The sequence below is a fragment of the Chrysemys picta genome, chromosome 7, assembly GCF_011386835.1.
Source record: "Chrysemys picta bellii isolate R12L10 chromosome 7, ASM1138683v2, whole genome shotgun sequence".
NCBI lineage: Eukaryota > Metazoa > Chordata > Testudines > Emydidae > Chrysemys > Chrysemys picta.
Window position 1 is genome coordinate 98,407,650 of NC_088797.1, and position 228,581 is coordinate 98,636,230.

General features: G+C 40.8%; 2 protein-coding genes across 22 annotated transcripts; one reads left to right on the plus strand and one right to left on the minus strand.

Annotated features, from left to right (window-relative positions):
• Positions 1-24,402: 24,402 nt before the first annotated feature.
• ZNF518A (zinc finger protein 518A) lies at positions 24,403-35,433 on the plus strand. 3 transcript variants are annotated; one of them, XM_005301308.5, is made up of 3 exons: positions 24,403-24,672; positions 27,145-27,273; positions 29,772-35,433. In XM_005301308.5, the coding sequence occupies exon 3, from the start codon at positions 29,897-29,899 to the stop codon at positions 34,565-34,567; it is 4,671 nt and encodes a 1,556-aa protein (XP_005301365.2). In that variant the 5' UTR covers positions 24,403-24,672; positions 27,145-27,273; positions 29,772-29,896; the 3' UTR covers positions 34,568-35,433. The 3 variants fall into 3 exon arrangements, with proteins under 3 accessions (XP_005301365.2, XP_042712721.2, XP_065408172.1); XM_042856787.2 differs by having other exon boundaries at positions 24,609-26,468; XM_065552100.1 differs by lacking the exon at positions 24,403-24,672 and having other exon boundaries at positions 27,221-27,341.
• Positions 35,434-40,561: 5,128 nt separating this feature from the next.
• BLNK (B cell linker) lies at positions 40,562-179,864 on the minus strand. 19 transcript variants are annotated; one of them, XM_042856790.2, is made up of 27 exons: positions 179,615-179,740; positions 177,975-178,125; positions 169,246-169,308; positions 133,405-133,451; positions 107,258-107,427; positions 80,245-80,310; positions 74,338-74,394; positions 72,080-72,129; positions 70,818-70,858; positions 69,193-69,349; positions 67,381-67,532; positions 66,771-66,849; positions 64,355-64,444; positions 61,432-61,457; positions 60,773-60,798; positions 60,374-60,472; positions 59,219-59,261; positions 56,511-56,544; positions 55,464-55,536; positions 54,812-54,842; positions 53,184-53,226; positions 52,507-52,585; positions 52,178-52,209; positions 51,282-51,361; positions 45,085-45,168; positions 43,866-44,021; positions 40,562-42,178 (listed from the first exon to the last, which is right to left on the minus strand). In XM_042856790.2, the coding sequence occupies exons 5-27, from the start codon at positions 107,302-107,304 to the stop codon at positions 42,059-42,061; spliced, it is 1,665 nt and encodes a 554-aa protein (XP_042712724.2). In that variant the 5' UTR covers positions 107,305-107,427; positions 133,405-133,451; positions 169,246-169,308; positions 177,975-178,125; positions 179,615-179,740; the 3' UTR covers positions 40,562-42,058. The 19 variants fall into 19 exon arrangements, with proteins under 19 accessions (XP_042712724.2, XP_065408177.1, XP_023956982.2 ...); XM_065552105.1 differs by lacking the exon at positions 179,615-179,740 and adding an exon at positions 166,122-166,171 and having other exon boundaries at positions 177,975-178,122; XM_024101214.3 differs by lacking the exon at positions 107,258-107,427 and having other exon boundaries at positions 179,615-179,755.
• Positions 179,865-228,581: the final 48,717 nt, after the last annotated feature.

Here is a 228,581-nt window from a genome sequence, read left to right on the forward strand (position 1 = left end):
ACTGGCCAGGCTACGGTGTGAAACTTCTGTTTGTTTCTCCTTGATGAACCCTCCCACCTCCCCACCCCCGGTTCACTCTACTTCCCTGTAAGCTAACCACCCTCCCCTCCCCCATTCGAGCACCGCTTGCAGAGGCAATAAAGTCATTGTTACTTCACATTCATGCATTCTTTATTAATTCATCACACAACTAGGGGGATAACTGCCAAGGTAGTCTGGGAGGGGTGGGGGAGGAGGGAAGCGCCGGGTGGGGTGGGGGAGGAGGGAAGGACAAGGACACACTGCAGTTTAAAATTTTAAAACTTTAACTCTTATTGAAGGCCAGCCTTCTGATGCTTGGGCAATCATCTGGGGTGGAGTGGCTGGGTGGCCGGAGGCCCCCCCACCGCGTTCTTGGGCGTCTGGGTGAGGAGGCTATGGAACTTGGGGAGGAGGGCTGTTGGTTACACAGGGGCTGTAGTGGCGGTCTCTGCTCCTGATGCCTTTCCTGCAGCTCAGCCATACACTGGAGCATATAATTTGATGTTCCAGCAGCCGGAGCATTGACTCTTGCCTTCTGTCTGCAAGCTGACGCCACCTATCATCTTCAGCCCGCCACTTGCTCTGTTCAGCCCGCGATTCAGCCCGCCACCTCTCCTCTCGTTCATATTGTGCTTTTCTGTAGTCTGACATTGACTGCCTCCACGCATTCTGCTTTGCTCTGTCAGCGTGGGAGGACATCTGGAGCTCCGAGAACATATCATTCTGAGTCCGCCGTTTTCTCCTTCTAATCTTCCCTAGCCTCGGTGAAGGAGAAACATTTGCTGCTGGTGGAGGAGAAGGGAGAGGTGGTTAAAAAAGACACATTTTAGAGAACAATGGGTACACTCTTTCACGTTAAATTTTGCAGTTCACATTACACAGCACATGTGCTTTTGTTACAAGGTCGCATTTTTCCTCTTATATTGAGGGCCTGCCGGTTTGGTGTGAGAGATCACTCACGCAGTGCCAGGCAACAGATTTCGGCTTGCAGGCAGCCATGGTAAGCCACAGTCTTTTGGCTTTTTTAACCTTCTTAACATGTGGGAATGGTTTTAAACAGTAGCGCCCTCATTTCCCATACCAAGCACCCGTTGGGTTGGCCATTTAAAATGGGTTTGCAATGTAAAAGGAGGGGCTGCGGTTTCTGGGTTAACATGCAGCACAAACCCAACTACCCACCCCCATACACACCCAATTCTCTGGGATGATCACTTCACCCCTCCCCCGCATGGCGTGGCTAACAGCGGGGAACATTTCTGTTCAGCCAAGCAGGAACGGGCACCTCTGAATGTCCCCTTAATAAAATCACCCCATTTCAACCAGGTGACCATGAATGAGATCACTCTCCTGAGGATAACAAAGGGAGATAAGGAATGGATGTTGGTCTGCATGCCAGCAAATACCGGGACCATACGCTGCCATGCTTTGTTATGCAATGATTCCAGACTACGTGCTACTGGCCTGGCGTGGTAAAGTGTCCTACCATGGTGGACGGAATAAGGCAGCCCTCCCCAGAAACCTTTTGCAAAGGCTTTGGGAGTACATGAAGGAGAGCTTTCTGGAGATGTCCCTGGAGGATTTCTGCTCCATCCCCATACACATTAACAGACTTTTCCAGTAGCTGTACTGGCCGCGATTGCCAGGGCAAATTAATCATTAGTCATTAAACACGCTTGCTTTTAAACCATGTGTAATATTTACAAAGGTACACTCACCAGAGGTCCCTTGTGTGCCCTCAGGGTCTGGGAGCATGCCTTGGGTGAGTTCGGGGGTTACTGGTTCCAGGTCCAGGGTGATAAACATATCCTGGCTGTTGGGGAAACCGGTTTCTCCGCTTCCTTGCTGTGAGCTATCTTCATTGTCTTCATCATCATCTTCCTCGTACCTCGAACCCGCTTCCCTGTTGCGTGATTCTCCATTGATGGAGTCAAAGCACACGGTTGGGGTAGTGGTGGCTGCACCCCCTAGCATGGCATGCAGCTCCGTGTAGAAGCGGCATGTTTGCGGCTCTGCCCCGGACCTTCCGTTTGCCTCTCTGGCTTTGTGGTAGGCTTGCCTTAGCGCCTTAATTTTCACGCGGCACTGCTGTGCGTCCCTGTTATGGCCTCTGTCTTTCATGGCCCTTGAGACTTTTTCTAATATTTTGCCATTTCGTTTACTGCTAAGGAGTTCAGCTAGCACTGATTCATCTCCCCATATGGCGAACAGATCCCGTACCTCCCGTTCTGTCCATGCTGGAGCTCTTTTGCGATCCTGGGACTCCATCAGGGTTACCTGTGCTGATGAGCTCTGCGTGGTCACCTATGCTTTCCATGCTGGGCAAACAGGAAATGAAATTCAAAAGTTCGCGGGGCTTTTCCTGTCTACCTGGTCAGTGCACTGAGTTGAGAGTGCTGTCCGGAGCGGTCACAATGAAGCACTGTGGGATAGCTCCCGGAGGCCAATAACGTCAAATTCCGTCCACACTATCCCAAATCCGACTTGCAAAGGCCAATTTTAGTGCTAATCCCCTCGTCGGAGGTGGAGTAAAGGAACCCGTTTAAAGGGCCCTTTAAGTTGAAAAAAAGGGCTTCGTCGTGTGGACATGTCCAGGTTAATTCGATTTAATGCTGCTAAATTCGACCTAAACTCGTAGTGTAGACCAGGCCTTACTCTCTTTGCCCAGCCAGTTAGAATCAGTTTCTCTTCTCCATCTCCAGTCCCAATCTACTTCTTTCCCTTCTCTCAGTCTGCCTTTTATCCCCTCTAGAGCTTCCATGCTGCTTGGGTGCCAGCAGCAGGGTCTTTGACAGCACAGGAGAGAGGCTTCCAGCTCTCAGTTCCAGAGCCCTGCCCCTACTGTGCTTGGAGCAACTGGGAGCAGCGATTACAAGGAAAGTCTAATTTCAACCCTGTAGCCCTGGCCTGGAGTTTGCTTGGTGGGGATGGTGCTTGTGATGTGGGAGCATTTTTAGGGAGGATGGAATTGAATCTTCAGAGATTTTAGCTGTTACGTTCTAGCAAGTCTCTACTGAGCATATGTGAGTTACAATTTTCAAAGGCTTATAACTTGGCAAAATTTAGGCAGATTTTCAAAAGCCACACATCCCTGACACAAAGGCCATCCCCCTGTCAAATTTCACATCACAATTCCCAAACCTGAGGTGCTAGAGATTTTTAAAGAAAAGGTCATTATTCTTTTTTTAAATGGAAAGAACAATGTATTTTTTACTGGGTCTCATTCTTGGATATAGCTAAACCATTTTGGCTGAAATTAAAAAATACCACACCTAAATCTGACTCCAAGCATGGGAAAATTTCAGCCCAGTTAAAGTTATAAACAACTAAAACAGGGTATTATAATGGGAAGTGTTGGGTAACCTTAAAAATAGTTGGTGCTACCAGTTCAACCAACTTTAATATATATGATAAAATTTATTAAAACTATTTAGTGTCCTAGCGAATAACTTGATGGGATACTTTCTAGTCCTCTACGTTGTTTTCCTTGTACTATGGGTGAAATTGTGTCCCATTAAAGTCAACAGCAAAACTCCCATTTTCTTTAATGGAGTCAGGATTTCATCCTTTATATGTTTTATTTTTCCTGCTTTATTGCCCAAGATTCAGATTCTCCCAGCTTTAATCAGGGATATTTATTATAAACAAGGCTCAGGATCTTTCTGAGATTCTCTCACCCAGATGTAGAGTCAGGTGGGAAAGTACCCATCTAAAAGGAGAAAAGGGGAGGTTCTTTGAAACAGAGTTACAACTGCTTTGCTTCCATTTGGCTAAAACCAGAAGTATTGTGTTAAAACTGCAGTTAACACTAGTTCTGACTTTCTATATGTTTTAACATGTCTGATTATTCGATCTATACAATACACAAGGTTACTATTAGCACTTGTATGCCATATTTATATACCTCCATATGTACTGCCATTAGTCCACAAGGAAATTAAAGTGCTTTCCACTATACATTATAATGTCTGCTTGGTAGCAAATACTATGCAGTAGCTGAGGTTGTAAAACAGTTTCAGTTATACCCCCTTCTTTCATTTATTCAGAATTTTCTAAAATAATTCTCCTTTTGGACTAAATTTTTCATCCTTCGTCTTTGCTCAAAGATGACTGTTATAAGAAAATTTGTGGGGAAAGCTATCTAGCCAGTACTGAGTTCTGTGTGGCTGAAAAATATACACCTTCACACCATAATAAATTATTGTCACACCTTTTCTGACAGTACAGTAATGGCTGAACTTTGAAATATGCTATTGGCTAGATTGTACCACTTGGCACGACCCTGAACAAAGAGTGATGCATAAGCTACACCAACATAGCATTAGCCCTGTGAGACAATGTGCCGCAGAGAGTCCCAGGCATAATTCCATCCCTGCTTCCCCCTTGCTCTGGGGAGGTGGTGGTTGTTGTGGCAACTGGCCTATACCAGTGTCAAACTATGACACCATCCAAGCTGGCTCAGCTGTGCTGGTCAACATATGGGATATGGGGAGGTGGGAGTGCCAAGACTCCGCACACTCATCACTGAGGTGTACATCAATGAGTAAGTTGAAAAATAAATTGGTTGGAAAATGCTAAAGTTATTAATTGAAAAATCACGTCTGAGCATGCCCAGGAGTTACCTGCTAAGATTCTTTCTTTCCTAGAATCATAAAACCATAAGATTAGAAGGGACTGAAAGGTTCATCTAGTCTAACTCCTGCCAGGATTTCTTTCTTTGTTTCTTTCTTTGTTTCCTTCTTTTCCCTTTTCCTTACTTTTGAGCTCTAAGAAACTTGGCACCTTTGAACATGGGCTGCTGCTTTCAGGGCATGTCAGGGAAATTTTGCATGAAAGATATTATGTTTCCCACTTCAAACCATGGCATGATCCTGTGCCTTCCCATCAGGTACAGAATAGAAACTGGGCCATGAAAATATTGTGGAGTCTATGATTTATAGCGCCTCCACAATTTGTGCATTCTGCAATATTCTGCACTATATTGAGAATGCAGATATTTCTAAATTCACTTCTATAGAGAAATAAGTAAGGCTACATTTGAAAATATCAACTTTGTATCTTTGTCAGTTGTCAGGATACAGCCATGATAATGTTATCAGATGTCTTATTTAATGCGTTCAACCCAGCCTTCCATGAAACTGTCTCCAGACAAAACACAGCTGTAGTAAATGAGTGAATTCATTTTCCCCTCTACTGTATGCACCTCAATGAAGTATGAGCTTCAAAAACTAGTTGGGCTCATATATTTTTCTTGCTAACATTATTAAGCATTGATAACTTATCCCTTCTCTCTCCACTTTTTCTAATAAAGAACACCAGGGAATCTATATAGAAAATACTTCAAGAAAATTTAGGCCTTGACTGAACAAAGCACTCTGGTAACACAAAGGGGATAGAAAGCCGTCAGATCTCCCTAGCTGGGGATTCCCCTGGTTTAGGGGAGTTGTGGGTGTAGTGCAGCTGAAATATGAGCTCCTAGTTAGGATGAGTGTCAGGCATGTTCAGGGGCAGGAGTGGAAGTGGCTGGAGTGCTTCTTCAGTCTAGTGATCCTCAGCTGCCAGACTGTCCCTTGAAAGCAGCAGAACTAGCCCCAGAATCAGAGATCTGCAACCAGCTTCCTTGTAGCTTCCCCCCTCAGTAATTTACATGGGATGCAACTGAAAATCTGGCTACATAAATCTAATCTCTCGAATATGATAAACTGATGAATGCTGGAATACAAAGGAACAGCTGGAATGTGTCTCATATTTAGTTACCCCGTGTGCCGCTATTTTCTCCTACAGCAAGATAGTCATATTTTTTTAGAGACAAGGTGGGTGAAGTAATATCTTTTATTGGCCCAACTTCTGTTGGTGAGAGAGACAAGCTTTCAAGTTTCCACAGAGGTCTTTTTCAGGGCTGAGAAATGTACTCTATATAAGCTTGAAAGCTTGCCTCTCTCACCAACAGACGTTGGGCCAATAAAAAATACCACACCTTACCCACCTTGTCTCTCTAATATCCCGGGGCCAACTTGGCTACAACAACAGTACATACAACATTTTTTTTGTTAGTTTATTTACTTTGGGGATATACAGTCCATCTATTAGCATCAGTTAAGCCCTGCCATTAAAATAAGAGATTTCTCTTATACTTTTATTTGATTATTGTGCATATCACTGTACATATAAACCATTATTTTATTGTAATTTATTAATTCAGAGAAGCTCAGGAGAAGCATCTGATATTCTCTGAGGTGCAGTTTGGATCCAATTTCTGAGTTTACTGAGTAACAACAGGTAGGTCAAGTGACTTCCCCAAGGTTATACTGTAAATTACTCAGGTGGGATTAGAACCCCAGATTCTCCTTGCTCCTAATCCTTTGCTCCTCCTACACATACATAACAAGTTCATATTTGTAAAATCAAAACACATTGTCATGGGTCAAATCCATCTTGACTCTTGCATAGATGTTCCACAAAGAGTGTTGTGAAATGGAAATAGGAAAGCTGAATTGTAGCTGAAGGCAAAAACAATTAGTTTTAAGATAATGTGGAGTCTGTCATATTTAATGACAATGTGGTGCCTCAGCCAGTGGTCTGGGGTATCAACTCTTATATTTTCTTAGTATTATGTACATCTTTGTAATCCCGCACATGCTGTTGTGCCAGGAGTTTGATATTTCCTGAACTATTTTTCTTCATGAATTTATTCTTTCAAGGGAATTGGCTGGTTATACATAGATGAATCTTAACAAGGTTGCTGTCATCTGGCAATTAATTGTCTATATGTAAAAATCTCTTTGATATAACTCCAACAGTGCTGCTTGTGATTGTTACTATGTAGTAGTTTTTACTGATCTCTTTTACGTGATTGGGTATTTCATATTTAAGAGGAAAATCAGTTGCAGAGTTTTTAGTTAAAAGAAGAAATCCATCAGTTCTCTCTTGCTCCATATCTTTCAAATGGAAAACTACGCTCAGTATCACTGAGTACATGGCAGTGTATACTACCAGTTGATTTCACTTCTAGGATTATTTTCCCCCACACAAATGTACTTCACTAAAAAACAACAAACAAGCCAATATTCTATTCAACTAAGTTTTTTTTTAAACAGGAACTGATACAATATGCATGTCTGGAATATTGCATAGGAAGCCTCCTAGGGCACAGAATTAAAATAATAGCTTATATATCTCAGATTAATTAAAGAGCTTGCAAAACAAAAATGTCATTATTCAGTCTGTTTTCAAATGAAGTAAACACAGAGTAACTGATCTGCTGTCATTAGGCAGTGAATTCTAAAGCCTAGGGGCACAATTAGGCAACTTGGCACCTGATATCTCAGATGTATCTTTTGAAATGATTAGTAGGGGGACTATGAGTCTCATCAAGGGATTGGTAATGGGATATAGAGGTTTTTTCCCCTCTAGGTTCCTAGATCAAATTTAGCCCAGATTGATAGTGACTGGAAATTGTTATCAACTGATGGCTATATGAAAAGAGTTTAAGCTCAGTCTAGTTCCTTGAGGACAAAATGTCCCTATCATCACAAAAAACACCATCACGACTGATATTAGAGATGCCAAGCAGTGAATGGACATGGAAATGGCCATTGCCTTGGTGAGTGAAAAGCAACAGAGGGTCCTGTGGCACCTTTAAAACTAACAGAAGTATTGGGAGCATAAGCTTTCGTGGGTAAGAACCTCACTTCTTCAGATGCAAGTAATGGAAATCTCCAGAGGCAGGTATTCCATTACTTGCATCTGAAGAAGTGATGTTCTTACCCACGAAAGCTTATGCTCCCAATACTTCTGTTAGTCTTAAAGGTGCCACAGGACCCTCTGTTGCTTTTTACAGATTCAGACTAACATGGCTACCCCTCTGATACTTGGTGAGTGGTTACTCTAAATCAAGGACAAAGGTAAATTGCAGGATGGCATGGGGAAGCTCAAACTGTGCTGCTGGCTCTGCCAAACTTGTTCTGTGGAGAGGATTTAGTTAAATACTAAACCAAAAAGAACAGGAGTACTTGTGGCACCTTAGAGACTAACAAATTTATTAGAGCATAAGCTTTCGTGGGCTACTGCCCACTTCTTCGGATGCATATAGAGTGGAACATATATTGAGGGGATATATATACACACATACAGAGAGCATGAACAGGTGGGAGTTGTCTTACCAACTCTGAGAGGCCAATTAAGTAAGAGAAAATTTTTTTTTTAAGTGATAATCAAGCTAGTCCAGTACAGACAGTTTGATAAGAAGTGTGAGAATACTTACAAGGGGAGATAGATTCAATGTTTGTAATGGCTCAGCCATTCCCAGTCCTTATTCAATCCTGAATACAATCAACTCAGGATTGAATAAGGACTGGGAATGGCTGAGCCATTACAAACATTGAATCTATCTCCCTTGTAAGTATTCTCACACTTCTTATCAAAAAGAAAGGAGTACTTGTGGCACCTTAGAGACTAACAAATTTATTAGAGACTAATTTGTTAGTCTCTAAGGTGCCACAAGTACTCCTGTTCTTTTTGCAGATACAGACTAACACGGCTGCTACTCTGAAACCTTCTTATCAAACTGTCTGTACTGGGCTAGCTTGATTATCACTTCAAAAAAAATTTTTTTCTCTTACTTAATTGGCCTCTCAGAGTTGGTAAGACAACTCCCACCTGTTCATGCTCTCTGTATGTGTGTATATATATCCCCTCAATATGTGTTCCACTCTATATGCATCCGAAGAAGTGGGCAGTAGCCCACGAAAGCTTATGCTGAAATAAATTTGTTAGTCTCTAAGGTGCCACAAGTACTCCTGTTCTTTTTGCGGATACAGACTAACACGGCTGCTACTCTGAATACTAAACCAAAGACTCAAGGTGTGAGATGACAAAAAAGGGTGAGAAAGATCATATGACTTTGTCAGAGTAATAGACTATTAAATGCTCTTGTAGACTGAGAATATCACTTTAAAAATCCATTTGAAATCTTATTAGGAAGCAGTGCAATAAGAAGGCAAAGTTTTGTGTTGATTAATACCTTTGGTATGATGAACAATCTAGAGGTTTTTCAGGGCATGTTGTGGGAGACTTAACTAAAATTCAGTATGTGGTAATGTAACAAAAGTCTGGAGAAGCATAATGGTATGTGAGGGGAAAGAAAGTGTATTAGTCAATCTGCATTCTCCTGGTAGTGAAAATACATTTTCAATATTAGATTTAAGTGTCATTCAAAGGATGTTACGGGAACCAAGGTTACTATGAGCAGTGACCAGAATATAGGTAATTGGTGTTAAAAGGGCAGAAAATAGAAGACAGAGGAAACAAGTAGTGCCAAATTCTGCACACAGATATGCACATCCAGTTTCCACTGAGGTCAACAGGAATTGTTCATTCATTCCTGAAAGCAAAAATGTATCCATGATATCCACTACCTACTGGATTTTCTATCCTTCTAACCAGAGTCATCTACTTGGTTTGCAAAGTTGTATGTGTGTATCCGAGGGTAAAATGTGGTCACTTATGTCAAATACTCACATGGATATCAGTCTTTGGATCTGTATGCAGTGCAAGATAAAGAAATACTTTAAGTGCATACAATACCTTTCATTGACGGATCTCAAAGTACTTTACAGCTAGTAAAGTCTTACAGCACCTCTGTGAAGTGTAAGTGCATTAGGTTTTACAGATGGGTAAACTGAAGCACAGAGAGGTTCAACAACTTGCCCAAAACTAGGCTGGGGTCTTCATTATTCAAATGAACACTTGGATGGCAATGACTTATGACAGTACTCAAAAGATGCCTATTCGAGTTGGTACAGCAGAGAGTTGTTATAGAGGGGGAAGCTAGAATACAGCCATTAGCTAAACCAGAAACAGTGTCAGCAGGCTCAAATTATACATTCTGCAGTGACAAAAGCTGCATGCAGTTTTGTAATTTCATCAGTTATGATTTAAAATAACCTGCTGATTTTAGTTTTTCCTATTTGTATGTCTGTAATTCTACACCGTTAAATTTTGGTGGGGAGAATTAATGCCAGCCTTGCTAAAGAAAATAAGACCAGTACTCAGGATGTATTTTGAAATGTTGCATCAGGAAGACATTTGTCAATTGTGTGTGGTTTCTTGTTCTTTAGTTTACTAAGGGTAAAATTCTCCTCTTAGGATTTCAGATCGTCCCATAGTTTAAGGATCGCTGTGCACAAGCAGACCTGTGGAACTCATTTCAAACCTTCTCTGGTTGCCCCTGAAATCTGGGTTTTAAAGACTATTCTCATTATTATTTATAGCATTTGTAGGATACCCATCACTGTAGGCAGATCTGTTGAGGGTGGAAAAGTTTGGAGACCAAGATTTGACCTGCAGATAGTCAGTGTTCAAATGAAATACAGCTATCCATTTGGTCTTGGTTCTCCCTGGCTGGCACAAGCACATGGAATTGGCATGCACATCCTTCTACTGAATATACTGTATAAAGAATATCATTGTTGGACAAACACATTGTGAAACACTCATTTGCATGGGCCAGGCATACATGGGACTCCACAAAGTTAGGCTTCTCAGTTGGCCCCATTGATATCAATGTGATTTTGGGCATTGACTTAAATGGGGCCAGGATTTCATCTTAGGAAATAGTTACAAATCCCCATTTGACACATAGAAGCATTTGAAGAAGGGACATTTCTGCCATAGATCTCATGGAAAATTTTGCTTGAAGCTTCTCTATACTTCTGACAACAGATACACTGCAATTTGCTAGTAAACACCTACACTAACTCTTTATAAATGCAGTGTAGTATCTGGGAGGTCGTTAGATAATAAGGTGATGAAGGCTGTACACAGAGCATTTGATGGGTGTGTCCAAAATGCCTGAGATGCTTCCAATACATAAGGACATGGAAGATACAGTATATAGCACACATACGTGAAATATGTGAGCCATATTTGGTTCTCAGTTATAGCCATTCAACCCATTAGCTTTCAGGAGGTTGCACAGGTGTAAATGAAAGCAGAATGTGGTTCAGTAGCTTCAGTGAAAAGGGGCTTGTATTTAGCTGTGACACTTTTGAGTATAAAGAAGAACAGGAGTACTTGTGGCACCTTAGAGACTAACAAATTTATTAGAGCATAAGCTTTCGTGGACTACAGCCCACTTCTTCGGATGCATATAGAATGGAACATATATTGAGGAGATATATATACACACATACAGAGAGCATAAACAGGTGGGAGTTGTCTTACCAACTCTGAGAGGCCAATTAATTAAGAGAAAAAAAACTTTTGAAGTGATAATCAAGCTAGCCGAGTACAGACAGTTTGATAATAAGTGTGAGAGTACTTACAAGGGGAGATAGTCAATGTCTGTAATGGCTCAGCCATTCCCAGTCCTTATTCAAACCGGAGTTGATTGTGTCTAGTTTGCATATCAATTCTAGCTCACCAGTCTCTCTTTGGAGTCTGTTTTTGAAGTTTTTCTGTTGTAATATAGCCACCCGCAGGTCTGTCACTGAATGACCAGACAGGTTAAAGTGTTCTCCCACTGGTTTTTGAGTATTTTGATTCCTGATGTCAGATTTGTGTCCATTAATTCTTTTGCGTAGAGACTGTCCGGTTTGGCCAATGTACATGGCAGAGGGGCATTGCTGGCACATGATGGCATATATCACACTGGTAGATGTGCAGGTGAACGAGCCCCTGATGGTATGGCTGATGTGATTAGGTCCTATGATGATGTCACTTGAATAGATATGTGGACAGAGTTGGCATCGGGGTTTGTTACAAGGATAGGTTCCTGGGTTAGTGGTTTTGTTCAGTGATGTGTGGTTGCTGGTGAGTATTTGCTTTAGGTTGGGGGGTTGTCTGTAAGCGAGGACAGGTCTGTCTCCCAAGATCTGTGAGAGTAAAGGATCATCTTTCAGGATAGGTTGTAGATCTCTGATGATGCGCTGGAGAGGTTTTAGTTGGGGGCTGAAGGTGACAGCTAGTGGTGTTCTGTTATTTTCTTTGTTGGGCCTGTCTTGTAGGAGGTGACTTCTGGGTACTCGTCTGGCTCTGTCAATCTGTTTTTTCACTTCAGCAGGTGGGTATTGTAGTTTTAAGAATGCTTGATAGAGATCTTGTAGGTGCTTGTCTCTATCCGAGGGATTGGAGCAAATGCGGTTATATCTTAGAGCTTGGCTGTAGACAATGGATCGTGTGGTGTGTCCTGGATGGAAGCTGGAGGCATGTAGGTAAGTGTAGCGGTCAGTAGGTTTCCGGTATAGGGTGGTATTGATGTGACCATCGCTTATTAGCACAGTAGTGTCCAGGAAATGGACCGCTTGTGTGGATTGATCTAGGCTGAGGTTGATGGTGGGATGGAAATTATTGAAATCATGGTGAAATTCCTCAAGGGCTTCTTTTCCATGGGTCCAGATGATGAAGATGTCATCAATGTAGCGCAAGTAGAGTAGGGGCGTTAGGGGACGAGAGCTAAGGAAGCGTTGTTCTAAGTCAGCCATAAAAATGTTGGCATATTGTGGGGCCATGCGGGTACCCATAGCAGTGCCGCTGACTTGAAGGTATATATTGTCCCCAAATGTGAAATAGTTGTGGGTGAGGACAAAATCACAAAGTTCAGCCACCAGGTTAGCTGTGACATTATCAGGGATACTGTTCCTGATAGCTTGTAGTCCAATATATACCTTCAAGTCAGCGGCACTGCTATGGGTACCCGCATGGCCCCACAATATGTCAACATTTTTATGGCTGACTTAGAACAACGCTTCCTTAGCTCTCGTCCCCTAACGCCCCTACTCTACTTGCGCTACATTGATGACATCTTCATCATCTGGACCCATGGAAAAGAAGCCCTTGAGGAATTTCACCATGATTTCAATAATTTCCATCCCACCATCAACCTCAGCCTAGATCAATCCACACAAGCGGTCCATTTCCTGGACACTACTGTGCTAATAAGCGATGGTCACATCAATACCACCCTATACCGGAAACCTACTGACCGCTACACTTACCTACATGCCTCCAGCTTCCATCCAGGACACACCACACGATCCATTGTCTACAGCCAAGCTCTAAGATATAACCGCATTTGCTCCAATCCCTCGGATAGAGACAAGCACCTACAAGATCTCTATCAAGCATTCTTAAAACTACAATACCCACCTGCTGAAGTGAAAAAACAGATTGACAGAGCCAGACGAGTACCCAGAAGTCACCTCCTACAAGACAGGCCCAACAAAGAAAATAACAGAACACCACTAGCTGTCACCTTCAGCCCCCAACTAAAACCTCTCCAGCGCATCATCAGAGATCTACAACCTATCCTGAAAGATGATCCTTTACTCTCACAGATCTTGGGAGACAGACCTGTCCTTGCTTACAGACAACCCCCCAACCTAAAGCAAATACTCACCAGCAACCACACATCACTGAACAAAACCACTAACCCAGGAACCTATCCTTGTAACAAACCCCGATGCCAACTCTGTCCACATATCTATTCAAGTGACATCATCATAGGACCTAATCACATCAGCCATACCATCAGGGGCTCGTTCACCTGCACATCTACCAATGTGATATATGCCATCATGTGCCAGCAATGCCCCTCTGCCATGTACATTGGCCAAACCGGACAGTCTCTACGCAAAAGAATTAATGGACACAAATCTGACATCAGGAATCAAAATACTCAAAAACCAGTGGGAGAACACTTTAACCTGTCTGGTCATTCAGTGACAGACCTGCGGGTGGCTATATTACAACAGAAAAACTTCAAAAACAGACTCCAAAGAGAGACTGGTGAGCTAGAATTGATATGCAAACTAGACACAATCAACTCCGGTTTGAATAAGGACTGGGAATGGCTGAGCCATTACAGACATTGACTATCTCCCCTTGTAAGTACTCTCACACTTATTATCAAACTGTCTGTACTCGGCTAGCTTGATTATCACTTCAAAAGTTTTTTTTTTCTCTTAATTAATTGGCCTCTCAGAGTTGGTAAGACAACTCCCACCTGTTTATGCTCTCTGTATGTGTGTATATATATCTCCTCAATATATGTTCCATTCTATATGCATCCGAAGAAGTGGGCTGTAGTCCACGAAAGCTTATGCTCTAATAAATTTGTTAGTCTCTAAGGTGCCACAAGTACTCCTGTTCTTCTTTTTGCGGATACAGACTAACACGGCTGTTACTCTGAAACTTTTGAGTATGTTTCCTAGACCTGAAGAAGAGCTCTGTGTAAGCTCAAAACTTGTCTGTCTCACCAGTAGAAGTTGGTCCAATAAAAGATATTCTCTCACCTACCTTGTCTCTTTAGTATAATCAAAACAGCTCAAGGGAGCATTTTTATTTCCAGAAGGAGACAGTCTGGATGCTCTTTTATATATATACATACACCGATATAACGCGACCTGATAAAACATGAATTCGGATATAACGCGGTAAAGCAGAGCTCCAGGGGGGTGGGGCTGCGCACTCCGGCGGATCAAAGCAAGTTCGATATAACGCGGTTTCACATATAATGCGGTAAGATTTTTTGGCTCCTGAGGACAGCGTTATATCAGGGTAGAGGTGTATCTATAAATAGAGAGAGAGAGAGAGTTGAGTTATGTTATGTTATGTTTTATGTTACGCTGTAAAATGGCTAATAGAAAATTCCATTGTTGGGGTAGAAAGAGTTTCAACAATAATTTTATCTAAAAAGTTTAACCAGAGTATATGTATTTAAAAAGATGGCTCCAAAACATTCAAAGGTGATTTATGTAGAACATGGAATCTGTACCAAGTAGTCAGATTGTTAGATGGCTGGTTTCAATTGTTTTAAAATTACTTTTTAAAATAAAGAGTGTAACATTATAGGTATACAATGCAATGTAACTGCAGAGTTCAAAGGAAACACACATTTGTGTCATCATTCTACTCTACGTAGTCACCTTACAAGGTCATACCTTACAAGATGCTCACTGTCTTCCTCATAATAAACAGTCCTAACAGTACTCAGTCTGCTGAGTACTTATCCATTAATTTCACATTTGGTTTTTTTTCAGATAGCCCCAATTTATGCTAATAATTAAAACAAACTAAAAAGATGAACCAGTCAGAGATCAGTTTCTTTATGAAGTACAGTGTACATTTTTAACTACTGCACTTTGTGGATGAGCTGCGATTATTAGGAACACCCGATAAATAATTTCTCTAAGACAAACAGAATCCAGGCGACCAAAATCGTGTAGTGCAGAAACTCAGGTTATTCATAAAAGTAAAAAAACTGCCTCTTGATGAATAAACTGTTTTTGATTGGCTGAAGTAGCCTGTTTGTTGACTCAGCCAATCAGAATGCACAATGATACAGTGAACAACCGTCACCGATATAAAAATTAACATCTTGCTTTGGCCTCGTATTTATTTATGATAAATGCCTCAACAGTTAAAATAGCGGGAGACCATAATCAAATGGCAATGCTGTTCTACCCCACTGATTTGTTATCTCTTAAATATACCAGTATTAATGCCTACACCCAAGGATATCTTTGTTAATATCAGGATGTCATTGCATTCTCAGAGTGGTCTTGCCCACATTGCTCATGCAATGACACTGTAATAGAAAAGTGGTTGATATTTTAACCTTCTTTGTAGTTTTCATGGTGCCAGTCAGCATTAGACCCATCTAAGCCAACGCCTTTAATGTTGCAGGAGTGTGGGTAATAGGTTTGAAGCACTACAGAAGAAAACCACAATATTGTCATAGTTTATAGAAAGTAAGTTTGACTTAAAATTATGTTAGACTCAACACAAACTGGATGTTCAACCAAGTCTAAGAACAGAAGTGGATCCAAAGAGTATTTGTGACCCATTTGTTTGGGCCTGATCCTGGACATACTTACACATGGGAGTACCTTTTTACTCATGTAAGTAGTCCCTTTTACTTCTCCATGTCAATGATAATAATCACATCAGTAGTTATTTATATGTATATTTATAGATTGAGTTCTTTAAAAAATCTAAAATCCCCCACCATTTCAAATCTCAGTGTTGAATCTAGTCTCAGCTAACGCGATACCATAAATCAACTCCAGATAAACAGTGTCCATGAAGAAATACAACATGCCCCAAACTATCTAGAAGGTTAGCTATGGGATGAAAGCACAGCAGAAGACGTGAAATAACGCTATCAGTTTTAGCCAGACATATTCACTTATTAATTCAAGTACGGAGCACACTATCAATAACAACAATGCATTTCTTCTAAGATTCCTCAAAAAGAAGCTATTTCAGAATTAGGCAAGTGTATGTCCGGCAGACTCACAGGCAGTGTCATTAATGGGGATAAGTGGCTTTCTTATGAAAATGTGGAGTTCTCCAACATGATTTGTGTTGACCTCTTACCCCAAAATTGACCTTATAATTCAATGTTCTCGTTTCAGAGTTTCTGAGGAAATCCTTAAATAAGTCATTGACTCTTAGCTGTAGACCTCATTTTGCATTATCTGAAAACAGGGACAGTCTGGATCACAGATAATTTATTAATCTAATATCATAATATAATAAAATGTTATATTTACATAGTACCTTTATTCTAAATCACTGTACAAGGAATAAATGCTCCACACCACATAAATGTAGCCACTTCTGCAGAAGAAGGTGTCAACCTGCCAGCCCGCAGAACACTGCACAACACTGGAAGAAGGGAAATATTGGCCCAGGGGACTAGAGCAAATTTTTTCTTATAAAAAGTGCTATGGGATCTTTCATGCCTACATAGAGCACTTTGGATTTTAATATCTTATCTGAAATATCCCACACCGTAAAGTGGATCAAATTTAACTTATCTGCTAAAGAAGAATGAAGAACTGAGTTGGCTCTGCTTGGATTTAACCTGAGATTCCTAGGAATCTAGGCATTTTTAGTGTGATATTTAAATTTCTAGATCCTCCAGCTGTATTATATGTGTTGTCACTCTTGGGTAGGAGAACACTAAGAGGCTCTGGTTAAGAAGCAGCATTTGCCAAACCCTAAACAAAACAATATGGTGTTGATACCACATTAGAACAATCACAGTGTGATGTTAACATCAATATATACAGTATTAGGAAAATGTATTATTTCTGTCTCTGCATTCAGCTGGATACACTCTGAATATTGGTTGGTGAAAAGGTTTTAGTGAGACATTGGACTCATCTGTAGTCCTTAAATTTCCTTGATCCCTTTCAGTTTAGTTTCAGATCTGGTCACACTGGTTGATGATCTCCTAGTGATGGGCAGTGATCAAGTGTATATTCTGATTCAATTAGTTTTTAGTCAGCCTTTGAAACCATTGTCTCTGAGGTGTTTTTGACACCTTTGCAGACGTGGAGGGAGTGGATGGTATCACTTGGTAAATCTCAGAGAGTACTTTTGGGTAATGACTCAAATATCCTAAGGACTCTAAGGTATGTCTACACAGCAAAGAAAAACCTGTGGCTGGGCTGGCCAGCCAACTCGGGCTCATGGGTGTCGGGCTGTTTCATTGCTGTGTAGACTTCCAGGCTCAGGCTGGAACCCAGCCTCTAGAACCCTGCCAGGTCAGAGGGTACCAGAGCTTGGGCTCCAGCCAAGCCCAGAAGTCTACACAGCAATGAAATAGCCCTCCAGCCTGAGCCCCGCGAGCCCAAGTCATCTGGCATAGGCCAGCCGCAGGCTTTTCTTTGGTGTATAGATATACCCTTATATAATTATTTTTTGGTAAGAACAGTTATAAAATAATTACAACTTTTAAAATAGGAACCTTAATATTAAATGTAACAAAATATCTTTCTTTATACATACGTTCTTATGTGAATCTTGACTTCACTGTAAAGTCACTGTTATTAGTATACTCCTGTGTCATATGTATCAGTTATGTTCCTGGTTTTTCTTTGCCATTATATTGAATCTCCAGCATATCTATCTATCTATCTAATCTCACCTTGATCGATAGGTCCTTCAGCCCTCATATATATATAAAACTCAAATGTTAATATTTTGTAGAATCTGCATGGGAACATATTTGACAAAGCAATTTATATTTTCATGCCCCCCGCCCAAAAAAAGTACAAACATGAATGTGACATAGTACTATAGATGTGAACTGCACTCTGATATGCATAGATAATTCTTTCATGATGATTTTTCTGACAAGTATTCACACTGAGGAAGCAAACAAAACAATGTATAGACATCCTGGGGCGTTGTTTGGTTTTTTTTTTTTTCAAAGTACGGACAGTTTTCTGACCCAAAAAACAGCAGTTGCAATTCAAACATTGATAATCCCTGACCACTTATGAAAATTTAGCTCCTCTTAGAGCAGTTTGTTTAGCTTGTCATAGAGTCCTCATTTGGCTGTCTTCAGATTTACACAATGAATATTTTACCTTTTTTTCTTCTCCACTTTATATTCTGATATAGAATGATATCTCCTACTATTCTCTTGGGTTTTGTGAATATTATGCTATCTTTTATTAATAAAGACTAATGTCTCCTAGTCACAGCTAATGAGTTTGTTTTAGAGTTGTAGTGAACTATTTCTTGACCAGAACAACTTGCATACAAAATGTTGGATATACCTCTGTTCATTAGTGGGCTAGTACCTACCTCACTTTTCACTTTTTACTTTGTTTTTCTAATTGTTTTATCTGGCTGTGACAGAGAGCCCCTTCAAACAACTCTCCAACCCCTCCAATCTCATCATCATCATCATCATCATCAGAAGTGAGCTCCCAAAGTGGCACCAGACCCTGCCAGAACAACAGATGCAAAACCTACTGCTACTATAATCAACAGCCCCCATAACACAACTTTCAAGATCCGTGAGTCCTACACAGGCCTATCACAACATGTGGTGTACCTCATCCAGTGGATTAAATGCCCCAATAAAAACTGCATGGTGTGAAACCACACAATCATTCAGCTCTCGAATGAACTCACACAGAAAATACAAAAGATAAAAGACAAAAACACCACATCACCTCTGGATGAACCCTTTTCACAAAAAGAACAGGAGTACTTGTGGCACCTTAGAGACTAACAAATTTATTTGAGCATAAGCTTTCGTGGGTTACAATCCACTTCATCAGATGCATAGAATGGAACGCCCAGAAAGAAGATATTTATACATACAGAGAACATGAAAAGGTGGAAGTAGCCATACCAACTTTAAGAGGCCAATCAACTGAGATGAGCTATCATCAGCAGGAGAAAAAAAACCTTTTGAAGTGATAATGGAGATGACCCATAGAAGGTGTGAGGATAACTTAACATGGGGAAATAGATTCAATTAGTGTAATGACCCAACCATTCCCAGTCTTTGTTTAAACCTAAGTTACTTGTATCTAATTGGCATATTAATTCAAGTTCAGCAGTCTCTCTTTGTATGCACACCATACAACATAAACACTAACCCAGGAACCTATCCTTGCAACAAAGCCCGATGCCAAATCTGTCCACATATCTATTCAAGTGACACCATCATAGGACCTAATCACATCAGCCACGCCATCAGGGGCTCGTTCACCTGCACATCTACCAACGTGATATATGCCATCATGTGCCAGCAATGCCACTCTGCCATGTATATTGGCCAAACCAGTCAATCTCTACGCAAAAGAATAAATGGACACAAATCTGACATCAGGAATCATAACATTCAAAAACCAGTGGGAGAACCCTTCAATATCTCTAACCACTCAGTGACAGACCTGAAGGTGGCAATTTTGCAACAAAAAAACAGAGTCCAAAGAGAGACTACTGAACTTGAATTAATATGCAAATTAGATACAATTAACTTAGGTTTAAACAGAGACTGGGAATGGTTGGGTCATTACACTAATTGAATCTATTTCCCCATGTTAAGTTATCCTCACACCCTCTATGGGTCATCTCGATTATCACTTCAAAAATCTTTTTCCTCCTGCTGATGATAGCTCATCTCAATTGATTGGCCTCTTACAGTTGGCATGGCTACTTCCACCTTTTCATGTTCTCTGTATGTATAAATATCTTCTTTCTGTGTGTTCCATTCTATGCATCCGATGAAGTAGGCTGTAGCCCACGAAAGCTTATGCTCAAATAAATTTGTTAGTCTCTAAGGTGCCACAAGTACTCCTGTTCTTTTTGTGGATACAGACTAACATGGCTGCTACTCTGAAACCTTTTCACAAAGTGATCACTCTATATCTGAGTCCTCATCCTCAAAGGAAACCTGCACAACATTTTCAAAAGATAAGCCCAGGAGCTTAAATTTATAATGTTGCTTCGCACGAAAAATCATGACACGGAGTTTATGGTTTATTACAACAATCTCTAGCCCACTAGCCCCCCTTACAGGGGTGTTAACGGACCACTTCACCTTGAATGGTCTCTTAAAATATGTGGTAACTGCTTATGATAAACTATTTGATCTTAAGAACATAAGAACATAAGAACCGCCATACTGGGTCAGACCAAAGGTCTATCTAGCCCAGTATCCTGTTTTCCGACAGTGACCAATGCTAGGTGCCCCAGAGGGAATGAACAGAACAGGTAATCATCAAGTGATCCATCCCCTGTCGCCCATTCCCAGCTTGTACTTAGCTATGACTCTCTGAATACATTTCCCAGACCTGAAGAAGAGCTCTGTGTAGCTCGAAAGCTTGACTCTCTCACCAACAGAAGCTGGTCCAATAAAAGATGGACTCTAGAGACACAGATGGCATTCTTTTATTACTGAGGGCTCTGCTCTGGTCCCACTCTGAAGCAGTCAATTAAGCAATGCAGAGGAGCAACAGTGTACCACAAAAGACTGCTAGTTACTATTAATGAAACAAAAAGTCAGTGAGAATTTAGGTTGAATAAGGACTGTAGTATTGAACTTTAAATATTTTGTAAACCATGTCTGAAAAAATGATATACAGTAGGAATCAGTAGGCTCTCCTTCACACCCTAAGTCTACAAAATACTTCATATATTCTAATGGTTTGCAATTGTAAAGCACCATCCATCTGAGAATCTTAAAGCATTTCACAAGCTTTAATAATGTAAGGCTCATAACATGTATTTGAGGTATGGAAGTACAGCATCATTATCACCGTTCTACAAATGAGGAAGCTGAAGTTCAATTTTTATGCCCTCCTAAATTTGGATTTGTGCATGAAAATTGAATAATGTGCAAATGCAAAACTGAGTGCATATGTGTTTGTGTGTGCACGTGTGTGTATACCGTATATACTTGTTCATAAGCCGAATATTTTTGGTAAAAAAGTGATGCATCAAAGAGCGGGAGTCAGCTTATAAATGGGTCTACACCAAAATTTGATGATTTTCAACTCTATGGAATCATTGAATTGAATATCTAATACATTGTCATTTTGTTTACCTGGAGCATCTGCATGCATGGAGACCCTCAGCTCCCGCTACTTCCCACAGCTCCCATTGGCTGGGAACGGTGCACTCCGGCCACAGAGAGCTGAGGGGCTCCATGTCTGCAGATGCTCCAAGTAAACAAAATGTCCTGACCCGTCAGTGGCTTACCCTAATGGCTGGGAGCCAAAGTTTGCCAACCCCTGAAATATAGGGTCGGCTTATGAAAGGGTCATACAGTTTTTGCTATTTTTACCTAACCATCTTGGAAGGTTGGCTTATAAACTAACAGGCTAATGAATGAATATATACGGTAAATACTATCCCTAAAAGTTAAAGCCCTAGTCTTTCACAAAAGGAAAATAGCAAACATAGATCTTCCAATATAAAATGAAAGAAAATCTCCATTTTTGGATTCTGACCGATTGTGTATTCTGATGCACATTTTTGTGGAAATTCATGGTTGTAACATTTTAACTGCATAATGCTTATTTGAAGTTCCACATTTATCACAGGCAGAAAAACACATAAAAGTGAATAAGAACATGATGGCAGTAAAATATTCCAGAGATAAATGGACTTGCTTTTGGTGTTACACAACTACATTTAATATAGCATATATGAAAGATTTTTCATCGGAGGGTTTGTAAGAATATGCACCCTTTGACATGTTAAATTGGCACACCACAAACTTGACATGGCTTCCTCTCATTCTCATTTCAAAATCAGAAATGCAGGGGCAATATCTCAAGCTGTGATGACAATCTGAATGAGGGAAATATAAAAAAAATATGGAAATTTGTTATGGCTCCTTTTAACACATGAACCACACACAATATAATCCTTCATCTCCAAAGGGAGAAACTTTAAACATTGACTTAAATTCAATCCTCAGAGGAAGTCTTCCTCCTTTCAATTAGTGAGACTTAATAACAGGTATGGAGAACTTAGGCCTGGTCTACACTTAAAAATTAGATTGACCTAGCTACATCGCTCAGAGCTGTGAAAATTTTTGCTCTCTCAGAAGGGTAGATTACCTACAACAGATGTTCTCAAACTGTGGTCTGTGGACCACCAGTGGTCCGCGAGCTCCATTCAGGTGATCCACGGATAGTTCTCTCTAAGGTGCATGCCTGGGCAGCCGCACACGAGAGAACAAAGGGCTATCCACCTAATTAGTGAAGCCGTGCAGGAGAAGATGCACATGTAAGGTGAGGGGGTGGCTTTAGGGGGAATAGGAGATAGGTGGGAAGGGGGAGTGAGGTCAGAAGAGGGGTGGGGGGAATTTAGGACGTGCAGGGCTGTGGTGGCCAGAGAAAGAGGCAACTTTCTCCAGCACCAGGGCTGTGGCTGCCAGGGAGAGACGGCCCTCCTTCCCAGCCTCAGCTCTGTGGCTGCTGTGGCGGGGTAGAGACCCCCCTCCATCCCAGCCCCAGCTCGGGGGCTGCTGCAGCAGGGGAGAGAGGGCACATCCATTGCATTAGAAAGGTAAGACTACTGATATTAAAATATGAGTTGTGTGCTTTTATTTGTAGAACAAAAAAAATTAATTATTATTAAGGTTTTATTTTATATAGTGCTTTTATCCAAAGCGCTTTACAATAGTTAGCTAACAGTACAAACAACATTTGGAAAGATCATTAGCAATTTTCAAGTGGTCCGCGAAAAAAAAGTTTGAGAACCACTGACCTACATAGATGGAAAAACACCTTCCATCAATGCAGAAAGCATCTAGACTACAAAAGCTGTGCCACTGTACCGGTTCTAGTGTAGGCATATTCTTAATTGAACTGCTCCCTTTGGGTGCAATCCTGTTCTCACCGAAGGCAACTGGAAACACCATCAGCCCTTTTTACTCCTTCCTCTTGCCTTTTCACCCTCTTTCATGGCCTCCTCTATGTTTGGAACAGCATTCCTTTTCCCATGCCCTTTCTTCCTTCAAATTTCACTTCTGCCGCTAATCTTTCCTATATTGATCTTGTCATTGATCACACCTCTTCGCCTTCTTGCATTTGAATTTATTGTATTGTATGTGTCTGAGATTGCAAATTCTTCAGACAGGGACCTTGCCTTTTTATATGTCTTGTAAAGCACCACAAACACAACACTCTACTAACAATAATTGTTATAAAAATGGCAACTGTAGTTTAACCCTTATACATGGAAAAGTCTCCCTCTTCTAGTGAAGTAAACAACTTCTCTCTGAAGAAACATTTCTTCCACAGAACTTTTCAGCTTTAGTTGCTACATTACCTTGAGTGTGTAAAAATATCTTATCTATGCCAGGTATTTCTAATGTACTAATGCGTGTGAGCGGCAAAGTCTCTATCTGCACTGGACTCCTTGAAGCAGCAACCATATCTTCATCTATGTCTATATGATGATGAGTACCCCGTCATTGTTCAATGAATCTGAATGAAATGGGGTGCATGCGTGTTTGTGCGAAGGTATTATAAACTTGCTAAATAAATAGCAATATTTGCTGAGAAAAATAGAGATGCAACTTTTTACTCCATTGAAGTACACTGGCCACAGAAAAGGTTCATTTTGGGGAATGGCAAACTGTTGCTAAAAAACAGAGTTGGTTGGCGTGTATTGTGGGGAGGGGACGATAAGGGTGATGGGTAGGTGAGGGGTTAGTGAGCATATAATCCATCAGGGTTAGGGCCCCATTTCAACAGGTTGAGGTCTGAGGCTCTGAAGGGGTTGTGTGTGTAGGGTGAGGGGTATGTACTTGGCTGGCAGAGGAGGAAGTGTGGGAGGTTGGTGCCCTGCAACTGGGGGTTATGTGTTATGCTCCTATGCCATGCCCCCTCCCCCCCAAGCTCAGCCCCTCCAGTCATAGACAAGGATAATAGGGTGACCAGACATTCCAATATTAGGTGCTTTGTCTTATATATGCAACTATACCCCCCCCCCCAAAAATACCCTGATTTTTCACACTTGCTATCTGTCACCCTAAGAGGAGGAGGAGGGAGGGTATATGGGGCTGTCAAAGCTGCTGCCTCATATATAGCAGGATCTCAGCCTTACAGCTGCTGCAGTCAACATAGAGCAGCCAGCACGGGGGGCATCCAGGGGGCCTGGCACTCCCCCCAACTGGGGGCTTGGAGGGTCATCAGAACGCACTCCCCTCCTTGGGCCTCCTCGGCCTCCGTCCGTCTGTCCCAGGTGAAGCGCGTATCCCTCCGCCGCCGCCACCACCCCCACCCCCCATTGCTGGGTTGGGCTCAGCTCGGCAGCACCACAGTCCCCGGATGGAAACTGTTATGGCCGCCAATTGTGACTCGCAGGGCTATGGAGACGGGCAAGGTAAGTGGGCTCAGGGCACGGTCCCCAGCGGGCGGATGGGCCCTTGTGCGGCCCCCAGGGAGGGGGCTGCGGCCCCGTGCACGGGAGGGGGTTGAGGAAAGCAGGGGGCGACTCCCTGTCGGGGCAGGAAGCCGTCCTGCTGTAGGGCTGAGCCATCAAATAGTTCCGTGCGCCTCCCGCCATGAAAGTTTGTGGGGTGGCCCCAGGCTCCGGGTGGGTGGCGGGAGGCGAGGGGGGAGCAAGAGGGAAGGCGGCTGAGCCCCCTTCCGCGGGCACTAAGCGTCTCCTTTCGCCGCATGGCAGGGGTCCCATGGTCTGTGCCCGTGTATCCTTCCGCCTGGCTGAGGGGCCAGTAGAGTCCCCGCCTGGCAACTCTGCCATCTCCGTGGGCAGCAGCAAGAGTTCAGCGTCCCGGGGAACCCCCCGCTGCCTGGGGCCCTGAAACGGGGCAGCTAGGTGTGGGGGGCTGCCCAGCACTGCCTAGGCTGATGGGGATCAGGCTGGGTGGCTGCGGGGGGAGACCACTCAGTGCCCATCAGGTGCCCTGTGTCTCACCAGAGCCTTTATCCCTAGAGTTGTCTGAAAAGCTTGAGTTAGTCTACAAGGCGGGATTCTCGTCTCAGTGCCTCAGAAAAGGGGGTCCCCCCAGCCCCACTTTTGCTTAGAGTGTCTTGTAGTAATGCCTTGTAATAGTTTAAAATGTACTACTTCAGAAGGGTTCATAAAGGTAGCAAAACACCTTGGGTTTTGTATTTCAGCCCTGTTTGTCTACTATATATGTGTATGCACTCACACACATTACATTTTTTCCCCTGCGAGCTTATACCCTAGACTAGAAAACCCTTCACAATGGTTTTATATCTTACAATGAGTAGAGTAATCAGCTGGTAGCCTTTAGAAAAAGCTACTTAATTGTGGTGCTTAGAGTGTCTAAAATGTGTACACTGTGCTGCGCTAATAGTATATTTAATGAAGCTTTTTATAGACTATTACAAAAATGTAGCTCAAGAAAGTAATTGTAGGTATGTTTATGATGATTGCATAGCACTGTATTTCTAACATAAGATGCTTTTGTAAACAATAAACCTTTCTCAGTTGATGTCCATCTTAATTTAGTCTCAGATTTTTGTTCAAATTTAACAGGTTTCACTTTGTTTTCATAAAATAAAGATACGAGAGCTCAAATATACTTTAACATCAGACCCTATTTCTGTAAGCCCTTAAACATGTGCATATTCCCATTGAAGTCAAAGATCTGCTTAAATGAATGAAAGTTTTCAGATTTGACCAAAAATGTGAAAGTTATTTTTAAACTAGAAAATTTAAGATAGTGGAAACAAAATTTATGCAAGACTTTGACAATATTAATTGGCTGTAACCTTATTATATTTCAAATTTAATTTTTTCCCTTACTATTTGATGAAAATTTACATAATGTATAATAGTTGACATGGTTAAATTTGTGTACAAAGGACAATAGTTAAATTTGTGTACAAAGGACTAATGTTGGTTGTTTTTTATGTTAAAAATAAGAATACTTAATTATTATCATCAGATTAAACTGGGTCATTTTTTCTTTGTATTCAATGGCTTGCTTTTGTTTTCACCTACATCATGTTTTAACAACATATTGACAAACTGGAAGTCCTTCAAAACAAGATTGGGGCCTAGAAAAATCTAGAAACTGCTTACTTATCTGAGTAAAGTTAAGCATATGCGTAATGTTTTCAAGATTGGGTCCTTACTCATGATATCAAATATAAGAAATGTAAATCCAGTTTTATTTTCAAATGGTGGTGAGTAGACTAGTTCTCTTTCCTTTCATGTCCTCCCTTTTCTTTTTAAAAAGCATTTTTTCAAAATCCTCCGGAAATAGTTGTATGGCTTCGCCAAAGTTAAACTTTGTGTTGTTGTTGGTGCAGATTCAGAAATCAATGGACTGAGCCCTGGTCTACACGACAAACTTACGTTGGTGTAACAGCGCAGTTATACTGACTGAACTCCTAGTGTAGAGATTGCTAGGTCGATGGGAGGGCTTCTCCCTTCTTGGGAAGGTGGAAGCTCTCCTGTTGGCCTAGGTAGCATCTTCACAAAGTGCTGCATCTGCATCGTTGTAAATGTAGACAAGCCCAGTGGTTACAAATAATGTTCTCTTTCTGTGGTTTGTTGACAACTATCATGTCTGGCTACTTGGTTACCAAAGTTATAGGCACATTAGAAGTACCCAAGAAATCGATGGGAGGGTACATTTTTGTTTTTTGATTGCCAAATATGTTAATTCCACTCATAGATTTATAGATCATATCACAAATTACTCCATTCTTCTTGACAGAACCATATTTGTCATATAAGAGTTTGTCCCATCCTTCATTTGGCTAAAAACACACAAAATGTCAGATTGTGAAGAATTTATGCTTGTTTTTGAAATTCTTATATTTACAGCTTTTTAAATCTCTATCCTTTTATTTCCAGATCCTTCTCTTAAGTATTTCTCCTGACTGCGGCCTTTTCTGATCATTGTATTTTTATGCCTTTCATTCTTGTGGAAGAAAAATGTTGAAAAGGCAAACGAAGAATTGAAATCTAATCTTTCCCTACTGAGTAAGTTCAATGTATGCCTAGCTAAAAGACAAAAATTTCACTGGTCTTCTATTTTGTAAGTTTACTAGGTAAGAATTTTGTTTGTTGTGTGGGGAGCTACACTTAGAAAAAATTTCCTATTATACAGTGAGGCAGTTTTATATTAGCATATGAGTGTTAACTTGTAACTTGTGTGCTTAATTAGTTTAAGTAGAATTTAACTTGGTTGGATATATCTGGCAAACACTTTGCCAAGAGCATCTGTGTTTTATCCAGTTAATGAAAGGTTGCCCAACTCAGGACCACACTGGTACCATAATAGGAACCTGAAGTTCACCTTTGCATAAAATACAGCAGACTGCCTTCATTTTTAATGCAAAGTGCAGTCTGTAGTTATTACTGGTCTCAGTATTCAGTATAATGCTCCATCGTCATCTGAGCAGCTGGCTACTGGCATCAGGATGGAGCATGGCATGCTGGGACATATAATTTGAATGGGTTGCATCTTGTCTATTAATAATATCCAGCTACAGTGAAGAATTCTGAGCCATACTTTGTCACCCATGCTTTATTTGGGAGCTAGATTATTTTCTCTACTTATATACCAGTACATCAGTGGATCTTATTGTTGACAAGAGGAAACATTAGTATATTTTTCTTTTAGTGACAATGAAGTGTATATGCAGTGCCTCTGTGATGGCACAAAATAGAGTAATCTCACACTTGTGAATATAAACAGGAAATGTACAGTAGCTTATCTAAAAATAAAATTCCTCTTTTCTGTATGCCAGGTCATTGGTCTTAGTTACCAAAGACCCAACACACACACTTAGAAGTATTTTTATTTGTTTTAAGAACACCAAATGTGTAATTTAAAATTCTGTGATTCACTTAACTGAGGAACACTGTTAGTTGAATTTTAATTCAGTCTAAAATATTGCTATTACTATACTATAATAATAACATATATTGCAATTGAAAAGATGTATAAAATACTGGAAAATGTTTTGCTCTTTATAATTTGGAAGACTTGTTTAGGAATCCTAATAATAATATTTTTTAAAGGTGTGCAATAAAGAATATGTGTAAAAAATGTTTTTTGCCTTTCTTGCTCCTCTGATGTGTAAATAGAGCCTTGGAATTTTTTTCAGCTTCTATCTTGCTGCTTGATTTCAACGTGTTTAATGTTGGGTCTTCTCTTGCTAGAGGACTATGATAAAATATTTAGAGAACCTCAGTTGTGCTGTTGTCAGAGCCTGTTACCTATACTGTAGCTTTTGCATACCCCTAACCAAGAGGTGATGAAAAAACTCATTCTTACAGTTTGAATGTTAACCAATAAAATGATCTATGATTCAGTATCCCCATCACCTTGTGTAGGTATGCATGTGTGTGTGGAGGCTGCTGCTGAGGTTACAGTATCTTGTGACTCTACTAGTCAAGCAACGTCTCCAAAAATTTTGCTAAAGCACTCCAGAAAAGAGGGATGCGAAGATATCATTTTTTCTAACAAAAAAAAAAAAAACAAAAAAAACCCCACCCACCTAAACAGGAAAGAGAACTTTATAGACTATGAAGAAGCAGGGAAGGGCAACCCCCTTTTTTGTTTTGTTTTGCAGTTTACCTTTAAGGAGTGAAAATGATTTTCTGTGACAATCCATTGCACCTGATACTATGTTGCCATGTGGGAACCTTGTTTTCAAACATGGACTTGAGCTTCCAGACCTTATGCCAGTGAAGCCTCTTGTGCTGCTTTGTATTGGAATAGATTTTTTGTCCACATCATTTGTAAAGTAAAACTTAAATCTGCCTATTCCCCAAGATTAGATGATAGTGGTTTCTGTTGCACAACATTTAGCTACTAGTCTGAGTAGTGAAAACTTAGCAAAAGTAGGGGCATTTTCATATTTTTATTAATGAAGTCAAATTTCACTGCATACTTTAGGAATTCATTCATAATACATTAGGTGCCATTTCGTGACCCATGTCATAGTAAAGTTAATTATTTTTATATGGATTGAATCCAAGGTTTATCTGTACCTGAGTGAATAATAAAGTCTGACTTAATAAAAAAGACACTCAGAAGTTCTGATGCTTACACAATATGAAGATATATTTAAGACTTCTGTTTACAAAAAGCTATGTTGTGAGGAAAACAAAAAACATAAAGCTGTAGCCATGAACTGTTAAAGTGTATTTTTCTCTTTTGTCAATAGGTATAGCACATACAATTTTAAAAATATTTTTATATATTTTTGAAATTATAATGCCCAAATGATCCAAAAAAGTTTAATAGAAATAAAGTTAATATAATTGTTGGAGGGAGACATTTTGTTTTTTGGATTGGTGCTGTTTCTCCTGGGCGCCACAGCAATACAAATATATAAAAGTAATAACCAGTTAAAAATATATTTAAAATGTTGGCTCATAAACTATACTTTAAATAATTTCGTAAGGAGTATGTTACAATTGAATCAGCTTTTAAAAAGTAGCATTCACTGTGCTGTTTTTAATTTCAGGGAAATTAAAATGGAGAAAGTCCTGGAACTCTGAAGATATTTCTGCATAACAGGCTTGTCTGCTGCAAAAATTACAAAAACTCACAAGATCTCCTTAAAACAAAATAAGGAATATTTTTAAAACCATGCCATCTGAAAAGGAACACATTTTTTGTGATAAAAAGCCGACTACTTTATTACAAGATAATGCTGCAAAGAAACATTGTGTTTGTATTCCAGATAATGCTGTGGAAAAAGCATTGGTGAATGATACTAGAAGTGTAATGCCTCCACCACTGATTTTAGATGTCAGTCTTTCTTATGGACTGAAAAATGTGAAAATTGATTTGCCCAAAGTGAACATTCCAAATGAAGTGGTATTGAAACATGAAGTTGATAGATTCAGAAAATTATTTCAGTGTAAACAGCAAACTGCAAGAAAATCTTTAAGTCAAGAGAAAGTAAATGGAAGTCATCTAAATTGTTCAGAAAGCTGCAATTTGCAAAGTAAACCAGAAGTGCAGTTTGAAGAAGAGGGTTTGAAAACTTCAGCAAAGATACTGAATTTCACCTGTACAAAATGTAGAGACAAAATTAGATATAGCCCAAATGATCTACAGAAACACTTTCAACTGTTACACTATGGAGAGTTGCCTTCATATCCTTGTGAAATGTGCAATTTTTCAGCCAATGACTTCCAGTTGTTTAAACAACATCGCCGCATCCATCGCAGCACTTTAGTAAAATGTGAGATTTGTAATGATGAGCATATATATACCCTGTTGGACTTGACAAAACACTTCACATCAAAGCATTGTATAAATGGTCATTTTCAATGTGAAAAGTGTGGGTTTTCTACCCGAGATGTGGGCACATTTGTTCAGCACATTCATAGACATAACGAAATCCAGTATAAATGTGGTAAATGCCATCATGTCAGCTTTACAAAAGGGGAGTTTCAGGAGCATCTTCTTGTTCACACTGGTGCATTTCCTTTCAGTTGTCAGTATTGCAGCTATAGTGCACCACGGAAGGATTACCTTTTAAAGCATGTAATAGCTTTGCATAGAGATCACTTGTATGCAAAAGATAAACTGGAGAAGGATAAATGTGAAAAAAGAATAGTAAAGACTCCAGCAGGGCTCAAGCTTATTTTGAGAAGGTACAAAACAGGAGCATCGAGGAAAGCGCTTTGGAGACGGAAAAAAATTAACAATGGAAATGACAAAACTGAAGAGCAAAATGCACAAGTACTTAGGAATTTGAATAAAATTCAACCCAAATCTGAAGAGCTAAACCAGTCTGTAAAGGAGCTGCATTTGAATGAAGAAAAAGATCAAATTATAAATAATGAAAAGCATAATCTCCAAGGTGGAACATTGTCGCCTATCACCATGCAATACAATAAAGCAGAAGATGGATCAAGTTTTGGTTTGGGATTATTGAAAAATGCTGTTCATGGACCTACAGTTCTGATGGTGAAAAATAATAAAATATCTGTTCCAGCAAACTACAGTGCTAAATTTATGGGATTTAAGATGGTGGATGGAAAACAGCATATTGTAATAAAATTATTGCCTACAAATAAACAGAATGTGTATTTATCGGGACAAAAATCTGATGGTGTTAAAGATGCCTCAGCTGATTCTTTGCTACAAACGGCTGATACTTTCGGCTTATCTTCAAGTGCTGCATCACATGTAACTAATCAGCAAACTCCGAAGAATAATTCTCTTCACTCATTAACCTCCACTCCATTTTCATTTTCTACTCCTTGTTCAGGAAAAGCAAAAGCAGAAAAACAAAATAATGCTTTATCACATGGTAAGACTATTTCTCAGACTGTAGAGTCTCCCACTGTAGTTATAGGAAAGAATGCAACTCATTTGCCAATGAAGCCTGGATCAACTGCACCTCCATGTGACTTGGTGACAAAAGTTGGAACTAGGGGTAATGTTCTCTCATGGGAAAGTTGTATTGCTCACAGTCGTCCTCAGGTATTATCTCCCACAGTTACAAATACACTTCATTATGACCCCATGAAAATGCCCTTCCCTACTGAGTTTAAAATACAAAATGGTGGAGTGAGCAATAACAGTGGACCTAATCATCTCTACTATCCATCAGTTGATTCATCTAACCAGGGACTACTGCCTTTTCATAATTACTCTAAAATAGACTCTTCAGATAATCCATGTAGCATTTGGATGCCAACAGATGACAAACGTAAAGACTTTATGTCCAGCAAAATGTTTCTTCTTCAAAACAGCTTGAGAAGTGACTCTACAGCCTCATTTTCACAGTCAGTGAGAGGTTTTAACCCCGAAAAATGTGTCTCATCCCAGTTAAATAATAATTCAGTTTATGGACATGTAAACACTAAGAATAATTCTGTGTCTTCAAGAAACCAATCTAAATGTGTTATTGACAGACAGTGTTTTACGGAAAAATGGCATGGTGGTAGCAAACAGTATTTGGACACTAATATAAACCAAGTGTTTGAAAATGTAGCTGAGAAATCTAAAGCAGAAAATATTTCAGATTGTGCTAATTCATCCCTTATGCCTAAAATCACATCAGTTTTCTCATTACATAGTAAACAGGCATCCAATTATTTGTCACCTGAAGTAAACCAATTACTTCAAGATGTGCTAAAAGTAAAATCAAATACTCCGCAAGAATCTCACAATAAGTTAAATACATGCGTAAAACTTCATTGTGATCCGTCATTTTCATGTAATCAGACAGACAGTAAAACTTTTACACACTTAAAAGACTCCACTGCATGTGGTTTAGCCAGTTCTTCTAATGTAGGTGTTCATATGTCTAAGAGAGAGTTGAACATGAAATGTAGCACAATAAATGAAGGTATACGTTTTGGGAAAGAAAGACAGGCACCAATGACATCACTTGATGCAGAAGAAATGGATAAGTTATCTAGAACTGCGGCTGTTGGTACATTGCTTAAAACTCATACAGATGCAATCATAACACAGCAGTTGGTAAAAGATAGGATGCGATCTACAACCCAGAATCCTAGTGGCTTCTCACCAGTTCTTCCAGAACAGAAGAAAACACTTTTAGTTCAGACACCTCCACCAGGATTTCTTGTACCTTTGCATCTTGCTAACCAACCAAGCTTACAAGTTGTTTCAGGAAAACCTCTCCCATCAGCGAGTTCTTCAGAGGTTCATTTGACTAAAAGCATACCTGCATCCTTCCTTTTAAATAAAGGACCTGGAATGATATTGACATTTAGTAATGGGACACTTGGCACAGTTGCAAATGTCACTGGTGATAGCTCTCAGGTTTTAGGGAGAGTTGCATCTCAAGAGTATGGTAAAATAACAGTACCAACTTCAAAGACCGAATTGAAAAATGACAGTGTTAGAAGTGTAAATAATTCCTCTGGTGTTAGCACTGCATCTGATGGGGCAGTAAGTGATTTGTCAAATAGCGTGCCATTCAAAGCGCCTCTTATAATTACAAATTCAGCTGATTCTTCTATGAAAGGAATTTCTTCTGAAAAAAATTTACCAGAACATCATGGCACTGTGTTTGGTTCCCTGGAGTCAGTAAAACAGGAGATTCCACAGAAGCCGCCTGTTTATGCGCTTTTGCCTGATGGACGACAGGCAGTTTTTCTGAAATGTATGACGCCAAACAAGCCTGTGGCACAGAAACATAATGTTGTTCAAGATAATGCTTATAATCAAAATTGTCAACCAAAGAAAACTGGAGCCATGCAACAAAAGCTTTTGCTGAAAATTAAGACCTCTACTTCTGATGCAACTACTGATCTAAAACAATCAGTTAGCAACTCAGTGCCCTCACTACAATTGGATAAAATGCAGTCCTTTAAAAGTTCTGCACTAGGGCAGAAACAGACTATTCTTACTCCTAGTGATGCCTTATTCTTACCAGGTAGATTGATGCCAGCAAATCCCTCTTTAGCAAGCTCTAATCGTCTACTTCCTGTAGAACCTGTATGTTCCACCACGCCTACAGGGACATGGTCGCAAAAGTGTTCAATTAATTCTACACAAGCAGTAATTGCTAACAAAGGGAATAGTTATGGTAGCCAAAAGTCCACGTGGAACACCAGAAACAAACTTTCAAAAGTCAAACCTCGCTTAAAACAAACTGGTCATAAAAGTTCTGAAGCTGTGGTTTCACAAAGAAACAAGAATTCCAAACGAAAAACTAAGGATGATTTCCAAGAACCCCCTAGAAAGAAAATAATGTTGCACAGGAAGTGCAAAGAAAAGAATCAAACTGAAGTTGTTAGCAAATCAAGTGGCCCTTACAGACCAAGGGCATCAAAGGAAACTGTGAGGACTTTGAAACTACTTCCTTTTAATTCTAAACAACTTGTAAAATGTCCTCGGAGAAATCAGCCAGTTGTAGTACTAAACCATCCTGATGCAGATGTTCCAGAAGTTGTAAATGTAATGAAAACTATTACTAAATTTAAAGGACATGTTCTTAAGGTCTCATTGTCAAAAAGAACTATTGATGCTCTTCTGGAACCAGCATACTGCAATACTTTGGACATTGCTACTGAGGATCTCTCTCGAAGGAGGTACAGGATGATAAAACCTGTTAGTCCTGTAAAAGAAAGATTTGTGTTAAAATTAACACTGAAAAAGACAAGCAAAAACAATTATCAGATTGTGAAAACTACCTCTGATAATACCCTGAAAGCTAACTTTAGTTGCTGGTTTTGTGGTAGGATATTTGACAATCAAGATAATTGGGTAGGGCATGGACAGAGACATTTGATGGAAGCTACCCGAGACTGGAATTCATTAGAATAATCTTGATTAGTGACAAAAGCAAAAATAAATACCTTACAGTACTCGTTTAGAAAGAACCAAGTTGAATTATGATACAGGTTATTTAGGTATGGTATATAAATACGAAACAATTTTAAAAATAATGCAAAATGATAGCATCAAATGTTGAGATACAACAAAGAACTTTGTGGGTTAGATATTGTATAACTAATTGCAATTACAGTACCATAAAACTGCATATATTTTTCATTACTATCATGTCCTATATTTTTATTATTCTATAGAATGAGTTCCCAGGATTTTTGTTCTGTACATATTTAAAAACCTAAACATGTAAATATTTTTGTACTGCTCAGTTACTTGCTATAAATCTTGCACAGAATTTTTTCCCCTTTTCAGTTCTGTGCATGCACTACTAAAACTGATTTAAAGGTGTTTCAACTACACACAGCTATTATCCATGGGTTTTTTGTTGTTTTCAATTTGAATTGTTTTTGATTTTGCTTTTTCAGGGATTGAACACTATTGTTAGCAAGTGCCTAAAAGATGTGAAACAGTTTACATTATGTCAACTGTATAACCATAGGTCCAAATAGGACCATTTCCCCAATAGTTTCATTTAAACAAAGCCATATGTGAATGCTTTAAGCTATATTGCTATGCACATGACACTTGTACTATTTCTGTGCAGTTTGTCTACTTTCTTAGTGAAGTATTTTTCATATAAATTAATAAAACATGTTACAACTGTGGTTAATACATTGAGCCTGAGAATGGAATCAGTTGGAAATATACAGTATATATTCATAATGTATATGGTGTTTAAGAATGGTGAACATTCCTAATCTGTATTGATTCTCATCAATATTAAATTTGCTATAACTGTGTTTACAGAATGATTGTGAGAGTTTATAGAAATTTGTTTTCTAGCCCCAGTATATAGTACCCCCCTGTCACAAATCCCAAGTAAGTGGCAGCGTGTAGTTGTACTGCCCTAGGACCAGAAATTGGATTATACTTTGCTCCAGGGAAAACAAACAGTTCCTATAGCTAGTGCAGATTACTTTCCCTCTCTGCTTCCTCAACTGCACTGTCTGGTATTTGGGGAGGCCTAAACTTTGCCCACTCCCCACCCATCTGTATGGGGAGTAACCTTGCAGAGGCTGCTCTACCTACCAGCTGCAACAGGAAATAGGAGTGGCTCATGCAAGGGAATAAGAGAGTTTATGCTCCCTTACTTTCCTGTGTGGACACACAGCCAGGATCACAATGTGACCCACAGAGATTACTATATTAAGGGCTGTATCCTGCAGTCCTTAGGGAGTCACTGGGAGTCTTGCATAAGGACTGCAGTATTGTACTCTAAATATCTGACTCACTTTTGAAATGTTGCTGGAAATCTTAAATAGGTGAAATTCAGCTCTGCGCTCAACAAAGGTTCTGCACATTTAAAACATTGTGAGGTCTTAAATTGAACATAGGTTCTCTGGGCTGTTTCTCTGTAGAAGGGTGAATGTCACTCTGACATGAATATGGAGCCTGATCCTGTGTCCAGTGAACATAGTTGTAAACCTCTCATTGATGCCAATGGGAGCAAAATTAGACTAATGATTAAACTTCTGTTTCATAAGGTGTAATAAGTGTTAGTATATTTTCTGTTTTAAAATGTCTCAAATTGTTTTAATGTTTAAATAGGGATTGGTACTTTATATCAGGAAAAGTATGTGCTTTCAACATTTAAACACTGTTAGAAATTTCCTCCTAAACTCTCTCTGCAAAATAGCATCGACAGATTACTAGATGCAAATAGTTTTATAACTGTCTTAACTTATATTTTCTTTGGCCAAGATTTTTCAAAAATGGGTGCCTAAAGTTAGGCTCCAAACTTATATTTAGGTCCCAAAATAAACGTCCCTTTTCTTTGTTTTTTCCTCCAAAAAGTGCTGAGCACATAGTGGCTCCTAGTGACTGCTAAAACTTTTGTTCATTGTGACTTTTTGGCTTGTTTGTTTGTGTACGGTGTAGGTGTGTTTTGCTGCATGAATAATGCTGACACCTATATTGGTGGGGGAGAGCGGAAGTATGAAAAAATGTCTTGGTATGTGTTTTGAAGGTGCTTAAGAGTGTGTGTTGCTTTGTTGTGTAGAAGCAAAACAGCAGTCTTTACTGGAAATGAAAATAAGCAATTTGGTGATAGAAAACTTTGTAATTAATGACTTACGTCATTCATGAGGTGTTTTTACTTCAGCTCTGTAATAAGTGGGGTATATAAGTGGATTTAGATTGAAACATGTATATTTGCATTCACATATGGAGCAGCATTCCAGATCAAATATTCCATTGTGTGAAATATTTTCTTTTCATGATGAGATTTAAGCCTCAGAATGAATTTGTCATACAATTTGTTAATTTTGCAAAGCTTTTAATATAGTGGGGAGAAAAGAAATGTTCTGAGGCTCTTGCCTGGCTTTTTAACACTAATTTATGAAGAATCTACTACTTGGGCTTCTTCTGTGTGGCTTGTGCTGCCGTGCAGCTAAGTGAGAGCATACATGGTAATGGTGATTTTAGCCCCCTGCTGCAGCAAAGCAACTCTTAAGCAGACTGAGGGGGTACATGGATGTTTGTTGTAAATCTAAAATTCTGTCGCTTCTGAAATTAATTCCTGTAATATCGACATTAAATTTTGATCCTTTATAAAACTCAGTATGATTTATCAATTTTATATCTCTAACTACTAATAAGCCAGTTACAAAAGACTCTTGAGGATTTAATGGTACCTTGACACATTCTTCTGCCCCATCCAGAATAATATGGATTCAGTGATTGACTGTTGTAATATGGTGTCAGTCTTAATTTTTTGGGGAAATACATTTTATTTATATATATATAAAATGTATATGGACAGTGTGTGTGTGCGCATATATATATATACACACACACACACACACACACAAACACACACAAACACACACACACACATTGTCCATGTACATTTTTCATAAGTATTGTGTGGCTGATAGTCTGGAAAATATCAGCTTCTTCAGAATTAAAGCATTCAGTGTGCATCTTTGTGTTACAGCTGAAGGATCCTGTTAAGAGGTATTTCACTGGTACATAAAATGCATTTATAAATATCTTTCTGAAAACGACTGGCAAGGGTTGCAGCCACAGTAACCAAATTTCATTGATTTTAAAAAAATGTTGGTTTATATGGAAACACTTTTTAGAATTGGTTATTGCTAATATCAAAGTAAAGATCATATAAATAGAACACACCAGAATCTTTTTATTAACATTGTATATTATAGATGCAGGTGGTAGTGCTGCCTGCTGTTAAGGTTGCGTGACATTTCCCGTTGTAAGACCTTGTCTTTAGTTGCTTATTATTTTGCCAAACTTTTAACGGTTTGGGATGAAATTTTGCATGCTGGGTTTCTACTTCAGGTTGTTCTTGAAAGTTCCAGCAAAAATGGTTCAGCCATTTCCAAGAACAACATTTGGGGGAAATAGTTTAGTTGTGCTCTAGTGCCTCTATACGTGGGAACGGGGATTTGAAATTTGGCAGAGGCATGGCACGATATTTGTGTCAAATTTGTGCCCTTTTCTCTTCTTGTGAAAAACCACCCAAATTTGAAGCCTTTGAAAGATCTTTTATTCGTTCACATTGCATAGATACTTGAAGTTGAGCAGTCCAGGGACTGAGCAGGAGTTTCCATGCAGGTTGCTGTGGGCAGTTGTACTAGGAACAGGAACTGAGAGTTGGAAGATTCCACCCAGCCCAGTATCCTGTCTTCAGACAATGGTCGGTGCCCAATGCTTCAGAGGGAATAAACAGAAGAGCAGAATTTATCAAGTAATCCATCCCGTTGTCTAGTCCCGGCATTTCTGCTGGTGCCTAGGCAATGTGAAAGAGCAATAGCCTGATTTGATTGCAGTGGGGACAAGAACCAGGCTGACAGCAACTGTGGGAGTAGAATGGGACAAGGAGCATGGGAAGGAGAAATGGGGACAATGGAAAATGAGAACAAGTGGAGGAGCAAGACTGAGGTTGGATGAGAGGCCTGGAGTCTGGGACTGGCTGCACAAGGAAATGGGTGGGGATACTGGGACTGTGAGCTGTGTTGGAAGGAAAATTGGTACTTAGGGAGTATGTTGGAGAAGAATGGGATTAGGATGAGGAGGCTGGCTGGGGAGAGATGGGACTGGGACAGGAGCAGAAGGGATCAATGTATTTTTTTTGGGGTGGAGGAGGAAGGAACGGGCTGAATGGTCTGTGTCTGCTAGAACACACTTCCTTCCAGAACCTGGAATTGAACTCAAGATTTCAATCATTCCTCTGCTGTCAGCACAAATCTGTGGAAACGCACCAGCAAAGTGGCTGGTCCATATTGAGGATGACAACCTACTGCTGCTATCAGTTACTCTGTTAACTCAAAGTTAGAGTTCTGTGCTGTGGCTCCATGTAGGTGCCAATATGATGCCACATGATAGAATTCTTTTTTCTAATTTGCATTCAAGCACTTAAAAGATGGAAAATGCCAGAAGTAATGTTACCTGTGCAACCTTAATTCTCCTCTCCCATGCATGCATATGTATTATGATAAGTCTTTAATTACATGACCACATACTATTTCCGCCCCACCCCGGGACCCCTTTTTCATTCAGTTGGTTAGAGGTACGGTACTCTAGGGATAATCAGTGTTATGTAGTAAAGTGGGCTGTTGTTTGTAGGACCCGTTTCATTTGTTGCAGAAGTTGGAAGTTGTGTAGTGAATGAGGTAGAAGATTGCAAGAAGAGAAAAGATGGTCTCATGGTTAAGACAGCTGAGAATCCTGGAGAACTGGAGTCTGTCTCTGCCTCTGTCACAGAGTTCCTCTGTGATGCTGGGCAAGTCACTTAAACCAAAATTTCACAGGTGGTTACTAATTGTGTGTTCACTGTTTTCTGAGTGTCTGACTTGATAACCTGGAGTCTGAGTTACAGAAGTGCTGAGCACTTACAGTGGGAACTATAATTGGGGGAGCTGTGCTTTGAACATATGAAGTGCTATATAATAAAAAATTTAAAAAGGTCCTAGGAGTTGCACATTGGGCACCAAAAATTATAAAGAGGCTTTTGACCTTAACCTCTTTGTCTCTGTTCCCCATCTGTAAAATGGGGATGATACCACCGCTCACTTTGTGAATGTTTCTCATGTATTCATTTATTTTCACAACAATCAGATACTATAGTGATGAGCATCATAGAAAAGCCCATGAGGAAATAATTCTCTTTTCAGAGTAGGTTTGAATATTATGCAATAAATAAGGTATGGGGCCATATATAGAAAACAAAATATTGAATAGCTACTCAAGTGAGCACACACCATCCTATAATGTACTGAATGAAGCGGTGGTTGCGTGGAAAAATAGTAGTTGATCATGTAATTAAAGAATATATCATAATGCATGTGCACAAGTATGCCAAATTAAGGCTGCACAGACCGCCTAATGTTGACATTTCCTAATGTCTGAGTGCTTAGTAACTTTAACATTCTTTTAATGTAATTTGTATATAGTGTGTATATGTATATAAAGAGACAGACATTAAAATCTTAGCACACTTGGGAGTGGATGGTAACTGCTTACAGGTATGGGGCTAGAATTTCTCCTGTTAGGAAAATCTGGAGAATAACTAAATGCTTTGGGCTAAAATCTTAACAGCACTGTGCTCCTGCCATTCCAGATGTGCAAAGTGACCTTAGTGGGCCTAGAATTTGGCCCATTGTGTATTCTTTGTTACAATAGCAATACACAAAGTATAACAAACAACTTCTCTAAAAAGTTTTTTAGTATCTGTTTGTTCCAGAGCTATTGTGACATCAGCATCCAGTTTTTCTGTTTTTTTACAACTTGCCTACTAGGGGTGGTTTTAGAGAGAAAGGAATGTAGTTTTGTCTCAGCTTTTGAATTTTGAGAATGTGAGCTCCCATGTCTTTCAAAGAACAGTACTGGCAGGAATAAATTACACTATTTGGTCATTCTGCTGCAATTTTAGTATCAGACAGACATCAAGTACTCTAATTCTTGCATGTTAATATGAGTAAGTAAGTGAGATGGTTCCACATCCTCCCTGAGCTCTGGAACTAAAAGCAGGTTGAGTACTGCATTTGTCTTCCTTAAAATTAAGCCTTACTTTTAGCCCTAAAATTATTGTTCACTGATTCAACATTTATCTATGCATTAATTATTCTTAAAGTCAACTGGAGTACTTTTTTTGTATTGCATTGTAATATGGAAGATATCTGAACAGATAATTACTGTGTCCTCAGATGTCAGACTAAAAACAACTTAAAATATATTTAGAACCCACTAGACTTGGTATCTGATGAAAACAGCTGATGTCATGACTGGGAGCTTCAACTCGTAACTTGGCTAGATTAAAAAAATCATGGACTCAACAGAGATACTTATTTTACTCATGACAACAATCTGTAACCCACTAACCCTCCTTTGTCCTATGACTGCAGAGGTGTTAATTGCCCACTTCATCTTAAAGGATCTCCTGCAACAGCTGTTTATCCCTTAAACTAAAAAAATCTGTCCCACCTTGTTTCTAGCTGGGACGCTGATTATCTTTTCGAGACCTGAAGAAGAGCTCGGTGTAGCTTGGAAGCTTGTACCTTTTTACCTAAAGAAGTTGGTCCAATAAACGATATTACCTCACCCATCTTGTCTCTTGTATCTACTAGTGGCAGATGCTGGAATTGTACAGGTGGTGATCCTGGAACATGCCAGCCTGCAGCATGGCACTGTAGTAATCCTGCTTCAATTTCCCTCTTGATTGCCCAAGAATGTAGTGTTTAAGTAATATTTAGCAATGAAGGAATCTGGTGTTCCTACAGTAAGCTCTGAATCCTACAGGTAACAATTTGCAGACAGGCATTTGAGAAAACTGTCTAGCTAAAAATATACATGGGGAAAAAAAATACAGGCATATGAGCAAACTGTACATTGATATTTGTTGTAACAATAGAATGTATGAAGCAGTTCATGCACAGATAATATTCACACTAAAATAAACACAAGCTATATTAAAGTATTCTGACAGCAGTTAGAACCCCAACAGTAAATATCAAGCAGTAATATTACTGTACATTATTCATTTTATAGTATTGTTACATTTTATTTGCACATTAAAAATACAACCAAAAACCTCATGAATCAGACAGTCGGAGGAGAGCTCTGGGCAGTGCTAATCCATTCACATCTTGAAATCCCAAACATGGTGCAACATACTATCCTTGTCTGGTTGCATACAGTGGTCCATTTCTTAGTTATAGTCATTCTACTTTCAAGAGCTCTGGATCTTGCAAATGAATTGCTTTATTGAAAACAGTGAGCTGTAGTAGATGTAGTTCTTTGAACATATTGATTTTTTTTTTTTTTGTTTAAAATACTTGATCCAGAAACTTTGGGAAGTTGGAAAAATACATATAAAAATCTTGATCTTCTTACAGTTCAGTGTAATTATGAAACTCTAACAATATGTTTCAGTTTGGTGGAATCTTTTGTGTTGTTGTGGCTGTCGATTAAAACCAGGGGTGTATGCTGATGATTCTCTATTATTTCAGCAACACTTGTGAAGCGCTGGATTGAGAAAACAGAAATCAGTTAGAAGTCTTGTCGATTACTTGGCTAACACAATGAAAATCACAAGAGTCGCTACCTCATCTTCTTTCTCTCTGTCATGGTCATCTGTTGAACTACAGGATCTTCTGAGATCATGTTATCAAATAGGTGTGTCTCCCTTCCCCTGTGACTAAGTATGTTGCTTCCACTGTGTACTTTGTATCCTCTAACAGTAGAAGGAGGCAGTAGAATAGGGCCAGCCAGGGGGCTCCACTCTGCATGCTGCCCCCACCCCAAGTACTGCCCCTGCAGCTCCCATGGGTTGGGAACCACAGCCAATGGGAGCTGCAGGGATGGCATCTGCAGACAGGGCAGCGCGCAGCAGAGCTGCCTGGCTGCAGCTCAGCGTAGGAGCCAGAAAGGGGACATGTTGCTGCTTCCAGGAGCCACTTGAGGTAAGTGCTACCCTGATCCTGCACTCCTTAGCCACCCCCTGGTGCCCTAAACCCCTGCCTCAGCCCTGATCCCCTTCCTGCCCTCCGAACCCCTCGGTTCCAGCCCAGAACACCCTCCACCACAAACCCCTCATCCCCAGCCCCACCCCAGAGCCTGCACTCCTAGCCGGAGCCCTTGCCCCCCCCATACCCCAACCCCCTGCCCCAGGCCTGATCCCCCTCCCATCCTCTGAACCCCTCAGTCCTGCCACGAGTGCAGGGGACTGGACTAGATGATCTCTTGAGGTCCCTTCCAGTTCGATGATTTTATGATTATACTCCAGAAGAGTTTTAACAGTTATGCAAATGCAACCCAAGATATCAACTCTCTCTTTTTGGTAAGTGATGGGGAGACAGCGGGAGCAGTTCTGACTAATTTTCTCCCTAAGTATTTAAATGTAACTGTTCTTTTTCAAAGATCTCATTGAGTTCAATGGGAGCTGTTCCATGAAGGATGGTTAGAAGATTGGTTTTCAAGAAAGGATGGAGAATTTACACTTAGTAACTGAAGTTCTGATCCTGATGATTGTCCAAAATGATAAAATATATTTGTATATTTTAAACTAATCTGTGACTTTGAAGTCCCAATTTGCAGTAACCTAAGTTACCTTCTGAGGTGGATTTAAAGCAGTGGTTCTCAATCAGGGTACATAGAGGTCTTCCAAGGAATACATCAGCTCATCTACATATTTGCCTACTTTTACAACAGGATACATAAAAAGCACTAGCGAAGTCAGTACAAACTAAAATTTCCTACAGACAATGACTTGTTTATACTGCTCTATATACTATACACTGAAATGTAAGTACCCTATGTTCTAGTTGATTTATTTTATAATTATATGGTATAAATGAGAAAGTAAGCAATTTTTTCAGTAATAGTGTGCTGTGACACTTTTTTGAATTTGTATGTCATCTGATGTTGTAAGCAAGTAGTTTTTAAGTGAGGTGAAACTTGGGGGGTACACAAGACAAATCAGACTCCTGAAAGGGGTATGGTAGTCTGAAAAGGTTGAAAGCCACTGATTTAAAGTACCTTATTTTATATTTGTTTCATTGGATTTTTCAGTCTGAAGGATAAATCAATTATTTGATGAGGTATATTTTTATCTTGGTGAATGAAGATTTACATCCTAACAATGTAATTAAAAAAAAAAAACCTTTATTTTTACTTATTAGGGCATAAATCTGGAAAAGGAAAAATCACTCACCTCCTCGCCAGTTTTTTCTCTGCCCAGTGCATATCGTTTAGTTGTTTCAATAAATCGTACAGGGATATTATACACTTTTTTGTTGTAAAACACAACTAGTGTGTACGGCTGCTTTGAATCCTGACCAGAACTCTTCCTTATCAGAAAAGATCCATCCTATATTAAGGAAAGGAAATGCAATAATATTTTATTAGTTTATTTTGTTGCTATCATTGAGGATGTATCAAAATTCACTGGGAGAAATGGGGGAGCTTCCCCCCAATATTAGCTTATACAGGAGTCATTTAGTAGCATTCTCTGCTGTCCCAAGTCCCAATGGCTGCTGCTGCATGTTCCCTCTCAGCTAGAGAAAGGAGAGGAACAAATGAGCAGGTAATAACCGCTTCCTGGGGATCACAGGACATTAGGAAGTGAAGACTGTATTAGCTACCCCCAGTGGCAGTAGGTAGGCAAGGAAGGAGAGAGAACCTGAGCAGATGAAATGCTCTCAACAGCTTTACACAAGCAGCAAACAAACCACTGTTGGGGTTATCTAATGCTTCCTAGCCAGCGATATCCTATCCTAAAGATTACCCCACTATTCTGTCCCTCTATCCCACATGGTGGAGCCATAAAAAAAAAAAAAGTTTGTTGGGGGAAAGAAAGGCCTCTGAAAGACTGGGCCTTTGCCGGCACATAGGGTGCTGCCCTAAATGTGATGCTCCCTGTGGCATTAGAGCTTTGTGCAGACTGATCTAGTCTCAGTCAGGAAGTTCAGACAAAGTGTAAAGCCCAGGTCAGAGGGCTCCGTAGTGTGTGTGTGTGTGTGGTGTTAAGTTATCATTTTGAAATAAAGTGGTAGGACCAATTTTACAGATACCAGCATTTGAGTATGAGACAGTGGGCAGTGGTGGAGCTTGTTTAGTATCTGTGTCCTGTTTCTTGCCTTGTAAGGGATGTATCTGAGTTAATAGATCTTTTGCATCTCTAGCTGCTATAATACTATTGCCTCCAGTGGGCCAAAAATCTGTGCTGAGTTACACAGGTGCAAGTTTAATTGACTTTAGAGACCACCATTTCAACCAAATCTAAACCGTGTCGACACACTTCAGCCAACACTACTCTAAACTGTTCAGGGTGGGGCCCAAGCTGTCTGGGAACAATCTAAGTTTTATTCCCCATTCCACATGTCTAAAATTTTCTTAAGAGGCATATTGCAAATGTTAACCCCCCACTTTACCTTATTTGATTTGTATAATGCATCTTCTGCAGTTTTTCGATCACAATAAGCTGCATACCATGCTTTATCATGAACACCAGCATCCTGTGAGAGAGGTGGAGACCTTTGTCAATGCAGTGGAAAAGCCTGGTTTTCTTCTATAACTTACAGAAAAATATAATGATAGTTTCTTCATTGGATATTATGTACTACACAGCTATAAGATAGGGGTAATAAAATATAAACAGATACTGTAATGTATCCATTGCCAAATGATGATGATTATAGAGAACCATAAGTGTGCAGAGCATTTTAGAAAACACATAGTTAAGACAGGCTTCTGTCAAGAGCTCACGGTCTTAACTGGACAGATGCAGTTCAAATGAAGGATAAGTTGAAACCAATCAGTGAATGCTAAGAGGAGATCTTAAGGAGAGGTATCCATGTGGAGATGGAGGAAGTTGGCATTTGTATAGCAGAAAACTGTTCCAGTGGAAAAAGGAGGGACTAAGAGAGAGACTTGTGAATCATTTTCACTATTAATAATTAAATATCACTTTCTGCTGATATTTACATACTGATTTAGCATATACTTTTGTGTGTTGCAGTGGGTGTTGGCCACAGGATGCCAGGTTTCTTTTACACCCTCCAAATCAAGCAAGATGTATAACGTGGTGACTCTGCCCTACCTAAGGTTGTTCTCAGTTCTGAATATATCGTTGTGGGTTGGGTTAAACCCCATTTAAACTGTAGTGATCTCCACCCCCTCATTTAAGATAGATGAGTGAGACAGCTAAGCAGCCCCACATGATGTCTGGTCTACACTGCAGAGTTAGGGCAATGCAAGGCAGCTTACATCGACCTAACTATGTAAGTGTCTACACTAAATTTTCACTCCCACTGATGTAACTGCTCTGCTACGCTGACTTTATAACTTGACACCACCTCCAGGAGAGGCATAGAATCAATGCTGATGTAATTAGGTTGAGGCAGTATCAGTGTAGCCACTGCATTGCTTACATTAACTGTCACTGGCTTTCAGAAGCTATCCGACAATGCCTCATGCTGACAGTACAAGTGCTCCTGGTGAGGATGCGCACTGCTGACTCAAGAAGCAAAGTGTAGACACACACAAGTGATGTAATTAGTGCGGCACCTATATGCCAACGTAAGTTAGGTCAACTTAATTTTGTAGTGTAGACATGCGCTAAGACCAAGGGTATATGAACCTACCCAGTCATTTTGACCATGTGGGGAGAAGGCTCCATAGGTTATTGTCTTTGGGTATGGGTGTGTGTGTGTGTGTATGTGTGTGTAAGGCTATGTCTCACTATGAACGAGGGGTGTGAATCCCAGCTCATGTAATATACTCACTAGCTCAATGAGACTGAGCACAAGTATAAATAGTAATGTAGCTGCGGTAACACGGGCTGCAGCAGCGGCACAGCTTAGCCAAGTACATACCCGTGGGGTTCAGATAGGTTTGTACTTGACGTGCTATTGCAGATCCACTACCATTTATACATGTGCTAGCTTGATGATAGCTTCTGAGAGTATGCATATGCAAGCTGGGAATCACGCCCCTAGCTCGTAGTGTAGACGTAACCAGAGTGAGACAGAGACAGCCTGAACAAGCACCTGGGAGCATTACCCTGCAGAAAGGCTAGAGAGAAAGTTTTTAGTGCTGCGAGTGAGGATACTGTCTCCTGTTTGGGGAAATAGAATTTTGTATGTTTTCTGTAAATAAGATTGCATCAAAGGTACCAGACTCCAACTTCCGTTTCTCCTCCCAGCTGAAACAATCTGCAGGGACCCATATTTTCACTAGATGCTCAGTCAAAAAGAGGTAACAGTAACTTTAGCTTGTATGGGTGGAAACGTCACTCTCATCTGCTTTGCTCGATCAATTTCCCATGCTCCTCAAAGCAGCAGCCATTACTTCTATTCATACCACATTCTCCTCCAAACTGACAGTGTTTTCAAAACTGGTTATAAAAGCATCCTGCAAACTACACTCTCCCCATTTCTTTTCTTCCACTCCAGTTGGATTCTGTCATCCAGTGGATACTCCTAGATGCTAGGAGTGATGACTGCTTTTATACCTCCAAACATTTCTCACACAGCAGGACTGTGTATTGAACAAGCCGCCCTCCCCAGTGAGTACTGATAGCTTTTGATTATTTATTGAAAGGATCCTTCCACAGGAATCCCAGTTCCTGGGGTCAGGCCCTGGATCTGCCATTGACTTGGCCATATAATCTTAGGCAAGTCACTAAACCTCTCTGCGTTAGTTCTTCCAGATATAAATGGGTACAATAATTTTCTAATTCTTGGAGTGTTGTGAGGCTTATTTAATTAATATCTGTGAAATGTTTTGAAACCTCAGTTTATAAGGGCAGAGTGTTATCATTAAAAGTTGGGATCTTCTGTATAGAAAAACAGTAAGGATAAAAATGTCAAAATCACCTAATTTCCATTTTCCAAAATTACTTGGTCCTTTAGGCTCCTAAGTCACTCAGTTGCTTTAGAAAAAATTACCGTAATTGCATATCTGGAAGCACATATTTTTGCTCAGATTTATTTTCCTGTAATTCAGAGGGGAGATTACATTTTTTTTCTTGCAGTTAGGGAACAGTTGTACTTACTGTACAGGAAGGGGAATTATTGTAATGTTTTAAAAATGTGCTTTATTTTATTCTATGATATGATGATATGCTGTACATAACATACACACAGATGGACTGGGATGCAAGGGTCCACCAGACCCGCTGACCCTTCACTAGAAACATGCATTTTATTAAACAAAGGAGTACTGTCCTAAGGGAAGAGTCATGAGTAGGGGAAATAACCAGGACTTCAGGAACCCCACACTGTTGGGTCAATACCATTGGCATTAAAGTGGTTTCAATCATTTAATTAAAACCAGGTAAAAAGTAAAACAAACTAAAACTAGGACCTCTGAAAAGATCTGAAACCTTCAAGGCAGCCTCTGTCTGTAAAGGACTGGATTAGGGTACTAAGGTGTAGCAGCAAAGACAACAGGATAAAACAGGGCCTCTTCATATATGTGAGAGCTTATGATCAAAGTATGGTTGAAGTGAGCTAAAGTTTGTTATAGAGCTAGTACATAGGCTGAAAGAGAGAGCTCAGCACATCCTTGACTCTCAGCACTTCTCTGCTATCTTTGACCTTCCCCCACATGTCCCTGGAAGAAAAGAAAGAAAGAGGGCTGGCCTAAATACTACAGTCAAAATACTTTCTCCCTAACTGCTCCAGATTTTGGGGAAGTGAATCTTTATTCTCTCTATCCTTTTTTTATTATTATTTTTATTTTTTTACTTTTAAAAGGAGAGATTGTTACTCAATTCTTTGTGGTAGGGAGTTTCCAGAGTGAAGCTTCCTTTTGATAATGAGTTATTATTTTTAAGGGTTGCTTGTGCTAACTGTTGGTTGGAAATTTCTGCCTCCAAATATGTCTAAAATAGTCATTTATCTCTCCCCCTGGAAGTAACCATTATTCTTGACTGCCTTTCATTCTCTATAGATGATAGTTCTAATCCATCTAACTTCTTATAATGCATCCATCATTTTGATATAAATGCTATTACCATGGGCCCTGTGTGTTAAAAGCCTCTCCCATTTCCCTATAAAAGCAGTTAATGCAGGAGTGCAAGTATACTTGCAAGACATCAGTTGTATTTGTATGTGTGAGCAGAATCAAAAGTGAAATATGGGATGACAGAATCTGGATATAAATTTGTAATGACTTACTGGATTCCAGATTGCCACTGGCTCTGAAAGCATTCAATGGTTAGGCATATGGAGTTGTTCAGAATGAAGTAAGAGAAGGTGCAGGTAAGCTTAGCAAATCTTAATGTTTTCACTATACTTTCTGTAGCTTTCCCATCACACAATCCCAAGAGGGTTTTTTTATTCCTTCCTATTGGATTTTCATAAAAAAAAATAAAGTGGGAGAAAGGTCTGGGGCTTTTTTCCCCTTTAAGGGTGTGTATGCAGACTTGTGAGTTTATAGTTTGTATGTCAAGTGGCTGCTAAGTTAGCAATTATTACTGTGAATAGCTGGAATTGTCATAGTAAATGATGTATAGTAAATGCTGTTCTGCAGGTGTCAATGCATGCAACCTCCTCATAAGACTATTAATATATTTATAGAATTTGCTAGAATATACCCTGTCTCCATTTTAAATTTAACCTTCATCATTTCTGAGTTCCATGAGTGTACATATGATGTCACCTTTTCTTGAGGGGAGGAGTATGTCATTTTATTTTCATACATCATCTTAATTGCATTACAATAAAGTTGTTGCTTTCACAGAAAGTTTTAACAACAACCCACCCCTCTCCTCTTTATAGTGCAAGGGGTCCAAGAGTGCTTCAAGCATAATACAGAGTGACTGGAACTGTTATGTTAATTGTCATGGAGCAGGGGTAGCAATGGCAAATCTGGAATGCACTCATACTGTGGTGATTAGCGCTGTATAAGAACCTATATAGAATAGACAAAAACAGCTTCTCCCTGAAACCTTCTATCTTCCTGTCACATAAACTGTTGGGAATAACCTAGCTGAACAGAGAGCTCATGCCAGCTGTGCAGTGAAAGTCAACCACTTAATGAAGGTGTTGCCTTCATGAACCAAACAAATCAAAGAGCACCTATGCGGTACAGTTTGCTGCAGCAAATGATAATACCAGCGTACATTATAATTTTTGGGAAAATATCATTGATTTCATCAGCAATGTTTTCACTTTCTCTGGTTAAATGGATCTTTTAGTCAGTCAATCTTCTGGTTTTGCCCATATCTGCTATATTAAAAGCTCCAAATACAATTGTTACAAGCTGTTTGCTTTTGTGTCTGCTGGATTATTTTTATGAAAAAAGATTTTTCATAATATCCACTATGACCGACTGTTAAAATTGTTCCACAATTGCAAGTTCTTTGTGTTCCGCTTGCTGCTGTATTATCTTTGTCATATCAGCCTTTAGAACATTTAGTGTTACTAGTTCTGCAATAATAGAGCCTTTTGTTCAACAGAATTATTTCTACTTCGTTTGTGATTACTAGACAGGACGGATTCCTGCATTTTGTCTTATGCCATCTTTGGGAGACCAAAGGGGACATATTGAAATAAAAGTAGCCATATTTTCTTAGATTTTTTTCAAACCCGTTATGTTGAAATACAAGATAGAAAAAGTTTTCCAGTTATTCACAAAGATAACTTGGCACTAATTCCAAAAGGGGTTTATAGTGAAAGGAAAACTGTTTTAGGGAGCAGCAGGGCGCAAGGCTGATAGGGAGGGACTAAGATTATTTGTCAGGTGGAAGGATCGTAGTTTTCACAGAGGAGGGTGTGAGCAACCAGTGGCCTCTCACTTAGTCTCTTAGATTCTATCTCTGCTGATGAACCAAACTGCATTAAACAGGGCAATGTTTTTAAATATGACTCTGTCTTGTGCATTTCCTGTGCTGTACTATCTCTGGCAGACTCATGCTCCAACAAGGTTGGAGTATCTCTACCTAGCATGGTTCACAAGTGTGTGCGTGTTCCTACTAGTGTATTCTTGGATCTCTCATTATTTATCCACTGACAACAACTGCAGACAGTTTGCACGGCTTTGGACTAAACATGTGGATACATACTTTCAGAAAGGCTAGTGAGCAGTTGAGTTCAGCTATGAAATACAAAAAGGAAAAGGGCAATTAAGTGCACTCTATATCTATCTGCATTCAGGACTGGGCTAAATATACCAATAAGGCATTTTCTGTTTGCATCAAACAATCCCATAGCGAGTAAAGTGAAGACCTGAAACAGAAGTTTGACTAAGCTGCTTTTCAGTTCCTGTTTACATTGCGCAAGAAAACTTTTCCTGCCTATGTTTTGTATAACTATATCTAATCATAATTCTACAGTTTAGCATGGCTTTAACACCCTGTGTGTTCCACCTATTTTGGGCTAGAACTGGGCAACTAGATGACTTATACCCTGACAAAAGATTTCACTGTAGATAGGGCGAAAGTTGTTATCATAAGGAAGGAAATGGACCACAAGCACAGGATTATGCTTTCTTGGAGAGTAGGTGGTGTGAAGAAGCGTAGGATCAGAGAGCCAGGGGTCTCTCTGTAAGACTCCTCTTACAACAGAGCCTGATGGCACATGCTTTCTCATGTGTATCTTTTAACCCTTAGCTAATTTCATACCTGGTCTGTAGTATCCAAACTAGCTGAAATACTGCTGCGTGGAAGAGTGCCCATTGTGCGGTTTGCAGTATCTAGCGATTCTGGGAAGAACAAGGTGTGACATGTGTAAGTGTCCAACGTAACTATTCCTATTATTTTGTTGGGGGCAGAGGTAGGAGGAAACAATAATTCAGTAGATTGTCACAACTCTGTCGGCTAAAGGAATAAGGAGAACAATCCATCCTACTTTAAGAGAGTGACCAATATCTTCATAAAAGTAAATTCTGCGGCCTATTAAAATTCTCTGGATAATTTATAATCATATAATGGAAATGCTGAAATCTTTCTGGTATATATTATCATTTGATCTAATTTACATTTCTATCTGTGTAAAAATAGTGAACTGCATATAAGAAAACTTGCCCTGAATCTGAAACTGTAAATTGAAATATTTCCAACTGCCTCTTAAAAGTATTATTTACAGCAGAACTTAAGCATTAGTCATAATGAAAGTATTCCATTTTTTTCTGTAGTGCAAGAACAAATGGGCTGGATTCAATAAAAACGTCATCTGGCTTCCAAGTTGCAGACTGAACCAGCCCAGAAAAATGTTATATTTGGGGTCTTGTGTGGTGTGGAAGCCAGATGGAATTTTATAGAATTCGGCCCAAACTGGCTTAGGTTTTGACTTTCAGAGGTACAAAGGGGAATTAAGAGCCCAACTCCCATTGACTTTCCCAGTAAGTTCCACTGGTCTTGCTTAATTGTACTAATTAAGCTAATACCATACAACCAGCTGGGTATTTTAATCTCATTCTTGTATGTGTTACAGAGACTAACATATTCAGAATCCAATGAATATATATGTGGCAACTGAAATAAACCCAGACTTACTATAAAAGATAAATTGTGCTTACTTGGTAGGGCTGGTGGCTTTTGAAGTAATGGCCTGAAATAAATATTTAGAGATTACCGAAAGGTCTGAGGATGTCTACCTAACACCTATGTTTGAATAACTGTGCATGTGTATGGAAGAAAGCAATAACAGAGTGTGTGTGGTGATGTACATGTTCCCTCATGAGGTTGAGGACTGAAGTAAAAGTCTCAAGAAATAGAACTTTAAAAGAGAAGTAAAAGCTGCAGAGAGAAGAATGCTTCCCTCTGAATCTCTCACATAATTTTGTTCAAACTTAGTAGTGAGTCTTGTGTCTATAGCTATAAGAAAGGAAATGAAACTAGCTTTTACTTTTGGGCTGTTGTTGGTAGGGGTGGAAGTGGGAGCTCTTGGTTGGGACCTCGTCGCCGTTCAGCGGCTGTAGGTTTCTCTGTAATATGGAAAAAATTGTAAATGCAGGATTAGCTTTAAAAATAATCACTCCAAATGGGAGATAACAGCTTTAATTCATTTTTTAATTTGTAGAATAAACATGATTTTTACTGTGCCTTTTCCCTAACTCACACACTAAGTGAAATGCTCACGCACACTGGGCCATATTGTACCACAGATTTTTCAGGCAGTGCTCCCTATTGATTTAAATGGGGACTATTTACAAATGAGTGGTGTGATATTGCCCCTTAATGCTAGTGAATTAAAGCACAGAACGTTTAACTAATAACAATAGCAAATGAAAAACTGAAACAAGGAGGGCCAGATTCTTCCACCCTTACTCACTTTCGGTGGCATTCTCCTCTGCCCCGGGGGCCCACTTACGTCCTCCAAATGGCTCTCTTGTGGTGTGAATTTTACCCTTTGAGTAGTCTATTACTCTGCCTAGAGCCCCACTGATTTCAATGGGACTGTTTGCAGAGAAAAATGCTACTCAGTGCAAGTAACGGGGGCTGATTCATGTTCTAAATCACTAAGAAGCAAAAGTTCAATTCTTGTGAACGTGAACTTTTTTCAGTGTAACAGAAATAATTTACCTTCAGTAACACTTAAATTCTCTTTGTGTGGTAAACTTGGTTTCTACAATAAAACAAATGTCAATCAAAACATTTGTATACTTAAATGACATCCAGTTAATATTTTGTAAAATAGACATTGCTATAGAGGATCTTTGTTTCAGTATTATACAAAACTCCCCAATACCTGTAGTGGAGAACAATTACATGTATATTATACAGCTCAAAAGATGCACGAACCCCTAAACAATCATTATAAAATAATAGCATACAAAAGTTAGATTAAGAGGTTATTGGTTTTCTGTTTGCATCTTAAACATGCTACACAATGTAGACTTAGTTCTCTACCACATTAAAAGGATGCTATCCACTTAAATTTGGATCAAAATTTAGATTTTTGTTAAGAGGGTTTTCCAAAAGCTTAAGCCCTATAAAAATGTTTCCATAACATATTTTTATTATAAAAATAGTGTTCACATTTTTAAACCAATGCTCCTGTGTAATATTTGCAAGCTAAATTTTGCAACGTTCACTGTCCAAGCTGGAAGAAATACAAGAAATAAGTGCAGAATAAAAAGAGTTGGAAATGAACTTGTTTTTAATTTTTTCCCCAGTTTTAATAATCCAAGTTTTTGGCAGGTATAGGAACTTGTTTAAAATATGATTAAGTTAACAGTATTCCAGTTAATGCAACATTGCAACAGTAAATGGTCATGCAAAGCAATATGACATGTTGGCAAAAGGGTGTGTGTGTTTACTTTGAAGAAAATTTTTTTCCACTCGTTATTTATACTTGAAATTGACAGGGATGTTGTGGTTGGGGAGATGAGGGCATTACCTTCTCATACAAGGAATTCAGATGGATGATTGTGTAAATATGATCAAATAGATTTTGCAACATAAATTTGGAAAGACTCCGATCCTGTTTATGTGAGCAAGAGAGACCAAGGTAAAAGCCCATTTTTACCTTGAGATATGACTCTTGTTCTAGGTTGATATTTGATTCTCATTCCCTAGGGGAGACTCCTATACACATCAGTGGGAATTTTTGGACACAATCTGAGGGCAGAACATGGTTCCAAATAATTCTCATTTGTTTTCTTGAATCCCATTAATGTGGATTCTACCACTATCTCCTAGGAAAGAGAATTAATATGCTGATAACTCTCTGGAGGAAAAAGACTACCCCAGGTGTGTTTAATCTAAATTAGTTTCCAGCAATGCCCATGTGTTTTTCCCTTTGCTGCTGAGTTAATATACATTCCATAGCCAAGTCCTTGTGACTCCCTTTAATTGCATATATGCTATTATGAATGATTTCCACCCTTCTTGCCGCCACACATTTTATATATTAAAGCCTTCATGATGGCCCCAAAACATTTTTCAATGGTTAGAATAATCTCTGTGGCAGGCCAGAGGATTTTCTGCCATTCTTGTGCTAACAGACTCTGGAGTATATCTTCCTCTCTCCAATTCTGTATGTAACTTCTATTAATGTTAATTAATCAAGGGGCAAAAATACCCTTAATTCTTTCCTTACTTCCCATTAAGGAAACTGTATTTATGACCAAGTTCAGTTTTACAAGCATATTAAGAATCACAGGTGGGATACTATACAGTATCATTATAAAAAAACAAAGTCCACTTACTGGTGGTTTTACTGGATTAGGTGTCTTCTTTCTGAGGATTGAAAAAGTAAGTGATTATTTAAAAGACATGCAGTGCATTGAACAATCAAGCATATAGTTAACTGTTACTCATAATATTATTGGCAGAGGTGGGATTTTGGATTGAATCCTGCCCTTCCTTGGGCTGATGTAATAGAGAAAAAAGGGGAGAGGCTGTGTTGCATTTAATATAGGTTTCAAAGATAGTGGTGGGAACCATACCAAGGTGTGTGAGAAAGATATGTCTTTCAAAGAACCAGGTCATGGCTAGTAGGAGGGTGGTTTGTAAGAAAAGGAGCATGGCTTTATACATGCACAGGTATTGCTGAAAATCTCATCACTGCAGCATTTGATTGTCTCAAGCAGGCCAGCAAGTTTTCTGTCAGCAGCAGCATATAGTAATTGGAAACAATTCCAGCATGCAAACCGGCCCGGCCTGGAGAAATAGTAGAGTGGCCTGCAAATAGCAATCCCACCTTGTTCTTGCCAGGGCAGGATGCCTCTTGCTCTGGACTCATGGTTCATGAACAGACAATTCTTGCTTCGATGGCTGCCTCCAGTAAGAGCAGGATTTAGTTATTAATAAATCTAGCAATTAACAATGAAAGAGAAGCAGTGATATTTTGTTACTCACATTGCCCTTGGTAATGGTGATGGAATTGCAACAGAGGGAAATTTGGATTCCTGAGCTCCACTGCTGCTGTGATCTAAATGCCCACACAACATATTTAGTATATAATATTTAACATATCTGAGCATTGTTTTTTTTTAATAATCATACTGAAATGTGCTTAGGTGGCACTTGTAGTTCCTGCAGAAAAGATTATGCATCACTCTATTTTCATACTCTGAGTGGAGAGATACTCCGTCAGCTCCTTCTTGGTGGGGCGAGTGCTTCCACTACATTGCTGCCATCAAGGACTGTGGTAAGGGGACACTGAGGGGAATTCATGATTAAGAGCTTTCTATATTTGGGAAACTTGCATTGGTGTAACTACATCAGTGCAAACTGCTAATGCAATGCAGTACAGTATGACTTATTTCTGTAACTCTCCAGGGTAAAAGCCATTGGTGAAAGCCCTACTTCTACCAGTACAGAGCATCTCTGTATATAGTCTACACCAGTGGTTCTTAACCAGGGGCCATGGGGGACCCCTAGAGTCCCTAGGGGGCCGTGAGCAGGTTTCAGAGGGTCTGCAAAGCAGGGCCAGCATTAGACTCGCTGGGCCCCAGAGCAGAAAGCCAAAGCCCCCCCGCATGAGGCTGAAGCCCGGAGCCCTGAGCCTCGCCAAAACTTGATCAGTGTAGCTTTGCGGGGGCCCCTGTGGCATGAAGTCCCAGGCAATTGCCCTGCTTGCTACCCCTTAATGCCAGCTCTGGTTTTTATATGCAGAAAACCAGTTATCGTGGCACAGGTGGGTTATGGACCTTTTATAGCATGTTGGGCGGCGGCAGGGGGGACGGGACACACACAAAGGTTGAGAACTCCTGGTCTACACTGAGTGCAAAAACAACAACTCAAGCCTTTACACTGACTAAGCTGTTCATTAAACTCCCTTTCTTAACACTGATGGTTGCAGTTTAAACTTAAAGGAACATACTACTGCATTTGAGGTTGTCAATAATATATTGACCAGAAATCTTTCTAGCAATCACCATGTCTTCAGTGCAAAATACTTACTTTCATCATTATGTTCTTCATTCTTATCGTGCTCCTGAAATTGAAATACACAGTATTTGTCAGCTCACACTTACAATGCAACAATTGTAAAAAATGATGAATATGTAAGCAGAATCTATGGGGAAGGGATTAAGATGTTCTGGTATGGATCATATAGAATTGCACCAATGTCTAAAATGTTTGTATGGAGTGTATATTATATTAAGCCTCTCTAGTACATGTCATCCAGCTATTTTAAATCACTTAACAAACAATACCTTAACTCTTAACACCCCAGCATGGTAGATGTTACTGAACCTCAGGCTCCAAATACTCCATAGTAAACTGGAGCTAAATTCAGCAGTAAGATCTCCTGGTTCACATAGCATGCCAGACCAGGGAATAAAAAATTCACTAATACAATCAGTAGAGCATCAACTGTGTTTTTTATTCTGTCCCCAGATTTTCTGTATGCTATAGTTATTTTTTTCATTGAAAACACTACATTTTAGAAGCAGTCAGAGGCTTTGATATCTGGAGAACCATTGGGGCACTTGACAACAAGGAAATGTATTGGGTTTCTGTCTCCCAAAACACAGTTGAGGACTTTGGCAGTGGGAAGGAGATTCATTTAATCTTCTTGTAAACAGAGGTGACTTTTAGAGGTCTTGTACACTTAGTTCCCTCCTCCACAGCAACTCTTGCGAGCAACCAACTCCAAGATGTGCCATGCATGAAAGTTATGTTTTTTTTATTTTTTAATAACTCAGAAATGCTGACAGGATCATGTTCATACTTTTCCAAAAAAATCATCATCAAGCATGAAAAGGTTAAACCCCAAAGAAGAATGTCTCTCAGATGTGAGCATATGAGAAATTAGGGTTATAATCAAGGTCCCAACTTAATTTTAGTTATGGCTTTTGCTATCATAAGAGTCATTATGTGTGTTTGGCATAATGATTAGAGTAGATTCTGAGGAGTCAGATCTGTTCAGTTCCCACCTCTGCTACTGATTCTGTGCCTCAGAAATGATAATATAAAACCTACAGCTGGCTGAAAAATTTTCAGTGGAACACTTTTCCTCCATCATAAAATGCTGTTTCTTCAAAATCAAGAAGTTTAATGGGAATTTGTTGATTTTGATAAATTTGACCAACATTTTATAAAGATTCAAAATGGAAATAAAAGTACTTTGTTTTGACTATTGTTTTAACTTTTAATTTTTTTAAAACTTATTTAGCTCCTAATTAATTGTCTTGTTATTAAATATAACTTAATTATTTATAGGTCTGTCAAATGATTAAAAAAGAATCACAATTAATTGTAAGATTTAAAAAAGTTGTGATTAATTGCAGTTTTAATCACACTGTTAAATAACAGAATACCAATTTAAATATATTATAAATATTTTTGGATGTTTTTTCTAAATTTTCAAATATATTTATTTCAATTACAACACAGAATACAAAAACAACAAGGAGTCCTTGTGGCACCTTAGAGACTAACAAAGTTATTTGGGCATAAGCTTTCATGGGCTATAACTCACTTCATCAGATCGATGCATCTGATGAAGTGGATTATAGCCCATGAAAGCTTATGCCCAAATAAATTTGCTAGTCTCTAAGGTGCCACAAGGACTCCTTGTTGTTTTTGCTGATACAGACTAACACGGCTACCCCTCTGAAACAGAATACAAAGTGTTCAGTGCTCATTTTATATTTATTACAAATATTTGCACTGTAAAAAAAAGTAAAAGAAATAGTATTTTTCCATTCACCTCATATAAGTACTGAAGTGCAATCTCTTTATCATGAAAGTGCAATTTATAAATAGATTTTTTCTCCACATAACTGCACTCAAAAACAAAACAATGTAAAACTTTAGGGCCTACAAGTCCATTCAGTCCTACTTCTTCTGTAGCCAATTGCTAAGGCAAACCAAGTTTGTTTACATATGGGAAATAATGCTGCCCGCTTCTTAATTACACTGTCATCTGAAAGTGAGAACTGGCATTCACATGGCACTGTTGTAGCTGGTGATGCAAGGTATTTACATGCCAGATATACTAAACATTCATATGCCCCTTCATGTTCAACTTGTAGATTTTTATCGTTTTTATAATAATATAAAGTGAGCACCTCGAAAGAGGCCTGATTTTCAGAAAGCATTAAACATCCACCCTCTGAAAATCAGGATCCTTGACGGTACTTCAAGTTGGCCACCAAAAATCACTAGTCACTTTTGAAAATCAAGGTCATGGGTGCGGGCACTGGAATTTTTCCATTGAAAAGGCTTTATTTGTAGACTGGGGATTTAATGGAGATTATGAATGTATTCTCCATCGATGCATGGGAGATATTAGACCTCAAAGGGTGGAAAAGACAGAAATACATCTACTCAGTTCACAGGTCTTACTCATGGGTGTAAGAGCGTCAGCATCTTGGTTGTATATGTCAGCTATTCCTTTCATACCATCAGGACTTGTAAGAAATCATGTTAATATATTGAACACGAAGGATACATTTGGAGTTTTAATTCCACAATTATAATATTATGACATGAGTCTGCAGCTCTTTGATGCTTTGGATCTGTTTACATTCCAGAGTAATCTACGATTCTATACACTGTCTCTAATACAGATAATAACAAATAGCAGTATATAATGCAGATACCAGCACTGCCCTTCACCATTTAAATGCATTCTTTTCTAATGGTGTTTAGCTACTCACTGCTTTTTGCTGAGGATGGTTTCTGGGAAGAGGAAGAATATTTCTGGAAAACACACAAAATGATTTAAATGGTAAATATTTTTCTGATTTCATTTAAAATTGCTGAGTCTAAAGGTGTAAGTTCTCTTCAGTTTCAAGATACATAGTGTTCCTTAGTAAATATGTTGTAAGTTATAACTATGTTCTGCTGCAATTTACTTCGGGTAAGGTTGTGCCTTAACACACAGCCCTGAGTTGGAGACTGGGTGGAGCTGTGCTATCCCGGGGGAGGCCCGGTGCAGCTCTGCGATTTCACTCCCCAGGCTCCCTCTTATGCATGGGGTGGAGGCAGCCTGCTTTTTTCCCAGTGAACCTGGCTTACTTTGTAGGGCAATGTGTGGGGATGAGCCCCTGTCTCCTTCCAGCCCCTCCACACTCCCTTACGGGCACTGTATGTTCCTGGAGACACATGGAAGGAAGAGATTATAGGCAAGAGCTAGCTTTGCTCCTATGCACCTGATCCATGGGTGGGGGTCATGTAGTCATGGGTCCACCAGCCCTGCCCTGCCCTGCCCTACCCTGCCCCTCAATCAGCACCCAACCTAAAAACTCCATATTTGCTTGGGCACAGAGACCCCTTGTGGAGTTTGGCTCTGATATGCAGGGGGTTCTCACTTCCATCATTGGGTCCCAGAATTGTGTCCCCACTCCACTGGGTGGAATTCCATTTGTTCCACCATTGTCCTGAACCTCCATGCCTTAGTAAGGGGAAGGACAGGGCTGCCCCCTATCTTGCTCTAACACTTCTTTTCAAAATGGGTATGTGGGGTTGGTTTTGATAATAAGCGTCCTAACCTCGCCTACTCTTCAAATCATTTGTGTTGTCAGGGATCAGCTACTGCAATCTCCTGCTTCATGTTACGTTAAACAGCAAAAAATACATTAAGGAAGTATTACATCTCTGGCAAATCCATTAAAACCAGGATACTGAGAGTTAATTGAGAAATTTCATTCTTAACTCACCCCCTCTTGCCTAGGTAGTTCGTACATATGGCCTAAAAATCATTCATTGTCTGAAGGCCATGCAATAGCTAGGCACTCTGAGATGAGGTGAAGAATCTGCTTCCTCCAGTGTTTGCTCCACGCGTGAGGAGACGTAAGCTGCTTTTAACTAACCTGGAAGTGTCTGGTTTAGAGGATTCTTTGGTTGAGCTGAGCATGTGGGAACGTCCTCCTGTACTCTGAACAGGCTTGGGAGGAAGAGGTTTAGTGTTCCTAATAAGACAACACAAGTGAAGTTAGAAACATTATACAAAAAATACTGAATTAAAAATGCAAAAGTCTCTGTAATCCTAGACAACACAATGTATTTGAGTACATGTGTTGTGTGTTCTCATTCTCAAAGTTTATCAAGAAATATTACAATATTTTATTAATTTGGTACCTCTTCTATGGAGATACATAGGTATTAAATATATAGATATTTAGACAATGCTCACATGTTATCAAAGTATATTTCTTGACGAGGTCTAAGAAACTTTTAATAATGTACAGAATTTCATGGTAATGCATTACCTGCTTGTTGGTGGTGACGGTTTTTCCTTTAAGAAAAAATACACTGTTAATAACTTGGTCATATCTGTATTTAATAAAATGCATTTGTGCTAATATAGGATTTTAAGTTGCCTTTGTGATATCTCATTGATTGGAGCATGTATCTCCAGCAAAACACTGCCTATTGGGAATATGCGTAAAGATGGGGTAGCCAGGAAATGACCATTGCTATATCAGTGTAGCCCCAAGCATGCTACTAAGTTATGTGTCATGTCAGTACTGGGAGGTGGGAAGGAAATTATCATGTCAAAACAGTTCATATTTCCTTTGCTGGGGCATCACTTCTAGAAAACGCTCCTGTAGGCCTGTGCTTCTAAGGCTGGATCACATTAAGCAGAGCTGGAAGCCTTACCCCACCTAACAGCTTGTAGTAAGTAGAACAAGTTTTCACTGTCATTTGGTGGAGGGAGATGGAGTTATGAAGTTACCAGGGGTATGGGGCACCATTCTCAGTGGCAAAGGTTTGTTCCAATTTCCTCTGTATTAAAGAGTTGATACAATGGTTTACTCTCACATTTATTCTGAATGATTTTGCACCACAGGATACAGTGCTTTCAAGTTGCAGCATGCATGTATATAGTGCAGGAAGTATGACCCATAAAATGTAGGTAAAGGCTTACCTCTTCTTCAGGAACCTCATAGACGTCTGAAGGAAAAAGAATATTCTGTAGTTACAAAAGAGGATCACAGGTTTCTTTTGACAGAAATACAGTCTGGAATTTACATCAAAGTTCTGCTTTTAAAGAGAAAATAAGATTCTTCTGGGGAAAAGGTAATTTTAGGAGATGTGATTGTTCTCGCTTAGGGACTGATTCTTCTTGTCTTATTCATAATAAACTGTGCCTTACTCCTTTTTAACTGTAAACATGGATTTTTGTCCTTTTCATCATATTCACAGTCAACAATACAGGAATTACATTGCACCCAAATAACCTTAATTTTTGTACCATTCTTAGTGCAAAAGGCAAGAAAAGAGCCTGAACTTGGAACAGTTTTTAACGTTATCACATTTGGATGACCTTTGAACCTTCCTCTAACCTTGTTGAAGAAGGGACCTAATGAATCATAAACCCTGAACTTCCAGTGAGAATCCACTGGTCTGAGTCCTTTGTATCACCACACTGTTAGCCCTGAGCTCCTGCTCACTATTGCAGGGTTTTTCCTTGCTCACAAAAATCCCAACAGATTGTAAATCATGAATATTAAAAAACAAACATTAAAATAATTAATGCCATCATCTAAATCCAGCTTCACAGAGTGTAGTGACGCTAGGCTGTATTATATTTTAACTTTAGCAAAGTAAGAACTGTAATCTGGCAAGTGCTCTAATACCCACTAGAGGGAGCTGTTTTATCTGTTTAAAATCCATCAAGAAAATTGTTGCTTAGAAACTGTGATCACAACATTGAAAAAGGTGTTTAAAGATGTCTGCAAAGTTATGTGATAAAACTGCAAATCACAGAGAACTTTTGTAACTATGGCTTGGAAGTTAAACAAATTCCTAATGAAAATGAACATGCGTAATGCTTGGTAAGAATTGTGTAACTAGTTTGTAAAGGTTACATTCTGGGCAATTAATGCCATGACTAGAAAGCAATACAGCATAGAATTGGCACTACTCAGCTAAAGAGGATTAAACACATGTTTGCAATTACAGAAGAAAATATCCCACCCTTTTATTTGCTTTTGCCTTTATTTTCTCTTTCCAGATAAACTTCTTTTTACAGTACATGACAACAAGAGAAGCATATGCAAAGCGATCAGAATCCACATAATCTCAGTAAGATTGAGTCTTGATTCAGTATTTTAAAAACTCATCTTGGTATCCTATGCTGAAATGAGATAATTGATCAATGATTTATTGGTTCTGGTAAGTGTTTTTAGCTTATGTTGATCCATTTGGAGTCTGACTTTTACTAAAGCAAAATAATAAAAAGCAGAAATGAATTCAAGACAAGTAGCTCATTCCAGTTTTATTCATTCTTAAAACAGATTTATAGTGCAGGGATCTATTTCAAACACAATATAGGCAAAATGGCTGTTATAAACTAGAAATACCTGAAGGGGGAACTTGCTTTTATTTTACAGACATGTGTGATAGGTTTATGTTTTGAACACATCAAGTGTAACTTAATATCTTGCAATAGAAGAGATGAGTAGATGGATCTTTGAAATAAAACACCCAGTAAATTGCTTTGGGCTAATGCTAGTTTTTAATAGAACTTGGAGAATACTGAAAAACGTTTATAGAATAGTACTTTTATTTGTAGCAATGAGACAGTCACAAGAGGGTTAGGTCAGAATTGTCAGGTTCAGTGTGCAGAGAGAGGGAGGCAGCAGGGGAGATGGAGGGGGGGGGGGAGAGAGAGAGAGAGAGAGAGAGAGAGTGTGTTTATACAAGTAACCTGAAGTTCTTCAAGTCCCTTGCCAGCTTTGTGACCTATCCTCACTACATAATTACCTTGCTGTCAAAAGAGCTGTTTCTCCCTACATGTGCTCATTATCCCTTGTGATAGGTCTCCTTTCTTTTCATCATCAAGTCCTATTCAGCATTCTCCTCCTGATCAAGTGTTGTGCTAACTCACTATCAAGTGGGTTATTGGGCAACCTCTTCAACAGCTCTGGAGCAACATGGCCCAGCAAGCCCTACATTGGGATGAGTTGATCTCCTTGCTTTAAACTTAAAAACAAACAAAAAAACCAACCGTGCAAACACTCTGGAATTTATGCACCAGAATGCCCCCTAGTATTGGAAAACCTCCAAGCATATAGATGGGTGGTGCTTGTGGGAATGTAGGGAAGGATCTTGAATGCTCTAGAATTTCCTTTTAAATTACCAAGCAACAAAGATCAGTGGGAATACTCAGTTAGGAAGGATTGCTGGCTCTCATTCCAGCTAAGCAGAATGCTATCTATGGGTATGTCTACACTGCCCATGTTACAACACGGCCAGGGCAGCGTTGTGACGTGGGCAGTGTAGTCATGCTTTATCGTTGGGGAAGAGCTCTCCCGGCAATTAAAAAATAACCACCCCGAATCAGCGGTGGTAGCTTTATCGCCAGGAGCATGGCTGGCTATACTGGTGCTTTTCGGTGCTAAAACTTTTGTCGCTCGGGGAGGGGTGTTTTTTCACACCCCTCAATGACTAAAGTTTTAGCGCTGAAAGTGGCAGTGTAGACACAGCCTATCTGTTCACTGAAGATGAAAGTGAGGCATGAGGATGAACCTGCGGTGCATGGGCCACACTCCAAAGAATACCTGCCACTGGAGGGAGTAGCCGGCTTTCAGACTTCCTACTTTATAGATAGGGAGCAAGATTATCCACCTGCCTCCCCACCAAGTGCCATTGGAGGAAATAAATGGCAAATAGTTGGCTGTTTCCAGGGATGAGCAAAGGTCTGAGCTGGTTCAGCCATCCCTAATTATGTGCAACATATTAATACCTTTTCCATCCAGAAATCATACTATTGCATTTCCAAACCTCTTTGTCAAAACAGGGTGTCTGCAAGATGATCCTCTTACACCAATATAAACTTTGCATACCTTGCACGAAAGGAGACGCAGGAACAGGAGAGGACTTGGCAGAGCTAGGAAGAACTGGCTTTGTTGGCTTGACAGATCTGTTTATAGGAGCTTAAAACAAAAAAAGAGACAAACATACCAATGTCACGTCTATGAAATGAGAACAAATACAAAGAAGGTCTGAGGGCTAGTCAAGAGACCTTGAGAAATTCATTTGTGGCAGAAAAAGAGCCTCTGACTCATGTGAGTAACCTTATTCTCAGTGCTTCCACCTTGCCATAAATATCCAAGCTTGTCAACCATGTGAAAGTGCAGAGTTACATACTGTTCAATTGACTTTTCACTTTAGCACTGTAAGTTTAATTCCCAGCTAAGTAAATCCCAGGTGCAACTGAAGTAAAAAATGAAGCCCCACATCTCTTTGTTAAAAATCTGCCTGGACACCCCAGCATATGGAGAATTTTAATGAAGCAGTACTCTTGGATGAGAGGAGAGGCATGGCAAACCAAGCCAGGATTCTCAGTTGTAGGAGTGTAGGATTGTGAAAGGTCAGGAAAAGAGAGGTTGGAGCCAAACATGGCAGTTGGGAAAGACAACCCTAACTTTTGCCTTGGGACTGTCCTAGCTACGGGACCCACACTGCCCCTCACTTGACTGCAGTCTCTTTAGAACTTTCCCCTCTTCTTTAAGAACTAGGGCTGTTGATTAATCACAGTTAATTCATGCAATTAATTCAAAAAAATTAATTGGAATTAAAAAAAATTAATCGTGATTAATCAGTTTTAATCACACTGTTAAGAGAATACCAATTGAAATGTATTAAATATTTTTGGATGTTTTTCTAAATTTTCAAATATATCAATTTCAATTACAACACAGAATACAAAGAATACAGTGATCACTTTATATTATTATTTTTTATTACAAATATTTGCACTGTAAAAATGATAAAAGAAATAGTATTTTTCAATTCACCTCATACAAGTACTGTAGTGCAATCTCTTTATTATGAAAGTACAACTTACAAATGTAGATTTTTGTTGCATAACTGCACTCAAAACCAAAAAAATGTAAAACTTTAGAGCCTACAAGTCCACTCAGTCCTACTTCTTGTTCAGCTAATTGCTAAGAGAAACAAGTTTGTTTACATTTATGAAAGATAATGCTGCCCGCTTCTTAATTAAAAGTGAGAACAGGCATTCACATGGCATTTTTGTAGCCAGCATTGCAAGATATTTACGTGCCAGATATGCTAAACATACATATACCTCTTCATGCTTTGGCCACCATTCCAGAGAACATGATTCCATGCTGATGACACTCGTTAAAAAAATAATGCATTAATTACATTTGTGACTGAACTCCTCGAGGCAGAATTGTATGTCTCCTGCTCTGTTTTACCCGCCTTCTGCCATATATTTCATGTTATAGCAGTCTCGGATGATGACCCAGCACGTTGTTCATTTTAAGAACACTTTCACTGTAGATTTGACAAAATTCAAAGAAGGTACCAATGTGAAATTTCTAAAGATAGCTACAGCACTCAACCCAAGGGTTAAGAATCTGAAGTGCCTTCCAAAATCTGAGAGGGATGAGGTGTGGAGCTTGCTTTCAGAAGTCTTAAAAGAGCAACACTGTGAAGTGGAAACTACAGAACCTGAACCACCAAAAAAAAATAAAAAAAAATCTTCTGCTGGTGGCATCTGACTCAGATGATGAAAATGATCATGTGATGGTCCTCACTGCTTTGGATCGTTATCAAGCAGAACCCGTCATCAGCAGGGACACATCCTCTGGAATGGTGGTTAAAGCATGAAGGGACATATGAATCTTTAGCGCATCTGGCACGTAAATATGTTGTGCTGCCAGCTACAACTGTGCCATGCAAATGCCTGTTCTCACTTTCAGGTGACATTGTAAACAAGAAGTGGGCAGCGTTATCTCCTGCAAATGTAAACAAACTTGTTTGTCTTAGCAATTGTCTGAGCAAGAAGTAGGACTGAGTGGACTTGTAGGCTCTAAAGTTTTACATTTTTTTTGTTTTTGAGTGGAGTTATTTTTTGTACATAATTCTACATTTGTAAATTCAACGTTCATGATAGAGATTGCACTACAGTACTTGTAATCGGAGAATTGAAAAATACCATTTCTTCTGTTTCTTTTTTACAGTGTAAACATTTGTAATAAAAAATAAATATAAAGTGAGCATTGTACACTTTGTATTCTGTGTTGTAATTGAAATCAATAGATTTGAAAATGTGGAAAACATCTAAAAACATTTAAATAAATGGTATTCTATTATTAACAGTGCGATTAATCACAATTAATTTTTTTTAATAGCTTGACAGCCCTACTATGAACCCTAGCAACAGACATCCAGCGGCACTGTGTTTACCCTAGAGTAAAATTATCATGTGCTTAAAAAATTAAAACTCACGTTTTGTAGATTGTGAAGTACTGCCTTCCGTAGGTTCAATGTAGTTATCTTCATCATCTACAGGCACGATATAATCATCCTGAGAAAAATGCAGAGAAAAGCTACAAGCTAAGCATGCATTATGTCAAATACACCACACGGCACAAGCCTGTCTTGGCAGGAATGGACAAGATGCACTAACGCCAATGGTTGTCTCAGGCATCTAAACTCCCTCTGTGGCTGGATAAGGCTGGGCTTTTCCATGGACTTTCCCCCTTCACCAAACAGCTCCAATTGTGGCACAGCTGATCGATCACTTACTGTCTGAGTACTCTGCAGCCCTGCCCTGGTGTTCAATATTTCTGTTCCTTCCCCACCTGTCACCAATCTGTCTCTGGTGACCAGGGAATGCTAAGTGGGCTGAATGGCTCCACAGATTTATGATGTGGGTAAATGTCCACTAGAAACTAGTGTGAGACTGTATTTATTTTTATGACCTACGTAATGATTTGAACCACAGCAGTCAGATGTGAAAGACTAGCATATTAAACAAGTGCAGCATATACTTCATGATACTTATGGGGCCATAATCCATCTGTACGGTAAAGACTTATGTATCTGTGAACATTACCTCATCCTCATGGAACTCTTTGGTCTTGGGTGGCACTTTTGGTTTCAGAGTGGCAGATGATGATGGCAGAGATGGTTTAGATGGTTTCTTCGGTTTAATTAAAGACTGACTTGGCCTGCTTGGCAGTGGCTCCTGGTGGGTAGTGCGATTGTCTTTAAATGAGGGGGGAAATGAGAAGTTTAGTACATAATTACTCACTAACTGCAAACAGTTGTTTTAATATCTATGCAAACTGAGCATCTTTACTATGCCTATAGTATAAGTCATATAGAATGTTCTGTGACTGGAAGTGATGAGAATCTATTATGTTCTATAGTCCTTAAGTACTGTAGCATATAAGTTCCCATGCAGCAAGGTGGGTGAGACTGAAATAGATGATATGGCCAGCTTCTCTGGGGTACCACCAAAATACCTACAAGGAATTGGGTAATACAATTCCTCATTATTTGAAGTGTGCAAATAATGTGTTTATTACCTATCCAGCCACTTGTCTGGCACTGTAGTAGTTGAGTGCCTTATATATATCCAGTACCTGAGCCTCATATAATAAAACTGAAAGAGACGGGGGAAGAGGTGTGCAGGGAGGGGATGGTTATGTTGATATTCCTTTTCCCAATGTCCCAAATCTTGGTCCATCTGAAGTCAATATAAAAACTTCCATTGACTTCAATGGGAACAGTAGTTAGCTCAGAATATAATGTTGAAGGGAAGAGAAGGGTCTGTTTGTTGGAGCAATATAAGCAGAGTCATCTCCTTCCAGTTCTGTTTTTAAGGCTACGTGCTTCCTACTCCCAATTGTTAAGGGCAGTATAGGCTTAGATCTTTGGGACTGTTATGCAGAGGCGCTGACTCTGTGGGTGGTCTGGGGCTGCAGCACTCATGGGGAAAAATTAGTGGGTGCTCTGCACCCACTGGCAGCCAAGCTATCCTCCTCCCCTGCCCAACCTCCTCCTCTCCCTGAGTGCACCATGTCCCCCCTCCTCTGCCTATCTCCCAGCGCTTCCTGACTGGCCCCCGCTGCCAAACAGCTGTTTGGCAGCGTTAGCATGATCTGGGAAGTAGGGGGAGGAGCGGGAACGTGGCACGTTCAGGGGAGGAGGCGGGGCCGGGGCAGGGATTTGGGGAAAGAGTTGGAATAGGGGCAGGGACGGGGTGGAGTTGGGGCGGGGACTTTGGGAAAGGGGTTGGAATGGGGGCAGGGCCTCATGGAAGGAGTGGGGTTGGGGCTGGGGCAGAGGGAAGGTCGAGCACCCAGGGGAAAGAGGGGAAGTCGGCACCTATGCTGTTATGGCCCCTGTTTTGCACTTGCTTGGCTAACAAGTTAGGGTATAAACAAGATAGAAAACAGGGGTCCTTTAATGTTTTGTCCTTCTGGCTTGACCTTAAATCAGCTAGGGAAGAACCAATTCCCAGATTAGGCTAACTGGGTGATTTCTGGGGCGTGCTCAGTGAAATTTCTCCCCAATGTTCCCATGCATATTGTTTTATTACTCAGTTTATAACTGCTCATCACAAAGCCTGTAGGCCTTCTACAAAATATACTAACAAAAACTTGGAAGACAGCGGCTATGCTGAGGGGGTGTCTCACCTGCCAACAAATCCATGAATCCTTCCAGTAGGCACCCTGATAATTGGGGTTGGGAACAAACAGCCCCCTCTCCTTTTGAGGCTAACTCCTGAGAAAAGGACGGGCTTTACACCACATTGACACCATCTGAAATTCTTTTCTTGTTTTTCAATTTGTTAATGGTGCCGCTGGTATAAATAGCTGAGGGACTGACAGGCTTGCATAACCAAAGATTTCATAGGTACCTGCGTATTCTCCCCTTGAAAATGAAAATGATGAAGGAATCTTCTTTTTCTCTTGCTCAGTTGGAGGGGGCTCATAACTGTCATCACAGTTCTCTTCACTCGGGACCACATACATCTCTGAATCAGAGTGGGCATCTGGATTTTCATAATCGCTGTCCTAGAAACACACAGCTTCCCATTTCTTACTTTGTAAAACATTTGTGGGTTCATTTGTGGAAGTAATACTCAAACATCCCACCAGTTGCATTATTTGCTAACCTACAAAAACACTTGCTTGTCATGACAGTTATGAACATGGTCAACTTCATTAGTGTTACTCTATTTCATCATAAAACATATTTAAAATATTTTTGCTCTGGAGAGAAAGGATTTAACAAAGTGCTAACACCCTGATTTTCAGTACCTCATGCCTTCCTCTCATCACCACTGGAACACCACAGACCTCTCACTTCCTATTTCTGCCTTCTTCCTTCTGTCGCCAGAGGCCCTCTGCTAAGCTGTGAGTGCATTCCCCCACATCTGTGAGTCAACAGCCTTATGCTTCTCCACAAGTCCACTATCATGGGAACCAGTTCCTTCCCAGTCTCAACCTCAGCTGCTGATGTGACCTCTATCTGCCCCTTTCTGGTTACTGGTCTTCAGGGAAAGGTCAGGAACTAGCACCAGGAGGAAACAGCTGGCTTTAGGGAAGCAAGTTGTAGAATAAAGAGTGTTCTTCGCCCTGTGGCAGGATGGGTCATGATTTGCTTCACTCTAAAGTCCTGAGGAGACCTTACCATCCTCTACCCTACCTGATGGGGCTTCGCCACTAAAGCCCAAGAAGATAGTCATTCACCAGGTGACAACTACCTGGGAATTAGCTAGTTTTCTATGGGCTAATGAATAATCTTCACATGCTTTATGCAAGGAAAATCTGGGCATCTCAAACATAAAACAATTAGAGATTGTCCTGAGCTACAAAGTTTGGATCTGAACTTTCCTCAAACTTAGGCAAATTTAGGGGTGTTTAGACCAGGGATTCTGTAAAGGGTCCACCTCAAGTAGCATGGAATAAAGGAAAATGGATAAACATTAAATATATTTGAAATGTCAGAAAATGGAGACCAAATCTTATAACAGAGGACAGTGAATTTATATAGATTGTATGGTCTCTGGGGGCAGGAACTCTAGGTGAAATCCTGGACTTATTGAAATCAATGGGACTTTTGCCATTGTCTTCAATGGGGCAAGATTTCACCCTGTTGTTTTTTCTAGTGTTTGGAAAACGCCTAACACGTTGTGGGTGCTACCACTGTCTAAATAAGTGATGCCAAGAATAAGTCACTAACCACAAATTTGACAACACTGATGAATAAGTGAAATCTAAAACTATCTGTAAATCTTCTAAATAAGAATAGGCCAATGTTGGGCCCAGGTATTTCTAAGCTGGGTACCCAAAAATCGAGGCACCTAAATCAGTGGCTACTTTTGAAAATTTTCAACCTCGTGAATATAGTAGGATTTTAATAGTGGAAATGTAGATTTGACTGAAAGTATCTGATTCAGAACTAAACTTTCATTATTATCTCATGTGTAGACCTAATTGAAAGAGTAACTGCTTTCTGACCCCAGGAAAATATACTTACAAAATCATCAGACCATTGTTCATCTTCATCCTCTGCATGTTCTAAACCAAACATTTGAGTTATTTAAGGGAATGGAATAGTGATCACAAACATTCATCTTAGCCACTAATTGAATGGCTCTATTGCATTCCACTCTCTCTCTCTCTCTCTCTCTCTCTCTCACACACACACACAATTCCTGAAAGTTTGTGCCAAACACACTTGTTTTTGGCTGAATAGTGTTGGTAATTAGAATTCTGCTTCTGTTGCTTATTTGGTTTTAGAAATTAATTGGGCGTGCTCATGAAAGAGTCCCAGACTGATGTGCTGGACAACGCAGTCCTCTACTTATCCCCAGTCTGAATAGTAGCGATGCAAGCTTCCCCACACTGCCATGCCCGTGAATCCCTTTTTTAAAGGAAATAAAGAGAGAGGAAGAGCTCATTCAGCCCTCTTGACAATTCAGTTCCAAACTGGATGCCAGTTAACTATGATAGTTTTAGGGATGTGGAAGCTTGTCCACTTGGAACTGGTGATAGAAGTCACTGAACGATTATTAGATTGAGAACTTCAAAACAAAGGTAAAACAAAATTGCAGGCAATGAAGGTGTAAAATAAGCAAATATAGCTCCGTTCACACACTTGAAGATAATGTTTGATGCCATCATTATATTAGCACCAACATCAGATTCCATTATTGTGGGAAGGAGACCTATTTGCCCATATTTCTTTCTTTACTTTCACTTCACAAGCATCATAAGCCCTGAACTGGGCTGGCATTCCATCCGGCATGGCTGGATATGGAGCCTTCTCCCCTTTGAAAATGGCCTAGAGATGGATCCCATAGAGTAGGTGAAGCTGCTTCTCAGAGTCAGCTAGCAGGGGCACTTGAAAATATGGAGAAATACCGATCTCATAGAGCTGGAAGGGACCTCAAAAGGTCATCAAGTCCAGCCCCCTGCCTTCACTAGGCAGGACCAAGTACTGATTTTCACCTCAGATCTCTAAGTGGCCCACTCAAGGATTGAACTCACAACCCTAGGTTTAGTAGGCCAATGCTCAAACCACTGAACTGGCCATCAACTACTTCTTGCTATTTGTTCTTCCCATTGGGGTAGCTCTCCACAGTTTGCTGTCCATAGTTTTACCAGAGAGCATTGCATTATAAGTTATTGGTAATGGTTTAGGATTCACCTCACCTAGAAGATGAATGTGAGCAAATATGCAGTTGTAACAGTCTTAGAAAAAATATACAGTTTAAAGTTCCATTAAGCCATCCTTACCTGAAGCATAATCCCTTTGTGGTACACTTGGTGGGGGTTTATTTTTTAGCCTGTAAACAATAATTATTACATTTATGATCCAATAAGTAATAGTTGCAGGAAGGAAAGCATTAGCCAGACACATAAAAAAAGCTGATGACAAAAGATATCTGCAACTGAAGACACAGGTCATTGTCACAGATATTCAGCCAATTGCTGCAGGCAAATGCTCTGAAAAGAGAGTACTTTTTGGAAACAGCCAAGAATATAGAATGCAATCTGAGGTTTTTTTGTTAAGAACTTTTTTTTTTAAAGAAACAAACATATAGAGGAGCAGAAGCTACAGGCAGCATTATACATTATAGATATGTGCACATCTGTTTAAAGAAGTAAAGCTGATTGAGGTTCATAAAAATCCTAGTAAGAGGTTTATATGTAAGGTGATAAAAGAGTACAGTGCTCTCTGGTTCTAATTTACAACTTTAGATTTGCATGCTCTTTAAATTCCAATTGAGGCTTAAAAGTTTTCCCAGGCTGTCTCTCAGCCAGATTCTGATCTCACTTACAATGATACATGTATAGCTCCTGCAGTCAATGGAGTTACTGATTTACATTGGTATCAGATCAGATCTGGGCTCTCAACCTTTGCATTTGTCACATGTATGAGGTACTGCATGTTTGGTACAATAATGGAAGTACTAACAGAAAGTCTCACACCAATTATTTTTCATAAGGGAATTCAATTTGAATAGCTTTGGTTCTGTAGTATTGAGTGAACCAAAAGATTATTTATAGAAAGATTGAAACATTCTTTATAGGCTTCTCTTCATTTGCAACTGTGCTATGCTTACCTAGAATTTAAAATCATGCAGGTTCCTGTTTGTTTAATTGTAAGCCCTGGGCGAGCACCCCCAGGAGCTTAGTGTAGTGATCTATTTATTATTCCATTAATGATCTGACATTACCTCATAAGAAGAGAAACACATTTCTGTGAAGTTATTCAAGTCAGATCCAATGCTGCATCTGGGCTATTACATGCTTGAGCGGAAGTATCTGAAGCTACTAATGTTTTGCTTTTTGTATTAATAGAAAACATTAATACCATTTGCATTAAAATGCCCTTTTATAATAATTCTTAATATATAATCCAACAATTTTCCTTAGCACTGATGAGACCACACCCTGGGTTTGAGCCAATGCCCAAGTCAATAGAGAGACTCCAATGGGCTTTCAATCAGGTCCTAAAAGAAGTGCTTCTTGTGATGTTGTTTGTTTGCGGAGCTGAGTGTATATTTCACCAGGAATAATGTCCACAGTGACTGTAACTTTTTCTTGTGCTCTTGAAGGTTTCTGAGCCATTGTGATTTCCTTCAATTTTTTCTCTCTTTTTTTTTTCCAGTTTTGTTTTTCTTAACAGTTTGCTGCAATAATTCGATACTCAATATTCAAGACTTGGGCATAATGCTTACTTGTGACTGTTCAGCTAAGACCCACAGCTAAATGTTGTTTCTGTTCCCTGATTGGGTAAGTGCATCTAACTGAATACCCAGATGTGCAAATTTTAAGATTTGGTTTCTGTGAATGATTTTTTCCACAGTTCGTGCTAGTGAAACTATACTGCTCATATAGTTGTAAAAAGTGAACATACATGTATGCATTGTGCAGCCATGGCCAAAATAAATTCATTACCAAGCTCAAGAAAATATCCACGGAATATTTTTCACAGAGTTTGCCCAGCTCTCTTGATTAGTGGTGGCAGAAAAAAGTATAGGTAGTTCTTCCTTGCTGAATGGTTACTAGTACCTGACAACAGAGTATAACTTATCCTGCAGGCAGTATGTTATTAAGCATTCTTAACAGCATATCTCATCCATATCTCATCCAGGTTAGCACAGGCATGTTAAAATGAAGAAACCAGGGCCACTGCCAGGGGAAATGGCCAGGTCTAGGTTTGATGGAGAGGGTGGCCCCAAATTCAGCAGGCTGCTCTGTGCTGGATTTGTGCTGAGGTGCACAAGGACATCAGAGACAAAGGAAAAGGGTGGAGAGGAAGCCAATAAGGACCCTTCTGAGGGAGAGGGATGTGTGGCCTGGCCCATATTGTAGGTGTTCGGACAATAAATTGGGAGGGCTCGCTTCAGTATTTTGACTGACACTATAAATCCTGGCTGTGGCCCTGGCAGAATATGTAAATATGTTACAACAAAAGCATGTGAAGCACAGAAGAGCTCTGTATCTGAGCCATCTATCATGCCTTGTGTGGTTCTGAAATAGCATACCGATCCCAAGTATTTTTCCCAGTTTTGCAAATTAAGGCCACTTGTTCATTTTGGAACCTAAATAGCAATAGAAAAGAAATTATGTTTCTGTCACAGAAATGAAACAATTTATGGCCACATCTGTATTTGTTAGTCTCGTCAAATATGTTAGTTATTCTAAAATTCAAACACAAACCCACAGAAAAGTTACTGAACTGTATTAATATTATTTAGTGAGTGTCAACACTGTGGAATCCTGGTCCCATTGATGTCAGTGGGAATTTTGACATTGACTGGACTGGGGCCATGATTTCACCCACTATTTTTGCAATATGCAAACATGAATGACATGGTCCCTGTTCCCAGGAGCTTACTATCTAGTTACCATACATTTATAATACTTGTACATTTATAATACTTTTACACTTTAGGACTTCTTTTTGTCAGCAATGGCAATGGGCATCACACTGCTCCTGTTGAAGTTAACAGCAAAACTCCAAATGACTTCAGTAGAAGAGGATCAAGTCCTATCTAAGTGCATGCTGTTCAAGGGAGAGATTATAGTTGTTCTTTAGCATATCTTTTATCTGCAAAATAGGCAATTACATCAGAAGTGATTCCAAAAGAAATCACAGTGGTAAACAATTTTACCCACTTTGAAAGTGCCCTAAATATACTCTGTTCCATATTTAAGTTACATTTGATAGACTTGTGAGTTAATCCTTCTGGAAAAGTCCCATAGACCTGAATAGGGATTTACAGAAATTACTCAACTCTGAAATATACAGGCTGAAATCCTGACCTCCCTGAAGTCAGTGGCAAAGCTCCCATTGACTTCAGTGGGGCCAGGTTTTCACCCATAAGTTTATTAGAGAATGACTTTTTCTTTTGTGGAGGTTTGTGAAACATCCTACAGAATTCCACAGCCGAGATATAATTTTCAATTCTATAAGACTCATCCAAAAGAAAAATAAATCCAAACAGGTTTTTGAGAATGTTTACAGCTGTTTAAAAAATAACATATCACATCTTTCTGCATCATTAGTTTCAATAAGTAATCAGCTGGTATTTGAGGCATTTCATTTAATATGAGACCAGCATTGCTTTAGTAGCTTTGCACACCATACACTAGACAGCAGCTAGCAGGCAGTTAAGTGAATGAATGACTTCAATTTTAAATTTTAAAAAGTACCATGGTCTGAAACTTCCTCTCTGCAATGTGCTGAGCACTCTGAGGCTGATGCAGCAAAGCCCTTTGGCATGTCCTGAACTTTAAGCATAGGAATACTCCCACTGAAGTCAGAGGTACTACTCAGTTACTTGACGTTGAAGAGTGCTTTGCGGACAGGGTGTAGGTGTAAGTGCTTTGCAGACAGGGTGTTTAATGAACTACAGGACTGAACTCTGAGCCTTATTCTAACATTGTGTTCCTGGAATACTTGTTTTTAGAGATTCCACCACTTGTGCTAGAGACTGGCACTTGCTCCACTCTACCCTGCATTTCAGCCCATCTCTCCCAGCTTTTAAGAAATAGCTGAAAAAATTTTGTTTTCAAAAATGTTCTTTAATTTTACTGTTGTTGGCCCTTACTATTGATGTGTCCTTTTCTTCTGGTCTATTTTTGTTTACAAGGTGATTTTTTTTATGATATTGCTTTCTTTAGTTGATGTTATGTTTTTACTGTATTTATTGTTGTGCAGTGCCCTGGGTGCACTACATAATTACAACTATTATTAACAAATAAATTCATTGAACCTGTCAAAACTTTGTCAAAACTCTGAACTAGTGCTGTTAAACTGATTGAATACAAACTGAACCCAAACGGAATCTCATGATAGAGTGGAATGTTTCGTTGCTGCTTTGGAAGTGTCTGGTGATAAAGAAACTCTTTAAAATATTTATGAAGCTGCCCATGAATGTTATTAATGTTCTTAGTATGGTTTTACATATTTTCTTTGCACAAAACAGTGGTACTGTAAAGTTTATGGCTACATGATATAATACTTTTGACTTTAATGGATTGTCCCATTTATTAACAAAAGGTCTTGAGCATCAATAATAAGAAATCTGAAACACATTACATTGGTACATAAAGGGAAACACAAGTTTCCTATTGGTTCAGCTAAAATACATGTATGATTATACTGTTTCTGTTTTGTTACCTCTTTCTCCAAGTACTTCAATTTGTTTTCCTGACTAGTTTGCAATATTATAAACTCAGTGCATAGTGTGTAAAATACCACAGTTCCAGCTGCCATCTGCAGGATTGTATGAAAACAGGGGGCACAGTAAGTGCTACAGATTTATGGAGCAGGAGAGATCTGAAGTTTGTGAGTGTTTTGCTTGTGTAAGGCATGCAGGATCTCAGGTGTTGTGTCATCTCAGTAGCTGACTATGTGGGCACAAACGTCATCTCAAGGAATGGACAGATTCTGGTTATTGGCAGCCTCTTTATTTCACTTTCTGCTGCTGGCTTTGTCAATGAAGTGTCACTGATGTCCCCAGGAAATTTTGGAAAATCTTTTTTTATACAGAGACAGTTCATCAGATATTTCATCTAAGGATTGATCTGCAATGTGCTGAGTGTCCTGAGCTCCCACACCCTGCCTCAGCAAGCTACTTAAGCATGTGCAAATCTTTAAGGGTGAAATCTTGACTCTGTTGAAGTCAATGGGAGTTTTGCTTGGGGGCCCTGGGGCCAGGATTTACCCAATAGTACACAACTAGTCCCTTGCTGAATCAGGGCCAATTGAATACAATGGAAGTTGATGGCACTCAGAACCCTGTGGCATAAAGCCCATAACTTCTGTTTTTTATTTCCCTGTTTTGCAATATGAGGGACATGGACATGGAAACAGGCTCTCTGTTGCCTAAAAATCCTACTGTATGCATTACTTGTTCTATAATTGAGTTTATAATCCTCTCTGAAATCATGATCTCCACAGGACCTAAGGCTCCAAGCCTATAACCAGTTATGCACATGATTAAAGGTAAACATGGGCATGTTAGCAAGATACGGGGCCAAATTTTTGGTTTCACAGATAGGAAGGTTGTGACCTAGGTTGGGGAATAAACAAGAAGAGCAGATGAGCTTTTAAGAAACAAAGAGTCTGGTCCCCGATTCTCTTCTCTGTAGTTATTTATATTCATACAACTGTCAAAAGGACTTACAAACACACACACAAGGAACAATCAAATATATTCTGATTTCCTCTCAACAAATAATTTTAAGTAGCCTAGAATGTAAGCTCTCTGAGGCTGGAACTGTTCAATTGTTTACTTATCTATAAAGCACCTATCCCAATGGGACCCCAATTGTGACTGGGGTCAGTAGACACTGTTTTAATACAAATTAATAATAAACAGAATGTATTCCAGGAGCGCTTAATCAGTCTTTAAGGCTTGCAATATAAATGTTCTATGAATAATATATAGGATGAATTCAGACCTGGCGTAAGCACGTGCACTTATACTGACGTCAGTGAAGTTGGATCCCACTTATACTTGACCTGCATTTGAGCCAACATATTTTGCATTTCTCATTGTAAAGACAGATGTCCGCGGAAAACATATGCTATAGAAAACAAATTCAGTTTTTGTCCTATCACGTATCCATATCTTTGAAACCTTGTCTTTCCACGAAATCTTGACATTTCTAGAAGCTATAAAGTAGCTGAGATGGTCTTGTGTCACCTTTATGCAGAGAAAGCAACCACAGTCCACAAAAAGAATCATAGGGTTGGAAGGGACTGCAAGGATATAGTCTAAAAACATAATGAGATATTAACTCTTTTCCACCAGGTTCTGTCTCTGAACCTTGGAATCTTCTATTCCTACTATTATTACAACTCCTGCAATTTTATCATCTAATGATAGTTGGTGTTTTTCTTGAGGCCCTAGCTCCATGCGAATATGAGAATCTCAGCTTTAAAAAAACCCAATACGTTTCTAGCCCTGAGGGTTTCGGAGAAAAGCATGAAAATGTGACCCCAATGCACCTCAAAGGCAAATAAAAAGGCAATTTTAAAATATATTATTTTAAACCAATAACATGATTGTTGGAAGCTAGACTTGTGATTTTGAATACTTGTTTCTGGCAATACTTCCCTACTCCCTGAGGAAGCTGCTTATTTCATAGTTTCCTGGTTACTACTGAGCTCTATGCTGGGTTCACCATTTAATAGAACCCTTCTCCAGCCTGCTCTTCTGGTAACTGGTTCTTTAAATCTGGGAGCATTGAGCAGCTGCAGCCCAAGAATGGCCATTTTGTATCTGACTGATGCAGGCTGCACGTCCCTCCCTTTCTGTATGTAAGTACATTTAGATTCTTTTATTTCCCCCTTCTTCTTAAAGAAGGGGCACATCCTCAAAGCTATACATCTCCAGGTGAAAGCAACCATGGTAAAATGATTTGTCTCTGTAAATTATAACTCTGAGATCCTTCTCTCATTTTTGTTATGTGCTTTCATCTTTGAGACATTTGCTGCTGATGCACTGTGATGTTATTAAGTCTAACTGCTCTAAAGCTGTTACTGTGATATTATTCTTTATAAAAGCTCGGGTATTGATTCTACTACATGAGGGCAGCCTCCTCATTATATCAAGGTCCAGAGCTCTGCAGTTTGTACATACACCATGTTAAAACCCCCTGCAAAGGCAAAGTATGTTTGAGTTACTGAAGGCTCTACTAAACTGACAAAAGAAGTGCCAGTCAAAGGTAAGACTGATGTTTAGCCCTTCACTTGTGTTCTTGTGCCCACATGTAGGCAATGAATAGGTATAGATCCTATGTAACATCGGAATATGAGATTTTCTGCAAACTGCAGCAATACTTAATTACAACAGGGTGAATGAAGGAAAAAGTGTAATGGTTAGCTTTGAATTTCCCTGCTTCATTCTCATGTGTATCACCAGGTCACAGTGAGGGAGAGCTCCATCACACAACTGAGTCTATTTCCCCCACAAAGAGAAGACACTCCCTACTTAGCAGATACTAAAATAATACTTTCCAATCTCGAATTTATCCATCATGGTTGCTGTTACTTAAGCACAGTGTTCTGTGTGCTTCTATGTTTCCATTGGGTATGAGAGCTGCATCGATAGACTATATTGAGTTATTCTGCGTGGTGTTGTCCTATCATTGCAAATGCTTCCTGAAAACCTGGTAAATAACATTTTTTTAAAGTTCATTAATATATCTTGTGTACATCTTTCTTACACCTATAGTAAATGATCCATGGATTATCAATGAGAATATCACATACATATGTTAATCCCATGTGAAAGATATGTTGTATTAAAAATTAGCGTGCAAGCTTAATAGTTATTGTGCTAAAAGATGAGTCTGACTTTGGAAATAAAGGATGTCTTATTCATATAACCACGCATGAAGAAACACCAGGCTTTATCTACACGTATATTGTGATTATTTAATTATAATAATTCTGCAATTTACTGCTGGACTAAGAATATTAGGTTAGGGTTTTAGTGTTATGGGTTTCTTTTAAAACTTCTTATTATGTATGGTATGTTCAGGATTGAGTTTTGAATATTATGGCTGATTAGTTGCATGAAGGTAGGAGTTCAAATGAAAATTAAATAGTAGGGGGTAGCCTGAACATAGGCCTAAAGAGAAAGGGGACACACAAACATGCCTGGGAGAATCAACCTCAATGAATACATTATATGTAGATATTGTTTAAACTGATCCATCAGCAGTTTACACTCTAGAATAATTTGGGGCCTGATTCTGCAGCCGCTGCCATTAATATTAATGACAATCCTGCATGTGGAACAGCTCTGGAATAAAGCTGTTATTAGTATATGTCTATCCAGACACACACACTCCTACCCTCAAAGTGGTAATACAACTTGCTAGATATTCTGAGCTTTAAACAAGGTACAATTATATCAACATCTATAACTTACTTTTTGAATTTGCTCATTATTCCAGTTTCATTTTTCTTGATATCATGTACCATCTTTTGAAGCTGCCTGTAAGATATTGGACAAAACATCATGAAAATCATATAGTGAGGCTGATAAGGCTATTTTTTTTAAAGTATTACAATTATTTTCCTTTCAGTGTAATTGACACATCAAAAAGAGTTTGTTCACTATTAAGTATTTCACTTGCTACAATCACTTGTACATATGCAATATTTTTCCACCTTTCAACAGAACGCTTTGGCAAGCTCTGCATTTGGGGAAAGAAAGATTATCTTTCTAGAGCAGAGGTGGGCAATCTACGGCCCGTGGGCCACATCCGGCCCGCGGGACCATCCTGCCCGGCCCCCGAGCTCCTGGCCCAGGAGGCTACCCCCGGCCCCTCCCCTGCTGTTCCCCCTCCCCCGCAGCCTCAGCTCGCTCGCTCCGCCACCTGCGCAATGCTCTGGGTGGCACAGCTGCAGAGCCTGGCCTGACCTGGTGCTCCAGGCAGCACGGTAAGGGGGCAGGGAGCAGGGGGGGCGTTGGATAGAGGGCAGGGGAGTTCGGGGTGATGGTCAGGGGGCAGAGGTGTGGATAGGGGTTGGCGTGGTCGGGGGAGGAACAGGGGGTTGAATGGGGGCAGGGGTCCTGGGGGGGGGCAGTCAGGAAGGAGGGGGGGTTGGATGGTGCAGCGGGGGCAGTCAGGAGTAGGGGTTCTGGGGGCAGTCGGGACAGGGAGAAGATGTGGTTGGATGGGGCAGTGGGAGTCCGGGGGCGGTCAGGGGACAGGGAGCATGTGTGTGTGGGTGGAGCAGGGGTCCCAGAGGGGCCATCGGGGAACAGGGGGGGTTAGATGGGGCAGGAGTCCCAGGGGGGCAGATAGGAGGTGGGGCCGGGCCACGACCTCCTCCCCTAACCAGCCCTCCATACAATTTATGAAACCCGATGTGGCCCTCAGGCCAAAAAGTTTTCCCACCCCTGTTCTAGAGCCCAAAGATTGGTGAAGTTTAAACAACATTCTAAGTCCAAGCAAACGGCTGAAGCAGCAAAGCAATCAAGATGCATCACTGCCTAGATTAAAGTGAAAAACTTGAATCTGTTATGCAATGTTTTCAGAAAATGGATTGACAGTTTTCTATACGTGTGGTGGGAATGCTCTCTGGTTTCTAATCTATATGAATCATTTAGATCAGTGCTTCTCAATCTCCTCCATACCACGCTCCCCATGTTACAACAGAAAAACAATTTTTTTCCAATCCTGCCTTCTATCTCATCTAACAGTTGCCTTGTGTAGTCATGACTAGAGCTGGGCAAATAATTGATTTTTTTTCTGGTTGCAAGCAGTCTCTTCTCCCCACCCATTATTTTTATGTGACCCAAACTGAATCAGAAAATTCCTGACAAATGTCGGCAAATCAAAAAAGTCCAATTCGGGTTAAAAAAAATTGTTCAACCTCAGAACATTTTGTTTCTGAGCATTTTGAAAGGGCTAGAATCATAAAATGGGTGGAGGAGTAGGTGGGGGTCCCCCTTATTTAGCCCAGTGGTTAGGGCACTCATTCAGGATGTGGGACGCCCAGTTTCAATTCCCCCCCCCCTGTCTGATATGGAGCAATTGGGTCTTCCACCTCCAAACAGAGTACCCTAACCACAGGGCTAGAGAGTATTCTAAGCCAGGTCTCTCTTCTTTTAATAATAATAATAATAATTAATAATATATGGAGATATACCTATCTCATAGAACTGGAAGGGACCTTGAAAGGTCATCGAGTCCAGCCCCCTGCCTTTGAAGCTGTTCCATTTTGTATAAAATACTTGAATAGTCTTTGGAGCAGGGCCTTTAACTGGGTGACCCCCACCCAGAAGAGTGCGATAACCACCAGGCTACAGAGCCATTTTCACTCTCTCTCTCTCTCTGCTGCTCTGTCAGGAAGAGGGGGAATCTAGACCTGAATCCCCCACATGCTGGTTGAATGTCCAACTACTATCTAAAAGATATAAATGGGGACCACCATCCCCTCTTTCTCCTCTAGCTATTTTGTGAATGGTGCCAAAGTCAAGAAAAAAAATTGCCAAAGCTATTTGTGAAATTCATGTCAAATGTTTCAGCTTGACCAAAACTGCATTTTTTGAGAATAAAAGATTTGTTCAAAAATCTTCACCCTACTCTAGTCATGACTGTTAGGCTGAGAGCCCATGATCTAGACTATGGTTACATGATCTGATATTTAGGGCTAAAGCCAATTTATCTGAATGTCAGTTAGTGCCATTGGCTTCAGGAGGAATACTCCTGTGAGTAAGGTAATTTGAGTACCACTTAAATGAAATAAAGCTGAGTTCTTAACAAAAAAAAAAAAAAAAATGATTTAGGTACCCCAGGTGACTCCAATGACACAAAGTAACCTCTTTGTAAACATACTCATTTTATAAGGAAAAATGAGTTAAAATTTTAATACGGAGAGCACAGCCTAATACAAACTTCTACAGAGAGATCATTTTATTTAGTTTTCTTTGTTTTCTCCTCAGGATACTCTAAGAGAAAAATTGAACTATACTAGATGAAATCTTCACATCAAATCATGACTAACAGGAAGAATAAATGTGATTTTAAAAAATGGTCTTTTTGAAAGCCTGCCTACAATCATTAGAAATTATCTCATTCTATATTTTATTTTCACTTTGTTATATTTCCAAAGGAGGAGAAGTCCATTAGGAAGTTGTTGGAGGATTTGCCTACATAGACCAGTAAAATCCTCAAGCTACTGTATGTTTTTAGAATCTTAATAATCTGAAAGTCTTAATGCACAGAAGTATTGAAGGGGCAGAGTGATAGGTGAGACTTGCCAAAACAAAACGTAACTTCCAGCTTCACTATCCTCAGTAATTTTGGGTGTCTCTTTAAATTAATTTAAATGATTTTCAAAGGAAATTGGAATTATTTGAGAATCAATAAAACCAAATTGGAAAATAATGTAATTTGCCTAGCAGGTGTATAATTATGTATGTATGGGCCTGAAATCAATAGCTCAGGCCCTGAGTTTATGTGTGTAATTAGCATGTGCATTGTGTAGTGGTTAGAGCACAGGACTTAGGTTTATTGAGTTTTCTACCAAGCTCTGCCACTGATTAGAAGTGACTTTCAAATGAGTGACAGCCAATTTTTCTGTGCTTTCATTTCCTTATCTGTGAAACGAGAATACTCCTACTTATGGTACTTGTTTAACAGGAATGTTCAGAGGCTTAATTGAATAATATTGTTTAAACACTTTGGGATTTTTGGGTGGAAAGCACTATAAAAGAGCAAGTTTTATTTGTATATTAAGGCTCTCTTGATAACTAAACAGAGACCCTAAACTTCTTTCCACTGAAGACAATAGGAACTGTTAGCTTAATTTCCAAAGTGCTGAACACCCATGTGTTTAGGTACTTTAAATATGGCCGCAGGTGGCTAATATAGGCATACGTTCCACCATGCGTCTGAGACAGGATAGTGGTTTAGATGGACTTGAGGTCTGATCCAGCATGGCAATTCCTATGTTCCTAAATCTTTACCTTAATTTTTATTCTTACTTCTTTTTAGAACCTAATTCATACTGGCTTTTTAGGTTTTCATTTGAACAGAAAATCCGTGGAATAATCCTCCTGCCATCTAATCACATTTAAAACATAATAATATAAATGATAGGTGTTAAAACAGCAACCATTATAGAAACTAGTAATGGGTGAACCTCAAAAGTTTGGATTCTTATCTGAATAAATCAGTTCATTTGGATTTACAAAAGTAGGCTCCACATCTCACAAGAACAGACTCTTTTGTGAGGCTTTGATAAATTCAGCTTCTGGTCAGGCTTGAAACACCATAAATAGCCATTTTTGTAGAGTTTTGGCATTTCTGCTTCCAGTCCCAGCCTGAATCTGTCAGCCCAGGTCCTCAAAGGTATTTAGGTGCCTCGTTCTCATTGAAATTAGTGGGAGTTAGACACCTAAATATCTTTGAGGAATCTGGGCTGATGTGTCTGTAAATGAAAAGTAATAGGGAATAAAAATAATCAGAAGAGAATTAAATGGCTTAGTTAGTGTGCAACATGTGCTTGTGTTCTCGCCAAACAGGTTTGCCAGCCCTTAATCAGAATTGCGGTTGGGCATCAGGTATTAAGGTTAGGGTTAGGTAGATCATGCACTTAGATCTAATAATAAGAATTTCTTCTACAAGCTGGGGTCTCATCAGTTGGAAGTGACAGAGGAGGAGAGTGACCTGGGTCTGTGGGTTGATCACAGGTCATCTATGAGCTACCACCAGGGTGAGGAGGCTGTGAAAAAGACATCCATGTATCACAGTTGCATCAGGCAAGGCATTTCCAGTAGAGACATAAGTATTAATGCCATTGTACAAGGCATTGGTAAAACCTCATTTGGAATACTGTGTACAATTCTGGTCACTCATCTTCAAGAAAGATGAATTCAAACTGGAACAGGTGTTGAGAAGAACTACTAGATAGGATGATCAGGGGAATGGACGGCCTATCTTATGGCACGAGACTGGAATAGCTATGCTTGTTTAGCCTAGCAAAAAGAAGGCTGAAAGGGGATATGGTTTCTTTCTATAAATACATCAGGGAGGGTGAAGAGTTATTTAAACTAAAGGACAATGTTGGTGCCCGAACAAATAAACTGGCCAGGAACAAATTCAGGCTGGAAATTAGAAGATTTCTAAGCATCAGAGGAGTGAGGTTCTGAAACAGCTTCCCAATAGGAGGTGTGGGGGCAAACAATGTAATTAGTTTTAGGAAAGAGCTGGACAAACTTATGAGTGCAACTTGTGATGATAGGGGGTAAGGCTCAGCAGCCCTCGGTCTCACTTCTGGTTTATGTTTTATGTTCCTATAAGCTCATGCTTGAGGGCTTCAGCTGGTCACCTGGTAGGGTCAGAAAGGGATTTTTTTTCTCTCCCCTCTCCCCCGTGTATTCCGATGTGATGTGAGCATGAGTGTATGTATTTGTGTGTTTTGTCTCCTTCTTTTGACATATCAGAGATGTCTATGACTGGAGATGGGAGACTGGACAGAGTGCTCTGAGGTGTCACTGAGCATTCTCTCTCTCAGGTGCTTGGCTGGCTGGTTCTTGCTCACATGCTTAGGGTCTAACTGATCACCATATGAGGGGTTGGGAAGGAATTCTCCTCCAAGTCAGGTTGGCAGTAACCTTGGCTTTTTCTTGCCTTCCTCTGGATCATGTGGGAGCAGGTCACTTGCCAGGATTATTCGGGTATATCACACTTGATAATTTCCCTGCCATTGCTGGAGACCTCAGGCACTAGTGCACCTTGGTCCCTTCTATTCTTTACCAATGGCACACAACAGTCTAGTGTCCTCTGGGCTGTCATATTTTGGTCTAATTTCAGGTGCTGGGTTTGGTGCGCAGGTGCTTGGTGGTGTTGATGGCCTGTGATATACAGGAGGTCAGACTAAATGATCTGGTGGTCCCTTCTTGCCTTAAGCTATATGATTCTTGATGAACACTGAATCCCTTTGTTCAGCTCTGATTGGAGCTATGTTATTTAGAACCAGGCTTACCAACAAACAAAAAAACAAAAAAAAGAGAGAAACAGTGGCAGGGCTTCTGTGCCTGTCAATGTAACTTTTTACATCTGGAAATGTTTGTGAGAATTATGTAGCTGATTTAGGATTCAATCAAAAGCCCACTGACTTCAGTGCACATTGGATCAGACCCTGGGACTATGGTGGTTCTTAATCTATGAGCTTCTTTTGTAAAGCGTTTGGATTTCTGCTTTCTGCCAAAAAGATGTTTTACATTCCACAAGCTGGGGGGGAATACTCCTCAAAGATTCTTCACAGATTGATCCCTTTGTCTCCACTCCCCTTTTTGTACATATTTCACAGTGCCTCATGTGCTTGGGGTAGCTACCCAATTAATCCATCCAAAGGATAGCCCAGATCACATGCCCTGGCATAGTGGCAGGATTGATTCTGTATTCCTTATAATTTTCCTGATAAATGGATATTCTTGAGCTTCTCCAGTGAGAACTATTGTGCATCTTTAGATTGTAGGCATCTTGAAGGCAGAGGCTTTGTATCTCCACTGTACTCCACTCTGGTTCCATGGCCCGCTGAGGATATCAGTGGGTAGCTCCTCCATGGTGACATAAGCACATGTTTGTACCTGGCATGGTTCACAAACTCCTCTGACACCAGTTCTTTCTGTGGTGAGAGGGAGTCTCTGGGGCACATCTAGGGTTACAGCTCCTCTTCCAGCTCCTTCAGAACCTTTTACTAAGGTTCTGGCTGCACTTCTCCCTGCATCCCCTAATTCATGCACACCCCACCCGTGGCCCCACAAAGTCGCAAGACTACTTGTTAGCCTCCTCCTGGGGCTGGCCAAGAGCCCGTCCTTCACACCAGGACGAGGAAGTGGGATGGGTGGGGGGACTTCTGTCAGTGGGGGGCCTAATTTCAGTCCCTTGTCTGATCACACCTCTGACAGAGTTCCTCTGGGCATTGTCCACTGATTCCTTAGACACTTGGAGGAGCAATGGGTGCTGTCGGGGGTTCTCTGCAAGGTGTTCCCCTCTGGATACCAACTTTTAACCTTCATTCCTGTCCCTGTTTTTTCATTTGTTGTCTTCAGAACTGACTTGCAGCCTGGGTCCAATGACTCCTCCCCCTCAGTGGAGGAGATGGACATCTAGCTTTGGGCAGGCCTAGATCCGTTTGTCCCAGTACTTGAAAATAGTACACTTATAGGAAATAGGTGTAAGAATGATCATAGGAAGGGGGGCATTTTCCTTGAATGTTTGGGCAAGGACTATGTGCACACAAAAAGTATTTTTGAAAACCAGTGTCTTTAATGTCCTACAATTTTTCCTGTATATTTGTTTCTAAAAGAAGTGATAAGTAACCCATTTTCTGTATCCTCAACACAGCAGGGTTGTTCTTTCGAAATGGTTGGTGAGAGGAAAACCAGGATGTATATGGCACAGATTGGAAATGCTGATGATTGCAAATGCAGTAGATCAAGAAAGAAGAACTTGTCTGTGCTCTGTAAGGCCTGGTCTACGCTGGGGAGTGGGGGTGGGGGCGAGCTAAGTCGGTCTAAGTTACGCAACTTCAGCTACGAAAACAGCGTAGCTGAAGTTGACGTATTTAGAGCTACTTACCGTGGTATCTTCACTGAGGTAGGTCAACTGCTGACAGTCCCCCGTCGACTCCGCCTACGCTTCTCGCTCCGGTGGAGTACCGGAGTTGACGGTAGAGTGCTTGGCAGTTGATTTATTGCGTCTTCACTAGACGCAATAAGTTGACCCCCGCTGGATCGATTGCTCCGAGGTAAGTGTAGACATGCCCTAAATGTCTGACTGTGCCTAAGGACTAGCTGGCTGCCCCATAGATGGCTGAGCATGGGATGAGTGTATGTAAAATAGAAAGGAAATGATTTATCTTATGCTAGGGTGACCATACATCCTGTCTTGGCCATAACAGTCCCTTTTTTAAGCCCTGTCCTGGCTGTCCTGATTTAATTGGCAAAAATGGGGTGCGGAGGAACATGCGGTGTGTGTGTGTGTGTGTGTGTGTGTGTGTGTGTGGGTAACGCCAGCTCCGTGCAGGGGTGGAGGCAGGGCTCAGGCGAGCAGCGATGCCAGCCCCAGCCTCGCATGGGGGGGGGAGGGGGTGAGCAGCAATGCCAGCCCCAGCCTCGAAGGGGGGATGGGGTTGGGGGGGAAGGGCTCAGGCAAGCGGCTTGGGCATGCCCTGCAGGGGTATGGGCGGGGGGGGCTCAGGCTAGCCCCACATGGTGTCCTATTTTTCCTTGGAGAAATATGGTCACCCTATCTTGTGCTCATCATAATTCTTTCATGTGACACGTTAGTTACTCAAAGAGCATGTTTAAAGATCAGCAAACAACTTTACAAAGTGTGTTTATATGCTTTCAACTACGATTTTCAATTACACCAGGTTGAGAGAGAGAGAGAAAAGTCTATTTTATTTTCAGTGAGATCTATGTAATAAGGAGATTCTCTCTCCAGACACATGAAAGATTGATCCTGTATCTATCAATATTATATGTTTGTGAGGACATTATAACAATTATGCTTAGAGAGAGTGGGGCTTGGGTGAGTTTCTGAGCAGTTGTTCTTTAAGAAATCCTCTAGCTGTGTGCAGAGTTTTAGTAGTGTTGTAGGAGAATCCATACTCTGAGCAGAGATGAAGTCAGAATTGGGTGTGGTGCTAATAATATAAACAATTTTAAGCACAATGCCAACAGCAAAGACAGTGAGGGGAGTGGTGGCAATGAAACTAAACAAAGCTCTAGAAGTTGGAAATGAATTGCTGACCCAGGAAGTTGTATAGATGTCTTACAGGCATACAGCTTTCTGTCTATCTAGAGTATTGGGGGAATTCCAGGAATAAGGGCTGCCTGCCCCCTAGAACTTCTGCCATCTGCAGTTCTTGCTAAATTGTCTTTTGCACCTCAGGAAAGAGTTCCAGCCTTAAACTAGGCAAAAGGAGAAACACTCAACTAAGTTTGTGCTAGAGACCCAGATTTTCCAGTTATCAAGGACTCCACACTGGAGAGGGTTTGCTCTGGCAGCAGCATTAGGAACCTGTTAAAGGCAAAAAGGGAACCTATGGAAGCAGTAGTGAGTTGGGTTTAAATCTATAAACTATCAAGTGACCTATGTCCTCTGACTCCTAAATTCAGTCATGCCTGTAATTTAACAGCAATGACTTTAACTCATTCAAATTAACACCACAAATAAAATAAAGTTACAACTAAACAAGTTAGCAAAGTGAGTGGATCCCTTAATTACTAATTAGCATATTTTCATTCTTGGGTTCAGTTGCCATCACATCTCCATCTGTAACTGCTTCTAGCTGACAAGGCTCCTCTGAATTCTGGATCTAGAATGTTCCCTAGCTTAAGCATACAATAACCACCCACAGTCACTTTAAAATGTCATACACCACACAACAGGTCTGGCCCTCATTTGGGTTCTCTGAGTGACCACTTATTTTTTCAAATAGACAACCAATAATATATTTGTTTTGGGTGGAGGAGGCAGATCCCATAATTTGGAACATGAGGTAAGGCCCCCCAGAAACCTTGTGCACTGCTGATTCAGTTGTGCCAGTTAGGCAGAGCCTGGCATTGTGGTCGCTCATAGAGACACTGCCCTACTGGGAGCTGTGCAAGTAATTCTCCAGAAGTCTACCCAGAGCTCTCTGGCGTGCAAGGGAAGTGTTCAGGAGGTCATAGCCTCCTAGTGCACAAGATCATTCCATGAGCTGCTGTGGAATGTGCTAGTTTTTGCATTAGAGCAATGAGAATTTGTATTTAACAATTATATATTATATTCAAACATGACATAACACAAAAATCAAAGCTGCCACTAACTGATCTCCCCTCTGTAGTCCAGAATCCTGCTCCAAATGGAGGATGGCCTCTACACATGGAGAAGGTGGTGCCAGAGCCCCTTTTTGGGGTGATACACATGGAAAGAGGAGTGCCTTCATTCCCCCTTGGTGTATTGTGACAGGATGTGCAGAGGAGGCCTCTTATATGCTCCCTCAGCTCTCCATAAGAGCGCACCACAATCTTGTGTTCTGTGATAGCAAATGCTTCCTCTGATAGTGGGCTCAGTGGGAACTTTGAATAAGAAGGGATATTTAATAAATTCAAGTTGGGAATTACAGCTTGACACTGTCATAGCCATAAAGGTACTATAGAAAATGTTACATGGAAAACAGAAAAAAAGGGAAAATATAAAGGAAGCAGAAGGGGAAAAAACGTATGTCACAGGAACATTTTAAAGAAATCAAACAGACAACTGTACTGTAGCCATGGAAACTTAAATACAGAGACTGAAATGTGAAATGATGCAAAAGAAAACACACATCCAGCCCTCTCTGTTATTGTTAATCATGGTGACACTCTCTCTCATACACACACACACATTCCAAAATAGTTTCCCCCACCTGGTATTTATCTGTTTATTTTGATTGGTTTCTCTATTAGCTTTGTAATTTTATAAACAGGTCTGCAAGCAAGAAGTTAAGGAAGAGGTTTATTGTTTCTGGACAAAGGTGCAGAGCAAGGCTCGCCATGAATAAAGCTTGCAAGCTCTGAAGAGGGTTTGTAAATGTGCTGCCTGATGCTTAGAAAAGTTTAAAAATCTCTCCTCTCTCCACCTTCAGAAACTTAAATAATGGAATAATGATTTACCGTCTTTGTCTGAGTATGTGCAGTTTAAAATAGTTGTCAGGAGCTGCGCTCTCTAGAAGTGCTCTGTTTTTAGTGTAATATTTCTGAGTATTATCTTCATCTATCTTTCTTTTAAACAAGGATGCAAAGTCCTTATTACTTGCCTGTTTTCAGTTTCTAAAGCAATCCCATTTTAAAAGGATAGAAGTGTGTAAATTAATCATCAAACACCATCTTCCCCCTCCCACCCCATTCCTGCAATTCAATATTAGCCAAGGCCTTGGCTACACTGGCGCTGTACAGCGCTGCAACTTGCTGTGCTCAGGGGTGTGAAAAAAAAACCCTGAGTGCAGCGAGTACAGCGCTGTAAAGCGCGAGTGAAATCAGAGGCTGCAGTGCTGCACGCTCACTCGCAGTGCTGCAAGCTATTCCCCTCGAAGAGGTGGAGTACTTACAGCGCTGCAAGAGAGCTCCCGCAACGCTGGCGGCGCGACTACACTCGCGCTTCACAGCGCTGCCGCGGCAGCGCTGGGAAGTCCTGAGTGTAGCCAAGGCCCAAGTTAAACTTTCCATATATATCTGACACCAGTTTCTCTCTGCTTTACTTCAAGTGCACCAAGTCTCCCCATGAATGGAATTTTTTGGAAGTTACAAGCCTCTGAATATCTCTTCCTCCAATTTTGATACAATAGTGTACCTACTTTAACATATCCAGAACAGGAAACGTGGACTGTCGTTTGCCTCATTTTGGATTCAGGTTGCTGTTATCCCACTATTCCATTGTGATCCCAGTGTGTGACTTTCAAAGATTGCCAGAATGTTGGCATATATATCAAGTGTGCATATGAAACTGGTTTCATATTTTATAAGACCTATGTTATTCCTTTGAAGATATCTGAAAGCTGTGAATAAATAAAATAGAGTTTTGATTGACTTCTAGGGAGAAATCAATTCCAAGCACCAAGCACGTTTTCAACCCTTAAGACAGGGCAGGCAGAACTAACCATATTTCTTTCCTCCACTTCTCTAAAGGGATAAACCAAAGGAAGTGGAAGAATATCCTTTTTTCCTCAATCTGATTTTTAAAATTTTTTTAATCCACGAGACTTATTTTGCTGATTTTTCAATAATTACTCCATCTGAAGACTAAAAGCAGAATTAGATTTAGAGCAGGTGTTTGTTTACATAGTACACAGTGATCCAGAAATAATAAATATTTAGCCTATTTTCCATCTCTGTGTGTCCTCTAGGTACTCTTGACAACAAAGATGTCATTCTTTCCTTTCTGTAAGGGAAGGTTTACTTTGCATAGGCAGAGTGCATTAAAATCTGTGGCAGAGTCAAAGGCGGTATAAATTACACCTTTGCTGTAAATTAGTCCAAAAATGGAATTAAGTGTTGAGTGGAAATTAACTAGTGGTGTGATATGGAATTCTACAGTGGGAATGGTGCAAACTGAGACAACCACCTTTCTTGGGTTTAATAGACCAATATATTATATGTACAAACAGTATATTATATCTGTAATAACTTTGTGTTTATATTTTATGCTGTGACGGGTTGGAGCACAGAATCCCCCTTGGGAGCTGCCACCTGATGTACCAAGACTACCCCTGCTCCTGTTTTCCCTAACAGCTCAGGACTCTAGCACCCTGTCTTACTGAGCCAGACACTCCCGTCTGCTCCAACACAGACCCAGGGTCTGAATAACTTGCCCCAAAGCTGCAGGTTTACCTGAAAACAGCTCACAGAAGTGTGCTTGTCTTTGGCTCTCAGATGCCCAACACCCAAAGGGGTCTAAACCCAAATAAATCCATTTTACCCTGTATAAAGTTTATACGGGATAAACTCATAGATTGTTCGCCCTCTATAATGCTGATAGAGAGATATGCACAGTTGTTTGCTCCCCCAGGTATTAATACATACTGTGAGTTAATTACTAAGTAGAAAGTGATTTTATTAAATACAGAAAGTAGGATTTAAGTGGTTCCAAGTAGTGACAGACAGAACAAAGTAAGTCACCAAGCAAAATAAAATAAAATGTGCAAATCTATGTCTAATCAAACTGAATACAGATAATCTCACCCTCAGAGATGCTTCAGTACGATTTTTCTCAGACTGGACACCTTCCAGGCCAGGGCACAATTCTTTCCCCTGGTATAGCTCTTGTTCCAGCTCAGGTGATAGCTAGGGGATTCTTCATGATGGCTTCTTCCCCTCCTTGTTCTCTTCCACCCCTTTATATATCTTTTGCATAAGTGGGAACCCTTTGTCCCGCTGGGTTTCCACCCCCCCTACACACACACTGGAAAAGAACCAGGTTAAGGATGGATTCCAGGTCAGGTGACATGATCAAATGTCACTGCAAGACTTCATTGCCTACTTGCTAGCACACACATATATAGGAAGACTCACAGGTAAACACAGCCATCTGCAGACAATGGTCCTGGTTAATGGGAGTCATCAAGAGTCCAAACCACTATTAATGGCTCACACTTTGCATAATTACAATAGGCCCTCAGAGTTGTATTTCATATTTCTAGTTTTAGATACAAGAGTGGTACATTGATACAAATAGGATGATCACACTCAGTAGATTATAAGGTTTGTAATGACATCTTACAAGAGACCTTTTGCATGAAGCATGTTCCAGTTACATTATATGCACTTATTATCAGGTTTTTATAAAACTATTCCAGTTACATTATATCCACTTCTTATTATGTTTTTATAAAACCATATAGACTGCACAACGTCACATATGCAATAGAACGTTTCTGTCTCTCTGGTCTTGATGGGGGTGATAGGTATGCTTTCTCTTATCTGTGTTTACAGTCTTGGGGTCCTCTGGTGCCTCTTCTGGATGCCCAAAGAGAGGGATGACCAAGCAACCTTTCTGGTCCTTTTGCTTGGCAAGCAGTATACAACCTTTACTTTTAGATTTGGACCCTTCACTCAGCCTGTTCTCATCCTGCCATATAAGGAGCCTGAAATGAACTGGCATTCATAAAATTTGGACATACAGCCTGGATTCAGAACTGCATGGATTCTGCTACCAGTGGACCTCCTGCAATCGTGGAGGAAGGGGATTCATTTCAATGTTCGTTTCATAAGTTGATAGATTTTTAATGTCCAGAGGAATTTCACCACTTGATTCCTGCATCAAGCCTGATAACTTGCAGCGGAGCTGTTTTTGATTATAGTGTTCACTGCTACATTGTAAAGCATGCTGATAGGTGAGAAAGGTGATATATAGCAGTCAGTAATAATAGATGGGGAGGTTTTTGTTTTGTATATTTTGAAAATTTGGGCTCTAGTTTCAGCATGATGACAAGTTAAGAGGTAATGCCAATACCATCAAATATGGTCAACAGCTAATGGTGTCTTGCTGCTAACGTGACACTGAAACTTCATTTTCAAACAGGAAAACATTGGTCTCTTGTGCCAATGCTATATTACAGTGCCATGAATAAGAGCTAGTTATTATTTTCATTTTTATTATGTACACCAAGTAACTGATGCAGTTGTAATCATTTCATCTGTGGATGTAACAATTTGAGATACTTGTTGTCCTGATCCTGGTTTTCTATGTTTTGATTGATTGATTTGGCAGACAGACCTTTTCTATGCATCAGTCAGTCAGTAAATAGCTGATCCATAACTGCAGGGTTTTTTTTTTATGACGCCTATTGTATTCTTCTGAATAGTTTTTCATTTGGATGCTTTGAAGCCAATGGCATTAACAGTCACCTTAAAACAAATATTATACACATCCAAACTCACTGAGCTCTAGGCCTATACAAATTACAAACCCACTAAAATCCTGAAGGGGATGTCAGAGAAGGGATAATGGGTTCCAAAGAGTTTTTATTGCTCTTCAAAGGGAAGTATGAAATCACTGGAGGGAAACCAATAAAGAAAATGCATAGTGTGGCATCAGGGAATTATAACCCATTGAGTCTGACATCACTATTAATCCAGATCTTAGAGGAATTTTTGAAAGATGAGATAACATTCCTACAGGCACGTGGGCTGAAACCACTATCTTTCTCCATTAAAGATGATGCAAAGAGCAAACTAACTGATGGAAATAATCTGTATTTTGTATATTTTATGTGTCAGTTGTGTACAGAAGAATGAAGGACTAGTATCATAGGTTTGAGATTAGCATACAGTGGACAGTTACATGGCAAGTCCCTTGTATAGATTTTCCACTGCACCTCAGATCTGACTTGTTTTTCTATTCCCTGGACATCTGTTGAGCAGCAACTAAAAATCTATCCTGAATTGTCTGATGGTCTTGGCCCTGATTCAGCAAGAGCCTTATATATCTAAGAAACAAATACTTAGCCCTGGTCTACACTAGGGGGAGGGATCGAGCTAAGTTACGCATCTTCAGCTACGTGAATAACGTAGCTGAAGTCAACATACTTAGATCTACTTACCGCGGTCTCTTCACTGCAGTAAGTCGACAGCTGATGCTCTCCCATCGACTCTGCCTGCGCCTCTCGCCGAGCTGGAGTACAGGAATCGATGGGAGAGCGCTCGGGGGTTGATTTATCATGTCTAGACTAGACATGATAAATCAATCCCTGCTGCATCGATTGCTGCCTGCCGATCTGGCGAGTAGTGTAAACATACCCTTAGATGAAGTTTAGGTATTGTTTTGTCTTTTATGGTCTGCTCCCTCTCAGTCTCTCAGATGGATTCTCCATCTTATTCTTCAAAGCAACACTTTCCTGTCACACTGCTTTGAACTGGGAGTAGATTAGCATTTTCTTTGGTCTTTCACCCTTTAGCAACGGAAGTGTCGCAACTAACTGCCTTTGCATACATGTTGCACAGTAAGATCATGCTAGATAAGATCTATCTATACCAGTACTGTGACCTATTGCAGACAATAGTCCTGAACCCCAGGTATGTGAACTCGTTCACCACTTCAAGTTCATAGTTGTTGATCTTGATGGAGGTTGCTTCCTCAACTCCTTGGCACATTATATTCATCTTTTTTTAAGCTTATAGTAAGCCCGAAGTCTTGGAAGGCTTTGGAAAAACTGTCCATAAGGCTTTAAAGATGAGCTTCTGTGTGGACTGTCACTGCTGTGTTATCAGCAAAGAGGAGGTGTTGGATAAGGCCCTCCTGAGTATTGGTTTTAGAGCTGTCTTGCAAGATTGAACAGCTTTTGTCATAAATATAAAGGGAAGGGTAACAACCTTTATGTATGCAGTAACATAAAATCCCTCCTGGCCAGAAGTATAGAATCACTTACCTGTAAGGGGTTAATCAGTTCAATTAACCTAGTTGGCACTGAAAGAAGATAATTTCAAATCTCGGGGGCGGGGGTGGGAGGGGAGTTTTGTTTGTGCTCTTTTTGTTGGTTCCCTCCAAAGAGAGAGAACAAGCAGGTAAACTAGCTCCTAAAAAGATCCTGAAATGATACATCTAAAATTACAGAAATTGTAAGTAATAGCAAGGAAATGTGTTAGATTATCTTTTGTTTTAGCTTGTGAATTTTCCCTATGCTAAGAGGTAGTTTTATTCCTGTTTTTTGTAACTGTAAAGTTGAGTCCAGAGGGGAGTCCTCTGTGTTTTAAATCTTTCATTACCTTTTAAAGTTACCTTCCATCCTGATTTTGCAAGTGTGCTGCATTTACTGTTTTCTTTATAATAAAGTTCTTCTTTTAAGAATCTGATTTTTAGTGTCCTAGAAAAAAAGGGTCTGGTCTGTACTTTTATTAAAGGCAATTGGTTGGTATATTATTCTCAAGCCTCCCCAGGAAAGGGGATGAAGGGGTTTGGGGGAATATTTTGGAGAAATAGGGACTCCAAGTGGTCTTTTTCCTAAATCTTTGCTTAAATCACTTGGTGGTGGCAGCAATACCATCCAAGGAGAAGGAAAGGATTTGTGTCTTGGGGAAGTTTTTAACCTAAGCTGGTACTTATAAGCTTTCATGTGGGTCCCCACATCTGTACCTCAGAGTTCCAAGTGGGGAAGGAACCTTGACAGCTTTCCATCAGATCTTGTGTGAAAGTAGATTCCCTCAGTTGAGGAACTAAAAGCTTGTTTCAGCAGCAGAGAGAAGATGATCCAAAACAGAGTTCGGGCAAATACACAACCTTGCTTAACTCCACTACGAATCTGGAAAGCTTCAGAGACTCAGCTGTCATATTGGACTGTGTTGTACATGTTTTCATGTAAGGATTGAATCATGCTTAAGAGCTTGGGGGGACATCCAGTCTTTTCTAGAAGTGTGAATAGTCCACTTCTACTGACAAAGTCAAAAGCCTTTGTGAGATCAATGAAGGTTATGTAGAGGGGCTTTTTTTGTTCTCTGCATTTCTCTTGTAATTGTCTCAGCAAGAAGATCATGTTGATAGCAAACATTTCAGTTCTGAAGCCACACTGTAATTCAGGATAGATTCTGTCTGCAAGGGTCTGAAGTCTGTTCAGGACAACTTGGGCAAAGGCTTTTCCCATAATACTAAGAAGGGAAATGCCATGATAGTTGTTGCAGTTGCTCCTGTCACCCTTGTTTTTATAGAGTATGAGGATGTTGGCCTCTTTCATTTCTTCTGGTACTTCGCCTCCTTTCCAGCACAGATAGAGCAACTCGTGAAGATGTTGCAGTCGAATAGGTTTTCCGCATTTTATGACCTCAGATGGTATGCAGTCTTTTCTGGGGGCCTTTTCATCAGGGAGGCCATCTATGGGAAGGCTAAGCTCCTCAACAGTTGGTTTATCGTCAAGTTGGTTCATAACAAGCAGGCTTTTGATGGCACTGATGGCTGCATCCCTAATAATATTTTTCACGAGAGTAAAGCTCAGAGTAGTGTTCTACCCAGAGATTCATCTGCTTGGTGCGGTCATTGATTGTTTCCCCTGTTGTTGATTTCAATGGGGCTGTCTTCTTTACGTTGGACCCAAGGCTTTCTTGATCCCATCGTACATGTTTCTAATGTTGCTTGCATCAGCTCTTACCTGGATGCTTTCACATAAGTGCAGCCAATAGTTATTGGCACAGCATAGAGCAGTTTGTTGTACCTTGGTTCTTGTCACTCTCAATGCTTGTAAGTTTTTTTTCATTTGGGTCTCTCTTGTAGTTGGTTTGGGCTGTGCGTTTGGCCTCTATGACTGGTGTCAACACAATGGAATATGCGTCAAACCAGTCATTGGTCTTGTTTTCCTTCTTCCCAAAGACTGATAGAACTGCATCCTAGATTGTGTTCTTCAGTTGCTCTCACTTCAGCTTGGTGCTTGTGGCACAATAACTGGTGTCAAGGGCTTGTTATAGTATGTTCTTGTACTGCTGTGACTTTTTTTGGTCTGCTATGGCACTGATGTTAATACGAGGACATCCTTTTACTTTAGATCTATGTATTTTCTTTGGTTTAAGTCAGACCTTGCTGCATACCACAGAGTGGTCTGTGTCGCATTCAGCACTTCGATAACTATGGGTAATGAGGACGATGTTAAGATTGGTATGCCTTGCGATGATAAGATCCAGTTGGTGCAGGTGGCCAGATCTGGGATGTTTCCAAAATACTGTGTGTTGCGGCTTTGTCTGGAAGAGTGAGTTTGTTACACAAAGGTCATAATAGGAACAAAATTCTAGCAGTCTCTGTTTCCATTTATCGTACTAGTTCTGTTTTGATCAAGACAGTTGGTCCATACTTTATGAACAGTTCCCACCCTTGCATTGAAGTCCCCTAGCAGGAAAACATATTCGTGTTTTGGAATCTTGCTGATGGTCATGTTCAATTGGTCATAGAACTGCCCCTTGAAGATGAGGAGAGTGTTAGGGCATACACACTCACAAGATTGGCTGGGCCCTCAGTTGTAAACGAGCATAGTGCCAAAATTCTCTTGGATCCATTTGTAGGCGGCTCAGTCATCCCCAGTTGATAGCAAATTCCACTCCGTGCTCTCGCATTTCTTCTGTGCTTTTCCACTGCCAGAAAAATGTGTAGTCATTTTTTCCTTTGAGCGATCCGCTTGATGCTAGCTGTGTTTCTTGGAGGGATGCGATATTGAGCAGTTTCAGCTCATCATTGATCATGGTAGTTTTGCGTGCATCATTGATCTGTTGAAGGTCCTCAGATAATCCAGTTGTCATGGTGTGAATTTCCAGCACCCTATCTTTAAGGATGTTTTCTTTCTTTTACTTGATTTGCCTGGTGTGTTGGTTACAGTCCACTTGTCAAGTTATAATCTCTAAGCTTCAAGCACCCATTGAAGTAGGCAGACTGTGGCGGGAGAACACCCTATTGTCAGGAGCTGCCCAATTTTATGGTGGGCGGTGGTTGTCCAGTGAGATACCGTACGATGATCTCTCCCACTGTCGGAGACAGCCCCTGGTGCTCAACTCTATGCCAATCGAGTAAGAGCTTAGAACTGGTGACTGCTGCCTCCCGTGTTGTGTCGACACTTGAAGCGAAGCTGGAGTACCTCCCCAGGGTGCAAGCCTGGGCAGATGATATGGAGGCCCCGAGTTGCCCATGCATCAGGACCTCCCTCTTGGCATCACCAATTAAATCCAGAGGAGAGGAAGAACCAATATACCTGGTACCCAATCCGCTGCAGGCGTTGCCAGAAAGATACTGGGCTCCACTCCAGATTTTTGGTCTGAGTTTACCCTCATAGCCTTACATTCTCCTGAACTCACCCACAAGGCAGTGAGGCTCTTCTGTCAGGGGTTGCTCCCTTAGCTTTACGCCCTCCTGGGCTACTCAGAAAGCAGTGGGTTGATGAGCCGCAGGTAGTACCATCTACTCTCATTACAATAGCAGGCACAGCCTGACCTGACAGATTCCTCACTACCTGCTGAAATTACTGAGAGCTGAAATCACTAAGAGCTGGGCTAAGAGGTGGAATCTCAGAATGTAACATCATGGGAGCGGCAAGTGGTGTCAGCAGAGAAATTGTGGTCAGTAGTGGCAGAGTTGCAGTTGCAGAAGTGGGCGTGGAGGCATTGCTCAACCTCCCGCCTCTTTACCTCGGGGTGGGAGGTGAACCCTGTGAATGCACCTCTAAACTCCAAGTATTCCCTAACCAAGGACAGCCAGTTGTGAGTCGGGTGAAGTGGAGGGAGAGGGGAATGATGTGTTTAAAGTGACCTTCATTCATTGGACTTTCCCACTGCATGATGGGATACTGAGGAAAAGACACTGCCCAATAGGCTGCAGGATTGGGTTTGGCTATGGTCACATGCTTTTGAATGTGGTTGGGGTGGTTCCCTTTCCCTTTTAATAAAAATTCTCTTTTGTTATACTCAGACTCAGTGCCTGGGTGTGGGAAGTATGCCTCTTAGAGGCTCCTGGGAGTGGTGTTAGATTTTCCCAGACTACAGGATGGGGGCTTGAACCGGTTCTGTTTTGTATTTTTAAGAGGAATCCCTAGATATTGAACCTGCCCCTTGGTGCTGCCAACTCCACCTGGCAGAAGAGTTACATATGAAAGTCACCCAGTTCTTGCCCTTGGAGAGAAAAGTGATTTTTACAACACTATTTTATAGAGGCTGAAGTGGGGTGAGATAAGATGCATGGAGGCCAAATAGGAGGAAGTTTCAGTTGCTGATTAGAAATGACAAAGAACTGCAGGAAACAGAAGTTAAATAATCAGAGTTCTGTCTACTCTGTGGCAAACTGAGCCTACATCCGGTGGACAACACCTCTAGTGAGGCAGCCTAAGAATTATTCATGAGCTTTGGATTTAAAAAAAAAAAAAAAGATTTCTATGCTGTCCCTATGTGATTTATTATAATATTAGAATCAGTTTATATTATGCTGCACAGAGGGACATCCCTAGGGAGGTCCGGAGCCCAGGACATGGGTGCCAAGTTTCTGTCTGCAGGGCATGCTCCCGCCCCCCAGCTCTGCACAGGCCCCGCCCCCACTCCACCCCTTCCCTCAAGGCCCCACCCACCTCGCCTCTTCCTGCCCCACTCCCGCCCAGTTCTGTCCCCTCCCCCAAGTGCGCTGGGCCCTCACTTCTCTCCCCTCCCCACCCAGTGCCTCCAGATGCCATGAAACAGCTGATCGGCAGTAGGTTCTGGGAGGAAAGCGGAGGTGCTTTGGGCAGGAGGTGCTGAGGGGAAGGGGGAGGTTAGTGGGGGGGGCTCCTCCTCACACCCCCCACCTGCCTCCTGCATCACCTCCCCGCCCCCTCCTCACGAAGTGTGGGTCCCTCCAAAGCGCAGGGCCTAGGGTGGTCGCCTCCATTCACTGTACCCTAGGGATGGCTCTGGCTGCACTACAATTTTCAACAGGCCACAGCTTTTTTTGTATTGACAACATGTCAATGTCTGGTGGAAACAGCCAGGGGAAAGCAGGAATGGGAGTGGGTGCTGGGGCTTTTGGCACCCAGGAAGGCATAGAGATGGTTTGGGAACTCAGGAGGCGTTTGAGGCTTTTGGCAATGGAGGACGTGAGATGGGTGGTAGGGAAATTAATCTCTTTTTCTCCCTTCATCATGGTGGTAAGGGTCAGAAGAGACTTGAGACCTTTTTGTGGGTGGCGTGGGGGTGGAGAGAGGTTGAACTAGTTTCCCCATCCCAGCAACCCTGGGTAGCAACTAGCTCAGTGGTTCTCAAACTTTTGTACTGGTGACCCCTTTCACATAGCAAGCCTCAGAGTGCGACCCCCCCCCTATAAATTAAAAACACTTTTTAATATATTTAACATCATTATAAATGCTGGAGGCAAAGCGGGGTTTGGGGTGGAGGCTGACAGCTTGTAATAAACTTGCAACCCCCTGAGGGGTCCCGACCCCCAGTTTGAGAACCCCTGAACTAGCTGCATCACTGCTTTAATATCAGCTGATGCATGTGACAACAGTAGATAAGCACAATTGCTGGGTGTTTCACCTAAAATGATCAGCAATGAAATAGTTAATGCTGACAAAGCAAGCCTTAGGTTTCAGAGTTATTACACATTTCAGATGGATGATGCAATCCATGCTTCTTTTAGAGCTGATGTTTTATGCTATCTGCAGACTCGGGCAACAAGCACTGATTACATTTGGAAGGTTGTCTTTGCAACCATAATGGCTAGAAATGAGATGAGTAGAGGCTTAGAACCTGCTGCTGAAATCTCTGGTGGTGTATATTTTGTAGCACATTCTGAATCTATGGACTACATAGGACCACGTACATAATAAGCAGCTTGGCAGATCAACAGTTCTATCCCTGTTTGCAACCTTTCCAGGTATTTTTTTTCTAAATATGAAATGTTGTGTGTCAAAGTTTGATTACAAAACTTGATTAAATGACTATTATTAATACTAACAAGAACTTAACTAGTGAAATTTCCATCACTTTCTCAAACTGTGCTGCTGTAAGCTCAAATGTAGCCACCCTAAGATGAAGGGAGAGAGCTCTCCCATTAACTTAACTACTCCAGCCTCTGTGAGAGGTGCGAGAAGCTGTCCCATTAACACAGTGCTGTCCACACTGGCACTTATGTCGGTGTAACTTATGTTGGTCGGGGGGGGGGTAGTCATACCCCTGAGCGACATAAAGCTGTAGTGCACTACAGCCGACATAAGCTGTAGTGTAGACATATCCTAATATTCCCAACTGATTTCTTCTCAAAAAGAAAACTGCTTCCTGTAATAAAGAATTCTGTACAGGATAACACAGTAGGTGCCGATTTACAATAAAATGTCACTTCACTCCCAAATGAATTCATTTTCTAGTCTGCATGTTCAAGAGGAATAACTTAGTGAAGCAGAAGAGGGAAAATTATAAAACTAATACTTTATTGAAATACTCGAATCTAAGCCACTTCCAAGGCTTCAAGGTCAGTAAAAAACTGGTGAGGACTACAAATACTTTTAAACTTAATGGGCCATTAACAGCACTTAGGTGAGCACTCAAGCTCTTAGGTGACCTCCCACTGACTTCAATAAGGTCAGAATTTCATCCAATGTGTTTAAGTGGGAATGCTAAATCCAATAAGGTTATCTTTTGTATTGCAAAGCAACTGTAAACCCAACCCCAGAACAAAGTGAAATACTTTTCATGGTGGTTTCAAATAATACCTGGGAGCAGTGGTTGGAGGTGGTGATTTTAAGTTACATTGCAAGGCATTTGGAGGAGCAAAAAAGAGGGTAAAGATGAAGACCTCATGGGGCTGAGGGTATATCTACACTAGAGTGGCACAGTTATGGCACTGCAGCAGTGCCACTGTAGTTTAGACGCTTCCTATACTGATGGAAGGTTTTTTTCTGTTGATGTAGGTAATCTACCTCGCTGAGTAGCTAGCTCTGCATCTACAGTGGCGGTTAGGTCAACCTAACTACATTGCACAGGGTGCAAAATTGTTCACAACCCTGCGTGACATAACCAGGTCGATCTAATTGTTACATTTAAACCTGGCCTAAATGTCAAGGTGCCGTTCTTAAGTTTTGTGCTCGGAATATATATGACCGAGTTAGCACACAGTCATACAGCAGATGGAAACAGTTTGTAGGAGCAGAAGTTTCAGGATCACCGTCTCTCTAAAGAACTTGAACCAAAAAGCTATTGCTGGGGTTCTGAAAGTTTGGTGCTACCTCTTTGAGTTGCTAACTGCACTTAAGCTTTGCTGACTGTTCCCCGTTTTTATCAGTATATCTGCTTATGGACCAATTTGATTATGCAGCAGCAATCCCTTAACTTTTGAAAGCTGAGTCCAGATGCACTACACACCAAATTAGCAGGGCAGCATGCGGTCACTTGCACTGATACTGTTCCATGTCCCTCCAGCTGGTCTTTGGTGCTCCACACTTTGGGAAACACTGCTGTAAAAAATATCGGATCCTTTGTCTATGCCACATAATTAGTTCCTCTCCTGACAAAAACTCACTCTCTCTGGAGTCCAAGGTTTCCTGGCAACTCAGACAATGACAATACATATAGACAGTTTATCAAAGTATAATCCCATCATGCATGGTATATGATATAATCCCATGCATGCACAATACATTTTATAAAAATAATAAAGGTAGAATTCTACAAGGTGTCTGCATTCAGACCCAAGTGATATTAAACAGATGACAAAGTGAATGACTCTCACAATTGCAAGCACCATGTCCAAGTCCACAACATGCCGGGTGAAGAGACATGTGGTGACTCTCCCTTAGTTCCCATCTTATCCAGATAAGTGAAGGAGATGAGTAAGCTAAAAATACAGACCCAGAGATGCTGATGTAATGATGTTAACACAGAGATACATCAGATATAATAAAAAATACACCACTGGAGAGAAGCTGATAAATATCAACATGAGAAGAACAGGAGTACTTGTGGCACCTTAGAGACTAACACATTTATTTGAGCATAAGCTTTCGTGGGCTACAGCCCACTTCTTCGGATGCCCACGAAAGCTTACGTTCAAATAAATTTGTTAGTCTCTAAGGTGCCACAAGTACTCCTGTTCTTTTTGCGGATACAGACTAACACGGCTATCTATCAACATGAGGTTATCAAACCCAGTTCACAAAATCAAACCTTTCAGACTTGCATTGATAAGCTTGAAGCTTTAGGCACAAACAAATGCTGATACAGCACTAAAGCCACTTTGATTCTTGCAGCTATTGAATGAACTCTTAAGAAAACTGCCTTAGAAAATGGACTATAATTACACAAGTGGTACTTTGTTTCAGTAGGATTTTTTTGTCTCTGTAACCATTGGCCCATTAAGAAAGTTAGACTTCAAATGCAAATATCTCCCCAATGTAACATTCAGTGCAAACACTGGGGCAAATATTTTTTGTAAAGGAGAAACAAAGAGAGATCCTACTATATAATCAACTGCTTTGCCAACATACCAGGGACAGTACCATGTAGTATGAGCTGGTGACAAACAGAGCCGGCTCTAGGATTTTTGCCGCCCAAAGCAAAAACAATTTTGGCCACCCCCCCGCCCCATTCTTTAATTACCCCACCCCCGGCCCCGCCTCAACTCCGCCCCTTCCCCAAATCCCCAGCCCTGCCTCCTCCCCCCAGGCTCTCAAATCTAGGAGGGAGGGAGGGAGGGGGAGAAGCGGCGCCCGCGCCGCGGCCACTCGGAGTCTCCCCGTCCCCCCTCCCTCCCAGGCTCTCAAGTCTGGGAGGGAGGGGGAGCAGCGGCGCGCGAAACAGCTGTTTCGCGCGCCGCGGCCGCTCGGGATCTCCCCCTCCCTCCCAGGTTTGAGAGCCTGGGAGGGAGGGAGGGAGAGGGAGAATCCAATTGGCCGCAGCATAGGCGCCGCTTCTCCCCCTCCCTCCCAGGCTCCCAAGCCTGGGAGAGAGGGGGAGCAGCGGCGCGCAAAACGGCCGCTCGGGATCTCCCCCTCCCTCCCAGGTTTGAGAGCCTGGGAGGGAGGGGGAGACCCCGAGCCACTGCAGCGCGCGAAACAGCTGATTTGCACGCCGCTGCTCCCCCTCCCTCCCAGGCTTGAGAGCCTGGGAGGGAGGGGGAGACCCCGAGCCGCTGCAGCGCGCGAAACAGCTGATTTGCGCGCCGCTGCTCCCCCTCCCTCCCAGGCTTGAGAGCCTGGGAGGGAGGGGGAGCAGCGGCGCGCGAATCAGCTGTTTCGCGTGCCATGGCAGCAGCAGCAGAGGTGAGCTAGGGCAGCGGGGGCACATTTTTAGGGGCGGCATTCTGGCGCCGGCCATGTCGCCCCTAAAAATGTGCCGCCCCAAGCACCAGCTTGTTTTGCTGGTGCCTAGAGCCGGCCCTGGTGACAAAATAGGTAAATGGGTGATTATGTCAAGGGGTGAGGCCAGAGTAGGATGACCAGATGTTCTGATTTTATAGGGACAGTCCTGATATTTGGGGCTTTTTCTTATATAGGCACTTATTAACCTAAACCCCATCCCAATTTTTCTCATTTGCTATCTGGTCACCGTAGGCCAGAGGTTGTCAATAGGTGAACTCCAGGCCACATCTGGACCACCAAATGCTTTTGTATGCATCGCAAAATCTTTTTATTTACTTATTATTATCATTATTGTTACTGTGGTGTGAAAAATATTTCTCTGAAGTCTGGACCTTGACCAAGAAATTTTGACCCTGACAAAAAATAATTGACTACTCCTGGGTGGCAATGATGCAGCTCCATTATGTTCATCCTTTGTTGTGCTTGTGCATCCCTGGGCAGGTTTCTCTTTCTAAGCAGGCAATGCAATTATAGCAACCATTGCTAAAAAATCAGCAAAGCCTGAGGTTTTATTAAAACCATATGATCAAATATCTGGACACATATCCAACAAGACACTTGTGCATTTAGAATGGGACTACTCACATGCTTAAAGGTAGATATATACTGAAGTTCCTTGAGTTAGGGTTTTGGTCAGACATGTACTGGCCATAAGGAGGAGGAGGGGAGAAGAAGCAGCCTTAATACTGTGAGGTATCAGAAGGGAGCAGAGTCTCCTTCCACTATCTATGCTAGGACATCACTAGAACTAGACATGCTGAAGAGGGAGAAACAGGACCTGAGCCAGCCTGGCTGAAGCTACAGTAGGGAGGAAATGGCATCTCTTCCTGACATAATGGGCTTTGAATAGATACATAAATAATTAACTTGCCATCATGCCCAGGTTAGCATGGCAGCTGGCTCCTCCTCCTAGTGCTTGAAGGAAATTCTACTTTAATCTTACGTAATGGTGTGTGTGGGAACCTCTATGACTATGTCTTTGCTGCAAAAAATTGTTTTTTACATTGAGATAGCTAATTTGCTGTGAAATCCTTATGGCGACACGGCACAGCTAATTTTAATTCATTGGGTCAGAGAGAGGCTAACTCTAACTTGGTGCTAGTGCACTTCCCTGGGATGTTGGCGACATAGGGACTTAAACCTGACTCCTGCACATGAGTAAAAGGTGAGTGCCCTAGCAACCATCAGGCTATAGGCTATTCTGGGGTCTCTTATTTTCTCTTCCCCAGACTAGGAAAATGTTTTGAAATTTCAAAAATGTTCGTAAGATGGGAAAACTATTTCTCGCCTGTCTCTAGACGCCATTTCCAGTGTACAAATCCTGAGCTATCCAGTCACCCTAAAAATACTACCTTGTAATAGTCTAGTCCTACTTCTTCCCCAACACCCTGTATTTAAAAGTGTGCTATTTTCAGAATGTTTTATGCTTCCTGTTTATCTACATGACACTGTCCCATTTGAAGATTTGGAGATACCAAAGAAGTTAAACTGGGGAGTCCTCTTAATACAAAATCTACTGTGCATAAATAGACTCCTGATCAAATGTTACTAATGTACCTAAGGCTCATGGTGAATTAATGATTTTTTTAAACAAAACCTTTAAAACAAAAATATATCAAGCAGTTTGCTTTTTCACAGAGAATAAAAGTAGCATGGACAGAGTCTGCTGTGCAAGCAGTTGCATTGTATCTGAGTGTTATTCACATGATTGTTTTGTGTTTATTTTATTGACTCTTTTTGCAGCTATGTATACAGATAATGATCCTCTTTTATACTCAATATTCTGTTTAACTTCTTGTGCCTGCAGAATGCTGAAATAGATTTTAATTTTATGGAAGAAGAAAATGCTCTTGTATTATATCTAAACTTCCCTTCATACACTACACTTTATCGGTTGTACTCGTTTTCAGTTGCTAGCATTTTAGCCCCAGTGATGGCAGGTGCATTCGACACAACTGGTACTTTTGGAATTGCATAGTTCTTGTATTAACAGAGTCTATAACAGCGTTCATTTCCCATTTCCAAACCCAGTCTGTCCTCTGACGTGGCACAGCACTAAAGGAACACAGAAAGTCATAACAAATACAATGTAAAAGGAAAAAAAAAAATCGTACCTTAGCTTCTGACCAGCTGGCTCAGTGATCTTATTGAACTTGTCCATGTTCCGTGTTGATAGTATCAGGTAAACTAGTGACCATTTAATGAGAACATGTGCTGTTTCCTATGATCGTAAGGAGTGCTATACCGAGCAGATAGAATCCCACGGGTTATCTCTGCCTGGTTTCTACGTTGTGAGAAGGAGAATACTCATTTATTATGAGACCTGAAAACTTGCCTGAGCGCATATTTGAGGTTCATGTTTCTAGTTCATCATGTGACACACACAGCCAGCCAGGCGGCTTGCTTTGACTCCTGAATGCTATGCAAACTTGATGACCGACACCTATTGGGCGGGCAAATTCCCCTGAAATTGAATGTGTCTCAAGTCTCTCTATTACTTCCTCTTTGTGTCTTACATGCAGCTGGTGTTTTAATCAGATGGCATGACTGGAAAATATAACACTTACACCACAGACGCCTATTCTCTAGCTACTTCCTGGTAGCAGAAAAGTGCAGGAGAGCTATCGGAAGGAATGATCCTGTTCAGTGTCCTGAGAAATTATCTATGTGCTGCTGCTTCGGTTTGGCATCATTGTAGCTTCCTTTCATGACTCTACTCCAAACAGCCTAGAGATATGTCTGAAACTATTTCCCCCCTTTCAGGAGAAGGTGGTGATGTTTCCAGAGTAGCCCGCAGCTGCTAACTGCTAAATTGGTGTTTCACAACTCCATTCCATTCCAAAACAATGCTAAGTGTCAACATCACCACAGACAAACAATGGAATTCAGAGTTGGGGCTGCCCTGTGAAGACTGATTGCAGCAACATGGTTGTTAAAAGCTCAGAGAAGTGGGGAGGATCTTACTAGGAGGTATAATGGGAAGGAAAGTGTTGTCTACCCTGGAAGACTCCTAAGTGACTGGAGGACTAGAGGCAAGAGACTGGAAATTAAACAGTTACCTTTGGGAAAGGGAATTTTAGGGTATGTCTACATTACAAGCGCTACAGTGGCACGGCTGTGGCGCTGCAGCGGAGACACTTGCTACAGCGACAAAGGGGTTATTCCTTTACTGTAGTAAATCCACCCCCTTGACAGGTGGTAGCTAGGTCAATGGAAGAATTCTTCCATTAACCTAGCAGCCTCTACATCAAGGGTTTGGTCAGTTTAACTACGTCTCTCAGGGGTAGGGTGGCCATATGTCCCATTTTGGCCAGGACAGTCCCATTTTAAAGCCCTATTCTGGACATAGGGTGACCAGATGTCCCGATTTTATAGGGACATTCCTGATATTTGGGGCTTTTTCTTATATAGGCTCCTATTACCCCGCAGCCCCATCCCGATTTTTTCACACTTGCTGTCTGCTCATCCTACCCGGACATCCCAACTTTTTTTTGACAGAACTGGGCATTTGTCCCATTTTCTCTTGCCAACTGATGATCAGCTGGCAAAACCAAACAGGACAAACGCCCAGTTTTGCCAAAAAAAAGTGAGGCATGCCCCCTAGTGGGGTGCAGGGGAACGTTCAAGGGGGTGAGCAGCAATACCAGTCTTCTCAGGGAGAGGTGGAGAGGGGCTGGGACAAGTGGCATGAGCCAGCCTCATGTGGGCTTGGTCAAGCAGCTCAGGCCAGCCCCATCCAGGGGGCTGGGAGGGGAGATGCTCGGCACTGCCAGCTTTGTGCAAAGGGGGGGCTTGGGCAAGCAGCAATGCCAGCCCTGCATGGGGTGTGGGGTGGAGAGACTTGGGCTAGCCCTCTGCGCTGTCCCATTTTCACTTAGGTGGACTTAAGTTTTAGGTGCTGACCTGAGTCAAACTGTTTAAAACACCATTTCAGTACATAATGATTGTTTGGAGGAAAAGGTGACCTCGCGTGGGAGAAGTTGTGACTATTTAACTAGAGGTGGGATGTTACAATGATTTAATTAAACTGAGGAAACTCTGATTTAGCACTCTTAAACCAGATGGGGCAGGATAAACCTCTGTAAACCAGAGTTAGCCTGTTTGAGGCTTGAGCTATACTGAAAAATTATATTGGCATAGCTACACAGGTAAGGGCTGTGAAAAAAACACCTCCTTGATCGACATACCTATGCTGACAAAAGCCCTGGTGCAGATGCAGCTATGTTGAGGCGGTTTTTCTACACTGACAGAAAAATTCCTTCTGTCACTGTAAGCTGTGTCTACACTATAAGGGCTATGCTGAGTATGGTCTCCGAGGGTAGATATATCTGTAGTGGTCATACAGAAAGTTGCACTGGATTAATTGAATTGATGCAACATCACACCTTTAATTAAATCACCACTACTTCTGTAGACTAGCCTATTGCCTTTTTAATTATTTTTATTATTTGTATGACCACAGTGCATAGGTCGGAGCTCTAGTCATGCACGGGGACTCCATTGTGCTAGATGCTGTACAAACACAGAACAAAGAGAGACCATCTCTGCCCCAAAGAGCTTATAATTTGTATTAAAGATCCAGCCTCCCCATCCCTTTTATGGAGGTGAGAGAGCTCTTAACGAATATCTCTGAGGATGCCCTTCACCCTCCCAAAAGCTTCTCTAACAAAACCAGGGAAGGTTCAACTTGATATTCCTGATATTTCTAGGTAAACAACAAACAAACAAACAAAACCTCTTGCTTCTTTATGATGCATAAACAGGGTTACTCCAATGCTAGACCCAGGCTGGTCTATCCTAGTGTGGCTTTGGTATGTCTGTGAGAGTGTAACTTTTTGCATAGCCTTGGACACAATAATTGGTTTGCCTATTTATATGATTCATAGATTCCAAGCCAAGAAGGGATTATCTAGTCATATCTCTTGAGTAGAACAGGCCATAGAACTTCCCCAAAATAATTCCTAGAGCAAATCTTTTACAAAAACATTCAGTCTTGATTTAAAAATTGTCAGTGATGGAGACTCCACCATGGCACTTGGTAAATTGTTCCAATGGTTAATTAGTCTCAACGTTAAAAATGTATGCCTTATTAGGATTTGTCTGGCTTCAACTTCCATCCATTGGGTCATGTTATACCTTTTTCTGTTAGATTGAAGAGCCCATTATTAAATATTTATTCCCCATGTAGCTACTTACAGACTGTAATCAATTCACCTCTTAATCTTCTCTATTTTAAATTAAATTGAGCTTTTTGAGTCTATCTCCATAAGGGATATTTTCTAATCCTTTAATTGTTTTCTTGGCTCTTTGCTGAACCCTCTCCAATTTATCAACATCCTTCTTGAATTGTGGGCACCAGCACTAGACTCAGTATTCCAGCAGCAGTTGCCAAATAAAGAGGTAAAATAACCTCTCTCCTTCTACCTGAGATTCCCCTGTTTATGCATCCCAGGATCCCATTAGCCCTTTTGACAACAGCGTTGCACTGGGAGCTCGTGTTCAGATTTTCCACCACGACCCCCAAATCCCTTTTAGAATCACTGCTTCTGAGGGTAGAATCCCCCATCCTGTAAGTATGGCCTACATTCTTTGTTCCTAGATATATACACTTACATTTAGCCATATTACAACACACAGTGTTTGCTTTCACCCAGTTTACCAAGCGATCTAAATCACTCTGAATCAGTGACCTGTCCTCGACATTATTTACCATTCTCCCAATTTTGCATAATTTGTAAACTTCATCAGTGATGATTATATGTTTTTCTTCAAGGTCCTTGATAAAAATGTTAAGTAGTGTACAATGCCTATGGGTCTCTACTGGAAACGTGCCCACTTGATGATGATGATTCCCTGTTTACAATCACATTTTGAGACCTAGCAGTTAGCCAGCTCTTAATCCATTTAATGTGTGCCATGTTAATTTTATGTCATTCTAGATTTTGAATCAAAATGTCATCCATTACCAAGTCAAACACTATACAGAGGTCTAAGTATATTATATCTACACTATTATTTACCAAACTTGTAATCTCATAAAAAAATCAAGTTAGACAGGATCTATTTTCCATAAACCCATTTGATTTGTATTAATTACATTACCCTCCTTTGATTCTTTATTAATCAAGTCCTGTATCAGCCACTCCATTATCTTGCCTGGAATCGATTTCAGGCTGACAGGCCTATAATTACCCTGGTCATACTTTTTACCCTTTTAAAAAATTGGCATAACATTAGTGTTCTTCCAGTCTTCTGGAACTTCCCCAGTGTTTCAAGACTTATTGAAAATCAACATTAATGGATTAAAGCCCTGGCTCCTGGAGTAATATTATAAGGTGAGAATCTCAGTTTTCACTGGAAAATGTGAACCAAGCCATACCCTAAAAGTTTAGAAACTAGAAGATAAATAAAAAGAACTCCCAATTTATTACTTTGAAAAATCTCATGATTTTTAAGCCAGTATTGTGATTTCTGAATGCTTGGGGTTGACAGTACTGCCACAGGGAATACCAAGGAATCATGCACTGCTCTGTTTCAGGAAGAAACTAATTTACACATTGCATTAATGCTCTTATTTACACTCTACTTACTTTACAGCTTCAATATAGTTTTAACTAAGAATCTTGGTTAGGAATAGGTGATTAGAATATGATTCAGGTTTCAATTATATTCATAATTGGAACCTGACATTCTCCTTCTTCACCATGCTAGAAACCCCCCTTTTAAAATTGATTTCAGTTAGTGCTGTTTTATCCCCAACATGAACAAAGCATATTGTGTCTAAAATGGTTTACAGAAATATTCAAGAATCAGTTTTTGCCTATTTGTGAAAATGATTTTCAAAAAATGTGTTAGCCACACTATGCCCTGCCCACACTAAAGGTGTAACTGTGCTACCAGAGAGAGTTTTAAAATTGATTTAATGCACAATCTGTTTTGTGGTATATTTTGCTTATTAGTGAACTTCCCCACTCCTGTGCCAAAACAGATGATGATGAAGATTTTAGTTTTAAGGAATGCTTCATGATTTTTTTGCTTGGCAAGTAATTTTTGTTTGGCTTCTTCTCTAGGAAACGTTGACTGGAGTGCAACAAAGCTCTTCCAGCCAACACCCAAAAGAATTGTATATAGGTCACATGACTCAGTCTGAGTCTATTAGCATGTTTCCTGAGAGACATCACTATTTCCTGCAGTGCGGCTTAGACTTTTACTGCGCTGTAGCAGTGTCCACATGGCAAATTAGTATGCAGCAAGCTGGTGTGCTGTAGATTCACACCCTGGCTTCCCACACACTAACTCACCATGTATACCAGGGGTCTCAAACACGCGGCCATGCCCCCCCCCGTTACTTCCTGTTGCCGCCAAGCTCCCCTCACCCCTGCCCCCCCCGAGTTATTTTCTGTCCTGTTAAGCTCCCCGTGAGCTGCTCCCCAATGTTTGCGGCACCTGCCACCCCAACGCGCCCCCCCCCGGAGTGTCTCCCGGCACCCACTTGCTGCCTCCTCACTGCCCCAGAGCCTGGAGCCTGGTGACTCAGGAGCCTGCAGCACCCGTTGAATCTGCTCTGCTCTGCAGGCTGCCAGCTTCCGGCAGGTCCTAGTGTTTCTCTTCACTAGGGCCAGGGGGCAGGCTGCCCTTCCCCTGCCCGTCTGCCCTAGTCCTGAGCCTGTCTCTTCAGTGAGGTGCTGCCACCCTGGAGTCGTGCTAGGTAAGCGGCGCCAGGCTGGAGCCCGCACCCCGCACCCCAACCCCCTGTCCAGAGCCCCCTGCCACATCCCACACCCTCCCGCACCCCAACTCCCTGTCCTGAGCCCCCTGCCACACCCTGCACCCCAACCCCCTGCTGCACCTCTCACCTCTCCTGCACCCCAACTCCCTGCCCTGAGCCCCCTGCTGCACCCTGCACCTTGACCCCTGGCTGCACCCCACACCCCTCCTGCACCACACACCCCAATTCCCTGCCATGAACCCCCATCACACCCCACACCCCTCCTGCACCCTAATGTCCTGTCTGGAGCCCCTGCCACATCCCACACCCTCCCGCACCCCAACTCCCTGCTGCATCCCTCACCCCTCCTGCAACCCACACTCCAATTCCCTGCCCTGAGCCCCTGCCATACCCTACACACCTCCTGCACCTCAACTTCCTGCCCTGAGCCCCCATCACACCCCGCACCCCTCCTGCACTGCCTGGGGGCAGACTTGGGCTGAGGACTTCAGGGAAGGGGTTGGAATGGGGGCAGGGAAGAGGTGGGGCAGGGGCGGGGCCTCATGGAAGGGGTGGAGTGGGGGCAGGGCCGGGGGCAGCAAGGGGTGGGTGTCAGTGATGCGGCCCTCGGGCCAATGCACCAGTCCTCATGCGGCCCTTGTGGTCATTTGAGTTTGAGACCCCTGATGTATACAAACCCTAAGTGGCATGTTTTAAACTGGAAAACACTAACTTCTAGCACAGAAAGAAGTATAAGTTAAAAGTACAGTGACTTCTCAATCACCAGCCCTAGAGAAGATAGGCCTTTTTCATTTACATCACATCTTTCTGTGCCAAATACATTAAATGAATGCTTGGTTAAGTGTGTTCTTTTTCATACAATGCATCTCATCGCTATGGGTCAAATTGCTCTATGCCACAGTACTGCAACCCTGTGTTAACTTTGGAAGAAACTTGGAAACTAGCATTAGTTGTCATACAAGCCTAAATTGGTTACCACTTTGCATGGTGAATAGCTCACTCAAAGTGTGGTAAGTAGCAGGCAAATAGCAAGACTAGGAGAAGGTGGATCTATTTTTAGTATCTAAAATAAAATCTGATATGAATTGGGGTACATCTCTAGCTTCAATACAGACAGAACAAGAGTTCTGTATTTAGACAGTATCATTACAACACTATGCAGTTTGAGTTTCTCATACTGGAACAACCTCATTTTAACACCTGCACAGGCAAAGTGTTTTATTTCCCCTGAGAACAAAACCCATTGTCTACAGTTATACTTCTGCTTTTTAGTTTTACTATCATCAGTTCTCCACAATAAAAAGGAAAGTTTGACTAAAATGTTGCTGTATGTTCAAATGCTGAACTTTAAATGTTTGGGGCCATACGGGTCCATGTGGGGGCCATGTGGAACCACTCCTCCCAGAGGGAGACTTTAGGCGTGATTGTGCCAACGAGAGGCACCCAACCGCCTGGAGCACAATTGAGAAGACTAGTGTCTGAGTGCTGCTCCTCTCTCTGCATCAAGGCAGCATTACTTGGGCCCTGCCTCCTCCCTGCCCCCTTCTAAGTAGTTAGTGCACCATGGGAGACTTGGCCAAGTGCAGGGAGAATGATTGTGAGTGATCGTAGTGCAGAACATAGAGAGTGGGGTTTGGATGAGGAAGGCTCCATAGAATCTTCCTTCTATTGAGTGCCCACCCAAGAACCAGTCACAGTTCAGCCCTAAAACTTTTCATTATTTGAATAGGTGTGTAACAATGCTGACATGGCCAGAAAAAGGAGTCAAACAAAGACATTAGTTCTGCAGGTTTCAGAAAGGAAGGGGTGTCCTAAGATATGAAATATTTTGCATGGTCGGATGTTGTTTACATACATAATGGGCCAGATACTGCTCTCTCTTCTTTATGAGTCAAGCAGGGCAAAGCAGGTGGAAAGCCAATGATTCTTACACTCCCTTCTCTGTGCCCTAGTCTCTGATTTCATCTGCATGGAGACTTAGGATATGTCTATACTGGAGCTAGAGGTGTAATTTACAGCTTGAATCAATATATCTGCACTAGCTCTGATTGAGCTAGTGTGCTAAAAACAGAAGTGTCGCTGTGGCAGCACAAGCAACGGGGGAGGGGCTAGTTGTCCAAAGTACGATCCTGTCTGAGACTGTAAGTATGACCTCAGGCAGGTGGCTCATCCTGTGCTCGTGCCACTGTGCCTACACTTTTGTACTTTTAGCACACTAGCTTGGTCAGAGCTAGCATCAGTATGTCTACTCAAGCTGGAAATTAAACCTTCCAGCCCCAGTGTAGATACACCTTTTGTGCACAGAAAGCTAGGGTGCAAATCTACAGTGTACTAGCCTACTGCACACTAACTGGCCATGTGAACCCTGCTACCATGCTCTCAGGTCCATAGTGCACTTTGATATACTGCAAACAGCAGTACGTCAAAGTGCACTACAGACTTTTTGTGCGTGGTAGCATGGCCCACTCAGTGACTTAGTTACAGCAGGCTAGTACACTGTAGATTTACACCCCGGCTTGCCGTGCTCTATGTCTCTGTGTGGACAAGCCCTCTGGTATGGCCAGAGAAAGCATGTGTGGCTGGAATGTTGCGTTGTCCTGGTATATGCCTTGATAATCCCCAGCTGCTGCAATGGCCCCTGGAGGCCATTGGCAGTCTAGGCAAAGTAGCACAGCCCAGACCATCTCAGTGTTTAGGAATAGAAAATTACTAGTCTGAAGCCTGTCTCATTTCCTATGTTTTACTTTCTCATCCTGCTCCTTTCCTGCTCCTCAGTTACATTCAGTGGCCTAACCATGTCATTTAGTAGCAGCATTAGGGAGGGGCAAGGAAAGACACAGCAAGACTTCTTTGGTGGAATGGATGATGGCTGTGAAATAGCCAGATGGGTGTTGTAGGGATAGTAAAGAAGGTACTAACAGTGATTCCCCCAAGTGACAGTGACCCCCCAATAATTTGTCCCCCACACTTTAAAATCCAACAGTTTCATCAAGTACAAAAATCTCTTGGGTCTTCTGTTAAAACTTGTAAGCTACTGTCCGTAGAAACCATTGATTGTATCTATCCTGTGAAAGATACTTTATTACTATGTAAAACTTACAAACAAGTTAATTGACTTTGTTCTTGAAGTAATTGATACAATGTAAACAAACACTATAAGCTGTTAAGTGACTTTCACTTCATTGTAACAGCAACGGCTCCTAGACCCCCACCCTCTGTAATTAAAGGGCCGGGAGTCTGAAATGAATTAGCACACACCCTGAAAGTGATGGAGACAGTAAATTAAAATATGGTTAAGATATGGAATGTATGTTGATGAATGGTTGATGTATGTATGTTGATGAATGGTTGATGTACATGAATGGTTAGGGAGGTGCCAGCCTAGAAAGGAAGTATCCATCGGCCGAAGAATGTGTAAAGTGGATGACCAGACAGTCCCCGGAGGGTAAACTGGGATCCACCCCATCACCTGGAAGGATGAGAAACACAAACTTTGAACAGTTTGGAGCCACCAGGAATGTGCCCAGGAATGTGCCTTCTGCTGATTGAGTCAGCAACAGCAGAATGAAACAGTCCCATAGACTAACATAGGAATTAATTCCTATAAGAATGGACTCTCAAGACTAAGGATTTGGAGTCTCTGGTTCTGCTGCCAGCCTCCAGGAGCATCAGGTGCACCTGACACAGACTCGACTCCATCCTTATGACCAAGATACCTGGCCAGTAACTTGGCATGAGCAACTTCTAGGCTGGTAACTATAACACCTATACAGAACTTGAATGAATGATTGTGTGAATGAATCTATATATATATATGTGTGTGTGTGTGTATAAGGAATAAGTAGTGATAGGAATAAGTAGTCAAAACAACCTTGTTTACTTTTATCTTTTGCTTTAGCATTATATTTACAATAAATGTGGCATCTTTGCCTTATCCCTCTTAATAAGATCCGGCTGGTTTTTATTCTATTGGTATAACAGTGTGTTAGGAGAGGAGGGGTTCTAGGAAAAGAAAACTCATATCAAGTGTTAGTGTACCAAAGCAATAGATGAAGTAAAAACCATAGGTAATGATATAAGTGAAGATGCTTCATCAACTTGGCTATGACTTAGGTATGATGCAAGATAATTAGCCTACCATAAGACATTCATCTCTGGAGAACAACAGCTCAGAATTGTAACTACAGCCATGACATTTGTCTGTTATCTAAGATTGCAGATTTTGTGAATTTTGCAGATATTATGTATGTTTACACAATTGTTTTAACTCAAAGTTACCTCCAAAACCATAGCTATTTAATAGTACATCACTATATTAGAGTTGGTTATTATTTTTTATGTTTCCTCCTGTGCAGCATTTATTGTTGAAGTACAGCATTTGAAACTGTTATTTGGTATGTTTGAGGACATAAAAGTGTGTAACTTTATACTAGGGGGACAGTAGGAAAAGAACAAATTTACATTTAATAGTAAAGACTTTTTTTTAAAATAGCAGTTTGTTCCCCCACCCCATTGATTTAAAATAAAAAGGCAGCCCAGTGTGGGTAGGGGTGGGGTTGAGGAAGAAGCAGTTTATGAAAGTCTATATTTTAAAGGAACACTATCCAGATTTGACAGGTTCCCAAACATTATTAAACTGAAAAATTTGAGAATAAATTTTATTATTTATTGACTGAATATTTCTATTATATTGCCTTTGGATCTAGGAGCCGCACTGGACCTGGACTCCATTATCCTAAGCACCACGAAAAACAATGGAGCAAAGAGTTTTGCCCAAAGAATTTAGAATCTAAGTAGTACAGCTAAGGAGAGTTTCTGGATTGACAGCCCTAGTGATTACTGTCTGTCTATATACTCTGAAACCTGTCTGTCTATATATTTCTAAAATGGCTGTCATATAGTATCTGGGCAGCATCTGATTTATTCACAGACTGCTACTGCATTGACACTGGCAATTAAAATTTCCTCCTATTATTTCATGTTGTGGGGATCTGATAGGAATTTTAGTATGTAATAATTTTTAAGCTACCCTATTTCTTACTGACACAATATTAACAATAGAGTGGGTTCTGTTGCCTGGCAGAAGTTGTGTACTGAAAACAATATTCCAGTAACGATTGTACTACTAATATAAACTGTAGAACATTTGTGTATTTCTGGTATAACGTCTGTGAGTTCTAAAATGTTCACATTATTTAACAAGTAATGGGAGTAGTTTTAGAGAACACACTAAAGGAAACTTAGTTTTTAAAGTGCTTTTTCCCCAGGGTTGCTGTGGGCTCCAAAACATTTCCGTCCAGCTTTAGCCTCAAACTTTGTCTGCCAGTTAACTTTCAGTCCTGAATTCACAGGTATATTTCCCTTTTTACGCTTTAAAAGAAACTCACAACATCATTAGCTTCTGAAGAAATGTTGGTCTGCAGAAACTCTTTGTCCTAAATATAGGCCCATAGCAACAAATCTTTCCCATGAATCTTTGTTTGAAGTGAAAATGAAATCACTTCAGAGTGTCCAGCAGGGCATGGCATACCAGCTCAGATAGGGAGTGTTCACTTTCTGCAAATATTTATGTAGATGAACTTGTTGGCAGGAAAGTTCCTTGAATTGCAAATTAATGTTGTTGAATGTTCTGGTGGCACTGAATGTCAAATTCATAACTGATTCTAAGACAGATGCCTGTCCAGCTAAGAAACAGAATTATACCATATGATCTATGTGTTTAAATGCTCTTCAGGATTGCTCATGAAGGGCAATATCATAAATCTATTCAAAGATGGGATTACCTGCTCGGTAAGCAGCGATTCTGTATGGAACACATGACAGCTCTATAGGATACCTAGTAGAGTCTGGATAGATTTTTGAGGGGTTGTTTTTGACCTGAAGAGGTCTAAATGGCCTGGAACCAGCCTATTTGAAAGACCATCTGTTTCCTACTATTCACTGCCATGCTTGTGATTAGCTGAGGCACTGATGTTACATCCTTGGCCTGGATATAATAGACATGAGGTTGCCGACAGGACATTCTCAGTAAGGGTCCTGGAGCTCTGGAATGCTCTCTTGCCCCTGGTCTGAAACAGGCTGGATTTGCTGATGTTCAGGGTATGAGGTAGGGCCAATTTATTTCACCTGACCCCTGAGGAGAATTAGGAGAGAGTGAAGCACTGGCTAATGTATTGGTGCATATTCATATGAACTTAGAGCTCCTGTTTAGTAGAATGGGTGAGCGGATTGACATTTCAATTTGATCTGTAATTTTTAAATAATTGGCAAGGGCACTCAGAGTTTATGTGTTTGTACTTTTTTATAGTTCTAAATTGAGAAAATAAATATATAGAGAGCAATATTTAGTTGCAGAAGTTATTCAGAAACTAATTTCAAATAATGAATGCATTTGAGAAAACTGCAATCTGTTTGTGGGCAACATGTAAACAGAAAAAGAGGCGATATTCAATGAAGAAATATTTTAAAAGCAACTTACATAATCATTAATGTGGCTATTTCAGGAAATACAAATAATCCTGGTAGTTCTATGGTCCTGAAGAGCATTATCTATTCACTAAAGCAAGTTTATGGATATGCCAGAGATCCTAATATTTCCCCAGATATAACTGTTGAAATCAGATGGGTCAGGGATGGATGAGAATAATTGATAAATTTGGCTAATTATATCTGATAAATCTGGAAACTAGATAATGATCTGATTGATATCAAAGCTACATTGAGATGTTAATGTGAGAAGATATTTTTAGACCATTGCCAGTGTTCTGAGTCAACTTACAGAAATAACAAAAAGCTATGAAAGTGGACCTTAAGGAACTAAATAGGAGAAATTATAGAGGCTGTGGTAACAGCTGCGTGGAAGAAATGAGACATTAGAAACATAAAGGAAAAACTAAGAGTTAAAATTCCACTGAGAATAATATAGGAAACTGATATAGAAGACTGACAAGGGCTTGGCAAAAATAAAAGAACAGGGCAAATAGAAAATAGTAATAATTTCAGGGGGGCCTGTAAAAATACATTAAATCTTACCCCCAGAATTTTTTACTAATGGAAACAGAAAAAAGTTAGCAGGGCTAACTTTAGACTTGGGGGGTTTTATAACTAAAAGTTCCAATTTTTTCAAACCAGCTTCGAGCAAAGCTCTTCAATTTGCACTTCTAATGACAGCTTCAACAAAGACCAAGGATTGAACTAGCAGAGAGAATGAATTGCCTTTTCACTCTGACAGTTGGGTCCACCAGGTTCAATTTGTACCATACTGTGGGGAAGCTTGTACTGCTGCTGCATTAGCCATATCTAGTCTATTGAAAATATTCAGGAGTTTAAAACCAACACTTATTCTCAGCACAAAATTTATTTTAAAAAAGTGATTTAAAATAAAAATAGGATCATGTTCTGGCATTACAATATTGTAACATTTCAAGAGTTCTCAACATATAAGAATTTTTTATATTAAAAAAAAAACATAAAAAGAATGTTAAGGTTGCAAAGTCAAACACTCAAAAGTTAAGAAATGTCTGTGCAACCTTAATCCAGCTGCCTTATACATTATGATACCGTCTGTATTTACATAATCACATAGTATTTTTCCCCACAGGACCTCCAGAGATAGGACTCTAAATCAAACGTATAACACCCTACATGTACAGGTACCATGATACCAACACAAGTGCTGGTATCCTTGTGGTTTCTTGTCTCTTCACATTTGAGTTGCTCCTGGAAAGGAAGAATTATGAATTGGTGCTTTGGTGCTGCGTACTGGGACAGTGCTATTAGAGTGGTGCTCATTTGCATGGGGTGTTGTGAATTCTATCCCTAGCTGGGGTAAAACTCCTATATATATAATGATTTTATGGGTTGTTGACTTGTGGATGTTTGGTCTGTTCAGTTTTAGCTCTCTAATTCTAATGTGTCATTAAAATGGCATGTCAGGGACAAGTGGGCATGTCAGAGGACTGCACAGCAGCTCTCTGACTTCCCTGCAGTATGTGCAGGGCCAGCTGTCCTGAGTCCATTCTGCTGCTACTCCCCCAGGTGACTGAATGTTCCATGTAGCTGCTGTCTGTCCGCAGCTGTTACTAGGTCCTTCCCCAGTCATTTTGCTGCTTCTCTTCTAGAAGCATGCCTCACTTCCAGCACCTCTCATGCACTGCTCATCCCTCCAGCTTCACCCACAACTACTCCATTTCTTTCATGCCCTCGATATTTCTCTCTCCCCCCAGATACTTTATCACTCAGCATTATTTGTGTCCAGGCACCGTTGTTGTTGTCTTCCTCTCATTCCTGAGCTTAAAAAGTCAGAAATGAAGAGGGACAGTACTTGGTCCTGATAGTGAAGGCAGGGGGCTGGACTCGATGACCTTTCAAGGTTCCTTCCAGTTCTATGAGATAGGTATATGTCCATATATTTATTTATTTAAGAGGTTAATATAGACGCCCCCTACCACCACAGCACAAACATCTAATATTGTACATTAACTATTGTACTGTTACACAAAAGCCGAAGAGGATTGCTATTTTTACTGTTTATCATAGTGGTCAGCCTAAAGAAGAGAAGGATGGAATACTCTCCTGCATAGTAGATAAGTATGTGGTGATAACATATTGTAAATAAATACTGTATTTTTTTTAAATGGGGAGACTCAAGATCTCAGGCTTGGAGAGAAATGAGCTAAGACATCTGTTCTGTTTCCTGTGCTGTGTGCGCTTGAGCCGTTGCACATGTGGAAATCAGCTCAAATGAGATTATAAATTAACAATTCTTCACACTTCAATGCTCGAGTGAACCAGAAGTTATTTTCTTCTGAGTTGTGAGTGCCAGGTGCAGCGCTTTCTGGTTTACCAAATATAACTTTTTAAAAGGGAAGAAAGACCATTGATTTGAAACTACAACATCCTGTTTTCTGTTGTCTAAATGCCCTCTTACAATAGAGGAAAGCAAAGCAAAGCAAAGCAAATCAATTGATGGGGTGGGGAAAGATCCCGTGGAGGCACAGGACTTTGGGGGAAGCTGTGAGTCAGGAAATTTAGGTACTATTCCTGGCTCTGCTGCAGACTCACTGTGTGAACACGAGCACGTCATATGGGCCTACACTTTCAAAAATGGCCTCTAATTTTGTTTATCTCAGTTTTTGAGAGCCCAGTTTGAGTCATCTTGGGCCTGATTTTTCAGAGGTGATGAGCATCTGTAAGTACAAATGAAGTGAATGAGAAATGTGAGTGCTCAGTACCTCTAAAATCAGGCCCAAAGCATCTCAATTTGGGCAAATCTGGCCTTCATCTCTTGTGCTTCAGTTTCTCCCAGCTATGAAATGGGGGTAGTAATGTTCAACCATCTCATAGGGGTATTTGTAAGGCAGTATTCACTAATGTTTGCAAAAAGCTTCAAAATCCTTGGCTAGAAGATACCATCTAAGTTCAAATTATTATTATTAACAGATGGAGACAATCCTCATTAAAATAAGGGAAAGGTGCCTCCCCTTGCATATTGGGATTGGATAGAACAACATGCACAGTTTCACTATTTGGAATGGTACAGAGTGCTAAAGAAAACACTGGGTCCCCGCAGCAGGCCCGGGCCCAGGCGCCAGAGCCACAGCTGCTGAGCGCCACGTGCTTGGCTGCTTCCTCCCCCCACGGCAGTGGGAGCTGCAGCAGCGGCTGCTCCCGAGTCCCACTGCCCAGGGGGGGAGAACAGCCACCGCCTGGCCCCGCAGGCTGCCCCCCTCCTCTCCCTACCGCCCAACTGAGTCCTGCCTGCTCGGGGCCAGGCCGGACTCTCACTCACCCCAGCCCCGCGCTTCCCCCGCATCTCCCGGGCCTCCCTCCAGCACTTGTGGAGGGAGGAGGAAGGGCGAGCCTGGGGAAGAGGTGGGGATTCAGGGAGGGAGCCAATCGGGGGAAGAGGGGGCGGAGTCAGGGCGGGGGGCGGGGCGCGAGCACTTCTGGGCTCTGGAGCATTTCCTTGTTTGTCCAATGTCCCGACCGCACATCGGTCGGGACGCGGGACGAACAAGGAAATATCGGGACAGTCCCGATAAAATTGTGATGTCTGGTCACCCTACTGGGAGGAAGAACTGCAGCCAAGCTGGATGGCGGTGTGAGGATCCAGCAGAACTGCAGGGCTGTATGACACAGTTGCCAAATGTCATGCAAAATGCTAGATCCTGGGCAGCCCTGGAGAGGTAAAAGGTATTGAGAGCTCATTTCTTTGAGATCTCTGCTAGACTCTTGTGATTCAGGAGGCCATGCAGCTACAGGCTGAGAGAGAGCATGCAAACAAGCACGCATGCACAAGACTTTTTTGTTTAAGTCCTCTGATACCCCCTCAATTCTTTCTGGTAGCTCCAATTAAGTCAGGCGATATCAGTCAGGATTCCCCAATAGTTTAGTTTAATTTAATTGGCTGAAAAATGACAGTTGGTTTCAGAGAAAAATTTGGAAAGCAATTGAACAATTTTTGTCTAATTGGACATTTTTCACAGAATTTCTCATCAAATTGAGAAATTTTAACTTGATTTCATACCATTTTTTCCCCTCCTTTGCCCCCACTGGAAAAGTTGACTGTCAAATATATCTCAACTAGTACAGCATTCCCTAGTACTGCAATGGTGGCAATTCTGACACAATACTATGCATGCAGCAAGGTCCTTGTATGGGACTTGAAGTCCTGCCCTTCTGGCCTAGAGGTAAGGGTGTGCTCAACTAAACAATGAGAAGCCATGCAATGAAAATACTACCCATATAATAATGCATTTCTACTTTGAGCCCCTGCTGTAACAGTCACTGAATCTCATAACTGGCTATAATATTTTTGTTTGCTTGCATTGGTAATGTGAAAAGTAGTAGCTCTGTAACTAAGGGTTCAGTCACAGAGACTTGGACAGAAAATACAGACTTTACATGTGTCTTCTCAGCTTTTAGAAAGAGAACTGCCTCACACCTAACAATTCACATTTCTTAAAAACCTGACTGCTAAGTCATTTACAAACAAAGCTTGTACAATTATGTGCAATAGCCGCCCCTGGTGACCCCCAACAATTAATATCCTTTGTTAGCTATTTTTTCTCTGCACGCTCTTCCAACTATAATAGTTATAGGCTAGCATCTTTATTTTTGTTGAGAAAGAAACCAAATACATGGTTGTTTCCACAGTTGTTTCATGTCCACTTTATTTAGTGTGTCTACACATTTGTAGATTACATTAATATGTAGCCATCTTAAAGAAAGCATATTTGTGAGAGTTTGTCAGACTTTTTGAAAGGCTCAGGGTACCATTCAATAATACTTAAAAATGGCCTAAGAAGTTAAAACTATTTTTTTTAAAGGAACAGGAAACTATTCTGAATTATTTCTTATGAACAGTCAATGACTGCACTTATTAATATTCTGCCCTGTGATTGGTGGATGAGACTCTTCTGTCAAAGACTTAAATTCTGCTCCGCCTTGCCAAAAATAAATGAATAAATACTTTAAAAGTGTTTTTTTCAAGTTTAATGTGATTAAAGCCTTTTCTGTGGAGTATTTATACTGCTGCACATTTCAACCTGGCAACTGAGAAGGTGCCCTGTGAAATATTTACATAATACTAAGGTGGTGGGGGACAGAAGCCTTTTTCAGTCCATGTTTAGGTATCATTTTTACTGTTTGGGAGGGTATTGTATTAAGAGAGAAAAATCTAAACCTTCAATACAATTCATCATGCTAGTGTTCATTTTCAGCCTAGAAATAAAGATTTAAAAGTGATCATTTAAAGCACACCAGGAAACTAAGAAAAAGCAAGAGAACAAAATCTCAGAATATTTAAAGCTGCATGCCTGAGTCAGTACTGGGTGGCAGGAGACAAGAAGGTAGTTTAATATATTTTCTTTGCCAGAAGCTGGGCATGGGTGACAGGGGATGGATCACTTGATGATTACCTGTTCTGTTCATTCCCTCTGGGGCACCTGGCATTGGCCACTGTCAGAAGACAGGATACTGGGCTAGACGGATCTTTGGTTTGACCCAGTATGCATGTTCTTATCCATAACAACATTCACACTAATGAGAAGGGCAAACTTTGCCTAGTTTCTAATAATCAGGATAGAAAGCACCACCTACAGTACGTTTTTCAGCTTCATTGGGGGTGAAAGTGCAAAGGAAGAAAGTCACAAGCTTTCAAGACTGTGGCTTCTCATTTAAAGAGGTGGAAGTAATCAGAAGTTCAGACATTTAAAACAAATTTTCAACCTACATTATTTGGTAAGGGCTTGAGTCCCTGTGCCCATTGAAGTCTATGTTAAAAATTCTGTTGATTTCAGTAGTGCAGTACCAATCTTCAACCCTAATATTAAGATAAAATTAAGCTACAGCAATCAAGTACACAATCACGAATTCTAAAAGGCAAGTTTCCTAGTTCAGCCTTAATTGAATCATGTTGCACATGCTGTGTACTTTGATATAAAGAAAATAGGATTAGAAAATGCGATCTATGTACAAATTGGCAGAAGTAACACTCTGCTGGAAACAGAATGTTTTATATTTCCTGACTTTTCCATTCTAGATTCCCCAACCTTAGTGTTTAATTAATGTGTTTGAATTAAATTTCCATGATTTTTTAAAAGAAGACAAAAATAACCTACAAAAACAAATGTATCCTTGACTGCAAATGTTCAATATTTTAAATTATTCTAGGTAAAAGCGCAGTGTCACAGGGTGTCATGGTTCAGGGGTGCACATCCAGACCAGACCACTGAGGGGTTGTGTCACCATTTGCTCTGTAACCTTAGATGCCTTAAAATTCTTTGCTGTTGTAGCTCCCAACCTAACAGTATGCAGGTCACACCCTGAATGTCTATGTGCAAGGCAGCCCTGTGGGAGAAAAAGGGACCTTCTCTGGCCTCATATGGAGCAGGTGCCTCATCCTGCCTCATAACATATGAATGCAGCATGGTCACTAGCTTGGACTTCTAATCAGCTGCTTACAGATCTCATGGTGCACACAGCTCCTCTAACTGCTTCTTGGTGAGCTCAGTATCTGCTTCTTTGCTCCTCCTGACTTTTCTGCTTCTTACTCATGGTTACACTTTCATTTCTTCTATTTCCCTTGCTTGAAATAAACAGAAAATAATAAAACTGTAACCTTTCTTTGACTGTTTCCAGCCTCGTGAAGTGGTGCTGGGAAGGCAGCCTTGGGGCTCGTGTCCGCAGTGCCTGTGCAAAGAGAACCTTGCTGTGGCCAGATACAGGCTTTTAGAGCCCCTGGACACTACTCCAGCCCTTTTTCCCAGCATAAAGGAACTGGAGAAAGTGTGAATTAAGCTCCATGGGCACGATAAAAAAATGCTGAAAAGAAATTTTTGGATTGTTTTGCCTTCCTGAAGAGTAATTAAAAGTGGTGAGGGAGGGGAGAGAAGCAGCCAAATCTTAGGGTTACCATCCGTCTGGGTTTCCCCGGAAATGTCCGGCTTTTTCAGCTTTAAATGTCCATCCGGGGGCGATTTCTAATAAAGTAGAAATGTCCGGGATTTCCCCCTTCCCCTCATGCAGAGTGTGGCATGGCTGATTGGACGGCTGGGCCTGATTGAAAGCCGCTCGCAGCCACTGGGGCCTCTAGCAGCCAGAGTCCCTCCCCCTTCCCCGCTCCCTCCTCCCCCGCAGAGCAGCGTGGCACAGTGTTTGGCTCCACGTGGAGCCCGCAGCTCTCCCTCTGCCGGGTGAGTGGGGGAGCAGGGCAGGTGGGGGGTGCAGAGGCTGCAGGGTGAGGAGGAGCAAGGCAGGCAGGGGCATAGAGGCTGCAGGGGCAGGGCAGGCGGGGGGCGCAGAGGCTGCAGGGGCAGGGGGGGTGCAGGGGCTGCAGGGTGAGTGGGGAGCAGGGGGCACAGAGGCTGCAGGGGCGGCTGGGGTGCAGGGGCTGCAGGACGAGGAGGAGCAGGGCAGGCAGGGGCATAGAGGCTGCAGGGGCATAGAGGCTGCAGGGGCAGGGGGGGGCAGGGGGGCGCAGGGGGCACAGAGGCTGCAGGGGCAGGGGGGTGCAGGGGCTGCAGGGCAAGTGGGGAGCAGGGGGCACAGAGGCTGCAGGGGCGGGGGGGTGCAGGGGCAGGGCAGGCAGGGGGCGCAGAGGCTGCAGGGCGAGTGGGGAGCAGGGGGCACAGAGGCTGCAGGGCAAGTGGGGAGCAGGGAAGCACTTAGCAACCCCCAACCAAGATCAGAGCGGGAGGGAGGAGGGGGAATGCGGGGTGCTCAGAGGAGGGGGCAGAGTTGGGGCAGGTACTTTGGGGAAGGGGTTGGAATGGGGGTGGGGAAGAGATGGGGTTGGGGCGGGGAAGGGGCGGAGTTGGGGCGGGGCGGGGGTGGGGCCGGGGCCCCGTGGAGTGTCCTCTTTTTAAAATGTTTGAATATGGTAACCCTACCAAATCTAAAGGTTCTGTCGCTAACAATTTGAGTTATACAAGTGCAAACATGTCAGCTGGAATATATGGGGAAAATACCTTTTTGTTAATGCAGATATAACTCTCTCTAATACCTCAACCAATTTTGCTCTTAAGTTCCCAAAGTGTAGGGAGCCTCCTTTCTTTGGAGACCAACTATGGAAAATATCAGCCCAATTTTCCCCCACAAAAAAACTGAAAAAGACGTTAGAAAAGAATCCAGAGATCAGTCTCAACTATTGAATCTGTGCTTCATGAATACCATAGTATTTCTGGTTATAGTGTAAACTGACAACTGCCATATAGAACCACAGTGAAAAGTGGTAGATTTCAAAACAAGGAATCCAGTTCCTGCCCACATGATGATTATAAAAGGCCTGTAATTATAGGCTGGTCATCATGGTTCACCTACTGCACAGCATCTTAGGTATTTGCAGTGCTACCATATATAAATAAGATAGGCTCAAGCCACTGACAGTTCAAATCAGCTTTGGAGGAGTCTGTTACTTACATAACAACGTGGCATGTGCAAATTCAGGGACAGGGAGTGGTGGTGCCTGTTTTGCCTATTACAGAGATATGTTCCCTAAATATATGTCCCGGTTTTGAAAACCCCACCCTAGTGTTTGGGACTGGGGAGTTCATGTCATTTCATGTTCTGGTCTGGGACTTATCTCTAATCATGTTTAGGGAGGCCTTTTAATTTCATTGTCCCTAACATGAGTGAACAGAGTATTCTGAAATCCTGTCTGTGTAAACACCTAACTTTAGAAATCTTGAATTATACACCTAAGAGACTAAGCTATAATTATGTCTCTCTCTCTATATTTATTTCTAAATTATGGATATGTACCATTGAATTATATCTAAAACTTGTATGTCAATTTTGCAGCATACACAGTTGCAAATTTCACACTCAGCCTTACACGTTCCATTAAAGACATAAGTGAGCATCTTTGGAAAGACTATTTCAGAACACTGGTACTTGTGTGTGAGGCTTTTTGATGAGTTTCCCAAGGAAATTGACGTGACTTAGACAACATTCTTGAAAGCAATGTACTATTCTGGATATCCTTTTTTCTGCAATGAATTTCAACCCTGAATAAGGCTGCTTCTGACCACAACAGCTGGGAATGCCACCTCTCATCAGCTCTTCAGAGTGCTGTCAAATACCTGAGAATTTCAGGAGGACTCCAGGGTATCGAAGTGACAGTGTCTGACCTATAGTCTGATTTGCAGAGCAAAAAATAGAAATGTCCCACTGTCTGAGAACATATTTCACCAGACTCCCAGAAGAGTGGACTCTGCAGAACTCCTTCCAGAGAATTTAAACCTGTAGCCAGGTCTGACCGGAATGAATAACTGGAGAGCAAATCAAGGTGCTACCTCAGGAGCCTCAACCCAGGGGATGAGTATATGCCCCTTAGGACTGCTTCTGCAGTGCTCAGAGGGCTGCATCTCCATTAGACTTTTTTTTTGTGGGCGAGTGGGGTGCGATGGTTCTCAGGGCACCCACCACTGAGAGTCACCTTGTTACCCTCTGCTTCTGGAGTGAGGGAGTTTTCCCTGTGTCTGCCTACCTGGGTGTTAGGTCCCTAACATCACCAGCCTATCAGCCACTCAAGCACTGTCTTTGTCTTGAAGAACACTCCGGTTCTTGAATCCCTGACACTGGCTACTCACAGAAATATCAAATCCCCGTCCCCACACTGAGGCAAGAGTTGTTTGCAAAGAACAAGGGAGCCTTTGCCAAGGAGCCTCTGTGTCATTGGGGATATTTCTCATTATTGCATAACCACTGGTCGGAGTGTTAGTGTACACAGGTAATTGGTGGTTTTACTACTGTATCCACTAACTGTGCTTAGGTCTAGATGACATGATTGTAAGTCTTGGTGAACACAGCTCTACGCCATCACTGCCAATGTTGTCAATGCTAGTAGAGCTCTACTAGTGGAATACACACTGGGAGATTTCCCAGAGAAGTCTAATGTAGACAAGGTCTGTTTCAGAGAGTCAGCTAGAAGCAGACTGGTACAACCAATCTTTCCCACAGCATAAAGTTTGTAATTTTTGCTTTACCTTTTCCTATTGGGGTGTATGTTCAGTACTAATTGGGAGGGAAGGAGAGTCTTCTACTGAATCATCAACACCACTTACTGCAGCACCCAAGTGATTATTTGGACTCCCACCTATACACTGATGCAGCCTGCCCTTGGTTAATTTGTTAGATCTTGCAGTATCGCATAGTAAAATGTAGAATGAATGCAAGTTTTAGCCCTTAGACTGCTCTTAACTTTCTAGCCTCAGCATCTTTCCAGTTTTATGGTTATCTAGAGCAGGGGTTCTCAACCTTTTCCTTTCTGAGGCCCCCCCAAACATGCTATAAAAACTCCACAGCCCACCTGTGCCACAACAACTGGTTTTCTGCATATAAAAGCCAGGGCCTGCGTTAAGGGATAGCAAGCAGGTCAATTGCCCAGGGCCCCACACCACAGGGGGCACCGTGAAGCTAAGTTGCTCAGGCTTCTGCTTCAGCCCCAGGTAGTGGGCTCAGGGCCCAGGCTTCAGCCCCATGCAGTGAGACTTTGGCTTTCTGCCCTGGGCCCCAGCAAGTCTAACACTGGTCCTGCTTGGTGGACCCCCTGAAACCTGCTTGGGGCCCCCTCCCCCAGGGTCCGGGACCCCTGATTGAGAACCACTGATCTAGAGGTTTCAGAGTAGCAGCTGTGTTAGTCTGTATCGCAAAAAGAACAGGAGTACTTGTGGCACCTTAGAGACTAACAAATTTATTTGAGCATAAGCTTTTGTGGGTTCATCGGATGCATGCAGTGGAAAATACAGTAGGAAGATATATATATACACACAGAGAACATGAAACAGTGGGTGTTACCATACACACTATAACAAGAGTGATCAGTTAAGGTGAGCTATTACCAGCAGGAGAGAAAAAAAAAACTTTTTGTAGTGGTAATCAAAATGGCCCATTTCTAGCATTTGACAATTTGATTACCACTATAAAAAGTTTTTTTTCTGTCCTGCTGGTAATAGCTCACCTTAACTGATCACTCTCATTATAGTGTGTATGGTAACAGCCACAGTTTCATGTTCTCTGTGTGTATGTGTGTGTATATATATAAATCTTCCTACTGTATTTTCCACTGCATGCATCGGATGAAGTGGGTTTTAGCCCACAAAAGCTTATGCTCAAATAAATTTGTTAGTCTCTAAGGTGCCACAAGTACTCCTGTTCTTTTTACTGATCTAGAGTTACATCTAGAGTTATAGTAAAAAGGATTTAAAAAACACACAAAGTAAAGGCCAAGAGTTTGGAAGGGTTGCCTATGTGTATGGGAGTCCAAGGCCATAAATCAACCTCTAACTAATGGAGGTTAAGAAGAAACTTTCCCTATGGGTAGGTTATTTTATAGCTGTCTGATGCAGGGTTTCTTGCACCTTCTACTGAGTCATCTGGTATTGGCCAGACAGAGAATATACGGCTAGCTGGACTACTGGTCTGATCTTGTATGGCAGTTTGTGTTCCTATATTCTACTATTAGGAATAAATCAGTTGCAGAACACCTGCTGTGACTACAGACTTAATTAGAAAAGCTCATATGGGCTTTGGGGTTAGGTGAGCCAGTTTAGGCCTTGGACATTCAAGAATGCAGTACTATATGAGTACTGAAAACTGAGATTCCAGTAATGGAATGGGGCCACTATGGTTCTCCCCATCTTTGAACCACTGCCTGGAGTATTGTTCACCAAGCATTAGATTGTTACGTTACCTTCATTAAAGTTGCACATTTTTGGCCAACATTTTATGTAAAAAATCACTTGTTCTCTTTTGCTTCTCCCCTCAGCAAATTTCAAGGGGTGTCTCCCTTTCATTTTAAACCGCTAAAAAAGCAAATAACATTTTGGTTTAAATATCTCATACTTAAAAGCAAATATTCTTCATGCATTTGATGTGTTTTTAAAGAAGCCATTTTATATTAAAAAAACAGAAAATGCTACAAACAAACAAACTCTTACATATCTTCCACCATTCATTTTCTTTGCTTTTTTTGCATGTGAAACTTTTTCATAGAAAATTGGGTCAACTTTTTGAGTTTGTGCTTTAGATTTGCCAACAGTGTTCATATTACAGAAGAGCATGTGCTTATTCCTATTAAGTTTAATACACAGGGCCTGAGAAAATGCCTGTGTCTATGGAAATCCAATGTCTGATCCCAAATCAATGGGATTTTATTGACTTCAGGTGCATCTTGGATCAGGCCCAAAAGTATCACAGAAACAAAGGTTGCAGCTTCAGTCAACTTATTATTAATGTTCTCTGATTTTCCTATTGAAATGACATCCCATTAGATTTTAATTACTTTGCATGAAGGTCCTCCTGACATTTCCTTATTCATTTAGTTAATTATTAAAACAAATCCAGGGAAATATTAACTTTCTTAGTCTTTAAAGTCTTATCAATAGGAAGGCAGGTATGATGGGGGAAAACAAGCTTTTTATTGACAGGGAGAGAGACATTGGACAGCTCTGTTCTTAAAGCAGAAATAGTGTTTTATCAGAGATAGGAGAAAGATATAACACAGGATAGTATCAGGAGGTAGCCATGTTAGCCTGTATCCACAAAAACAACAAGGAGTCCGGTGGCACCTTAAAGACTAACAGATTTATTTGGGCATAAGCTTTCGTGGGTAAAAAACCTCACTTCTTCAGATACATGGATTGAACATTTTTCACTCCATGCATCTGAAGAAGTGAGGTTTTTTACCCACAAAAGCTTATGCCCAAATAAATCTGTTAGTCATTAAGGTAACACAGGATAAAAAGCCAGGAGGTAAAATATATGCTTCATCATAGCTGACAGTGTACGTTTTATCAGCTAATATACACGTCTTCCTGCTTTCATTTCACAGAGAAAACACACTGATATTTCTATGTGTCCAAAGGCATCCAACAGAAAGAATATCCCAAAATATTAAAAATATATCACTGTAAACAGATTCGACTGGCCACAAATTGTGTGTGTAAGCGTTTCATAACCTTAGAATCAAAATTTCTTGTTTCATAATTTTACAATACTACTGGTATTCTAAAGGATATTTAAACATAAAATGTTACCATGGGGCGTGCCTATAAATGTTGTACCAAATGATATATGTATGCCATTCATTCATTAGGAGCTGTATGGAGATCACCCACACATTTGCTTCAAATAGGCTGTTGAATAGTAATAACTTCTGGTCATTTGCAGCCTGTGTTAGATATGATTGTGTGACCTCGCCCTTCTAAGCTCATTACTAGTCCTCTGAGCCATCTCGTACCAAAGGAAGGTAGATTTAAAATTGACTGCAAAATAGAGATTACCAAAAAGAAAACTTGAATGGCTTGGATTTGGACCTGATTTTGGATAAATGGTTCTTGTTTGGGCTCTGTTCTGTATAATATACAGCAATAGACAATGTGGTTTCCATGCTATCACCATTACCTCATTGAACCGATTCTTTATCTGCAGTCTACACACATTGTGGATTATCATAGCAATGTTGCTCTTGCAGAGTTCATATGCTTTTCAGAAGATCGCAACCCAGATTTTCAAAAGAACTCTGCTCCTATTCATGTACTTAAATAAGGGACACATTTTCAAAAGGGCTCCTCACACAGCAGCAACCAGTGATGCGCAAGATTTTCCAAATATCGTGTTATTTGCAGAGCTCCATTGAAAACCTGGCCACTTACTAAGGTGCCTATCTACTCAACTGAAAATCAGTGCAAAATGAAATCTGCTTGGTGTACCTGAAAAGCTGAATGTTAAAGTTGAACTTTGTACTTTTTCTCCTGTTGTGGTTCTTCCTGATAGCATTCTGTTGCACAAGAATAACTGCTGCTGCAACTGAAGAGACTATTTTGTCAGCTGATCTGGGTCAGTATTCTTGCAAATATTTTATCACCTTTCTTTTGGGAAAATTCAACCCAAATGACTTAAAGTCTTTACTATGCAGTGAACAGCTTACAATTCTCAGTGTCAACCTATTTACCAACAAAAAGAGTGACAATATGCAAAGAAACAATGGTTATTTAATGGAGAAGCAGAAAGGAACAAGAGACTTACGGCTGGTGCATTATATTGAATTTGTTCAACTCATAGTCTGATATATTCTGAAAAGAGAGAAAAAAAGAGGATTTATCAATAAAATATATTTTTAAAAACAAATTAAAGGGTCAATCTAGATTGAGACCAGTGTATTGTCTGAAGTTCTGAATTAATCAATTATTTTTTTAAATTTGCCCTTTGTTTATGAAGTCACATGGCTATCTAGCCTGAGTTAAAGCTTAACTTTTTATGACTAGCATTTGGTAACATTTCTGGAAGGTAGCTCACACATACCATGCAGTTATGAATTTAACCTGGAATGTCACATATTAACAAGCACAGGCTAATGGATTATTTAAAAAAAAAAAAACAAGTGATAAGCCATCTTGCATGGTATATCTCATAGACTTTCCAGCTATATTCTCCTCTCTTCAGGAGCTTTTATTGAAATCAGGGAGGTTTGGGTAAAAATTGGTGGGAGGTACTAACACATGTCAGAGTTTGGTCTGTTACTTGACTAGGTTTTGTATCACTCTTCATCTGCGATTTTAGGAAATGATCAGCACAATACAAGTCAAACCTTCAGCCTGGCTTTAAATAGGATTCTGGTTTTTGTTATAGATTTTTTTAAAGGTTTTTTTTTTAGTGCAAAGTTGCATGCATAATCTTTGCACTTGCTGTTATTTGCATCTAGATTTACACATGTAAGTGAACTAAAGGGCAAGTGAAAAATGACACCCACAATTACGGTATATGTACTTGCAACAGTGGAAGCCACTCGATGGAAAATCAAGCTATATACGTGATGCATGCCCTGGAAGAAGGAAGCTAAAAGATAGTTTATATATTTTTTAGAAATTGCCTTTTGAAAAACAGTTAAAGTATTCATCTATGTACAGGAGAGAATTAAACTCAATATACATGCACTCTGAAATGTATTTTGAAAATTGATAGTTGCCAGTGTTGGATGTGGCCACATTGTGGTGAAAATCGTCATTTGTGGTAATGACAACTGCACTCTACCTTTGAACTCTTGAGGTGTGGGAGGGAGGTGCTTCCCCCACTGATTTCAACAGAAGCACCAGGCCCAAAGTGTGACCCTTATAATGGAAGGGACTGTAGCCCAATTTCTATTTACAAATTGCACGGAGTGGATTGGTTTCTTGCTTGTTGCTTGAGGTTCCCTAAGCACAGGACTGATGGATGTGAAGTCTTTGAAGTTCAGGCTTTGGTGTAAGCTGGTGTTCTCCAGTGACTTCAGCAATACTGACTTCATTGTAACACAATTGACTTGCGTACATCAATTCTCAATGTGCCCATTTGACTTTTAAAAAAACAAGCTGTCCCATTTGTTTTCCTCACTCGCTTTTCCCTTGGTATCACAGACAAGTTGATGCCAAACTCATAAAATTAAAATGAGAAATTAGAGCAACAACAATCAGATGAATTGAACACATTAAGTGATGCACATGGAAGATCTGAGTCAAAGCATCTCTCTTCAGCCTATATTTAAATTCAAGTGTATCTCTGCATTTCACTGTTATTTGATATTTGTTGGAAAATATGTCATTTCAGACACTATAAAACCCTCCATATTTAATACTTATCCTATAATTATACTGTAACACAAAGCAGCTGCTGAACTGCACATACTGTGTACAATAATTAGTGGATGATTTGCAACATCTGGAAATCAGCAAATTCCTTTGGAGCTTTTAAAAGTATATCTAGCTGTCTTATTGACATATGGCACATTTGTGTGTTTAAGTACAGTCAGCAACTAACAAGCACCCAAATCCCCATTGTAGAAAAGTGACCGGTTATATTAATGTCATTTTCTTCTATCATTAAATCATTTTAGTCCTGAGGAGACAGAACCCCACACATGTTATTAGATGCCTTTAGTTTTTGATCACTCCCCTTTCACCATAAAACTAACAGCTCATTTTCATTTCTTTACCAGCAGTTTTGGTCATCCTCTCACTTAAGTTCAATGAAATGAATATTAAGATTCCTAAGGCAAAACTGCTCTGTGAATTGCAACTAATATTCTGCTTTTTTCTACTGCAACAGTCTCCAGAGGGATTATTTAATTTGGAATCATATTAGTGCCCCAAAAGGCTGCATGAAACCACCAGGATGGAATCTAACCCTGTCTACACTGATGCCAGTTGGTTAGTACAATTAAAGTACTCTGGCTCTAAAGCTCTCTGTTTCATGTGCGTACCGCGCGCGCGCACACACACAATTAATAGACATTTTCCTAGCAATATTAGGTTCACATTTGGATCCCTTTTCCCTACACTGGGGAATGTTTGGATTCAGAGTTCTAGTTTTGGCTCCTTTATTAGAGCCAGCCCTGAGCTGTGAAGTTCATATCTGAACTTGCCAAAGTTTGAGGGGATTGGAATCCATGGCTTTAGGTGAGGCCCATCTCTTCTCATCTTGTTTAACATATTCACTTTTGCAGCAAATTGTATCCTTGATCATAGCCGTGTGGCAAGAAAAATCATGACTTAAAACAGAGTACAAAGATATCATGCAAAATCTGTATTCAGGAAATTACATGATGGCTTGTGGGAGGTGACTCATTCTCTTACGTTTTCATTATTCACTACCTCTATTGTTGCCCATTTTAGAGGTTATAATATGTACTGCAAGTGACTCATACTGCAAGACTTGGAATATGTGGCATATGAATGTAAACGACAAAGACGTTAAAATTGTTTCTTCCCTGGAGGGAATTCAGCTAGACAACACATAATGAGCAACTAATGGGGCAGACAAGAGACTTTCTGTTGTCTAGGGCTTCCTGTGTTAAACTGAAAGAAAACCTAATAGGTATGTACTGTACATTAAAGATATACACATGCCATATTGTCCTTTAAATCTACTTTAAAAGATGTTGAAATAAATAGGAACTGATGAGATTGGTGTCCAGTTTTTAAATGTTCACAACAGGACCTCACTAATTTTTGTTTTGTGCCAGAGCTAGAGCAATGTTATGTTTAGCAACTTTGGTACTGTAGGAACAATCCACTGTAATGTTCAGCAAATTAGTCACCACAATATGCTTTTCCCTTTCCTTACATGATGGCTTCTTTACATCTCTGGTGTATCTCCCTCTCAAAGTAATTAACCAGCCACAGTGGCTGTGGAGAAATTCTTAATAATTCTGTTTTAGCTAACAACTGACAACTACTTTCCTATCTGCTCCTTGCTTCTTCAATCCCCTGACCTCTAGTTTTCCACCAGTGAGGTAGCAGGGAAGGTTACAATAACACATTTAATTGACTAAAACAAAAACAAAGACATCTAAGGAGCACAAGCTCCCTCTATCCACTTGGAGCAGCAACACATTTTTTCTCCTGGTAGAAGGTTCAAAAGTTCCCTGTACTGGGATCTGACATGTTTTAGCAGAAACTCTGAACCAAATGTTTAGGGTAAGTGTTCAGGAATTCCTAGCTGAGATTGTGTTAATGGGAGTTGATAGAAGAGCCTCCCAGATGTCCCTGAAGAAGGATAGTTTTGGTATTGATTCCTCTCATGGTTATGAGTCATTTTTTCCATTATGGTTTAAAGTGGGTGACTATGAATAAAGCTAATATTTTGTCATAGATAGTTTTAGTAAAAGTCACGGACAGATCATGGATGATAAAGAAAAGTGACCTGTCCATGACTTTTACTAAAAATATCCATCACAAAATGGGGAGCTCAGCTGCATGGTTCCCACACCGCCTGCAGTGGCTAGGAAGATGCAGCTTCGGGAGGCCCATGTTGCCTGTGGCCAGGTACCCCAATGAACCCTGCAGCTCCTGGCCACCACTGGCTGAAGTCACGGAGGTCGCTGGAAGTCACCTCCCAAATATGCCTCCCAGCACCCACATCCCCTCCAGCACCACCCCAAATACCCCCTCCCAGTACCCAAAACCCTTCCAGCACCTCCTAAATACCCACTCCCAGTACACACACACCACCAGCATCACCCAAGTACCCCCGCCAACTCTCCTAAATACCCTCTTCCAGTACACACACACACACACCCCACTCCAACATCCCCCTCTAGCACTCCCAAATATTCCTCCGAGTACACATAAACACTCTTCCAGCACCCCCAAATACCCCTTCCCAGTACACACACACACCACTCCAACATCCCCCTCCAGTACCCCCAAATACTCCTCCCAGTACACATACACTCTTCCAGCACCCCCAAATACCCACTCCCAGTACACACACCACTCCAGCATCCCTCTCTAGTACCCTCCAAATTCCCCTCCCAGTACAAAAACATCCCTCCAGTACCCCTCAAATGCCCGCTCCAGCACCATCCCCAAATACTTCTCCCAGTACACACACCTCTCTAGCACTCCCAAATTCCCCTCCCTTCACACACACCTCTCTAGAACCCCCAAAATACTCCTCCCCATATGTACACACCCTGCAGCATCCACAAAATACACCCTCCCAGTACATACACACACCCCTCCAGCACCCCCCAAATTCTCCTCCCAGTACATACCCATCTAGCACCCTCAAATATCTTTTACCAGTGTACACATCCTTCCAGCACCCCCAAATTACCCCTCCAATACTCCCAATAAACACCCCCCCCAGCACCATCCAAGTGCCCCTCCCAGCACACACACCCCTCCAGTACCTCCAATACACCTCCCAGTACACACACACACCCTTCAGCACCCCCAAAATGTCCCCTCCAGCACCCGCTCTCCCACACCCTCCTCTTGGCAGTGTCCTTTATTTAGGAACTTGAAATATGATAACTATTGAAGACCACTGGAAATCTGTAAAGGGTCAGACTTTAGCTCAAATAGAGATAGTGGAGATTCTCTGGATTGTTTGCTTTGCAAACATGCCATATTGCTTGATAAGGTTCTCTGTATGTGATCACAAAATGATGTATTTATACTGCTGACCTTGTCATCATCTGATAATACTGGGGATTTTCTGGACTTTTCGCTTTGCACACATACCATATTACTTGTTAAGATTCTCAGTATCTGACCAGAAAGTGATGTATTTATATTGCTGACCTTGTCATCACCTGACAATAGAATCGTAGAACTGGAAGGGACCTCGAGAGGTGATCTAGTCCAGTCCCCTGCACACATGGCAGGACTAAGTATTATCTAGACCATCCCTGACAGGTGTTTGTATAACCTGCTCTTAAAAATCTCCAATGATGGAGATTCCACAACCTCCTTAGGCAATTTATTCCAGTGCTTAACCACCCTGACAGTTAGGAAATTTTTCCTAATGTCCAATACTGAGAGTTATTTTCTGTTCTATTTCTAGATGACAATCATAGGCCTAAGGCTTCATTGATTTGGTGAGTCCAGATATAGGGAAGCAAACTATGGGGTTTAGTGGGATGCCTGACATAACTGGACAGCTCCACACCAAAGTTTCATGGGACCACGTAAGACCTTTGGACTATCTGCCTCCAAAAATGCATGTACTATGCTGATGGAATCAAAAGGGACTCCCAAATGTTGAGAGAGAAAGCCAGTCATGTGGTGGTCTTCCCTGGTGTAAACTGTGCACCAGAAAATTATACTGGTTCAAATGGTCAGCTCAACATAATATTCTCAAGGGCTAGTGTTCAAAAGGATTGATAAGACTTGATAGATTTGAAAGTAAATTGTCTACTCTGCATATGTAGATGTGCTGTTTTTCAGGTGTCCATATATCTGTATCAGTCTCTAATTCGCTGACAGAATATTGCTGCTTAGGAGATGTCAAGACTCCAGATCGCAAAGCACCTGATCTCTGTACTTGTTCTACAGTAGAAGCTGTAGCTGATGCATGGTTCACCTGTGATGCTGGGAAGGAAACATGGTCAATACCAGAAGAGATGTAAAAGCATTTTTTTGAGGGAGTGGATCAATCTTCACACTGGATATCTAGATCCAAGCCACTTCATACAGCTATAGTGCCCACAGTGAAACGGTGGTACCTACCAGGATAAAAAGGAGGGAAGAGGTCACCATGTCTATGAATGATGGGTTCTCAGAGGAATGGTGGGCCAATTGGTAGAGCATTAGACTGGGACTCTGGTGACTTGGTTCAAGTCCCTGTTCTACCATAAACTTTCTGTAGGACCATGACAGCATGCAGTCCTTCACTCCTGTCTTCTTGTATAAATGGCTCTCACACCTACATGGTATATTTTGTTTGTGTTTCACTAACACCACCCTCATGTGGTCCCATGCAGCAATTCCTATTTATAATGTTGTACAATCATAAGTGGGGGAAGAGATATGACCAGGCAGAGATCTCCCTTTATTCTGGCTCAGCTCTGCAGTCCTGTCCTCTCCTTCCTTCCCTCCTTTCCTCCTCCTGCACTTCCTTCCTGTGCTCTTTTAAAAGGATCATTGTCTCTCCTCAGCCCAGGCAGAACTAGTATTTAGCCATTTCTTCTTTCAATCAGGCATCTCGAGGAGAACTAATTGGATTTACAGTGACCTGAGTGCTGGTTCAGCTGCTGGTTCTCAGCACTCTGTCACAAGAACCTTGGGCAAGTCACTTAGTCTCTTTGTGCTTCAATCTCCCATCTGTAAAATGGGGGTAAGAGGACTTCCCAAATTCACAGGGGTGTTGTGAGGATGGAAGACTGTGAGGTGTTCAGATGTCAAAACAGGACCATATACAAATATCTTTGATACAAAAAAGTTGAGTGGTAGACTGTGTTATGAGAAGAATGAGGATTCTCTGAACATTAGATTCTAGAAACCAGTTATTCTGAGGCTGATAAACTCAACTCATTTCTCTGATTTAGTATGTGTACATCTTCAGCTTAGAGCTGGGTGGCAAATTCTGTTTCCAGTTCAGGATATTTTAGTGATGAAGGTGTTGCAGGATGTGGTATAAATGTTGGCTGATATACTGAGGAAGTGAGAAGTCTTCATAACCAAAATGCCACATGCACACCAAGGGCTTGTCTTCACATACAGTGTTATACCAGCACTTTCTTTCTGTCTTTCCTGAACAGCACACCCTTCAATACCCATATTTCAGTCATGGCTACTATTCCACCATGTTTCTGTTATCCCTATAATATCTGGTTTCACTCCCTGATCAATAGTTCTAGTTCCTCCATTTTGTTACCCAGACTCCTTGCATTGGTTTTGCCCAGATTCCTCACCTGATTGGGCATAATTATTCTATTGCCAGTATCGCCTACCTGACTGTTAGTGCTGATACCAATGAAACTATCTTTCCTCTTAATGTCCATGCTCCTAACCACTGCTGTTCCTTTCTCCATTGCCTTATCCTTTCTTTCTTTGTTTTTCCTTCCATTCAGTGTTAGAATCAGGTGTGGAGATTACATGAGCATCTCCCAACCATCTCCCCCAAGTTCCTAGTTTAAAGCTTTTTTAATCAGTTGTGCCAACCTCCATCCCAGAAGTCTATTTTCCTCCCTACTCAAGTGGAGTCCATCCCATGAGAACAGTCCTCTGTCCATGAATACCTCCCAGAGGTCAAACATCCCAAAGCTCTCCTTATAGTACCACTGCCTGAGCCATCTGTTAATTATCATAATCTTGTTTAATCTCCATTTCCTTAAGCATCTTCCCCCGCCTGGCTTAGTCTCCCTTGATAGGTTCCAGCAAGAATCTAGCTGTATCATTTGTTCCCATGTGAAGGACAATCCGTGGATTTTTTCCTGCTCCTATTAGGATCTTCTTCAGCCACAGGTCCACATCCCGTATCTTAGCTTGGTAGACAGCACACCCTTCTGTTCTTTGGATTAGCTCTGGTGACAGGCCTGTCTGTTCTTCTTAGTAGGGAGTCACCATTTACGTAGATCTGCCTTTTTTCCTGGTGATAGTGTGATTCTTTGGCCTTCCTTCTTTTTGGCTCTTCACCTCTTTTTATAGGATCAGCCACTCTTCACTTCTTCCTTGCCCTTCCACCTTCAGTTACTGCCTGCTATGCCCCTTCTTGATTATCCAACTCAGCAAACCTCTTCCTGAGCTCTATTTCTTCTTCACTATCCAGACTTTTCCTCTGCCTGGTTCTTGTAGTCACATGTTTCCACTGGCCACTTTCCTCATCCAGGAATCTCCCCTCAGAGTTCTTCAGTTCAGTTTGCATCTGCGAGTCTTGACTTTTCCCTTCAGCCTCCTCTTTCCTTCCCTCCATCATCTGTGCAAATTCCCTTTGAAACTCAACTATAGTTTCCATCTGCATCTCCAAACCTCAGATCTTCTCTTCCCTTAGCTCTATCAATCACCACTTCATACAAACAAAGCTCTTTTCAGGTACCTGCTCCAGAATCATGTACATCCTGCAGCTTCCACATCTGGAACATAATTGTGTGTTGGACTCTGTCAGGGGAGACATGGCCTTTCTTTAGTCAAAAATGGCATATCATTCAGTGTTCTTATTGAGTGAGATCTCAGTATTCTCCACATAAATGCAAGGCAATAGTGATTTGGCAATGGTTTGTGGTGAATGATGTCAATGTATTTTATACTGGCTGATTCATGGAATAAAATTTGGAGAGGGAACTTCTTGGTATCTTCCTCAGGTAAAGGTAAAATGGTGCAACACAGGGAAAATGGCAGAGCAGAGGAAGAAAAATAAAAACCTGGCAACCCTGGAATTAAGACCTAGGCATTATAGTTTATATTCAAGTGCTCAAATTCTTTTGCCAGCAAAGATGGGAGATCAAAGGAATGTATTTGTGTTGTAAAAGTGTGAGGGAATTTTTTTAATGTAATCATCCACTTTAAAATATATAAAAATATGACATCTAGTGGTGGTAATAGGAAATGTACTTGAAAGGCAGCTCTGTTGCAATCCCAGGTTGCAAAGCAGATTTATTAGCTGTTACTGTACTACAGGAGATTATAACTGCAGTCTGTAATATCACATATGGACTAAGGAAACCCCATCTACGTGTATTACAGTCTTTTACTGTCAGTTCAGCAAATTAAATCTAGGCCCATTTATCAATATGTGACCTATGTGAAATGAGTCGTGGTGTCAGTTGGAGTCTAGTGAGCAGATGTTCATATCACAAAGCTACTGTCACCCTTATTGGCAGATTCATTAGAAAGGAAAAGGACAGAATGAACAGGAAGAGAACAATACTCTCACCCCAAGAGGTGATCCCCCCAACCCCCATACGTCAGGGTAAGGAACATCAGCAGGATAGTTTACAGGAGCAATGCAGCTGCTTTGTGAATAAACGGAGGAATCCAGTCTCCATACAAAATGTGTAAGAATCCTTAGGAGGGGAAAGATAGCCTTGTGGTTAAGGGCTGGACTAGCACTCAGGAGATTAGGATCTGCCACAGACTTCCTGTGCAAATTTAGACAAGGCATTCAAACAAAACATTTAAGCATGTGCTCAAGTAAAGTTAAGCACTTGATTCTAGTTGGGGCCTCTAGGTGCTACCACAATACAAATAACACTTTAATAATAACACTGGTCTACAATTTTTGAGAAGTCGTCTGCTTCAGAGATAAAATATACTATTTATTATGTATTTTGATGTGCTGAATTCAAATATGACAATTAAAACAACTGATTGGCTACTGTTTCTAAGATATTTAAGTTTTTACATTTTATGTCTATGTATATTGTGTAGATAGTAGAGTTTTAATCATAAATTGTAAACCTAGGTCTTTTCATGTGTTTATGGTTGCTTTACATGATAATATTTCACCTGTCTTGTTTATGTAACACTTTAAAAATCAGCAAAAGGGTTATATAAATAAAATTTATTTGAAACAAAAGGCAAAAAACTATTATGTACATAGTTTAGTCCTATTCAGTGTCTACTCGGCGCTTCTTGGCTTGTCTCTTGTATTCATTAAATGGAGCATCTCTTGTCACTGTCCAGCAATAGTCTGCAAGTATTGATGGGCTCCATTTGCCCTGATAGCGTTTCTCCATTGTTGCAATGTCCTGGTGAAATCGCTCGCCGTGCTCGTCGCTCACTGCTCCGCAGTTCGGTGGAAAAAAATCTAGATGAGAGTGCAAAAAATGTATCTTTAGTGACATGTTGCAACCAAGGCTTTTGTATGCCTTGAGGAGGTTTTCCACCAACAACCTGTAGTTGTCTGCCTTGTTGTTTCCGAGAAAATTTATTGCCACTAACTGGAAGGCTTTCCATGCCGTCTTCTCCTTGCCACACAGTGCATGGTCAAATGCATCATCTCGAAGAAGTTCACGAATCTGAGGACCAACAAAGACACCTTCCTTTATCTTAGCTTCATTTAACCTTGGAAATTTTCCACGGAGGTACTTGAAAGCTGCTTGTGTTTTGTCAATGGCCTTGACAAAGTTCTTCATCAGACCCAGCTTGATGTGTAAGGGTGGTAACAAAATCTTCCTTGATTCAACAAGTGGTGGATGCTGAACACTTTTCCTCCCAGGCTCCAATGACTGTTGGAGTGGCCAATCTTTCTTGATGTAGTGGGAATCTCTTGCACGACTATCCCATTTGCTGAGAAAACAGCAGTACTTTGTGTATCCAGTCTGCAGACCAAGCAAGAGAGCAACAACCTTCAAATTGCCACAAAGCTGCCACTGATGTTGGTCATAGTTTATGCACCTCAAAAATTGTTTCATGTTGTCATAGGTTTCCTTCATATGGACTGCATGACCAACTGGAATTGATGGCAAAACGTTGCCATTATGCAGTAAAACAGCTTTAAGACTCGTCTTCGATGAATCAATGAACAGTCTCCACTCATCTGGATCGTGAACGATGTCGAGGGCTGCCATCACACCATGGATGTTGTTGCAGGCTACAAGATCACCTTCCATGAAGAAGAATGGGACAAGATCCTTTTGACGGTCACGGAACATGGAAACCCTAACATCCCCTGCCAGGAAATTCCACTGCTGTAGTCTGGAGCCCAACAGCTCTGCCTTACTCTTGGGTAGTTCCAAATCCCTGACAAGCTCATTCAGTTCACCTTGTGTTATGAGGTGTGGTTCAGAGGAGGAGGATGGGAGAAAATGTGGGTCCTGTGACATTGATGGTTCAGGACCAGAAGTTTCATCCTCTTCCTCGTCTGACTCAAGTGAGAATGATTCTGGTGCATCAGGAACCTTCTCCATGGGGTACTGGGCGTATAGCGGATGGAATGTTTGGATAATGCACAGTCCACTTTTTCTTCTTTGACACACCTTTCCCAACTGGAGGCACCATGCAGAAATAACAATTGCTGGTATGATCTGCTGGCTCTCTCCAAATCATTGGCACTGCAAAAGGCATAGATTTCCTTTTCCTGTTCAACCACTGGCGAAGATTTGTTGCACAAGTGTTGCAGCATATGTGTGGGGCCCACCTCTTGTCCTGATCTCCAATTTTGCAGCCAAAATAAAGGTGACAGGCTTTCTTAACCATAGTGGTTATACTGCGCTTTTGTGATGCAAAAGTAACTTCACCACAAACATAGCAGAAGTTGTCTGCACTGTTCACATAAGTACGAGGCGTCTCTGCTCATTTTGGCTAAACAGAAATGTGTCCCTTTGCAAAATCAAACACTGACAAATAAGAGAGCACGACACTGTATGTTTTCTAGAGCTGATATAGGGCAATTTGTTCAGCAGAATGATGTAAGCTTCATTATGATTGAATCATTCATGACTTCTAGGAATAACATGATGCAATTCATCTCATGTATGACGCAATACCAGCTTCACATTGCATCATTCATTGTTTTGCCTAAAAAGCAAGTACTGTCCAAACCCAGTCATAGATTTATTCATAGATCCAGTCAAAGATGCATTTTAGTCATTTCTGGTTTAAATTGAGATCCCTTCCTTTATAACTCACTTATCCTCCGCCATTCCCAAGTCAAGGGTTGTATATACTGACCCAATAGCATATCTTGAAAACTAGAGACAATCAACAATTTTAAGCATCATTTTCATTCTCAGTGACCCAGAATTAGTAAAGTTTGACTATATTTATTTCAGAAGCATTTTGGCTGTAGAGCAGTGTAATCAATGGCAAATGAAATATTAATAGATAATTAAGCTTAGAGATACAATATTTACTTGTAAAGGATGTACAACATACAACTAATGGAAGGGAAGTTGTTGAAAAACACTTAATATCTGAATGACAGGTTTCAGAGTAGCAGCCGTGTTAGTCTGTGCTGTAGCCCACAAAAGCTTATGCTCTAATAAATTTGTTAGTCTCTAAGGTGCCACAAGTACTCCTGTTCTTAATATCTGAGCCTAAGTTGTAGGACACCAGCAATAGAAGGCTGGGTGAAAGAAGTGATGAATAAAAGAGGAAGAAAAGGAAAATTACTTTCTTGGAGATGTAGTTGGAAGTGGGCAGTATCAGCAAAGCTGAATTTCATAGTTTTAGTTTCAAGATTGGAACTTCATTGCAAAAAGCATTAAAATGTATTTATTGGGATTTATATTTTGAAAACTTTATTGAACAGGTCCATTCAACTCATTCAGTTTGTAACAGTGATTTTTGAAAGTGGCATATTTTCAAAGGAAACAAAAAATTGGTGGCATAGTTTTGGTTAAATACTTCAATTCCATGTAGCTTCTGGTCATTTTGAAGGATGACATGAGACTGAGTTGTTAAGTATGTATTAATGCTTGTGTAACTCTAGCTACTGCTTGATCATATAACTACTTGCCAACAACAATCCTGTTGCAGAATTTCTCTGTCTAGTATGGACAGGATTATATTGTTAACAAAACTCTGCCATAGGCTCACTCTATTCTCCCATACCATAGTGATCTAGCACTGTTTCCTCAGTTTTAAACATTTCAAGTTTGGACACAAAACATGTTCCACTGGTATGAGGCCTGTAGCCATATTTAAGAATTATTCCAAACATGATCATCAACCATACTAGCCGTGTCCGCAACTGTTCAGTGTAGACTGAACTCCCACACTTGGACGTGCACAAGTCCATGGGGCTGGATGCGCTGCATCCGAGGGTGCTAAAGGAGTTGGCGGATGATATTGCAGAGCCATTAGCCATTATTTTTGAAAACTCATGGCGATCGGGGGAGGTCCCGGATGACTGGAAAAAGGTTAATGTAGTGCCCATCTTTAAAAAAGGGAAAAAGGAGGATCCGGGGAACTACAGGCCAGTCAGCCTCACCTCAGTCCCTGGAAAAATCATGGAGCAGGTCCTCAAGGAATCAATTATGAAACACTTAGAGGAGAGGAAAGTGATCAGGAACAGTCAGCATGGATTCACCAAGGGCAAGTCATGCCTGACTAACCTAATTGCCTTCTATGATGAGATAACTGGCTCTGTGGATGAAGGGAAAGCAGTGGATGTGTTATTCCTTGACTTTAGCAAAGCTTTTGATACGGTCTCCCACAGTATTCTTGCCGCCAAGTTAAAGTATGGGCTGGATGAATGGACTGTAAGGTGGATAGAAAGCTGGCTAGATCGTCGGGCTCAATGGGTAGTGATCAATGGCTCCATGTCTAGTTGGCAGCCGGTTTTAAGTGGAGTGCCCCAAGGGTCGGTCTTGGGGCCGGTTTTGTTTAATATCTTTATTAATGATCTGGAGGATGGTGTGGACTGGGACTGCACTCTCAGCAAGTTTGCAGATGACACTAAACTGGGAGGCGTGGTAGAGGTGAGGGATCGGATACAGAGGGACCTAGACAAATTAGAGGATTGGGTAAAAAAAACCTGATGAGGTTCAACAAGGACAAGTGCAGAGTCCTGCACTTAGGACGGAAGAATCCGATGCACTGCTACAGACTAGGGACCAAATGGCTGGGTAGCAGTTCTGCAGAAAAGGACCTAGGGGTCACAGTGGACGAGAAGCTGAATATGAGTCAACAGTGTGCTCTTGTTGCCAAGAAGGCTAACGGCATTTTGGGCTGTATAAGTAGGGGCATTGCCAGCAGATCAAGGAACGTGATCGTTCCCCTTTATTCAACATTGGTGAGGCCTCATCTGGAATACTGTGTCCAGTTTTGGGCCCCACACTACAAGAAGGATGTGGAAAAATTGGAAAGAGTCCAGTGGAGGGCAACAAAAATGATTAGGGGTCTGGAGCACACGACTTATGAGGAGAGGCTGAGGGAACTGGGATTGTTTAGTCTCCAGAAGAGAAGAATGAGGGGGGATTTGATAGCTGCTTTCAACTACCTGAAGGGGGGTTCCAAAGAGGATGGAGCTCAGCTGTTCTCAGTGGTGGCAGATGACAGAACAAGGAGTAATGGTCTCAAGTTGCAGTGGGGGAGGTCTAGGTTGGATATTAGGAAAAACTTTTTCACTAGGAGGGTGGTGAAGCACTGGAATGCGTTACCTAGGGAGGTGGTGGAGTCTCCTTCTTTGGAAGTTTTTAAGGCCCGACTTGACAAAGCCCTGGCTGGGATGATTTAGTTGGGAATTGGTCCTGCTTTGAGCAGGGGGTTGGACTAGATGACCTCCTGAGGTCCCTTCCAACCCTGATATTCTATGATTCTATGAATGTATCACTTGGACTTTGATTGAGCTCCTCGAGATAGCAAACCTAGCAGCAAAACAAAGATTGAACTAATTTAAGACCAGTCCTCTTCTTTCATATGCCACTGGCACTGTTGGGTGTTGGGCAGTGATTTATTCATTTATGAGCAGATATGCAAGAGCCAGGTTCCACTTTCCTGTATCACAGAAGCTGTCAGCACACACTCAGCTATCCTAGACTCTTTCTTTTGTTTTTACTGTCCAACCCTACAAACTACAGCTCATTGCTCCTCCACGTTGGGCAGCAAGAACAAACCTGGCCTAAAAGGAGACAGAAGATTAATCTGCTGCATAAATCTGTCTCTTGAGTGTGTGAAATGGGGAAGGGCTCATACTTTAATCCTGGGACATATGGTGCCTCTGTTAGTCTTTTAGCTGCACTCCAGATACAGGAGTAAGAAAGGAATTCCAAGGACGCTTCAAGCTCATGTTATTTTCACACCTGACAATGTGATGTTTTGTGGGCTGGTGCCTGTTTGCATGCTCTTACTGGAAGGATGCTGCTTTTGGAAAAAGTGTTGTACCACAAAACTCAGAAAAGGAAGTTCCCGACTGTTTATACCAACATACTACTGTACCTCTAAGCAAACTGAAACATTTTTGGTATTTGAAAAAGGAAACAAGTAATCAAGTACAGGAATAGCAACTGTGACCAACGGAATTAAAACATCACCAAAAGATCAGCACAGCCTGCTGCTGTGGAGAGAACCATTACACAGGCTTTTCAAAAAACAGAGAAGCTAGTGGAGTTGGTTGCAAATATTCTGACAGAACCCTTTTCTATCTGAAACAGCCGATGCAACAAAATCAAAACATTTTGAGAGAATGTATTTATTTTGTTGAAGTTTTTGACAGAAGATTACCAAAATGCTCTGTTTCAACAAGGTTGAAGTACTCATTTTTCATCATTATATTAGTATGTAATATAATATAAAAATCTCAAAGTAGTCTTCTGATAAGCTCTTTCAATCCTTTCAGAATGAATTTTTAAAAAAACTTTTCATTTTGGGGGGGATGGTGCGAAGGGGTGGAAATGTCAACTTTTTGTTCCAATGTAGGACAACAGGAAATTTCTTCATGTTGGAATTTCCTCTAGAACTTAAATTCTAAGTTTCAACCAGCTCTAGAACTTAGCAATTGGGAGAAATGTTGTTGTTTTGTTGATTCACAGTCTGCAGCCATGAACACCTGGAGCTATGATCACCTCAGATAAGCAGCATTTGGCTCCCTTAGTACTTGACTAAAAGAAACCTCGGGTTCTGCAGGAATTGGTGGTGGCATCGGGGGCACTCATCTGCTTAAAGTATTGCACCCAAATTAGAGATACCTAACATGATGTATATTCTGTTAGAGCCTCTTACACAGACTCTATAAAAGGACCTTACTGGATTGGTGTCAGACTCAGCCATTACCTCAGTTTCCCTTTCTTGGTCTTCCCAATAACTGCACCCAGACTCTTGGTCTGTTGTATTAAAACTACTTCACAGGTAAAATGTCAACTTAAAATCAAAACAAGTCTTTCCCTGACTTCACAGTTTCTTCAGCCCCTGCTGGGCTCAACAGCTCTTTCCCAAAATCCAGGTTTTGCTACCTGGCATTTCCTCAAATATCTTCATCTTAAACTGTCTGCTCCTGCCCCTCACTGCAAGTAGCTCCAGCCAGGTTCTTCTATATAGTGTGGCCAGAAAGCAGACATGCCAAACCCATGAAAAAAACACAGAAATTGGGCTTGGTTTTGGCTTAATTGGTTTGTGAGTTGCTTGCTGATTAGTTTTTGGCTTCTTGCTTGTTTGGCTTGTAGCTTCCTTTTTTAGGGTTACCATACGTCCGGATTTTCCCGGACATGTCCGGCTTTTTGGGCTCCAAATCCCCGTCCGGGGGGAAATCCCAAAAAGCCGGACATGTCCGGGAAAATCGGGACATGCGGGGCCTGCGGTGCTGGGCCAGGGGCCGGGGCCGGGCCGGCGGTGCTGGGCCGGGGGCCAGGCCGGTAGTGCCGAGCCGGGGGCCGGGGCCGGGCCGGCGGTGCCGAGCAGGGGGCTGGGCTGGTGGTGCCGAGCCGGGGGCCGGGGGCCGGGCCGGCGGCCGGGGCCAAGCTGGGGGCCGGCGGTGCCAAGCTGGGGGCCGGGGGCTGGGGCCGGGGCCGGGCCGGGGGCCGAGGCCGGGGCCGGGCTGGCGGTGCCGGGGCCAGGGGCCGGGCCGGGGGTGCCGAGCCGGGGACCGGGGCTGGGCCAGCGGTGCCGAGCCAGGGCCCGGGGGCCAGTGCCAGGGGCTGGGGGCCGGGGCCCGGGGCCCGGTGCCGAGCCAGGGGCCGGGCCGATGGTGCCAAGCCGGGGGCTGGCAGTGCCGAGCCGGGGTCCGGGGCTGGGGCCGGGCCGGTGGTGCCGGGGCCGGGGGCCGGGGGCCGGGGGCCGGGGGCCGGGGCCGGGCCGGGCCGGCTGTGCTGGGCCGGGGGCCGGGGCTGGGGGCGCTGAGCCAGGGGCCGGGGCTGGGGACCGGCAGTGCTGGGCAGGCCGGGGGTGCTTGGCCGGGGGCTGGCCCGGGGCCGGCACCCCAGGGCCCGAGCCGACTCAGGCTGGAGATGCTGGGGGGGCCAGACTGGGCCGCGCCTGCTCCCCCCACCCCCTCCTTAACTGCTTCAGGCTTCTCGCGAATCAAATGTTCGCGGGAAGCAGGGGAAGGGGCGGAGTAAAACATATTAGCCGAGGAATACCGAGCAACAGCAGGTAAATAGTATAATGGCTAACAAGGGTCAGGCTGGATACTCTTGCCTACATGCTTGGGGTCTTACTGATCGCCAGATTTGGGGTCGGGAAGGAATTTTCCTCCAGGGTACATTGGCTGAGGCCCTGGAGGTTTTTCGCCTTCCTCCGCAGCATGGGGCAGGGATCGCTAGCAGGAGGGTTCTCTGCCAATTGAAGTCACTAAAACACAGGATTTGGGGACTTCATCAGCAGAGTCAAGGGAAGGGTAGGGACGGTTTTGTGGCCTGCAGCATGCAGAGGGTCAGACCAGATGATCATAATGGTCCCTTCTGACCTTAAAGTCTATGAGTCTATGAGTTGGGGCAGGGGCGTGGGCGGGGCTGGGCTGGGACCCTGTGGAGTGTCCTCCTTTTGGACACTCAAAATATGGTAACTCTACCTTTTTTTATCACCTCCCAGCAAGCAGGGGCAACGGGGGGGGGGGGGCAAGCAGGGGAGAGAGTCAGGGGTGCACAGCAGGCCCACCACAGTCCCGGACTGCACGCCGGGGGATCTAGTCACATAGAGTGTTGGGGTTCTTAGGGATTAGCTTGTTTTGGCCTTGTTTTGAAATGGGATTAGCTTGATTTTTGGCTTATTGTGAAAGTCGGGGTGCTTATTTATTGTGAGAAAGTTGGCAACTGAGCTAGAAAGGTTTTGCTTCAGTCCTCTGTGACCCTGCATGGCTACAAGAGTCTCCCGGTGACACCAACATCCCCCACCCCGGACTAAGCTGAGCAGGTTCTCTTTTATCTGCTTCTAAACCAATCACCTGGGCAGGCAACTGAGAAGGCACAAGTAGACTGAGTCCAACTCCCTTAAAGGGTCAGCCCACCCTGAGACACTCTCCGATACCACCAACACTTGCTGTAGCCATGTGTACATGGGTGGTGGAACTGCGGGTGCTATGGATGCTGCTGCACCCCCTGACTTGAACTGGTTTCCATCATATACAGGGTTTACAGTTTGGTTCAATGGCTTTCAGCCCTCCCACTACACAAATTGTTCCAGCAACCCTGCATGTGTAGTAAAGGGTGATGGGGCGCTGATGTTGAAATGGTTAATGTGGGCCTGAGCGGCTAATTGACACATCTGTTTGCACCCAGAGGATGGGCCAGGCCCAATTAATGATGAGTTCTAGCTGGGGGAAGAACTAGGTGGTTTCTATGAAGGCAGGAAACTGAGGGTAGAAGGAGGCTGCAGGGTGAGAAGGAAAAGAGTCTTTCTAGTCTTTTATTGGATGATAGCAAAGGAACTTAGGGAGGGAGTTTATATCCTAGTTCTGATTTCAGATGGTAGCAGAAAATTCCTGAAGTGGGCCTGAGGGAAGGCTGACAGGCAGACTGTAGTTGTGAGGATCCAGACTAGGAGCAAGTCTCCTGAGAGGTAATTCCTGAGAGTTAGTGTTCTTCAGTAGAATGGAGAGACAGGGAGGACTCAGGGTAGACTAAAAGCTTAAGCCTGAGGAAGGGGTCACAGACACATTTGCTTTTAAATTTGGTTAAATGACTCCAGAAAGAATCTCTAGGGTCACTATTCTGACAGGAGGGTAGAACAGAAGAGGAGCTCTGGAGGAGCAGAAGATGTCAGTGTCAAGTGGGGTACTGTCTGAGTGGGACGCTGTTACCCTTAAAGGGGAAAGACTTTAAAGCGATCTGACTGGAGGTCTGAGTCACATGAAGAGAGACCACCACAGGTCTGGAGCTGCTATCATCAGGGGGCACTGATGAGGAAAGAAATGCTATGCCATGCCCAACTGTGAAGGGGTTTGCCTTAGGTGAGTGCACTCACATTGAATCTAAATTGGTTTAACTTGCATGCTGAGGTGCAAGAGGAAAACAAAAGTGGGGATTATAGATAACAGCTGCTCCTGCTTCCACTGACTCTGAGAGCACCATTGTGAACTGCAGTGTCTCATTTTAAGAAGCCATGTGCACCACTCTGCAGCCAAGTGCTCCTCTGTATTCCTTGAGCACTAATGTTTTGCATTTTGCTCTCATGGGGGAGGCTGAAATGATAACAGGATATAGCACAGTATGAATCAATTCTTGTCAATGATTGATGAGACAGACTGACTCTAGTACTTGTGGGGAAACTATGTCAAGGTCCTCCTCAAACACTGCTACATAAGGCAAACCATTTAATACAGAGGTTCTGTAATGATCCCAGTCCAGTAAGAGCAGTCCAATCAACCTCATAACGTCCTAGAAAATGAGGATTTGAGTCACCCCTTAACACAGTGAGTGAGCCCTTGCTGGCCAAGGGCCTGGGAACTGTACAAAAGTACTCCCTGCTGACGCTACTTGCAAAAACAGCTGCTTTATGCTATCCTGCATCTGGACGAAAATAATAAGAAATCCATGCTGGGAAATAGCTAAGCAGGAAAAAAATTGTGTATATGGGTGTGAGAACTGTCTCATTTCCCAAACCGAATATGCCATAAATCATTAGCTATCTTAAAAATACAACAAAAGTCTTAAATCCAAAATCCATGTATTACAATGCACTTAATCTTTATGGCTCCAGTTCTGCAAATTTCTTAAGCATATGCATAGTTACATAATATGAGTAATCCCAGCTTTAAGCAATGGGACTACAAGTGCTTAAAGTTAAGCATGTGCTTCAGTGCCCTTGCTGAATCGGGGCTTAAAACGGTGGATCTTTAGGTACCAGTCATTCTAATGGTCGGTCTTTTTTGTTGTGAGCTGCTCGCAATCCTTAATTAGACTAACAACTTTATTTGCACAACTCCCCTCAAATCCACTGAGTTATTTAAGTTTGAAAAGCACAGTTGCTGTTTGTGAGATAAAATTGTCATGCCTCCTTAATGTAATATTCATATGTTACAGATACATTACTGTATCTGTATCACTTAATTTTAGTAATACTAAGTTATAATCATGGGTTATGGTGAAATATCCCTCACATCCACCCCAATCTTTCACCAGTGCTGTCCACAAAGTCATCTTAAGTAACATCATCATAAAAACGCTGTGTGTGTGTCTCTAGGTTTATTGCAAAAGCACATTTCCTTTCCTTGGGCCACATTGAATTTGCCAAATAGTATGCAACATGGCACAGTGTTCGATGATCACTGTGACCCTATTACCCAGACAGAGGTCTTCTGGGTGCTCACAAGCTCAGCAGGATCAGGTCGCATTAGTACTGTAGTTGGATGAGAGATGATGACCAAGGTAAAAGTAGATTGTTACCAAATTTATTGAAATTTTGACTCTCTCCTATCTAAGTCAGTGCTGAACCAACACCTAAGCCTCATTTTAGGATGCGATAAGAGATATTGTTTTGTCCAACTGTGGTATTGTCTATCTTGTGGTAGCCCCTGGAGGCCAACCAGGCCAGCATCCTAGAGGCTGCATTTCAATGATGGGGGAAGCAATTCCTGCAAATAGGTAGGTTTTAAAAATACTTTTGAATTCTTCCAAATGGAAGGAGCTATACATGGAAGCAGCTGTGTTTATTATGTTGAAGTGTAATGAAGAGCCTATTGTAAAGCATACATGCAAGAAACAAATTGCTGTGGGACCCTGAACTTAGCCTCTTAACTACACAAGAATCGAATTGGCCAGTGTGTGCATGCAGTACTATTTTTGGTTTCATTACAAATATAAAAGCATCAATGTTTTAGGTACATGTGGCTTCCTCCAGTTTACAGTTACACAAGTGTGACTGGTAGACAGCCATTCTGTTCTAGATGATTATTGTCTACCATGTAATGGTTGTTTGGTCTAAATGTCCCCTTTTCTGTCCCCTTTTTCCTTACATTAAAAACAGTCTGTGAATAGTGCATTTGTTGTTTTTGCCATTTTTGAATATTATTGGATTTCCTTTCATTCTTAAAGCTTTAATTAAAATCACCGCTAGACCAGTATGTCCAATGTGATAACTGATGTGTCATGTCAGTATTACATGTCTGAGGCTGCTGATGATGGATGGCAGAATGTTATATAAAAAACTGCAGAGGAAAAAAGTTCATTTGGGAGGCTAGGTTTCTCTTTGCTTTAGTTACAGTGAAATAAAAGGCAATGCCAGTTAGAAAGAAGAGAAAAGAGTAAGATGCCTTGGAAGATTTGAACCTACCTCTCTTTCAGCTGCGAATATATAACCATTTGTCAGCTCTATGTAGAGTTAATATTTATTGTATGCATTGTGGTACTGCCTAGGGGTAGGCCAATACTGTACACTAAGTCCAGGTTCTGACTCAGGTTTGAGTTCAAGTCCGCTTCTGTCCTCCTATAAATCAGTCTGACTTGGTCAGCAAGCATCCAGGACTCAGGTCCTAGGCCACTGCGAAGGAGGTGGGTCAGAGCCCATACTCCTGCTGTAATTTGGGTCCAAGCCCTGTCATTTTGCAGTGTGGACACAGCTCAAGCCACAGACCTGAATCAGAACGTCTGTGTAGTGCAGAGTGGACATGTTAGCATGGCTGTGAGACCTGGCTCTAGCAATTGTAAACCAGATTTACAATGCAGTGTGGATACTCAGACATGGGCTTGAAAACACCAACTCCACAACCTGGTACCGCAAACCCAGGTATACAATGCAGGGTAGACGTACCTTAGGAGTCATGGACTAGGACCTCGCTGTACTGGCACTGTATAAACCCAGAACAAAGGGGGCTTCCACTATATAAGTGTATATTTGTTTTTTGAAACATTAATTAATAAGTTATAATATCTATATTTTCTTTCTCTCTGTCCCTATAGGTGTACACAGACACACTCTTATTTGGATTTTAGTCTAAAAGAAATGCCAAAGCAAAAAGCAGCTATCTAAAGCTCTAAGATACCCTCAACTTATATTTAAAATCACCACTACTATAGGAGTCCGCAAAACGTAAACACATGCATTTATGTTAGATGTGGGTCCAAGCAACAAAGTTCAGATCTAGAGCTGTATTGTCCAGAGTGCTGAGGTGTTGAGACCTGCATTTTGGTTTGAACATGTCTCTGGTACAGTATATTCAGCATCTATGCATATAGTATGTGCAGGTGGAGGCTTTTGTTAGCACTTGTTTGAGACAATCTACATTATTTGCAGGTAGCATAGCTATGAGTGAGTTGTATAGGTTATCCCAAGTTCCAATGAAACTTCAGTACCACCATGCATCAATATGTATCACCCTATTTTAGGGCAGTTACTTCTCACAATTTTTTTTTTTAATATCCTTTTGCCTTTGTGATCAGATTGTATCAATTACCAAGTACAGACTGTTGACTGAAAGAAATAGTAGAATCCAATTTTAAATGATCTAAAACCGTGGTTCTCAACCAGGAGAACATGTACCCATGGGGGTACTCAGAGGTCTTCCAGGGGTTACATCAACTCATCTAGATATTTGCTTAGTTTTACAACAGGCTACATAAAAACTACTAGTGAAGTCAGTATGAACTAAAATTTCATACAATGAGTTGCTTATACTGGCCTATATACTATACACTGAAATGTAAGTATGATATTTATATTCCAATTGATTTATTTTATAATTACATGGTAAAAATGAGAAAGTAAGCCATTTTTCAGTAATAGTGTGCTGTGACACTTTTTTGTATTATGTTTGATTTCTTAAGCAAGTAGTTTTTAAGTGAGGTGAAACTTGGGGTACACAAGGAAAATCAGATTCCTGAAAGGTGTACAGTAGTCTGGAAAGGTTGAGAGCCACTGATCTAAAATAACTTTCTATATATCAGTTATAAGGTCTGATATCTTACCAAACATCAGGGCTAGCAACTAACATTATATAAGAACCTCATCTCTCCAGTGAGATACAGCTTCAGATTTCTAGCCCGGGCAATTCATGGGGTATTGAAAGTTAAATCTCTTAGTTGTTCTGGACTGAACAGTGTCCGCTGTGGACTTTGGAACAGTATAATTGTAAATCTGTTTTTATATTATTTGTTTGGCAGGGGTGGGGGTCGTGGGGAAGGCATGTTCTTTTCATGGCTCTTGCTCACTGTTGAAAAGCTGGTTAAGATTTTGGAATGTTACAAGATAATCCAGCTGAGATGCATTAATGAGCAAAGTGCAACAGAAGAGGTCAAAGCTGCATAAGCAAATATTCCACACACAGTAGTTTTGGGGAATTCACATAGTTGCAAATGTAAAGAAACATTTTCCATGGGTACAATGTACATGTGTGATAAGATCTATTCTGTTTATACTGTGCTCATCACCATGGTATCTGAATGCCTGTAAATAAATTTATTTTAGCACAAAAGAGGATATTTGCATGTTTGTCTTAAATTATTTTCTCAGCTGATTTGTGCTTGGGGGTAATGCTACTTCACTTTTCTAGGACAAATAATCAACATTTTGGTTATTTTCAGAACAGCGACTACTGTGCAATGTAAGGCATAGTGAATATCTAAAGTTCTGTTATGTATACAGTGGGTGCTATTAGAATCCTAATATTTTTCAGGCAATTAAAAGTACAGTGTGAATGCCACAGTAGCATTATCTACTTCCAAAGGCAAAGTAAAGATTTTAATGATGACCACTGTATACTAATATAAAATATACACTCCTTGTTCCAAATGATTTGGTGTATTCAATACAACAAATAGGCAATAATAGAAAATTAGATTGTATTCTATGTAATATTCATCCTGAAAGACTGGATAAACATATTTATAAAACAGAGAGGCTAGAAAGGTAATCATGTTATAGACCTAGATAAGGGTGAGCTAATCAAATGTTGATAAATATTGACCATGTGTGTATGTTATGTTAAGTCTAGGTAAGAATTTTCATACGCAGCCATGCCTATCAACATGAACGCAATCTTCTCTAAGCAATCACAAGGAAAAAAATGTTATTTGGAGGATTCCACTCAATTTTAATTAGAGCCATTCCCTTACTGAATTAGATAATAGATTATTAAATATTACTAAGTACATACACATACATTTCCTCCCTCATTAGTGGCTTCTAGCCACTAGCAATGATCTCATCACTTTACCTATAGCGTTTCACTCCTTCAGAGCTTAGCTATAAATGTCAGCTTTTCTTGTGTTACTGCTCTGAAGAGCAATAAAAAGATGTTTATCTTCCACTATCCAGATTAGGAATTAAACCAATCTCTTAAATGAGCTGTGTTGATGACAATAGAAAGAAACACTAATTGTTAAATTACATTTTTTTAAAATCTTCATTCACTTTTCAATATATTTTTTTCCTAAAGAAAAAGTTACAGCCATTTCACTCCTACATACAGAGTTGGTTAAACAAAATGTATTTGCAAACTCCTCCTTATAAATGACTGAAAGAACCTATAGTGGCGTGGTCATGGCATATAAAGCTAAACAAATCAAATAAGACTCTACTTAAAAGAACACATAGAATCACAGAATTGTAGGACTGAAAGGGGACCACGAGAGGTCTTCTAGTCCCTTCCCTGCACTCTTGGCAGGACTGAGTATTATCTGTCATCCCGACAGGTGTTTGTCTAACTTGCTCTTAAAAATCTCCAATGATGGAGATTCCACAACCCTCCCTAGGCAATTTATTCCAGTGCTTAATCACCCTTTTTCCTAATGTCCAACCTAAACTGCCCTTGCTGCAATTTAAGCCCGTTGCTTCTTGTCCTATCCTCAGAGGTTAAAGAGAGAAATTTTCTCCCTCTTCTTTGTAACAACCTTTTATGTACTTGAAAACTGTTATCAGGTCCCCTCTCAGGCTTCTCTTCTCCAGACTAAACAAACCCATTTTTCCCCCACCTTCCCCCATAGGTCATGTTTTCTAGACTTCTAATAATTTTTGTTGCTCTTCTCTGGACTTTCTCCAATTTGTCGACATCTTTCCTGAAATGTGATTCATGAGAGGCTCCAGGAGCATTTATGCAATTTAGCTGGGTGTGGGGCTCCACATGCTAATGGCTGAGTGATCATAGTACCTGGAGAGGTTTTGCTGCTTGCCACTGACATAACATTGTGTCAGACAGCCCAGACTGGAGAGTTAAGGGAGCACAGCAGTCCCACAGATCCCGGGGATCCCATCACACACACTTTCCCTTTTTACCTAGAGAGGGAGCTAGAGAGTTTCTATACTTAGCATGTCTCCTAGTCCTGCATATACATCAACTTTTTCCTCAGATAATGTAAAGCAGGTAGAGCTAGTTGTTGGCTAAAGATTTTTTTTAATCTACCATCTGTACTTCTTTATTTAGATTTGTTTCTGAATTTGTATACACATATTCTCTGTAGATTGCACAGTGGTTACTTCCATTATTGTGATCAGACCCTGTTTTTGTATAAGGGGCTTTTAAGTAAGCCATGTTGGAATGTTAAGGGTTTATTTTAGCAGTAGGACAGTGCTAACATCACCCCAGAGCAGTTGCAAGACTTTTTTTTTTTTTAATATATATAGCCATGGGTCCTGTACTTTTGAAACTACCATTGTCGCTCCTATGGGAAAAAGGATGTGGATTATGAACTATTACACACACAGATAGGACTTAAGCACACTTCCAAAGGGGGACACAAGTGTGTGTTTTTTTTTTTAAATGTCAAGACAAAATAACTGATAGAACCCCAAGAAAAGCTTGAGAAACCTATTTAAAGGCCCCTCCATGCAACTCCCATGGAGATTAATAAATGGATACCTCTCTCAAATGTCTTTAGTGGAAGTTTTGTGGCTACTGAATTTAACATGCAAATCCAGACACTACAGGTTGTTATCTACACAAAGTTCATGTTTCCTACACGTAGAAGCCACAGAAATGGGAATTTTGCACAGCTCTTGCAAGAGGCCTAAAATGAATGAAATGTTTCAAATTCTTATTCTTCTAAGCACTGGTTTTGTGAGCACACAGAGAATTCTTTCCAGCATGCCTCTTTCCAAACTTTGCTAATGTGTAATGTGGTTTATTAGCAATGCAACTGGAACTTGAAGCCAGATGCCTTAACATTAAATTTTGACTGTACGAACAGGACAGGCAATTGGAAAAGTCATTAATGACATATTTTGGCGGCAGTTTTTGTATGTGGTTACAATTATAATGTGGGCAAATGCCATAGGTCTATACATATGAAATACTGATAAATATTTTAATAAACTCCTCGCAGCCAATTTGTAAGATTTGTTGGTGTTCTGCACTGTTTAACAACTGATTACAAAAGTCATTCTTTTCCCCCACATTGAAACTAATCAGTTACTAAGCTTATACTGATCTCTTACAGGTTCCTGTTTTGTATGTGTCTTTCTAGCTTCATTCTTATTTAGAGCAGATGGTGTCATTTAGGAGAAAACAGGATGGCTTCATTTTACTAGGGGAAAATCCCTATTGCTTAGTAACTTAGTATTTATCAATCTTTGATTATTACTTTTTTTGTAAAATTTGTATTGCAGACTTTGTGGATTTTTCATTTCAGCCATGCTAAACAGAAAGGTCTGATTAGCATAGAATATCAGGGTTGGAAGGGACCTCAGGAGGTCATCTAGTCCAACCCCCTGCTCAAAGCTAGACCAATCCCTAGAGAAACTTTTGCCTATGATCCCTAAATGGCCCTCCTCAAGGACTGAACTCAAAACCCTGGGTTTAGCAGGCCAATGCTCAAACCACTGAGCTATCCCTCCCCCCCCCATGAGTGACGTGTATGCTCAGGTAACTGTGGTCCACATTCAAATCTTAGGCTATGGGTTGGTCCCCATAGGGAAATTAACTGGCTTTATTATGTTGATATAATTATACTACTATAGTTATACTGGTCAGACTCCCCATCTGGACACTCTTATTCAGAACAACAGTGGCCTTTTTTGGCTAAGTTTATATTACTTTGTAGTTTGTAACTTTGTAATTAAAATCTACTTAGAAACTCTGTAGCTGTTCCCACAACAAATATTTTATCTCTGACCACAGGTTCTTTCTGGGAAACCTTTAGATGTTGCCTTAATTCCTTCTGAGAAGTCACCAGCTCTTGTTTTAGGCCTTATTTTAATTCCTTTTGGCCATCTTTGAGTTCTGTGAGCATCTCCATTATTTGTTTCATCATGGTCCAACATAAATGCCAGTTCATAATATATCTCATTGGAAACTCTATCCTACTGCTTACATCATTACCCTGTGATGTGGTGTACAAACCCTACACTTGTTAACCAGGGGTTAATGGGAGTCTGAGACCAATTAGGCCACTGAGTTATATTTGGAGGGATTGTAGGCATAATTTTGTGATTAAAAACAGCTAACAAGGATCTGAACATTCATAAAGGAAGGAACAAGGCAGGGAGCAGACCCAGGAAAGTCTGGGACTTCTCTCGTGAGCTAAAAGCAGAGCGAAACATGGTCCGAAGGAATGTTTGGGACCAAAGTTTGAGGGGAAGCTCCTGCAGGAACTATGGGAAGCAGGTTAGGTTCTCCTGGGAGGTGTCACTGTGTCTCAGTGGGTCACATCTGAGGATGCCAATTCAGGACAAACAGCTGAGAAATAGGGCAAACTCACCACAAACTGGTGGTTATTCTATCAGATTACTTTTGTTACTGGTTTGGTGTAAACTTCTCTCACCACACTTGTTAATAAGAAGCCAAAGATGCAGTCTCCTTAGGCATTCCAGCCGTTGTCTCACCACCCTCTGACCCTCTGCCATGCAGCACTGGCTTGTTGAGAGTTGTCTGAGTCTTCCAGAAGACAGTCCTGCATATTACACTGCAGTGGTCTCTACAGGCCCATCTGCAAGACAGTTACACTAATGATACCTGCACTGTTTCTGGGAGCTCTGCTAAGTATTTGATTAGACTGGGGATTCTTGGCTTGGGATATACCACTTCATTCTCTCAATTTATTCTGATGCCATGTAACCACAATATTACTTTTTCTGGATGCCTAAACTAGTACCTTGTCAGCTAAATATGTATGTCTTTTATGCTCACGTTGCTATCCTTACAAGCCATGTTAATTACATCTTTTTGACTCCCCCCTTTGGGTTCTCAAAATGTGCCATCTAGTGGAAACTCAGTCTCTTTAAAGGGACACTGTCAACTTAATATTTTGACTCATTTTAAAAAGATAGATTTCCCGAAAGAACAACTTCATATTAAACAATAATGTTAAGGCACTTTCTGCTTTCCTGTTTAGAAGTATTTTCTGTGTGGGCCTGAGAGGAACAAAACCAAATATGCTCAGGCCCCGTCCCCTTCTTTCAGTGCACACTCCTATTTGCTACTGGTTCATTTTTAGCTTCTGTCTCCGCTCTGCTGCTGCAGGAACTGGTATGTAGAGCCTACAGAAGGGTGTACACTGTCAACGAAATGGGACACCTGACTTCTACTAAGTGCTATGAAATATACAAAGTAAACAAACTGAGAAGATTTCTTTGTTAGTCATTTTGTGGTTACTTGAAAAAATACTGGGTACAACATTTAAAAATGAAAATGTAATTTTAATGTTGATCGAATCACTTACATTTAGTTCTGTTGTCACACATCCACCTATAAAAACCCCATACTGGTCCTGCAATTTGATAATTTCCTAATGCAAACATACCATTATTACCTAGAAGTTGGAGAGTGTTCTACAAGGTAACTGATTTCCTGTCAAAATAAATTGGGATCTGGATTCCTGAGCATTTGCTTTATCCGCTCATCCAGCAGATGGGTGGCATAGCCATTTCGTAACTGTCATCATCCAAATGTAAATATTTAGCAAATTCTTCCACATCATTTCAGTTTTTCTTCATTAGTCAAAAAGCATGAAATGTAACTTCCTTAAATGCTTCTGAAAAAATCACCATTAGCTGCCAAGACAGGCTACTACATTCTGGCTGCTTTATGTCTCTTGTGATGAAAATGAACCATAAACCTGGCTTAACTGCCCATTTTAGATGAATTTGTGTTGCCAGAACAGCACAAAGCAACCAGAATGTATCAGGTAATCTCACCCACTATTCCTCATAGGAAAGAAAGTGATTGGCAGAAACGGGAAGCTGTCTTTCTCAAACTGCCCTATGGTTGGGTAAGAATTTTGTGGAATATTATTTGCTGACCTCCCAAAGAAGTTGCCCAATGGGACTGAAAACTTCCACATCAGTTCCTCAAATAACCTATCAGACAACATAACTCACTGTGACATGCCCTTGCTTTCCATCATTTGTTATTTAAGATACCAAATATTGCATAGACAATCAAAATAAATGGAAAATGAAAAAATATCTTTAGTCTCTGAAAAGACTTGCCTTATTGGTTTCCTGTATTCCTCTGTCTCTTCAAGCACAAAGAAAAATCGGACCATTAGAAATATATAGCCTTGTATTGGAAGAAGCTTAGATTGATATAGGATGTCTGAAATGATATTATAGGAACTCACAGGGAAGATTTCTGAAATGGGTAGAAGCTGGAGTGTGACCATAGAATAGTGATGAAAGTTTCTGGCTGAGGTTTCAAAAGTGACTAGTGATTTTGAACAATTCTGTTTTTGGGTGCCCAACCTGAGACATTTTAATGTAGCCTGATTTTCAGAAAGGGATGAGCATCCAAGTGCCAAAAATAGAGGTGCCCCAAATCAAAAGTCACTCTTAGCATCTTCCTTTAATAGGTTCTGAGTTGGTGCATTCATATGACTAATGTTTTGTACTGTTAACCAGGCAAGAATGTCTGGGTAAAGCAATAAGCAGGAGTCGGTTCAAAACTGGAAATACTGAGAATGTGTGGGACTTTTCCACTGTGGAGTTCAGTTCTCAGAAAGTTAAAGTTGGAATCTGTGACAACATGACCTTTAAAATTCCCGCCACTCCTCACAGTCCCTTGCACATTCCCTGTAAATTTGACACCTCTATAAAACTTGAAGGACTTTTTAAAATATTTTAATTTCCAACATGATCTAAAAAAGTATCTGTTAGCTTTAAGAACAAAGGATTCAGCTTCAAAGAATATTTCTTTAATCCATATTTAATGTAATTATGAATGATTTGACAGTTAGAATTTGCTTGGATTATTTTGTGTCAGATTTCAAGGACTGGAATACAGGCAAGCACGTCCCATAATTCACAGCCACTGCATAAGAATAAACAAAGTTAATGTTTAAACCATTTCTGGTAGCAATATTTAGAATAATAGCAGAAGTTTGTTGCTGTCACAGTAAAAATTAAGGTCCCAGTCCTTCAATGGATATTTCAGCATTGTCTCAGGATTTGTTGTTACTGGATGGCATTGCAAGATTAGGGCATTAGACACCGCACTAAATAGCTACTTGGGATATTTGCAAATATCTAGCAGGAAAATAAATCAAAATAACCTGATACAATTTCAATTTCTAATTAAAATTTTATGGGCTTTTGGTGCTAATAATGCTTGAGTTGTATGTTAACCTACTATTTTCTTGATAATCTTAAGAATTAGGTTAATTTTCTGCCATCAGTTTATTACTGTATTCTTGAATGGCACAGTTAAATGGTATGTAAGTTGATGATATTGTAGATTTCAGCACGTAACCTATCTTTTGTTTCTGCCTTTTGGAGAAGAAGAAAGATAAATATGCAGTTTACTCTTGTACACATTCCTTATGCTTTGTTGAAATATGAATATGTATTGCCCTTTCTCCCTCTTATTTAATTGAAGATGATTGATGGTAGCAAATGCATTCAGCTATAAAATGTTTTCCTTTTAACCCAGGCCTTAAAATCACTTTAAAAATCATTCTCCATGCTTCAGTTATAGTATAGTACAACAACCTGTTTCCTTTTTTTCCTGATTAGGTTTCCCCAGTCGTTTCCCTCTTTCTGAACTGATCATGAGAGTGCATGTTACAGCTTTCAGAGCTGGGTTCATGTTTGGCTGGAAACAGTAAAAATCTCACTTAATGGATAATGATATTCCAAGGTGACCTGAAAAACCTTTAAAATAGATAAACAAAGATGCCAATCCTCAACGGAATACAGGTGTAGATTTAAACACTGCGCCATTTACATCCTTAGCCAGTGTAAATCTGTGTAGCGCCAAAGAGGATCGGGATCATAATTTCCTCTACCTCCAACATTTGCTATGCTGATAGTCCAGAGAGCTATGCTACAGTTGACCTTAGTATCTCCTACTGAACATCAGGAATGCAGCACTCTGCTCTGTTAGGTATTACTCATGTTGGCCATTGCTACAGAAGAAACACTGACATTGCAGCCTGACAGATTTAATAAACCATTCAGTTAATGGCTAACAATTGTGCAAGATTGTCATGTCTTATTTTCCACTTATGTTGTCTATTTTTAACCAACCTTTTTTAACCAACCCCTTCCCTTTGTCTTTACTCTGACAACTAATGTGCAAGGGTAAGTTAAGGAATCTATTAAAAAGGTTAAAATTTGAAACAAGTTACCCTCAAAGACTGGAACCACCAATGGGATAAGCCACCAGCAGGAGAGTCATGCATGGTGGTTGTGGTGGGGAGTGAAGAGAAGGCAATGACTGGGCAGCATGCCCAAGAGAAAAAGAGCACCGAGTGGCTGGGCAGCATTTCCAGAGATGCACGTGTAAGTTGGAGGAGGCAGAGAGAGGACCAAGCCATGGGGAAGCATGTGCAGAGAGGGGATCTAGGTGGCAGTGAAATGTGCATGGGAGCCGCAGATGTAAAGATGCAGTGAAATGAACAGACTTTCTTCCAGCGGAATGTCATCCATCACATTATGAAGCAAAAGATAAATAAATGCTTTTTTAATGATATTTTTCCATGTGCGCAATTGCTGCAGTTGCCACTGGGAAACTGTGCAATTGCAAAAGGGAGGACAGATGAGTCCATCAGACAATCTCTATTAAGATATGATCAATGTTATAGGAAAAGCCTGAATACCCCTGAAATGTAGCAAAGAAGATTTTTTGAGATTACCTTATGCACTATAACCTTTTGATCAAGAAAAGCACTAGTAAATAATATGGGCTGAAAAATGTGGTTTGCAACATTGTAAGTACTTGACAAGGTAGTCTGAGAAAACAGTTCACTAGTAAAAACTGGAGATAGTGTGATAACTAACAGGTCACAATAGCCCACAGTTATCTTTAGCCCTTCTTTGCTGGCTTCTGGTGCAGCCTTCATTCAGTGGTAAAATTGATACATGGTGGTATTTGATACATGGGGGAGCACTGGGAGAGTTTTTGTCTAATGTATCAGGGGTATTCAGTCACAGCTGAGTGGTTAACATGCCTCTTGTTCTTTTGTTAAGATAGTACCCTCCCTATAATTGTTTTCTCAAGCTCAGGTGGGGCACTCAGGATCTAGATTCTATTTCCAGTACTGAACACTCAGAACTAAATGTTCAGGTCCAGCTGAACTGTGCTTGACACGTAAGCTGGGAGTGTGGGTATGTTTCTCAACTCCATAGCCCTGCCCCAAGTTATAGCTGCCTCAGGGCCACAGTAATTTACATCCCAGCCATTTACAATGGCTCCAAAACCATTCTAGCTGCGGGGGATCACTGAGGAACACACTCTATTGGGAACTGGGAGGAGGGGGCAGGATGTAAAGCAAGAATGGTTCTATGCCACCTTGAGATTCCACTTACGCAAAGGGAATCATCAGAGCTGAATTCACTAGCTTTCCAGCTGCTCTGTCCTGACAAAGAAGCACAAAGGAGCCATAATGGGGCCAAGGATCTATCCTTTAAAATTTACTTTTCAAAAAGTAAATGCAGGTGTATAATTAAAGTAGTCAATAGCCCAAACAATTTAAGTTCTAAATATCCCATCCAAAACTGCCTTGAAAGAGAAACATATGATAATATTTAATGTGAAACATGTTCAGAATCAATATAACCTCTGTTAGTTTCAGATTTTCCAGCCTATCTCTAGTAAATATCTACTTTATTGTGACAATAGTAGCACCTTAAATCAACTTACTTTAGAATGCAGTTATTAAACTCAACTCACAATTCTGAGATCCCTACTTCTTTTTCAACCCCTCCCTTGAAAATCAACATTACATTAGAAAACAGCACCAGGCTGAACTGAAAAGCAGAGCATAATGCAGCAAATACTGAGCCATTAAATACCAATGGGAGAGAAAATATAATACACCCTGTGCAATTCAGCTGTTGCTAAATGCTGTTCTGAACATTAGCACCAAATTAGTATCATTTGGATGTGACATGCATGTGGAATAACAATAACAAATATAATGCCAGTGGTAATAAAGAAAAGTAAACTGCACAGTGTTCTTTCATTCTAATATACCATATGTTGAGGTATTACAATTTCACAGAAGTGTAAGGGCAGAGTTATTTCTAAATTTCTTAAAAATCCATTTAATATTGTTTCCTATAAAGTGCAGTCTGAAATATAGTATGTGTTTGTAGAATAGAAATGAGTATAAAAATGATTCTTATTACTACTTAAAACCAAGATGAGTGAAAAATGTTCAAAGAAGTAAACATATCTGCTGAATCTGAATGTCAATTATACTACTAAAGTCCCTGTCTGAAACCAGAAAAATTTGATTTAAGGGTTTGTGGCCACTTTATAGCATGTGTGACAGACCCAGACCAGTGGGGTACAGGAGTCTGGTAGAGGGCAAATATACTGGTCACTGGATGAGTAGTTTTCTGTTCCCTGAGTGACCAGAGCAGGGGCTGCACTAGAGTAATCAGGAACCTGCTAGAACCAGTGAAGGCAGGCAGGCTAATTAGGACACCTGGAGCCAAGTAAGAAGAAGCTGCTAGAATCAATTAAGGCAGGCTGAGGAGCTTGAAGTAGTTTAAACATTCATTAAGGCTTCACAATCCCGCGTGTGTGGTAGGTAATATCCCTATTTTACAGACTGATAAATTGAGACTCAAAGGTTAAGGGACTTGCCAAAGCTCACAAAGGAACACAGTGACAGATCCAGGATGTAAGAATTCTGATTACTCGTCACATGTACTAACCACTAGATCAATAGCTGTTGTCACTATTAACAAGCTACTGTAAGCTATTGTACTTCAGTTTTTACAGTATTGGCATAATTCATTCTGTTTCAAGCATAATTTATTATGGGTTTCCTGTCATGTTGACAGTGCTGTGGAACAATTCAATTAAAGAGCACATGAAAGCACTAAGAATCTTCTGTCAGGTGTGAGATCTGCCACTCTTTTGTTGTATAACAACATTAGAAATGCATGTTGCTAGTGGTACTCCACAGGACATTTCACATATTGCCATGTTTTCTACAATGCAGAATAAGGTAATCTTAAAACAGGGCAACTATTAAAAGATTTAAAGAAAATACATAATGTGCACCGCATACTAGCAGATGGCACCTTTGAGACTAACAGAAGTATTGGGAGCATAAGCTTTCGTGGGTAAGAACCTCACTTCTTCAGATGCAAGAAGTGAGGTTCTTACCCACGAAAGCTTATGCTCCCAATACTTCTGTTAGTCTCAAAGGTGCCACAGGCCCCTCTGTTGCTTTTTACAGATTCTGACTAACACGGCTACCCCTCTGATACTTGATACTAGCAGATGTTCACTGTCACTCATTTCACTTTTGTTTTACTTTCGCTCATGGATGATCTTACAGAACTCACCCATGGTTCCTTTTTCTTTTTGTCACTTGTCCTATTAATTTACCATTAAGTTCTGAAAAGATTTCTCATGTCCCGTTCCACCAACACTATGCAATGTGCATGTTTCTTTTTCTTGCTATGGATAAAATTCATTCAGCTGCAAAGAACCAACACAAGGCTTATGCATCACTTAGATTCCACCCAACACTGTCACTCATCAAGCAACAAAGACTGCAAACGGAACTCCTTTTACAATTTTGCTGATAATGCATGAGCTGGCCAAGACTCAGTCTCCCTTTCCCATAGCTGTATTAGCTCTGCAGTGCTAATAGAAACTGGTAATAACTTCTTGATCTTGCAGGGAGATCTTTTATGTCCAGATGGAGTTAGTTCCAATCCCATTGGAGTCAGTGGCACTCTACAGGGGGCAGGGTCCACTTACGCAGATAACATTACAGGATCAGAGCCTTAGCAGGAGAGTGAGCAGCTATCACACCTAAGATACTGAGGAACAGGTTTTTAAGATAGGGCCATATAGACACAATTTCTTTGCGGAGTAGAAATATATTTTAAATATATATTTTTAGCAGCTTTCTCCCCATTTTCCACAAAAGGGCCTCATTTCTGTGTTTCAAGGAGCCAGCATGGGGTTTGGAGGCCTCTACCTCAATAACTGCTGGGATGGAAGCAGCAGTACCTCTAGTGCTTCTCTTCCCCTCCTGCTTACCTTCTTTCAGAGGTCTGACCACACCCTGATGGGAAAATAGTTCATCAGAGGTAAAATCAGCCCCTAGAATTCTGTAGCAGGGGGATAAGTTTGCATTAATTCTATCAGATGTTTAAAAATCCCTATAGAAAATGTCTTACAGAATTTAAAGGAAAGTGATTCTTTCCATAAGTGGCCTCTCTTCCAACAGCCAGATGCTTGGATGGGTATCTAGGAATTTGTTGCACCTATGCTAGGACGTGTAGCAGGGCTGAGTTTTGCTTGTTCACAGTAGCAAGCCTTGAAAATGTCTCAAAGGTCAGGATCAGAACAAATGACTAACATGCCATTAGTCATGAAATAGACCCTGCAGTTGTGAATACAAGTTTCACATAGACACATCTTGTGAAAGATTTTCTAACAGAAAATATTTTAATTACTTACCAAAAATTTAGCTCCATTAATGTCCAATTTTTCCACTACTGCTGCAGATTCAGGCATTCGAATCTGGGGACGGGGGGGAGAGGATTACAAAAAGAAATTGAAAACTATACATGATAGTCTAAATCATAGATAAGTTTATAGATAGAAATATTTTATGTTGAAATTGAACTGCATGTGGTAGTTGCAGGAGTCTGTGCATATTTCATTTGAAGTGGATAACGAGGTAAATAATATTGCAGTGTGTGACTGACAGGCATTCCTAGAGAATGGGGCTCAGAAAACATCAACTTTCAAAATCACACTTAGAGAACAGATACTTATATTATTCTTAATATATCTAAGTGGATCAGTTGTAAAGGAAAATGAAACAAACCTATTCTTTAATCCCACTTCCACTATTATGGCAGAGGTTCTGCAAGGCTGGTGAGACTAGGGCTTTACACTAGTCCTGTGCAGGGTTCTAACCTGCCACTCCCAAGAAGCTCTGTTCCTTGACAAAAGGAAGTTAAGTGTTTGCTCAGGCTGGAGAGTTAAGGGAGCACAGCAGTCCCACAGTTCCAGGTTGTACTTGGGGATCCCATCACAGAGACTCAATAGGTTTTGAATACAAAGGGTGGCAAGGAATAGACCTGGTTTGGTAAACGCCCTAAGAGTGTTTCTGGCTGAGGAGCTTCGGCATGGCTTTTTAAAAGAACTGTCTTGTTGTGTACACAACCGAGGGCTTAGGAACTTCAGGAGAAAAACTGCAGAACCCTTTTTTTCCATTAAAAATATACAGCACTTTAAGTGAATTCAAGTAGTTTAGTTTAACCATCAAATCTGTCTTAAGCTCCATTAACAGTGTGAATTTAAAATGAGGGTCACATAAATTCATTTCATTTGCTTAGAGGTGAGCCATTGAACTCAGGAAAATTACATGTTTAACAGTCTCAATGTTCAGAAAAGACAAATTTTGGCTTCCAGTAGATGTCAGAACTGCCTGCAGTTATAGAGTCAATGGGAATTGAAGGCACACAGCAGTCTGCAGTATGTGCTCTGCACATTCCAGGCTAGCACCCTTAATGGTTTAAGCATTTGACAGTGCTAAGAAGATAAACTTGAAATTTGAAAAACATATTTGTATGGCAGGGATTGTAAACTCTAGGGTACATTTGTCAAGTGTTTATTCAGTGTTTGCTGATTGTTCTTTACAGTGTAGCTGTAACCATTTTGTTTGAAAGATTAACCGGAAAAAAAAGTGTAGTACAGAAACAAAGCTGTAAAATGATACTGGATTTTCTGGGCTGATGCTTTTTTTTCTATAGCACTTTTCTCTTCAGTCTAAGTAAACTATATTTTTCTTTGTTTTTTCTTAAAGTATTTATGTTGGAAAACCTTGATGAAGAAAGGAAATACAAATCTGGTTGTTTTTTAACGTTAGGGTTGCTGACCCATTTAGCCAGATCAGTGTCTAAACCAGTATTTCTAATGAGATTTAGTAAACTGCTCTCATGTTCTAAATAATTAGTTCTTTCTAAAACAGAACAAGATTGTGACTTCACAAGCTCCTGGAATAAAGGACAGTGTGTAGCACGCTGTTGCTGGAGTATGCCAGGAACCTCCATCTTTCCAAGGTGAAATAATTTGCCATTGATATAGCTGTGGTGGGATGAAGAGAGTGTGTGTGGAGTGAAGGTACCATCTACTCTGCCTCCCTGCCTGCCTAAGAGCATAAGAACAGCTGTACTGGGTCAGACCAATGGTCCAACTAGATCAGTATCCTTTCGACAGTGGCCAATGCCAGGTGCTTCAGAGGGAATGAACAGAACAGGTCATCATGTGATCCATCCCTATTGTCCATTCCCAGCTTCTGGCACACAGAGGCTAGGGACACTCAGATGATGGTGTTGCATCCCTGCCCATCCTGGCTAATAGCCATTGATGGACCTAGTCTCCATGAACTTATCTAGTTCTTTTTTGTTATATCTGTTATAGTTCTGGCTTTCACAACATCTTCTGGAAAAGAGTCCACAGATTGATTGTGCATTGTGTGAAAAAGTACTTCCTTTTGTTTTAAACCTACTGCCTATTAATTTCATTTGGTGACCCCTAGTTCTTGTGCTACATGAAGGAGTAAATAACATTTCCTTATTCACTTTCTCCACACCAGTCAAGATTGTATAGACCTTTATCATATGCCCCCTTCGTTGTCTCTTTTCCAAGCTGAAAAATCCCAGCCTTTTTACTCTCTCCTCATACAGAAGCTGTTCCATACCCGTGATCATTTTTGTTGCTCTTCTCTGTACCTTTTCCAATTCCAGTATATCTTTTTTGAGATGGGGCAACCAGATCTGCACTCAGTATTCAAGATGTGGACGTATCATGGATTTATATGGAGGCATTATATTTTTTCTCTTATCTATCCCTTTCCTAATGTTTCCTAACATTGTTAATTTTTTTGACGACCATACTGTCTACTCCCCACCCATCTGAGTAGGAGTACTGACCCTGCAGGCTCTTCCCTCCTCTTTCCCTCCCCCATGCTGTGAATCATGGGGTCTGTGGCCAGTAATGGGGAATAACTGGGGGTTCTCCTGTGCCCTCTTACTTTTCTGTGAAATGTGTAAGGCAAGCAGCCATCTTGCCCTTTGTGTTATATGATGAACACCAAACCTTTCACTACATTTCCAGTATAATAATACCACCACTTAAAATTGAGGAAGAATATGTGGACTCATTTGTAAATGGCAAGGAAAGGAGAGGGAAGAAAAAACTTGAGCAGAGGAATGTAACATTTCTGTGTTGTCTAAATATACAGTACATGCAAGAGAATAGGAGAACTATTACATGCACATAGATAGAGTTTTTACTTTATGGGCTTCACTCAGTCATGGGGGAGAAAGCAAAATCAATAGGGCTAATTATTTTTATTACAATATTGGTTTTAATGCCTTACAACATTCTGCACGACAAACTAATAGCCTCTGCACATATCACACACAAAGTCTATATTAAAAGAACATTACTAAGGTAGAAGGGCTGAGCACCAAAATGTTAGGAAATACCAGAATTAAGGTTGCCAATGCCAACCTTGTGTGTATGCATTATAATGCAGTCTTTATTGCATGATCACATACCATTTTTTTCCATAGGACCCCTGCCTCATTCGGTCCACAAGATGGATAGTTCTCACTTAATAAGCAGATATTCAATGTTCTCTTTTCTCCTCATTGATCAATTTCTGGCCCTAGGTCTTCTAATACAGAATTAAAACGCTACCCTGAAGACAGAATTATTAATATCCTCACGGGCTTTTCTGTGATGCTCACTACTCTGAGTGCTTCACAAGCATTAATGAATTTATTTTCACAACACCCCTGTGAGGGGATGGAGTGTTGGTATTTCTATTTTGCATAGCGGGGGACTGAGGCACAAAAAGGTTAATCTCAAAAGTGTCCACTAATTCTGGATGCCCAAACTGAGCATCCAATGGAGCCTAGGGATCTGATTTCTTTCAGAGAATTTAGCATTATATAGCACTTCATATTCAAAAAGCACAGCTCCCATTGACTGCAATTGCAGCTGTGAGTGCTTGGCACTTCTGTAAATCAGACCCCAGGATTTCAAGTCAGGCACCCAGACAATATGGAATACACTAGTGAAAAGATGGTTTAAGTGAGTTACCCAGCATCACAGAGTAACTCTAGCAGAGGCAGGGATAGAATCAAATTCTCCAGGGCAGCATTAAACTGCTTTAACCATGAGACCTTTCTCTTCCTAAACTTGCCAACTTCTGCAATAAATGAAGCAGGAGCTTTACAGTTTTTTACTACACAAGCTGGATTCATCCCCAAAGCACCAGAGCAGGTCCATTCTGTTAATTGAATGAGGCAGGGGTCCTGTGGGAAAATAGTATGTGGTCATGTACTTCCTGTATGCACAGGAATCTGAATTAAGGTGCCACTGGCAACCTGAAGTGCTTGACTTTGCGACCATAAAAATGTTCTTTTAACATAGTTTTTGTGTGTAACTGCCTAGACCTTAAAAAAAGCAAACTGAAACAACAAAGCTTCGATCATGTATTATCATATTGACACCCACATCAGCAGGGTTGGAACCAGATCCACCACATAGCTAACGTAAAGTATTTTACAACCAAACTAAGGAGGATCTGTATGTGTCAAGAGAATATATTGGAAATACTTTATCAGAGACAGAAAGGAGAAATCCCTCTGACTGAATTAAAAATAGTAGATTACTTCTTTTAAATCTTTCAGCTAATTAAAATGGAGTAGTGCAAATCGATTTAGATTACAGGAAGGCTTTGATATAGCACCACACAGGATATCTAGAAATCAATGGGAAGTGATCAGGAGTTGAGCTACTTATCATATTGGAATGTTGGGTACTGGGCAGTGACTAGTAGAATGCCAAAAAATGAGTATTAGAACTACTTTTGCTTAGTTTATATGTCAACTTGCAACTATATAAAGTCATGATGTGAACATTGCCATTCAGCACCTTGATTGGAGCCACAAGGCACCAGCCAGCTTTTGAATAAAAGAAGGATCATCCTCCACTGGATGCTCCACTGCCCAATGGTCCATTGGCCAGCCAGAGAGATGTCAATCAGTTGGCTCTTGCATCCCAAGTATAGGGATTGTGGTTTTTAGGTTGCTTTAGGTTTGATCTGTTTTAAGGGTCAGGGAGAAATTTTTCCCCTTTGGGACAGTGTTCCCTCTAATTTTCCCCACACATGTGCAGAATTAACTTGTTATGTGCACCAATCTGGAGGTGATGTGTGACACTGTTGTGGCCTGCTGCTTAAAATCCATCCCTTTGTCTGTCGTCATTGGCTTGCATGTCCTGATCAATAAAGTGGGTATGTAAGTGTGTGTAAATTGGTTAGCCCTACTTTCCTGGTCTTTCAGGCCCTGCAAACTAGGGCTGTTGATTAATTGCAGTTAGCTCACATGATTAACTCAAAAAAATTAATCATGATTAAAAAATTAATTGTGATTAATTGCAGTTTTAATTGTACTGTTAAAGAATAGAATACCTATTGAAATTTATTAAATATTTTGGATGTTTTTCTACATTTTCAAATATATTGATTTCAATTACAACACAGAATACAAAGTATACACTGCTCACTTCATATTATTTTTATTGCAAATATTTGCACTGTAAAATGATAAACAAAAAAACCCCCAGTATTTTTCAGTTCACTTCATGCAAGTACTGTAGTGCAATCTCTTTATCGTGAAAGTGCAATTTACAAATGTAGATTATTTTTGTTACATAACTGCACTCAAAAACAAAACAACGCAAAGCTTTATAGCCTACAAGTCCACTCAGTCCTACTTCTCATTCTGCCAATTGCTAAGACAAACAAGTTTGTTCACATTTATGGGAGATAATGCTGCCCTCTTCTTATTTGCAATGTCACCAGAAAGTGAGAACAGGCATTCACATGGGACTTTTGTAGCCGACATTGCCAGATATGCTAAACATTCATATGCCCCTTCATGCTTCAGCCATCATTCCAGAGGACGTGCTTCCATGCTGATGACGCTCATTTAAAAAAAATGTGTTAATTAAATTTGTGACTGAACTCCTAGGGGAGAATTGTATGTCTTGGCTCTATTTTACGTGCATTCTGCCATATATTTCATGTTATAGTAGTCTCAGATGATGACTTAGCACATGTTCATTATAAGAACACTTTCACTGCAGATTTTACAAAACGCAAAGAAGGTACCAATGTGAGATTTTTAAAAATTATCTACAGCAATCGACCCTGAATCTGAAGTGCCTTCCAAAGTCTGAGAGGGATGAGGTGTTGAGCATGCTTTCAGAAATCTTAATAGAGCAACACTCTGATGTTAGGAATCATTAAATAGGGGATAGAGAATAAGACAGAGAATATATTATTGGCTTTATATAAATTGATGGTACACCCACATCTCGAATACTGTGTACAGATGTGGTCTTCTCATCTCAAAAAAGATATACTGGCACTAGAAAAGGTTCAGATAAGGGCAACTAAAATGATTAGGGGTTTGGAACGGGTCCCATATGAGGAGAGATTAAAGAGGCTAGGACTCTTCAGCTTGGAAAAGAGGAGACTAAGGGGGGATATGATAGAGGTATATAAAATCATGAGTGATATGGAGAAAGTGGATAAGGAAAAGTTATTTACTTATTCCCATAATACAAGAACTAGGGGTCACCAAATGAAATTAATAGGCAGCAGGTTTAAAACAAATACAAGGAAGTTCTTCTTCACGCAGCGCACAGTCAACTTGTGGAACTCCTTACCTGAGGAGGTTGTGAAGGCTAGGACTATAACAGCATTTAAAAGAGAACTGGATAAATTCATGGTGGTTAAGTCCATTAATGGCTATTAGCCAGGATGGGTAAGGAATGGTGTCCCTAGCCTCTGTTTGTCAGAGGATGGAGATGGATGGCAGGAGAGAGATCACTTGATCATTGCCTGTTAGATCCACTCCCTCTGGGGCACCTGGCATTGGCCACTGTCGGTAGACAGGATACTGGGCTAGATGGACCTTTGGTCTGACCTGGTACGGCCATTCTTATGTTCTTATGTGGAAACTACAGAACCCGAACCACCAAAAAAAGAAAATCAAGCTTCTGCTGGTGGAATCTGACTCAGATGATAAAAATGAACATGCTTCGGTCCATACTGCTTTGGATTGTTATCGAGCAGAACGCATCATCAGCATGGACATGTCCTCTGGAATGGTGGATGAAGCATGAAGGGATATATGAATCTTTAGCACATATGGCATGTAAATATCTTGTGACGCCAGCTACAACAGTGATATGAGAACGCCTGTTTTCACTTTCAGGGGCATTGTGAACAAGAAGCGGGCAGTGTTGTCTCCTACAAATGTAAACAAACTTATTTGTCTGAGCAATTGGCTGAACAAGAAATAGGACTGAGTGGACTTGTAGGCGCTACATTTTTACATTGTTTGTTTATTTTTGAATGGAGTTATTTTCTTGTACATAATTCTGCATTTGTAAGTTCAACTTTCATGATAGAGATTGCACTACAGTACTTATATTTGATGAATTGAAAAAAACTATTGTTTTTCACAATGCAAATATTTGTAATCAAAAATAAATATAAAGTGAGCACTGTTCACTTTGTATTCTGTTAGAATTGAAATCAATATATTTGAAAATGTAGAAAATATTTAAATAAATGGAATTCTATTATTGTTTTGCAGTGTGATTAATCACAATTCATTTTTTTAATTGCTTGACAGCCCTAATACAAACCAAATGCAAACATCTTGCCTATCTAAATTTCCCTGTAGTTTCTCTGTGATTTTGGTGCTGCTATTAATGCCCTGTCCTAAATTCTTGTGTAGGGTTAGTGAATATTGTTAAATAGGTGGTGTATGTCATACCAGCGTTGGGGAAAGTAATCTCTATTCGTAGTATGTGTGTTTATTTTTAAAGCACTCTGATATCAATTAAGAGAGAGACTTTATGGCCCAGGTTTTGAATTCCTTACTCACATGAGTAAGGGCCCACCAATGGGAGTAAAGGATTCATAACCTGACCCTATCTGAAAAATTATTGCTGAAGTGTTTGTTAATATCAGAGGACAGGTAACTATAGAAATGTAGAGCTGGAAGGGAACTCAAGAGTCTAGTCCAGTACAGTAATTCTCACAATTAAGACAAATCCAGGAGAGTAATCAATGAAGGGAGATGGTGACTCTGGCCATAATATTTAGAATTTGGATAGGTTATAAGCACAGGGCAGATGAGGGCCATATGTAGAACAACAAAGAATTACACTTTTGGGAAACAAAGAGGATATACTTCAATATAGTCAAATTCTGTGAAACAATGGGCTCAAACGCCTAGATGAATGGCAGGTAAAACCCTAAAGCATGAGCCACAATATTCAACAGTTGCAAGGGAAAAAAGTCTGGCATGTGTAAAAAGAAGCACTTGAATATATCTTAGCGGAAACTATTCAGCTAGGGATTACTGAGGACAAGTTCAGAATACTGTGTGCACTTCAGGTTACATTATTATAATAAAAAGGATATTACAGAAATAGGAAAGGTGCAACAGAATGATAAAAGAACTCAAGGATTTAACTTTAAGGGAGCATTTAGAAACTACAGTAGGTCTATAGTCATTGAAAAGAAAAGGTGATGAGCAAATTCATATTGAAATCCTGCGAATCTTAGTAGTGATCTCTTGCTCTAAAATAATACACACATACTTCCAATAAAATTGTTACTTAGTGCCAGAAGGAAATAAAAGGTGGCATTTTTTGTGTGTGTAAATATTTCTCAATATAGCCCTGTGTGCACACATTATTGTGGTTCTTTGTCTTGTGCAGGATACTTTTATCTTAACAAGCAACTTCTGTCATGGACTGAATTTCAATAAAAACTGGAGAACACAGAGAATCTTACAGAACATCAATACACATAAGTCCTTGATAGTCACAATTGCTGACTAAACAGCTTTAAACACATTTTAGAATCTATGTTTATATCCAGGAGGGAGTAATCATACATATTATAAAGAGTAGATATAGTGGGTGAGGTAATATATTGTGTCTCTAATATCCCGGGACCAACACAGCTGCAACGCTGCACACAAAGAGTAGATAAGTCCAGCAACCTATTTTGCTAGCTGAACTGAAATGAGTCTGATATACTGTACTGTCTTCAGTCTGAGCTCTAGGTTCAGTACCTGTCTTAGGAGATCTGCAACTTGAAGAGTTGTCCAATTCTCACATTCCTCTCGAAGGGGTAGTTTTGTGGCCATTTTGCTATCCGGTGAGGAAGATTTGATCTGTTTCTGGTGACAGTAAATGCTTTGCTTCACTGACATTCACCATCTGCTGTGGAAATTGAAAGAGGAAGTCCCTTTTGCAACTTTTTCCTGCTTGATTGCTTAAAGTACACGCCTTTTCAAGTAATTTGGAAACTACTGATACACTCTCATTTCAGGACAATGATTTTGAATATAAGCAGGTATTCAGTAATAGGGTCATGTCATATCATATCATCCTTATACAGGCAGAAATATCCATTGAAGTGAGTTGAGATAAGGATACTTGTGCTTGATAATTAATGACACTGTGGCCACGTTTAAAGGCATTTTAGTGCCATCTGCTTCGTTTTTCACATGGTGTAAAATAAGTTAGTGTTAGTGACAACTGCCTTTTGCACACCTTTAACTCCTTTTCATAGTCACTCTGATCAGCTCTTAGATTGTGTTTGACACACTTCTATGTTTTGACACACTATGATGCTGTGAATATATATAGAGAGAAAGCAGAGCTCAGATACAGGATTTGTATTTCCAGATTATCAAATTATTTAACCCGACTCTTTGTTTAAGGAGTCGGCACAATACTCTCAGGTTAAATTAAATCATTTAATTAAATACTGTATGCACAATGAGCATTTGAAAGAAAAAAATATTAGCTTTAAATTCTTAATGCTATTAAAGAACAAATCATCTACAAATATTCATATATTTATTCTATAAAATTAACTTAAACATAAGACTAATAGATAAGTACATCATCTACATCAGGAAATAAAATTGCAAAGATGCACTTCCAATAAAACCAGTTTATTGTGCATTGCAGCTCTGAGGCACTGTAACAGAAGTAATGTGAAGTCTTCCATAAAAGGCTGGAGAGCAAGGAATGTTCTGCTTTCTAGTTGCTCTTCCTGTTTTATTTCCGAGTGCAAACAGTTTTGGGACACATTTTCAAGGATTGGAACTAATTCTAACTAAATTTAAAATGTTTTGTCTGTTACCCTTTTTCAAATTCTGCTATATGTTGTGGCTGTTGCAAAGTGATTGACAGATTTCCTAACAACCAGCATATTATTGAAAACCTGATGACTGTAAAACTTTAGCAATTTACTCCATACAAGTATATATACACCATTTTGAAAGTGCCAACTGCATTTTTATGTGGTATAATTCTTTGGAGTTCCATTTAGTAAACATTCAATTTTCAATTTATTAGAAGTCATTGCATTAGGAAGAGCAAATTTATCTCGGGAATGTCATAATCTTTCTTGCTAAAATACTTACTAATACAAACACTAGTAATTACGTTCTATCATGTATGTAATCATTTAACATATAAAATTTATTGCAAACTTTAAATCAAACTCAGCTTTACAAAAAGCAGCAACTACATCAACTTCTGTTTCTTTGACTAATATTAATAGTGAAACATCATTTTAATAATCTAAATGCTAACATCTTAGATCTTTAAGGCACTTTAATACAAAATAATATAAACACTTAGCACTGATGATTTTGTGTCCAGTAGATACAAAAACAGTAAAAAGAACATGGCTTACCAAACACAGATAATTTTTCTCCAGACATGCATATTAGAGCCGATTCCAAGTAAACTAAAGTAAGAGCCGTTTCTTGTATCTGCTATCCTGCTGCAAACACTCCCTTGTGGTTACTGTTGTTGGAATGATTGACAGGCTTGCCATCTCTGGTGAGAGAGAGAAAAGGATCCTTAAAGTCATAACCTAGTGATTTTGTATTTAGTATAAAGAAATAGACAGAAATGAAAAAGGAAAGGGAGCATACAATTCTTTCTAAAAGTTTGATGAAACTTTGCTAGTTCACTCTTCAGCCGCTAACAGTGTCTAAAAATACTTAAGAGGTGAAGTTACATTTTTTTTGGAGCACTAGATTCACCAAGACAATCTATCACTGATATTTTTATATCCATGTGGACTTTCTTCTGAAGATGCTCTTGGTAGAACTGCTACAAAGCAGTTGGGCTAAGATTTGAAATCTAGTTAACAAACCTTTGCACATTCTCTCCAACTGTTAGACTAAGGTGGGTTTGACGTGAACAAGGAGACAATGGGAAACAAAGCAGTAACACATGGCTGTATCTTTGTTCTCTTTCAAAATAATTTTTTAATATTTTATAACATCTTTTATGGACAAAGAAAACATGGGCATCAGTACAAAAAGAGGAACCAAATACATTGTGAATCAAGAATTCAGCTTTAAAGACAATATCTCAGTGGAAAATAACACAAATGAGTAAATTTCAGTTTTGTTCGAGGATGGTGAGGAAAAGCAGAAAAGGGATATTTCATGTCAATAGGATAGCCTGAAAATAGAAAGTGCTATTAAAGTCAGATGGAGAACGGTCTGTGGAACAGCTCATGTGTATGGGCTTGCTCTAAAGGCCATTGAAATCACTGGAAAGTTTTCTGAAGACTTCAATGGGCTTGGGATCAGGCTGTAATTGAGGGGAATGACAGGCTCCAGAAAGTAGCCATGGGTGAGTGAGTTTCACACAAGTTTGTTTTTGCAAAAACATCATTGCATAACTGCAATAGATAAGTTTCAATCACACTTTGCAAATTTTGATTTGCCTTCATTTTCCAGGCACTTGGTGTTTTTTGCAAAACCTTGCTAATTTCTAGTATTTATTCAGTAAGATTAAAACTGCTTCACTTGCATAAGAAGAATACATGCCATACGGCACTGCTTAAAAGTGACTTCTGTTCTTCTTAGTATAATTTTTTTTGCCAATTTCACTTGTGCTAAGGAAACTTCTGAAGTGCTTTAGTAGCTAATGACTCAAAGCTGTGGCAGGGGGACAGCAAGACCATTTTGGGTTTGTGCAAATAGTAGGAATTAGACAGTAACATGTATTGTAATGGTAATGTGTATTGTGGGATTTTGAGATGTGTTCTTGCATATTTCCTGTTGTCATGATAAAAAGATGGTCTTGCTAGCCACTGGATTGCAAATCAACAGATCTGGGTTCTATTCTTGACTCTGTCAGACTTCCTGTGTGATTTAGGAATGGAAAATTTCTTACCAATAGTGTTTTTTCTGCTTGCAATGTCTCCCACAATTCTGGACATCTGAGCTACTCTCCTCTCCCTCAAGCTTGTGGTGGCAGATAAGTGTTTTGGAGCTGCATGGTCTGGCTATGCCCCCTCTGCTCCAGTTTGCTGCCAGATAAATTATTCCCAAGATGTGAAACTTGCATCTCATCATTAACAAATATTCCAGCTATAACGAAATAACTGTGCACATGAGACCAAGGAAGATGGTCATATGGTAATGATTCCACTTAATATCTGACCTCGAATCATGAGCCCTGCAGGGTGGATAGAATCGTGGGATATGCTACTAGCAGAAAGGAAATTATTACTAAGAATATTTTCCATTCTGCAGCCCAGCATGTCCCACAATTCTGGACGTCTGGGAAATAGCAAGCTGTGAACAGATGTAGGAAGGTTATGAAACAAAAGTTTGGTAGGAAAGAAATAGCCACCTTTTCCCGAGCTCACTCAAAAGTTTATATTATTTCTAGGCCATTGCCTGCAACACCTTCCTGCCAAAGGAGGCCTCTGCAGAAGATAGAAAGTCCTGTCTATAGTGATTAATGAGGGTTTTAACTGTAGACCGCTTTGCAAATTTGTGAAGTGGAGACACTTGCTCATTTCATGAGGTTACTAAGGATCTCTTGGAGTGTATCTCCATCCCTTTTGGGACAGGAGTCTCTGATGATTTGTAGTTTTCCACAATGATAGTCTAATCCAACTAGTGATGGAGGATTTGGAAGCTCTGAGTCCCTGGCATTTTGGGTGGAAAGACATGAATAGGGATCTTGATCTTCTTATGGAGTCTGTATGCTTGAGATAGATTTTCAGACCTCTAAGGTGTATAAAAGGGGAATGCTCATCACCAGTGCCACCTAGGGGATTGCAGGGGTGCAGGAGGTGATTGCCCCTTTTCTGTTAGAGTCCTGTTTTTCAGCTTCCCCAAAGGCTTCGGGGCTTTTACTTTAGTATGGGGTCTTTGGGGGGCTCAGAACTTGAACAATCAGGGTCTTCCCCGCTAGTCTCTCTACTGAGGTAAAGGCTTCTGTTGATAGTCCATCTTTTGAGAGTGGATAGGGGAGTTTGGGACCGCGCTCTCCCCTGGGCTTTGATCCAGGGTGTCTCTCTCTCTCTCTCTCACACACACACACACACACACACACACACACACACACACACACACACACACACACACACACACACACACACACACACACTCACCTTCCAGCACATACCTGTAGAGTTCCTGTTGTTGTTACTTCTTGGTACTTCCTGCAATGCACATATATTCTCTGTAATTTTATTCATTCAAAGTGCTGTTATTTGAGTTTGACTGGTCTATGCATGTCACAATTTTTATTTCTGTTTTATGCTTAAATTTAATTCTTTGAGTAGTGAGTCCTAAAATGCCTAACCTGTCCAGGCTGGGGTAATTATCCCTATGGTAAGTTTTAAAAAATATATATTATATCTAGGTTTTTTGTTTCTATGGTGGTGCACAGCCACACATCACCTTTATAATTTGGTGCACATAACAAAATTAATTCCTCACATGGATGGAAAAAATTAGAGGGAACATTGCCCACCACTTAACACAGCTCTCAGTGATTGTAGCTGTTAGTGGGGGAGCCTCACTGCTAGTGCAGACTGGGTAGTCTCTTTCTTTCACCAGAGACCTAGTGTCAGCACAGGTCTAACACTTAGGCTTGGTTATCAGTGATTTCAGCTCTAGTGATCCACAAGAAGCCTCTCAGTGGAGAGGGGGAGAATCAAATGGTGTTTACAAACCTTAGGCAGGGTCCACACCACCAGGCAGAAACACCAGTCCCCATCCTCTCTCTCATTTCCACTGGGCTTCGGCACTCCTACCTCATTGCTCAGCAAGTGCAGTTCAGTTGAGGGTGAACCCCTCAATCAGGGCATGCCAAGCACAGTTTTGCTCCCCTTGATTCACATAGTGATAATACTTTATTACCCCTGCAGCCAATAACAAAGTGACTTGGAATCCAACACCCATCAAAAGTGATCCTTTGGGCAAAGCAACTCCATCATGCTGTGCACCTAGGCAGAGTGGGTGTGTCTATGCAAACAAGGTTAGTTCCTGAAGTCCTCTTCCCTAGCTCATCACTGGATGGCAGAGGAGAGCTCATTCTGACCCTGCTTATAGAGACTTTCTTCAAAGTAGAGCCAAAGTCAGCTGATCTCTATCCTTAAGGGATTTGAGATCTTCCAGCCAGGAAAGAGATGCTCCCACAAAGCAGGTAGCTGTGAGGGATGCTCAGAGGGTTGTGGAGGAGGCTTCAAAGCCCTTTTTGAGAGTGGCCTCCATCTTTCCATCTGTGGGTTTCTTAGGGTAGAACTCCACTTCTGAGGGAATGATCATATCCTTGATGAGGGACGCTACAGCGGCATCAACCTTTGGTGTCTCAGCAATAGAGCTCTTTGGTTCTTGAATGCTGTAGAGCCCGAGGTTGCTCTTGTTAAGGGCAAACGTATCACCAGGCTTAAGCAGCCCATTTGTCTGGTTTTAAGCCAGACAGTCCTTTTTTTCTGTTTTTGTCCTCTGTCTGGCACTTTGAAAAAAAAATAGATGTGGTTTTGTCTAGTATTGTGGACTGGGGATGCCATTTTGAAGAGTGCCCTTCCCCCACTGGCATAACCTTGCATGCACCCAGGGTTGCCAATTTTGGTTTCATCACATGACATAATCTTTAGTTAAAAGTCTTAAATTCCTGGAGACTCCAGGACTATCTTGGATGTGCAAGTGCATGTGAGGTCCTGCTGGTGGGGACAGCCCCATACCATTCCTGAAATACTAGAATGTCTGGTATTCAGGGGATACATCAATGCTCACCCTAGGCTTGTTCCATACATCCCTAATCGCTTCTTCTGAGGAGAAGTGAAGCGGGTATTGCAATCTCATGGGAGAATTTGAGGGGATAAAATTTACTCTGATGCTTACTTATAGGCGCCTGCTCAGGTTTGAAAGACAGACAGCTCAGCTTCCTCATGGAAGGAAGGGGAGTAGTCAGAGGACTCATATCTCCTTGATTTTTTGGTGCTTTTTCTTTCCATTTTTGGTATTTTTAGATTTAAAAAAACAAAACCTTTGTTTGAGTGCTTTTGGGAGCATAGAAGATCTGCAGCCACTTTGTGAGGACTTCTGCAGCTTGGCTTCCTTAGGGTCTGGAGCCCTCTTGAGTGGTCTATCTTAGAATCCTCTCCTGATGGGTCCCATTCCTTCTAGGATGAGGTAGGGGACTTGTCAGAACCCTCCTGGTTGGCTTGGGAGAGAGAGGGCTGACTAGGAGCACGGCTTCTTTCCCTAGGATGTTCAGGACCCATTTTAAGATTGGGGTGTGTGTGGAATTGTGGCCCTTCCATCTCTGTTTTGTTATAGGAGTCGCTTGGGACTTACCCCCCAAGTCGAGTAGTCAGAGTCCTCCTAACTTTTGGAGCTTCTCCCTGCTCTGCACTAAGGTTCCTGATCCATTCCCCTCTTTGGAGTCATGGCTGCCTCAGTGGGTAGGGGACTCCACCTGTCTGTCCAACTCGCAGCCCCAGGACCTAGTGGAGTTGGAGACAGAAGGCAGGATGCATCTGTGCGCAACTTGACATTTGCCAAGCCTGGGAAGGCTGCCTCACATATGCAGCACTGCTTCCATTTGATCTGGTGCTTTCTTGGCTGCTCTACCATGCCTGTGAGGGGCAGAGGAGCCGGCAAGCAGATGCTGCCACAGATGCTCAGGGAGAATTAAGCCTCTGAGGGGTTAATAGACCCAGGAAGAGGAGGAAATGCAGAGGAGGGAGAACACTACTCCCCATTGCCCCAAAAAATGGGCAAAAAAAAGTTAAAGTAGAAAGAGTCAGGGCAGGAGCAAAAAAAACCACCTTGGTCTGCTGCTGTGGAGGCAGAGGAAAACTGGCAGCAAGCAGGAGCAGAGGGGCTCCAAAACACTGTCCGCCTCTGAAGTGCGGAGGGAGAACAGCCCACACGTCCAGAACCGTGGGAGACACTGGGCTGCAGCAATTCAGTTAGGGGAGATTTTCAAAGGGACAATGGGAGTTGGGTGCCGAACAGTCCTTGTGTCTTTGAAAATCTTCTCTTAATCACAGAATTATAGAATCATAGACTATCAGGATTGGAAGAGACCTCAGGAGGTCATCTAGTCCAACCCCTTGCTCAAAGCAGGACCAATCCCCAACTAAATCATTCCAGCCAGGGCTTTGTCAAGCCTGACCTTAAAAACCTCTAAGGAAGGAGATTCCACCACCTCCCTAGGTAACCCATTCCAGTGCTTCACCGCCCTCTGCATGAAAAAGTTTTTCCTAATATCAAACCTAAACCTCCCCCACTGCAACTTGAGACCGTTACTCCTTGTTCTGTCATCTGGTACCACTGAGAACAGTCTAGATCCATCCTCTTTGGAACTCCCTTTCAGGTAGTTGAAAGCAGCTATCAAATCCCCCCTCATTCTTCTCTTCTGCAGACTAAACAATCCCAGTTCCCTCACCCTCGCCTTATAAGTCATGTGCTCCAGCCCTCTAATTATTTTTGTTGCCCTCCACTGGACTCTTTCCAATTTTTCCACATCCTTCTTGTAGTGTAGGGCCCAAAACTGGACACAGTACTCCAGTTGATGCCTCACCAATGTCGAATAGAGAGGAATGATCATGTCCCTCAAACTGCTGGCAATGTCCCTACTTATACAGCCCAAAATGCCATTAGCCTTCTTGGCAACAAGGGCACACTGTTGACTCATATCCAGCTTTTCGTCCACTGTAACCCCTAGATCCTTTTCTGCAGAACTGCTGCCTAGCCATTCGGTCCATAGTCTGTAGCAGTGCATGGGCTTCTTCTGTCCTAAGTACAGGACTCTGCACTTGTCCTTGTTGAACCTCGTCAGATTTCTTTTGGTCCAATCCTCTAATTTGTCTAGGTCTCTCTGTATCCTATCCCTACCCTACAGCGTATCTACCACTCCTCCCAGTTTAATGTTTTCTGCATGTCTATGCCTCAGTTTCCCATTTGTAAATGATGGAATGATAACACTTTCCTCCATCACAGTGGTGTGGTGAATGGATCTATCCTTGTATGTGTAAGAGGCTCAGATACTGTGGTAAGGAGACCCATAGGTAAGTTTATAAATAAATAGGTAACTTCCTAGGGCCATTTTCTGATAAAGGTCCACATTGTGACAGATAGGTGTGCTAAATATCCAGTTTCCTTGTAATCAGAATAGGCAAAAAATAAAACCCTTTAAGGGTGTGTCTAACCTGGTTGCCATGTTTAAATATGTATAATAAAGTGGTGCAGTAGATGACTAGAGGAAGGGAACACTGAGCTAACACAAGATATGCATGTATAGTGGATGTTACTACAGTAAATTTTTGTTCTTATGTTTGTGGTTATGGTCACTGAGAACATGAAGTGATTGATAGAGTGTGAGATATTACAGGAATGTTGGATATATTTCTCTGTTCATGTAAAGCTAAATTATGAGGAAGCTTTTTGTGATGGAAAAGTTAACTGGAATTGTTTAAGCACTCTATTAATTACCTGAGTACTCAGTTCATTCTAAGTAGTAATAAAGAGCCATTCCATAGTCCTTATTCGGCAAATCTCTCTGTGATATCATTGGAAAATTTCTGTAAGGACTTTGACTCTCAGTTCATAATTGCAAAAATAAGTTTAGCTATTGATTTTAAAAACTGAAAAAAAATCTGTTTTATGCTGTTTAATTGGTGGTAAATTCAATTTAACTGAACAGTCAACCTGCTTTGCTCCGAATATAACTCCAAAATGTTTCCCTCAGAAAAAGTAATGACATTACATCCACCATTGCATAAGGATGTTTTAATTACATGAAATCTCCCCTTAATAATTTCATAGGTGGACTCCTCCTCCCCGCCAAACACATAGTTTGCATCTGCAGTGACCCAACCAAGGGCTGAAATCCTGGCTCTGTTGAAGTCAATGGTGAAACTCCTGTTGATTTCAATAGGGCCAGGATTTCACCCAAGGTTTTTCTCAGTGCACATATACCTACAAAGCAACAGGACATCTCTTACTCCCTAATATGGACCCTGGGTCCAACTGTAGGAAAACTAGAGCTGGCCACTTTTTTTGATACTTTTACTTTTTCAATCAGCTCGAAGTGCAACCTCAAGTCTGAAGAGTGGAACAAGGGCAAAAGTTCCCAGCTGAGAAAGGTCTGAGCCGCAAAGTTCAGATTTGTATCTGAACTTCCACAGAGTTTGGTTCTGGAGCATTGGCTCAGCCTCATCTCTTGCTTTTTGTGGCAAAGGTAAAGAACATTTCCTAGTCTTGTATCCAGTCATAAGTGCAGACCATCCTTTTCTTTCATCATGTCTAGATCATTTCTATTTTAGCTGCTTTACTGCCTTCAATGTATCCTTTATTTTCTTTGTCTCCCTTGTTCTCCTCTATGTTCTCATGGAAATGTACACCTTCCTATTCTTCACTTTTCAGTTAAATTTTAATCTGTCCCTTGGCTGATTGCTTGTTTTTCTGTACTATATGCCACAGTGAGTTGATACAAAGTCTCAAAAGGACTTATTCTTAATATTATAGTTCAACCTTCCAAAGTCTCCTCTATCTCTTCATCATAGTTGCCTTCATCTTATCTTCCTGGTGGGCAATAGATGTAATCAATTGTCCTAAGTAGACATATCTCAGAGGCTTTTAATGCTTTCTTACCCTCTCTTTAATTTTTCCTTCTTTTCCACTGAAAATGACTTTGCTCTCCTGCACATCTGTTTGGAATCTACATTAAGTACTTAGTTTTCTTCATCCCGTCAGAAATTCTTGTTCTTAACTGGTACAGTAAAGAAGATTAAAAAATACCTGCCACACTTGTGACAACCATTCGCCTGAAATTCTCTTTGATCTTTGAAGGCTACAATTGATGATGAAATGCTTGGTTGTGGTATCTTTTTTTGTGTGTTCCAACGTTCTTTGGAATTTAATTGAGCCACTTTTTTGAATTATATTTGTTTGAACAGCTTGGCAGAGCTTGCAATCAGAGCTATTGAGCTGCAATTATACATTAGGCTTTTACAGTCTGAGTTTGCACATATAGTGTATGCTATTTCTTTGTAGAAAAACATAACCACTCAAAATGCACGTTCAAACTCTCAGTTAAAATATAAGAAACTGATTTGCCAACTTGGAACTCTATACAATTGCTTTAAAATTTTACTTTTTATGTATAAAAATCTGCATGGGTTATTCAAAACATACATGAACAATATTAACTACTTTTTCATATGATATATAGAATTATATCCTTATAATCAAATTATTTCTCTTGCTTTATCATTTAAATAAAATTCCTGTGTTGCTGAAATTTGAAAATCAGCTCTGTGGCTCATTAATTCCTTTTAAATAAAGGTTTTGTTTATGTGCACATAATTTTTGTTGACAGACTTGGTTAAACCCTATTGATTTGAGCATTAATATTTACATAAAGTTTCTCAATTCACATGACACCCAATTTGTTATAATTGGAAGAACAACATAAAATTACTACCCAAAAGTCTCAGTGACTGTAACAACACATCAGTGCATAGTATTCTGCAGCTTGACATTTTAAGTGTTCAGGGCCATTCTGATATTAGTGCAAGAACTGCAATGGGTCACTTATGTTGCATCAAGACAGAATTCCTGGATATAAATACTGAGTCACTGCGACTAATTGGCCAACTCCTGAAGCCTGTAGTCAGGCAAAGTTTTTATTCTCAGGGATGTTTGCTCAGCTATGGACTGCAATGTTTGGCATATTACTAATAATAGGTGTAGATGAAAGAAGCTCAGGGGTTTAGTTTAGTTAAAGATGTTGCCAAGGCTGATTGCCCATTCTGGCACTTCGAGTGCAGAAGGTGGGGGCCCACAAGGATTCTAAAAATTAATACTGGCCACTCCAGGCTGGTATTAAACTCCCAGGGTTACAGCTTTTCTCTGACCTTGGCTTGGTAAATGCTGCCACCACCCAAGTGAAAAACTGCCTCTTGCAAATCCTGGAAAAACTCACTTGGGAAGTTTTCCGTGGGATCCCTCGGCTTTTCCACCCCTTCATCGCGGAAGCCAAGAAAGAAAACAACAAAAGGGAAACCCAGCTGTTGCCACCAGCTAATTGAAAAACATATGCACAGATCTTTCAAGACACAAAACCAATCAGGTTCTTAAAAAATGTAAATTTTATTTAAAAACAAAAAGAAAGAAAATATACCTGGAACTTAGGCTTTTGCTAGATTTTAAAAGAGCAATTCCAAAAATTAAGCACCCAAAATAGCTTTCTAGGGGGTTCAGCTTAAGGGTTACAAGCAAACAAAATCATCTGAGGTTGGCACAGAGGAATCCACAAGCCTTACAGAAAATAAAAGAAATAAACCTAATTGCGTCTATCTAAACATTCCCTGTGCCAATGAATTCTTCTAGGCATGGATGATGAATTTTCATACCTGATCCAAACTTTACGCAGCATTTCAGCTGCCCCGTTTTTTTCAGCCCAGAGAGAACAAAAGAGAGATAAAGGGAAAGCTTTTTTCCCATTTTAAAAAGTTCTAGCCTTCCCATTGGCTCTTTTGATCAGGTGCCCACTCCCTTTTCTTTTCTTCTGCAGACTTTTTTAACCCTTTACCGGTAAAGCAAGCAGCCACCAAGAGGGACTTTATAGCTAACTGGCTGGTTAGGTGTCCATAAAAGGGAGCTACCTTCTCTTCATTTATCACAGATGTAAAAGCATGAATGTCTGTTTAGAGTTTATCCAAAAGTATCCTAATATCTTTGAGTAGGGAAACTGAGCTGGGATCTCACAAGCACAAGAATTCTTAAGTGATATTCCTTACTTCCTTGTTTTATCCTGTAGTAGTTGAAAGTACCAAGGGTACTGGTGTAAATTGTCATAGCTCTATTGGCTATCCTGACTTACAGCAGCTGAATATTTGGCCCTAACATTTTTGGTGATATTTCAGTATTTCTACATCTAGTCTTAAATGAAGCCAGCAAGTGCAATGGATAGTGAAAATTATATACAAACAGAACTGAATTTTTGAATTTCCCACAAAAATTTGCGTTTTCTGGAAGTGATATTAAATAGTGAATATAAATATATTTATGGAAGTGGGGAGAAACTGTGACAGGAATAGCTGGGGGAAAGTGAGTCACCCAGAGATGACGGGTAGTGGATTCTGATTGAGTAATGAGCCCAAATTCAACAAGGGGATTAGAAGGGCTATGGCCAGGGGTGTCTTCATTTGCTCTGGGATTCCTGGTGAGAAAATCTGTCTTGTTTAGCGCTGGCCCTACAGGGGAGCTGACTTTGTCTGGCCCTGCCAGAGGTGGCGTTGATTTAATTTGACTGGGTCAAGCAGCAGCCAAGCTAGTGGAGCTGACTTTGTGGGACTGAACTGTGAAAACACAGCTCAGAGTTGGAACTGATGGTGTGGCCTTCAGCAGTGGACAGGCTGAGGAGAACCACTTGCAAAGTCACTCCAATTGGATTAGTGAGTGAGGTTTTTGGTGGTTGGGCATTGTTTGGTGAGTAAGAGTTCTGGGCCTCAAAAATTAATATCTGGGTTTGTGGAGTCAGCTGTACCTCCCATACAACATTGGGGGTTTTGCTCATTCGCGTTTACGTACATTTGTGGTTTATTGTTTTTCCCCCAAATAAAAGATATCTGTGGTTTCATAGTCCTGAGGATTCCTGTCTGTGCCTATGAGGGGGAAGAAGCATCTGTAGAGGTGACTAAGATATTTAAATGTTAAGTTCCTTAAACCTGGGAGAGGATAAGGTTTTAAGTGAGAGCTCGAGCCAGTCATTTTATTTATTTTAAATGGGACTCCTAGGTGTCATTGAATCTAAACCTTTGTACCGCAAATGATACCTAGCAGAAGGCTTACAGTAAGGTTGCATTACTTTATTTTTATTTTTAAAAATTCTAATATCAAAAGTATTCCTCTAAGGATTAGTACTGATTCTAAGTAGAAATTAAATGGGTCACCAGAAGATGGGTCCTATTTTGAAGCGTGAACGTGTAAAACAAGTTTCTTTTGAGTTGCTGATTCTTTTGAGCTGCATCTGTTTGCTTATTCCTATTTTGCATAAAAATAAACTTTAAGATGTGTGTGTGTGTGTGTGTGTGTGTGTACACACAAAATAAAGAGAGTACCTGACAGTTCATTTATGAAAGCAGAAGTGATTCAAATACAAGTTGGAGCCAGTACATCAGAGATAACAAAAGAAGAGACGAGCAGAGGCTGCAGCTTGGGTAGAGCAACAAAACCACATCTAAGTGTTTTGTGACAGTTGTACTCGTAGGAGTGAGTCATTGGGAATTGCATGAAGAATGTGCCCCTTGAGTTTTACATGTGTAAGCAGGCAGGTAAAAATCAGACTATGACAATAAACCAATACTGCACTTAAAAAATAATGTGTGGATTTTTGGGGGGGGGGGGAGGTTATTTTATTTCATTTTCATATTGCAAACAAAGGAGAAACATTTGCATGGCCTTAACAAGAAAGTTAAAAGATCAGGTGGAAACTAGAACTGATTTCTTTTCAGATATATATCTTTTCTTGTTTATTACATGTGGCGAGAAAGGGTGCATGAACCTGCCAGCTAGGAACCTCAGAGAGGGAAGCATCAAAATAATACTGCACAGCAGTGATTGTCTGGTGTTATCTCATTTTCTGTGCTTCTGATAAGGTTTTTCATTCTAAAATGTATTAGCAATGGGCTGCAGTGATGCCAGTAGGTCACAACATTATCTCATACACATATTTAGAACTGAGAAAAACATTAAGGGAGAACTGGGAGGGGAAAAGAAGGGGTGAAATCGGAGAGTTTATGCAGCCTCTCTGTAAGCAAAGAACTGGGATAGAGGAGGGAAGAAATTGAGGAGGATGTTTGTAGCATGTGTGTTAGTGGATGGCGTGATGTGGTGCTCCATAATCTTTATAGAAATATGCTTATGATATAAATATGGTATAACTAAGATATATTTTGTGCAAGTTGGCTCATGTAAGATATCATTGGAAAGGGTATGATTTACTGAATGTATACATGTATCATACATTTGTATGCATGTATCATTTCTGTATCTGATGTTAGGAATATTGACGATGTAACAATTACAACTGTGGTTATACTTGGAGACACCCACCAGACAGTAAGTAATCAGCCTTGATGGGCCATTAGGAAAAGACGGTGAGTCTTTAAAGATGTGGATCTCCCATCTTCCCGGAGCTCCTTCCTGTGGACATTGCAAATAAATCTGATTTCATGGTTGCTGTGATGCTGCAAGGTCAGGTAATAATGTCATCTGGTACAAAGTAACATCTTGGACACTGCTGGTACTTTCCTACTGGAAATAAAGGCTTTTTGCCTTATGTAAATTCTATTTAAGGCTGGGGAATAAGGCAAACAGGACTCTTCTCCATTGCCTTCCTGCCCAAGAAGAAAGACTGCTGAAAGTACCTGAAGAGACAAAGGAACTGAGCTGAGGGAAAGGCAAGGGTTGAGTCCAGACTAAGACAGGAGTCTAGTCTGTAAAGAGAAATAACTGGAACTCTAAGCTACAGAAACTCTGCCACTTGACTAAAACAACATTTAGGGTGAGAAATTACATTTTGTAACCTGTTTCTTTAGCGTATTAAGCTTATTTTGCATGTTTTGTTTCACTTGCTCAGTAATCTGCTTTATTCTGTTTGCTATCCCTTATAATCACTTAAAATTTACCTTTTTTAGTTAATAAACTTATTTCTTATTTATAACATAACCCAGTTTGTGCAAATCGTATCGGGGGGCGGGGAGGGGGGCAAGAAGCTGTGCATATCTCTCTCCACATTGAGGGAGAGGGCGATTTTTATGGGCTTGCACTATGCAGATTTTTCGATACAGCACAAGACAATATTATTTTGAGTTTACTCCCCAAAGGGGGTGTGCATGTGAGTGCTGGGTGAACCTCCAAGCTGAATCCTCTCACACAGAGCTGATCTCAGTCTGTGTCTGCAGCTGGGTGTGGCCTTACCTGTTTATGTGTGCTAGAGAAGTCTTGAGGGCCTGGCACAGCATACACAGGGTGATCAGCAGGGGGCTTGCTTGCTAAGCCTTTCTCCCATAGCCTTAACTGCCCCGTGTGAATTTCAGGCTGCTCTCTCTCTGCTTTCTTCCACACTTGTTTTCTGAAGGCTCTTTTAAAGAGGAAGTCTAGGAATTTGGTTCTAGAAGCTTTGAGTAATTTTGGAAGACCTTTTCCTTAACCCACATCCATAGGCTCAGTTGACAAAGTCAACAAAATGATAAAATCTCAATGAATAAATTACCACTACAACTTCTCTCGGTCCCCTCTACACAAACTGTAGAGGTTCAACTAAAGGTCAATTCAAGAAGCATTATGTTTCTAATATGCTTTCTATTGCTCTTATTACGTTCCAAATCATGGAGGATGTATCCAGAAAAAGATGTGACCTAGTGTATTGTGCTTGCTGAATCTCAGCCTGAGAAGAATAATGATGCCTTTGAATAGCACCACCAGCCAACATAACTACAATAATTTGCTACCCCTTTCTTCTCACTCCTCTTTATTAACACATTGTTATTATGTAACATTTTGATAGCGACTACAGGCCTCAACCAGAGTGGTACTAAATAAAAATGGTCTCTGGCCCAAGGATTTTAAAATTAACATGAAATAATAGAAAGGACAAATATAGTCTATAATGATCACAGTCAGAATCACAGAAGCATGTCTATAATGCTCTTAGTCCCTCTGGGTTTTTGTAGGGTACAGATTATTTCCAATCCCCCTCATCCCACCAATTGAATTGAATTGGCCTCATTAGCACTGATCCCCCACTTGGTAAGGCAACTTCCATCTTTTCATGTGCTGTGTATTTATACCTGCTTACTGTATTTTTCACTCCCTGCATCTGATGAAGTGGGTTATAGCCCACGAAAGCTTATGCCCAAATACATTTGTTAGTGCCACAAGGACTACTCGTTGTTTTTAATTAAGTTAAAGTGCTTATCCTGCACACAATATGGCCCATCGAAGGCAAATGAGGCATTGTGTAACATTAAAGGACAAAGAGCTTGTTGATTGCATTCCTCACTCCTTCCAGGAAGGGGAAACCTGCACATAAACTCATCCCAGTAACTTGGTTTCTGGTGTAAGGGGGGATAAAAATCCCTGAAAAGGAGAAACTGGGATCTTTATGCTGTTTGGACTCTGAAAGGTGAATCATAGAATCATAGAATCATAGAATATCAGAGTTGGAAGGGACCTCAAGAGGTCATCTAGTCCAACCCCCTGCTCAAAGCAGGACCAATTCCCAGCTAAATCATCCCAGCCAGGGCTTTGTCAAGCCGGGCCTTAAAAACCTCCAAGGAAGGAGACTCCACCACCTCCCTAGGTAACGCATTCCAGTGTTTCACCACCCTCCTAGTGAAATAGTTTTTCCTGATATCCAACCTGGACCTCCCCCACTGCAACTTGAGACCATTGCTCCTTGTTCTGTCATCTGCCACCACTGAGAACAGCCGAGCTCCATCCTCTTTGGAACCCCCCTTCAGGTAGTTGAAGGCTGCTATCAAATCCCCCCTCATTCTTCTCTTCTGGAGACTAAACAATCCCAGTTCCCTCAGCCTCTCCTCATAAGTCATGTGCTCCAGACCCCTAATCATTTTTGTTGCCCTCCGCTGGACTCTTTCCAATTTTTCCACATCCTTCTTGTAGTGTGGGGCCCAAAACTGGACACAGTATTCCAGATGAGGCCTCACCAATGTCGAATAAAGGGGAATGATCACGTCCCTCGATCTGCTGGCAATGTCCCTACTTATACAGCCCAAAATGCCGTTAGCCTTCTTGGCAACAAGAGCACACTGTTGACTCATATCCAGCTTCTCGTCCACTGTGACCCCTAGGTCCTTTTCTGCAGAACTGCTACCTAGCCATTCGGTCCCTAGTCTGTAGCAGTGCAGGGGATTCTTCCGTCTTAAGTGCAGGACTCTGCACTTGTCCTTGTTGAACCTCATCAGGTTTTTTTTGGCCCAATCCTCTAATTTGTCTAGGTCCCTCTGTATCCGATCCCTACCCTCTAGTGTATCTACCACGCCTCCTAGTTTAGTGTCATCTGCAAACTTGCTGAGAGTGCAGTCCACACCATCCTCCAGATCATTAATAAAGAGATCCCCATGCTGCTTGGCATGAGTCAGCACTGAAAGACATAGAGCAGCTTATCCTAAATCTAAGAATTTAACTCATTTATGTATGTATGTTTCCTGTTTTAAGAAAAAAATAAGTTATTTACAAGTTTAGGTAATAAATCTTCAGTTAGTTTATAATAGGAATAGCTACAGGCTTTGTCTCTGATTTGAGATCTGAGTACAATTGACCTGGGATAAGTGACTTGTCCTTTGGGACCATGGGTAACCTGAATACTGTTGTGACTTTTGGTCTAAAGTGACCATCTATGGCATTGTTGGCAAGATAGACAGGAATGCCTAAGGGGACTGTCTGTGACTCCATGGTAAAATTGTTATAGTGCTTCAGGTTTACTATCACTGGGTTGGTGAAAACTAATTATAGAACATTCAACCAGTTTGGGGTTTCTACCCTGCTTTGACACTCCTGGTCGTGAGCCATTCCAGAGAGCATGATAGAAATCATATCATCAGATGGTGATTATAGGACACCTTCCTTTCACTAGTATCTCATGGTATGTCTACACTACGAAATTAGGTCAAATTTATAGAAGCCAGTTTTATAGATATCAGTTTTATACAGTCGATTGTGTGTCCCCCCACATAAAATGCTCTAAGTGCATGAAGCCGGCGGACCGCGTCCACAGTACCGAGGCTAGCGTTGACTTCCAGAGCGTTGCACTGTGAGTAACTATCCCACAGTTCCCGCAGTCTCCGCAGCCCATTGGAATTCTGGGCTGAGATCCCAATGCCTGATAATGCAAAACAGTGTCGCGAGGGGTTCTGGGTACATGCCGTCAGGCCCCTCCCCCTCCGTCAGAGCAATGGCAGACAATCGATTCGCGCCTTTTTACCTGGGTTACCTGTGCAGACAACATACTAGGGCAAGCATGGAGCCCGCTCAGCTCAGCTCAGCTCACCGTCACCATATGTCATCTGGGTGCCGGCAGACGTGGTACTGCATTGCTACACAGCAGCAGCTAATTGCCTTCTGGCAGTAGATGGTGTACTAAGATTGATATCCGTCATCGTCGTATTCCAGTTCAATCAGAGGTACCTGGGCAGACATGCTTTGTCTCCTGGAGACTCAGTCCTGCCGGCAGTCCTATTGAACCGTCTTGACGATGATGGCTAGCAATTGTAGTACAGTATCTTCTGCCAAGCACTCAGAAGATGCCGAGGGCTATCAGTCATGCTGCACCGTCTGCTGCCAGCTTAAGATGAAAAAATAGATGTATTCATTTGCTTCCCCCTCCCTCTGTGAAATCAACGGCCTGCTAAACCCAGGGTTTTGAGTTCAATCTTTGGGGGGGGGGCTTTCTGTGCGACAGTTGTTTGTGTTTCTCCCTGATGCACAGCCAACTTTGTTGATTTTAATTCCCTGTACCTGTATGCCATGTCGTCAGTCGCCCCTCCCTCCCTCCATCAGTTTCGCGCCTTTTTTCAGACCAGACGCCATAGTACTGGGATCATGGAGCCTGCACAGATCACTGCGGCAATCATGAGCACTATGAACACCACGCGCATTGTCCTGGAGTATATGCAGAGCCAGGACACGCCAAAGCAAAACCAGGACCAGCCGATGAGGCGATTGCAGCGCAGCGACGAGAGTGATAAGGAAATTGACATGGACACAGCCCTCACACAAGGTACGGGCCCCAGCAATGTGCAAGTCATGGTGTTACTGGGGCAGGTTCATGCCGTGGAACGCCGATTCTGGGCCCGGGAAACAAGCACAGACTGGTGGGACCGCATCGTGTTGCAGGTCTGGGACGAATCCCAGTGGCTGCGAAACTTACGCATGCGTAAGGGCACTTTCATGGAACTTTGTGACTTGCTTTTCCCTGCCCTAAAGCGCCAGAATACCAGGATGAGAGCAGCCCTCACAGTTAAGAAGCGAGTGGCGATAGCCCTGTGGAAGCTTGCAACTCCAGACAGCTACGGGTCAGTCGGGAATAAATTTGGAGTGAGCAAATCTACTGTGGGGGCTGCTGTGATCCAAGTTGCCAGGGCAATGAAAGACCTGGTGATATCAAGTGTAGTGACTCTGGGAAACATGCAGGCCATAGTGGATGGCTTTGCTGCAATGGGATTCCCAAACTGTGGTGGGGCGATAGACGGAACCCATATCCCTATCTTGGCACTGGAGCACCAAGCCACCGAGTACATAAACCGCAAGGAGGATGTTAAACAGCAACTACTAACGTTAGACATTTTAAAATCAGCAGATCCAGATAACTTGCCACCCAAGAGTTGTAAAAGAATTTTCTGAGGTACTCGCTGCACCATTAACATTGATCTTCAATAACTCTTGGAATACTGAAGAAGTTCTAGAAGTCTGGAAGAAAGCTAATGTATCAATATTTTAAAAAGATAAATGGGATGATCTGAGTAGTTATAGGCCTGTTAATCTGACATTGATCCCAGGGAAGACAATGTAGCGGCTGATACAGAACTCGATTAATAAAGAATGAAAGGAGGGTAATATAATGAATTCCAATCAACATGGGTTTATGGAAGACAGATCATATCAAACTATTGTTTTTTTAATGTGATTATAAATTTGGTTGATAAAGATAATAGTGTTGGTGTAATATTCTAGGATTTCTGTAAGATGTATGACTTGGTACTGCATGACATTTCAATGATAAAACTAGAATAGTATAAAATTAACATGGCACACATTAAATGGATTGAAAATGCCTGATTGATAGGTCTCAAACTGTAATTGTAAATGAGGAATCTCCAAGTGGGGATGTTTCTAGTGGGGTCCTGAAGTGATTGATTCTTGGCTCTAACCCAACATTTCTTTTCAATGCTTTGGAAGAAAACATAAAATCATCACTGATGAAGTTTGCTAATGGCATTAAAATTGGGGGAGTGACAAGTAATGAAGAGGACAGGTCACTGATACAGAGCATCTGGATTGCTTGGTAAAATGGGGGCAAGCAAACAATATGAATTCTAAATGAAGCTAAATGTAACTGTATACCTCTGGGGACAAAGAATGAAGGCCATACTTAAAGGATGGGGACTCTATCCTGGGAATCACTGATTCTGAAAAAGATTTAGTGGTCATGACAGATAATGAGCTGAACACGAGCTCCCAGTGTGACACTGTGGCCAAAAGGGCTAATGCAATCCTTGGGCTAGATGGACCTTTGGACGTTTGTATATTCTTATGCCTTGTAGGGAGAGACTCAAGGAGCTCAATCTATTTAGCTTAACAAAAAGAAGGTTAAGGGGTGACTTGATTACAGTCTATAATCACCTACATGGAGAACAAATATTTGATGGGGCTCTTCAATCTAGCAGAGAAAGGTATAATGTGACCTTTATATATGGAAGCTGAAGATAGACAAATTCAGACTAGAAATAAGGCAGGGTAATTAACCATTGGAACAATTTACCAAGCATTGTGGTAGATTCTCCATCTCTGATAATTTTTAAATTATTTTTTTCCTAAAAGATCTGCTCTGGGAATTATTTGGGGGAAGTTTTATGGTATGTGTTACACAGGAGGTCAGACTAGATGATCACAGTGATCCCTTCAGGTCTTGAATCTATTAATCTACTTGCTACATGATGAACAGGTTTGTGGTAGATATTATCTCCCAACCTAAACCAGAAAATTACAGTAGCACCTTGTATTCTCTGTTGTAAATATGCGACCACTTAAGAATCTGGGGTTGACTTTTACGTAAATTAAATTAATCCAGTAATTTTTTTTTAATGATGTGTGCATATTGGTCAATATGCATGCATACACATGCCATTATAATATTAATAACTAACTGAACATTTTCTCACTTGGACTATGGTTAAATGATTCTTTTGCCAGTCTGTTATACTGTGATGTTTTGTGTTCCCTTGGTCCATCATACAAAGCAGTACAGAATGGTGATGAAATTTTGGCTGGAGTAGTAACATGGGAACTAAACACACAGGCTAATTTTCATCTACAACTAAACTTTTTATTGCAAAATGCAGAATCAATGTAAGTAATCCCAGTGTAAGTAATCTTATACTGTTGTTTGCCAGACAGTACATAGAAAGGTAAACTGATAAAGGTGAGTACTGATAGAACTGTGTTTTCATGAGTATCTCAAGTACAATTCTAGCCCAATTTTTCCTCCATTGATGATCTCAACTGTTGTGTACAACACTACATAACTGGACTTTGCAAAACATTAAACTAAGTAGCAATGAAAACAGAGTAGCTTCTTGTTTTGGTTCAGAAGCAGCTGTTTCATTTCTCTAACACTGGTATAGAAGTTCTAGATAAGTTTGGAGCATATAGTGTCACAAAGAAAGGAAATATATTATGTGAACATTTTACAGTCTGGCGGTATTTTTTTCAAATAGTTCCACATTTTCAAAAACATCTTAAAAGCAGCTCCAGATAATTATAAGTCTGTGCCTGTCTTTAAAAGTTGAATGGATGTGTGATGTGAATGAGACTTTGATAATGTCATTTACATTACTAATAAATCAAAGTATACCTGTGTACGACTCTTTTGATCCAAGTATGTTTTGAAAAGTCATTGGAAATTGTGTATGCATATCCTTCCTGTCCGCAGCCCTTTGTTATTGGGGGGAGGAGGGAAGACATCTTAGAAAATAAAAATTCCTTTTTCACAATAAATGTCAAGCTGATCAAGACCTCACATTGACCTTAAGAACTAATAGTGAGATTTGGCTCAGATGGCTATCTGCTGAGGTGAAAAGTTGTTAGGCCTAAAGCCACAACTGCTTCATACGATCATGTGACCTGTGCAATTTATATAGCACCCCATGACACACACATGCACTCTGATCCAACATTTTGAGCATCATTCGCTATTCATCGTCTGCAGACACACATCGCTCCAGGATCAGTGGACTACAGCACTTATTTAATCTCTACTAACCCTCTCTTTTTTGTAAATTGTGTTCCAGATCTAGATACTGGCATACCATTTGACCAGTTTATAACCCCAGTACTTTATAAACTCCATGCAGTTTATAACCCCAGCACACATGAAAAGCAAAGGCTGCTGGAGCATGCGCCAACCCTGACTTGCTTATATAAGCAGGACAAAATGGAGTCAGACATAGCCTATTGATTGCAGAGTTTTTATTCTCATTTAAAAATAATGGAATTACCATCCTAATACTTTAGAGTTTTCAATCTACTGTGGTGGCTGGAATCAGTTATTTAAGGGCATGACATTTGTTACCTCACATTGACTAGCACTGCATAGAAGGGGTTTGGTGGTTTTATAGAATGATATGTTGTTATCTAGTTACTCTTTGAGACACCCCAACTAATGTCACTTATCTCTCTAGACCAGTTTGAAGACTTGCAGCTGAAAGTTTGCAGAACTTCTCACGATATGTGGCGGAGAGTAATATCTTTCTCATTTTTAGCAAAAACCATGTAGAAAGAAATGAAAACGTGCATAATGGCTCAATGGACTACAGTTTGCAGACAAGACAGTCACCAACACGGTCATCAAATAACTTCCTTGTCTCACTTCCTTACCAGAACTTTTCTCCAGATGACATCTTGTAAAGAAAAAGTTGAGTAAGCATGATAAATAAATGGAGGCAAAAGCAATGTTCAAATTGGGGATTTTGGAAGGCTCAGATCTCTAAAATGCTCTGCGTAGCAGATGAATTCACTGTGGTTACATGAAGGTGAACTATGATCAGAGAGTGATGATAGTGTGCTTTTTCTCAGCTTCCACTATCCTTTCTCCAATCTTTCCACTCACATCCTTTTTTTTAACTAACAGAAGTGAGATTTTTAAAATGTCTTCATTTAAGTCCCCCCTAAAGGCCTATTGCTACTATGCCACTTATAGAAAATCTCAATAACCCGCATATAAAAATGATTTGTTGAATCTAGGTAATCTGTATAACAATTTTCTGTTTGATTCCCCTCTTCTACTCTGTCAACTTGTCTCACTGTCCTTAAATTGTAAACTCTTTGGGGGAGGGAGAGTGAATGTCAAGAATGCACCTAATACATCAAACAAACTAATAATAACACTAATGAGCAGAGGAGGTATGGCAAAGCTGCCTCTCTCTGTTTGCCCACCCCATTTGGAACAATGAGACAACAATCAGCATTTATCAGTTTCTGGTTTTCTGCAGGCCATTAGAACATACATCTTCTGGCTGAGGGGAATCTTTCTTTAGTGAAAAGAGGGAGTTTAACAGATGTGATTAGAAAGATCACTTAAGATGATTGCTATGAATATTTTAGTATTGAACTAAGTAAATCAAATTCAATGAGCTTTACAGTATACTTTGTTTTTTATTTGCAGTTTGAGGGTTGTATGCTACTGTTCACCAAAGAAGAAAGTAATGTTGGTGGAAATCTTTGATTTATATCAGTTCTTTTTGCCTGGAAGATTAATGTACTTGCATCTTTAGATGACTCAGGCACATAAACGCATTCAGGCATACACTATATGTGATATAATCTCATGAGATTAGAGCATCAGAATAATCAAGAATCAGAGTAAAATATACTGAGCATATGTTTCTGGGTGTGTTTGCCTACAGATCATAGGTTTGGAGCAGATGTTGAACCATCTGACCGGGGTGCAAATTTTAGAGAGAATAAGCAGGTGCCAAGAGTGATGTCCATAGGTGTAATATTGCAAAATTCAGAGAAACGTCTTGCCCATCCCAAAAATGCTACTGTCACTTCATACCCTGGGCGGACACTGTAATGTTGCCACGTCTCATGATCTTCTGCCAGGTATTGTTAGTAGCAACAAAGACTTTGTTCAACTAGCCTGAGTCATCCATTTCACTGCACTCTTGCTTACAGGAATTGACTAAATCAAATTTGGAATAATTCATCTCAGTTGTGAAGTTCTTATTAATTTCATGAAGGGCTGAAAACAAACAAACAAAAAAAAGGCCCAACCAACCTCTTTAATTATTTTAATCTATTATTTTTCTATATATTTGTATATATACAATATTAATAAGAGATTAATATTAATATCTTATTACAACATATATTTGTTGCCTTGCATATAATTGGTATTTGAGCACTGCAGAAAATTACATCAAAAATAAATAACACTGCTCTACAGCCAAAATGCTTCTGAAATAAATGTAGTCAAACTTTACTAATTCTGGGTCACTGAGAACGAAAATGATGCTTCAAATTGTTGATTGGCTCTAGTTTTCAAGATATGCTATTGGGTCAGTATATACGACCCTTGACTTGGGAATGGTGGAGGATAAGTGAGTTATAAAGGGAAGGGATCTCAATTTAAACCAAAAATGACTAAAATACATCTTTGACTGGATCTATGAATAAATCTATGACTGGGTTTGGACAGTACTTGCTTTTTAGGCAAAACAATGAATGATGCAATCTGAAACTGGTATTGTGTCATACATGATATTAATTGAATCATGTTATTCCTAGAAGTCATGGATGATGCAATCATAACGAAGCTTACATCACTCTGCTGAACAAATTGCCCTATATCAGCTCTAGAAATCATACAGTGTCGTGCTCTCTTATTTGTCAGTGTTTGATTTTGCAAAGGGACACATTTCTGTTTAGCCAAACTGAGCAGAGATGCCTCGTACTTGTGTGAACAGTGCAGATAACTTCTGCTATGTTTGTGGTTAAGTGACTTTTGCATCACAAAAGTGCACTATAACCACAATGGTTAAGAAAGCCTATCACCTTTATTTTGGCTGCAAAATTGGAGATCAGGACAAGAGCTGGGCCCCACACATATGCTGCAACACTTGTGCAACAAATCTTCGCCAGTGGTTGAACAGGAAAAGGAAATCTATGCCTTTTGCAGTGTCAATGATTTGGAGAGAGCCAACAGATCATACCAGCAATTGTTACTTCTGCATAGTGCCTCCAGTTGGGAAAGGTGTGTCAACGAAGAAAAAGTGGACTGTGCATTATCCAAACATTCCATCAGCTATACGCCCAGTACCCCATGGAGAAGGACTGCCGGTTCCTGATGCACCAGAATCATTCTCACTTGAGTCAGACGAGGAAGAGGAAGAGGATGAAACTTCTGGTCTTGAACCATCAATGTCACAGGACCCACAATTTCTCCCATCCTCCTCCTCTGAACCACACCTCATAACAGAAGGTGAACTGAATGACCTTGTCAGGGATTTGGAACTACCCAAGAGTAAGGCAGAGCTGTTGGGCTCCAGACTACAGCAGTGGAATCTCCTGGCAGGTGATGTTAGGGTTTCCATGTTCCGTGACCGTCAAAAGGATCTTGTCCCATTCTTCTTCATAGAAGGTGATCTTGTAGCCTGCAACAATATCGATGGTGTGATGGCAGCCCTCAACATCGTTCACGATCCAGATGAGTGTTCATTGATTCATCAAAGACGAGTCTTAAAGCTGTTTTACTACATAATGGCAATGTTTTGCCATCAATTCCAGTTGGTCATGCAGTCCATATGAAGGAAACCTATGACAACATGAAACAACTTTTGAGGTGCATAAACTATGACCAACATCAGTGGCAGCTTTGTGGTGATTTGAAGATTGTTGCTCTCTTGCTTGGTCTGCAGACTGGATACACAAAGTACTGCTGTTTTCTCTGCAAATGGGATAGTCGTGCAAGAGATTCCCACTACATCAAGAAAGATTGGCCACTCCGACAATCATTGGAGCCTGGGAGGAAAAGTGTTCAGCATCCACCACTTGTTGAATCAAGGAAGATTTTGTTACCACCCTTACAAATCAAGCTGGGTCTGATGAAGAACTTTGTCAAGGCCATTGACAAAACACAAGCAGCTTTCAAGTACCTCCATGGAAAATTTCGAAGGTTAAGTGAAGTTGGTCCTCAGATTTGTCTTTGTTGGTCCTCAGATTTGTGAACTTCTTTGAGATGATGCATTTGACCATGCACTGCGTGGCAAGGAAAAGACGGCATGGAAAGCCTTCCAGTTAGTGGCAATAAATTTTCTCGGAAACAACAAGGCAGACAACTACAGGTTGTTGGTGGAAAACCTCCTCAAGGCATACAAAAGCCTTGGTTGCAACATGTCACTAAAGATACATTTTTTGCACTCTCATCTAGTTTTTTTTCCACCGAACTGCGGAGCAGTAAGCGACGAGCACGGTGAGCGATTTCACCAGGACATTGCAACAATGGAGAAACGCTATCAGGGCAAATGGAGCCCATCAATGCTTGCAGACTATTGCTGGACAGTGACAAGAGATGCTCCATTTAATGAATACAAGAGACAAGCCAAGAAGCGCCGAGTAGACACTGAATAGGACTAAACTATGTACATAATAGTTTTTTGCCTTTTGTTTCATAATAAATTTTATTTATATAACCCTTTTGCTGATTTTAAAATGTTACATAAACAGGACAGGTGAAATATTATCATGTAAAGCAACCATAAACACATGAAAAGACCTAGGTTTACAATTTATGATTAAAACTCTACTATCTACACAATATACATAGACATAAAATGTAAAAACTTAAATATCTTAGAAACAGTAGCCAATCAGTTGTTTTAATTGTCATATTTGAATTCAGCACATCAAAATACATAATAAATAGCACATTTTATCTCTGAAGCAGACGACTTCTCAAAAATTGTAGACCAGTGTAATTTAATATCAGGACCTTGCTCTCTTATGGTCATTTTCATCCATAGATCTCAAAGCAAGCCAGCGAGTAATCATCTGGCAATTGCAAATGTCCCTTATCACAAATATACATTGTAGACCAAGTTATAATATTGTTTACAATAGTTAAACTAAAGTAACTTCAATGAAGTGTGTGTGTGTGTGTGTATATAGTACATACAGAATATGCTACAATTTAATCATAAATGAAACACAATATTATAATGCCATATTGTAACAGACCACAGGGGGAGAACATAACTTCATTAGTGTCTTTATACTCAAGGTTTAACAATTTAAACAGCTTTATCACGGACTTGGTATATTTTTGAACATAACTTCGTTCTTTGTTTTATATTGCTAATGCAAGCATAAGATTTCTTAAGATATTTAGGCATAAAGCATTTAAATCCCATTGAAGACACAATTAAGCAGATGCCTAAGTGCTTTGCTGAATCAGAGTCTTAGGAATTAAACTTAGTTTTGAGGAAGAGTGTGGAGTTCTGTTTGCTTACAAAAAAGTTTGATTACTGCTTGCCTGGAGAGTTAATAAGGAATTAACTTTAACCTTATGGTGATATAATTGTAAGTATCTACATACTGAATACAGATTCTGTCTGGAATTTTACCCCGGGTAAATAGGTGTGATGTGTACATTTAAAAATGGTATTTAGTCACTCAGGGCTTTCCTCCCACAATATTAGATAGTATCTACATGCTAACTGGGGCTTGTTTATAAAATAGCTATAGCTTTAAGATGGCTTACCAGAGTATGTTGAGTATTATTTTATCTTGACAAATTTGTAATGAAAGAGAATTCTAGAATTATAAATATATTATTATTATATCTTCTTACAATGTATATTCTTTGCTTTTCATCTGAGTAGCTGTAAGTTCTTCACAATTTCTACAAACTCATTGAGGTAGGTAATAATTACTATATGTCCATTTTACAGAGGTTATACTGAGGCATGCAGAGGTTGTGAATTTCCAAAGGCTCCCCAGCTAATCAGACTATTGAGAGAGACTTTACCTTCTGAAGGAGCCATGCAACTAGCAGGATATTTGCAGTGTAGCAGGGCAGCATTTTTGAAGCAAGGTAGCATCTGGAATAAATCATGAGAAAGTTATGGGAAAGCCAGGTTTAAATCAGAGTTCATATTGATAGAAGCAATGGCTTCATTTTATTATGATTCCCTGATGGTCCTCTGTGTCTCTTTCCAGACACCTCTCTCTCTTTGTTCCTCACTTCAACTTCTCAGGTTCAACCAGCTTTGGCTTCCCAGTCTTTCACAATAATATTTGGTCAACGGGGCGCCCATTGTGTTTTCCTGATTCTCCATTCATATTTGTTGGTTCTCTTCAGTCCTTGATGGCACATTCCTACCAACTGAGGCAAGCTATGTGACATTCTGCCAGTCCTTATTCCCTTCTACACTCAAAGTATAGCAGAGCACAGGTAAACTGAGGCAAATGCATGGATCATAAAAATATCACAAAAATTATTATCACATCTGAAAAAAAGTTTGCAAATATCAATGACTCTGGATGGTATCTAGACCAGCACATACATGCCTATCTGTCCTTGACAGTGTGATGGAGATCTGCATTTGCCCTTCATCCCAGGTAGTTTAAGGTCTGTAAATACTTCCACCATTCAGTCAAAGCAACTAACAGCTGTGGGAAGTACAGGGTCATTTAAGCATAGCACAACATACTACAGCTTCATCCTATATATGACAACTCCAATATCAGTTTAATAAGATCAAACCAAATGTTTCTGTGATCTTCTGTGCTCTTCCACTTGCTTGCCTGTAAGTTTTGAGGAAGCATTTAAGTACAGTCTCACTTAGGGATATGCAATTATTGTCTAAGCTGATGCCCATTGAAATCAATGTGAGTCTTTCATTAAGGTCAGTAGGCTTTGGATCAGGCCCTTAATGAATAAGCCTTATACCAGGTTTCTGTTTGTGTCATACTATATTTAATCATTAGAAGTCACTAGGGTAAAGATATAGATTTTGATATAAAATACAAACTTAAAAATCATAACTGCAGAGTGAGAATATTGTCACACACTTATACTGCCCTATTTATCAGGAACATTCTGGCTCTTCCTCCAAGCTGCTGAGTCATGTCAATCTATTAAATCTCTCCAGAACACATTTAAATTCTTCACTTTACAGTGGTTGGCATGAAAAAGTCAACATTTACCCACAGTCATTCCTTTTCCTGTGGCACCTCCACTTCCAACCTGGTCAAGTGGGCTGATGACAGCCATTATGTCCAAATTCAGTAAAGTATCTAAATGTGTGCTTAATTTTAAATGCATGATGAGCAGTCCCATTGATTTTAATGGGTCTGCTTATGTGAAATCACTGGGACTACTTGTGCTTAAAGATAACCATGTACTTAAGTATCTTGCTGAAGTGGGACTTAAGAGAAAACAGATCTAAACTCATATATAAATTAATAATCCAGACTTTTGCCTTTTAAAAACTGAGGTGACTTTCATGGCTAGGTACATCATGTGGTTTACAGGAAAAGAATATTTTGGGGTATCATTTTCAAAAATGCCTAAGTGATTTAGGAGCCAACGTTCCATTTTTTTTTTCAAGAGAGATGGTGCCACTAGGAGACTTACACGGCATGAAACTTAGAGATCTTAGTGCCTCAGTGTCTCTTGGAAAATGAATGTAAGCTCCTAAATCTATTAAGTGATTTTCAAAATATTACCCTTGATCCTTTGGAATTGCATCCTGCTGAATTTGACTTTTAGGCGAACAAGGAGTATTCATCCAACTAAAGGGGTATTAGGTGCTACTAATTCTGATGAATCATTTCTGCAGTAGCTATTCTCTTCCCTCTCCCAAAGTAGGTAGTTGCTAAAATGTAGAAAGTTAACTGGGCTGTCCTTAGGAACAAATTGTCCTTAAATTCCTGCCCAGCACTTCATGTTGAAATAATCCAGCTGAAGCATACGCCAAACAATTCTGTCTGTTTCAGTTCATTGTTTCAAAGTCTTTCTGGATAAAACATTGCTAAAACTTAAACTTAAACAAAAATATGATGATGAGTCCTTTGCCTGATTCTACACATCTTATGGACAAACTCATTAGGCATATAAGACCTCCAGTTAATAGTATGAAATTGGCTCAAGAAGAATTGACATGTAAAGCAAATTTGTTGAAGTAAAAAAATCAAACATATGTCTGAATAGTACCAAATTATTCTCAACTGTGATGGAAATAATGAACGATATAACAATTAAACTGGATTTATCCTTGAAATCAGAAACATTACAGTTACTTTAAGAGCCTTCACTGGAATAATCTATCTGCCAGAAAAATATTATGGTAATGAGGGCTGGATTGAAAGCTGCATGTGCTCCAAATTAACATAGCACTGCAGTTTCAGTGCCCTGCAGAACATTGTGGCTTGTCCAAGAGAACTCACCTATGTGTTAAGGCTGCCTTTCTGCCTTCTAGGATGCAGAATTAGCTGTACCACCAGTTATGCAACTTTAAACATTTAAACTATCCAGTACTAGGCGGTGTGTCTTCTTATAGCCATATTGTTTGATAGGAATAATGCAATGTGCACCCACAAAGCATAAACCTTTCTGTGCAACTTGCATAGTGGAAGAGCTGCATACCTACCAGAGTATTTATTACTTGGTTATATATTTATTCAGATTTATACAAAACATAAAAAGCTCCTCTCCAGGGCTCTAGGCATCTTTTGCCATATATCAAAAATGCAGTCATACTGATAGAAGGAGAAATAAATGCAGCAGCCTTCTTAAAACCAGGAAGGGAGGAAATCACTCCAGTGAAGAAATCCCAGCATGGTGATCATCCTTTGCTTCCCCAAAGCCTAAGAAAGGAGACTAATAGATTCTAAGGCCAGAAGGGATCATTGTGATAATCTATTGTGACCTTCTGCATAACACATGATGAAGGACTTTCCTGAATTAATTCCTGCTTCAAGTTCAATAGCTGTGGTTGCACTAGAGCATCTCTCTAAAGAAAAAAAACAATCCAATCTTGATTTAAAAATTTCCAGTGAGAGACAATCCACCGCAACCCTTGCCAAATTTTTTCAGTGGTTAATTACCCTGTCTTTTTTTTTTTCAGTTTGAATTTCTCAGATGTCAACTTCCAACCATTGGATTGTGTTACACGTTTGGTAGATTGAAGATCCTCGATTACCAAATTTCCATTCCCCATGTAGGTGTAAACAGACTGAACAAATCACCCCCCAACCTCTTTGAGAAGCTAACTAGATTGAGCCCCTTGAGTCTCACTATAAGGCGTATTTTCCAATCTTTTAATTGTTCCGAGGCTCTTCTCTGAATGCTCTCCAGTTTTTCAACATCCTTTGTGAATTGTGAACACCAGAGCTGGACACAGTATTGCAATAATGGCTATACAAGAGCTAAATACAGAGACTATAACCTCTCTGCTCCTTTTTGAAGATTTCCTGTTTATACATTCAAGGATTGCATTAGCGCTTTTGGCTACAGTGTCACAATGGGAGTTCAGATTCAGCTCATTATCCACCATGACCCCCTATCCCTTTTCAAAGTTACGACTTCCCAGGATAATGTCCCACATCCTTTAAGTCTGGCCTGTGTTAGCTGTTCCTATGACCTTAAATTTGGCTGTATTGCATCCAGCCTGCAAGTGACCTGGATCTCTTCATTATTTACCACTCCTCCAATATTTGTGTCATCTGCAAACTTTTACTATTTTCTTCCAGTTCACTGATAAAAATATTAAATATTGCACCCACTACAGTTTTCAAGAAGAGTTAGTGTAGCCCACTTCAGAGTGCACTGCGATAGTCTAATCTTGATGTGACAAATGTATGAAGCCCAGTAGTAAGGTTCACATCTAAAATAAATTGAGGCAACCTCCTAACCAAGAATAAATTGGAAAAAAATCCATCCTGGCCACTGCTATGATCATCTAACAGAAGCTGGGAATTCAACAGTAACCCCAGATTGCAAACTCAAGTTACAAATAGTGCACACCCACCCTCAATAAAGTGACAGATGTATTGCTCACCATGACTTCTGGTCACGTCCCCATCCTACTACTATTACTTTTATCTTATTAACCACACTGAGTCTCATAAATGGCTCAATCTTTACCAAAGATTGGGAAAGGTATTGTACAACATTAGCAGTGTCAGATGAAATAAAGATATAGGGCCACTTTCTATCTTCCGTTTGAGCTACTTTGCATTTCTCTAGAAATGCTACATGTCCCTAAATTCAGCCTAGCCAGTCCTGAGAGAGTTTCCTTAGTGGGAATCTTTGGATGAGATAAAATATCTTAATTGTTCCTATGCCACACACGTGACCCTGCAGCTGATGCAGAGGGCATGCCTGGAAAAAAGGGCAGTAGCTAGGGCTCTCTTACTCTCAGGCTATATCTACACTACCTGCTGGATCGGCGGGCAGCAATCGATCCAGTGGGGGTCGATTTATCGCATCTAGTCTAGACGCGATAAATTGATCCCTGAGCGCTCTCCCGTCAACTCCTGTACTCCACCGCCGCGAGAGGTGCAGGTGGAGTCGACGGGGGAGCGGCAGCAGTCGACTCACCACGGTGAAGACACCACGGTATGTCGATCTAAATACGTTGACTTCAGCTTCGTTATTCACGTAGCTGAAGTTGTGTAACTTAGATCAACACCCCTCCTCCCCCCAAGTGTAGACCAGGCCTCAGCTAATCCCTGGGTGCCATAACAATCCTTTGAGGAAATTGCAGCTTGTGCAAGTCAAATACAAACAGATTTAGCCCGAGGCTTCCACCTTTTGTGTTCTAGCCACTTTCCCTCCAGCTTCATTTGACTCAAGTCATCTGCGAAAGAGGTTGTCTAGAAGTATGCAAACTTGATCTCTATAGCAGGTTCATATAAGAATGATGCAGTTTGATTTAAGGGAATGAGCATGGTATGGGAACTAGGACTGTTGAACCCAGCTCTGAAACTGACATGCTGTGTAACCTTGGGCATTTCACTTATGTTAACATATATATGTCAGTTTGCGATCTGTGAAATAGGGATAATTCACCCACTTTGCAGGCATGTTAAGAAATAATTATTTTGAAAAGTGTTTTAAAATTGAAAAGTGGTGTATCAGTAATGAGTGTTACCCATTATAATATATATGAGATCAGAGTATCAAAGCAAGGTCCTAAATGTGTACAATTGGGATGTTCTAGATCTGCATGGTCTTTTCAGTCTTTAGGGACTATATTTTCTCTCTCATTGATTCAATGCTATTTTGAGCAGGGAAACAGCTGCATTAAATGGAGCACTGCTCAGTATTCTCATGTATTAATAAGGTACTAAATGGAGCAGTGCTGCATGGAGGAATGCACACTATATAGCTAGAACATTGATGGCAGAAAATTGAGAAAATAGGACTGAAACTACCACTCAAAAGTCAACAGCCTAAAATTAAGTAGATCTGATAGTATCTGGAATGAGATGGGTTCTGAGGAGACAAAATAAAAGGACAGGGAAATAACTCCCAGTCATCAATAGAATGAGAAAATATTCTCAAATATCAATGAGTTAAGAAAATCTGGGAAGTTATTATTTTAATATATTGCTGAATTCTCTCTAGCCTGCACTGGGGTTGACTTAGTAGGCTGCTTATCTTTTTTTTTTTTAAAGTAAGTCATAAAGCAATAGGCAATATCATCCTATTAATAAAACGCTTTCTCAGCTGATTCTTCTGACTACCCCCAGATCGTTCAAGCTTTGCAAGTGGAGCAGGCTTGGCAGGTTTTCCCCACTGGTTCAGTGAGCCTGGGGCAGTGGTGAGTTCCCTTTAGCTTAGACAGTTTAGTGAGAGAGGCTGAGCTGCAATTATAAATTCAAGACAGTACACGCTCTGTCATATGTACAGCATAAAATTGCACCCTGCTTGACAAGGCTGTAATAAATTGTTTGTAACTGAGTCTCATACACATACATAGCACATTCTTAGGAGTTTAATTTTAATAATGCTGTGTATTTTCATAAGCAATGTTACATAATGCATATGTTGTTCAGTAACATTACCCAGCAATGTAAAATAAATGAAGAACATTTGATCAAACAAAACAAATTTAACCCGGTTGAATATATTTAAAGGGATAATGGTGACTACTTTTTCACACCTGTCATATTGTCTAGAGTGGCTCACGACCATGAGTCCTATCCCAGGGCAGGTTGTCAAAAACAGGGCAGACACCCCAAACTGGTGTTTGTTCTATAATTAGATTTCACCGAGCCAGTAACAAATGTGAACTCCTCTATCACTATAACAGTCTCATCATGGAGTAAGAGGCGGTCCCCTTAGACTCTCCGGTCGGTCTTGCTACCCACACAAACTGGACTTAGTGCTAAATGGTCACTTACACCAAAAATCACACAACATTCAGGTTTCTTCTAGTCCCAAAAGACCAGTCACTTACCCCAGATCAGCTGGTACACTAGATCCTATACGAAAGATAATGCCTGTAGCCAATCCTGTAATAAACTATATAAAAGTTTATTAACTAGGCAAAAGCAAGCAAAATATACACACAAATGAGTTACCATCTAAATCCTAAGAGTGACAGGGTTGTAGTGATCTGTCAGTTCAAAGTGTCTTTCAGGGCGGACCCAGGAGGCAGCCCTTGGGGATCTCTGGCTTCAGTTTAGAGTCTTTGGCCCTTTAGAGTTCAAACAGCCAAAATGACAGAAAATTTTCCTATAGCTTTGTTTTATTTCCTTCATTCAACTTCTAAGCCCACAGGATGCATTTTCTTGCTGGTAGCATTTTTCACGCCTGGCAGTGCCAATCCTTTTTATTGTTATGATCCATGATGCTCCATCTGATTTTGATAGTCCTTCTGGATGGATGGGTGGGTGGGATGATTCATGTGCCTGAATTCACAAGTTCAGAGCAAACATTTTCAAAGTTATAAAGCAAAACATACATATTTTCATATAGCCTGGAAAACAGATATTATAGGTGAGATTAACACATGCAGCAATTTACAAGATTTCATAGTCTAAACACTAAATACATTCTTATAAGACTGATTCCTATTTTGAGCAAAACTAACATACAGGTGACCTGGTCTGATCTCCAGCTACAAGGTTGTCAGTTCTTAGCTAATGCCTGCAGCCATGGCAAGAGCTGGCATCCGACCTGCCAGCATCAGAACATCCTGTATGATGTTAGCCTCCTCTTTTCAAATAAATCCTTAATTTCCAGCCCCCCCACCTTTCTATGTTTCATTGCCTTTTGTTTCCCTTTGCCTGTTAATTAGCATTTCAATGGATGGAACATTTCGAGAAATATAATTTGACAGTCAAGTGCTGGCTTGGTGCAGACCAGTAGGGGGAGCTCACACACTATATGTGTAACTCACCAAAATGGTAGCTATCGCTGATTTTTTTTTCTCGCCAACCCAGCCGTTCAAGAAAGAATGAACATAATAAATGTCCTTTTAAAAGTTAGAGTACATCCCCCACCAGACTACAAACGTTTTAAATTATAAATGATTCTATACTATCCTGATGAACAGTAAATTAAATTATTCTTTTAAAATCATTCCTGATTATATACCCAACGGAGAGAGGAATAATATGTACACATATAAATATACAATTATTTGCAGCATGCTCTAATTATATTTTTGGTACTATTCAACTAGTTGAGAATGTCTAGACGAGCTGTTTAAGGTGCTTCTCTAGTTGCCTGTGTTAGATGGTGAAACTATTTTTGCCTTTGTAGAAATATCTGTGTAGCCTCCTCACCCTCAGACATGCAAATCCTTCCCACTCTGAGATCTGTTCCCTAGACATGCCCTTCTCAAACACACCCCTGCCTCCTCAGCTTTTGATTTATACACCTGTTCTTCCTCACACACCTACTTTCCCTCAAACATATACCAGCCCTTTACTTTCCCCCTCAAAAACACCAGAAAAAACTCTCGCAAACTGATTTAGGAAGTTTCTTTAACCTCCTTCTATAAATATTCATTATTTATTAGTAGATATTTTTCTTCAGCTTTTTCATTTAGAGCACTGCATTCAATTTATGCAATAGAGGTTACTATAATATAGGTCTGGAACATTCTCCTCCAGTCCTCTGAACTGAGTGTAATGCCCCCACACCCTTCTGCGTGATGCTTTCCCACCTGGAGGGTTGAGGAGCAAGTGATCCAGGAGGCATTTTGACTCACATTGCAGAGAAATACATTATTGGTAAACCATCAGGTCTGAAAAAAGGCATATGCATGTAATAAACATTATTTGTGGCAGAGAACTTTTAGCTTTACTTTTAATGATGCATGAAAATATTCCTTAGAGAATTAATACTCCCACTGTCTTTCCTCTGCAGGAGGTGCAACTGATTTACTTAGGAATTTTATTAAGACATCTACACAATATAATAGATTGGTCAGTTATTCCAAATCTTCCATTAGCCAGCAAATCATATTTTTTCTAGATTATAATCTAATTAAAATGGATTACATAGTATAGTAATTATAACAAATATTTAATTATTCAGTCAAATGGATTTCCTAGGATAAGTGGTTTAGGTTGTATATGTGTTTTCTATTTCATCTTCCATTCTGTAAACCAATTCAGAACAGTGATACTAGATTTGTGTGTGTTTAGGGTTTTGTTTGGTTTGGGGTTATTTTTGTTTTTTTGAGAATTTTTTACATTTCCAAATTAAGAATTATTGTAATGGCCCATTTGTTCAAAAATATCAATACAAATGAGCAAAATTCAAATACCACTCCCCCTTCCAAAATAAAAATAAAAAACACTGCCAAAAGTATTGAAAATATCAAAAAAATATGAAAGGTAATACTAACCCTGTAGGAATAGTCCAGTACAGTGCAATAGGGACAAAACCAAGAGGGTTCTATAAAGAAGACTCTACAAACTTGTACTTAATAGAGAATGATATCTGTCTCCTAGGCTATAAGCTTTCCCAAAGAATTGATTGGAGAGTTATCTCTGGGCTTTTCAAGGGAACCTAAGGGAGCTGAGCATCTTTGAAAATCCCAGTCTATATCTCTGCTATTAGGCTTGTCTAGGTTAGTTTAAACATTCTGTGGAAAGCTTATTATTTTCTATTATTAAATTCTATAGGCCATTTTCCTACATATCACATTTATGAAACCACTACAGCACCGGGGCAACAATCCACATGGGAATAAGCATAGTTTAAAATTGAATGGTCAAACACTCTATATAGTTCTACATTTGAGCAAAGGGATATACTAAAAGCAATTTTCTTATTCAAGGAGGTATTTACCATTTCAGGAAACCAATCCTCTTAAGAAAGGGGAGCAGCTACTTTCTATTGTCTGAAAATAACCAGTAGAGCTACCAGAACTAATAACAGAAATCAGCTTGATGAAGGGAAGTATGATTTTTCAAAAGACCAAGAAGATAATTTTATCCTAGTTCATAATACACTAGTCAAACTTTCAGGCTTTTCTTATTGCTAACAAAAAGAACTAAAAAAATCCATCCTCCCCCCCAAAAATTGTTGTCTGAAACTGTGATAAATGAAGGGGGGGGGGAAGAGTAGGAGGGAACTCCCTTTTATGGAGCCAGCCAGTTAGCTACAAAATCCCTGTTAGTAGCTGTTCTCTACTTGCTTTACCTGTAAAAGGGAGGGAGTGGGCACCTGACCAAAAGAGCCAATGGGAAGGCTAGAACTTTTTAAAATTGGGGAAAAACTTTGCCTTTGTCTGTCTGTCTGTTCTCCAGAGAGAGGAGACACAGAGCAGCAATGCTGTAAGAAGCTCTAAACCAGGTATGAAAAATCATCAAATCATACTTCAAAACTACTTATCTGAAACCCCAAATAGTAGATCAGGGAATGTCTAGGAAGATGCGATTGGGTTTCTCTCTTTTCTTTCTTTATGGCTTGTGGACTCCGCTGTGCTAACCCCAAGTGCTTTTGTTTTGCTTGTAACCTTTAAGATGGACTTCAAGAAAGCCATTCTTGATGCTTAATTATTATATTTGCTCTTTTTTAAACATATGTTCCAGATGTATTTTCTTTCTTTTTGTTTTTTTAATAAAATTTACCTTTTTAAAGAACTGGATTGGGGTTTTGTGTCCTAAGAGGTTTGCGCATGTTGTTTAATTAGCTTGTGGCAACAGCTGATTTCCTTTGTTTTCTTTCTCAGCTTTTCCCTGGAGAGGGGAGTGAAAGGGCTTGAGGGTACCCCACAGGGAGGAATTCCCACATGCGCTTTCCTGGGTCCAAAGGGTTTTTTTGCACTTGGGTGGTGGCAGCTGTGACGTTGTGCAGTCTATATGGTTTTATAAAAATATGATAAGTGAATATAATGTAACTGGAATATGCTTCATGCAAAAGGTCTCTTGTTAGGTATCATTACAAAGTTTATAATCTACTGAGTGTAATCATGCTATTTGTATAAATGTACCACTCTTGTATCTAAAACTAGAAATATGAAATATAACTCTGAGGGCCTATTGTAATTATGTAGAGTGTGGGCCATTAAGGATGGTTTGGAATCTTGATGACTCCCATTGTCTGCAGATGGCTGTATTTACCTGTGAGTCTTCCTGTATATGTGTGTGCTGGCAAGTGAGTAATGAAGTCTTGCAGTGACATGTGATCATGTCACCTGAACTGGAATCCATCTTTAACCTGGTGCTTTTCCAGTGAGGGGGGGTGGAAACCCAGAGGGACAAAGGGTTCCCGCCTTATGCAAAAGATATATAAAGGGGTGGAGGAGAACAAGGAGAGGAAGGAGCCATCATGAAGAATCCCCTAGCTATCACCTGAGCTGCAACAAGAGCTGTACCAGGGGAAAGAATTGTGCCCAGGCCTGGAAGGTGTCCAGTCTGAGAAAAAACTTACTAAAGCATCTCTGAGGGTGAGATTATCTGTATTCAGTTTGATTAGACATAGATTTGCACATTTAATTTTATTTTCCTTGGTGACTTACTTTGTTCTGTCTGTTACTACTTTGAACCACTTAAATCCTACTGTCTGTATTTAATAAAATCACTTTTTATTTAGTAATTTACTCAGAGTATGTATTAATACCTGGGGGAGCAAACAACTGTGCATATCTCTCTATCAGTGTTATAGAGGGCAAACAATTTATGAGTTTGCCCTGCATAAGCTTTATGCAGGGTAAAACGGATTTATTTGGGTTTAGACCCCATTGGGAGTTGGGCATCTGAGTGCTAAAGACAAGCACACTACTGTGAGCTGTTTTCAGGTAAACCTGCAGCTTTGGGACAAGTGATTCAGACCCTGGGTCTGTGTTAGAGCCAGACAGGAGTGGCTGGCTCAGCAAGACAGGGTGCTGGAGTCCTGAGCTGGCAGGGAAAACAGAAGCAGGGGTAGTCTTTGCACATGGGGTGGCAGCTCCCAAGGGGGTTTCTGTGATCCAACCCATCACAGCAGCATCTAGCCATCCAAGGTCAGAGAGAAGCTGTGACCTTGGGAGTTTAATACCAGCCTGTATTAATTTTTAGAATCCTTGTGGGCCCCCACCTTCTGCACTCAAAGTGCCAGAGTGGAGAAAACTCATGGCGATCGGGGGAGGTCCCAGATGACTGGAAAAAGGCTAATGTAGTGCCCATCTTTAAAAAAGGGAAGAAGGAGGATCCGGGGAACTATAGGCCAGTCAGCCTCACCTCAGTCCCTGGAAAAATCATGGAGCAGGTCCTCAAGGAATCAATTATGAAACATTTAGAGGAGAGGAAAGTGATCAGGAACAGTCAGCATGGATTCACAAAGGGGAAGTCGTGCCTGACTAACCTAATTGCCTTTTATGATGAGATAACTGGCTCTGTGGATGAGGGGAAAGCAGTGGATGTGTTATTTCTTGACTTTAGCAAAGCTTTTGATACGGTCTCCCACAGTATTCTTGCCGCCAAGTTAAAGAAGTATGGGCTGGATGAATGGACTGTAAGGTGGATAGAAAGCTGGCTAGATCATCAGGCTCAATGGGTAGTGATCAATGGCTCCATGTCTAGTTGGCAGCCGGTTTCAAGCAGAGTGCCCCAAGGGTCGGTCCTGGGGCCGGTTTTGTTTAATATCTTTATTAATGATCTGGAGGATGGTGTGGACTGCACTCTCAGCAAGTTTGCAGATGACACTAAACTAGGAGGCGTGGTAGATACACTAGAGGGTAGGGATCGGATACAGAGGGACCTAGACAAATTAGCGGATTGGGCCAAAAAAAACTGATGAGGTTCAACAAGGACAAGTGCAGAGTCCTGCACTTAGGACGGAAGAATCCCCTGCACTGCTACAGACTAGGGACCGAATGGCTAGGTAGCAGTTCTGCAGAAAAGGACCTAGGGGTCACAGTGGACGAGAAGCTGGATATGAGTCAACAGTGTGCTCTTTTTGCCAAGAAAGCTAACGGCATTTTGGGCTGTATAAGTAGGGGCATTGCCAGCAGATCGAGGAACGTGATCGTTCCCCTTTATTCGACATTGGTGAGGCCTCATCTGGAATACTGTGTCCAGTTTTGGGCCCCACACTACAAGAAGGATGTGGAAAAATTGGAAAGAGTCCAACGGAGGGCAACAAAAATGATTAGGGGTCTGGAGCACATGACTTATGAGGAGAGGCTGAGGGAACTGGGATTGTTTAGTCTCCAGAAGAGAAGAATGAGGGGGGATTTGATAGCAGCCTTCAACTACCTGAAGGGGGGTTCCAAAGAGGATGGAGCTCGGCTGTTCTCAGTGGTGGCAGATGACAGAACAAGGAGCAATGGTCTCAAGTTGCAGTCGGGAAGGTCCAGGTTGGATATTAGGAAAAACTATTTCACTAGGAGGGTGGTGAAACACTGGAATGCATTACCTAGGGAGATGGTGGAGTATCCTTCCTTGGAGGTTTTTAAGTCCTGGCTTGACAAAGCCCTGGCTGGGATGATTTAGTTGGGAACTGGTCCTGCTTTGAGCAGGGGGTTGGACTAGATGACCTCTTGAGGTCCCTTCCAACCCTGATATTTTATGATTCTATGATTCGCCTTGACAGAAACACACCCAGCTTTTGCTTTATTGAATAGTGTTTTCTGTGGCTGAGGTCAGAACTGGTCTTGTATTTATATATGAACTAAAATCTTATTGGCTAATGTTTGATTTAATCTGTCTGAGCCATCCGTTCTTATGACATTAATAGGATTTTTCTGACCACAACCTACCAGCCATTGGTGATGCTTTAGCTCTTCTTCTCCTTCTCCCACTTCTAAACTGAGACTAGATCTTGCATCACTACTTCTATCATAACACCTCTAAAATTGTCTGTCTCTATGGCTAACTCCTCCTCCTTGCTGTTCTTGACACCCATTTTGTCCCTCACCTGGCCATCCAAATGCTGTTGCCAAAATTATAGTCATTGGACATTGTTATGAACATGTCATTGCCATCCTCTGAAGCCTATTATTTCATTGCCCTGTATGTTATGTTCGACCTTCTTAAACAGTGGATCTCCATATAGCAGGTTGACTGATTAATGGTAGATTATAATGGAGAACTTTTACTACTTTCTGGTTTTCCCCTATAGCTTGTGGAGTAAATTAATGGCAGAGAGTACAATCTCAGTCTTTGGATAACTACCAAGGAACACGTGCCAGCATTGCATCTGAAGGATAATTCCCCTGAAATCCCCCACCATTTTGAGTTACAGCAGATGAGCTGTTTTGGACAGTGAAAGCTGGGTGTAATCATTTCTGGTATACTTGCTTGAAAAGCAGAAAGGGCCCGCTTAGAGTGATTGGAAATCAGTTGTCTGGAGTTATGTCTACACTGAAATAGGCAGTGTGACTACAGCATGTGTAGATACACCCACGCTAGCTTCGATCTAGTTAGCTGGAATAATAATAGTAGTGAAGCTTCAGCAGCACCGGTGGCAGCATGGGTTTGCTGCTTGAGTATGTGCTCAGGGTCAAAATCAGGGTTATACAACCTCTGATGCTGCCTGTGCTGCTGTACTACTATTGTTATTGAAGATAGCTAGTTCAAAGCTAGGTCAGGTATGTGTACATGTGCTGTAATCCCACCCCTGGTTGCAGTGTAGACATACTCTGGGATAGGAAAATATGTATGAAAACAAAATTTCTTCTACATAGGAGCTCTCAGCTTTTGTGTTCAATAGCATTTCCACTCCACAACCATTAGAACAGTCTCAGGGACAAGATTATCTTCTAACTTAGTCTGATTTTGCACTCATGTAATGCCGTAGATTTAAACAGTTATTCATGATTGACACTACTGATATTTCTGCACATAGAGCTCCTCTTGATGTCAGTTGGTAATTTCAGTATATTGTATGCCTCATAATATTTCAACCAGCAGCAGAGGAAAATCACTTTACTGAATTATGAGTGGATCCATATTAACACCATAAAAACATGTTGTGCAAAATGGCTAAATCAAAATGTCTCTAAATCATAAGCACCAAGTATTTGAGTTCCAACAGATAGATTTGCCAGTTTTAAATCACTCCTGCTCTCACACTTTTTGAAAGATGTTAACAATCATTGTAACCAGGGATATGGGAAACTTTAACACTAGGAGAAAAGTCAAAATGTGACGACAAACCAAATTCTTCAGCTGAGCATGGTCTCCAGTACTCTTATTGATTCTTGACTACTGAATAGAGACCATCTCTTCAATAGCCACATGGCTATAAACTGAACTATGGCATGGTACAAAATTAGCTTTCTGTCTCTAAACTTGAAAAACAACACAGTACACAGTGGATTTAATTATGTAGATTTACATTGTTCCCTTGAATCGTATAATGAACTCCTTGGGCCTGCAATGGGGTTCCCTTTATGGGAATGAAGAAGTCTGTGTTATAAGATTAAATAAAGGCACATGACCTCCATCCAAGGACTGTGGGGAACAGAAAAGATGAGTATGAAGGATACTTTCTGGAAAAGACCTGCAGAAAATGAATGAACTGAATAGATGTCTCAATTACAGCAGGTATTTTATGATAAATAAATAATTCTGTATCTTAAAACTGTGGCCCAGATTAACTTTACTGATATTTGCCATGGAGTGAATGAAAGTGCAGTGTAAAGTTACCACAGAAAGGCCCCATCAAAGTTGGACGCTTTAAAACAGAAGTGGTCTTCTAATAGCGATGAAACAGACTATGTGTGCTGGTGGTATCAACCCCAATATTTGGCCAGGCTATGAAGGAGCTAATAACATTCCTGGAGATAGGGACTTAAAACGCAAACTTGATACTTTTTATAAGTGTTGCAGGACAGTGCTGATGTAAGTTCCTATCTCTGGTAAATTGAGTATGTAATATAAAGTTTGGAATGTTAGTTCATGTTCTACATTTTAGAGAGGCCAAGACTATAACAGGGTTCAAAAAAGAACTAGATAAGTTCATGGTGGATAGGTCCATCAATGGCTATTAGCCAGGATGGACAGGGATGGTGTCCCTAACCTCTCTTTGCCAGAAGCTGGGAATGGGGGTCAGGGGATGGATCACTTGGTACTTAACTGTTTTTTGTTCATTCCTTCTGGGATACCTGGCATTGGCCACTGTCAGAAGACAGGATGCTGGGCTAGATGGACCTTTGGTCTGACTCAGTATGGCCGTTGTTATGTTCTTAAGGAACCTTCAAAATAAATGAAGGAAGAAAGACTATTTATAATTCTGAACTGATTTAATACTCAACTTGGGGTAAAATGAAACTGTGGAATAAAGTTTGAGTTAGCATGGAAGAGGAATTTTCAGTTGCTTTGAGAAATAAATAGATATTTAATGAGTAATTTTTTAAAAAAAAGTTTTCAGTGTAGCAAAAGGTAGAACTAAAAGAGCTGCATGGCAAAATAAACGATTTAAAAATATTTCATAATGCCATAGGCAGTTACAAATGAAAGGTGAAGTTGGATAGAAACCAGAAAGTAATGGCTCTTTGGAGACTGTGTGCTCTCTCGATATAAGGCAAGAATGGCTTTGGGTTCAAAAATATCCAGCTGAATAAATCAAATACTTTCACACTCTGGATACTTGCACAGCTATTTTTCTGTTACTTGACAGTTAGTTCTGAAGTAACTGAATTCAGTACTTCACTAAATCAAAGGACCAAGAATTCTGAGCAATAGCAGTCGAATAAGCCATAGAAATTAGGACTGTGACCTTACATAATAATAGCTCATGTTCTGAGAGTTATTTTGGAAGGTTGGTTGTTTTTGTCCTACACTGTATTCTCTGAGTTCCTTTTGTTCATTATATTTACAGAATGAAAAAGGCATCTAATTGATTTTTTCATCCACCTGGAAACCTCACATTGCATTGTTCAGATGAACAGCTGTTACGTTTTCTCTCCCGCGGTAATGGGAAGATGTGTGTAATCCCCATTTGCAGAAGTTCTTTTAACTTCTTGGTTGCTAGTTTCAGTCTTTTTCTGCTGCTTGTGTCAATGGAGAGTGCAGAACAGGCACTATTCCTCAGAAATCATGGTGTTGTTAACCAGAAACTGTCACTTTTGCTTAGTAGCCAGAAAGAAAATATATAATCTTTATGTAATTGGCGTAACCTGCTAGCGGAAATAAGAATAAGAAAGAGTCTTGCTTCCTATTCATTAGTTACTGATATTCTAGGAACAATTATTTTAAAAACAGTGTAACATACATATGTTTCTCTTCCCCTTTCAACTAGTGTCTTGGCTACCTGGTGGTTTAATTCACAGTGAGTTGACACGCACTAGTTAGTGTACAAAACATAAACCTCATTAATAGTGTGCACGTGGGACAATTGTGCCTCTTTCCATTCACATCATTGTGTACACACAGCAGGAGCTTTGTGCACACTAAGTGCATGGCATTCTGGGAGGGTATTCTACAGTCCTTTGCTTTGCTGCTGATCTGTGTGCATTCTGGGATTTCTTTTGCTGTGGCTTGTGGGATGCATAGCAGAAACCAGATGAATTCTGGAACTTGGGGTCAAACTACAAAGATCTCATGATTCCACTCTCACCATCACATGGTTCCTCTCTTTCTGGGTGAGCTAGTGCCATTTTTGAATTGCTGTCAGCCAGTGTGGACCCTGCAATGCTTTGCGCTGCTATGTGGAATCTGCGAATATACAGAGGCTGTTTGGGTTATCTGAGCTCTATCTGGATAATTTCCTGTCTTTTTCCCTGTCTGACCTAAAAAACAACCTCCAGTTCTCTCTTGTTTTTGGAAGGAATCTACAATGAGGTCTTCAAACATCTCATCCCAAGTTCTCAGTTTCTTCCCCCTCAGGTGAGCCAGCCACTCAGTCTTTGGTAAAGGCCCTGGTCCTTGAGGGTCTGGCCACTGCAGGTGCCATAGCTGGGGGAGTATGGAAAAAAAAAAACCAAGAGGTGTGTTACTCATATTCCAAAGAGGCTATAATAGAATTTTTAACATGTTTCTGATCTCCCCTCCTTGAGATTGTTCCCAGTCTTGGGGAGATCTCAGAAATGGCAAGTAATGTATGCATGGGGGCTAGTGGTGTATGCTTGGGATTTTTGGGTGTGCAGGATTTGCTGTTAGGGTTTGCAGTTGTGCGTTGGAGCTAGTGGGGGAAATCCTAGGAATTATGTTTCCAGTTTAGCTTTTCTGTTTAAGCTGTGCCTTGGAGGTGCTTATCTAGGGTAAGAGGAGTTAGGGGAGGTCATCTGGGGGTGAGGTGGATAGTAATTCCCTCTGCATCCCCTTTCGGCTGCCCTGACTCTTGATGTTGTTACACTGAGGTGGGTGACTAGGAGGCAGAGAATGGCTTTATTCAAAAAGGCAAAGGGCAGACCAGTGAGATACACTGTGAAGTTATTCACCAAGATGGTCCCCCGAAAAGTGCTGCAGGAGAGGAAGTAAGTCGCAAGCTATACTGCAGCAAATATCCCTCCGGAATACAACTGAGCAATTTCTCAGTCTTCGATTCTGCTTTATCTCCCCTGCAGACTGCTGAGAGTGCAGAAAGAAATAGTTTGGGTTCTGCAAAGATTGTTTGAAGCCTTAACTGCTCCCAGTCTTTCTGTACATAAGCCTGTGAAAAGCCATTAAGAGCTGTATAGGTATGCTATCCCTAAAGCAAACTTATTTTCCTGTACAAATGTGTGTAACAGGACATATATACCTCAGAAAGGAGCTGTAGTCTTACTACCTTTATGGACATGCAGTACCCATGTCTATCTCCTGTAAACTGAGAACACTAACTAAACTTATTTTCCTATAACTGCTGTCTCAAACTGTTGAATTGCACACAATTGAATGTTTTCAGTATTCAAATATGCTGTGGGAGGGGAGGTGGGGTAGAGGTTGTGGCTGTCCAATGCTGCTGGCCACCATTTTGAGCAGCCATGGAGATATTTTTCTGGAGAGAGCTCATTCCTTTGACAGGACCAATGCAGAGAGGGGAAAAGGAAAATAGGTAGATGGGCATGTGCCCTCCGTGGTATGGGCTTTTAAACAGTGGTCGGGACCTTAGCATGAAACAAAGCAATTGCGCAGCCAGTCCAGCTGCCATTTTGAAACGTGTGTGTGTGTGTGTGTGTGTGTGTGTGTGGAAAGGGCCTGAATGAATGAAAAACATAGTGTGGGCCCATGGAGGTGGGGGCTGGAGACTCCAAAACGCTCCTAGCTCACATCTGCCAAAAATGGCTGTAGCTGTGGGGCATCCAGAACAGAAGCTAGCACAGCAATAAAGTATAAATAAATTAGAGATGTTTGTGTGCCAATGTTTCCTTGATAGGACATGCCTCCTGAGTCCTGGACTGAGTTTCTTGCTGGGAATTGGCTTCAGGATGCTGGATGCCTTCAGGGTACTGAGTCCTGAAGAGATCCTGGCTTTCCCGGAAGAGCTCCTCATTGCTCTGCTTGTGTTCCTCCTCTAAAGACTCTTGCCACTTATCCTTAGGCAGGGGGTCATGCGGAGGAGGTGGGAGTGCAGATCCACCACCTCTCCTCAAAAAATTGACATGTTATACATCCACAGTTGACATTCCTGATTTTAACATAAATTCTCCCAAGCAGTTTGTTCTTTATCCAGCACCGTCAGTGTCCTGCTTGTGATCCCCTTCGGATATCTGACTTGCAGTGTTCACAAACACATCTTTATTCTGGTGGCTGGCCCCAAGAGCCTGCTGCACCAATGCTTCTCTCCAAATGGTGAGGAGAGCTAGCACCTCTGGCCCCAAGTGAATGCTCAAGGCATGTTGTAAAGGCTGCTGGAGTAATATTGCAACAATGCTGATATATTTGAATCCAGGAGCAAATGGGCTGATTCTGGCTCCGTGCCTGTCTTTAAATGTGGGAGCGACCATCTGGTCAACTTGATCCCAGAGCAGTAGAAGGTACACAGGTAAATAGACAGATTGGTCATGGATGGTGTGACGGGTTAGACCCCCCCCCTTCTGGCATACCACCTGATGTGCTGGGGTTCCACTGAGCCTACCTGTCCCACCAGCCTGGGTTCCCCTTACTCTGTGCTGCTGTGACAGGCTCTCAAGACCCCTTCAAGCACACATACAGGTAGGGACACACTCAGCTGTGGAATCACACAGTCTACAATCAGATCTATGTGGGAAGACTCAGCTCGGGGAATTGCCCAGCACTGTGGTCCACACACTCTCTGGAGTATAAACCCAAAATTATACTGTCTTGCACCGTATAGAGATTTATACAATGTAAGCTCATGAAATTCACTCCCTTCCTCAGTGTAGAGGAAGATATGCACATTTGCTCCCCCCTACCCCAGTTATGAATTGCACAAACTGGGTTTTGGAATAAACAAAAAACCAAGTTTATTAACTACAAAAGGTAATTTAAGTGATTACAAGGCATAGCAAACAGAACAAAGCAGATTACTGAGCAAATAAAACAAAACATACAAACTAAGCTTAATACACTAAGGAATACTGGCTACAAATAATAATTTCTCGCCCTAAATGTTGTTTCAACCATCTTGCAGAGTTTCTTGAAGGTAAACTGCACTGCTTGCAGCTTAAATCTCCAGGGATTCCTTCTACAGGCTGATCTGTCTCCCCTGGGCTCAGCCTCTACCTCCCCCAGCTTAGTTCTGTTGTTTCTTCAGGTGTTTTCAGCAGTCTTCCTTCTTGGGTGGGGAGGCAGTGGAGAATAACCTAGATTAATTCACTCCCCAGCCTTAAATAGGATTTGCATATGGCGGGATTGCTTTGTTTCCTAGTATGACCCCCACCTCCTTTTTATAGAAAAACACTGGAAGCCCAAGAAGGGGTCTAGTACTAGTGACATGATCACCTGACCCGTCAGTGTCAAAGCAGCATCCCGGGAAACTTCTCAGGAAGAAGGGAGATTAGTATCTTTAAAGACCTATTGTCCTTCCTAATGGCCCATCCAAGTGTTAACCAGGAACTGAGATCTTGCCTATGGTTAACTGGATGTGTTCTAGGTTCCACACCTCAGAGTCCCCACCCAGCAGACTCATTCCCCCAAACCACATCTATCAATGGAGAGAAAACTAAGGACAGGATTAACTATAAAGCAAATGGGTTTATTAAACAGTGACTCTAACAGGAAACAGTAACTTATTGGATCCCCAGCAAAACAATATACAAAGGGCATATGGGTACAGGTTGGCACAACAAACTGACATAAAGTTAAGGTCCCAAACCCACGAGGACAAAAGGGAATTTACTACAGATAAGGTACAGAGGTACACAGCATACTACACCAGGTTCAGAGGAATGGACCCATGACAGAGGACATCACAGATAAAATACACCAGGACAGCAAGGTGAGAACATAGGAGTTCAGGATACTGGTAAGATAGGAATCAATCAGGAACTGATAGCTGGAACAATGTAGTTTGGATCTTCTGTAGATCCCTTGAAGTCTTGGCTAGGACATGTACTGTGCTGCCACCAGGAAGGACAGCCTCTCTTCTCGGGTGCAGCAGTCTTTTATTCTCTCCTGTTACTAGGCAGAACACAGGCCATGTGACCCTTGCTTTTTACCGCCTTAGAGAGAAAAAGGCGCCAGTTGTCTCAAGAAGGTGGTCACCAACATGGTGGACAAACAACAACTCCTTACAAACAAAATGGAGAAGTGCCTAAACAAAATGAAACTTGTAGTTTTTCCCCTACACAGGCTGATTGCACACTGTCTGGTGGGCGATCCCCAAGTACGCACACAGTTGTAATTGTTATATAGTCAATATTCCTAACTTCAGATACAGAAATGATACATGCATACAAATTGGGTAATCACATTCAGCAAATCATAATCTTTCCAGTGATACCTCACATGACCCATCTTGCATAAAACATATCTTAGTTATGCCATATTCATATAACAATATTTCTATGAAAAATATGGGGCATAGTGTCACAGATATCCACAAAGCAGTGTGGGATAGCAATTGGAGGACTGCCAAAGTAGTTCAGAGCAGCATTGGCTGCACACAAACAATAGACTGTACTAACTCAATGCACATCAAACTTAGAACGCTTTGAAAGTGGACTCCAGAGTTCATGATAAATGTGGAGTTAGTGTGCTCTAATGAAGTGGACAGTGTGTATGCAGGCATCTTCACACCAGACTAACTCAAGTTAGTGTGGACTCTAACCTCCTTATGTAGATAATCTTGGTATTAACTATAGCACTTACTATATATCCCCTCTTCCCATAATATCTGATTTGATGATATCTTCAGTTTAGTGAAGTGGAAGCTGCAAGCAAAATGAAACCTTCCCCCACTACTGCAACTTGAGTATATTTGAAAGATGTATTTTAAATGCAATCCTGTTTTCCTTCTATATGAATTTCACATATTTCCCCAGTTAAGTTGAATATAGAAATGCCAGCCTGTTTCTATTTGTCACTGGTTTTGGATAATTAATTTGCATCTCATTTTTATTAAATGAAGCATGTTTTTACCACCTACAATATAGAATGCATTAATCATGCATCATTTTGGTTTGCAAATTTTTTAATGAGTAGCTGTAGAACTACATTATTTACAGTATTACTGTAATGTGCAGACTGTACTGTACCAGCTATATAATACTTCTAAGTAGCAGGATTTAATAATTAACAAAACGCTTCTCACAACCTTTGGAGATAGTGCTGGTGACCGGCTTGTTTGGAGATAGATTTGGGGCCTGGGCACTGCTTCTACTAGCCATTCAAACAGAGGGGGAGTTTTGTGGTGTACTGGGGGCTAATTCCTGATGTCCTCACTCAGTCAAAACTTCCATTTATCCCAAAGGAAGTTTTGCTTGAGTAAGGATTGTAGGGTTTGGTCCATTGTTAAGTATTCTAGTTTGTTAGCTTAAAGATACTGCGCCAGATTAACCTCATGTTTACAGGATGCCTTTGAAAGCAGAAGGTTACAAGTAGGTGGACTCAGTCTAGCTGCTTGCATTAGTAGCCACTACTATAAAAGAGAACGAGGAAATAAGGAGTCTTGCTTAGGGAATGGAGCCACCAGCAGAAGCATTGACTATCACAGATTAATTTTTAATATTTTTCTGTGTAAGCAGTTTCTAGAGTGGCCACAGAAATGTTATATGACTGTCATTCACACAGGGAAAT

What these genes read in the sequence shown, in the direction of transcription:
- ZNF518A (XM_005301308.5), top strand. Translation starts at nt 29,897, where the DNA reads ATGCCATCTGAAAAGGAACACATTTTTTGTGATAAAAAGCCGACTACT.
- BLNK (XM_024101214.3), bottom strand. Translation starts at nt 178,115, where the DNA reads ATGTCAGTGAAGCAAAGCATTTACTGTCACCAGAAACAGATCAAATCT. An exon ending in AACAATGGTCTGATGATTTT is followed by an intron (nt 69,350 to 70,817) that starts GTAAGTATATTT and finishes GTGTGTTTCTAG; the next exon opens with GACAGCGATTATGAAAATCC. An exon ending in TGCGTCTCCTTTCGTGCAAG is followed by an intron (nt 61,458 to 64,354) that starts GTATGCAAAGTT and finishes TTTTTCCTTCAG; the next exon opens with ACGTCTATGAGGTTCCTGAA.